General features: G+C 43.3%; 1 protein-coding gene and 2 long non-coding RNA genes across 5 annotated transcripts; 2 read left to right on the top strand and 1 right to left on the bottom strand.

The window, feature by feature from the left end:
- Positions 1-75,366: 75,366 nt before the first annotated feature.
- On the top strand, positions 75,367-105,013 carry LOC121819030 (uncharacterized). 2 transcript variants are annotated; one of them, XR_009599813.1, is made up of 4 exons: positions 75,367-75,938; positions 77,274-77,472; positions 99,641-100,106; positions 101,965-105,013. It is a non-coding gene; the product is annotated as an uncharacterized LOC121819030 (long non-coding RNA). The 2 variants fall into 2 exon arrangements; XR_006059159.2 differs by having other exon boundaries at positions 99,641-105,013.
- Positions 105,014-107,058: 2,045 nt separating this feature from the next.
- On the bottom strand, positions 107,059-230,065 carry LOC114113914 (uncharacterized). Its single transcript, XR_006059157.2, has 4 exons — positions 229,893-230,065; positions 165,621-165,762; positions 107,383-107,479; positions 107,059-107,150 (listed from the first exon to the last, which is right to left on the bottom strand). It is a non-coding gene; the product is annotated as an uncharacterized LOC114113914 (long non-coding RNA).
- On the top strand, positions 229,398-237,744 carry LGALSL (galectin like). 2 transcript variants are annotated; one of them, XM_015093879.4, is made up of 5 exons: positions 229,398-229,782; positions 230,518-230,589; positions 230,735-230,823; positions 232,055-232,232; positions 234,605-237,744. In XM_015093879.4, exons 1-5 carry the CDS (start codon positions 229,747-229,749, stop codon positions 234,746-234,748), a joined length of 519 nt encoding a protein of 172 aa, XP_014949365.2. In that variant the 5' UTR covers positions 229,398-229,746; the 3' UTR covers positions 234,749-237,744. The 2 variants fall into 2 exon arrangements, with proteins under 2 accessions (XP_014949365.2, XP_060268022.1); XM_060412039.1 differs by having other exon boundaries at positions 233,232-237,744.
- Positions 237,745-288,358: the final 50,614 nt, after the last annotated feature.

The following is a 288,358-nucleotide window of genomic DNA, read 5'->3' as shown; positions in this document are numbered from 1 at the left end:
TCAGACACTGAACTGAACTCACTGCCTTTACAATATATTTTCTTTTATGAGTGAAATTTTTATTCATATATTTTCTTATTTCTAGTTATGGTCCTTTCTGCTTAAAGGAGAGAGACCCTTTAACATTTCTTGTAAGGCTTTTCTAGGCATAATGAACCCCTTTGGTTTTTACTTATCTGAGAAACTCTATCTTTTTCTCAATTCTGAATCATAACCTTGCCAAACAGTTTTCTCAGTTGTATAAGTTTTTCCTCTTTGCATTTTAAATATATCTTGCCTCTCCCTTCTGGCCTGTAAAGTTTCTGCTGAAAAATCAGCTGTTAGTCTTATGGGATTTCCCTTGTATATCATTAGTTCTGTTTGTTTTTTTTTTTTTTTTCTTGCTGCTTTTAAGGTTCTCTTATCTTTACCTTTTCTATTTTCATTATGTCTTGGTGCGCATCTCTTTTAGATCATCTTGTTTGGAACTCTCTGTACTGCCTATATCTAGATGTCTGTTTCCTTCTGCAGTTTAGAGAAGTTTTTGGCCATTATTTCCTCAAGTAAGTCTTCTATCCCTTTCGGTCTCTCTTCTCCTAATGGGATCTCTATAATGCAAATGTTAAGTATGCTTAATGTTGCCCTAGAAGTTCCTTAAATAGTCTTCAGTTAAAAAATTTTTTTTTCTTTTGCTGTTCTGGTTGGGTGATTTCTACTCTTCTGTCTTCCAGATCACTTTTTCATTCTTCTGTATTGTCTAATCTGCTGTTGATTCCTTCTAGTATGTTTTTTATTTCAGTTATTGTATTCTTCAGTTCTGATTTGTTCTTTCTTATGTTTTCTAAATCTTTGTTGAAATTCTTCCTGAGTTCCTTCATTCTTCTTCCAAACTCAGTGAGCATCCTTGTGATTATTTCTTTGAATGCTTTATCAGGTAAATTACTTATCTTCATTTCATTAGGGTTTTTCTTCTGGGGTTTTATTTTGTTCTTTCATTTGGAACATATTTCTCTGTCTCTTCATTTTGTTATATATATATATGCATATACATGTATATAAAACTATACAAACAACTATACAATCTGAAAAAATATGTATTTCTTTTTCAGTTTCCTTTCCATTATAGGACATTATATTGAATATAGTTCCCTGTGCTATACAGTAGGTCCTTACTATTTACCTATTTTATGTATAGTAGTATACATCTCGGAGAAGGCAATGGCACCCCACTCTAGTACTCTCGCCTGGAAAATCCCATGGACGGAGGAGCCTGGTGATCTGCAGTCCATGAGGTTGCTAAGAGTCAGACACGACTGAGCGACTCCACTTTCACTTTTCACTTTCATGCATTGGAGAAGGAAATGGCAACCAACTCCAGCGTTCTTGCCTAGAGAATCCCAGGGATGGGGAAGCCTGGTGGGCTGCCATCTATGGGGTCACACAGAGTCGGACACGACTGAAGCAACTTAGCAGCAGCAGCAGCAGCAGTATACATCTGTGGGAGAAGGGCATGGGAACCCACTCCAGTATTCTTGCCTGGACAATCCCATGGACAGAGGCCTTGCAAGCTACAGTCTATAGGGTTGCAAAGAGTCAGACACGACTGAAGTGACTGAGCATACATGCATACATCTATTAATCCCACACTTCTTATTTATCTCTCCCCACCCCTTTTTCCCTTCGGTGACCATGAACTTGTTTTCTATGTCTATGAATCTGTTTTATAAACTAGTTCATTTGTATCATTTTTTTAGGCTCCGCATATAAGTTATGTCATGTGATATTTGTGTTTCTCTGACTTATTTCACCCAGTATGATAACCACTGGGTCCATCCATGTTGCTGCAAATGACATGATTTCATTCTTTTTTATGGTTGAGTAATACTCCACTGTGTGTATGTACCACATCTCTATCCATTCATCTATTGATGGACATTTCAGTTGCTTTCATGTCTTGGCTATTGTAGACAGTGTCACTCTGAACATTGGGGTGCACATATCTTTTTGAATTAAAGTTTTCATCTTTTCCAGATATATGCCCAGGAATGAGATTGCTGGATCATATGCATCAATGAAATTATAAAGTGGAGGTGACTTTATAATCTCTGAAATGAACTTGTACAGAAAGTAATATTAACAGTTAAAGATTAAATAACTCCATAGTGAATAACCATGTTCAGGACATGTTTGTCTATTTGAAAGAAAATAAAGCATTCCCTTGGAAATTATTAATTATTCGTATTATAAATGAATAAAACGTTTCAGAAAATGGGAGCCACAGCTTCATTTCTTTGTACTCTTCTAAGCAAAAGTTTTCTAATGAGTTATCTATATTTGCTGCCTCTAGTTTCTCTCTTCTTATTACCTCTTCAAACTTGTTCCAAGCATGTATCTGTCATGAATGCTTCATTGAAGCTACTCTTTCTGAAGACGCTGATGACTGTACTTTTCTAAGTCCGTCTGTCAGTTCTCAGGCCTCTGCTTAGGTGTGTGTCAGTCGCCTTTGCCGCAGTAACATGTTTCTTCTACTCTGAAAGTTTCTTCACTTTGCTTCCAGGACACACCCTCTCTTGGGTTTCCTCCTCCTCACTGGACATTCCCTCTCAGTCTCCTTTGCTGGTCCCACCTCTCCTCTGTGACCTCATAATCCCGGAGGGCCGTTGGGTCTTCTTCTTAGGCCTCTTCTCTTCCTTACTCTCTCCTTGGTTATCTCAACTTAGTTTCACAGCCTTAAATATCATTTACATGCTGCCAAAAGTACATCTCTAGCCCAGACTCCTCTTCTGAACTCTAGACCTTTATCCAATTTGACATCTCAGAATTAACAAGCCCAAACTCGAACTCCCATTCTTCCTTTTAAAGCCTGCTCCACCCACAGTCTACACCTCCTCACTGGATGACGATCCTACCCTTAATTAGTTCTGACCAAAGCCATCCTTGACTCCTCTTTGTCTCTTTTTTCACATCCGAATCTTGTTGGCTCCTCCTCCAAAAAGTATATTTGGCATCCAACCATTTTTCACCACCTCTACCTCTCCTAGCCTGGTCTGAGCCACCATCATCATCTCTCTCTTGGATAATTGCCATCACTTCTTGACAAGTCACCTCTCTTCTACCCTTTCCTCTTGCTTCTACTATAGGCTAGTCTCAAGAATTCAGTCAGAGAGACACTTCAAAAATAAAGTCAAATCATACTATGCTCAGAAACCTCATAATGGTGTTCTATTTCACTCAGAGTAATACACGTACCCATAAAGACCTATACAATCCAGGTCACCTGCTTCCCCATCACCTTTCTGGCCTCACCTCCTGCTAACTTCCCCTTTATTCACTCCCCTCCAGCCATGCTGATCTCCTTGCTGTTCCTCAAACACCCCAGACATTTGGCCTGGAAAGCTTTCCCCAGATAACCACATGGCCTGCACCTTCAACTTCTTCACATGTTCCCCAGGCTTTCACCTTCTCAGTGGGGCCACCCCACCACCTACTGAAACTGCACTTGCCTTCCCTCTCCACACCCAGAACTCCTGATCATCTTACCCTGCTATTTCCATTTTCCATAACACTTATCCCTTCTAATGTCTATGGAAACTACTTACTTATTGTGTTTATGGTTTATTTTTTGTTCCCCACCTATAATGTAGTCTCCAAAGGACAGAGATCTGTTTGTTTTGTTCACTGATGTATTCTAAGCACCAGATCAGTGTCAGTCACCTGGTATGAAATCAGCAAATATTTTTAAATGAATGAAAATTCAAATCTTCAGAGATAGAAATGAGAAAAGCCTGTAAAGATCATATCTATATTGGTTCAGTAATTTTAAAAAGGGATTCTTATATCTTACTTCCTGATGACAGAAATGAGCATATAACTCCACAAACTCACATATTAAAAGCACCCACGGAGGTTTGTTCACTTCAGCTGTTGCTTTTGAAGAATTTGATAAAACATCTTATCTTTCTTTTGGGGTAAGCTCCTTTTAAATACTCAAATAACCTGGTTGTTTCTGCTGGGAAGACATTAGAAAGGCATTTAGATGAAGGATAGAATTTGTCAGGGCTCTTGGCCAAAACAATTCCTCAATATTTATTCTATATTGTCTCTGGATGATAATATTCATAGTTTTCACCTGGATAGGCTTCATAATGTTCATAGTACTGTTAGGGGCCTTAAAATTCATGCAACCTATTTTCTCAGCTGAAAGTGGGAGGGATCTGACAGCAAGTTGGTTTGCGGGTAAAAGCATGACACCATTGGTCTAGGTCTGTTGGCCTGACTAACCATAGCTGTTACATGTTTATATTAATACATGTGACCTATTTTCTCAGCTGAAAATGGGAGGGATTCTGACAGCAAGTTGGTTTGTGGGTAAAAGCATGACACCATTGGTCTGGGTCTGTTGGCCTAACTAACCATAGCTGTTACGTGTTTATATTAATACTTCCCTTTTTGAGACATTTCAAGAAGTACTTTTCTCAATAGTATAAGGTTGACTGCATGTACTAATGACAGAATTTCTGAGGTTGCCCATGAGTGTTTTCTGGTAAGCCTAACCATGACATCATGAGTACTTAGTGAATGACAACATAGTAGGTATAGAGGTTAAAATAGGGTCATTATCTCACTGTCTTTCTCAACAGAAAGCCCAAAATAGTATAAGCTATTTTATTCTGTAGTTTTCATGCCCTTTTCCCTACTCCAGGGAAGCCTTAAGAGGATTTGCTGTAACTGTGTTATGCATATGATAGATAGGATCTGTTACTATGATTAAATAATTGATTTATATTTTAAACAAGCAACTATCTGTTATTTATAGTGGCAGTTCTATTACTTTAAAGTAACTTTGTTTGGACAGATCAAAATTCATCACTCAATTTTTAACACTATTGCTTGAAATTACTGTTTCTCTTTAATTAAAAGTATTAGAGGAATATACTACCATTATAGGAATATGATAACATTATAGAAGTTTGGACAATTAAATAGATTACCTGTAACTCCATCTAACTGTTATGATCATTTGTGAGCCAATAAAATAGTCTGATGTTCGTTGTAGATAACTTTTAGATCCTCTGCAAACCCACTTAATAATTCTTTCTTTTGGCCATAATTTTTCAAGCACCTGTCTGTACTAGGTCCTATGCTACCCTATAGGTATTTTGTTGGTTTATAGGGAGAGGCCAAAGACACAACACTTTGAAACATCAGCCATTCTGTAACTTCCTCTTTTTCCCAGAGCTCTGGGAGAAGCATGGTGGGCAGGGGAGGAGGGAGGATGCCAGCCCAATGGTGGCATGGTCACTCCTCTGCTTTGGCTTGAAGATAAGGGCACTAATTCCTTTGCTTCTCTACCCTTCATCTGCAAATTACCTGGGCCTAGACTGGCTTTAAATCTCTGAGACCGGCTGAACCCTAGTAAATGGGTTACAGATCCTAAAATAAAATTGTGAATCAGGTTTGGAGTTTAATGTAAAAGCCTGAGAGACATAGGTTTGTTGCTAATTTAGATTACAAATGTCATCAAAGATAGAAACCAAAAAGGTTAGGTAATTTCTAAATTAAACACTCTTTCTTAGAATAATTATCAAGTTATAGCAACTGTGTACTTTGGTAAAATTTGAATAACATTTTATTGCTCAGAATACTGTTTTATTTTTGTCATCAAATAATACTTGCGTACATGCTCTTGTACTCCCTGACTGCAGGAAGGGTGTTACCCTGGATGCTGGCACACCCTCTGCAGTGAAACTTGGCTTTGATGGAACTTTTCAGGTTCTAAAGGAAAAAAAAAACAAAACCCTTTTTCTATTCCCCATTCATTTACAGGCAAGAGACTCATGGCTTTGTTACTTTTTCCTCAATCTAAATGGACTGAGAGTCAGGCTTTTATAGTCACCGTTAAGGACAGACCACGGCAGCATGGAAAATATAATTTGAATCTCCTTTCCCTGGAAATTGGCTATGAAAAGGGCACGTCTATCAATCATAATTTGAAAGGCAAGTTACAAATCCTTTGATGAAACCTTCTCAAGCTGTCATGGCAGCAAGTAGAACTAGGAACTCGTTTTTCAGTTGAGGAAATATACCTGGTCATTTTGGATATTTAAATCTTGATAGCTTAGCCAGTGGCCGAAGCTTCCTGGGCTTAAATAATAGCTTTTCAGCATTTTATGTTTCTAAGTTTGAGTCTGAATTTAAGAAATGCTAATTTGTAACAATAGTTATAGAATTCCACAGAATTTTGTCTAATGTGATGTGAACTGGTCATCATAGTTTGCAAGATAATTCTTTACTAGGACACAGCATTGCCTTTAGTCAAAGGTCTTACATGCACAAGCAAACAATGGCTGTGTATTGTATACTTCTTGTTACTCTAATGTGTTGAAATCTCAATTATGGGTGTATAAGACATTGTATTGTATTATTAAATTATCCTTTATGCTTCTTTTTTTTTCTTTTATTTTTTTTTCTTTTATTTTTTTTTATTTTTTAATTTTTTTTAAAATTTATTTATTTTTTTAGTTTTAAAATCTTTAATTCTTACATGCGTTCCCAAACATGACACCCCCCCTCCCACCTCCCTCCCCACAACATCTCTCTGGGTCATCCCCATGCACCAGCCCCAAGCATGCTGCACCCTACGTCAGACATGGACTGGCGATTCAATTCTTACATGATAGTATACATGTTAGAATTCCCATTCTCCCAAATCATCCCACCCTCTCCCTCTCCCTCTGAGTCCAAAAGTCCGTTATACACATCTGTGTCTTTTTTCCTGTCTTGCATACAGGGTCGTCATTGCCATCTTCCTAAATTCCATATATATGTGTTAGTATACTGTATTGGTGTTTTTCTTTCTGGCTTACTTCACTCTGTAAGATCAGAAACTATAAAACTCCTAGAGGAGAATATAGGCAAAACACTCTCAGAAATAAATCACAGCAGGATCCTCTATGATCCACCTCCCAGAATTCTGGAAATAAAAGCAAAAATAAACAAATGGGATCTAATTAAAATTAAAAGCTTCTGCACAACAAAGGAAACTATAAGCAAGGTGAAAAGACAGCCTTCAGAATGGGAGAAAATAATAGCAAATGAAGCAACTGACAAACAACTAATCTCAAAAATATACAAGCAACTTATGCAGCTCAACTCCAGAAAAATAAACGACCCAATCAAAAAATGGGCCAAAGAACTAAATAGACATTTCTCCAAAGAAGACATACGGGTGGCTAACAAACACATGAAAAGATGCTCAACATCACTCATTATTAGAGAAATGCAAATCAAAACCACAATGAGGTACTACTTCACACCAGTCAGAATGGCTGCGATCCAAAAATCTGCAAGCAATAAATGCTGGAGAGGGTGTGGAGAAAAGGGAACCCTCCTACACTGTTGGTGGGAATGCAAACTAGTACAGCCACTATGGAGAACAGTGTGGAGATTCCTTAAAAAATTGCAAATAGAACTTCCTTTATGCTTCTTAATAAGGACTATTTTCTTTCTGAGTTGAAAAGAAATCCCTTTCGCTTAAAAACCCATGTATTCTAAAAATGAGTAATCACTATACAGAGAGTATACAGAGACTATGATCACTGTGGTATTTGTCCCTTAATATGTGTTCTCCTTTCTTCCAGAGCAATAGAACCCTTCATTTTTAAGCTGGGAGTGTAGCTGTTCAGAGGGTGGCAGGGTGCTGGGGGTGGGATGGCGGGGGTGGGGGGTGGGGAAAGGACTATTTCCCAGTTTCCTTTGCATAGGACTGAGTGGAAGTTTTATATGGCAACTTCTGGAACTTGCCTGAAGTGACAGTTGATGTGTACCTCTTGCCCTTTCTTTGTCCCTTCCTCCATCATGCTGCTACAAGCATGGGCATGCTAGCAAGAGCTCTCACTGACAGCTTGGGTCATGAAGACAAGGGCAACACAGCAGATGAGGGGGTAGAAATGTCATACCAGCTTGCCCACCTTTGCAGCTTTATATGAAAGAAAGATAAACCATCCTGTTTAAATGACTACTCTTATGGGTCAATGTTTTTCAAAATGAAAACTAATCCACATGTACACAATCACCTACAATGGAAAATACTGGGCTATTTCATTTGTCATGAAGAAATAAACATACTGTAGCAGACACCTAATAGCTCATCTCTCTGACACCATTTTCCAAAACTGAAAACTATTAGCTCTCTCTGCCACCATTCACCTAGTTAAAGTGAAGAACATGACCTCACCTTAATTGAAACATGAGTCCCTGACTTAGCGTGGGCCAATCAAAAGCTTTCCCCAGGAACTTGAAAATAAAAAAGAGATTCATCTCTTTGAATTATAAGACTGTAACAGTAAATACATGAGCTATTGGCTGCTTTGTTTTCCACCATGTATTAGGAGAAGTAAAACAAAACAGGCTGTAATGAGTAAAAACAATGAATCAGAGTCAAAGAGAGAAGCAGAGATTTAGGGATGGAAGCACAGAAGAGGTTCCCCAAAGTCCTCTCATGCCTGATTATCTCAGCACTACTGCTTGCTTCCTTAGCATCCATTCTTCATTTTCTCCTTTTTAAACAATATTGATGTTCTGGGTCCTCCCATCCTTAGAGGGGGTTGCAGATTGACTGAAAAAATATAGGCACAGCAAACCCCTGGCCAGTGGTATTGATCCAGTGAGGGGCATGCCTCTTATATTGACCCAGTCTGAAAATTTATATTTCACGTCTAGGGGAAGTTACTCTTCTTCCCGCTGGACACGATCGGGAAAGCACGTAGTCCTGATTATCATTGTCTGCTCTCTTGCCACTATGAGATTGACCATCCTGCGATAAAGGCAACATGGAGCAGGTAGCAGGAGGGATTCTAAACAGCCTTTGATGACATTTTTAAGCCCAACCTGGACTGAATCGACTGTGTTAAATAATAAATGACCTATTACAGAATCAGGGGTCATCAAAGTTTTTCTTAAAGGGCAGAGAGTAAAAAGTTTAAGAATTGAAGACTATAAAGTCTTTGTTGCGGATGTGACTGGTGATAGAAACAAGGTTCAATGCTGTAAGGAGTGATATTGCATAGGAACCTGGAATGTTAGGTCCATAAATCAAGGCAAATTGGAAGTGGTCAAACGGGAGCTAACAAGAGTGAATGTTGACATTCTAGGAATTAGTGAACTAAGATGGACTGGAATGGGTGAATTTAACTCAGAGGACCATTATATCTACTACTGTGGGCAGGAATCCCTTAGAAGAAATGGAGTAGCCATTATCATCAAGAAAAGAGTCCAAAATGCAGTACTTGGATGCAATCTCAAAAATGACAGAATGATCTCTGTTTGTTTCCAAGTCAAACCATTTAATATCACGATAATCCAAGCTTATGTCCCAACCAGTAACACTGAAGAAGCTGAAGTTGAATGGTTCTATGAAGACCTACAAGACCTTTCAGAACTAACATCCCCAAAAGATGTCCTTTTCATTATCGGGGACTGGAATGCAAAAGTAGGAAGTCAAGAAACACCTAGAGTAACAGGCAAATTTGGCCTTGGAGTATGGAATGAAGCAGGACAAAGGCTAATAAGAGTTTTGCCAAGAGAACGCACTGGTCATAGCAAATATGCTTTTCCAACAACACAAGAGAAGACTCTACGCATGGGCATCATGAGATGGTCAACACCAAAATCAGATTGATTATATTCTTTGCAGCCAAAGATGGAGACGCTCTATACAGTCAGCAAAAACAAGACCAGGAGCTGACTGTGGCTCAGATCATGAACTCCTTATTGCCAAATTCAGACTTAAATTGAAAAGAGTGGGGAAAACCACTAGACCATTCAGGTATGACCTAAGTCAAATCCCTTATGATTATACAGTGGAAGTGAGAAATAGATTTAAGGGACTAGATCTGATAGAGTGCCTGATGAGCTATGGAATGAAGTTTGTGACATTGTACAGGAGACAGAGAGCAAGACCATCCCCAAGAGAAAGAAATGCAAAAAAGCAAAATGGCTGTCTAAGGAGGCCTTACAAATAGCTGTGGAAAGTAGAGAAGTGAAAAGCAAAGGAGAAAAAGAAAGCTATACCCATTTGAATGCAGAGTTCCAAAGAATAGCAAGAAGAGATAAGAAAGCCTTCCTCAGCAATCAATGCAAAGAAATAGAGGAAAACAATAGAATGGGAAAGATGAGGGATCTCTTCAAGAAAATTGGAGATACCAAGGGAACATTTCATGCAAAGATGGGCTCAAAAAAAGAGAGAAATTGTATGGACCTAACAGAAGCAGAAGATATTAAGAAGAGGTGACAAGAATACACAGAAGAACTGTACAAAAAGATCTTCATGACCCAGATAATCATGATGGTGTGATCACTCACCTAGAGCCAGACATCCTGAAATGTGAAGTCAAGTGGGCCTTAGGAAGCATCACTATGAACAAAGGTAGTAGAGGTGATGGAATTCCAGTTGAGCTATTTCAAATCCTGAAAGATGATGCTGTGAAAGTGCTGCACTCAATATGCCAGCAAATTTGGAAAACTCAGCAGTGGCCACAGGACTGGAAAAGGTCAGTTTTCATTCCAATCCCAAAGAAAGACAATGCCAAGGAATGCTCAAACTACCGTACAATTGCACTCATCCCACATGCTAGTAAAGTAATGCTCAAAATTCTCCAAGCCAAGCTTCAGTAATACGGGAACCGTGAACTTTCAGATGTTCAAGCTGGATTTAGAAAAAGCAGAGCAACCAGAGAGCAAATTGCCAACATCCGCTGGATCATGGAAAAAGCAAGAGAGTTCCAGAAAAACATCTATTTCTGCTTGATTGACTATGCCAAAGCCTTTGACTGTGTGGATCACAATAAACTGTGGAAAATTCTGAGAGAGATGGGAATACCAGACCACCTGACCTGCCTCTTGAGAAACCTGTATGCAGGTCAGGAAGCAACAGTTAGAACTGGACATGGAACAACAGACTGGTTCCAAATAGGAAAAGCAGTACGTCAAGGCTGTATATTGTCACCCTGCTTATTTCTCTTATATGCAGAGTACATCATGAGAAATACTGGGCTGGAAGAAGCACAAGCTGAAATCAAGATTGCTGGGAGAAATATCAATAACCTCAGATATGCAGATGATACCACCCTTATGGCAGAAAGTGAAGAGGAACTAAAAGCCTCTTGATGAAAGTAAAAGAGGAGAGTGAAAAAGTTGGCTTAAAGTTCAACATTGAGAAAACTAAGATCATGGCATCTGGTCCTATCACTTCATGGCAAATAGATGGGGAAACAGTGGAAACAGTGGTTGACTTTACTTCTTTGGGCTCCAAAATCACTGCAGATGGTGATTGCAGCCATGAAATTAAAAGACACTTACTCCTTGGAAGGAAAGTTATGACCAACCTAGATAGCTTATTAAAAAGCAGAGACATTACTTTGTTAACAAAGTCCATCTATTCAAGGGTATGGTTTTTCCAGTAGTCATATATGACTGTGAAAGTTGGACTATAAAGAAAGCTGAGCACTGAAGAATTGATGCTTTTGAACTGCGGTGTTGGAGAAGACTCTTGAGAGTCCCTTGGACTGCAAGGAGGTCCAACCATTCCATCCTAAAGGAGATCAGTCCTGGATGTTCATTGGAAGGACTGATGTTGAAGCTGAAACTCCAATACTTTGGCCACCTGATGCAAAGGGCTGACTCATTTGAAAAGACCCTAATGCTGGGAAAGATTGAGGGTAGGAGATGGGGACGACAGAGGATGAGATGGCTGGATGGCATTACTGACTCAACGGACATAAGTTTGGGTAGACTCCGGGAGTTGGTGATGGACAGTGAGGTAGGGCATGCTGCGGTTCATGGGGTCACAAAGAGTCGGACACAACTGAGAGACTGAACTGAACTGAAGTGAAAGTCTTTGTCATTACTTTGTCTACTCTGCCATTTAGCACTAAAACAGCCTTCGTAAATACATGTATGGATGGCTATGAATGTATTCCAACTTAACACCTGGGGACCAACCTGAGGCTGTCACTTGCTCAGTTCAGTCGGTTGAGTGGCTCAGTCATGTCTGACTCTTTGCAACCCCATGGGCAGCACACCAGGCTTCTCCTCCTGGAGATTACTCAAACTCATTTCCATCAAGTCAGTGATGCCATCCAACCATCTCATCCTCTGTCTCAACCTTCTCCTCCGCCTTCAATCTTTCCCAGCATCAGGGTCTTTTCAAATGAGTCAGTTCTTTGCATCAAGTGGCCAAAGTATTAGAGTTTCAGCTTCAGCATAAGTCCTTCCAATGAATATTTAGGACTGATTTCCTTTAGGATTGACTTGTTGGATCTCCTTGTAGTCACTTGCTAGCCTCCATTATAAGCCAGTTTGAGTCCGTTTTCTGTTACTTGTTGCCCAAACTACCACCTATGATACTCAGGTTTTAGTCCATTTCTGAGGGCCAGCTGCATCTTGCCCTTGGAGTCTATGAGGATCTTCAGTGCTCAGAAGAGATGGCCAAAATATTTAACCAAGGGTATGCATAAACACTGGGCTTCCAGGTGGCACTAGTAAAGAACCCATTTACCATTGCAGGAGACATAAGAGATGCAGGTTCGATCCCTAGGTTGGGAAGATCCCCTGGAGAAGGGCATGGCAACCCACTCCAGTGTTCTTGCCTGGAGAAGCCCATGGACAGAGGTGTCTGGATGGCTCCAGTCCATAGGGTCACAAAGAGCCGGACACAACTGAAGTGACTTATCATGCACACATGCATGCAGAAAGCACCAACCAACCACAAACACATGCAACAGTTATCTTGGGGTAAATTGGCTAATCATTAATCTGTCATTATCCCTCTATTAAGTCCTTTTTGTAACTTAAACCAGCCAGAGTTTACTTCTGTTATTTGTAAACAAACACATCTTTACCTTTTTTTTTTTTTTTTCAGATTCTCACCATCAGTTCAGTTCAGTTCAGTTGCTCAGTCGTGCCCAGCTCTTTGCGACCCCATGAATCGCAGCATGCCAGGCCTCCCTGTCTATCACCATCTCCCGGAGTTTACTCAGGCTCACGTCCATCGAGTCCATGATGCCATTCAGCCATCTCATCCTCAGTCGTCCCCTTCTCCTCCTGCCCCCAATCCCTCCCAGCATCAGAGTCTTTTCCAATGAGTCAACTCTTCCCATGAGGTGGCCCAAAGTACTGGAGCTTCAGCTTTAGCATCATTCCTTCCAAAGAACACCCAGGACTGATCTCCTTTAGAATGGACTGGTTGGATGTCCTTGCAGTCCAAGGGACTCTCAAGAGTCTTCTCCAACACCACAGTTCCAAAGCATCAATTCTTCAGCACTCAGCCTTCTTCACAGTCCATGTCTCACATCCATACATGACCACAGGAAAAACCATAGCCTCATCATAGATACTTTTTTAATCATTTTACTCTTTCTTTTTTCTGGTTAAGATGCTGATCAGTTTATATTATTTCTTCTTTTTGATTCTTCCTTTCTTAAGTACAGTATTCCAGTGACAAGATTATAATACCAATTCTTTTAAAAATTGAACAGATGAAAACTTTCCCTGATAATGAGCTCTTTTTTGAATTCTGCAGGCCTTATGATCAATAACATACAATCTAGCACTTGACACATGAGGTATGACTGTAGAGTATCAAAAAGACTTAAGCACACATGCCACTGCTCAGACATCCAATGAAGTCTGTTAAATGCAAATGCAGCTAAAAGTTAATATTTCAACAATGCTGCCGTATCAAAGCATCTTTGGAATTTCTCCAGTCTCCTCATTTTATTTTAATATCTGATGTTGATGAAGATCTATCACATTGTCATCAGGATTGGCTTTGAATGAATTCCTGCCATTTGAAAAAAAAAGATTCATCTTAAATATCTGCAATCATTGAGTATTTTCTTTTTTTCCTTTCCTTTCTCACATAATTGTTAGACACCATGATATGCCCAATAAGCACATTTAAGTCTTCTAGGTGCTGGTGAGATAAAGTCCCTAGTATCAATGTGTCCATAGTTTAAAAGAAGAGGAAGTAAATAAATAAGTCATTATGTAATCCAAATTTGTCTAGGTTTCCACCAGTTCATGAGTACAAATATGGTCCTCCTAAGACAAATAGCCCAAATTTCACAAGCTTTGTCCCACTTACGCATGTGGAACACAGCCTCCTGTCTAGCTTTTGACATGGGTTCCCAGGCTGACCACTTACCCATTTCCATTTCAGGTTTCTGCTGCTTTTGTTGTTGTTGTTGGTCAGTTGGTTGGGTTTTGTTTTGTTTTGTTTTTTGATTTTCAAAACTTTTCTTTAATGGTGGAAAACAATGATAATATGGTTTAAGCTTTTCACTTTGTTTTTTTAAAAAAAAATTCTAAAAAACAATTTCAGTTCAGTTCATAACTGGGGATAAATCTCTGTAGTATGTAGCCTGACTGGCCGTTAGTGTCTGTAGAACCATTCAGAGTAGAGAATTCTTACTGTTTTCCAGACTGACCTGCTTCAAAAAGGAAGACACAAGTTTAACTCAGTAAGCTAATGTAGAGCTAAAACAGGAGAAAAACTGCCACACAATTGCACTCATCTCACACGCTAGCAAAGCAATGCTCAAAATTCTCCAAGCCAGACTTCAACAGTACATGAACCAAGAACTTCCAGATGTTCAAGCTGGATTTAGAAATGGCAGAGGAACCAGAGATTAAATTGCCAACATCACTGTATCATAGAAAAAGTAAGAATTCCAGAAAAAATCTACTTCTGCTTCACTGACTATGCTAAAGCCTTGACTGTATGGATCACAACAAACTGTGGAATATTCTTAAAGAGATGGGAATACCACACCACATGACCTACCTCCTGAGAAATCTGTATGCAGGTTAAGAAGCAACAGTTAGAACCGAACATGGAACGACGGACTGGTTCCTAATTGGGGAAAGAGTACATCAGTCTATATAATGTCATCCTGCTTATTTAACTTATACGCACAGTACATCATGCAAAATGCCAGACTGGATGAAGCGCAAGCTGGAATCAAGATTGCTGGGAGAAATATCAATAACCTCAGTTATGCAGATGATATCCCCCTTATGGCAGAAAGTGAAAAGGAGCTAAGGAGATTCTTAATGAAAGTGAAAGAGGAGAGTGAAAAAGTTGGCTTAAAACTCAGCAAAAATCTAAGATCATGGCATCTGGTCCCATCACTTCATGGCAAATAGATGGGGAAACAGCAGAAACAGAGAAAGACTTGATTTTCTTGGGCTCCAAAATCATTGCGGATGGTGACTGTAGCCATGAAATTAAAAGATGCTTGCTCCTTGGAAGAAAAGTTGTGACAAACCTAGACACCATATTAAAAAGCAGAGATGTTTCTTTACCAACAAAGGTCTGTGTAGTCAAAGCTATGGCTTTTCCAGTAGTCATGTATGGATGTGAGAGTTGGACCATAAAGAATGGTGAGGGCTGAGGAATTGGTGCTTTTTAAATGTGGTATTGAAGAGTACTCTGGAGAATCCCTTGGACAGCAAGGAGATCAAACTAGTCAGTCCTAAAGGAAATCAGTCCTGAATATTCATTGGAAGGACTGATGCTGAAGCTGAAGCTCCAATACTTTGGCTACCTGATGCGAAGAACTGACTCATTGGAAAAGACCCTGACGCTGGGAAAGATTGAAGGCAGGAGGAGAAGGGGATGACAGAGGATGAGATGGTTGGATGACATCACTGACTCGATGGACATGAGTTTGAGCAAGCTCTGGAAGTTGGTGATGGACAGGAAAGCTTAGTGTGCTGAAGTCTATTGGGTCACAGAGTCAGACATGACTGAGCAACTGAACTGAACTGAAGTTTAACTCATTAAGCAAATGCATAGCTAAAGTATAGGAGAAAAATGGAACAAGAGAGTGGCTGAGACCATATTTTCTTCTCAAGCTCTGCCAGTTGCCCCTCATTTTCAGCAGTAGATTTTAAAAGAAAATAAATTTCTGTGCATCATATGATATCCCTTACATGCAGAATCTAAAAAGACATGATAAAAATGAACTTCTCTACAAAGCAGAAACAGATTCACAGGCTTAGAGAACAAATTTATGCTTGCTGGGGGAGGGGGCAAGGATGGGACAAAGGACAGTTATCGAGCTTGGAATGGATAAGTACACACTGCTAAATTTAAAATTGGTAACCAACAAGGACCTACGGTATAGCACATGGAACTCTGCTCAATGTTACATGTGGCAGTCTAGACGGGAGGGGAGTTTGGAGGAGAATTATATATATATATATATGGCTGAGTCCTTTTGTTGTCCACCTGAAGCTATCATAACATTGTTAATTGGCCATACTCCAATACAAAATAAAAAGTCTAATAAAAAATAAATAAACATAAAAAAAGAGCATAAATTTCTGCAGACGGTAATTCTTGGTCATCATAGCAACAATAAGCTCCAAGAAGGCAGGGGTTTTGTCCTTTTTCTTCAGTGCTGGATTCTTTGGATCCAAGACAGTGCCAGACACTAGCATCTCATATAAACAAGACACACATGAACAAAATGAATGGATGATGCCAAAATAAAGTTAGTCCTGTATTCCACATTTCACTGCTGTCCAGTAATGAATGCCCCTCCCCTCACTGGGTGCTACATTTTGTTCTCTGGGTCCTAATGCCCTTTTTCTTCCCAAGTCCTTGGTGATCACAGTCTTTTCAAATTCTCTGTCAGATTCTTTCTGTAAGAATTCAAGCCTGGTTCTTGGGTCATTAGTGGAGAATAGACATTCATGACCCTCAACTACGGCCCAGGCTCAAACTTAATTTCCGGACTTGCAGATAATATAGAGTGATAAGAATTACACTAGATGCACATACAGAGACCTGGCAAAAGAGGCGAGAAACTGAAGACAGCAGGAAATTAGACGGAGGGGGATTGCTGGCGTCCCCCTCCCTCTGCTGGTGGCGGATTAAACTTCTGCTTCATAGTTGTGCCTTTTACTTGCCCTGAATTTCGTGTCTTCATAACCTGATTGTAACTTTCTTCTCCTTGTTTTAGAATTTCCTCTTTCCAAGTATGCAATAGGTGCTAATTAAATATTTGTTGACTGGGTGACAAAGAGAATTAAGACCTTAGTATAGTCCCATTCCTTGTCCCCTAATACTTGCTCTTCTACATTGATTGCTCTGTGGTCACACTGGTCTGTGAGACCCTGGATAATGAGAACTCAACAAACCCTCATTTGTTCAAATTAAAATCTGCTTACGGACTACACACAATGTGTCAAGTATTGTGGTAGATAAGAAATCCACCAAGATTAATGAGATGTATCTCTAAAGAAGCATACAGTGTAGCAGCAGGAATAATGCATGTCAGATAACTATAACGTAAGGTAGAAAGAGTTCCATGGTATACTAGAAGATCACATAACTTGTCATGGGAACACAAAGGAAGCAAAGAGAACTCTAAGAGCTCTGAGAACGGAACACAGAGGAACACTATGAAGAATAACGATGACCTAGATGATTGGAATGGGGTGGGGTAGGAGAGAGGTCCAAGAGGGAGGGGATACATGTATACATATAGCTGATTCACTTCATTGTACAGCAGAAACTGACACAACATTGTAAAGCAATTATTCTCCAAAAAAAAAAAAATTTTAAGTGTAAGTAGGATTTTAAATGGTGGAGATAGTGGGGGAAGCATGTGGGCAGCGGGAACTCCATGAGTAAATATATGGAGGTGAAATTCAAACTACAAAAGAACGTATATCATAGATGTTTCCAGTACATTTCTCTCATTCTTTATCAGTTGTGTATCAGTCTCATAAGACAGAACCAGTAGAATAGTGGTGTGCAGGTTTTTTTCCAGTTTGACTGAAGGGGAGGGTTTCAATGAACAACACTGCTGGCAGTATTTGAAAAGAAAGACTGAAGTAGCATGCTGCATGTGAATTGCTCTGTCCAATTGTACATGCAAAGCAGATGGCTGTTAAACGTTTGTTCCATCCTTCATATTGTCTGCCTTACAAATGCTAAAGAGTAACTGAAAGGGAGAATTCTATCACGTTAAAGGAATTTTTGCTTTTAATTTGTGTACAACACACTCTTGACTAACAGGCAAGCTCCCCGCTCCCTGGGGCGATGCTCCAAGTGCGCACATACTCCAGAAAGATTAGCCTTTCCCCTGTTACCACTAAGAGCCCTAAAAGCCATGGAAATCAATACATACAATGATTTATCACTGACAGATTAAAATTTTCTATTGATTTCTTCTGGAATGGAAATTTGTGTCCCCCAAGGAGCTTTATTCTTTTAATAGACAACTAGGCGATCAGTTGTAATTTTAAGTTTTGAAATGCTTTGGCAACAGTTTTTATGAAACACACAGAAGAAAAATAGCAAAAGGCCCTGGGTAGTTTCAAAGTCTTGCTGAGATGTACGGAAATGAATATATTGCTTGCTTGTCTGGGCCCACTGTGAGCCTCAGTCCCCTGAAGCAGAGGCTCTGTCCCTTGCCATGTATCTGATGACTATTGTCAATTTGCAAGCACTTGACGTCTGGTGGGCTCCTTGTCTTTCTTTCCTTTCTGGAAAGAACCTGCTACTTGAAATGCACTCTGAGGCTATGCCTCTCAAGAAATTGGCAGGCAGTTAGTGTTCAGCGGGCCCACCATTCGAACAGGCTTTACATTCATGCTTTTCAAACTTAAATGTGTTCATGAGTCTTGTGGAGACCCTATGAAAGTGTAGATGTGGATTCTGGGGTGAGACCTGAGATGCTACAGCTCTAGCACCCTCTCAGGTATTACCTGGAGTGGGATTTTAAACTCATCATCTCTCCAAGGTAGTACGGACAAGCGGTATGACAAGGACAGTGTGCTGAGCACTCAACAAGCCACTTGATAACACGACGCCCCAATCAAATGTCCCACAAACATCAGGAAAAGAACCCGGAGGAGAGTCTGACTCTTCACTGGGAAAGCTTGTCCTTATTTATGTGTTTCTCTGAGGTGATACGGTGATGGGATGACAGACGAAGAGAAAGATAATACATGGTTCATTTCTCTGTTCCACATATTTTAATTCCCTACTCTGAGCCAGGCATTTTAGACACAGGGAATAGAAATATAATAAGGAAATGGACAGAGGAGTAGTGTATTTTGGAAAGGCAGGCATTGAAAGCATTCCCGTCACCCCTTTATTTTCGTCAGGAAACTTCTGCCCCAGGAGAACCTATAAGGAATCTAGCTGTTCGGCGTTTCCCAGGAGAACATTATCTGTCACTGTGCTTTGTGTTCAAAGATTCTTCTGGCAATGATGTTACTATTCCTGTGTGTGAGTCTGGCAGAAAGCCCTAAGATGTGACCTAATTTCCAAATAGCGTTGTCCTTCTGGTGAGCTGTTATTAGTAAAACCTGCTGCTGTAGTTTATGTGACTCTACCCTATAGACTTTGAGAAAACAGGAGGGCAAAGGAGATTTCCACCTGGATCAGTTCGTGTGGCTAGACGATATTCTTAGAATAACGGCTTATGGCCATTATATGAAGAGATAATGTAGAAACTAACACACCATCTTTTCTTTCTGAGAGAAGGCACTTAAAAGCCTGGAAGATCATTAGGTAATTTGTTGTTAGCTCAAGAAGGGCACATCCTGGTGTATTTATAGTCAAGGCTGCCCAGGGGGAGAATGCTGATGTATGGACCTGTTTCATTATCCCTTCTCTCCTGAGTGGATCTTGAAAGTTGAGTTATAACATTGCATTATCCTTAAAAGGAAAGGATGCTTCATAGAAAAGGCTTTTACTAAGCTCTTAAGGGACTGTTGTGCACTGATCAAATGACAGATGGTGTTCAGTTTTTCACAATGTAGGAGTGCAAAAAGAATGCAGGGTCACAGTGAAGCCATGGAAAATCAGAGTAAAATATGATGCAAGTTGTTCTAAGCCTAGCATAAGAAGAGGAGGTACTAGGAAAATGATCCCAACCACCAAGGGAGGAAAGGAAACTGAAATAAAAAATGACAGTACTTCAGTCTCTGAAAGGCAGGTGTGTGTCCTAGTTTAGCTATGGGGCACTGGGGGTCACCAGGGGCCTTGCTCTATTAATGCAGCAGATAAAAGGTTTTAGATGATCTTTAAGATCCCTCCAACTCTGTAACTCCTAGTACTTATTCTGTGCTAAATGCATCATAAAACAAACATGTTCACAAGCAACATCTTCTATCTCTGGGAGACTTTTTTTTTTTTTAATCATCCACATTTTGCAGAAGAATAAACTAAGGTTCAGAGAGCTTAATAAACCAGGCCAAGCTTACACATCTAGTCAGAGACAGAGCTGGGATTCACACCCAGGCAACATAACACCATAGCTAATACTTTTAAACTTTACAATGTGTTGTCATTATGAGAATTTTATGGGTTAAGAAAGATGGAATATTTTATTTGTTACATTCTTAGAAAATCAGCTGGTGAAATGGGAGTTCCCTGGCAGTATTTGTTAAATACCTGTTTTATAATTCTTGACATATTGGAGTCTGATCCTGATAAAGGAAGACGTTGTAACTGGTGTCATAATCTAATGTCCAGGAATTTAAGATGAGAGATGAGCAGTGCACACCTTCCTCATCTTTGGCCTTCCTCAGCTCACTTAGCTGTAAGTACTGATAGCTTTACTCCTCAAGTTCTGACCTGCCCAGCTGAGCCCACTCTGTCAGGCCAGGCTGCTGAAAAGCAGCCACACAAAGCATTGACTAGAGGCATCTAGGATTGATGTTCTTATCTCCTAGACTCAAGATCCTGGGAGATGGGAAGTTCTGGGCTGCAGATAGCAGCTTCCTCTCACTCTTCTCCAATTTCCCACACCCACACGACAGGGTTCCAGTAGAGTTTCCTAGTTGGCATGCTGACTTTCCTCCTGAGACTAGAATTCTGCATTAAACATCCCATCACTCATGGCAAATAGACAGGGAAACAATGGAAACAATGACAGACTTTATTTTCTTGGGCTCCAAATCACTGCAGATGGTGACTGCAGCCATGAAATTAAAAGATGTTTGCTTCTTGGAAGAAAAGCTATGACCAACCTAGATAGCATATTAAAAAGCAGAAACATTACTTTGCGGACAAAGATCTGTCTAGTCAAAGCTATGGTTTTTCCAGTAGTCATGAATGGATGCGAGATCTGGACTGTAAAGAAAGCTGAGTGCTGAAGAACTGATGCTTTTCAACTGTGGTGTTAGAGAAGACTCTTGAGAGTCCTTTGGACTGCAAGGAGATCAAAACAGTCAATCCTAAAGGAAATCAGTCCTGAATATTCATTGGAAGGACTGATGCTGAAGCTGAAACTCTAATACTTTGGCCACCTGATGGGAAGAACTGACTCACTGGAAAAGACCCTGATGCTGGGAAAGATTGAAGGCAGTAAGAGAAGGGGACAAAAGAGGATAGGATGGTTGGATGGCATCCCCGACTCAATGGACATGAGTTTGACTAAGCTCTGGGAATTGGTGATAGACAGGAAAGCCTGGTGTGCTGTAGTCCACCGGGTCACAAAGAGTCGGACATGACTGAGTGACTGAACTGAACTGAACTGCCTAGATGGGGCTAGACTACCCTCTCTAGCCCTTGGAGGTGATGTGGCAAAGGGTAGTGGTGGATGCAACCTTCATCATTTTTGGATATTTGCATCTTACCGGTATATACTCTTATTTACGTATGCATGTGCACGCACACACACACACATATAAATGGACACACTCTTAAAACTGGAATAGCTTAATCTTTTGGGGGGATTCCCTGGTGGCTCAGACAGTAAAGCATCTGCCCGCAATGCAGGAGACCCAGGTTCGATCCCCAGGTTGGGAAAATCCACTGGAGAAAGAAATGGCAACCCACTCCAGTACTCTTGCCTAGAAAATTCCATGGATGGTGGAGCCTGGTGGGCTACAGTCCATGGGGTCTCAAAGAGTAAGATATGACTGAGCGACTTCACTTCGTACTTAATCTTTTTGAGAAAGAAAACTTCAAGAAGGTTTATGGTTTTAAGATTTATATTTAGGTCTATGATTTATTTTGAATTAATTTGTGAAATATGGTGAGAGGCATGGGATGAGAGGTTTCATTTTTTGCATATAGACATCCAACATGTTGTTGGAGAAGGAAATGGTAACCTACTCCAGTATTCTTGCCTGGGAAATCCCATGGACAGGGGACTGCTGGGCTATAGTCCATGAGGTTGCAAAGAGTCAGACACAACTGAGCATGCAAGGATCCAATTGTTGTAGAACTATTTATTGAAAGGATTATCTTTTCACTAACTGATTGTCTTTGAACCTTTGTCCCTCTCCTTGGGAGTTAGAGTGGCTTCGGTGTTTCTCTTAATTTCTAGCTTGGGAGCCAAAATTAGAGCTACCACTCACCTGGCTTCAACAGCTGCCCCTTTCAGGAGGTTCCTGCTGTCCATTCACTAGCCTGGACTAAACAACAATTAAAACTAAGTTTGCTATATCTTTGGACATTGTACTTTAGTCCTCATTGATCTCTCTTTGGTTAGTTTTATTTATTAGTATAATGCTCCCCTTTCTTGAGGTTTTACTAAGTATCCCAGCCCTGTCTCTTACAACGCTTCAAATTCTCTCTCTCTTTTTTTTTAAATATCAACTTGTCCTTGATGTTCAAAAAGTTACAACTTGAAAAGTGAATTTGAAAATTTTAGGGCATGGGATAGGGTAAGAAAAGTTTTAAATTTTGTACAGAAGAAATGGGTGGGTATTCATAAAGCAGTGTCATTAACTATTGTCATCTCCCTATTGAGATTCACTATTAAAGGGCTCTAGTGCATAGTTATTTTCCTCATGGGATTCCTGTTTTAGGGTTGGGCCAATGCATCTAGGTACTATCACATATATATGCACACACAAAGGTACACCTACAAAAATTAAAAATACACACAGACAGAGCTATCTGTAAATACTTTTTGCATTTAACTGTGGCTCATTTCCCAGTTACAGACATATTTTATATTTATACTATAGGGGAAATTTTTAAGTTATAGAATTTTATAGACTCTAAGGGATCATCTGGATTGGGTGGACTGTCAACTCTGTCAGCTCTGATGAAATGGTGGTGATGCTCTTGGAGCACTACACTGAAAAGGATTGCTAGGCTGAGCTTAGCTCAGTGGAGAAAAAGAGCTTTCATTGATTAGTCATGCCTGCCATGGTCAGGGTATAGGCATATATATGGTATATTATTAAGTCTAATCTAAGACCAGGCCACTTTCTTTTCCAACACAATAATTTCTTTTACATTACCTTTGAGTACTGTCTTCTACCCACTACAGGAATACTTTTAGTAATTGTGAGCTTGCTATTTTAAAGAATGTTCATTGCGTTGTTGAATAGTTTACATGTTGAGTCCAAAATCTATCACTGCAACTTCCAATCATTTGTCCCAGTTCTACTACTTGGACTGGACAACCAAGTTAATACCCTATTCCCATTATAGCTCTTCAAATATGGGAAGAGAGCTATTACTTGATCTCTTCTCCTAGGTAAACACCACCATTTTTTTCAATTAGTTTTCATATATTGTGGTTTCTGGGTCTCCACCATCCTGGATGTTGTTTAACTTTTCCTTGCTACCTTTCAAGTATGCTACTCAGAAAGGGACAAAGAATTTTAGAGACAGGATCTGACCAATTGGAATTAATTGGACTCTTTCTTACTGATTTACGCATACTTACATTAACAAGCTTTCGTCTGCACCTGAAACATGTTACTTGGTTATTTCACACTGAGATTGCAGTAAATATAAAAAAATTCTTTTTATTTTTTTTCCTGAGTTCATATTTGACTTTTTACCTTTTAAATTGTATCTTAATAATAACTGACCTTTGAATACCTGTGTTGCATGCTCTATTGTGTTTTCTTTCATATCTATGAAGTAAATATTTATTCCAGTTTAGCAGTTGTGAAAACTGACACTCAGAGATACCCAATGCTACAGAGTTAGAAGTTGCAGAACCTGAACTCAAACTCAGTTCTTTCTAGCTCTAGAGTCTATTTTCTCTTGGCTGCCAAATGTTCAATTTGATAGTTTTGAAACCTGAATCTATCACAGGGGGAAAAAAATGTGGGAGGAGATAAACAGGCTGTCCTTTTTGTCAAGATGTTATTTTTGGCATTCTGGTTCTAGTTAAGTACTTCATTTAAATACATAAATAAAAAGAAAATAAACTTTTTCCTGACCAGTTCTTGGTGAACTCTTGTTGTTTTCTTAGTGGTCATCTGTTTTAAAGTGCTCACTAGACGCCTGCTTAACTATCCAATCTGGAAGTTTGCTGGGGATTAGTGGCAAGTTTATCAATCTAAAATTTCCAGAATCCACGATTACTGGGACATTTCTTTGTGTCATTTGTCCCTGTCCTACTTCCCATAAGATCTCACAGCTGCTCGCAGTGGTTCTACACTTCCATCTGCATATGTGTACAGCTGTCTGGGATGCAAGTGGAGTTGGAGGGGGGTGGGTTGCCCTTCTTAAAAGTAGCTAAGTGCTTTCATACCGTATTTCCTTGTCTTTTTTATTTCCTCCCAATAATGTTATTTCTTTCATTTCCAATTTGTAGGTAAAAAGCAGAGTCTCTCTCTTAATGGAGGGATTAATGGAACAGATGCACTCAACAAAGTTTCCAGCCATTTCCGTTAAGTGAACTCTAAAATGAAATCTTATGGCCCCAACAACAACAAAAGAAGGTGAATGCACTTTCCCCAAAGCCCACTTTGTATTACAAGTCATTGAAATGCATTTGGGTACTACCTACTCTTTCAGATAATCTGTGCTAGGAAATTTCTCTGTCAATAAAAATAATGAGCCAAATATGAGTATTAATAGATATGGAATCAAGCAGAAAACTGCAGGGTCCTCCCCAGGTACAAAACTAAGCAGTTAATGATTAGAACAGTAGAATCACAGATTTAGTGTCTGTTGCACATTCCTGAGTTGCTTTTGTTGTTGTTCAGTCCCTCAGTTGTGTTAGACTCTCTAACCCTATGGACTACAGCACGCCAGGCTTCCCTGTCCTTCACCATTTCCTGGAGTTTGCTCATACTCATGTCCATTGAGTTGGTGATGCCATCTAACCATCTCATCCTCTGCCGTCCCCTCCTCCTCCTGCCCTCAATCTTTCCCAGCATCAAGGTCTTTTCAAATGAGTTGCTTTATAGATACTATAAACTGCCACCAGAAAACAAAAAAGATTAAAAAAAATTTAACTGCATAATGACCATATTGAAGCCTTGATGTAAGCTGTTCCAACTTAAGCAGCATTGAACCCATGGCTAGTACAATTCCAACAACTGACCTTACGAGAACGGGACTAACATTATTGCTCATAATAATCTGTATCTCTATGGGCATCAGAAATAATTGCAACTTGCTCTGCTTGTCTACGTAAGTGGGCAACTAAAATTGTCAGCAGGGAGATGCTACAGATCCATGTTGACATCTTCCACTCTGAGAGTATGGCACCCTATGTAAGCATGAAGAAGTTACAGAAGATGGACCTTAGCCCCTAACCCCATACAAATGACTTTTGCCAGTCAGGAACTGAAAGCTGCTCTTCTGCCCCTTTCCTGTTTGCCCATTTCCGTTCCCCTCTGCCTTTAAAAGAACCTGATTATAGGAATGGGACCACTAGGCAATTTAGCCTAACTCCTGACATAGTCTCTCCTGTATGCATACCATGTCTTGCCTAACCTGTTGATTCTTTTCCCAGATTAAAAAAAAGCAAGCATGAAGAATTAAACAGTTTTAAAAAATGACTAGCTCTCTACTCCCAACAACTCTCCCTAAGCAATCTTGCAGGCAGTCATGCAGGAAAGATAACATCTAAAGAGGGAGCCCGCCAATCTGCATGAAATCCACGAAGGTACAGAACCAAACCCCCTGCCTCAATGATTCACAGAGATTCTTCACCAATCCCTCCCCCACCACCCCATTTTTCCCTTTAAAAAACGGTCATGGCTGAGCAGAATCTTTGGAGCTGGCCTCTGAACAGGATGCCACCATCTCCCCAGATTGCCAGCTTTTCTAATTAAAACACCTTTCTTTTCTGTTGACTCTTCCCTCCTGAATTAGTGGTTTATGAGCAGTGAGCAGCCAAACTTGGGTTCAGTGGTAACAGGTGTGGTTAATTTCCTACGCCCCAACTAGACCTAAGAGTGTATATATTTCACAAGTTTGTTGAAAAGTTACTAGCCTATGACATAGCCTGACACCCATACAACTGTCAATAGGCCATTGTTGTTTTAGTTGCTAAGACTAGTTGGACTCTTTTCCTCCCTGTGGACTGTAGTGTGCCAGGCTCTTCTTTCTATGGGATTCCCCAGGCAAGGATACTGGAGTGGGTTGCAATTTCCTTCTCCAGGACATCTTCCTGACACAGGGATTGAACCCACATCTGCTTGGCAGGTGAACTCTTTACCCCTGAGCCGCTTGGGAAGCCCAACAGATCACTAGCCCTGCAAACTGATACACCTGCCAGGATCCTATGCGAGAGGGGTCTGTTGTTAACACAGAGGTTTTACCTGGATAAAAGTTAGGCAGCAAAGCACTGAATACACAGTTAAAAGCTTACTTTTGGTTGCTTCCATGCTTTCCAGTGCTACAAAAGAGCGCTTGTGTGTGAAACACCAGTAACTGCACGTTGCTGGTGTGGAGGGACATTGAAAGACTTGATTAACTACAAGGAGCAGTGAGCTCCATGTATACATTTTACCTCACCTAGAATAGCAACTTTCCACGTACTCTCTCCTCTTTGTACTCTCCAAAGCAAGCCCTGACTAAGCCCAGCTCCCTCCTTCCTTCTAACCTCCCTATTTTGAGCCCCTACGGTCTTTCTAACCCCCTTAAAGGCTTTAAAATCCAGGTCTCTGAGCACAGCCATCCATGAATATTCATTAAGGGGCGTGGCCCTCCGGGTGCGCGACTCCCGGCAGCTGGGACCGACTGAAAGGGTGCACCAGCTGTGTGCAAAGAAAACAGTTCTTATTTTGTGTGCTGGGCTGACAAGATGTCCAGCCCCAAGCCGGCTCCAGGCCGCATATTGTGCGTGCATGGGAGGGGCTTTGCCAAGACAAATGGACTTTTCTGAGGCAGGGCCTGGGAGCTGTCATTTGAGGGGCTCAAATCTCCCTGCCACCCACCTGCCAGGGTCTGTGAAATTCCATTGATAAAAATTCAGGCATTATTCTCTCCAGGAGTTTGCCCCTTTTTAAGAAAACAAATACCTCTTGTGTTAATAATTGGAGACTTTTTTATCCTCTGGTGGCCCCTCCTCCTTTGTAGTTCTCTCTAATGGAGAGACTTCTGCCTTCACATGGCTGGTCACTGCTCCTCACATTTTTTTTTTTTAAAGATTATCAAGCTGTCTTGTCTCTGTCTCACATCCTCTCCATTATCTTTTATTTAGTAGTAGTATGAGAGCAGCGGTTAAAAAAACAGATATCCTGAATTAAAATCCCAGTTTGACCACTTTCAATCTGCATGAATGTGGCAAGTTAACTGCTTTTGCTTCAGTTTCTTCATCTGTATAATAATAGGAGGTAATAATACCACCTACCTCATGGTGGTCTGAGAATGAAATTTTATGTATTTATTTGTTCACACATATATAAAATATGATATTGTAATATAATTGAATATTAATCATGTATCAGTCAGTTCAGTTCAGTTCAGTCGCTCAGTCGTGTCCGACTCTTTGCGACCCCATGAATCACAGCACGCCAGGCCTCCCTGTCCATCACCAACTCCCGGAGTTCACTCAGACTCACGTCCATCGAGTCCGTGATGCCATCCAGCCATCTCATCCTGGGTTGTCCCCTTCTCCTCCTGCCCCCAATCCCTCCCAGCATCAGAGTCTTTTCCAATGAGTCAATTCTTTGCATGAGGTGGCCAAAGTACTGGAGCTTCAGCTTTAGCATCATTCTTTTCAAAGAAATCCCAGGGTTGATCTCCTTCAGAATGGACTGGTTGGATCTTCTTGCAGTCCAAGGGACTCTCAAGAGTCTTCTCCAACACCACAGTTCAAATGCATCAACTCTTCGGTGCTCAGCCTTCTTCACAGTCCAACTCTCACATCCATACATGACCACAGGAAAAACCATAGCCTTGACTAGACGGACCTTAGTTGGTAAAGTAATGTCTCTGCTTTTGAATATACTATCTAGGTTGGTAATAACTTATATACTAATATATATTAATGTGTGGTGGTTGCATATATTCCACTGTATCTGATCATAAGCATAAAATGCTTATACAATGAAAAGCATGTAACACTCAATATCTATTGTTACTGTTATTTTGTCTAATGACTGGACAAGACTAGCAGAAGACAGCTGAGTGTAAAACAGAGTGGCAGTGAGCTGAAATACATGCTTCTGGATGTGGAGTTCCATCAGAAGTGAAGGAGGCAAGAAACCACATCCATCTAAGGCAAGAAGAAAGTCAGACTGAGCTGGGATGCAGCAGAGAAGGGAGGTGTCTGTGGGGAAGTCTGGGAATCAAACCTAGGCCCCCTCTATTGGGAGCTCAGCATGTTAACCACTGGACCACCAGGAAAGCTTTTCCACTGACTCTTAAAGCATTGGAACCTCAGGCAGGCCCTGGGAGCAGAAGCTGGCCCTTTCCTTGGGGTGTCTCAAGTTGAGAAATTTTAGCTCTAGGATTTTCTGTTGACCCCTATCTCTGTGTCTTTGTATGAGTCCCACCTTTAAAATCCCATTATCCACAGCATAGAACTCAGGCTCTGAATCCACAGCATAGAACTCAGGCTCTGAACCCCACCCAGTCCTTCTAGTTATGTTGGCTCTGACTTTACCTACTTTCCTATCTCTTCTGGCATTGTCTACCCATCCTTTCCCCACAAGACTTATTACCCTCACCAACACCATTGATTTCCGCATATGACAGTCTTCCTATGGTTTGCTAAGCACATGGTTTTGGAAACAATGCTGTGTTCACTCCCTCATTTCATTTTCCTTGGCAGCTGAGAAGCTATTTCTCAGGTTGGACAATGACCAAATTCTTGACCACAGTCTAGGAAGCAGAAGGGATATGATACTTCTGGTTCAAGGAAGCTAAGACAAGAGTCTGAATTCTTAGTAGTCATTCTCTCTTGTCTATCATTCAGAAAGTGCTGAATAGTGGTTTGCAAGATAGAAACAGACTGCATCCTGAGTTTCTGTTTCAGAAAACCTAAGCAATTGGAATTGTACCTTTTCTTTTAATGAGAAGACAAGCCATTGCGATTATGGGGTTTATTTATTATCTCAGCAAGAGCCCATCCTATCCTGACTAATAATACACATGCTATGCTCTTTCTCATTTTTGTGACTGTATAATAACATTATGCCACTTGGAATGCCTCTTGGATTTCCTACCCTGCAATAAAGTGCTACTGTCTTTGGAGTGTCCTCTGTGTTGTTTTTGTTTTTGTTTTAACCCCTTTCCTTTCTTTTTGTATTCTTATATTGTGCTCAGATTTCTGGGCTGAGTGATTGGATAAATCTTGGCACCAATAAAAGAAAATGAAAAGGAGCATATCTGGTAGAGAAGAAGAGCTCACTAATGTGCATGATGACTTTTAGAACAGAATATCCAGGCAGAGATGTCTTGTAGGTATTTGGATATATGAGAAGTAAGATAAGAAGAGGGTGGAAGATGGCAAGATGGAGCTGAGTGAAATGCCAACGTTTTGGGGAAGGAAGAAAGACAGAGCCCTTACAAACTTTCCTAACTTCACAGTATCCTCCTAGGACTTTCAGGATCCAGCATGAATCTGGGAAAGGAGCACTAGTTTGTTGATCAAAATTTACAAATGTGAAATCTAATCCTGAAAAAAACAGGGTACTGTGCATTAAGAACTGTTGAACAGACATGAAAATGTCTTTGAAGGTGGAATGGCTTGCCTTTATTACTGAGAAAACTTCCCTGTGAAAGTCTAGCTTTGATCATGTTAAAGGAAACCATAAATTGGGAAATTTAATTTAAAGCCTACCCTGGCTTTTATATTCCTGGCTTTTCTCCATCCAAAGTCTGCTGGCTTAGATCAACCCAAAGGACAGAGAAAGTTGCAAAGATTTTAAACTTGCTATAGAAGTGGATTGTTTTCACTGTCTTTGCTTTTGTTTTGTTTTTCTTCATGTGATTACTCTCTGCAGGTAATTCTTAAACTATTCTAAGTGGTCACTCTATAACTGCAGGCCTTTAAATTGCACCTGGACTACCTTCAAGGGTATGAGACAGATGTGCATATTTCAAGGCTATCAGCAGACCTCTGAGGTTCTTTCAACCCAGATACTATTTAACATCTGCAGTTTCGGAGGTTCCCAGGTCCAGATTACTGGAGTATATCTCCCTCAGTAGTGTAACTCCCTTTGAAATCAGTTCCATGTGAAAAGGGGATGCTTTCTCTTTGACACAGAGCTATAAATAATATCAACCATTATACTGTCAGATAAAATTCCAATTGCAGCTCACCATGCTGGTTTCATGGAATTTGGGTTTGGAAGGTAAGAACCCCAAAATGCATTTTCAGTTGCGAGTTCTGTCACAAATCCTACCATTATTAGATGCAGCAGTAAGTAATTTAACCTCCTCTTTTTTTTTTTTAATTCCTTGGGCAAATTTAGGCACCTATTAACCTCTGCCCTTAATCTTGGGAATCTGTAGTAAAAATGAAGTCTGTATGGTTTGTGAATACACCACCATGCAGTATGTGGTGTATTACTTCCCTGGTGGCCCAGACAGTAAAGTGTCTGTCTACAATGCGGGAGACCTGGGTTCGATCCCTGGGTCGGGAAGATCCCCTGGAGAAGGAAATGGCAATCTACTCCAGTACTATTGCCTGGAAAATCCCATGGACAGAGGAGCCTGGCAGGCTACAGTCCATGGGGTCGCAAAGAGTCGGACACGACTGAGCGACTTCACTTCACTTCATATATAGAAAGCCATAACTGAGAGAGTGAGAGGGAGGGGAACAGAAAATGAAAGGCAGCCTGCCCTGTGTCAAGGGCAGCACTCCAGGATGACATCTGCTCTTAAGCTGCTGGACAGCATTTCTCTTATACTGAAAAAATTATCCATGTGATCTGCAGATTGAATGCCCTGCCCATGTGGTTACTAGTGATTTTATATTTCCTTTCATCAAGTCAGTGGAAACCTTTCCAGGTCCTCTAAATGTATGAACCTCTGCTGTTCTTTGTGGAACCATGGCTGTAACTATTTTGTTTGTTGGTTTGTCCCTGAGTGCCTATTATGGACTAGTCTCCATGCTCATGCTTGGTCTCTCCAGTTGTGTTCAATTCTTTGTGACCCCATGGACTATAGCCTGCCAGGCTCCTCTGTCCACAGGATTCTCCAGGCAAGAATACTGGAGTGGGTTGCCATGCCTTCCTCCAGGGGATCTTCCCAACCCAGGAATCAAACCTGAGTCTCTTACATCTCCTGCATTATAGGTGGATTCTTTACCATTGAGCCACTGGGAGAGCCCGGATTAGTCTCCATATTAGGGGCTTATATGAAATCTTCAGTATCCGTATCAACTCTGCAAGATGGCCCTTACAGTTTTCCTTGGGCAAATGAGGACACTGTGTCTTGGAGAGGTTAGTACCTTGCTTTTTGTTGCAGCTTGTGTGTGGTACTGTCGGATTCAGAGCATCCAGAGCTCATGCCACCCCTCAGTTAGTCTTCCTTGCGCCATCTTAGTGCTTTTCCTCCATAACTTATCACTTGACCTTGGAAGTTCCAGTTTCCTGAGCCAGCCCCTTAGAGAGTCTGATGAGTTGATCTCAAGTTTCTTCATCTGTTGAGGGAACTGTAAATTCTCTGAGTCTCCACCTCAAATTCCACTTATCCTGAATTCCTGCCTCCTCAGCAAGTGGCCTCCTCAGTGGCTGACCAGTTGAGTGGTGGCTGGTGGGTGTTTGTGCAGCTGGTTCTTGTCTTGGCTCTGTCTCTAACTCACAGGGTGACCTGAGGATGTCATTTAACCACTTCATGTCTCTGGTTCTCCAAATATGAAATAAAGGTATTACGAATGATCTTTGTTCTGAGGGCTTGCATGGACTAGCTAATTAGGCCCTGGACTACATTGTAGAGCTAAGAAGCATATTAATGCAAGTCAATAAAAATTTACTGAGTTGCAGAACAGGTGGAAGTATGATGTACCTGGCCTGTGGATGCCCTATTCTAAACATTTCCTTCATCTGCACCCTGAGATTCTACCCCACATCTAGGAATGCCTTTATCTTCACCTATATGTTTAATTTCTCTGTGTGCCAAGACTCACTCTTGAATGCTTTTTCATCCTTCCTCAGTCTACTTTGTTTGCAGGGAAACAGAGCATATTTCCTTCTTGTCCTTTAGGAAATTCTGTTAGAAGTCAACCAGTTTGGAAAATGATCTCTTCTTGGTCTGCTAAACTGGTCATAATTCTCTGGGTTGGGGCATAGCATGGTCCAAAGAAGTCTACACAGCTAGCTTAGAGGAAGATACTTTTTATTTCGAACATGGCACCTGGCCTAACATTGAGTCTTCCCACAGTGAGATCATGATAGTGACAATAGAACCTTCATGAATTTGGGGCACTCTGCCAAGTGCATCCATGAGTCTGAGATACAGCATTCCTGAGATTCCCAGGTCAGATCTTCCTTGGTCTCTGTGCCAATCTGTGAGATAACAGCATGCTCTGAACAATTCCAGTATTGTGTTTACCTCTCTGGAGCTGGCTCTCCAAAGGTTTAAGCTTTACCCTATTTTTTTTTTTTTTTTGGAAACTATTTTCTCATATTTCCCACTTGGGATCTTTTAGTAACAAGACAGCCTACTGAGACTCTGTTGTGAGCCATTCTGGAACTGATGGGTAGTTTTACATGTGTGTACATTTGCTCCTATTCTTGTGTGTGTGTGTGTGTGTGTGTGTGTGTGTGACCTAGCAGAGGGAAGAGCCTCGGTTTGCCTGGAAGTCTGGGATGATTCAGTCTCTACTGTTTTGGTTGCATTAATTAATGGAGCAAATGTCTCAGAAACTTAGTTACCATAGGGATACCAGGGGCAGGGTCTTCAAAGAATCTCTACCATAGTCAAAGATGCGTAAAGAGAGTTATTCTAAGAGTGAATAGCCCTGTGGACCAGGAGCAAAACTGCTGAAAAGCACTGGTGGAGAGTCTTTTGCTCCCTAGTGTCCTATTGCTCCATTTCATCAAGTTTGTGAAAGTTGCTCAGTTGTGTCTGACTCTTTGTGACCCCATGGACTATACAGTCCATGGAATTCCCCAGGCCAGAATACTGGAGTGGGTAGCCATTCCCTTCTCCAGCAGATCTTCCCAACCCAGGGATCGAACCCAGGTCTCCTGCATTGCAGGCAGATTCTTTACCAGCTGAGCCACCAGGGAAGCCCAAGAACACTGGAGTGGGTAGCCTATCCCTTCTCTAGTGGGTCTTCCCGGCCCAGGAATCTAACCAGGGCCTCATGCATTGCAGGTGAATTCTTTACCAGCTGAGCTACCAGGGAATGCTCCATTTCATCAAGTTTGAGCTATGTCCATTTCTTAAAGATTTTGGCCTGTGATAGGTGTTGTTCAAAACATGATGTCCAGTGACTTGAAGCAGAAGATTAAAGGAGGAAAAACTGCTATTTTGGAAGAATAACAACAATTGAGCACCTGAACTTGCAGAACAAAACAAAACACCCCAAACTTGAAACAATACCAACCAACAAACAAAAGACTCCAAACCCACAAGAGTACTGTTAAAGCCTCCTCTCTACTTCTGGTATCATATCTGGAAACCAAATTTTATTAGAAATACAAAAATGGGATAAAACTTTTGAGACCATTTCTTGTCTGTTGGGCTTTCCCCCCTGCCCAGGTCCCTTAATTATCAGATATCTATTGTAAGGGGTCCAAATACATCTTGAAGACTTTGTCTTATCCACTGAGTTTATTCATCTGACAACATGCAGGTTTGCAAGATGAAAGATGTCAGGGAGGGTTCTACAGATTGAGGATCTATTAGGGTTTTCTGAGATTGGGAACTGCTTTTTTTTAAAAAGCTTTCCAAGGTAATGACTGAGGTACAAGAAGCCCTGATGTCACAAATAGCTATCTGAGACAAAGTTGTTCAATGAGGTTCAATAGCTGTACTGTTTTTTGCTGTCTGCTGTAGCATTTCAGTATCTAGATGTGTTGTCCTTTAAGAACCACCACTGCTGAAATGCATCCTCTACAACAGAGTTCCCCAGCCCCGGCAATGTGACCTTTTGGAAACCAGACCACGCAACAGGAGGTGAGTGACAGGTGAGTGAGGGAAGCTTCATTTGCATTTACAGCCGTTCCCCATCACTCACATCCCCTTGGTTCATGGAAGAACTGTCTTGCATGAAACTGGTCCCTGGTACCAAAAAGGGTGGGGACCACTGCTGTATACTAAGGTTTCTTCTAGGTGGGAACATTGTGGTCCCTTATCTTTTATTTCTACCATTAATTTTGGAGAAACTTTCACTCCTCTAGGAATGTCAGCAAAGCTGGCTTTCCCACAGTCCCCGAGTCCTATTATTTATGAAATCAATGATTCTATTCATTGTTATGCACAGTAGGACTGGCTTCATACTAATTTTAGAAACTCTTTTCTCCTGGGACCGCACAAGCCATAAAATGACCTGGTTTGCCTTTTAGGAGGTAAGAAATCAGAAGCATTCAGTCTTGACCTTTAAAAATGTTTACTAGTCTAGTTGAAATTCTCACTAGTTTTACTAGAAAATTAGATATTTTTCTTGGAAACATAATGGAGTGGTTCATGATTGCTTTGTAAATTTATCAGTTGCATACATTTAAAAACCATCCAGAATTAGAAGAAATATCATGACAAATATTTTAAATATTCACTGTCAGAAATGTACGACAGACCAAGGTCCTGCCATTCCCAGATGGCGTGTTAAGAATTTCTTTTAACTTTGCTAACATTCTGCTGCTTTGATTGAGGTGAGACGAAGAAATAATAAACAACTCAATGAAAGTAAATTAAAATGCTAAATGTTTTTAATGCCGTTAAATGTTTTGAATTTGTTAGCTCTGTTCTCTGTGAATTAAAGGAAGGATATGCTCTGGCTTGGATAAAATACATCTGAATCCACGTTCTTCTCAAATACAATTGGAAATATTGATTCCTATAATTTGATCCCATCAATATAGTGAATTTACTCCAAGCAACTGTGGAAAATTCTGAAAGAGATGGGAATACTAGACCACCGGATCCGCCTCTTGAAAACCTATATGCAGCTCAGGAAGCAACAGTTAGAACTGGACATGGAACAACAGACTGCTTCCAAATAGGAAAAGGAGTATGTCAGGGCTGTATATTGTCACCCTGCTTATTTAACTTACACGCAGAGTACATCATGAGAAACTCTGGGCTGGAAGAATCACAAGCTGGAATCAAGATTATGAGGAGAAATATCAATAACCTGAGGTATGCAGATGACACCACACTGTGGCTCAGATCATGAACCCCTTATTACCAAATTCAGACTTAAATTGAAGAAAGTAGGGAAAACCACTAGACCATTTAGGTATGACCTAAATCAAATCCCTTATGATTATACAGTGGAAGTGAGAAATAGATTTAAGGGCCTAGATCTGATAGATAGAGTGCCTGATGAACTATGGAATGAGGTTTGTGACATTGTACAGGAGACAGGGATCAAGACCATCCCCATGGAAAAGAAATGCAAAAAAGCAAAATGGCTGTCTGAGGAGACCTTACAAATAGCTGTGAAAAGAAGAGAGGCGAAAAGCAAAGGAGAAAAGGAAAGATATAAGCATCTGAATGCAGAGTTCCAAAGAATAGCAAGAAGAGATAAAACCTTCTTCAGCAATCAGTGGAAAGAAATAGAGGAAAAGAACAGAATGGGAAAGACTAGAGATCTCTTCAAGAAAATTAGAGAGACCAAGGGAACATTTCATTCAGAGATGGGCTCGACAAAGGACAGAAATGGTCTGGACCTAACAGAAGCAGAAGATATTAAGAAGAGGTGACAAGAATACACAGAACTGTGCAAAAAGATCTTCATGACCCAGATAATCATGATGGTGTGATCACTCATCTAGAGCCAGACATCCTGGAATGTGAAGTCAAGTGGGCCTTAGAAAGCATCACTACGAACAAAGCTGGTGCAGATGATGGAATTCCAGTGGAGCTATTTCAAATCCTGAAAGATGATGCTGTGAAAGTGCTGCACTCAATATGCCAGCAAGTTTGGAAAACTCAGCAGTGGCCACAGGACTGGAAAAGGTCAGTTTCCATTCCAATCCCAAAGAAAGGCAATGCCATGAATGCTCAAACTACAGCACATGCACTCATCTCACATGCTAGTAAAGTAATGCTCAAAATTCTCCAAGCCAGGCTTCAGCAATACGTGAACCATGAACTTCCTGATGTTCAAGTTGGTTTTAGAAAAGGCGGAGGAACCAGAGATCAAATTGCCAACATCCGCTGGATCATGGAAAAAGCCAGAGAGTTCCAGAAAAACATCTATTTCTGCTTTATTGACTATGCCAAAGCCTTTGACTGTGTGGATCGCAATCAACTGTGGAAAATTCTGAGAGAGATGGGAAAACCAGACCACCTGACCTGCCTCTTGAGAAATCTGTATGCAGGTCAGGAAGCAACAGTTAGAACTGGACATGGAACAACAGACTGGTTCCAAATAGGAAAAGGAGTACGTCAAGGCTGTATATTGTTACCCTGCTTATTTAACTTCTATGCAAAATAAATCATGAGAAACGCTGGACTGGAAGAAACACAAGCTGGAATCAAGATTGCTGGGAGAAATATCAGTAACCTCAGACATACAGATGACACCACCCTTATGGCAGAAAGTGAAGAGGAGCTAAAGAGCCTCTTGATGAAAGTGTAAGAGGAGAGTGAAAAAGTTGGCTTAAAGCTCAACATTCAGAAAACGAAGATCATGGCATCTGGTCCCATCACTTCATGGGAAATAGATGGGGAAACAGTGGAAACAGTGTCAGACTTTATTTTTGGGGGCTCCAAAATAACTGCAGATGGTGACTGCAGCCATGAAATTAAAAGACGCTTACTCCTTGGAAGGAAAGTTATGACCAACCTAGATAGCATATTCAAAAACAGAGGCATTACTTTGCTAACAAAGCTCCGTCTAGTCAAGGCTATGGTTTTTCCAGTGGTCATGTATGGATGTGAGAGTTGGACTGTGAAGAAAGCTGAGCACCAAAGAATGGATGCTTTTGAACTGTGGTGTTGGAGAAGACTCTTGCAAGTCCCTTGGACTGCAAGAATATCCAACCAGTCCATTCTAAAGGAGATCAGTCCTGGGTGTTCTTTGGAAGGAAGGATGCTGAGGCTGAAACTCCAGTACTTTGGCCACCTCATGGGAAGAGTTGACTCATTGGAAAAGACTCTGATGCTGGGAGGGATTGGGGGAAGGAGGAGAAGGGGACGACAGAGGATGAGATGGCTGGATGGCATCACCGACTTGATGGACGTGAGTTTGAGTGAACTCCGGGAGTTGGTGATGGGCAGGGAGGCCTGGGGTGCTGCGATTCATGGGGTCACAAAGAGTCAGATACAACTGAGGGACTGAACTGGACTCCAAGCCAATAATTAAGAAGTGCCCAAAGGTTTAACTACATGTTGATAATAGCAGAAAATTGGAGGTAACCTAACATTTAGGTTGCCCAATCTTAGGGGAAGAGTTAAACAATGGCACACGCATGCAGTGGGGTTCTTGTAGCCACTTGTAAAGATGTTGCTGAGGAACATTTGATGATGTAATAAGATGATCAATATACACTGAATGAAAAATGCAGTTCACAAAATAGTATACAGCATTTGTTTTTAACCCTTTTGGGCTCCACATATGTATTTGAAAATCTGAGTGAAATATACATTATCATGGATGGTCTCTTCCAAGCTTTGCTTCTCTCAGTTTACCCATGAAACTTAACTTTCTCCTTGGTTTGTAAGTTAGGTAAATCATGTAGTACTGACTTTGAGACTTTCCCCTAAATTTTATGTAAACAAAAAAGCTTCATGCATAACTTAAGAGGAGATATACTATTCATGAAGATGATTTTAATGTTCTTGGTGCTCATTTTTGAAGATCTCTCCTTTCTTCCATCTAATGTGAAATACTCAGCAAAGAGCTTGACATAGAGTAACAAATATACAAATGATACTGCTATTTTCACTCACATGCATTGATTCATCCATTCAAATTCTTATTGAACAGTTACCTTGAAATGGCTAGCCAGTGGTGAATAAGACTATCATTCTGCTCCCCGATAGCTTCTTACTGCTTATGGGGGCATGCAGACATCAATCAACCACTGAAGGAAAAGAGGGAGAGCACTACAAGGTGGAGATAGAGAGTACCATGCGAACATAGATGGGACACTCAGCCTCTTCTGAGATGTCAGGGAAGCTAAGATCCTAAGGGGGAAGTGAGATTAGATTGGAAGTTAGGGTACAGTAGATGGGAAGGAAACAGCATTCCAAGAAGAGGAAACAGCATGACCAAAGGGCTCTGAGTCGACACTTGACCTGGATTCCAGTAGGTTTTCATAATTTAGAAAAGGTGTACTCTTAGTCTTTGGCAGTCAAGAGAAGTGTAATTACTACTCTCTCCTTTAAAATGGACTTCTTTCTGTTTTCAAAGTTTGTCTTCCGTAACTCTATTTAGATTGGATGTCCATTACAATTATGGTGATCTTCCCAATAGCTCCAAGTATATGTAGAATGTATCGTGGAAAGTAAGCCTGCAAGACTGTTCAACAACAAAGATTGATCAAAGAGAGCATTTGATCACCATTATTTTTCTGGAGGGAAAAAAGGTTCTACTTGCCCCATAATGTGTACAGATGGATCTGACTTTCTTTCTTTGAAGTCTGTTTGAATATATAAATAGATGCAAGGTCACTAGAAATTTAAAATATGGTAGATCATTTTGCAGGCATATCTGACTTGACTGGACCTTCTTATCAAGTTTCAGTTATATAAAATTTTGCAGCAGGCTTGAGTCCATGAAACCAGATTTTGTGGAAGAGAAAGTTCAGTGTAAGTTCACAGACAAAGGATGTGACAGAACCACTGTGTGAATATCAAAGACTGAAAAAAATGTTACTTCCCTATATTTAAGCATTGCTAGCCTCCCTCTTCCTACATAACATCATGTAAGACAATATTGCAAACAAATGCCCAGACAGATGCTGAATTATTTATAAGAAACAGACTACTGCTGTGGATTAGAGAGAAGAAATAACAAAGCAAGAAATAATATTGTTATAGAGACTGATAGAGTAAAAAGCGGGCTTCCCTGAGAGCTCAGTTGGTAAAGAATCCACCTTCAATGCAGGAGACACCAGTTCAATTCCTGGGTTGGGAAGATCTACTGGAGAAGGGATAGGCTACTCATTCCAGTAATCTAGGACTTCACTTGTGGCTCAGCTGGTAAAGAATTTGCCTGCAATGTGGGAGACCTGGGTTCAGTCCCTGGGTGGGGAAGATTCCCTGGAGAGGAGAAAGGCTACCCACTCCAGTATTCTGGCCTGGAGAATGCCATGGACTATATAGTCCGTGGGGTCACAGAGAGTCAGACACGACTGAGCAACTTTCACTTTCAGAGTAAAAGCACTTCAATCCCTGGGTTGGGAAGATCCCCTGGAGGAGGGCATGGCAACCGACTCCAGTATCCTTGCCAGGAGAATCTCTTGGACAGAGGAGCTTGGTGGGCAAAGGGTCGGACATGACTGAAGAGATTTAGCACGCACAGAGTAAAAGCAACGGAGTAAAATCACATAAGCAAATGTGTGTGAACAATATCTGGAGATTTACACCCACAGGAAAGCTGTATGCTGTCACTTGCTTCATGCTTTTTGCTTTTATCAACATGTAGATCCTTACTTGAGAAGAGAAACAACACCTGGGAAATTAACTGCACTGTATTACTTAACATTTATTTATAACTTTTCAACAATTTCCATAACCAGCATTATGTAGTCACAGATGTCTTGGTAATAAGGATCACAGGCTCTGATGGCCATAGTTTAAAAAAGAGATGATTTGTAGTATCTCAAGGACGTTTGATAACTTTGAACTTTCCGGTCCTCACCTATTCACTATTGTGTTTTTACAACAGACTAAGTCAGTGATGGCAATTAGAAGATTTTGAAGCTCTATTCTGGTGCTTTTTTCAAAAGAAATATCTTAAGACTGTCTGTTTCTAAGGGGTTTATTGTTCTGTTTTTTTCAGACATAAGTGGCCAAGATAGTATTTATATTTTGGCCAAGAGCCAAGAGAAAATCTCAATGGCCACCACTGGGGTAGGGATACAGAAGAGCTAAGAATCTTAAGAGGGCCCTTTCTCTTCAGAAAGTTATTCTAGGGTGAAGGTGTGCTCCCAAAGCTTCCTGATGTGCCACACCTACTAAATCCTCCTAATTTTAAATTTAAGTCTGAATCAGATTTCCTCATAACAAAATCATATTTAAATTAAATCATAGCTTTAAAATATCGATAATCCTTTCTACTTCTGATTAGGATTTAGAAAGCACATAATGTACATTGAAATATATTTTTCCCTCTTGTGGGTAGGGACTTTTTCATGAAGTCAGATTTGTCTCTTTTTTTAACTCTTTCATCCCCAAGGCCTAGAACAGTGCCTGGCCCGGAGTAGGTGCTCCATAAACATGAATGAATAAAATAAGGTATTTAAGTGATTAAAGTAAACCAGAACAGAAACACTCATATAACCTATATGTATAGACCTTAGTCGTCTTGAACCACAAAACTAGTCACATTTGATACTCACTTTATGATGGCTTTGAATCTCTACCTGGTTCTATGGGAAGCTAACTCCCATCAAATAGCCCCCAGGGATTTCTTAGAGGTCCTGAATGTGAGGGATCCCATGTATTTAGAAATGGAACCAATAGATTCTTCTCCAGCCATGTGGCTGAGCCACTATACCCAGCCCGCCTCCATCTATAGCACTGGGAGAGAGGTTACTATTTTCCTCTTTGCTACTCTGTCCCAAGCCTGACAAAGACTCTTTCCTTAGTTGCTCACAGCACAGCTGAAATGGGGCTGCAGTTTGGGGTAAAACTTGTATATGGTGTTAGAGTTAAGAGTCTTGTATAGGGTGTTAGATTTAAGAGTTTTGCATAGGGTGTTAAAAACAAAATTCAATTGGGTAAATTTGAAGATCTAGTTACTCAACAATTCATGGATCAGGCAGTGTCCCGGTGAGCAATCAGAAAGGTGCTCCAAGAGGTCATACCAAATAGGAGAGTTTTATAGGTAGAAGTGGGCACAGACAAGGCAAGAGTAGCTTACCTCATCTTTTTTTGGAGAACAGAAGGAGTTTATGAGGTGGATTACCTCACTAGTGCTGACCTAGAAATTCCAGATTGACCAGTTTAAGATTATGTTCCTGGGAGGAGTTGAGACTGCAACTAGGTTAGGTAATAAATGTTGATTTGCTGATGTGGATCTTAGCACAAGTGACTCCATTTTGGACCTGTTGTTTCTTTTTAACCTGGTGAACATCTCAATGATTACTGCTGTATTAGGTTGTACATAGAACCCATGAGTTCCAAATCTAGCCACGTGGGTTTGGAGGCACTCAACCTGTCTCAGTGTGGCAAGGGTCAGTCCCTTCCCACTGCTGGGAGTTCCTTCTCTTAGATCACAATGTCTTTGAAAACATTTGCAAGTACCTGAGGGCCTAATGCTTGGTCCAAACAACAAATGCTAAGGGCGTCCAGGTATAGGTGGTCAAGGGTACTTTTACCACAAAGGTGAGAGCTGTTGCTGCTTGAAAAATATAGACATGAACTAAAATGTGATCCTGATAGTAGGTAATGAAGCTACAACTACCTTCAAACAGAAGGACATCTACTTCTCAGGCTAATCTGGGTGGAATCTGCCCTGGGATGTGTCAGAATGCCAGGTCTTACAGCATGTTTACTTCACATTCACATAAAGTTAGACTAGATTTTAAAAAGTAGGGATCCAAAGCAGGCTTTTATTTTTGTCTCTTAAGGTTTAGATTTGCTTTTGAGGCAAAAATACTAGTAGGGATGTGATGCAGAAGTAGTGGTCACTTTAACACAAGTCCACTCCTTGCTTCCCATCAGTTTCACATTCCATTTACTTTTGGGGCCCACCCTTGGTTCCCCTAATATGTGGACAGGGCTGACCACACTGGGCACTCAGTGTAATGAAATGTTTTACTTGTGAGTTTTATATCAACTCACAAGTAATTGCAGAACAACCTGTGTTCCACAATTTTCATCAGTCTAAACCTCTGTGAGCAAGGTATTGGAGCTTCCTTGTTTATCAGTATTGAGCTAACTTTGTGGCATTAAGTGGAGAAGATGATGGCGTTGCCATTAAGATGTGAAGTAGGACTATGAGCATGGCTTTTTCAAGGCCTCCATGTACTTGCCAAACTCTCCCTACATGGGTGATTTAATGAACTGGTAATTTTGCTGAGGCTTTTTTAAAAAAAAATATTTCCTTATGTCACTCCGAGTTTTACATTCCTTCCTTGTTTATTTATATCACATGAACTCCTCTTACTGAAGAGAGGAGATGTGATGTAAGTTAAGAATGGACAAAGACTCTGGAGGCAAGTGGGTCAGGTCTGTCATGTTCTAGTCACGTGACCTTGGACAAGTCATTTCCTTTCCTCTGAGCTGACTTTGCAAAATAGGGAGATAATTCCTTCCAGCAGGGCTGCTGAGAGGTTTAAAGATATAACTGTATGAAGGTAAATTTACGAAATGCCTGTCACACTGTCAATGCTCACAATGGGTAGCTACTATTATTCTTGATTTTGTCTTTCTTGTTTCTAGTTTCTTGGTGGAAGAGTCATAACTATTTTATTTTTTTTCAACAGGTACATAACAGGTTCGTTGATGGTGTTTGTATCTGTATCAGCATTATATACTCACCAGCCTAAGCCATGGAATCAAATGTTCTTGCTTCTCCTCCATGCCCTGCTTGTGGGAGGTCTCTTCCCTCTCCCCACTTTTCTCATCCCCCACCTCTTTATCACCCCCTGCCACCCCTTATCAAGGTAGAAAATGTGGGCACACCATTACCAGTTTTCAGCATAGTTTTAATTTTAAAAATTCCACATAATCCCATAACACTAGGTGGTTTCTGTCTAAAAATCAAAACCCAAAGATATTGTGTAGACCAAAAAACATATTTGGCGACTGGCTTTTTAAATTTTTTTCTACCATTTTTCATACAATGTACACTTCATACAACTCTGAGACTCTTTAAGAACACGTTAGCAGGAATTGATGAAACATGTTTATAGACTAAAAATTCCACTTACATCCTTGGTTTTGACTCTCGTGAATAAAGGAATAAGAATGCTGAATGGTCTCCTCCCAAGAAGGGGGCCTGGAGTGTGGGAGGTCACCACCAGTGTGGTGTCATTAGCAGTTGACATGCCTCAGCCACACTTCTTGACTCACCTGCCAGTGTCTCTCAGACATCACTCAGGCTCTGGGCCAGTTCACCTCCACCCCACACTCCTGCCTTGGCCATGCCCTCAGCCCAGAAATACTCCTATTCTTCTGGGGGAATTAATGCATTCGTGGCACTTATTGGAAGAGATAGTAGATCTGGAAAAGAAAACCAAAATATGGTAGAGTGGACAGAATGCATCTTGGGAAGTCATTGGCAGATGTAGCTTCAAGTCTGGACTCTGTGAACCTCTGAGTGATCATTTAGCTTCTTGAGCCCACTTACTTTGTCTGTAAAACAGTGTTTCCTTTATTCATAATTGGAATAATTATGAATAATTTATTGAGTTCTTAGTAATTGCCAAGCATTGCTCTAAGTAGCCCCTGTGCCAGAGAAGAGGGTTAGAGGATGTGGATAAAGGGTGTATGAGTCCAGTTTTAAAATAGGTCAGACAAGTGTTCACTGAGTAGGTGACATATAAGTGAGCATTTGAAGGAAGTAAAGGGAGTAAGTGTTGAGGGTATCTGGGGAGAGAATGTTCCAAACAGGAAGTTGCTTGTGCAAAGGGCCTGAAGTAGGAGGGAGCCTGACACGCTGGAAGAATAGTGGGTAGACCAGTGTGACTGCAGCCCATGAGGGAAGCAGACAGTGGTGCAGATGGGGTCAGAGGGAAACAGAGGAGCTATGTTGTGTGCAGTCTTGTAAGTCATGTTGAGGTCTTGGGTTTCCACTGTAAGAGAAGATGGGAAGTCCTTGGAGGGTCCTGAGCCAAGGACTTAGGTTTTGGAAGGGTCACTCTGGCTGCTGTGTGGAGAATAGACTGTAGGTGGGCAGGGGTGTGAAGCAGGGGCGCAGGTTAGGAGGCTGTTGCCCTTAAGGCAAGACGATGGTGGTTTGGACCAAGATCTAGCTGGAGAGGTGCTTGGATTCTGGAGATATCTTGAAAGCAGAACAGTTTGCTGATGGATTGGACTGAGCATGAGAGAAAAAAAAAATAGTTAAGGAGCTCTCAAGGATTTTGGTCTGAACAATTGGAAGAATTGTGTTGCCATTAATGGAGATGGAAAAGCTGGGGGAGGAACAGATTTAGAGTCAGAGGGAGATGCGGAATTTAGTGATAATAATCATATCTGCCCTGCCTCCCTCATGGGATTAAATGTGATGATTCATGTGTAATTTACCCTCCCAATATTCCTTACAGTTCCTAGTATTCAAAGACTCTATCCCTTTCCATTCAGATGCCGTCTGTACTGTGGAGAGTTGTCTCTCGTTTGCTCTCAGCTGGTTACAGGTGGTAGTGGGTGAAGGGTTCCTAGCACATGGACTCGGATCTGACAGGTATTATCTGAGCTATATTTAGGTGGATATTTTAGGATGGGTTTTCTCAATCATGACTCAAGTATGACTTAACAGTTGATACCTTCATTTCTCCCCAGCAGAATATTGTTTCTAATTTTTCTTTTATATAGCAACTGATGTTGCCATGCAGATCTTTTGGTTGCTATGAGATGGTAACATTACTCTGCCCCACGATTGGCCGGGTCCTCCTAAGCAGTGTAGTTCTCACTTGGGTGACTGGCACTGAGCTGTTACTATGGTGAACTTTACAATTTCCTTTGATTGGTGGTTTCAGAAATAGGTCATCAGTGGAATTCATTATATTTTGTAAGTAGGAATGAAAAATAAGTATCATAACTTTTTCCCATCACCAACATGAAGGAAATGACATAATGAATCACTGTTTGATGATTTAGGAACATTACTTTTGGAACATTACTTAGGAACATTACCTTCCAGTTGAGAACTGAAAAGTAATGATAATCCTGTACTAAATTTTGGTGGGGATAGTTTCCTTCTTTATTTGAGTTGATAATTCAGAGTTAGGGACATCAGGCTGACAAGAGTTGGGGTGGGGCTGGGGAGATGGACTTAGATTGAAAGGTAAACTCTCTTCTTTCTGAAGGATTCAAGGGGATGCTGGGGGGACTGGGTGTGGAGGGCAGGAGGGATGTGGGCTCCAGGCAGTGCTGATTCATGCTGCCTCTCAGGAAAGTGTTCTCGTGGTCTCAAGAGGAGCTAAGCCTTTGGTCATCAGGTTTGCCTCTAGAGTGGAAAGCTATTGAATGTTCCTGGCTGGACATGGCTTGATGCAGGGGTTCAAGAGTCTAAGCAGGCCTTGTGCTAGCTGACTCCTGTTTCCCACCTCTTCCCCAGCTTTACTCTGGTGGGTAGGCAGATCTTGAACAGTCAGGCTTCTACTCACCTTTGCCCTCAACAAATGGGAAAAGAGGGTAGAGGAATGCATTTTAACCTTTCTGATTTTATAACATTCTTCTCTATAAGAAAAAGTAGGAGAAAGCTGGAAGAACCTCAGAAGAAGGATGAATTATTTTAAGTACATATGGTCTACCTTTGTCCAACACTTGACTAACAGGTCTTTTTTGGAGTGATAGGTGGGGGGATAGGGGCAGGGATGGCAATGAAACTGTGTGGGAGAGTCAGGGAGCCCCCAAATGGAACAGGAAACAGATTAGGGTGCTAGGGCTAATATTTGACACCTAGACGGGATCATTGCTAATGCCTCTTTCCTATATGAAAAACTTATCTTTGGTAATAATCACACAATGAAATCAATAATAAAAGAAAAGAAATTTTCTTTTATGAAAGTTTATACCATATTAATTTAAAAAATAAAAAATGTAAATCACAATATAAAAATGGAAAAGAGTTACAAAGTAATATTTTAAATTTCACTAACACCTAAAAAAGATATCCTTTTCATTATAGGGGACTGGAATGCAAATGTAGGAAGTCAAGAAACACCTGGAGTAATAGGCAAATTTGGCCTTGGAATATGGAATGAAGCAGGGCAAAGACTAATAGAGTTTTGCCATGAAAATGCGCTGGTCATAGCAAACACCCTCTTGAACAACACAAGAGAAGACTCTACACACGGACATCACCAGATGGTCAACACCGAAATCAGATTGATTATATTCCTTGCAGCCAAAGATGGAGAAGCTCTATACACTCAACAAAAACAAGACCAGGAGCTGACTGTGGCTCAGATCATGAACTTCTTATTGCCAAATTCAGACTTAAATTGAAGAAAGTAGGGAAAACTACTAGACCATTCAGGTATGACCTAAATCAAATCCATTATGATTATACAGTGGAAGTGAGAAATAGATTTGAAAGTGCTGCACTCAATATGCCAGCAAATTTGGAAAACTCAGCAGTGGCCACGGGACTGGAAAAGGTCTGTTTTCATTCTAATCCCAAAGAAAGACAATGCCAAAGAATGCTCAAACTACCGCACAGTTGCACTCATCTCACATGCTAGTAAAGTAATGCTCAAAATTCTCCAAGCCAGGCTTTAGCAATACGTGAACCGGGAAATTCCAGATGTTCAAGCTGGACTTAGAAAAGGCAGAGGAACCAGAGATCAAATTGCCAACATCCGCTGGATCACGGAAAAAGCCAGAGAGTTCCAGAAAAACATCTATTTCTGCTTGATTGACTATGCCAAAGCCTTTGACTGTGTGGATCGCAATCAACTGTGGAAAATTCTGAGAGAGATGGGAATACCAGACCACCCGACCTGCCTCTTGAGAAATCTGTATGCAGGTCAGGAAGCAACATTCAGAACTGGACATGGAACAACAGACTGGTTCCAAATAGGAAAAGGAGGACGTCAAGGCTGTATATTGTCACCCTGCTTATTTCACTTATATGCAGAGTACATCATGAGAAATGCTGGGTTGGAAGAGGCACAGGCTGGAATCAAGATTGCCGGGAGAAATATCAATAACCTCAGATATGCAGATGACACCACCCTTATGGCAGAAAGTGAAGAGGAACTAAAAAGCCTCTTGATGAAAGTGTAAGAGGAGAGTGAAAACGTTGGCTTAAAGCTCAACATTCAGAAAATGAAGATCATGGCATCTGGTCCCATCACTTCATGGGAAATAAATGGGAAACAGTGGAAACAGTGTCAGACTTTATTTTTCTGGGCTCCAAAATCACTGTAGATGGTGATTGCAGCCATGAAATTAAAAGACACTTACTCCTTGGAAGAAAAGATATGACCAACCTAGATAGCATGTTGAAAAGCAGAGACATTACTTTGCTGACTGAGGTCCGTCTAGTCAAGGCTATGGTTTTTCCAATGGTCATGTATGGATGTGAGAGTTGGACTGTGGAGAAAGCTGAGTGCCGAAGAATTGATGCTTTTGAACTGTGGTGTTGGAGAAGACTCTTGAGAGTCCCTTGGACTGCAAGGAGATCCAACCAGTCCATTCTGAAGGAGATCAGACCTGGGATTTCTTTGGAAGGACTGATGCTAAAGCTGAAACTCCAGTACTTTGGCTACCTCATGCGAAGAGTTGACTCATTGGAAAAGACTCTGATGCTGGGAGGGATTGGGGGCAGGAGGAGAAGGAGACGACAGAGAATGAGATGGCTGGATGGCATCACGGACTCGATGGACATGAGTTTGAGTGAACTCCAGGAATTGGTGATGGACAGGGAGGGCTGGCATGCTGCAATTCATGGGGTCCCAAAGAGTCGGACATGACTGAGCGACTGAACTGAACTGAATGTATTTTTAAAGAAAGAGATGAAAACATAGACCGACCTATTGGTTTTATACAGTAATGAACAGCAATTTTATTGTTTCTGTTTTTGCTATTACCTTCTGCAAATTTGTCAGTGAATTCATCAAACTTGTTTTTCTTCCCATAATCATGATTTTGATCCAACTTTGATCAAAGAACACTTCTCATTCATTTTAATTTTAGAAGGTTTCTTTCACATGAAGCAATAGTTTAAATAAATAGTCTTCAACATAAGGTTACTTTTGGCAGAGATGCATAAAAATCCCATTTCACAATAAATTCCAGAAACTTTAAACACAATAAAAACTCCAAGTGATCACATAGCATGACAGAATTGAAGTAACTCAAGTTCTGTTTGTCCTTACAATCACTGTGCAGTTGTTTGTTTTGAATCAATTGTTTGAACACAGAATTTGAAGGACCAAAGAGATTGGACACATATGCCCAAAGCAAGCTGTCTTATGCACTGACTCTTAAAATAAAGGCACAGAGTTAATTCTCTGAGTCAACTTCCACATAGAATATGTTTACTAAAGGGGAAGCAATAAAAATATGCTAAATTGAAGCTTACATTTATGTTGTTAAAACTCAATATCAGTTGCAGTAATTATTTGGAACCTAGACCAACAAAAATATTTTTTTTGGTGAGGGCAGAGCAGTTTATTATTGACATTGTTTAGAACTGCTTGCCATTCTGATAATAGAAAGCAGACTGGCTTTTTAGCTGATTGTATCACTGTTTTTAAGTCTCCTTCAAGCCATGTACCCCTGAATGGCCTGCCCCTGGGGTGGACCACTCCTCTTGCCCCCAGCACTGCACCCCAGTAGAATCACTCTGATTGTATCTTGCTGGAGACACAGCATAGCAAAAGGTGATGATGCAGGGGAATGACAGGCACTGAGAGGCTGTCAGTCAGCAAATATCTGGTAAATTCTCTGACCCTGATATAACCAAATGGATTTTTTTTCCTCTCAAACATTATTAGCTTAAGCATCCTTCTTTCTCATAAGAACACTGGTGATTCCTGCAGCCTTGCATGTTTCCTGTATAGCTCTTCTGTGGCCTGACATTTTCTCTTAAACTTCTTGCTATTTTATTTTCTGTTCTGGGGCATTGTTTTTAACCCCTAATTTAATTTTGCACTAAAATCAACCCTGAGCTTATCTTTACTAATAAAACATGTGATGTGCTTTGCTGAGTCTTCAGAACTGGTTGAGTCATGGAGCAAAGGCATTGGATGTCTGAAGTTGCAGGAACCATTATGAGGGCTAGAATGATTGGTAAGGGAAGGAGGAAAAAATAAATAGCAGAAGTCACGACTTACCCCTCAAGGTTTGCTGTATATGACACCCCTTCTTTTTCCTTTCACCACATCAGACAGATATATTTAGATCCACCCTTGTATTAAGAGAGAGTTTCCTGGGTAGGATGATTTAAAAGCACTGGTGCCTGAACTTCTTCCATTAGCTCTCTATATTCCTTTAGCTTAAATATTTGCTCTCCACAGGCCTCTGGAAAGCAGCTACCTCTGGAGTATAGGTACCCCTGGGAGAAGTAACATATCCAGTCTCTAACACTTTAGTATAAATGAGTGTATTTGATTGCTTCTTCTGGCACCTGATCAGCAGGATGTGGGCCCTGGGTAATTAGAAAGTCATGGAGACACTTCTCAACTCAGCCCAGCTCAGCCTTGAATGTGTACATTTGCTTTAAGGCCTTCCAATCTCTGAGGATAAACAACAGAAAAAGGCCCACCCTGTTGATAAGAAGTCTGAAAGAACTTCATGTGTAAGGAATAATATGGTTTAATTTTATTTCTCTCTGAAGAGCCAGAACATCCTCCTATCCTACAGCACAGCCCGGGACTTTGCCCCAAGAGCTGTGGAGGCCTCGTGCCATCACTTGTGTCTCATTTTTATTCTACTTGCATATGTCTGGGGAGAGGGCCCTTTGAGATTTCCTCTTGGCTGTGCTTTAAGCTCCATAATAGCAATGGATCCACGCTTCTTAATCCAGTGAGGGCAGGTGGCAGCCAGCCAAAGGAACTCTGTGGAGTGCGTTGGTAAGAGTGGCACTATCAGAATGCGTTAAAATATCAGGAGCCAGCCAAGACAAAAGCCCAGACTGACAGCATGCCTCTAAGAAGGATGCCTGCACCAAGGTTTAAAAAAATATTAATAATGAAGTAAAGTGTTTCTATGGAACCAAATTATTGTTCTGTGCCAGCTTTTGTTCCTAGAAGCATTGTGTTTGTGTGTGTGTGCATGCACGTCTGTGAACATGCACATGACTGATTATTCATAGAGGCTACTACCTGAAAACTCACACAGGCAAGTTGTAGAGATGAGCTAGAAAGTGTTAAGAAGACAGCTGAGAGGATGCCCGCCAAGGTTATCAAGAGCAAATGAAGTGACCTTGATGTTGTTAATACTTTGTCTTCCTCTCAGGGTTTAAAAATGGGTGTGCGTGTGTGTATGTGTGTGTGTGTGTTTTAGGCACTCAGTCGTGTCTGACTCTATACGACCCCATGGACTGTAGCCTGCCAGGCTCCTCTGTCCATGGGATTCTCCAGGCAAGAATACTGGAGTGGGTAGCCGTTTGTTCTCCAGGGGTTCTTCCCAATCCAGGGATAGAAAACAGGTCTCTAGCATTGCAGCCGGATTTTTTCTTTACCGTCTGAGCCACCAGGGAAGCCCTTAAAAATATATTTATGTCAGTATATAATCCAAGAATGCTCATTAACTGCCTACTTGGGTGGTTGTGTTCATAATATGTGTCTATTCCAAACTCAAGTTGTTAATAGGAAGCATGAAAACTGCTCTGGCTGTGGAATAGTGTCTGCTGTTCTAAGGTTTAGAACCGCATACATAAATGTGGTACCACACAAATTCACCCTCCCTTCCATGAGCCATTGTTCTTCATTATACACAGGTATTTTCCCAGGAATATGTGTATAACATAAATATTTTCGAATAAAATCATATTTTGATTTCTCTAAAAAAAAAAAGTGCTTGTGGCAAAACTTTCCTTTCTGAAAAGTATGAGAAGCTCATGGGCCTGGTCATTTTCCCTCTGTGGGCTTGGTTTTCTCATCTACAGAATCAGAGAGTGAGTGCAATGAATGGTTTCTAAGACTTCATCCCAGTTTTATCCTTCTGAGCTCCAAAACTGTTTTAACATAATCACCTCATAATTTGTCTGTCATCTTTTTAAATCCAGAATTTTGACTCCGGGCTGTCTTGCTTAAGAAGGGCTCACCTGAATTGGTACTAACAGGTTGTCTGAATGTGTTATTCCTTTCCACTGTTCTTTAGGGATGAAGTAGAATGAGTTACAAGTGAGGAGGTTATAGAGGCACAGGCACATCAACAGGAAGACAGAGACAGGAAGAGGGGTAGCGAGACATATCAGCATTTTCCCCCAGACAGCTTGAAAGCAAAAGCAGAGGCCCCTTGTTTTGCTCACTGCTCTTGTAACACTGACCTGTCCCCATGGGACACCTGGCCACACACCACAGCCAGGAGCATTTCCTGGAAGCCCGCAGGCCTCGAATGCAAACAGCTGCCCTGCAGGTGTCTATAGGAGAGAAAAGTCTGGGAACTGCATGAATTACAGGAAGTGAGTCTTGGGCAGGACTTCCCCAACCATTGCCCTGTTTGACAATTTGTTGAAATTCTCCCCATACCAAAAATACCTTTAAAGAGGATTTTTTCTTACTATTTCCACTGTGGGAAATTAAAAGCCTCTTACTTGGTGATGGTAAAAATTTGGTAGTGTTGCACCTTTGGTGATTTTTTTGTGATTTATATTCCTTCTTCTGGAAACAGCCTATTGACCAAGAATATTTATTAATATACCTTGGAGGAAAGTGACAGCAAAATATGATCTGCCTCTTGTTGTTGTGTCTGACTTTTTGTGACCCCATGGACTGCAGCATGCCAGGCTTACCTCTCCTTCACTATCTTTGGCAGTTTGCTCAAACTCATGTCCATTGAGTCAGTGATGCCATCCAACCATCTCATCCTCTGTCGTCCCCTTCTCTTCCCGCCTTCAATTTTTCCCAGCATCAGGGTCTTTTCCAATGAGTCAGTTCTTCTCATCAAGTAGCCAAAGTATTGGAGTTTCAGCTTCAGCATCAGTCCTTCCAGTGAATATTCAGGGTTGATTTCCTTTAGGACTGCCTGGTTTGAACTTCTTGCTATCCAAGGGACTCTCAAGGGTCTTCTCCAGCATCACAATTCAAAAGCATCAATTCCTTCGGCACTCAGCCTTCTTCATGGTCTCTCCATCCGTACATGATTCCTGGAAACACCATAGCTTTAACTAGATGGATCTTTGTCGGCAAAGTAATGTCTCTGCATTTTAATATGCTGCCTAGGTTTGTCATAGTTTTTCTTCAAAGGAGCAAGCATCTTTTAATTTCATGGCTACAGTTACTGAGCTCAGAGTGATTTTTGAGCTCAAGAAAATAAGATCTGCCACTGTTTCCACTTTTCCCCTATCTATTTGTCACGAAGTGATGGGACCAGATGCCACGATCTTAGTTTTTTGAATGTTGAGTTCTAAGCCAGCTTTTCATTCTCCTCTTTCATTCTCATCAAGAGGTTCTTTATTTCCTCTTCACTTTCTGCCATTAGAGTGGTATTATCTGCATATCTGAGGTTATTGATTTTTCTCCTGGCAATCTTGATTCCAGCTTTTGATTCATCCTCTAAATCACACAAATTACTCAATTTGTAGATGAATAACCACACCATTTACAGAAAAGAGTAACTTGGTTTACCTTAATAGCCATTCTCTGAGCACCTATTCTTTGTCCAGTAGTGTGTTAGGGATGAAGTGATCAGGTCTTTCTTGCTGTATTTTAATATTCCTGAATTCTCTTCACCTATGGACCGAGTGGTTATATCCCCATTGTTCTGATGTTGAAACCCTACCCCCACAATATGATAGTATTAGAAGGTGGGGCTTTTGGGGAATAATTAGGATTAAATGAGGTCATATGGATGGAGCTCTCATGAATGGGATTAGTATCTGTATATAAGTCATGAAAGAACTTGCCTCCCATCTCTACTCAAGGCCATGTGAAGTTACAGGGAAAAGCTGAGAGTCTGAAACCCGGAAGAGGACCCTCACCAGGATCTGACCATGCTAGCATCCTGATTTCAGACTTTCAGACTTCAGAACTATGAGAAATAAATTTCTACTGTTTATAAGCACCTCAGTCTATGTACTTTATTATAGCAGTCTGACACTAATACACCCTCTGTTAGTATTTCCAGAACCACATATTTATCTATTGTCCTACCTAGGATTTTGTGATGTGCAACAATACACATCAACAAATTCTAGTTTAACTTTGGTTGGTTATAAAGCAGCAACCTTGCCAAAATTCTCTGTTCTGCATTTTGACCTTATACCAGTTAATGGCTTTCTAGTAATCCTTGTTTTCTAATACTGTCTTCAATTTAGTGTGTGCTGCTAGATTAGTTGAACACTACTAGTTCATATATCTTTAGCTTTAGCACAATTATTATGGCAGCTTCTATTACCATAGGAAGGGAATTAGAGTTTAGTCTCCCATTGGTGACTGTACTCTGTTTATGTGAGTGAGTGCTAAGTTGCTTCAGTTATGTCTGACTTTTTGTGACACTATGGTCTGTAGCCTGCCAGGATCCTCTGTTCATGGGATTCTCCAGGCAAGAATACTGGAGTAGGTTGCCATGACTTCTTCCAGGGGATATTTCCAACCCAGGGATCAAATCCGTGTCTCATGAGGCTCCTGCATTGCAGGTAGATTCTTTACCACTGAGCCACCAGGGAAGCCCCACTCTGTTTATACCTAATATCAAGAGGTTTTTTTTGTAAAATCATTTTCGAAAACCATAACCCTGTTATTAATTGTTTAAGAAAACTTCTATATAATCTTGACTGAATTGATGCAGGTAAATACCACAAAGATAATTCAACCTGGAGTGGGATATACTCCTGTTATACTGTAAAAGTAGAATGTCAAAGTTCTCTAGATACCTCAGTGCTTGTCAAAAGTGGATGTTAAGGGGTCCGGGACCACTATTTGCACCATACAATATTAAGTTATAAAAATGGTAACTACACTCCAAACCCTATAACAAAATAATGAAAACCCAAATCTGAATATGGAATAAAATAGAGCTTTAAAGGAAGAGGTGTAGAAAGGTGATAGAAAGTTGGTGAAACATACTCACTTGCTCAGCCATTTTTTGCAGACTGTGGTGGTAGTATTAATAGTTATCAGAACAAGACTGGAAATGATTTCAGTGACCCTTTTGGCACACAGCATAAATGCAAGCCTGGGCACCTTTAAATTGAATGTGCTCGTGTGGGACATATATACAATGGAATATTAATCCACCATAAAATAGGAATGAAGTAGCACCATTTGCAGAGATGTGGATGAACCTAGTGACTGTCAAACAGAGTGAAGTAAGTCAGAAAGAGAAAAACAAATATCGCTTACATGTGGAATCTAGAAAAATGGTAAAGACGAAGCTACTTGCAAAAAAGAAATAGAGTCACAGACGTAGAGAATGGTTACCGCGGAGGGAAGTGGGGGTGGGATGAATTGGGAGATTGGGACTAATATATACACACAACTATGCATAAAATAGATAACTAATGAGAACCTACTGTATAGCACAGGGGACTGTACTCAGTGCTCAGTGATGACCTACATGGGAAGGAAATCGAGAAAAGAGTGGATGTTTGCAAAAATATGCCTGATTCACTTTGCTGTACAGAAGAAACCAATACAACATTGTAGAGATACTATACTCCAATAAAAATTAACTTAAAAATTGAATACACTCAGTGTAAATCAAACCTTTTAGTCTGAGGATCCATTTCTTTGTGAAGAGGAGCAACTCCCACTTCACTCTCCTCCTGTTTTCTTGGTAGCTGCACCCTGAGCTGGCCTTACTGGTCCTTCCCAGGGTTAGTTGGGGTTGCCTTTTGGCTCTTGGATCCATTCTCCTTTAAAATCCAATGAAAACACAATTCAAAAGAGGATTGTGAGCTCTTGCTGCCTTTGATCCCTGAGCAGGAAAGGTGACTGTAATATGATTAATGAGCTCAACTGGACTTTGCCCAGTGGCCTAGAGGATGATATGGGCTCCCAAGAACATTGAGAGGAAAAACAGGAAGAGACCCAGAATGTTCTGAGGCCAGTTGGTCTCTTGGAAATGCGTAGTCTTGGAGAAGATGTCTCAGCCCAGCCGGGTTGCCTGTCATGGAGAGACTGGCCACCCATCTACTCACAAAGAATAAACCCACCCTTCTGCTAGCTATGTGTTCCCTCCAGTTCAAGGAAGTTTCCACTCAGTGTGGTAGCACTTGAATTAATGGGAGAAATGGATTTGAATAGGATATAGAGAGGGGCTTAGCTAAGAGGGAAGGCCAGGTGAAAGGGAGACAAGCTGGTCTGTGACCAGCTTTAACTCTCCAGCTAAGAAAGACTGTGATCACTACCCAAAGAATACTAAGGCTATACAATACCTGTCACCTTCTTGGTAGGCTGTGTTGTGTTTATGGTCCCATATGGATTCAGTTCTTCTCAGTAAGCTTATATTTCCTTTGAGAAACATCCCCTCTTCCTGAAGGGAGCTCTCTGAACAGTATGGTTCAGTTTGAACCAGCTGACAATGGTGTCTTTTCTTGATGAAGGATGCGAGGAAGGGCTGGATCTAGCCACTCAACTTACTGAGCTTCTGGCCCAGGGTGGAGTCAGCTGAGGGAAGGAACACCTTTATATAACTGGCCTGCATTTTTCTAGTTTACACAAGTCTCCCTAAAATGCTAGTACTATATGAGCACCATCCCAGGAGAGTCCAGGTGCCATGTGTGATGACATCCTGGTACTCACCTTGGGTAGCTCATAAGCACACCTGCATGAAGCATATACCTCTTTAGGTTGCCACTTACTGCTCTTGTACCTGAACAGTGACAAAACCTTGATCTCCAAGACTTCCACAAATGGCTGCATTGGTCTAACTGCTCTTGTGAAGCCCCAAGTTCCTTCTAACATGAGAATAAACCCCTATCCTGAGAGGACTCTGAAGGCAGGAATTTTTCATCTGAATCTACCTCCAACAGCTGTTTGATCAGAGAGATGTTATGGGGAGGGAGGTGGGAGGGGGGAGTTCATGTTTGGGAACGCATGTACGCCCATGGTGGATTCATGTCAATGTATGGAAAACCAATACAGTATTGTAAAGTAAAATAAAGTAAAAATAAAAATTTAATAAAAAAAATAAAATAAAATAAAAGGAGTCATTTAACCCTTCAGATCCTCTGTTTCCTTACCTGTAAAAAAGGGAATGACAATTTTCACATCAAAGGAACAGATAATGTTTTGGAGAACATTTTGGGACATCATATCCTGAACAAAGGAAAGTCAAGAGTGACCATCATTCTCCTGCATCACCTTGAGATGGAAACCAGATGTTCTGTCTCCAGTTTGTAGAGTCCACTCCAAACTCTTGTGTAGTCTGCTGCACGACGCTGGTGAGAACCAAGCCTCTGTGTTCCGGAAGCGAGGCTCCAGAGCTCGCTGTCACTGCTTACTTGGAGAAGACTTCTCTAGAGATAAATAACACTGCTCAAGGGAATTTCAGGGAGAAAATCTTCCATGGGCCATAAAAAAGATTTATCTCTGGGAACTTAGCTATCTGTGAAAAGTAAAAAGGCAAAAGATAGGGGACAACCAAAGTCAGGAATCTGACTCTCTTTAAATGGACTTCCAAATGTTTTTGTCAGTTTATAAGTGATAAGAATAAATATTTGAGTCAGACAGAGATAAATTACAGTCTCCTGGGTCATGTGTTTTCCACTCCAAAATGCCAGCTGCGGCAGTCCAAGCTGCTTTCAGACTGACCTCTCTTTCAAGTCTTTCTCCAAACCATTGTAACTATCAAAATCCCCCATTTTTGGCCCCACAACTCGGTTGATGGGCAGGTGGTATAGGTGTTCATTGCACTTAAGAAATTCCTCCACCTCAAAATACCTCCTGAGTATCCCATTGTCAATGACTGAAATCCTGCTATTAGCCATCACTTTCTCTAAATGAAAGATGTTGCCTCTTATTAAAATCTAAGTAATGGATTTTATTTTCCTCCTGGAGAAGTAACATATTAAAACTGTAATGCCTTAGTGTGAAGGACTTGATTCAAGGGCCAGTAGACGACTTTTTCTGTAAAGTATCGGATAGTAACTATTTTAAGCTTTGTGGGTCATCAGATCTCTGCTGGAGCTGCTCGGCTCTGACATGGTAGGATGGAAGCAGCCATTGAATAAGCATGGCTGAGTCTCTGTAAAATTTCATTTGCAAAAACAGGAGGTGGGCTTTAATTGGCCTGTGGGCTGTTGTTTCCAACCCCTGACTTAACTGAATCCTTTTGAAAGAAGCAACCAGCTGAGACCAGGGAAGGGAGCACCTGACACCTAGTTTAGGGGAAGGGAGGTGACCAGTAGGGTATGAAACGTGGAACAAAGAGACACAGGGAGAGATGGGCCACGCAGGCCAAACTTTGTAAGAGTTAGTACTGTTTAGCCATTCAGACCTTTTTTCCTAGTTGAAATAATTTGACTCAATCAGTTTGCTTTCTACATGTATTTCTACAATTTTTTATTTGGTGGAAGGGTGACACTCATTTTAATTGCGTTTAGTATATCATTCTTATTTGAAAGTGATAGTGAAAGTTGCTCTGATTTGTCTGACTCTTTGCAACCCCATGGACTCTAGCCTGCCAGGCTCCTCTGTCCATGGAATTCTCTAGGCAGAATACTGGAGTGGGTAGCCATTCTCTTCTTCAAGGGATCTTCCCAACACAGGGATCGAACCCAGGTCTCCCACATTGCAGGCAGATTCTTTATCATTTGAGCAGTCACAGGACAAGGCAGCTCCCATTCTACCACTGAACAGCTCAGGATACGATTCACATCATGAAAATTGCTGAACATTAAAAAGGAAACATTTTTGCATACAAAAAAATTCAGATTGTATTATGCTGTCTCTCCCCTTCCTGTGTTTGCATCGAACACTTTTTGATGTTTGAATTATGTTATGTTATGTTATCAGACTGGCATTCTGATTTTCTTGAAGCTGTGCATAAAAGAAGCTTTTTCCAAACAGGGTTTTATTTCAGGATCAATGAAAGCTGATGCATGGCTCTTAGTCTTAGCTATGACATGTTCTTGAAGGAAAAAGGGAATTATCTGTAAGCTTTTTCAAGCCTCATTCAGGTGTTGGTAGGCACGTAGGGGAAAATGCATGATATCCACAGCACTGGCATGGCTGACCCACACCACGGAGGGTGTGAGCTTGAGTGGTCTTGAGTGGCTTCAGTGGTCTTCCAGGAGCGGGGTGTGGTTTGACTAAGATGTGACTCCTTGTTGCCAGTTCCTCCTGAGTCAGACAGTGCAAACATGGAAGATGACAAATTTAAAATTAGCAATGGAGCCTGTATCTATAGACCAGGCAAGCTAGAATCATCATCTCAGCCTCTTGAGAAGACTACTGCTGACCACTGGACTGACCACTGTTAAATTGGTGCCTTCATGTCACTCAGACGTGCTGGCTTCTCTCCACTTGGGAATAGGCCCAATGCCTTGGATACAGTCTAATTATCTTTCTATACATTCATAAAGAAGTTTATTTTTGGTAAAGTCACTAAAACTGGAATAGACTTGATTGGTTTATATGGAAAAGTAATTTGGGGCTCATCATCCAAATTACATTAAAAATGCTGAAATGCGTTCCAGTTATTACCTAATCTAGCCTACTTCTTTTTTATCAGGGAGATGGAATAACATTCAGATTATAGGGCCTGTGTATATTTTGCGTCCCTAAGTATGAGTTACTAAGAGAAAAACTGTTTTTAAAAGGGGACTGTTAATATTCACTGTATGGTTTATAGATGGACCCCTTTTTTCCTTCTGCAGGATATTGTTGGAGATCTGAATATGGAAAGGACAAAAGAGCCTCATCATCTGTGCTGTACACAGCCAGCCCTGGAGGAAAGGATGGTACCTGCATGAGTCAGGGTGCCTCCAGAGAAACAGAACCAGCAGGACTCAGGCACATGCATGCTAACACACACACACACACAGAGTCAGTTCTCACTATTCATGGTAGTTATGCTTCATAAAGTCTACAAACATTGAATTAGTAAGTACAGAGTCATTGTTCTTAGGGGAAATACAGTGTGGTTCCCATGAGCTTCTGGTCACATTCCCATCAACTGATCAAAATATAACCCTGTTTTATCTGTATTTCTGTTTAAAGACACCTTACGTAATATACACTCTTGATTCCTTAACATTGAACTCACAGCCAGCAGCTCTGTAACCGATACCTGAAGGAAGTCTGTTTCCTCACAGGGCACAATCACAGCCTTCTGTCATTAGGAACACTAGACAAGCACTTCAGCATGATGCTCAGGAGCCTTTGCAAACAGTAAAATCACCAACAAAAAATGTGAAAATATGAAAATCATGGTGCTACATACACCGTGTAAAGAACACTTGTTTACAGTCAGAGAGCTGAACAAGAAGGCAGAGGGTCGTCTCGTTCAACCTCAGATAGAAATGAATGGATTAGGTGACAAATTCTTTACCACTCTACATGTATCCAGGAATGACTGTGGAAGCACCACAAGTGTTAATTTGGGGGTAATAATAAATTTTAGCAAGTAGGCAAATTCACAAATACAGAATCTGTGAATAATGAGGATCAAATGTATACCGAGCAAAATTTATTTAAAGCAATCAGCCTTCACGACTGTGGGGACTTGCAAGGCTGAAGACTCTCTGGCAAGAGCTGAAGCTGCACATTTTAACAGGTGGAATTTCTACATCAGGGAAACCTCAGTTTTGCTCTTAAGGCCTTTCAAGTGAGTGGATGAAGCCCTCAGACTGTGAAGATCTTTACTTAATGTTAGCTGATTGTACACGTCAATGGCATCTACAAAATAACTTCGCAGCAACACCTTAACTAGTGTTTAATCGAACAATTGGGTGCTATCATCTAGCCAAGTTTACACATTAAATTAACCATCACAGCATGCAATTTAGAGTCCAGGATAGTGGCCCTGGAGATCTTCCCTTTGCATTTTCCTAGAGGTCTAGTATGAGAAAGCAACAACCCATAAACCCCACCCTCTTCCTAAGTCAGTGTTTGTTCCATGTACTTTGACAACTTCCAGTCTGCAAAGGGACCTCACTCTGTCAGAGCACCGAGCACAGTGGGTGGAAGTGATGAGGATCTTTCATTTGAAGTGTTTAAAAGGGACAGAGGCACAAATAGCCAGTGGGAATTTGCTGTGTGACTCAGGGAACTCAAATTGGGGCTCTGTAACAACCTAGAGGGATGGGCTGGAGAAGGAAATGGCAACCCACTCCAGTATTCTTGCCTAGAGAATCCCATAGACCTGGTGGGCTGCTGTCCATAGGGTTGCACAGAGTTGGACACGACTGAAGCAACTTAGCATGCATGCATGCATTGGATAAGGAAATGGCAACCTACTCCAGTATTCTTGCCTGGAGGATCCCAGGGACAGAGGAGCCTGGTGGGCAGCCGTCTACGGGGTCATACAGAGTCTGACACGACTGAAACGACTTAGCAGCAGCAGAGGGGTGGGCTGTGGAGGGAGGTCAGAGGGAGGTTCAAGAAGGAGGAGACATAGGTATGCCTATGGCTGATTCATGTTGATGTTTGGCAGAAACCAGCACAAAATTGTAGAACAATTATCCTTCAATTAAAATAAATTTAATTATAAAAAAAGGGACAGAGGTTTTCAACCTTTCTCTTTAATTCATCAAATATAACCCATCTTTGTTTGAAATTTGATCATTTTCTTATGCCTGAAAGATTCAGGCTTTTTCTGCTCTGAGCCTCATCCAGCAGCTAGTTGTTCAGCCCCTGCCCTGGAATTAATGACAGGGCTTAGACTTCTCCCAGTCTCTGGGCTGCCACATCCCGTCAACAGTATTGTTGAGCAAGAGCGGTATTATTGCCCAATCTCTAGGCTTCCTCATTCCTCTCGGGCCCATGATGGAGGAGGAAAGGCAGGAGGGACTTGCCTTGTGCTGTAGCTCCTTTATTCCAAGTGTGATGCACAAACCAGAAGCACTGGCATCACCTGAGAGCATATTAGAGATGAGGAGCACCAGGCTTACTGAATCAGAATCTGCATTTTTTTGTCAGGTTCCAGGTGACTCATATATACGGTAAAGATTTGCAAGCATGCTCTGGGGAGTTCTGTGGTGCCTATGGTCCTTCAGCCCTCATTGCTTAGGTCTTGAATCCTGACCCATCTTTTCACCTGTTTTGAATCAGATACTCCAGAACAACGCTGCTCTACCTGACACTGGTGAATGGACACCTCCATCTTACTTTCCACAATAGGAAACCTTTGAATAATCCCAGCTGCAGAGCCGGCCTGCAGTTTTTCTTCCCCTGGTTGTGGGTGACTTTATTTTCAGTGCCTGCCCAGGAGCATTACCTCTGCCCCATCCTGCCCTGTTATCCTGCCTGCTCACTGCCCCCTGAACTCCTGTCGGATTCTACACACAAACATGTGGGAGGAGAAGAGACTGGAACTTCCTCTTCAGAACTTACTTGGACAGATTCAGACATTGATGAGCACAGTTGAGAGAGGAAGTGGAATCAGCTGAGAGATGCAGGGAACAGGGAGTCAGTTTCTAGCTGCCTCATTTCCAGAGCAATCTGAGGTCAACATATGAGCTTTACTGAAGCCTCCATTGCCTAATTCTAAATTGGCAAGGCATCTATCTACCCTTGAAACCCTTCTGTGAAACCCATTAAACCAGTTCAGAACCTCAAAGTTTCTCTATACATTTGCTTTTGAGGCTGGTGTAACAGGGATGTGGCCAGCAAAGAGCTACAGTATTGACTTCATTAGAAGTCTAATGGTATCATTTTTATTAAGCATGGCATCCACTAACCTGTTATTATGGGATACCCCCATGCCATGAAGTCAAATGATTAATTTACTATGAATTTAATAGTATAGTCTGTAATTATCAAAGCTATTTCTCAAACTTCACATTTGATCATTCTTGAAGAGAGAGGATTTCTCACCGTGAAAACCAGCCTTAGGCTTGGATAGCAATTACTCATCCTTTTTCCCCCTGGCATTATAACTATAGGGGAAGACAATAGATTGGTTCTCAAAATGACCTCAAGCTTTTTCTACTTGCTTTGTTGTTCAGTTGCTAAGTTATGCCTGATTCTTTGCGACCCCATGGACTATAGCATACCAGGCTCTTCTGTCCTCCACTATCTCCTGAATTTGCTCAAATTCATGTCCATTTTGTCGGTGATGTTATGTAACTATGTCATCCTCTTCCATCCCTTTCTCCTTTTGCCTTCACTCTTTCCCAGCATCAGGGTCTTTTTCAATGAGTTGGCTCTTTGTATCAGGTGGCCAAAGTATTGGATTTTCAGCTTTAGCAACAGTCCTTCCAATGAATATTCAGGGCTGACTTCCTTTAGGATTGACTGGTTTGATCTCCTTGCTGTCCAAATGACTGTCAAGAGTCTTCTCCAGCACCACAGTTCTAAAACATCAATTCTTCATGGATCATCTTTCACATTGGCACAAGACTTGGTCCCTAAAGAAGGCTAACATCGCCAAAGGACTGATGCTTTTCCCACTTAAACTGTGTCAATTTCTAGTCTCATCTCCCATGTCTCCAGAAAGGGAGAACATTTAGTCATAAGCTGATCAATCAACACCAGCCTGCAATTTGCTGAGGGTCGTTTTCTTGACTCATCTGAACCAACACATGCTTAAAGTGATTCCCATTGTGTCTAGACTAAGTGCCTGTCAGTAGATGTGCAAGTCAACCTGAGCAAAGGAAATTGGCTAGACAAATGAACTGACTGACATGTGCCTGGAACACTCTGAGCTGTTCTACTGCACAACTCTAGGGGGTGCTATGGCTGTCTGTGTACAGAGTTCATGGGCAGTGCACAACCTGTAAGACTGCATGTGGTGACCCTGGGAATATTCTTTCCCTGGCTCTACCTTGTCATCCATTTGCTATTGCCTAAATACCATCTCAGAAAAGCTTTCTTGACCATTTAATTATAAGAGGCTGCACCCTTACACCCAACTCTGTTTATTTCCTTCGTTGTACTTACCACAGTCTGAAAGGATCTGGTTTAGTCACTGCTTTTCTATACTAAACTGGAAGTTTCTGGAGGGCAGGGGTATTATCTGTTTGATACACAGGAGGTGCTTAATATGTATTTGTAGAATGAGTGAATGAGATACTCAATATATGCATTTAAAGGAATGCCTGATAGAAGGGAGATTACTTCAGGAATCTTTTACCCTATCAACAAAATGCTTAACTAAAATTTTTTCCATGGCTATTCTTTCTGGAATTTTTTGTTTTGTATAATTTCTTCTGTCCTGTTTTACTTTGCCTTGTCTCTTATCCTCTGCTATCTTAAGGTAAAAATAATAACTTTAAACATCTCTAAAATGAGAGAACCACCTGGTATGAGTGCCCACTGAATACCAGGCATGGTTACCAATACAAAGTAGCGAAAACCATGGTCTTTACATCAATGATAAAGCAAGACACAAACATGAAGCGTCGATGCTTTTTAATAATTCAGGCTATGCCTATGTTCTTAAGGATTGATAGAGAAGGGGCCTATCTTTCTCTGCTGAATATCCTCAGAACCAGAAAGATAATCCACTAAATTTATTTTTTTTCTAATACAATAAAAATAATTAACACCAGTGTGAAGAAAGAACAGAAGAGTTGTCACAAACAAAAACATGATTAATTACCAAATTAACTCTGTAATCACGATTGCTTCAGAGGCCTGTGTGTTTAGCCTCAGACAATCAGAGACTTGATAGAGGTTGGTGCTAAGTCTGAGAGTCTTAAGGGAATGTAGTGGGACTCCTGATTTGAATCTAAACTCTTTCCACTAGCAAGACTAGAATATATCCAAGTTCCTCTGAGTACAGCCAGGCAAACAACTCTCAGATGTTCACTTGCGTGAGTAAATTGTCAAGAGTGCCTCTGTGGGGGGTCAGGGACCAGAGACCAGGAAGGACTCTGGTCTGAGCCTGTGGAAAGAGGGCAGATGCCCAGGGAGCTGCCATCAGGAAGGGTCTGAGTCACAGAGCTGTGGGAGGGTCCCCTGGTGTCTAGGGGGTGGAGGCTGGCCTACTACCTGTGTCTTAAGGACTCCACGAGACACAGTGCTGGCACCTTGAGGGTCGACTCTTAGGCTCATCAGGAGAAAAGATATTACAGCATTCATGGAGGATATTTACAGGAGTGGTGGCCTTGGCTGGAAGCATACATGTGAGGGCATAAGGGTAGCTGGCGTGGGAAAGGAAGAACACTGCAGAGGCCATGTGTTTGTGGCACATAGTGAGTATACATCCGACAATGCGTGGGGTGAAATTTCTGCATGTGACTCTGAGGGGCCTCAGAGATCTCACATCACTCAGGTGGGGTGATGTAGGGAGGTTCTATTGCTGTGACTCATAGGCCAATAAAGCTAGACAGACTCAGTTTATAGAGTTTGCAAATATTTGAAGAGTTGGGCCCATAATGTAGCAGAAAGATGTGAGCAAAAATATTGGGAGTAGGACCATGCACATCACATTCTAGAAACAGGGTCTTTTAGGGGGTTGATGGTAAACCAGGGTACAAAGATAGATTGTGGCCAGAAGCAGTGGCCCTGAATGACCAAGCTAAAGATACTGCCATTGGAGGCTAATCAGGAGGAAAGTGATGTAAGGAAATCAGGATTCAGGGAGACTTATCTGGCCCTGGTGTTTAGCAGTAGTTTTCAAACTTGCTTTAACATTGGAAACGTTTTTGTGAAATGAAATCTAATGAGGATGCTTTGTAGGTATGAAGTAGATCAGACAAGAATGGTATTAATAGAAAGGGAGGGTAGAAAAAGATGGGGCCTGGGCTACACTGTGATGCCCAATAGATACTTCTTGGTGGTGCAGTAGTTGGAAGTTTAAACTTGTTTTTCTCACCTGTATTTTCTAATATAAACAGTTATTAGTATCATAATTAAAAATTCCAAAATTAATTTTAAAACTAAAACAATTCATTGCTTTGTATTTAGAATCAGTTCATGGCTCACCTCCTCAAAAAACTTTCCTTCTTTCTCTGAACCTCATGTATTTTCTTCTAATATATCATCTTGCATGCTCTTTGAAACTTGTGGATGGATTCACAGAAGTGCTATTTTGGTCTGTTCAGGCCACTGTAACACTATACCATAGACTGGATAGCTTATAAGCAACAGAAACTTATTTCTCACTGTTTGGAGGCTGGCAAGTCCAAGAGCAAGGTACCAGCACATTTGACTTCTGGCAAGAACCCACTTCTCACATGTGTGAGTGTGTGTATGTGTGTGTGTATGAATATGCATATATATGAATGAGGAAACGATGAGGTACAAGGAACACTGCTCAGATGCCAAATTCATTAGCCAGTCAATCTGAGATTGATTAAAAGCCCTGCTATTCTCTCCTGGGTATGCTCTGTCCCAATAGATGACTCACTCAAATTCACACTGGGCCCAACCACAGAGGGACAGCAGTGACTAAAAGTGACTAAGCACTTTAGGAAATCAGCATTCTGGTTTCTCAAATGTTGAGTCTGATTATAGTTTCACATCTTGGGACCCGCCTCACTCTGGCACAACTTCATTCAAAATTTCCCCAGAGAGGGCGTGGGGCAGACACAAGAGCCCTCGGGGCTTGAAAAGAACTTTGAGAGGCTAATTGTCTGTGGAGATGAATGGTTACAGTCAGTGGGCCCTCCAAACTGAAATGTAGCTTATGAAATAGAACATTATTACTCCAAAACCCACTCTCTGCAGAGGAAGTGGAACTTCTCTCGCCAGTTGGTGAGCTTCTCAGTTGTTTATCTCTGGGCTTCACGTTGGAGAAGAGCTTATTTCCTAAGGCCTCATCAGCCACAGGGAGAGAAATCAAGGATCTGAGTTACAAAGAGGTATTTGATTGCAGGCACCACCTGGTTTCCCAGGATGTCAACATTTGCCAGAGCTCAAAGAAGCTGCTTGGGCTGTTCCTGCCCCAGGTTTGAACTTAATGACCTCGTAGAGAGGAGGCCTCCCACGGGCCTCAGGAAACTCAGGCTGTCTAGTATCAGATGTCCGTCTGGTGGACTGGAGACCAGTTGGAAAGGGGCCAGGACTGATCCTCACACTTTTTTTTTGGTACCCTGAGCCCAGCCTCTCCCATTCAGGGCAAGTTCTCCATCTCATAAAGGAGTTGGGTGGCGGGGAGGGTCTCTTCTTTTTCCTTCTCCTTTACACAAGGGTCTAATCCCCAAATCCAGAACTTAGAGAAAGGTCTTCCTTCTCCTTCAGATCCTCTTTAGAGCGAAATCCTGGTGGTCACTTGGATGTTCCAGGTCCCTGAACCAGGCAGGCAGGTTAGTTTTGGCTGCTACCCTCCCTGTAAACAGGTATTTAGATGCCCTTTTTGTGACAATGTGTGTGTGCTCAGTTGCTCAGTCTGGTCCAACTCTTTGCAAACCCCCGGACTGTAGTCCACCAGGCTCTTCTGTCCATGGGATTCTCCAGGTAAGAATACTGGAGTGGGCTACCATTTCCTTCTCCAGGGGATCTTCCTGATCCAGGAATTGAACCTGTGTCTCCTGCATCTCCCGCATTGGCAGGTGGATTCTTTACCACTGAGCCATTGGGAAGCCCTTTTGTGACAATACTTATGGTTAAACACAGGCATCTTAGTCAAACAGGAAATTCACGTTCTTTAGCCAGAGTTGAAGAAGATGCTACAGAAACAGCAGCTCAGGTCAAGAATCTGTGGAATGTGACTGTTCTTTATGTTTCAGTCTTTGTTGGAAACCATGGTACCGTCTCCATCCTCTTTGTCCTCTGATATGACAACGCTCACTCTTCACCTGGTGACAGCTCAGAAGTGACTAGAGCATGGCATGGCGCTTACAGGATCAGCCTTCCGTGTTAGCACAGACCAACTGTCAAATCTCCGGGCCACTCAATCACTTAAAGGGCAGGGCTCGAGGAGACTCACTAAAGGAAAAGAGGAGAACCAGGAAGGTCTGGTATCTGGGAAGCCAAGAAAAGTGACAGAGCCTACTTGAAGGTAAGACAGGTATGTGGCCAGGGTCACGAAAGAATGGACTTTTCCAGAACTTGGTTGTGAGGGGGAAGGACAGTGGCAGGCAAGCTAGGGAGAAAGGTTTTAAGAAGGGAGAGACCTGACCGTTTCTAGGCTGGGGAGAAGAAGTAAAAAGGAGAGAGCAAAGGCCCAGAAGAGACTGGATCCAGAGCCCCAGAGGAGTCTCTGGGCAGGAGAGGATCCAGCTTTTCCTTTGTGAAAGCTGGAAGGTGACTGCAAAAGTGGCTGAAGTTCCAAGGATGTGAGCTGAAGTAGTTCATGAAATAGAAGCTGTAATCCCCTAGAGGAGGAAATGGCAACCCACTCCAGTATTCTTGCCTGGTAAATCCCACGGGCAGAGGATCCTGAAGCGACTCAACAACAATGGACTAAATGTTTATGTCCCTCCAATTTGTATATTTAAGTCCTAATCCCCAGTGTGGTGAAATTTAGAGGTGGGATTTTGGGGGGGGGTAATTTGGTTTAGATGAGGTCATGTGTGTGGAGCCCCTATGATGGGATTAATGTCCTTATAAGAAGAGGAAGAGACCAGAGCCTCTCTCACCCTGCCATGTGAGGGAACAGCAAGAAGGCAGCCCTTTACAAGCTAGGAAAGGGGATCTCACTAGACACAGCATCTGTGAACACCTTGATCTTGAAATCACCCGCCTCCATAACCATGAGAAGTAAATGTCTGACTTTAAGCCACCCATAAGTATATGATATTTTGTTATAGCAGCCCAAACTGCCTAAAAAAGAAGCCTTGGTCGTCTGCTGAGAGAAAGGTGGCTATGGCTGGGTGTAGTGGTAAAGGTTTAAATAGCAACTGGGAGCATCATGGGAAGAAAGGAAGCTTGATCAATGAACTGTGAAAGGGTGGCTGTGCTGAGAACACAGCTGAGGACAGAGGACATGGCTTGTCAAACCCAAACTATGAGACTCTGAATGCCTATGCTACCCTCAGTGGCCTTCACATAGGTAGTAAGTAGGAAAATGGTTGGGGTGATCCACAGAAAAGGATTTGTGGGAATGACAGCAAACAGAAGGGAGCAAGGAGTTTGAGGCTTGTTGCAAAAATGACAGAAGAGTTGTGTCCTGGGGTCCAGCTGTGTTGTCAGCAATGGGCTAGGAGAAAAGAGTAGAGATGAGCAGCAGATGACCTAGGAGAAAGGGGGTGATGGAGCAGAAAGAATAAAGGATGCGTGTGATGAAAGAGGGGGCTTCCCAGGTGATTCAGTGAGTAAAGAATCCACTTTCAATGCATTAGACCCAGGTTCATCCCCTGGGTTGGGAAAATCCCCTGGAGGAGAGCATGGCAAACCACTCTACTCTTCTTGCCTGGAGAATCCTGATGGACAGGGGAGCCTGGTGGGCTACAGTGGAGTCATAGAGTTGGATGCGACTGAAAAGACTTAGCACACATGCACGGCCATCATCAAGTAATTGGAATTGGCCTATGAGATGGAAACTGCTTTCAGTTCTGTTCCAGATGAAAGGTGATAAGCCTGGGCCAGGTTTTTAGCAACATGGATAAAGCAATAGTAACGTGTAAACTAAGGTCAGCTTGTCATAATCCATGTTTCCTTCCTATTCAGGCTTAGGTGCTCAATTAATGCTTATTGGCAAAGGAAATATCCTTCTGCTAACCTGGGAGGGAGCAGGACCTGAAGCTCACCTGTAGCTATTTAAGCTGTGTTTGGAGTATGGCCTACAGCTTCAGGGACTTTTGCATATATCTTGAATATTGACTTGTTTTTAATTACTGGATTCCTACTGCTCTCCATAATGTTATATATTTGGTTCTAGCCAAAAGAGACTGCAGCTGAAGAGATTCTGCCACTTACTCAGAAGGTCTTAATCTTTTACTAGTTAGGTTAGGAGAGGACACAGAAAGAAATGTGGGAAGCTAGAAGCTACTACAGCTCAACCTTGAGGAAATACCATGAGATGGGTAACAGGGAGCACGCGTATTACTCTCAAGCTTCAAATCTGCCAAGTGTATGTCTGGTCACAGATATTTCATGTCACACCTCTCTTTGCCACACAAGGCTCTCTCATCTTCTTTCCTTCTGCCCTTACACATCACAGATGCACACACACACACACATACAATCTCAAGTGTTGCGCTTTCCTTTGTAAATCAATAAGGCTTTGGTTCTATAGATCAGGATTTTCCTCTCTTCAGTTCTTGGCTCTTCTGGTAAGTACCAAAGGGGATAACAAACACGAACAATGAGATAAACAGCAAAACCCGGTCCCGGAAGCCCTCATATTGAAGCCATCTCAGTAGGTAAGAACAATTTAAAAAGTCCTAGATAAGTGAAGACCAGGATGACATATAGATGACTTTTTAAAACATTAATAACAGTCTAAAGGAAGTTGTGGAGACAACTCAGGGACTACCTCTTTACATGGTATCTGATCTATCACCACCACGTGCTTAATAGGATTCAATAGTCTCAGTTATATTGTACAATCAGAGATCTGTTTGGCAATGGCTTAAGAAGACAAGGGCTTCCCTGATGGCTCAGACGATAAAGTGTCTGCCCGCAATTCAGGAGACCTAGGTTCGATCCCTGGGTCGGGAAAATCCCCTGGGGAAGGAAATGGCAACCCACTCCAGTACTCTTGCCTGGAAAACTCCATGGATAGTAAACTACAGTCCACGGGGTCGCAAAGAGTCAGGCACGACTGAGCGACGTCACTTCACTTCACTTCACTTAAGAAGACAAAGGCCTAAAATCAAAGAGTTCCAGCAGAGAGGAAGGAAATGAGGCTTTTTGCCAGCTGAAGCCACGTACCCAAAGGGAAAAGGATTGTAAGGTGAAAGGTGTTTCTCAGAGATGGGCCCAATGCTGCTTCTGTTTTCTCGTAGTCTCAGGCTGGGTCTATCTGTTAGGACATTGTGACCCAGGGTGACTAACTGCATCCTCCCAGCAGCTCCTACCGAGCCAGGGACAGAAACACTCACCCATGGCCGATGTGGATGATCCCTGAATCATGAGGTCTGTGTTTTCCCTCATTCTCCAGCTCTGGAAGGCAGCCACGGCTTTCCAACCTGGGATTTCCACCTGGGACAGCAAGAGGCAGCCAGGTGAACTCTGGGGCTTCAGTAAACTGGCCTTAGGGGGTCCCCAGGGCGATTCTGAGCTTGGGGGTCACCCCTAGAGCCACCCCTCTCAGGGTTCTGAGAGCCAGTGAGGCTGAGCTGTAAGATGTCCTTTCCCCCTGAAAGAGCCATTAATCGAGCATCTATTGATGAATAGGAAGGACACATGGATTATGACAAGCTGACCTTCGGAATTTTACAGAATGGTTAGGAAGGAACATTAACACACCTTAGGCAGCAGGTGCCTGCCTGTCATATATGGACTGTTTGTGTCCCTGTAAAGTTCATGTGTTGAAACCAAATCCTCAACATGATGATATTTGGAAGTGATAGCCTTTGGGAGGTGATTAGGTCTTGAGAGTGGAGCCCTCAGGAATGCGGTTATACTCATAAAAAGAGACCCCAAAGAGTCCCCTTGCCCTTTCTGCCATGTAAGGACACAGTGAGTAGATGGCACATATACATATATGTTTATACACACACACATGTTCATTCATATATATTCATAAAATAGAGAAATAGCCTTGGGAAATAGCATTTGAACTGTTTTGCTAGAAGATCAGTAGTAGTAGCTTACCTCATAGTTTCCTCAGCATGAATATTGAGGGGTTTCCTAATTTGGTGGTACAGATTATTCCAGGGTTTATCCTGTGGGTGGAACCCCCACTCTCCCTCACTTTCCCTCACTTTCCAGCTCCCAGTGGAGTTACAGAATGCAGAAGGAGATGGCAGGAAAGCATTTGAGAGAGCCGCCCACCAAAAACAAACCCAACCCAATTCCAGATGACTTGGCTCCATTTTGAATGGGGCTTTCTCATTGTTCTTCTTTTTTCCTTTGAAACTGGTTTTCATTATCCACTGTTTCCCTAAGTGTATAAGAACTGAAAAGTGTGGATATTACATTGTAATTGGGGTTGGGCTTATTTAACAATTAGGAATTTAACTGATGTTTTTCTAGAAAACTCAACTTGCTGGCATGAAAAATATTCTTTTGCCCCAGTTTTTCATATGTTGATGCAGGAGTGTAGGAAAAGTCATCCAATGTCCAAAATAAAATATTTTCAAATAGTAAACTGTAACTCAGTTTTACATTTCTTTTATTGTGTAACAGATTACAGGGATCCTTGCAGTTGTCACTACTCAATGGATACCTATCACAACAAATATCACCCTACAACTCTCTTACTTTGCTCCTTAACTTCTGTTAAGTGGTTTGGGACAGTAAACAATTCTTTCTAACTCTAGAACTTCCAAACATAATGGTTTTAACGAATTAATCATACCCATTTTTAAAAGCAGTCCCAGAAAATATGTGATGTGATACATTATCATATATTTTCCATTTGTGAATATAAAGATATCAAATAGGAATTAACCTGTTTGTCACCAACTTAGGGAGACAAATGGAAAACTCCATTCTATATTAAAGATCTAATTAATTTATCAGCTATTTGCCTCATCACTTGAACAAAATAAAATGCCATTTATAGAAATTATATAGTTTTGTCATATTTTATTTTTAGACTAGTTTTATAATTATCTTAGCCAAAAGATTTTAGCTAGTTATGTCATTTCTTATTTATTATTGTTGTTCTTATAACTTGGAATGTACTATTGGTGATTAAAATGACTTTATAGATTGACTATTGAATGATTCAGAAGGTCAGTATCTAACCTACACCCAGGAAATAAAACTTAACTTACTTTTTAATCTCAATATTAGAGCTACAGTATCTCATAGAACCTAGATTTAGTCTTCAGAATTTTAGAAGGAGAAAGTGGCAGGGGAAAAATGACTGACTTAGTTTTTAGTGGGACAGAACACAAATATACTTGCCTCCCTTAAACGGTCAAACGTGAAACCGCATTGATCCATCAACCTGTGAATGTTTAAAATCTGTCTAGTTCAGCTCTTTTCAATGCCTGGAACATTTAGGAATGTAAAATTAATTTAAAAACGCACTCTAAAAACAGGTTTCAACTCAGTTCCTCAGAGGAGGAGTAAGAGTGTTGATAATCACCTGATCAGATCTTCTGTTTCCTCAAGAACTTACAGAATACTTATGACCTTTCCATTCCTATCATTCTTGTCTTTCAGACATCAGGGCGTTAGACTAGTTTTGTCTGTACGTTTATTTCACTATCAGTTGAACAGGGTAAGGGAGACCCTGAGTGATGTCTGAAACCAGAATTGCTTGATTCTTGTTATTTGGTTACATAAAGTATAACATAAACAGAATGAGTGTTGCCTTGTAGGATAGAAGTTAAAGCACTCAAAGCAGAGTGGATCTTGAAGAGAGTCATATGGTTGTAAATGGATCTCAGTAGCTGTTGCCGTTGCTCTTATTAACTACTTCAATTCCCATTTTTGCTTTCAGTTCAGAGATTATTCAATCACTGGCCCCCAGCTCCTACTTCAATCTTTTGACTGCATATTGAATGCTACACAAGAAATACTCCTCTTTGTGTAGAAGGGGTCTGAGGATATGAGTTGTACTTACACAGCTGTAGCTCGAAAGACATAGTTAGAAGAGATGCAGACTGTATTGCTGTGCAGTTGAGCATCTGGGAGGTTCAGGAACATGGTTGGCACCTGGCAACTGTCTAAGCCAGGACCTCCACTGCTATGATAGCTGCCATAATCAGGTGGGCAATGGGTCTGCCTGATTTTCCATTAACTCCACACCACCATGGAGTGAAGCATATAGGATCACCCCCAAAGCAGAATAAACCTATGCTTCAGCCACCAGCAAAGCAAATGCCAATCCCTCCTTTTCTCTGCCCATCTGTCTAATCAGCTGAAGGCCTTAAAAGATTGAGATCCCCTAAGAAGCAAGAAATCTGTCTTTGGACTCTGATAGCAGCATCAGCTCTTCCCTGGGTCTCTAGTCTGCCATACAGATTTTGGGCTTTCTAGCTCCACGATTGTGTGAGCTGATTCCTGAAACTCTCTTTCTGTCTCCCTCATTCTATCATCTACTACCTATCCATTCACTACTGGTGCTGTTTCCCTGGAGAGCCCTAACAAATACAATTACATTTCTTCAGAGGTGGGCACTGAAGAAATGGGATGGAAAAATATTCCTAAAATTTTACTGGTGTTTTATGTTCCTATTACTTCTCTCCTTTGCCTGTCCCTCAAGCTAAGGTACTCATTGCTTCACAGCAGATGTAACAGAAACAAGTCTTTCTTGCTTTGGTTTCCAAAAGCCCTATGGCCCTTAGGGGACTGTGACTCCATCCAGAGCCAAAATATATAGGAGACATGGGGTTTGAGAAGAGCAGTGTTTGCTCTGGACTAGACAAGTTACCCCAGACCTTGGAAGGGGAAGGGAAGGGGACATAAGAGGCCAGAGATGTTATCAGTTCTGAAGTTCCGGTGGAGGCGAGGTGGGTAGGTTAAAAGGAAGGAAGACCTTAGCTAAGGAATGACTGTGCAGCAAGTCTGAACAAACAGTCCTTACATAGCCAGGCAGAGTCCTGGTTCCCAGATGAGACGTCAAAGCCACAAGGAAAGCCTAGACCACTTGTGCAGAGGCAAAATGAACGGGAACCCATCCCAGTGATGACTAACATGTTTCCATGGCCTGTAATTGGGAGAACAAAGGATGCCTCCGTGGACACCCTTGTGGTTGGATGATGTAGGACCAATGGGCCTTTGCCAACCCAGTGACCTGATACAACTTCAACTTCCAGGAAGTGAGACACCACCAGAGAAACTCCAACTTGGCTTAGATAAGTTTCTACCACTCTGGAGAATGGGAACTCAATGGTTTAGAGAAAAGGCTATGTCTAGTCACCTGGACTGTGACAAGCAGCATGTAAGAGTGGGATGGCTTTGGGGAACTGAAAGGTGGCCATGAGTGGGCAGTGCAGTGAGTGAGCAGAAGGTAGTCCAAGCTGGGAGGATGGGCAGGGGCCAGATCACACATGCCTGCAGACAGCATGTGTCATGAGTGACAGGGGAAGCTGTTGAAGGATTTCAAGAATGCCGCAACTTGTAAAGGTGACATTGGCTATTGCATGGAAAATGCAAGGGGTGTGGCCTGCGTGTAGGTTAGGGGAGCAGCCTGAGAGGCTATGGTAGTCATCCAGACAAAAGATAGTGACAAAAGATGGAAGCCTAAACCAGGTTGGTGGTAGTAAAGGGGATGGATTATTGATATGTTTTAGTGGTAGAAATAACAAGTCTTGTCACTGGGGTGTACTTGTGGAGTGAGGGAAAGTAAAGGGTCAATAAAGACTGTCAGGCTTCTGTTTAAGCAACAAATAGAAAATGGAGCCATTAACTAAAGGAGGAAAAGTCTGAAAGAAAACGAGTACATGTGGGGAAACACAAATTTCTGTTGTGATTGTAGTAAGTTTGAGATGCCTGAGTGACAATCCTGTGGAAATGTCCAGAAGGCATAAACAGAGCACAGAGAAGGAGTCTGGGTTATAGATACGAATGTGGATGTCATCAGAATTAGCCTGGGCTGTTTTTTTGTATTGTTTTGATTTGCACCTGCCCAACTTCCATTCATCTTTCAGGTGTCGGCTTAAATGTTGCTTTCTCGTGAGGTCTCCCCTCCCCCCACCCAATAAACATCAGTATAAATGAGGGGCTCTCCTAGGGTCTCTCCCTATTTAACTTTTTTCAAAGTACTTATCATGGTTAGAAATTAAGGTTCATGTTCGCTCGCTCCTTAGGGATGAATCTCAGCCTGCATTGAGAGGCTCTAGGAAAAAAATGACTATTTTTCTATAATGAAATCTTCTAGACCCTAAATTTTAGGAAAAAAGAGAAGGCAGGAAGCAAAGAAAGGAGGGCCCAGAGCTGAGTGAAGATAGACTGACACATTCATGGGTGGAATAGAAGAGGAAGCTGACAAAAGCAGCTGCCAAGAAGGAACTAGAAAGAACACAAAGTCTGGCATGTGAGGGGAGACCGGGACTAAGGGAGTGTCACTGTGTCCTATTCTGCTGAGAAGTCAAGCCCAGTGGAGAGACTGAAGTGCCTGTTGGATTTACACCGTGGTGGGCATGGGGGGCTTTGTAAGAGCTGTTTGGATGGAGCTGTGTGAATAGAAGGCAAGTGCAGTGAGTAAAAGAATGAATGGAAAGGAGGCATGATAAATAATACATGAAGACTATTGTTCCAAGAAGTTTTGCTGTTGGAGGAGAGAAAACTAGAGCAGTGGCTAGAAGCATACGTGGGGTTAAAGGACAGTAACTTTGGGCAATACTGAATTATATTCCTGTGCAGATGAGGACAATGGGTGGAAAGGGAGCGGGGAGAAATAACAGCAGAAGGGATTAGAGATGAATAAAGAAGAAGAAGGGACAGAGCAGGTAGGAAAGTGGTGACACACAGAGAATGGAGCCAAGAAGCCTTTGAAGGCCACGGCCAGAGCTGCCCCAGCTGTGCCCATCGCCTGAGGCAGTGCCAGCTGCTGCTAGGAGGGGGACGCCATCGCTGGCTAAGAGGTTAGTCACTCTGTCGGCAGCCAGACCCTGGCCCCTGGCCAGCCACATGTTGGGAGCAGAGTAATGAGTTTTCTGGCAGGCGTTGTCGAAGAGGAAGGGTGGTGTGGGTGAGCTCTGAGCAGCGGGAGGGCAGTAAGACAGGCTTCAGAGGGAGCCTGCAGCTGAGATGCCACCCCCGCGCCCTCTTTGTTCCTCTCGCCCACACAGCCTGCAGCCAAAGAAGTGGGGGTGCAATTTCACTCCTTTCTCTTACCACCTCTCAGTTCTGCCGCTCCAGGGGGTCGGACCCTGCAGCCCCAGGAGCAGATGGGCACTGCCCTGGCTGCCCCATGCAGACCTCTCCTTCTTGGTGGGGAGTCTGAAGCTCACAGATGGGAGAGGGTCCTGGCCGCTCAGTGGGAGGCCCAGGCTGGCTGAGCCCCAGAAGCACACAGAGGAGCAGGCCTGGGCTCTTGGCACTGCAAGAGCCTGGGGAGGGTGTCTGCTGCAATTCCCCGCATGCCTTAGACCAGTGCTCTGCAGATTTTAATGTGCAAGAGAATGGGCAGGGGGTTGTGTTCAGAGGCAAATTCTGAGGCCGCAGAACTGGGGTGGGGTCTGAGAGTAGGCATTCCTTTTTTTTTTCTTTCAAATATGTCCTTATTTATTTGGTTGCCTCGGGTCTTAGTGCAGCATAGGGGGGTTTTCCTTTGGTCACGTGGAATCTTCCTTTGGGGCCCACCAGCTCTGTACCGTCCAGGCTTAGTTGCTCCACAGCATATGGAATCTTAGTTTCCCAATCAGGGATTGAACTCATGTCCCTGCATTGCAGGGCAGATTCTTAACCAGTGGACCAGCAGGAAAGTCCTGAGAGTAGGCATCTCTAACAAGTTCCAGGGTGATGCTGACACTGATGCTGCTCTGTCAGGGCCTTGAATTCTTTGCAAGGCTTGAGAGCCCTAATGGGCCTCTTCCACAGAAACATGTATCAGCTCATATGCACAGAACTTTCACACCTGCTGAGAGTCACAGACACTGGAGACTATTCTTTGGGCTTCAACCCCCAGGATAGTGACCCCTGCACCACACAGGATTACTGGCAAGTTGTTGCCCTTCCCCTAACTCCACCCCAGATGGTCTCAGAACTGAGAGGACCAAGTCACTTGGGATACCTGTTAAAAACACAGACACTCTGCCCCTTTCCTCATTCCCAGAAGACCAGATTCAATAGGTCTGGGGCAGGGTGCAGCAATACACTAGTTTGATCAAGTTCCCCAGGGGATTCTGATCCAACTATTTAAATTGAACACACTTGAGAAACACTAATTATAAACACTTAGGTTTATGGCTTCCCAGGTAATACGTGTACTGAAGTCTGAAGACCTGAAGATGTGAAGGAATAAATATTCGACTGAGGAAGTTTAGATGCTGAGGCTGGTATTCCTGCTCAAGGGACCCTCCTGAGCATTCTCTCAAGTCAGCCTAGAATGATCACTGTGACCGCATGCTCGGTTGATCCTACCTTCTAGCAGACCAGCAGCTGCCCCCCAGGAAGGTGAGTGCTATTTTTTCAAGCATTGGTGATGGATTTGTAGTGGCTGATCAGGTTCTTCCAGGAACTGGGGACACCTCCTTACTAGCTGCTCTGTTAGCCCCTTTGTGGAAGGGTTCTGGGGTCTTTCAGACTCTTTTAAATCATAAGACAAATCTTTCTTCTGCTAATGGAGCAGGCAGGAATCTTGTTCCATTGTCCAGGGACCTGAGAAATGTCGCATTAACTTGATTTATTTACATCTGATTTTAAGTCTCTGGTCCACTGGGCTAGCAGAAAATTTGAGTTCAGTCATTACTAGGGAGCTTAAAACCTCTAGGGCGGTGCAAAGATCCCCAAAGACCCTCTGATATTTAGCTCATGCTAGTCCCCTTTCAGGAGAAGGCAATGACACCCCACTCCAGTACTCTTGCCTGGAAGATCCCATGGATGGAGGAGCCTGGTAGGCTGCAGTCCATGGGGTCGCTCAGAGTCGGACACAACTGAAGTGACTTAGCAGCAGCAGCAGTCCCCTTTCAAGGCCCCTGTTACCCAGTGACTTTAGTCAGAACTGTTGCTCTGTACTTGGATCTTTGTGGAGGCTGGGAATGCCATGCTTAGGCTCTACATCCTAGGTGCCCTGTTCAGCATTTCCTTCTGGAAATCCTGCTACTTTCCCGGAGAGTGGGCCAGGGGTCGACATAATCTTTAGGGCCTGCAGGCCCATCACCTTCTCAGCCTTGGGGATTCTCCCTCCTCTGTCACCCTGCTTCTGCCTTCTTTTCCCTTCCACTTCTCATAAACTCAGAAGAAACTCAGGCTTTTGAAAAACAAAAGCTAGAAAGAGAGGTTGTCTGTAATATAAGTCATTTTTGAAGGAGTGTAAAATTTTCATTAAAAAAATAGCAAGAACAAACCTCAAAATAATATCTCAATGATCCCATCACAGAAGCATATGACTCTCATTGATATGACCTCATTCTTTTTTTTTTAACACTTTTTTTTTCTTTTCACTGCACTGCATGGCATGGGGATCCAGGTATCAAGGCTCAGACTCTTAACCACTGGACGGCTAGGGAAGTCCCATTCTTACGCTGACAAAGTATCTTTGTCTTTACTCTGTCTCACCAAAGGAGGCGCCCCCCCCACCCTTTCTACAAAGGGAAGAGGATAAGTAGGATATCAACCTCTTTCTATACCAAATTAAACTCTCCAGTGGAGATTCAGCCCTCTGTTGTGTCCCTGAAGCACATTTACAGATCCTTCTGAACATTGCTTGAAAATCCACAAAAACAGAGGGAAAGCTCATCCTGGATCTCATTAGTGTGAGATGTTAGCCCACCTGTCCCATTATCAAAACCTGCACTCTAACTACATCTTGTTGCCTGCCTGAGGCCTGGCTAAGTCACAAGAAAAGAGTTGGATATATTGTGACAAATCACACCTGTGGCTGCACGTTGTTAACCAGAGGAGAGCAGCCCGAGAACTGCACCTGTGGGGAGCATTCTCCTTCCTGAAGTTGTCTGCAATGGTCTCTCTCACTTCCCCAGGTCTCACTTTGTGCATTGGGTCACAAAGAAGACCCGCTTCCTGTGAGCAGACAAGCGTTTGCTTCCTTAGTTTGTAATGCTGGGCCTTCGAGTCTCCATGGCTGTGCTGTTTCCCGTTCCGGCTCGCGCTGCCCTATCTTCCCTTTGTTTCATATGAAACTCATCAGCAAGGCAGTCTTGGGGCAGGAGACACTGTAGCCTCTGGCAGGGATCCTGGACGGGAGATCAGAGAGATCGTGAGAAAAATGTCAAGCTCTGCTCTGACCGGATGCGTCCCAAGATGGGAGGAAGGTGGGTCTCACAGAGAGAAGCTTATTATTCATCTCAGTCTTTTGAATTTAGAAGCTAACGTTACACATAGAGTTTACGGAAGTGAGTTAACCCCTAAGCTTCTAAAATACTCACATGGCCAGGTTCCCTAGTGGCTTTTCAGTCTGAAATATTGCCTTTTCCTTCTAGATTTATGGTTCAAGAAATGTTAGCATGTGCCAGAATCACCTGAATGGCTTGTTAAAACGGAATCCGGCATCCTGCCTCTCAGAGTTTCTCATTCAATGACTCATGAATTTGCATGTTTAACAAATCCCCAAATGTTGCCACTGCTGCTCCAGGGAACACACTTTGTGAATCACTTTTTTAGATTAATGCTTCTTAAACTTTAATATATATAAGAATCCCCCAGAGACTCTCCTTCAAAGGCAGATTCTGGGTCAGTAGGTCTGGGATGAGATTCTGCATTTCTAGCAAGTTCTCAGATAATGTCTATACTGCTGGTTTTCAGACCACAGTTTGAGTCACACATCTCTAAGGCAGTGGTTCTTAACCCTGGCTACATATTAGAAACATCTGGTAGGGTCTTGAAAAATCCCCACGCACAGGCCACATTCATCCAGTGAAATCAGAATTTCTGGGAGGGAGGTCCAGACATCAACCATTTTAAAAACTCCCCAGATGAATGTAATTGTGCAGCCAAGATTAAAGACTATTGTTTTAGAACAGTGGTTCCCAACCCTACTGCATATTTTAAATGTATGAGATGCTTTTGCAAAACACCTATTCTTTTTTTTCCTCCTATGCTTTATTTTTTTAATTTTCTTTTTAAAATAAGCTTTTTATTTTAGGGTAGTTTTCAATTTACAGAAAAGTTGCAAAGATAGTCCAGAAAGTTCCCATGTACACAGCACTCAGTTTCCTCTGTTGTTAAGATCTTATATGAGTGTGGTACCTTTGTCACAACAGATGTCACAACTAATTGCTGTTAGTTCGCTCAGTCATGTCCAACTCCTTTGCGTCCCCAAGGACTGTAGCCCACCAGGCTCCTCTGTCCATAGGGATTCCCAGGCAAGAATACTGAAGTGGGTTGCCATTTCTTCTCCAGGGGATCTTCCCAACCAGGAATGGAACCCACATCCCCTGCATTGGCAAGTGGATTCTTTACCACTGAACTACCTGGGAAGCCTGTCATAACAAATACTGATATGTTATTACTAACTGAAGTCCATGCATTTTTTAGATTTATTTAGTTTCAATATAATATCATTTTACTATTCTAGAATCCCATCTGGGAAACCACATTATATTTGTGTTGTTTGGGGTTTTTGAAAAATACCTGGTATTATGGTATTCAAAAAATACCTATTCTTGGGTCACATGCCTAGTAACTTTCTAGCTGATTTGCCTAATAAACATGATTGCATGTTTTCCAAATAAACATAAACACACACACACACCTCTAAAATCTTCAATAGCTTCTCTTTCCTTTTAGATAAAAACAAAAGTCAGAATTTCTGGACATGGGACCTGGGTCTTTATCTTAGAAAATACCCCCAGAGATTCAAATGTGCAGCCAGAATTGAGAACTACTCTAGATAGTCTTTAATTACATTCTACCTGCTCTATAACATTTGCCCATTAAATGCGGTCTGCCCACCTAGGCATGCAGAAACCTACCGTGGGCAGTAGCCTCTGGTGGCTGACCCCTCCCACTTGCCTGCTTAACCTGTTATTCCCCACTTTGATCGTTGTCAGTTTGATCCTCTTCATTTGTTCTTTGCCTCCCCAGAGCTGCCCTGGGACTCCTCTATGTTTTACTAAACATAAGCCCCTCATCTCTGGGTTCTGACCCTGCTCCACAGTCTCCCACACTCTGACTTGGATTTTGGCTCTGTACACTCACTCCCCTGTTGGGCTTCCCTGGAGGTTCAGAAGGTAAAGAATCTGCCTTCAGCGCAGGAGACCCAGGTACAGTCTCTCGATTGGGAAGATCCCATGGAGAAGGAAATGGCAACCCGCTTCAGTATTCTTGCATGGAGAATTCCATGGACAGAGGAACCTGGCAAGCTACAGTCCACGGGTTCGCAGAGTTGGACACTGCTGAATGACAAACACTTGTTTCACTCCCCTCTTGGCATCAGCTTCCCCACATCCAATACTGGCTGCCTGCTTAGCCTCCCAGTCACCAGGTCAAGTATGAAGACTCTCTGCAAATATTTACTATGGGTCTCTGAAGTGCCCGGCACTGTGCTAGACAGGAACTGCCTTGTGAACCAAAACAGACCTGTCACTGTCCGTGGAGAACTTCACTTTCTGGTGTGGGAAACAGTGATGAAACAAATGTAAAATGTGTACAGTATTATGTGCTGGGGAGGAGAGGGCACAGTGCTGTGGATGTCTATCAGAGGGGAGCCTTGCCTGAGGAGCAATATTTAAGCTAAAATCTAAGACAGCAATGGGTGTTACCTAGGTAAAGAGGAGAGGGAGATGGAGGAGCAAAGGGTGTCATGTGCAAAGTCTGGGCTGTGGGATGGATCATGTCATATCGGGGGACGGAAGGCCTGGGTGGCTGCTGCAGAGGGAGAGAGAGGTGTGAAGTGGCTTTCGACATTCTATAACCTATATGGCACCCACTCTGTGGCCAAGGTTCAGCACACAGCAGCCACCCACCCTGATGCAGCAGTCATTTGGTAACTGGCTCTAGTGGGCCACACTTTGTGCAGCAGTGCAGGTTGTCAGCTTTGACTCTGTGAATAGCAAAACTGACCGTTTCTCTTCCCTCTTCCTTGCCCCTATCCCTGGGACTTTCACCCTTTTTCTAGGGAAACAGGACAAATCTGACTACAGACTATAACAGAAAGAGATGGGTTTCATGATTTATTTTAGTTGGCCAGGCACAGGATGTTCAAAGTAGTCCTTTATTTTAAATTCAAGTTGTGCATCTTCCAATTCATATGTTGTCCATAGAGGTTGGAAGTCTGGGAGGAACTCCTCTATCCCATTCAGTTGTCTCCCACATCCTCAGCAATTGAAGTGTTCCCACACATCTTACCTTCTGGAGGCCAGCTCCATCTCCTCCAGCCCCTGGAGAACAACAACAGACTTCCCTTTGAATCCTCATTTACAATAGAGTGTTCTAGGAAGAGGTGACTAATCACAGTGAAGAAGGGACTGTCCCAAAGGACTCCAGGATTCAGCAGGGAACTCCAGAGCTTCTTATCTATGGGGTGTACTCCCCAAGAATGTACTCAGGTTTTTAAATGCCAAAAATAGGGAGGAACCAGCCCTTGGACTAGACCCAATGAGAATACCTGAAGCCAAAGGGAGGAAGATGCTAACATAAATAACTATAATTAAAGGTAGAAAAAAGATGGTGTGTTAAAAAGTCTACAACTTCCTCAACTTGATAAATACTTTCTATTAATACAAAAGTTCTACAGTTAACCTCATGCTTAAATGATGAGAAATAGATGATCTCCACTAAGATCAGGTACAAGGCAAGGATGTCCTCTCATATCACAATTTTTAACATCATACTGGAAGTCCTTGCAAATATAATAAAGCAAGAAAAGGAAATAAAAGGTATAATGATTAGGAAAGAAGACATGAAACTATCTGTTCACAGATAACATGAGCATTTATGCAGAAAATCTGAAAAATTCCTGGAACTAAGAAGTGATTATAGCAAGCTGGCAGGATACAAAGTTGATGTGCACAAGTCAATTGTTTTGCTGTATATTAGCAATGATCGAGTAGAATTTGAAGTTAAAAACAATTTACATTTATGTTAGCACCCTCAAAAGATATGCTTAAGTATGTGTGTGCATGTACATGCTTAGTCACTCAGTCATGTCTGATTCTGCAACCCCACCAGGCTCCTCTGTCCATGGGATTCTCTGGGCGAGGATACTGGAGTGGGTTGCCATTTTTTCTCCAGGGGATCTTCTAGATTTGGGGATCGAACCTGAGTCTCCTTCATTGCAAGCAGATTCTCTACCATCTGAGCCATTAGGGAAGCCCATACTTAAGTATAAACCTCACAAAAAACATACAAAATCTATATACAAAAACTCTGATGAATGATATCAAAGAAGAACTAAATATATATTCTATGTTCATGAATAGTTATAGCTAAGTTGGTAAAGAATCCGCCTGCAATGCAAGAGACCCCGGTTTGTTTCCTGGGCCAGGAAGATCCTCTAGAGAAGGGATAGGCTACCCACTGCAGTATTCTGGCTGGAGAATTCCATGGACTGCCACGAACAGTATAATCCATGGGGTCACAAAGAGTCCAACACGACTAAGCAACTTTCACTTTCATGGTCATGAATAGGAAGACTCAATATTGTCACTATGTCAGCGCTTCCCAATTTGATCTATAGATTCAATGTAATACTAACAAGAGCCTGTAGTGAAAGGTAGCCTACAGAGAGAATGGAGAAGCAACAGGTTTTGCCTACAGCAAATTTTGCCTGTCCTTACTGAAGTACTATTTAAATTATTTGGTTCCCAGAAATGTACATTTAGTAAAAGAATTTCAGAGAGTAGCAAACAAGGTCTGGTGAGGTTTGTGTGCCTGGGACTCTGTGTACCTTTCTAATGGACAGCTGACCTGCAGAGAGATTTGATCATCTCAGATTACAATGAAAGTTTAATTAGTGGTGAGAAAATTGCCGTGTAGTAATGGCTCTCAATCCTCACAACCTGTTATTAACGATGTGCTTTTTCATGATTCTTATGCTACACAATCATTCTTTCTTTCCTATGGTCACCCATCCATCCATTGATTCTATAACTATTCATTTAGCACCTACTAAGTAACAGGCTTTGGAAATATCAAGACAAATAAGACATACTCTCTGTTCTCAAGGGCAGTGCGTACTGTTCGTTCACAGACCTTTTATAGCTTGTAATGATGTGTATTTGTAGGATTCTTTGTTTAATCTCTCTCTTCCCCATTATGTCAGTTTTATAAGGGCAGAATCATGTCATTTTGTTCACTGTTGTAACCTAGCACCTGGCAGAGTTCCTGGCACACAATGGGCACTTGATACGTATTTGGTGAACAAAGGGCTTTCAGTTGATTCAAGACTTAGAATTGTCTTTCTTTGTGTGTTTTTTTTTTTTTTTAGCCCTTATTATATCCTACTACGTAAAAGGAGATTTTATAGGAGAATCAGGCAATAATACATTTTGAAAGCTAGGTGACTAATGTCCCACAGTGTTTGAAAATTACAAACTCTGTGACAGGTGCCTGAGCTAACAACTTAGTAACAAAAAACCTGCCTTGTAATGTGGATCCTTGGCATCTAGGGACTCTTCTTTCTTGGTAGCTCTCAGATTAAAACTGGTCAAGAGACTGGGTTCACAGAATGCAGCTGATTCTTTGACCTTGAGGAAATGGACTGTGGAAAGCAGAAGTGGATGTGGGAAATGCCCATCCCTAGACTGATAAGAGGGGGTGGGCAAAGAAGACAAGGGATGCCTCACAGAGTTGGGCAGGTTGCACACTCCATAAGGCACCCAGACAAGGGGTAAGTAGGGGTTGAAACCAAGCCAAGCTCTTTTTCCTGGCAATGAACATTAATGAGAGGCTGTGTCAAAGGAATCCCAAGGAGGTGGTAGCCCACAGAGGAGTCCTCGTTTTCTTAGGAAGAATAAGAGTAATGAAGAAGGGCGTGGAAGGAACCTGCATTGATATGCAATCAGAAAGCAGAGAGTGGAGCCTTGCCCACTCTGATGGCCTCACTCTGAACCACTGATTCCCCTCACTCCCTTATCCCCACTCCAGCACACCCAGTCCTCACGGTGATAAAGGCTGTCTCCTAGCAAGAGCAGGAATATTTGTGACAGGACATCTTAAAACCAAAGATGTTAGCAATCTGCTTCCCTGAAGGTAGATGCAGGGGGCTGGGAGGGCCGACAGAGGGGCTGCTAAGCTGCTGACCCAGATCTGGCTGGCGGCATAAGTCATCCTTTCCCCAAATGTGGATAGACTCTGTGACACTGCAGAGAACTTATGTACACAGCTTAAAGAAAAGCAGTTTGGTACCAAATAGCTTTTAAAAAAAAAAAAAAAGATTACCCACACCCACCCTTATTCTGCTCTTTATGGTACATGGAAACTCCAGGGCTATTTCTAGCTCGAGATGAAGGGATGCTGGTGAGCAGTGAGGTTTCTGCAGCTGATTACTCATAGGCCCGAGCTGTTGCCACCCTGCAGAGGTGCTAGGGCCAGGCAGCTTGACTGCACATGGCCGGCACATGGCAGGTGGGCGGGAGGACGTCTGGCTGGTTCTGGGGGGAGGAGGGGGGATGGAAGCAGCCCTGAAATTGCATTTTGGGAGCAGTAAGCTAAAGACAGAGCAGTTCTGTGTGCCTCCAACACCACCTTCCTTCCAGAACGAAAGAATGAAAACTGGGCATATCAGTGTTGCTTCTGTGCTTGTTTCTCTTGCTTCCAGTCTGGAGTGTCAGTGCAGGTAGCCAGGATGCAATTCTTTTTCCTGATGGAGAATGAATAATCTTAAAGAGAGTGGTCAAATCTCTCCCTTTTTTTTTTTTGGCTACGAGGCATGTGGGATCCTAGTTCCCCAACCAAGGATCGAACCCATGCCTGCTGCACTGGAAGCACAGAGTCTTAACCACTGGACCGCCAGGGAAGTCCCTAAAGTGGTCAGATCTTAAGGAAGGTTATCAAAACATCATGGAGAGAGATCAGGAAAGGGAAGGACTGACTTCAACTATAAAATTTCAGAGACTTTGAAATCAGATGAATTTGAGTTCAGTTCCTGTCTCTTTCATTATCAGCGGTGTGACTTTCAGCAGGTACTTAACCTCTCTGCAACTCATTTCCCTCATCTGTTAAGTGGGGAGAATCCGGGGCTGGACTGTTTTATTTTGTTGGTGGGGGGCGGGGGGGGGGGGGGGGGGGGGGGGGGTTGCTGCCAGTGCATGGTCACGGATCTAAACACTCATTTTCTGAGCAGGTCAGTCATTCCAAAACCCAGGATTCTGACTCTTGTTCATCCTCTCCTAAGAGAGTACTCATTGATTTTCTTCATTTTTATATTTTATCTTAATGGGAAGCTGGCAGTTTTTGCACAAAGACCAGGTAGAAACGTGATTTATATTACATATGGTATGTTACTTACAGAACAAAATCCACATTTTGCCTTGTCTTGAAAACAAGAAAATGCCTTGTTTTCAAGTTTAAATATTTTTGCCCTCTAGGATGTAGGGTGTCAGATATTGCTCCTCTTCAAAGCCATGTCTAAATTGACAGTAATATGTAAATTGAAGTGATTTTTGTAAGAGTTAGGCATGTGAGTATTTCTCTCCGTGCCTGGCATCTAAGCGCAAAGGAAAAAAGTGGCTTTGGTGGGAGGTATGTGCTTTCAAACACCACACGTAGGCACAGAATTATTTGATTACTTTCTAAATCAAATTGCACCTTATCCTGAACCTCCACTTTGTACATCCTATTCATTATCGGGGTTGGAATATTCTCAAGTCAGGAGAAGTCAGAGGAAACTCACATAGAGCAGAAGCGTCCAGAAGGCTCTCTGGCCTTCAACCCACATTGATCACTCGCTGATGTGCTCTTGGTCCGAGCGCTCAGAGGGGGCCTTGCTGCTGTCTCCACCCTGTGCTTAGGTTCACAGTGTTTGCAGGGACTGAAAGTCCCAGCCCCTAGCACCTGGGTCCCCCGACCTCCCCAGCCCTTCACTTTACCCCCTAGCTATTCTCCACAGAGACATCTCTCTGGGTGACTGCAAAGAAGCAGGGGCTCTATTACCTGAATGCCCCTAAGACTCCTGGAGCCCAAACCACCCTTCTCTTCTCTGGCTCAGAGATTATCTTCTTTCCCGGAAGGGAGGGGGTGCCAGACAGGGCTGCTTCAGCATCTACTCCTCCAAACACCGGGTAATCTCCCTCCAAAGAGGCCATTTTCCTCTTAATTCACATTTTTACTCTATTATCTTCACTATTTTTGAACAGGATTTGTTATCTCATCATGGGGATTTAGGACTCTTTGGGGAAATCCCTGGCGGCTAAGATGGTAAAGAATCTGCCTGCAAGGCAACAGATCTGAGTTCAATCCCTGGATCAGGAAGATCCCCTGGAGAAGGGAATGGCTACCCACTTCAGTTTTCTTGCCTGGAGAATTACATGGACAGAGGAGCCTGGCAGGCTACAGTCCATGAGGTTGCAAAGAGTCGGACACAGCTGAGTGACTAACACTTAGCACTTAGACCCTTTTGCCATATTTTTATTCTAAGAGCTACGAACACTCTCAAAATCCCATTCATTCTGATACCAAATGAAGATCTAGACCTATAGAGCAGAAATTAGCTCAAGTCCATTGAAAAACAGAGATCTCTTTCATTTCTTTGTTTCCTGTTCCTTTCAAGATAGCACAGTGCTTTAAATTATTTGTGAAATATCCTCTGCTTACCTTTCTCTGTTACAGAACTTCCCCAACTATATGAGCTATTTCACTTGACTGTACTGGGAAGACAGTGTGTGTCTGTAGAGTGTGATCATCTCAGAGGAGGAAGTATGTTTGTCTGGGATTTTTCTGCAGAAGGCAGTCAGCAACACAAGCCCACAGCCTATAAATAGAACATCTGACTTTCTTACCAATGTGGTTGAATCTTCTGTTTTCTTACTCAGCAAGAGTTTGTTGAAAACTGACATTGTAGTTGCTGGCTGGGGTCATAACACTGCAAATTATTTCTAATGGTATGCAGTGTTTCTAACAGGAGTCAAGCAAGGTCAGCTTGGTGGATATATGTCTGATAGCCTCTGGGGTTAACGAGCATTTTTGTTTACTTTGAGAAGGGGAAAGATAGGAGAGGATGAAGACCTGTGATCTGCAGTCCAGAAAAGTTCTGCTATTGGCTATTACCATAGATGTTTCTGAATTTTTCCATCCTTGAGGGGAATGACTAATAAAATATGTGCAAACTTAGCTCTTAATAAATCTATTTCTACTATTATTAAATGCTTTTTAAAGTCATCAGAATGTTGAAGAAGTAGATGTGCCCTTGTTGATAATTCATGCAAATGAGGAAGCCCCAAAGGAGAGAGAATTAGTCCAGACAGACATGGCCAATGATAGAAAGTCATAAAATCTTATCACAGACTTTCCAAAGCTCTGCTTCATTTGTGAAATTGGGAAACAGTTAGGGAGGACTTTAGCCAAAGATGATGAACACACAAAGGGAACCTCTTGACTCAATCCAAACACTTGAGAACTTCTGGATACAATATAATCAAAGTGCTTGTAATATATAAGCAGCCATGAAGCCAGAAAAGAAAATCACAAAGTTGCAGAAGGAAAAAGAGAACTCAAAGTCAGAGGTGACTGGGAGTTGTATTGTGTAGAAAGTGAGATCTAATCTCGTATTATCTACAGAATGTGGAAACCCAAGCTTCGATACTAACATTAAAAACCTGTCTTGACCTTGATGTAAAAATATGAGTTCATGAAAAGATAAATTTAAAAGGCTTCCAGAGGAAAAATAAATCAGGTTCAAGGATAAGAAGATTCACTATCAAGAAGATCAATTTGGCCAGGTTTATCTGTAAACATGGGAATATTTTGTGGATATTCTGCAGAAAAAGCCCAGCTGCTTCTAAAATGTACGTGGAAGGGCAAAGGGCCAGAAAGAGGCGAGGAAATTGTGAAGAGGGAGAAGTAGAAGGAGGAAGAGGACTTGCCCCATCAGGTGCAAAAACTGACTGTAAAACTCTAGCAGTAAAGACTTGGGGGAGGGGAGAATTGATGGGGATGGGATAGACAAAGAAACCATTTCTAGAAAGGAAAAGAGCTTAGAAATAAACTCACTACATGAGAACAACTTGATTCATAACAGAGCAAGCATTACAAATAAGTAAAGAAAGGAATGGGATGATCAAAAAAAAGTCAGGACACGTACATTCAAAATAGATTATAAAGACTTAAATGTAAGACCTGAAACTATAAAACTTCCAGAAGAAAACACAGGTATGCTCTTTGACATCGGTCTTAGCAATACTCTTTTTGGATCTATTTCCTCAGGCAAGGAAAACAAAAGCAAAAAGAAACAAATGTGACTACATCAAATTAAAAAGCTTTTTACACAGTGAAGGAAACTATCAACAAAATGAAAAGACACTCTATTGAATAGGAGGGAATATTTGCAAACAATGTATCTGACAAAGGGCTAATATCTAAGATACACAAAGAAATCATGCAACTCAACATCAGTTGAAAGTTAGTCACATAGGCGTGTCTGACGCTTTGTGACCCCATGGACTTCTCTGTCCATGGGATTTCCCAGGCAAGAATACTGGAGTGGGTTGCCATTTCCTTCTCCAGGGAATCTTCCTGACCCAAGGATCGAACCCAGATCTCCCACATTGCAGGCAGACTCTTTATCAACTGAGCCACCTAAACAACCCAATTTAAAAATGAGCAGAGGACCTGAATAGACATTTTCTAAAGAAGACACTCAGATGGCCAGAAGTTACATGAGAAGATGCATCAGTAACACTAATCATAAGGAAAACACAAATCAAAACCACAATGAGATATCACCTAACACCTGTCAAAATGATTACCATCAAAAAGACAACAAATCACAAGTATTGGTGAGAATGTGGAGAAAAGAGAACCCGCAGGCACTGTTGGTAGGAATGTAATTTGGTGCAGGCATTATGGAAAACAGTACAGAGGTTCCTCGAAAAATTAAAAATATGATCCAGCAAGTTCCACTCCTGGATATTTATCCAAAGAGAATAAAAACACGAATTAGAAAAGATGTATGCACCCCTATGTGTGTTATTTAGGTAGCCAACATATGGAAACACTCAAGGCCCCTCAGTGGATGAATGGATAAATGGTGCAAGAGACCCAAACCTTTGTTTTCCGTAGTGGGATTGCACTATGATTCTGACCACCAAAATAAATAAGCAGACAAGAAACAGTAACACAAACGTGTTATTTAGAGATGGAGCAGTAAACCCCAAACAATCAACTGAGAGAGCTGGAAATGACTTCTCTGGGGAAGAGAACACAGGGTCCCTATTTGCCTGTTTCAACAACGAGCAGATATCTCTTTACAATAATAAAAACTGACTCGACTGATAGTCACAAAGAACCAAACTGAAAGTCTAAGAGTTAAAAAATTAAACCATTGGAATTAAAAGCTCAAAGGATGGATTGAACTGAGGAATAGACACAGCTCCCTCTGGAGTTTCTTGGTCCAACCAATAAAAGCAGGGAGATTAGGAAGAGAGTGTGTCTTCACCAGGAAACAGACTTGCTGAGCAAGGCAGGGTGATTTCTAAGTCATTTAGCACTCTGCCCAGCCCCCTCTCTCTGCTCTACAGCTTGGCTAAGGTTCCAGGATGAAAGACCTAGATTTTTGGCATCACCTCCCTATCTGCCTCACATTAACAACAACCATTAACATTAACTGAGCACCTGTTCTAAGCACTTTACATATACTAAATGTATTACCACTTTATCCTCACAATCACATTACAAGGTAAACATTTTGACTCATAATTAAAACTGAAGCGTGCAGAGTGAAGGAACTTGCTTTAAGTCATTCATCTGGTAAGTGGTAGATTTGGGATTTGAACCCTGGCAGTCTATCTTCCCAGGTGGCTCAGTGGCAAAGAACTCGCAGGCCAATGCTGGAGCCGCAGGACACGTGGGTTTGCAAGAGGAGATGGTAACCCATTACAGTATTCTTGCTGGTAAAATCCCATAGACAGAGGAGCCTGGCGTACTATAGTCCATGGCACTGCAAAGAGTCAGACTCTACTGAGCAACTGAGTAGGCAGCACCTGGTCTGCTTCAAGGCTCACATTCTTAATGATTATGCCATGCTGTGTCTTGTTACACACACATACACCCCTGCCTGAATGTCTGAAGTCTTCAGTGAAATAGCAAGTTTATCTCTGATCACAGGTTAACTTTTTTGTTGAGCTGCTAAGTTATGTCTGACTCTTTGTGACCCCATGGGCTACATTATGCCAGGTTCCTCTGTCTTCCGCTAACTCCCCGAGTTTGTTCAAATTCATGTCCACTGAGTCAGTGATGCTATCTAACCATCTCATCTTCTGTCACCCCCTTCTCCTTTTGCCAACAATCTTTCCCAGCATCAGGGTCTTTTCCAATGAGCTGGCTCTTCACATCAGGGGGCCAAAGTGTTGGTGCTGCAGCTTCAGCATCAGTCCTTCCAAATAGATGGGAAAACAATGGAAACAGTGACAGACTTTCTTTTCTTAGGCTCCAAAATCACTGCAGATGGTGACTGCAGCCATGAAATTAAAAGATGCTTTCTCCTTGGAAGAAAAGCTATGACCAACCTAGACAGCATATTAAAAAACAGAGACCTTTGCCAACAAAGGTCTGTCTAGTCAAAGCCATGGTTTTTCCAGTACTCATGTCTGGATGTGAGAGTTGGACCATAAAGAATGCTGAGGGCTGAAAAATAGATGCTTTTGAACTGTGGTGTTGGAGAAGACTCTTGAGAGTCCCTCAGACTGCAAAGAGATCAAACCAGTCAATCCTAAAGGAAATAAGTCCTGAACATTCATTAGAAGGACTGATTATGAAGCTAAGGTTCCAATACTTTGGCCACCTGATGTGAAGGACTGACTCACTGGAAAAGACCCTGCTGCTGGGGAAGGTTGAAAGCAGGAGGAGAAGGGGACAACAGAGGATGGGATGGTTGGATGGCATCACCAACTCTATGGACATGAGTTTGAGCAAACTATGGGAACTGATGATGGACAGGGAAGCCTGGCATGCTGCAGTCTATGGGGTCATAAAGAGTCAGACACGACTAAGTGACTGAACTGAACTGAGAAACTAAATAAAATATGAGCAAAGTAAAAAGAGCCTAAGCAAGTGATTAAATGAATATGCCAACCAAAAAAGTCAAAAAGTTTGCTGTATCTGAAAATGAACCAAAACATGATCCTCCTGGCAGCCAAGACAAAGAAAGGAATATAATAACTGCAAAAATCTCATTGTAAACTAGGAGACAGTTGATCGAATGTTGTTATGATGTACAAGTTAAGAAGAGTAGGTGAAATGTCATGTCCTTACATATGGAGTCTCTGTGATTTTGGAGAAAGATACCACCTTTCTTTCATCAGTTGGGAAAGTAAATTTGGAAAATCTTCACGTGGCCCCACTGTCTGCCTTGAAGATATCTGGCTGCTTTCTTAGGCTCACAACATTAAAACTATAACTCAGGCTGCTTTCCTAAGTCAATAGAGCCGTCCTTAAGATGAATCAAGCTAATTCAGGGTAAATAGAGAAAGCAACCAGCGTAGAGCCAGGTGGGACTTGAACTCCGGTTGCAAAAGTGTGATAACGTTTTCTGTGCTCATGGGCCTTATTGGCAGCCCTCTTCCTCCGCTGGATGGAGGAGCTGATTGTGCAGATTTTGGAAGGCTGGGATGGAGGCCACCTGTGGATTGGTAGCCAAGCACACCCGATTCTGGCATTGAGAACAGAGTCCTTAGGTGCTCCTGGGATCCTGGGCACTTGAGGACAATACTAGCTACACCCACTGTGATATTTCAGAGAAGAGAAGACAACCAACCAGCCAGCAGTTTACGTGCCAGCTCTCTTCCTTGTCTCCTTGACCTGATAGCCCTGGCATCCTGGGGCCCTCTCTTTTCTGGGAAATTTGCATTGACCGTAAATATAAGGAGACTTAGAACTCAACAGAAATTCAAGTAATCATTTAAGGGACCAAGATGATCTTCCCTGTTGGGGCTGAGTTTACTCACTGCAGCCATCACATCCTCCTCCAACAGCCACCCTCCTTCCCTCTGCCACAGCCAAACTCCTTGAAGGAACTGTCTCCACAGGCTGTTTCTACTTCTTTACCTCCTATCCAATTTTCCAGTGAAACTGCTAACGACCTTTTCACCTTCTTGTTGCTTGGTGGGCACATCTCTTGTCTTCTTGATCTCTTTGCAACAGGGCTACCCTTTCTTTGGAAACTCACTTCCCTTAGTTTCCATAACTCCATTGTCTCTTGACTTTTATTCTCAGGTTCTTGCCCTGGGCCCTGAGTTTTTATTGCCCCTCCTCCTTCATGCAAACCTGGTGCCCTGTGAGCTCTGAGGGAAGAGAAGATCTGTTTGCTCACCATTGTTTCTCTCGCTACAGTTTGGCTCAAGTCCCAAGAGGAGAGAAGACAGCTGGTAGTCCCAGCTCCTCTCTGGGGAGAGACTTGCAAAATGCTGGGCATGTAGAAGGTGATCAATAAATATTTTTGAAGGAAAGAACAAATGAAAGTCTTGTTCATGTTTATTTAAGATTTGTATCCTGATGACTTCAAGGAAAGGATTGAAGGTGGCTTATAATATTAAAATATATCAAAAATACCAGTAAACATTTAAAGAGAGAAAGTAATGGTGGAAACCAAATAAAAGTAGAATGAGATGGACATATCAGCTTCCTGGAATGAATTAGTTACTGAAATGGAACATTCAGTTTAGTTCTGAGACCCATTCCAGTACTCTTGTCTGGAAAATCCCATGGGGGGAGGAGCCTGGTAGGCTGCAGTCCATGGGGTCGCTAGGAGTCAGACACGACTGAGCGACTTCACTTTCATGCATTGGAGAAGGAAATGGCAACCCACTCCACTGTTCTTGCCTGGAGAATCCCAGGGACGGGAAAGCCTTGTCTCTGGGGTCACACAGAGTCGGACACGACTGAAGTGACTTAGCAGCAGCAGTTCCTGGTAAGCAAAGCAAAATGAGAAACACCAAGTTATACAGTTCCTCATTAGTAAATAAAAGGAAGCTTACAAGTTTGAGTATGGATAGAAATATTTTCTGATACTGAATTTTAGTAAGGGTTCTAATATAGTTACCTTGATAAGGAAGACACATTACTAATATCCTGAGTACTGTCTTTGACCATCATTTTTATGTCTAGATGCTTCTCCAAGTTGTTCTTTTTAAACATCTAGATGATACATACCAGAGCTATCTTAATTAAAGAAGTGAATTGAGACTGAATGGGATAAACTCCTTGTGGATATCAGACATTCACAAGATGCATTTGTAATATGTACTCAAACACTATGGCTCTCTTCCCCTTGTCGAAAAGCCTAAGTACATTTTGGTGAAGGCCAAGGGGACCAGCTATAATGATTTTCACAAGGAAATATACACAGAAACCCTAGCTCCATTTCCCCTCAGAGATTTAACACCTTGGGTTCATAAAAGCTCCAGCTTGGAAATGGGGGAAATCTGTGTTCAAATAAAACCAGCACTCTGGGAGCATATGATATCAAAATCCCCAAGAGAGGCTAGGTAGGATTTCTGCTGGTGCATACCTCTCCTACAAGATTCGGGCTACATCCAAAGACATCACAATTCAAAAGGAGGTACAAGGTTCAAAATTAGGTACAAAGGCCTAGAAAAAAAAAATCCAGTGAGATAATTCTTAATGTCCTCTCAACATCCAACTTAAAAGTAGAGTTGAGAATGGAACTTTAGAGACAAGACTTTTGGTGAGAATTTTGGAGAAAACCAGTGGTATGCTGAGGGCTTCCTTCATCCCTGCACTGGAGTGGAAGAGATGCATGCCCTTCCTCTCACCATAGAGGGGCTTGTGGAGAACTTAAAATGTGTCACCTTTAGTTTGGGAGATGCAGAAGGTTGGAACTGCCTGTAAAACCTACACGGACAGGCTAGTGGCCTTGATGGCCGAGTGAGGAAAGAGGGCTAGGCGAGTGAGTATAGGACAAAGAATGCAGGGAGCAGACCATGCATGCCGAGATGACCAGCATGGAGACTTTGCTGCTGCCCCTCAAGTCATCTCAGGGTGGGGTAAAAGGATCCTGGCTGGGAGACCAGAGACATCACTGGATTTCCAGGAACAGAGGGAGAGCAAGCACACTCTGGAATCTAGATGTGTTGACCTTTGTTCTGGAGCTCACAGTCCTGGCCTGGGGATGCTGAGGTGGAGGATGGGACGTGGTGTCTCTGAAGAAGATGAAACTGTAATCCTGACCAAGTCTTGAGAAAGCTAGAAATTTCCAGCTCCCTCTCCATCTCTCCCTTTTCCTCCAGCTGCCTGGTATACGTGTGTGTGTGGATGCCTGCATGTTTGGGAGGGTAGCGGGGTCAGAAACTGCAGTCAGCAGTTACAGGAGGAGAAGAAGGGAAGGAAAGTGACCCACGGCTGCCCTCCCTCCCATGGCTGGCCTGAGCTGGAAGCCAGGAGAGGCCTCAGCTTTAAATCTGCTTCATAGTTTTTATTAGTACATAGGAATGGACATTTTTATTTCTGGATTGAGACTCTTATTTTTTCAACTTCAATGACTACAGACCTCTTTTTTAGCTAAGATGGACCTGAGAAGTCAGAGGGTCTGCTTAGGTTTCCTTTCAGAGCCAGGAGGAAGAGCCTATAATACAAAGTTTAAGGGATCCTGGAAGATGGAACCAAGCTTCTCGGTGATGCCTGCCCCAAGTTGCACGGGCACAAAGTAGCGGGTACATAAGCAGGCCCATCCCTGCCCTGAAGCAGGGACAACGAGAGAGTGCAGAGTCCACCGAGCTCAGGCTTGGGATTCCAGCCCGTTCAGAGGAGAAGCCTATCCTTGGCGGCAAAGCAGGACACCGAGCTTACTCTGGCACCAAAGAGTCTGGGAAGTGCTGGCGCTGGTGGAGAGGCTCCCAGATCCTGGTGGGGAGGGATGGGGCAGAGCCACTTGGAGGCTTCTGAACCACCCTAGGGTCAGGTCCAGCCCCTGGGGGCCCCACCCAGATGAAAAGCTCCTCCATCTGATAACACCCAGGAAAGTGAGTCCAGGTGATGCACTCTTCTGCCCCAGGCTCTGGTAGAAAAAATGAGTTTAGAGCCCCAATCCAAAGAATGTGTAATTAGAATCTGCATGCAGACACAGACAGACAGGTCATACCTGCCCTCACCCAACTGAGAGTACTCGCGGCACTTTGGAAGAAAGGCACAGGGAAAACACAAAGCAATATTATTATCACTTCATTATAATTAGAACCTACAAGTCAAGTCTTGAAAGACATTTATAGCTCATCTTTACTTGTTTAGGTAAGCTTCCCAGAAAGAGCAGGGAAAACAGACTTGAACTTTTAAAATCTAGGCAAAAAACAGATCTGTGGGTCAGGGCCACTATCTAGAGCTCCTCTATGTTAAGGGTACCCTTTGAGGCTCAGGTATATTAACTCTTAGAGCCTAAAATTTCAACATGATTAAAAAAAAAAATAGGCTTGTTTTTTAGCCTTGGAGGGCTCCAGGCCAACTGGAAGCTTCTACCAGCTGTGAAGTAATGTGACCGGTAAAATAGCTGGTGAATTATCCATGACTCAGCATCTGATGAGTGATGTGTCTGCAAAGCAGAGCATGAAGGGAGGATGCTCAACAAGCATATAGGGGAACCCCAGTGTTTCCTGATTATGACAGGGCTTGTTGTCTTGTTTGAGGATAATTCAGACTCATTGGCCTTTTGCCTCTCACCTCCTGCCTCTATTAGAGGCCAGGAGGCGGCGGAATGGGGCCAAAGGAGGAAATGCTCCCTGCTTATTTAGGTATGAAGGGCAACTCTGGTAGGAAAATCCGTGTGAGCAGGTGAGGGCTGATGGTTGCAATGAGTCTCTGTCTCTGTGGATTTCAGGCCCCTATTCTGAGAGCACTTTGGAAGAAAAGGATCCAGAAATGCCTGTGATTGGCCGAGACACTGAAACCAGAGATGCGTAGACATGACGCAGAGAGTCACACCATGTGCGTTGCAGCCAGGTCTGAGGCTTTGTGACTGATGAGGACAAGTGTTGCATAACAACAGCCCATGAAAAACAGGTTTTAAAGGGCCTGTGTACCTGTGTCAGAGTCAATAGACTTAGTGGAGATGCAGTCAGGGATGATCTGCTTCTATTCACCTCCTACTCCCAAAACATAGGCTCCTAGGCTTCCTGGGCTATCCAGGGCCCTGCTTCATGCCTGGCACTGCCTGTCTCATACTCTGAATCCATTTCTGAGTCCTGTTTCCCTTCTCCACTAAGTTGTTCAGGCGCTAAGTCGTGTCTGACTCTTTGCAACCCCATGGACTGCAGCGTGCCAGGTTTCCCTGCCCTTCAGTATCTCCCAGGGTTTGCTCACACTCATGTCCATTGAGTTGGTGATGTCATCCAGCCATCTCATCCTCTGTCGCCCCCTTCTCCTCCTGCCTTCAGTCTTTCCCAGCATTAGAGTCTTTTCCAGTGAGTCGGCTCATCTCACCACGTGGGTGAAGTACTGAAGCATAAGCTGCAACATCAGTCTTTCCAATGAATATCCAGGGTTGATTTCCTTTAATATTGACCACTCAGTCCTTATATTCCAAACTTACCCATCCTTAGTCTCTCCCTTAGGGACTCTGAGAGTTTGAAAATTAACAGTGTTGAATTAACATATCCCTTCTTCTAAGTAGCGTTTTATTGTACTTGACTTTGTGGAGCTGGTGCCTGCCAAAAGGAGACTGGTATAAGCCTCTGAGGCATCGTGTAGCACAACAAGGGGTGGGTAACTGTGTAGAATATTCCAACAGCACCAGATACACGTCTGAAAAGGATCTTTTTTATTCAATGTTGTTCCGAGTTTCTTGGCTGCTATCTTCACTCAGATAAGTTTTCCTCTTCCTAAATTTCTAATCCCTCAGTTTGTCACAACTCACAATGAAAACAAACAAATTTTACTCCCCTCCCCAGCCCCCAGCCCCGCCCCCCCAACCACAAGTGTAGCAATTTTTCTGTGGGTGGGAAGAAACTAAGAGTCCACATCAGAGACCTGAGAAAAGGAAACTTCACTTCTTCAGGGATCACTATGTATTTTTCACTGACAGGGGGTTTCCCTAAAGTAAGGAGTATTCTGTATGCCTTCCGGGTGATTTGGTGCAAAAATCCACAGTGTTGAGAGAACATGGTTATTAGCAGCAAACCGTACAACCCCTTATCTGTTTCTTCACAGGCTCTAACCATGGGGGTTAGAGCCAAGTGCCAGCTCTTCCTGCTAAAAATGTTCACAATTTGATCTACGCCAGCAGTGAGGACTGCAGTGTGAATATATGAATTCTTGCTCCAAACTGGCTAGACGCACACTCTGTAAATGTCATTTCTTGGGCGCCTGGTTTATCTGAGGAACCAGATTTCACCAGCGACACTGACACTAGCTGATGATGTCGTGCAAGTTCTGAATCTTGCAGGGAGAAGATCTTTTAAGGCCCCTTTCAATACGACTGGCGTGCTTCTCACTTTCAAACCTTTTTAGGATGAGGTTAAATCCGCAAATCACTCTACAAATCTGACAAAGTGAAAATCAAACGTATTACTTTTACAAACTGCTCAAGTCCACTTTCTCCTTTACAACATCTGATATAACTGAAAATGTAATAGAAAATATTAAAACCTTCTCCTTGCTTTCTACCACTGGAGTAATATGGGTTCAATATACACCAAAATGGGGCTTCCTTGGTAACTCAGCTGGTAAAGAATAGGCCTGCAATGCAGGAAACCCCCTGGAGAAGGGATAGGCTTCCCACTCCAGTATTCTTGGGCTTCCCTGGTGGCACAGACGGTAAAGAATTTGCCTGGAGAATCCCCATGGACAGTGGAATCTGGTGGGCTAAAATCCACGGGGTCGCAAAGAGTCGGACACGATTGAGCAACAAAGCACAAGAACATACACCAAAATGAAGAACTGAAAATGCATTACAAATTTAAAATACAGATTTTTATATAACAAGATGACCATCCTGGACCTCCGTCTTTAAAAATTAATGTCATCATCACCAACGTATTTTTTGACCATGCAAAGTCAATATCAGGCAAACCTCAAATTCTAATTCTAGGGTAAGAGATGCTGTCTCAAAACTGAACAGACTGTCTTCTTCCAGAATCATTAGACGCTTGTATAGATATGCAATAAAAGCATTAAACTGACAGATCAGTTCATCTCTAGGTATTTGTTAACCTGAGAAAGGACATAGATATACCATGTATACAATCGTCAATCAGATACTCTGCTTTGCCTCAACATGAGCTTCATTAAGGTTTGTACTCAATAGAACTACTATCTACGTATACTTAAATGAAATATAATTTTCCCACTAAATGGAAAATTTAGTTAAAATGTGTGTCATTATTTTGGCAGGCAATGAATAACAAGATGAGGGAGCTACATGTTCAGTAAATTTAAAGTGGAAAATGAGCATTTGTTGTTCAAATTACAAAAAAATTCTTGTTTGCCCGGAATCCAAATTGCTTGAGATGTAAAAAAAAAAAAAAAAAAAAGCTTTGGAAATATTCTGCTTTTATGTTTTTTATAGGAGATCAGCCCTGGGATTTCTTTGGAAAGAATGATGCTAAAGCTGAAACTCCAGTCCTTTGGCCACCTCATGCGAAGAGTTGACTCATTGGAAAAGACTCTGATGCTGGGAGGGATTGGGGGCAGGAGGTGAAGGGGACGACTGAGGATGAGATGGCTGGATGGCATCACCGACTCGATGGACATGAGTCTGAGTGAACTCCAGGAGTTGGTGATGGACAGGGAGGCCTGGTGTGCTGCAATTCATGGTGTCGCAAAGAGTCGGACACGACTGAGCAACTGAACTGAACTGATGGTTTTTATGTGACTAGTAACTAAGCTTTTACCCCAGGATATCTGCCATCTGAGGTTCAAGTGCTATCTGAGGTTGTATCTGCTCTAGGTTCTATGCCCATGGGAGGGCCCTGAATGGTTCTGAAGAGTTGTGTGTGCCCAACGCCCAAGGACAACACCCACAGAGCAAAGAGGTAGGAATTTACTGTGACTGAGCATGTGGATGGAAGCTGGCAGCTGGCCTGGGTTCAAAGCCCTGCCAGACCATTTAATTGCTGTGTGACTTTATGTGAGTTATTATTCTGTTTTAGTCTCAGTTCCCTTATCTGTTAATGTGCATCATAGGCTTGTGAAGAATATATAGAATACAGAGTATTTAGCATAATATTGGCACATAGAACAATAAACATAGGCCATAAACGTCAGTGATTATTATTCCCAAATGTTTTTCTCCCAATGGATCCCAACCTTCAGTCTATGGTTTGACCTGACTAAATATAACGATAGGACCATATTCGGGAGGGTTACCATAGAAATGCCTATCACCTTTCTATCGCCCCAGGTACCACTGCTAAAACTCCATCATTTGAGCAAGCGTCAACAGAGTATATTTGGATGTAGAACACAAGTGTTACTATTAGCAGTAACAACTGCAAACACTTCTCTGCAAGTGTTACATCCTCTGCCTCGGAAGTCAGTTAAGATACAGGGCTCTGCCCCAGCTCAAACCCAGAATCCCCAGCTCCTGCTCCCTGTGTCTCCAAACACCAGGCTCACCATTCATCGTGGCCTTCTGACCAATTACAGATTTTCTCACTTCTCCCAATGACTGTGTGCTCTAGATTTAAGACAAGCAAATCTTCTTTCATCTAGGCCAGTGCAGAGCAAGCATGAAGGAGACATTTGTTTCTCTTCCTTGCTTGACTGTCAGGTTGTTGGGAGCTGGCCAAGGACAAAGGATAGCACCTTGGGGAACTGCAAAACCAGTGTCAGCTGCCTGGCTTTCACAGGCTATACAAACTCCTGGGGTTTTCACTTTTCCCTGGCACTCAAGCAGCGTGACAAGGAACCCCACCCCATATGTGGTGAAAGCCGGCGTGCCCCTCCCTACAATGTCTCAGGGGACTCCCAAAGAGCTTCCTTGCCTCCCAGTCACCTCTTTTCCAGATTTCTTGCTTCCACTGCACTCTTGACCTACTGCATGTCTTGCTTCTTAGAAGTCCTCGGTTCTCCTCACTGTTCAGTCCCATGCTGACCTTAATTTCTACATTTTCGCCAAAGCACCACTAGCAGGAGGCTGTGGTATGTGGCAGCATTTGGAGCAATGGAGAGGTGACAAGAACAACAGGAACAACAAATCTCAGGATATGAAAGCCCATCAATTATTGTCACCTGGGGGAATTTCCTGCTGGCCTTAAACCCATCTTGGTTTTGTTTTTTTTTTTAGTTATTGGAGTATAGTTGCTTTACAGTGTTGTGTTCGTTTCTGCTACCTAGCAAAGTGAATCAGCTGTATGTTTACATATAGCCCCTCTTTTTAGACTTCCTTCCCATTTAAGTCACCACAGAGCACTGAGTAGAATTCCCTGTACTATCTATATCTAGGTGCCATTTCCCAGGTCCTTCCTCCCTTTGTACGGGCCAGTCTTCTCCAGATTCAAATTTCTTTCTCATGCACAGCACCTAGCTCTCCATCGCTTGCTCCCCACTAAACTCATATCTACATTTGCAAGTCTACCAGCTCCCTCAAGGTGCTTTGCTAAGCGGAGGCCTCTCCCTTTGGGGTTCTGCCCTTAAGCTGCATAATGATCTGAGAGAAGCTTTGCAAACACATGATCAAAGTTATAACATGGACATCTGCTCCCCACAATCTCTGTAAGAGAGAGGAGGACAGCATAGTGAATAGGATAGGGTACCAGTGTGGCTCGATGTCAGAGATCCACAACACAGTAGCTGAAAGAAACAGAATTTTAGCTTCTCCACACAGAGATGTCTGATCTGGACCTGGGGCACTGCAGAGTCCTTGCATCTGATTGCTCTTCTATCCCTAAGGTGTTGTCTTCATCGCCCAGCTCCAGATGGCACATGGCTACGTTCCAGTCAACTAAGCAAAAAGGAGCCGAGAGCCAGGGGAAGGGCTGCTTCCCTCAGGCATAACCTGAAAGTCGCCTGTATCATGTTCCTTCGCATCTATTGGCCAAAATGTGACCCCACGCCTGCAAGAGAGGCTATGAAGCAAAGTCTTTATTTTAGGTGACCATGTGCCCAGCTAAAAATCAGGGCTACTCCAGAACTTTGCCCTTCAGTATTGGTAGCCACTGATTCTGAGTGGCTATGGAAACAACCTAAGTGTCTGACACCAGGGGAATGGATAAAGATGTGGTGCATACACGCAATGGAATATTACTCAGCCATTAAAAAGGAATGAAACTAGGTCATTTGTAGAGACATGGATAGACCTAGAGAATGTCATAGGGAATGAAGTAAGTCAGAAAGAAAAAAATTCTGTATACTAATACATATATGTGGATTCTGAAAAAATTGGTATAGATAATCTTATTTACAAAACAGATATAGAGACACAGACATAGACAGCAAATATAGGGATACCAAAGGGATAATGGTGGGGGGTCAGATGAGTTGGGAGATTGGGGTTGACATATGTACACTATTGACGCTGCGTATAAAACAGATAACCAGTGAGGACACACTGTCTAGCACAGGGAGCTGTACTCAGTGCTCTGCGGCAACCTAAATGGGAAGGAAATCCAGAAAAGAGGGGATATATGTATACGTATAACTGGTGCACTTTGCTGTATAATACAAATACAACATTGTAAAGCAACTATACTCCAACAAATATTTTTAAGAAAATTAATGACAATAAATCTAAATCAGTTAAAAATTCAAATTCAGTTCTTCAGTCAGTCTAGCCGCATTTCAAGTGCCCCATGGCAAGAGCATTGCACGGAGTGGATGTAGGACATTTTCATCATTACGCAGGTTCTACTGGACACTGCTGCTAGAGCAGAAAGAGTGGGACCCTGGGGCAGGACTCGTAGTCACTGTCACCAGCAATATAAAGATTTACTTTGCCCCTCTCACGAGGAGGTGCCTTCAGGCTGAGGACTTTTCCCAGTGCCGCTCTGTGCTCTGGTGGCTCACTCGTTTGAGCGTGCCCTGCAGTTGTTCACCAGACAATATTGGGTCGAGGATCTAACACAGGCCTGGCACATAGTAGGCAGTCACTAGATGTCACTTCCCTATGTGTCCCCTACCCACCAAGCCCTCATCCATACTCATGGTGCCCCTTCCCTGTATAAAACTTATTTCTGGAGTCCTACACTGCCTCCCCGAGGGACAGGCATCATTAATCACTCCCCTATCACAGAACCCCATCCCTATCACACAAGGTGATTTTTTTCTTGGGCTCCAACATCACTACAGACGGTGACTGTAGTCATGAAATTAAAAGATGCTTGCTCCTTGGAAGAAAAGCTTTGACAAACCTAGACAGTATATTAAAAAGCAGAGATATCACTTTGCTGACAAAGGTCCATATAGTTAAAGCTATGGTTTTTCCATCAGCCATGTACGGATGTGAGAGTTGGACCATAAAGAAGAGTGAGTGCTGAAGAACAGATGCTTTCAAATTGTAGTGCTGAAGAAGACTGTTGAGAGTCCCTTGGAAAGTAAGAAGATTAAACTAGTCAATCATAGAGGAAATTAGTCCTAAATATTCATTGGAAGGACTGACACTGAAGCACCAAAACTTTGGCCACCTGATGCGAAGAGCTGACTCTTTGCAAAAGACCCTGATGCTGGTAAAGATTGAAGGCAGGAGGAGAAGAGGGCAACAGAGGATGAGATGGCATCACCGACTCAATGGACATGAGTTTGAGCAAACTCCAGGAAGCTGTGAAGGGCAGGGAAGCCTGGCATGCTGCAGTCCATGGGGTGGCAAAGAGTTGGACAAGACTTGGCGACTGAACAATATCACAAAAGAGGATTTGAGACTTGGCCAAGGTGAGGGAGCAAAGTGTCTACCAGGGTGGGGGCTCCAGCTCTCTCTTGCTCTGCTCTTTAATGTCCCCTTCAATGCAGGGAAAGCCTAACAGTGACAGATGACCACATTCTCAAGCTTTTTTAAGAATTCATGGGAAAAAATAATTACATATACTTGCAGAAGAGAGGGAGGTTATTCTCTCTAACTAATCCAGCCCTCAGGAGGAACATTCGTCTCAGACAATACTTGCTGGGAACATTCTGAGCCACCTGAGAACCCAAGCCAGTTCTTTATTCTGAAGGACTGCTGGAACCTTAGAGCTGGGTCGCTTTGTCCCCTTGACCTTTTGCTTCTGGGAGGTCTGTGACCTTAGATTTCCTTTCTTGAGATCAGGAATTCACACGCTGAGACATACTGTCGGAGCTGCTGGAGGCTAAAGGAGTGAGGGAGGAAGCCAAGGGTGTGGAAAAGTTTCAGCATTGGTCCCTCAAGTGAACATCTGCATTTGGGTTCTTTGGAAAGAGGGAGGAATCATGAAATTGCTAATTCTTAAATTTCGTGGGGTCACTGGCCTGTTTGAGAGTTTGAGACTGTCTCCTCAGAAAAATGCATGTACACACCAAAATCTACAAACATCTTAGAAAGTTCATGCACCCACTTAATTAAACTGTGTTACCATTTGACTTGGAGTCCCCAGTGATTGCCATGGCTTCAAAAAGTTTTATGAGAGAGCATTATCAGGCTTGAAGAAGTCCTCCGGGATCCCAAGCTCATTAAGCGCCAGGCTTCATAGAGGCCAGTTGTAGCCTGATGTCACAGCTTGTAGGCTCCATTTTCCCTCTTTTTTTTTTTTTTTTTTTTTCCTTTTTTGGATTTCTTTGTTTCTGGGAATATGAGGAACTCCTTCTCTAGAACGACACCCCAGGGATAAAGTCAGCCACATCCACCAGGCTGAGAAAATACCCGAAGGTTCAGCCAGGAGCACAAATTACCCTGATTGGAAGATAGGGAAATGAAAATGCATGAGAAATGAAAATGCATGAGGCTCAACTGCACAACTTTCAAATGAGAAAATAAAATTCCTGATTTGAAGTCTCCTTGGGGAGGTTCTTCTTTGCTCTGTGATGGGAACAAAAGGTTATTGCCTTGGTGGATGGCGGATGTTTTCTCATTAGCATGTGGGCGGCTTGATGAGAGGCTTCCTGAGGCCTCTTGGCTCAAGTGCAGGGACTGAAGTGTGAGTGGAGGGTGGAGTGAAGCGAGGAGGGGCCACACAGTCAGAGACTGGATTGTTACAACCTGTGCTGTCCGCTGGGGCTGCCATCTATGACACTTTGAGCTCTTCCTGCTTTGCCCAGGGCTGCATTTCCTGGGGCAGCTGGTGTTCATAGCTTTGGAAGCTCTGCGCATTCAGTCAGTAGTTCTCAGCCCTGGCTGTACATTAGGCCCCCCCCCCCCCCCCCCCCGCGCGAGAACATTAAAATCAGCACTGCCCAGACACTGCTCTTTGACTAGTCTGGAATGGATTCCAAGATTCCTGGAAATAAACACTCCCTGGGTGATTCCAGTGTCCACCTAGGGTAGAGAATCATCACTCTCAGTGTTGTTGAAACTATCGTAGGTTTTCTGAGGAGTTGTAGAGAATTTAGAAACTTAATAATCAGAGAAAAGCTAAAAGGACTGTTCCTTTAACAAACATGACTGCCTTAGAGAGAGAAAAATCATGTTGCCCAAGAAGGTTGACCAGGAAAACGGGCTGTGGGTACGTTTGTCCTCCTTTCAGTCCTTAAATAACAGATTCTGATCAGCTTTGGTAACAAAACTGAAGTTCTGTTAAACACTTAATGAGAGTTTCCAGAGAGAATTAATCAAGAATGAGTTTAATACTATTCCAATTAGGCATGGGTTAAATAATGCAAACCAAACAGAGATCAAGTAGCCTGTGGGAGTCCCTCTGGTCAGGGAGGGAGTGGCTGTGCTCTAAGGTGGGGAAGGGTGGCTGTGCACGTTACTTGGCAATAAAATCTGGTGAGTTTGCACTTCCTTACAGTTTAATATTATTCCAGTGAGGGTAAATGTCACTTTTCTTCCAACTAGATTATTCTTGTTTTTAGGAAGCAGGCAGAAAGTTAAGGGTGACCCCTGGAGACTGGTCAGTCATATATCAGAGCAATCAGTAAGTTGAAGGTTTTAATTCTGGTTCCCACAGAAGCATGCTCTAAAACAAGGATTATATTAAAGGGTAAGTAGTTCATTTGGAAGGTGATGCTAGGAACCATTGGAAAGACAATGGAGAAGGTAGAAGGGAAGAAAAGAAAGGGTATAGAGGATCTGTTATCAAGCAATTACCACTGAGGGCAACTGGGTTGCCATGCAACCATGCAGACGTGCCTCGGTCACCCTGACTGAGATGCAAGGAAGCTGGGCTGGTTATCCACCAAGTTCGCATCCACCATAGACTGAGGGCTACTTCTAGGATATTAACCCTCCTCTTCTGGCTATCAGGCCTAATGTGCTCCACTGGCCAGATAAAAGCTCTCAGAGACAGAGAGGCAGGTATGGGGAATAAGCAGCCTTCGGCGTACAGAGTTCATATGAGCAAGGCACTAACCGTGTCTGCTGCAGTGGATGAATACTGAGAGTAAAGTAGCCATCCACCCATCCATCCATCCACCCATCCACCCATCCCATAGAATCATGAGCAAGTGATGTGTGTGCTCAGTCGCTAAGTCCTATCTGACTCTGCGACCACATGGACTATAGTCCTCCAGGCTTCTCTGTCCATGGGATTTTCCAGGCAAGAATACTAGAATACAAGAGTGGGGTGCCATTTCCTCCTCCAAGGGATCTTCCCCACTCAGTGATTAAAGCTGCATCTCCTTCATCTCCTGCATTGGCAGGTGGATTCTTTACCACTGAGCCATCTGGGAAGCCCTCAATCAAGTGGCAGACATATACAGTTCAGATTAAGGGCTGCTTACATAGACGCTTACAGAGTTCTGTACAGGGACTTTGCAGAGAAGAACCAGGAGGGTTCACCTGTCCACCATATTTCTCTTTATCTGCCGGCTAGTCTCCTAGCCCACTTGATCACTAAATTTAGGAAGTATTGTTTACTCTGATTCTCCAAAAAAAAATCTGTGGTGCTTAAAACTTCCTTCCACCCCCCATTCCCACTCCAGTGCTCAAAACTCAATGACAGGTTGGCAGGTGGAGTCACCTTGGATCTGGCCTGTAAGAGATAAAGGGAGAAAAGTCACTTGGTAAGAGTCATTAACACGAAAAGAGATGAAAATGACCTACCCAAGCTGGGCTGGATCTCCTGACCATTTTTCCATTGTTAACTGCTCTGTTTCTATCAAAGGAGCCTTTGCCGTGACCTCTAGACCCAACCCAAAGCATGTATTCTTTAACAGTTTTCTGATATTTCTTTATGCTAATCGAGTAATCAAAGAAATTCTTACCAGTAAGAAGCCAGGAGTGAGCCAGAACGCAGGGTCACTGCAGGGAGAGGGGGGGAATCATTTCCAGTGAGTGAAAGTCAAATGCAGTCATTTCATCCTTTAACAGAGCCAAACAGAAACATCTACTAAATCTTCAGGCTTCAAAAAGTTAGTAGGGATTTGCAGAATCAAATCATCTCACTCAATCCCTGGCCTCCCTTTCTGTGGAGCAGGGTTTGGGGTAAGGCAAAGGCCAGGGAAGGATGAAGTGGAGGGGGCCCCTGGAAGGAGGGGCTTGTGGGGCAAAGGGCTGGTAACACCTGGCACAGAGACCTAGGTTCCTGTTTTTGCTCCATGCGCTCATCTCAGGAGGCGCCATCAGTCAGACAGACAGCAATTGCCCTTCTCCGAGAGTCTGCTCTTAATTTACTAGTCCACCTCTCACATTCTCTGCTCCATCCCTTAAAGTTAACAAGTTGTGTGGGGTTCACTGAGGACATTTGAACCAAAACATAATCTCTTTTTCTTACTTCAGCATGCCCAGAAAAAACATCAGTTAAATTTCTAGGGCTTCTCTAAATACTTTCGATTAAAGACATACATTAAATGCATCACAGTGCCTCGCAAATTATGAATTTTTTAGAGACAATACTAATGTAGCCCTAGAGTCTTCTCCAGTTCTGGCAGACTTAAAAATTCTCTTTATGGCCTTTTCTGATTATAAAAATAATTCACCTCATAAAAATTCAAACCAAACAGAGATGAAGTAGACTGCAGGAGTCCCTCAGGGTCAGGGTCGGGGTTAGGAGCAACACAAAGCCGGGAGTGTCTGCTATGCATGTTACTTGGCAATAAAACCTCGTGACCTTGCACTTGGACAGGGCACTAATGACCAGACGGCTCCATCGTCACAGTCACATGGGCCTCTTTCAGATGTCCCGCCTCCTGGGGATGGAGAGGTGGAGGCATCAGGCTCCTGGCCTATTTATTCTCTTCTGTGTATCATGCAACACAATTCCACAATTCCATACATGCTCACTGAGTGCCAAGCTCTAAGACATTGATGAGCAGGGCAGACAAAAGAGACAGATCGCCTCTCTCCGTGGCCGGTCTGAAGGGAGACAGACCTAAAGAAAACTGGCCACACTCCTCATACACAATTGTAATCAGTGATGAGAACTCCTGAGGAAAGGAAACTGGTCCTAAGAAAACAGGTAACAGAGGACTCCACCCTAGATGGGATTGAGGACAACTTCCCTGATGAGATGATGCTGAGATCAGAAGGGATGGGGCAGTGAAGTGGGAGCCCTGGGCGTTGCAGATGGCAGGGACAGCATGTGCAAAAGCCCTGTGGTAGGAGGGGACCTCTGCAGTTCTAGGAAGGCTTGAAGGGAACAGAGAAAGGTGGACAATGCAGTGGAATCAGGCAACGTTTTTCAGTCAGTCCAGGGTTTAAGCAGTCAGGAGGGTTTAAGCTGGGTTTGAGCATGTGGATCGGTAGGGGGTGCCTGGTAGGGGGGAGGCATGCTGATGCTGGTCACAGCTGGAGGGTGGATAGGGCAGGGCAAGAGCAGTGGCTGCATTATTGATGGGTATAACTCCAGCTGTGGTCTACTGCGACTGTCCTGGCCAAAGCAGCTGGACATGCCTGGGGCTGGCATGTGCCTCCAAAGCCTCTTATGGCCACAAACACAGCATTACTGTTTCTGTGACTGGCTTCCAGACCCTAGTCCACCCTGCCAGCCCAACTGCATCAGTTTCCCTGACGAAGCTTCCTTGAAAGTGTTATTTGCTCAGTTGTGTCCGACTCTTTGTGACTCCATGGACTCTAGCCTGCCAGGTTCCCTTGTCCATGGAATTCTCTAGGCAAGGATACTGGAGTGGGTAGCCATTCCATTCTCCAGGGGATCTTCCCAACACAGGAACTGAACCTGGGTCTTCTGCATTGCAGGCGGTCTCTTTACCAACTGAGCCAACAGGGAAGTCCACTCCTATACATATAGATTCTTATTTAGACAGTCTCAGGAGGGCCCAGGAATCCAGTTTTAAAGCTTCTGAAGAGACTCATATGTGGGTCCACATTTTTTTCCATTTTCTCCACAAAGATTTGCTTGGGAAGATGGTGTTGAACCTTGGACTGAGCACTGGGTGTTAGTTCAGTTCTACTACTCCTAACAGTGTGGCCTCAAACAAATGACTGCACATCATGAACCTCGACTTCACCATCTGTAAATTGGGCATCATATTTATTTTCTTCCTGTGTGCCTGGAGGGGCATGGAGTGTGTTTTGAGGATCTAATGAGATGCTGAATTTGAAAGCTTAACACAAATACCTGATATTCTTTACCTGCAAACAAACTATAGTTTTCAGTGTGGATAAAGAATTGAGATGCTTTTGAACTGCGGTGTTGGAGAAGACTCTTGAGAGTCCCTTGGACTGCAAGGAGATCCAACCAGTCCATTCTGAAGGAGATCAACCCTGGGATTTCTTTGGAAGGAATGATGCTAAAGCTGAAGCTCCAGTACTTTGTCCACCTCATGCAAAGAGTTGACTCACTGGAAAAGACTTTGATGCTGGGAGGGATTGGAGGCAGGAGGAGAAGGGGACGACAGAGGATGAGATGGCTGGATGGCATCACTGACTCGATGGACGTGAGTCTGAGTGAACTCTGGGAGTTGGTGATGGACAGGGAGGCCTGGAGTGCTGTGATTCATGGGGTCGCAAAGAGTCGGACACGACTGAACTGAACGCATTCAGATTTTATTGCTTGGTGCTTTGGCCCTTTTTCCTCTGGTTACCTTTTGTAAGTGAAAGCTGGCTAAAGGCATTGATGCTTGGTTCCAAAGGCACCCTCCCTATTCTCTGAGGAAGTGGTGGTCTCCTCCCCCCTTTCCTAAGGGTCTGTCCTCCCTCTAGGCAATGGCCACCCTTTCATGTGCTCATACACTCGTCCCTACTGTGGCCAGCATCGCTCTTCCCGCTACCTGTTTGCTATGTGCCAGGCATTGAACTTAATTCTTTACACTCATTACTAAACGTTACCCCCATCACCCTCATTAAAGATAAGGAAACTGAGCTGTAAAGAGGTCAGGTAATTCACTGAGGGTCATGTGGCCAGGAAAGCAAGGAGCTATTTGAACTGATTAACCACTCTCTTACACCATTATTTGTAGGAGTCATCTGACCATTAGTCTTAAATTTTACCTTTGCCTTTCTTCCAGAAGAACAGGGGTGTCATAAGGCAATGGTGACTTTTCAAGTGAGTACAGATACAACCTCGAGTCTCATTAAGCAGGGGAAATACTCATAAGATTGTGAGCCTTCTGAGAGCAAGGACATACTCATTCATCATTGGGTGAACGGCACAGAGCAGGTGTTTGGTAAAGTTTGTTGATGAATGAAGCATCGACACAGTTTACACAATGGCACAACATAACATTTATCCCATGAGATGATTTGTATACCTATTAGAAGGAAGACAAAGGTGAGGCTCAATGACTTGCAAGGCTACAGAGTGATTTGCTGCAGAGAACACCAGCATGGAAGTCGGATGGATCACAGCTTTGTTCACAATAGTTATCATGTGACTCTGTGGCACTGAACTAGGTGCTCATCCCCTGGAATCTCCACATTGTGTGTTTGTGTGTTCAGTCACTCAGTTGTGTCTGACTCTTTGCGACCTTATGGTTGCAACCTTATAGCCCGTCAGGCTCCTCTGTCCATGGGTTTTCAATTCTCACATTACTCATAGGTAAAATGGAGGTGTTTATAGCACCATTTACATAGTATTTTCTTGAAGTTAAATGAGATGATGCATAAAAGCATCAGGCACATAGTAAGTGCTCAGTAAATACTGGCTCTTGCTAGTGGAAATAGAACAGATGAATTCTGGTCATTTGGCTTCAGCTGAATGTTCTTTGCCCTAGATTTGAAGTATGTGGACAGTATGTTTATACTAAACAAATACATAGCAGAATATTAGAGAATTTATGACAATACTTACCCAAAGAGTTGGCATTTATTTACATTAATGGAAACCAAAGTAGTAGGACCCTCGGGACTGAACAGGGGTGTGTGTCTTTGACAAACTTGGGTCCTTGAAACTAAGAAAGATGGTCCCCTCTGCTTGTAACTACAGTGGCCAGCACACTGACCCTGGCTTATTGTCACTAACTAATTTCAGTCGTTACCTGAGGCATCACTTGAGAATGGAATTCATCTATTCAACAGTCATTTATTGGGCTCCTATTGTATCAGCCACTGTGATAGGAGTCGGGATGTGATGGCAAGCCTAAGAGGCTGTGCCTGCAACTGCATGAAGTTGTGAACTAGTAGAAACACTGGAGAGGCTATTCTTAGCCCTAGAGAATCTTGGCACCTGAAGAGCCACACCCGGTGGAACATAAGATCACTTGGGCAGACGGCCACCAGCGTCTACTATTTTTAATCTTTTTTTAATTTATCTTTTAATTGGAGGAAAGTTGCTTTACAATGTTATGTTGGTTTCTGCCATCAGTTCAGTTCAGTTCAGTTCAGTCGCTCAGTCATGTCTGACTCTTTCAACCCCATGAACTGCAGCACACCAGGCCTCCCTGTCCATCACCAACTCCCGAAGTTCACTCAAACTCACGTCCATCGAGTCAGTGATGCCATCCAGCCATCTCATCCTCTGTCGTCCCCTTCTCCTTCTGCCCCCAATCCCTCCCAGCATCAGAGTCTCTTCCAATGAGTCAGCTCTTGGAGAAAAATTCCTTTACAATGTTGTGTTGGTTTCTGCCATATAACAACTCAAATCACCCAAATTATACATACATCACCTCCCTCTTCCCTGGTGGCTCAGATGGTAAAGCATCTGCCTACAATACAGGAGAACTGGGATCAGTCCCTAGGTTGGGAAGATCCCCTGGAGAAGGAAATGGCAACCCACTCCAGTATTCTTGCCTGGAAAATCCCATGGACGGAGGAGCCTGGTAGGCTATAGTCCATGGGGTCTCAAAGAGTCAGACACAACTGATCAACTTCACTTTCACCTCCCTCTTGAGCCTCCCCACATCCCATCCCTCTAGTTCATCACACAGCACCAAGCTGGGTTCCCTGTGTTATATAGCAACTTCTCACCAGCAATCTATCTTACACATGGTACTGTACATAGGTCAATGCTACTCAGGGTTTGTTATAGTCCATTTTCTCTTAGTGGTAAACTTGTGAACAAGTCTCAAAGTCCATTTCTGCTTGGAGGAAATACAGGTAAGAAATGGTCATGAATACAAAACAAAGAGGAGTAGAATCCAAGGATCCATGAAAACTTCTGATGGTAGATACCCTCTGCCTGCAGAGAGAACTCCATGCCTCATCCTGATGTAATCTGACCATCCTTTACAATGCTGTCCCCAGGGATGTGTGTTCTTGGCTGGATGGAACAAGGAAGGGAGTCCCTTTGATCTTCCACGATGAGACTTACCTCCCTTCAGTGTAGATTCACAGAGATGGTAGCTTAGTAGAGAGATTTAAATTATCCAAAATTAACTACTGGAAACATAACACAACATTTACAAGAGACTAAACTATATTTATGGTCTTGGCCTCGTAGCTACTGATACAGAGATAACCAGAGTTAAAAACATTGGTTTACATGTCCTCTTACTAAGGGAAGTGTTTATTTCCAAAGAAACTGTGTTCTTATTTCCAGATCATATTTTCTGCGTGTCCCAAACCCAGCACTGGAGTTGGCAGAAAGGACATAGCTACAATTTGTGTTGTGCCTTTTCATTTGTATGAAAGGCAAATGCCTTACATAGGACCTGCCTTGTAGAATTAGCTTAGTAATCAAATGAGATCATGTATGTAAAACAGCACAGTGCCTGGCATGTTACAAGCTGTAACTATTTGTAGTGGATGTCTGGTGTTGGTCTGCCTGGCACCCATCTCTCCCTTAGGGAACAGTCCTCCCATTTCACATGGTCTTGGTAGGTATGGAACCCAGACTGGGCTGATCATGGTACCCCGTCCCTTATCTGCGGCAGACAAGAGTCAGGCCAACGTGCAAAAATGTGCAGAAATGAAAACCGGGTGGACAGAGAGACAGTCCTGGCACACTTGCGGCCAACTTTGGTCCCTAAACCCAGATTCCTATTTAATAGCTCCTTATGCAGTTCTGTCAGCTGCTCTGAGCTGAGTCACAAAGGTGAGCCAAAAGTTCCTCTTTTGCTTAAGTGGCTCGAGTTGGGTTTCTGTAACGTACTGTTGGGATCATGAGGACGTGAGAACGTGAAGCTGGAAGCCTGTACGACAGGAGGATGGGATGAGGCCGTGACCTTTCAGGAGCCCACAGCTGAGAGGTGATAATGTTCTTGGTCCATTCCCAGGTCTTAGTCACTGATGTTTCAACCGGCTGCAGAACATCTCCTTTCATCTTCCTCTCACCTGTCCTGGATGAGTTACACCATGTGGCTCACCCCCAAATGTCCCCTCCCTTCCAAGTCTCAGAGACAAAAAGTAGGCTGAGAAATGGAACCGGGTCTTAGCAACAGGGACCCCTCACTTGTTTAGACAAGGAAGGACACCCAGTGGTCAGTCCAGGGGCTGGAAGGAAAGCAAAGTGGGCATAATGAGCAGTGAAATTTAAACCGGAAAACAGGCACTAATCCCAGGGCACTGCCTGTGTTTCATTCACCTTTGGAGTCCCCGGGGTGAGTGTAGTATCAGGTGCTTCACTGAGTCCTCTGGAAAGTCTCAGTGAGTGGAAGGAATCTGAGTAGGCAAGTTCACTCGGGTTATAAGGCCATGTGGGACGAGGCCCTTTCAGGGGGAGTGGAAAAGGCTTGAGACCTGCCTCCTGCCTTCAAGGAGCTCCACCAGAGAGAGGGAGGTGAGGAAATCACTATACTGGGGGAATTCAGTATATCATGGAGATATGATTCCAAATCCACGGGGTGGAGCTGTCTCTTGAGAGGTTGGAAAGGCCGGGGAGTGGGGTTTCCGCTGGCCTCTGGTGGGGAGGGAGGGGGAATGGTGACTAGGATTCTGAGTGTGAAGAGTAAAGCAGAAGATCAGGCAGCTGTGGGTTAAGAGAAGCAGGAGCCTTAGACCTGTAAGGGGTCAGGAAGATATAGCTGAACAGATAAAATGAGAACTGTCCTGGTGGCCGTGGGGGTTTGTAGTAGTTAGGACTTGTGGGAGGGTGGTGGAGAGACTTCTGCTCACACGTTCAAATCTGTTGATCGAGTAGCATTTGACCTTGACTGACTGGTGGGATGCTGGGGACAGCTGCCTTTGGTGGCAATGCAGAGGTGTGGGCAGAGTGCTGTTCTTGACAGCAGCATCCAGGAGCTTGTGAGTAAAGGCAAATCCTCCACCCTACCCTAGACCTGCTAATTCAGAAACTTCAGGGGCGTGACCCTGCTGGTTGTGTTTAACAGGCCTTCCAGATGATTCTGACGTCTGGCCTCGTGCAGTCCACGTTCAGAGAATGTCTAGGGGGGCCATGCAGGCAAGGTGGGCTGGCATCTGATTGCAGGATCCTGAAGGTCAGATTCGACACTTACGGTTTCCCTGGTAGTTCAGCTGATAAAGAATCCGCTTGCAATGCGGGAGACCCTGGTCCGATTCCTAAGTTGGGAAGATCCCCTGGAGGAGGGCATGGCAACCCACTCTAACATTCTTGCCTGGAGAATCCCTATGGACAGAGGAGCCTGGTGGGCTACAGTCCACGGGGTCACAAAGAGTCAGACATGCACATAGCGCAGACATAGGGCATTTTCCCTGTACCATTGAGAAGCTATGAAAAGTTTTGGAACATGAGCCATGTTTTCACTCTTTCACTCAGCTAATGTATATTGTATACCTACCATGTGCCAGGCCCTACACTGGGCATGGGAGAAAATACACCAATGTGAGTTCAGGCCAGCGTTTTAAGTACAAACTTATCTGGAGAAAAGATTGCCATTGCCTGTCTTTTTTTTTTTTCCCAATCTGATTTACAAATGGAAAAAAACACCTATTATGCTCTCCAGAAACAACTCTGCTGCTTGTCTGTGCCAACAGAAGTTATTCAGCTAAACGTTTACTAAAGTTTCAAACACTAGGGATGGGACCTGATGAAGGGAAAACAGGGGGACACACATATGTGTACACACACACACACACACACACACACACACACACACAATGGAAAGGGGTGATGGGAGGGTCAAAGGAAAAAACTTCCAGATGTAAAATATATGAGTCCTGGAAATGTCATGTACCATGCAGTGACCATAGTTAGTAATGCTGTGTTAGATACCTGAAAGCTGCCGAGAGAATAGATCTTAAAAGTTCTCATCATGAAAAAAAAAATCTGAAACCATGTGAGATGAAGCAAAGTATCTAGGCTTCGCGTGGTGACCATTTCACAGGGTGTGCAGATATCGAACCACTATGTCGTGCATCTAAAACTAATAACACTGTTATGTACCAATCATATCACAGTTTTTTAAAAAATTTAAACAAAGGGGTGGGAAGGAAGCATTTTTCTGCTGTCCATGCTGCCTGTCAGAGAGCTGCCTTTTACAGAGTTCTCAGATGGACCTGCAGCCTTGGACTTTGGAAGGAGAGGGCCGACTAGCTCCAAGTGTTTCTATGTTTCCCTAACAGTTTTGGAGGGTGGGAGGGGAGAGAAAGGGAGGAGAATGAAGGAGTCAAGTGTGGGAGGCTTGCTCCTGTTCTCAGACATCAGTCCTGCCCGCTGCTCAAGGAAACTGGAGCTTGATTTCAAAGACGAACAGGTCTTTTCATCTGAGTCCAATGAAACAACCAAGGTGCTCGTCTGGAAGGTCACGTGTCCTCAAGACAACTTTCAAACCTTTTTACTGTCTATGCAGGCAAGCATGCTAAATCGCTTCAGTGGTGTCCAACTTTTTGCGACCCTATGGATTGTAGCCTGCCAGGCTCCTCTGTTCATGGGATTCTCCAGGCAAGAATACTGAAGTGGGTGGCCATGCCCTTCTCCAGGGGATCTCCCCAACCAAGAGTTCAAACCTGGGTCTCCTGCACAGCAGGCAGATTCTTTACCATCTGAGCCACCAGGGAAGCCTTTGCTGTCTGGCCAAACTGGGGGTGAGGATGGGGAGGCTGGAGCACCTCCAGGGGTCCCTGTCTGCGGCCACGAGGCTCCTCCATGTACCCATCTGGCAGGCTGAAGTTGGTGGGCCTGGCCCTCCCCTGGGGAGAAACCTACTAAGGCAAGTGGTGATTGCATCAAGTGGCAGAGGCCAGGACTCAGAGGTGTCCCAGGGCTGTTTCAGATTGAGTTTCTCTCTGGCCTGTAAGAAATGAGACAGGTTTCTGATCTCCCCTAAACCCTTTGGCTCCTGAGTCTACACCCTCTGCTACCCCAACAAAGCAATTACCATCCACTCCTTCCTCTGGGCGGTCCTCTGCTGCTGCTGCTGCTAAGTCGCTTCAGTCATGTCTGACCCTGTGCAACCCCATAGACGGCAGCCCACCAGGCTCCCCCATCCCTGGGATCCTCCAGGCAAGAACACTGGAGTGGCTGCCATTTCCTTCTCCAATGCATGAAAGTGAAAAGTCAAAGTGAAGTCGCTCAGTCCTGTCCGACTCTTCGCGGACCCCATGGACTACAACCTACCAGGCTCCTCGGTCCACAGGATTTTCCAGGCAAGAGTACTGGAGTGGGTTGCCATTGCCTTCTCCAGAGCGGTCCTCAGCTGGCTCCAAATCAGAGGAAAGGACCAGGAGAGAGAAACTGAGAAATCTCTGCGTTCAGCATCACCAGTGCCACCAGCCCCGTTTCTGTGTCCCGTGTGTGATAGAACAACAGCACCCTGGCTGATGATGACCCCCTCCTCATTTGGCTGATACATGACACCCCTCCTCATTTGCTTCCTGGGGATTGTTTATTAGAGACCAGCACTTCAGAGAGCAAGGGCCAGCTTGAACACAATAGGCAGCTCATCATCACCGGCATGGTGGAGCTTATTTTTAACTAATTACATTACAGAGGGGTGGATGGCAGGGAGAAGAGGGTGGGGCATTATAATTGGATGAATTAAAAAAAAAAAGATACCCAGTTTTTTAAAAATCTCAGGCTTAATTTAGTAAATTTCAATTACAAAGGGAGTTACTAAACTGCAGATTATTTGCATTAGATCCTTAATCACCGCTTCATTTGTACCAGGGATCATCAATAGAGATTCTGGGGAATGCGTTGTCAGAATAAGAGATGGGTCCTAATGAGGTCTTTGTTCTTCCTGAGTCTCTCTTCTGGAGCTCTTTCCTCCCTCTGTGGAGAGGCACAGAGTTTTCCAAACGGGGTGGAGATGCCTTAAATTAGAAATGGAGCATGTGAAGGAATCAAGAGTTTTTCAAGCTGGCTTTACCCCTGGAAGAGAGGACGCCATACTCCTCCAGCTCTCTTAACAGGGTTTTTAAATTTCCCTCACATGCATTAGCTCTGCTGGGCTCCTATGGACGCGTCTGCTCCCGTGCCGGCCACAGACACCTGCCTTTATTAGCTGGCAACAGAGAGAATGGCCTTTTTGGACCTTCCTCTTGCGAATAATGGATATGCTGCCATAGACCTTCCTGCTTCTGTTTTTTCTGCTTCCTCTGAAGAAAGTGTGTCCAGTGGTCCCTGGCCACTGGGTCTTTATTGGAAAAGCTGTTTTCCAAGATCATTTAGCTCTAAAAAAGTGATGAACCCACAGGGACTTTGAGACCTTGTGTGTGTGTGTGCGTGTGTATGTTAAGACCCATTTTGTAAGAGAAGGTCTCTTTTTTGGGGCTGGGTGAGAGGAGTAAGGAAAGGGTAAAGTGAATAAAAATCTCTCACCTAAATCCTAATGCCTGCAGTTCTTTCCTTCATATGCCACCTCCTACTCTGCAGGGCTTTATAAAGCACTTGTTTATTATCTCATAGGTTTAAAAATTGCCCTCATCTTGCAAATGAGAGAACTGAGGCTCAGAAAGGTTAAGTGACTTGCCCAAAGTCACTCAGCTTAGGGGGTGCCAGACTGAGGATTTCAGTCCATGTCTCTGAATCCCGTGCTCCTTCCAATACCCCAAACCACTTCTCACAGGCTGCCGGCAGCCCGCACATTTACCCCATTTGTAGAGGTCGGCGTCTTCACTTTGACTTTTCACTTTCATGCATTGGAGAAGGAAATGGCAACCCACTCCAGTGTTCTTGCCTGGAGAATCCCAGGGAAGGGGGAGCCTGGTGGGCTGCCGTCTACGGGGTCGCACAGAGTCGGACACGACTGAAGCGACTTAGCGGCAGCAGCAGCATGTTATCCATTTAAACTTCATTTCTGAATCTGTGTATTTCAGCAACAGTTTTGTTTCAGAGGACTCCAGAGAGTAGCCTTACTTAACCTTCCTCTGGAGGGATGTCTCTTTGGTGGGGAGCAGAGAAAAGGGTGGAGGGGGGAGCGGAAGGGAGCAGCCAGCAGCGAATTTTCCCAGTTTTCCACTGGAGGAAGCCAAGGCCTGGGGAATCAGACAAATCCACGATTCTCCTGGCATTCTGAACGTTTGCCAGGTCCCTGCTCTTTGCTCTCACTATTCCTCTGGGCTGGTTCCAAGTGTGGAGGAATGCCTGCTGAAGTGTTTGTGTTGAGGTTGTGTGTGTTGGGGAGGGGTGGAGTGCGGGGAGACTGATGCTGGCAGGAAGGAGGGTGTTTACCAAAAGTCCAGCCAAGCCTTGGGGTCACAGGGGCTGGTCCAAAGTAGGAAGTGTCCTCTGAGCTGGAGGGGCATTTATGTCCTCCAGAACCTCCTGTATTCTGTAGCTTCCTCTGCTCTAGCTGGCTACCCCCTCATGGTACAGATAGAATATGTGTGTGTGTGTGTGTGTGTGTGTGTGTGTGTGTGTGTGTGTGTGTGAAGTCGCTTCATTTGTGTCAGATAGAATACTTTGGTGAAATATTTTTAAGCTAAATACCTGGGTTCAAATCCCACCTCCACTTGTTAGCTGACAGATCTGGGTAAGTCACTTAACTTCCCCATGCATCAGTTTACTCATATACTGAATGAGAATATTAACATCCACTCTCTGGGCTGCTCTGAGGTTTAAACGAATGATGTAAAGCAAAGAGCAAAAGGTGGCTTTGATTAGCAGAGGGTTTGAGGCAGCCAGGAAGTGGGAGGATAATAAAAGGAGACTGCTTGTCCCACAAAGACATTAGCAAGAGGGCAGGAGTGGGTTCAGTGATGAGACAGCTTACAAGGACTTTTGCAAATAGGCCATATGCTGGCTCTGGGGGAACACTGAGAAACTAGTTTGAAAAGCACAAAAGTCATAAAATAGCACTGGTATTATTGGTTTTTTCCCCCTTAGTGTGAGCAAAAATATTCAAGCTGACAAAGCCAAGCCAATCTTCTGGGAACAAGACTCTAAATTTACTTGTGAATCACCTCAGCTTCCTTCCAAGAGAAAGACACCCCCGTCCCTTCACCCAACACCCCCATCTATGACGCATTAGGATCATAACGTCTCAGTTTCTCCCACCAAAATCACAGTCCCTCGTCGTGGGCTTGAGGACAGCCCTGAGGTCTGGTACTGTTTCCTTGTTTCAGTCCCTCTGGCGGTTGGAGTCAGTTTCCAAAACACCCTATCAAGGGAGCGGGATGCGCGCCAAGCTCTACAGTGGACACTAGGTGGCGCCGGACCCCACATTATTCAGGGAACTTGCCCCCCCCCCCCCCCCCTCCACCGCTTCCCTTTCTGGAAAATTGTGGCTGCAGTGACATCCTCTTCTCCGAGAAGGGGGCTATTTCAGTTTACGCCACAAGCATAAAGGGCCACTAGAAGATTCCCCTCGGCTTTGCTGCTAACTGGGACAATTGTCCGGGTGTGGCTACGGAAGGCCGTTCCCGGACCTGAAGCTGGAGACCCGGCAGTCAGTTGCTGAGCTATATATAACTTGTTAGGAACAAGTAGCTTTTTTCAATTTCTGCTCTGCCCAAAGGGGCAGGAAGGAAAAGAACTTTCTCCCTTAGGAAGAGGTGGGGGGCGGGGAAAGTGGCAGATGCCCACGCTCCTCCCTGAACTGCCTGGCATCTGCCTTGCCCGCAAGGAAGGGAGCCGAGGACTTCCAACCCTGACCCCATGCCATTTCATTCCAGGCCCCACCCCTTCTGGCGGGGATCAGCCATCCTCAGTGCCCCAGAGGAGCTGTGTTGTGCGTTTATTTTCTGTCGAGGGATCTGGGCTGAGGTTGCCATTAAGTACCCGCTTAATTTCATTGCACTGAGAGTACACCCTCACAAGGACCGGTGGCATATTAGGATCCCGAGGGCTGTGATCACAAAGTTCTTATGGACAACAGCAGTAAGTGGCAGTTATAAAGTCATTTCCAGTTTTCTAAGTGTTTATGAGCACTCTACCTACAGAGGCAGGTGAATTTCATTTTCTGATTGCAGATAAAGTGACTGACACGCCAGGGTCTCACGGGAGCTGCTGGCACTGATGTCTCTTTGAAACAGTGATGATCCTTGTTGCTTACTATCATTTTCACTGTTATGTTCCCTTTTGTGTAGGAGGCCAAACAGAGCACTTGCCTAAAGACAGCTTTTGGCTACTGAGTTTCTGTTTGGCTCATACTATCTAGGCAAAGGGTCTTCCCAGCTGGTGATAGTGGTTAAAAAGAACCTCCTGCCTGCCAGTGCAGGAGACATAAGAGAGAAGGGTTCGATCCCTGGGTCAGGAAGATCCCCTGGAGGAGGGCCTGGCAACCCACTTCAATATTCTTGGCTGGAGAATCCCAATGGACAGAGGAACCTGGCAGGCTACAGTCCATAGGGTGGACTGAAGTGACTTAGCACGCACTTATCTAGGCAAACGAGAGCTGAATGTGGAGAGCCAACGAAATAGGGTGAACACTGAGCAGACCCTCGACTTCTTGGCCAGGCAAGAGTTTCCTTCAGTGGGAGATGGGCTCTGCAGAGTAGGAGTGGGATGTGTTGGGAGGGCAGGTATGTTGGCGGTGCTGTTGAGAAGACAACAGGGGAGTGCCTATCAACCAGCCAGTCAGCGCATTCACGGGCACCTACCATAAAGAAAAGAAATACTGTGGCTCTGGGAGGTCACAAAGCCTTTAAGTCTGCCTCCAAAGAGCTGGTGGTGCACTGTCAGTGGGGCAAGCATAGCATGTACAGATAAAAAGAAAGTTAATGACTCAGAGGAGTCCTAGAGAAGTCCTAGCTTGGTTGTGTGACGATTCCCTTTGAAGCAATGAGGAAGGAAGGGGTTGGCGATGCTAGAAGGAGATGGGAGGAAGCGGCCAGGTGGGATTGCTGGTGGCCTGGGCTGGACCTTAGAGTCTGCATAACATGGGGCTTGTGCCCAGGTCATGTCCAGACTGTAGACGTCCTGCTTGGGTCAAAGCGGAATCAAAGGTGCAGAATGCCTGGGTGGTATATTGTACGTACAGGATACCTGTGCTGTGGCTTAGGAAGCCAGACGAAGTCACCTGGGGCAGGTGAACTTTCTACTCTTGAACTTTATATTCTCCTGCCTTCCTCCCTACAAGGTTCTGTTCCTTAGGTCCTTGGAGGTGTGGGCACAGTTCCAGGCCCATCACTCCCACTTCTGGTCAGTTCTGGCAACTCTGCTCTGGACTTTCTCCTTCCTCCCCACCCCCACCCACCACCACTGACACATTTCAGGCCTCATCGCACCTGGTCTGAAGGGCTTTTAAAAATAAAATGATTTCTATAGGAAATAAATGCACATGGAAATGAGCGTGCATGCATAAATCTGACAGAAGCATTTATAGTAAAAGTAAGCCTTCCTTTCACTCTAGGTCCCCAGCCTCCCAGGTCCTCCCCACAAAGCAGTCCACATCTTTTTCTCCCTACCAGCCCAAGCCTTGTCCAACCACCCTTTTCTGCTTTCTAGAATCTCGTTCTTTAAAGCACAGATTGATCCTGTTTGCCCTTGGCCTTGGATGGGTGAAAATGCTCACTCCTTGGCCCAGCCATCAGTTCCTGTAGACTTCTCCAACCTTCTCTGCACCCCACATACCGCCCCCAGCCCCTCACAAGCTGTGCTCCTGCCCGGCCCACGTATTTGCAGTGGCCTAAATCCATGTTCTTCTCTGTCAGAGTGTACATTTAAAAATAATTTTTAATTTATTTTTTTGAATAGATAACACCAATACACACATACATAATAATCTATGCTCCTAACCACTATTTATTAATTTCTTGTATTTCCTTCCAGATCATTTTTATGTGCAGCCTTCTCCCTTTTTTACTCAAATGAGAACATGTAAGTCATACTTTCTATATCTGCATTTTAAACATTTAGTCGTAATATCCTAGAAACTTCTCTGCAGCAATTCATAAAGAGCTTTCTCATTGTTTTCTGTAGCTCTGTGGTATCCAATTGCTTAGATACACTCTAATCTGGCAAACTTTTTTGTGAGGACCAGATAGTCAATATCTGAGGTTTTGGGGGCCATTCGGTCTCTGTGAAACCACGCCCCTCTCTGCTGTGGTGCAAACGGAGCCCTGGGTATAGACAAAGGGGCCTGGCTGTGTTCCATATACTTCTACTTACGGACACTGATGTTAGAATTTTATATGATGTTCATGCATCATGAAACTGAATTCTTCATTTGATTTTTTTCAACCATTAAAAATTTTTTAAATGATTCATAGCTTCAGGTCCTACAATAGCTGGCAGAGGGCCAGTTTAATGAGAATTCGCTGACCCCAACCTAGTCAACCAGTGCTCAATTAATGAGCATTTAAATCATTTCTGATTTTTTCCTGCAATTTATAGTAATGTGCACATGTCACTTTATATGCATCAAATAGATTTTTCTGTAGGGTCAGCTCTAAGAAGGAGGGTTGCTGGGTCAGAAGGTGTATGCATTTATTTTGATGTGTGTGTGTGTGTGTGTGTGTGTGTGTATGTTAAGTCACTTTAGTCGTGACTTAAACTCTGCGACCCTTTGGACTGTAGCCCATCAGGCTTCTCTGTCAATGGGATTCCCCAGGCAAGAATACTAGAATGGGTTGCCATGCCCTCCTCCAGGGGATCTTCCCAACCAGGGATCAAACCTGCGTCTCGTCTCTCCTGCATTGGCAGGCGTGTTCTTTACCACTAGCGACACCTGGGAAGCCCAGGTTTATTGTGATAAAGACTGTTAAATTGCCCTTTGGGTCTGTCCTAGTGGACATGCTCACCAGCAATGGATGGCAATGTCTGAGTCCTCACAGATAACCGTATATTTTCAAAACTTGTGTTTTTGCCAAGCTAATAGGTTAAAAAACACAAGAGGCCTCTCAGCACGTAGCCATTTGGATTTCTTTTTGTTTCTGTAAGTTGTCTTTTCATTACTTTTGCTTGTATTTTTATGAATCTTTTCTAGAGATTTGTTTATATTTTCATAATTTAAGGAGATTAGACCTCTTTCTGCCAAGTTGCATATATTCTTTGCAGGTTTTCATTTGTTTGTTACTTTGCTTATACAAGTTTGCTTATTTGGCATGCAAGCTCTAAAATTTTTTTTAAACTTTTATTAGGTGAATTTATCAACTTGTTACTTTATTAGCTTATAGTTTTTGAGTCATAAGTAGGAATTATAATTCTCCCATGTCTTGTCTTGGTACTTGTGTGGTTTTATTATCAGAATTTAAATGTTGAATCCATTTGGAATTTATTCTGGTATATAGTATGATAGGGCTTCCAGGTGGCTCAGTGGTAAAGCATCCACGTAACAGGGAAGGCAATGTGGGTTCGATCTCTGGATTGGAAAGACCCCCTGGAGAAAGCAATGGCAACTCACTCTAGTATTCTTGCCTAGAGAATCCCCATGGACAGAGGAGCCTGGTGGACCACAGTCCATGAAGTTGCAAAGAATCAGACACAACTGAACAAATGAGCACAAACGCACCCATGGCTTCTACTTAATATTTTTCTAGATGGTTACCCAGGAATCTCAACACCATTTATTGAATGAGTCACTGGATTTGGAATGCCACCTTTATCGTATGCAAAACGTATTTATATTCTTCCAAACATATATATATAGTCTATCTAGTCCAGGATTTCTCAACCTCAACACTATTGACATCTTGGGCCAGATATCATTCTTTGTTGTGGAGGGTTGTCCTGTGCAATGTAAGATTTTAAACAGCATCCCTGGCCTTTACCCATTAGATGTCAGTAGCAGGAACCCACGTGCGTACACACACACACACATACTTGTAATATGCAAAAAAGAAAAGAAAAGAAGAAAAGTTTCCAAATTTGCCATACATCCTCTGGGTGACAAAATCACCCCTCTTGAGAATGACTGATCTAGTCATTCCATGTTGCTCTTTTTTTTTTTCATAGCTTCTTGTTTCTTCTTCTTTATTTCAGCACTGTGTGTTTATACATGCGGATCCATCTCTTGGAAGGTCCTCCGATTACTTTCCCATCAGGATTTGGCTCAGGGACTCAGGGAGCCTTCTTGAACCACCCTGCTCTGTCTCCAATCAACAGGTGCACCCCCTATGAGAATTTCCACGAAATTGGCTTGTCTTTCACCCCTGAGCAGGCTGTCAGCTCCAAGAAGAGAGAGGCTTTGTTCCTGTCTTTATCTCCAGCCTTTGGCACTGAGCCTGGCACAGGGTAGAGGCTCTATCACTATTGGTGGATGAGTGGATACTTCTTTTACCCACCTCCCACCAACAGCGACGAGTTCGGTCAAAGCAGACAAAGGATGCGATTGGTTCCTGGGAGCGCAGCCCTGGTGCTGAGAAACAGCCGGGGCGGGGAGAGCTTGTGTGTGCCTGGGCACACTAGTGATGAGATGTGTGCGGTCTCCTGTTTAATACCCTGCAGTCCCCAGCTATGAAGATGCACTCAGCTGCTTAACAGGAAAAGGAGAGCTGGGGACAGCTGGCATGTGGTTTCTTGGAAAAGCAGGATAAACAGTGATGACAGCAAGAGCCCTGGATTCTGACAGCTTATGTCAGATTCCTACTCTGTTCACTTACCAGGCACTTAACCTCTTTAAGGCTGTTTCCTCATTAGTCAAATGGAGGTAGAAACAGTACTCACCTCAGAGGTGAGCAATGCCTTCTTCGGCTGGTTGTAGTCCCTCAATTTCTCCCAGTTTTCCTGCTTTAAACGCCTTGGGAGAAGAGAGAGAGAGACCAACCTGTTCTCCAAGGTACAAGCCAGACGGTATGGGAGAGAATGATGGTTTGGGGAGCCTCTGTCTGACTTCTCTAAGGCAAAGGGACCCTAGCATTGATGTGGGAAGAACCAGCTACTAGGTAAGAAGTGACCACTTCGTCCCCCACCCCCACCCCCAAAGCTGACACCTGAAGCATTTACCCAATATCTTAAATGAAGCAGAATGATTCAGTTCTATGCATAGGAGAAGGCAATGATAATCATAAGCAGCATCTATTAAATGCCAGACACTGCACCCACTGTTTACATTCAGTTGCATAACCAACCCCCACACACCTCCCTCTCTCAGAGCAGGTTTTCATCTGGTGATGGGATGGGGTGGAATTGCTGTATGCAGCCCCCTTCCCCCATTATCAGTTTACTTCTTAATTCTAGCCCTGTTTATCTCCAACCTGAAATCTCTCTCCCGGCTGCCACACCCTGCTCTGTGTAGGCTGGGCTGGAGTTTGAAGCAAACTAAATGAATCAGATGTGAGCACAGGCGCTAGTCTTGATTTTAGAGGCTTTTAACTCACTGCCGCTCATGGCTAGAGGAGGAGGAAGGGCTGTGCACCTGGCCTGCACCCTCATGCCTGCTGCCTACAGCACCCACCATAAACAGCATGCCTGTTCCTGGTGAAACAAAGAGAAAAAAGAAAAGCCAAAGAACACATGCTTCTCTTTTGCATTTTCTCTGATGCCTGCTCAGAACCATGTGTGCTGAGAAGTTGTTGCTGATGGGTTTGCACTGGCCTGAGATGCATTTCTGTGGATGCAGCTGATAGAGGCAGTGGGATACGGAAATAGTGTGCCCCATTTATTGATTTTTTTTTCTTTTTAAAACATATTTAGTTGGCTGCGCTGGGTCTTGGTTGCAGCATGGGGGATCTGTAGTTGCAGCATGCAGGATCTTTAGTTGTGGCATGTAGGATCTAGTTTCCTGACCAGGGATAAAAACCTGGGCCCTGTGCATTAGGAGCATGGAGTCTTAGCCACGGGACCACCAGGGAAGTCCCTTGTTTTCACAATAATCCTTACCCAGGCCACCTGTCACCTCTTCCCCCAGAATCTACAGCCTTTTCAAGGATGTCTCTGACCCTAGCCTTTACCTGCCTGAGATATTATGATTCATAATAAGAAATATATATTTCATCTTTGGCCTCCCATCTTTATTTAGTGAAACTCTACCTGGTGAGTGCATCAAATAGCATGTAAATGTCACTTTCTCAAGAAGACCTACTCCCAGGTAGTCATTACCAGCTCTTATGGCTCCAAGTACTCATCACAGTTGCAATTTTATATTGTTTGTGCAATAATTAATTAATGTTTTCTCTCCCAGTCCATGAGCTCAAGTGGTATCTTTTGTTTTCTTACCACTTATCATCAGAGCTTAGCATAATGGCTGAAGCATAATAGATACTCAATATTTATTGAGTGAATAGTGAATGATGGGTTAAGTATAACCTGGTAGGTAATGCTAATATTTATGTGCCAAGAAAGTTCCGAACATGTTAGAAATATTATGATCTTCCTCACAATCTATGGGATGGGTAGTATTACCCCTACTTTACACATAAGAAAATTCACTCATGATCCCATAAATAGTAAGAGGCAGGATTTGAATCCAGGGTGCTGGCTCCAGAATCTGAGCCCTTAACCACTATGTTATTCTAGCCTATGTTGTTCTCCCCTGTTTCAGTAAATTCACAAATTTCATTTTGTTCTAATTATATCATGCCTTGTGCCTCTTACATGCAATGAATTGTACTCCACTTGATGTGACATTAGAAAATTTATTTGACAAAGTGTTTTATCTGCCAAATAGCGCTGTAGTAATATGCATCCTGTGTTTTAGCAAAAATAAGTTGTATGTATTAATAAACATTTGGTGGCAAAACTATGGACGTCACAGTATATGTTGAGAACCACTGGTCTAATGGCTGATAACAAATCTTCAGTATACTTATTTATTCCATTCTCTCTTATGGATTATAGTTAAAATTCTCCTTACCATTCCCCTAAGAAAAATGTGTCTTTCTGGACTTGGCGGCCGGCTTCATCTTTCTGCTTGGTAAAACTTTGATCTTAAAGAGAAACTGCTGCTGCTAAGTCGCTTCAGTCGTGTCCAACTCTGTGTGACCCCATAGACAGCAGCCCACCAGGCTCCCCTGTCCCTGGGATTCTCCAGACAAAAACACTGGAGTGGGTTGCCATTTCCTTCTCCAAAAGAGAAGCAAGGTCTCCTTCTATCCCTAAGCCCCACATACTCGCCTCTCTGATACTTGCAGTGGTCCACCTCAAAGGGTGAAGCCAAACTCATATTCAGAGGTTTTGATATCTTTCTGTTTTCTTTGTTCCTTGGTACTTTGGAAAAAACAGCCTCACCCCTTTGCAGGAAAGAACCAGGGACATTAATTCAGGGCTTTCTTGAGTAACCTGCATGTTTCACTTTTCTAGATGAAATTGGAAGTGACTTACCATTTCTGATAAAATACCTTTTTAAAATGTATTTTTTAAAAGTTGTATAAATATGTGTATATATGTGTGTATATACATAGTATACTGTACATACATAGTATATATATTTTGCAGTCCATGATGTCACAGAGTCAGACACGACTTATCAAATGAACAACAATAACAAATTAATAGAATAGATGTGGGCAGAATCTCTGTCAAAAGTGATTACCTCCAGGGACTTCCCTGGTGGTCCAGTGGTTAAGACTCATGCAGGAGGCATGGGTTTGACTCCTGGTTGGGGAACTAAGATCCCACATGTTGTGTGGCCAAAAGATTTTTTCTTTTTTAAAGTAGTTACCTCCAGAGGCAGAGGTAAGAATGAAAGAGATATGAAGGGGAACGTCTTCAAATCTGGAGAGGTGGTATGCTTCTAAACATTTGGATCTTTACAAAGTAAGACTATATTCACATTACAGATAATTAACTCCTTCCCCCCGAAAGCAGAGAGCCAAAGAAAGAACTATTATTAACGCTGAGAAAGGAGGGGAGAGAAGGGGGGTAGTCAATGAAAGGACTCTTTCATTTTTGACTGTATACTTCTGTATTATTTGAATTTAGGCAACAGGGACACACTCATGTATTTCTTGTATAGCTGTTTTTTTATATCATGCGAAGACTCATTTATGCATTCAACAGCTATTGTTTTTACTCCTCACTCTATGCTGAACGCTGTGCTCTGTACTTGATCTGCTATAATCCTCACACTATTCCATGAGTCACATACTATCATCCCATTGTATAAGAAAGAAATTTGGGGCCCAAAGACTGGTTAGGTCATCTGCCCAATGGCCCATCTAGCTAGTAAACAGCAGGCTGACATCCAGCCAGCTCTCCCTGATTGGATGTGGGCTACAGTGGTGGGTACCAGAAGGAATGAGGCTGTCCTGCCTTTATATAACTGGAATCTAGTTGAGACGGGAACCATGAGAGACAGGCTAAAGGAGTGAACAGACTGAGAAAAATAAACAGACATTTAGCAGAAAGAAACACTCAGAGAAATAACCCTAGTAAAGCTGAATGACTTCAGAAAGACAGTCAGAGACGGTTTGGTGCCCCCAAACACCCATAAACATTTTCATTTGGTTCCACGCACTCCAGAAGCCTCCTGTCACACTGAAGCTCTGTCCAGACGATTCTAATAATAGCCCGATGGAATCCTGTGGTTGGAAGAAACTGTGAGAGGTCACTGAGTCCGTCCCCCGCTGCAGAAGGGCGTAAGTGTTCTCCTTATGGGAAAACCGAGGCAAGGAGTGACTTAAACTGCTAGATCAGTCACTCCTCCACCCCCAACCCCAAGACAGCCAAGGAGTTGGAACCGTGTACTGGGGTCAAGGGCACCAACAGCTTTGTGAGTCAGCATGTGGAAAATATACTCATACTGCAGCTCTTTACAAAGGAAGCTACTGCTCACCCTCTTTTCCAGCTGTAAAACATTTGGCTGGCCGTGGGGGAGGGTGTCAGCTGGGGAAGTGAGGAGGAGTCACTATAATGCCCCTTCTCCCAAAGCAGCAGCAGGCGGAGGAATGAGGACAGTGGCAGGGGCTTGGGGCTGGGAAGCAGCTGGGTGTCAGTTGCTCTTGCTTTGCTGGTGTCATCCTTCTTCCCATTATCTACTTCGTCAGGATGCGGCTCCATTAGCACACTGGATCAGGCCAAGTGTGTTAGGAATGATTAAGGGCCTTGCAGGAGATTAAGGGAATTACATTTGTATACTCCTTCTAGCCAAAGGCTGCCGGACAACGGCAAGCAAGCCTCTGAATAGCTTTACACGCAAACAGTAAGAATAACTGCAGCCGGTTCCAGGCTTAATGCTTTGAATCATGAGGATGTGGTGTGATGCAGAGACAAGTTCTCTGAGGGCAAGTGGCTCCTCAGTCATGGGCACTGAGAAGACTGTGGGTGGTTGGTGGGGGATGTGCGCAAGAAAGTACAAGTCTGAGAACAGAGACCCAGGAGGCGATCCTCAGGGCTGCCCTTGGGCCACTGGGGCTCACCAGGCCAGGACTAGAGTGAAGCTCTCACCTCCAGCACAAAATTTAAAGGGCCACCCAAAAATTCAGTTATCAAGAAAAATAATATTTTAATGCCATATTAAAAAAAATAAAAATGTAAAAATTTCATGATGAACAAAGGATCAAAATTTCAAATAAAGACTATTTGAATAGTCTTTCAAAGGGGCCGAGCCATATTGGAGCCTGAGGCAAAAAGAAAAATGTGAGCCCCTGGCTTTAGTGGAAGCAAACTCATCAATCCTATTTTCCAAATTTACTTCTCTCCCCTCATTTTTAATTGAGAGAATTGTCTTGTTTGATGATTTTTCTTGACTAAGCAACAATCTTAAATAATTTTAATTAATTGTATTAATTATTTTAAATTAATTGTTAGAGGTACCACTTCATACCAGTCAGAATGTCTGCGATCCAAAAATCTGCAAGCAATAGATGCTGGAGAGGGTGTGGAGAAAAGGGAACCCTCCTACACTGTTGGTGGGAATGCAAACTAGTACAGCCACTTTGGAGAACAGTGTGGAGATTCCTTAAAAAATTGCAAATAGAACTACCTTATGACCCAGCGATCCCACTGCTGGGCATACACACTGAGGAAACCAGAATGGAAAGAGACACATGTACCCCAATGTTCATCGCAGCACTGTTTATAATAGCCAGGACATGGAAACAACCTAGATGTCCATCAGCAGATGAATGGATAAGAAAGCTGTGGTACATATACACAATGGAGTATTACTCAGCCGTTAAAAAGAATACATTTGAATCAGTTCTGATGAGATGGATGAAACTGGAGCCGATTATACAGAGTGAAATAAGCCAGAAAGAAAAACACCAATACAGTATACTAACACATATATATGGAATTTAGGAAGATGGCAATGACGACCCTGTATGCAAGACAGGAAAAAAGACACAGATGTGTATAACGGACTTTTGGACTCAGAGGGAGAGGGAGAGGGTGGGATGATTTGGGAGAATGGCATTGAAACATGTATACTATCACGTTAAGAATCGAATCACCAGTCTATGTCCGACGCAGGATACAGCATGCTTGGGGCTGGTGCACGGTGATGACCCAGAGAGACGTTATGGGGAGGGAGGTGGGTGGGGGTTCATGTTTGGGAATGCATGTACACCCGTGGTGGATTCATGTCAATGTATGGCAAAACCAATATAGTATTGTAAAGTAAAATAAAGTAAAAATAAAGATTAAAAAAAATTTTTAAAGAAAAAGAAAAAAAATCTTAACTTTAAAAATATTTAATTGTTAGTAATTGATTATAATATATTAATTATTTAAAATCATAGTAAATTTCACTGGGTGTAAATTAAATATTTGAACTTAATGTGAGTTTTGAGAGTCCCTTGGACTGCAAGGAGATCCAACCAGTCCATTCTAAAGGAGATCAGCCCTGGGTGTTCTTTGGAAGGAATGATGCTAAAGCTGAAACTCCAGTACTTTGGCCACCTCATGAGAAGAGTTGACTCATTGGAAAAGACTCGGATGCTAGGAGGGATTGGGGGCAGGAGGAGAAGGGGACGACAGAGGATGAGATGACTGGATGGCATCACTGACTCAATGGACGTGAGTCTGAGTGAACTCTGGGAGTTGGTGATGGACAGGGAGGCCTGGCGTGCTGCAATTCATGGGGGCGCAAAGAGTCGGACACGACTGAGTGACTAAACTGAACTGAACTGAATGTGAGTTTTAGCATACTTACTTTTTGATCTTTCAGTATTTTTCCCACTGCTTTAATGTTCTGGAAAAAGCAAGGGCATATGGGGGCACACAACTTTCCTTCGGCCTCAGACTCCAACACGACCCCCATGGCTTGGGTGGTGAAGAAACCGCATCCCATGGTCTCCCGGTGGAAATGGGGTGTGTCTCCGTCAAGCATGGGAAATCTTGCTGATGATGCCTCCCCTCAGCCTAGAAAAGACCCTTTCCTCTCTGGGGCTGCCCTCTGGGAGTGGGGATTCAGGAAGTAGTCTCCTCACATTTCACACTGTTCTACTGCTGCTGCTAAGTCACTTCAGTCGTGTCTGACTCTGTGTGACCCCATAGGCGGCAGCCCACCAGGCTCCCCCATCCCTGTTCTAGAGGCCATGAAATTATTGCAAGCTGCAACATCATCCCACCCTCACTGCTTGATGAGTAGGAGTCTCTGACCTTTGGGGAGGGGTCACCTTGAGTCCAAGGGCACACACACAGCACATCCTTGACAGAGAACCTGTGACTAGTACTCCTACACAGCAAGCAACTTTAAGAGATGCCAGTGGGAAGTTTCTTAGCTAGAAGACACTTTCTGAGATAATGAGAGGTTTTTTTCCTTATTTTCTTTTGAAATATATAATATGCTCCCATGGTTCAAATACAAAAAGTTGTAAAAAGGTAAACATTGAGAAGCTTTCCTCCCAACCTTGTTCCACACTCCTCTCCTCACATACAAATAGGCTACAACTTCTAGTCATTTCTTGGCAATTGCAGCTTCTTGAAAAATAGTATTTAAATAGGTGTCACGAATTAGGCTAGGACCCACGCAGCTCCTCCTGGATGAGACTGGCTAGCCGGCATGCAATGCTGAGCAGAGTGGTCACATTTTGTGTGTGTGGCTGACCCTGGCAGCACGGAGCCAGCGGCCTGCTTGGGGCCACTGGAGTCCACAGGCATGTGGGCCTCTCCCTTCCAGACTGGCACACAGTCCAGGGTCAGTGCTATGGGATACCCCAGAGCCAGGCCAACAGGGAACGGGTCTGAGGCCACTGGCGTGGCTGGCATCTTGGTCTAATAATAATCAGGTATCAGCGTTTCCTAGAAACACATGACGGGGTTTGTGATCCGTCCCTCCTGAACTGCGAGCAAGCTTCTGCATACTCGGGATGACACGCATCCTCGCAATCGGAATGACATTCCAAACCACAAACACAACTCTTTGTTTTTGTGGTCACCATGTCCCCTCAAGATATCAGTTGCTCCCAAGGTGACCAATTTCCTCTGTTCTCTTGGTCATGATTGGGAGGTCACTGGAAGAGTGGAAGGGAGGAATACCCTTACAGCCAGGGTCCCACAGGGCCCAGAGCTGGAGGCTGGGCTGGTTGAGATCTCAGTACCAACTGGGGAGAAATGCTGATTGAACCACCAAGCCACATTAGCTTTACAACGTGCGAAAGGCGTCCTCTCCTCACGCCTCTTTTGACCACATCCTACTTACCACTCTTCTCTATAAAGTTGCTTCCCACTGAGTCACCCTCTAGGGCTTGCTGGCAAACTTTCAGCTCCCCTGGTTTTCAGCCAAGGGGCCGCTCCCAGACTTCTCCACTCATTCCAACCCTTCACAAGGCCTTGGAAACTGTCAAAAACTTGAGTAGCTTGTGAACTCCCAGGTAGTTCGTAAGCAGAGTGAACCCTCTTTGCTCACTCTGGGCCCTCGGTCTAATTGGAATTGAGGAGGACATGGAGAATACAGGGTCAAGAAAAAGAGAACAGAGTTTGTGGTTCCACCCTAGGGTGGCATTACCTAGCCTAGAGCAGACACATTTTTGGTTCAGTTCAACTAGTGCTCATTAACGCATTCAAAAAAGTGATGATGGCTTTGAAGGCAACTTTAAGTGTAGGAATCCTCTGTTGAGGAGGAGGGGCTAGAAGTGGTAGCCTGTATTCAGAGATCAGGAAATGTCTAGACAGCTCTGGAAAGACAGGCTGTGAAATTGGGACAAGTGTCAAATGCCTAAATGCTGAAGGAAATCCACGTGAAGAAAACAGAAGCTGCAGGGTGGGTTCTGAAGGGAGGTTCTAGGTGAAGCAAGATCCCTGAGCACTGTCCCTATTTTCCTCAAACCCATGCAAGCCTCTCCCTCTTCCATTTGTGCAATGCTTGTTTGTGCCTACTTCACTATGGGCACTCAACAATCAACTCAAATAATGTATTTCTCTGTGTATTTTTTCTATCTCCTTGGATAGGTCTTCCTCCATTTTTGAGAAGAAACATCAAAGAAACAACTTTTTCTCTGGAAGACAGGTTTCATCAGCAGTAATCCATTTCCAGAAATATACTCTAGCCTGGGGGCTTCCCTTGTGGCTCAGCTGGTAAAGAATCTGCCTGCAGTGCAGGAGACCTGGTTCGATCCTGGGGTTGGGAAGATCCTCTGGAGAAGAGAAAGGCTACCCACTCCAGTATTCTGGCCTGGAGCAGGAAATGGCACCCCACTCCAATATTGTTGCCTGGGAAATCCCATGGACAGAGGAGCCTGGCGGGTGACAGGGTCGCAATGAGTCAGACACGACTGAGCATCTGAGCATAGGACTTATCTTATGTGCTATGTCTCAGGAACAGTTTAACATATTTTCATAAGTAATTGTCATGTGCATTCCCAAGGGTTATTGGCTTTCCTTCTGACAGTGAATGGAGTAAAGAGTAGATCATTATCTCACAGTTAGACCAAAACAGAGGGTCTGAATGTTGCTTTGATTTTCTTGACTGTTCAATTCTTTGACACTTGCATACTTTTTCTCAAACTCTGTGATTTTGAGGTCACGCTGATGGAGTGCTCCTTTGTACTCCTGCTGCTGTCTGGAAATGTCTGTTGTCATCTTATGGATTAAAGAGATCTTAGATTTCTATAGTTTAATAAGTTCGACCTACATAGTGGTGAACAGCTCACGCTTCACCTGTACCGTTCTGATGTGATACAGAACATGTAAGCATGCCTTTGAAATTCGGATTAGCTCAGGGCAGGGGAGTTTGAATTGCTTACTTTACTTTCCACTTGCTGTTAAGAGATCTCTCCCAGATTCATCCCATAAACTCTAGCCACCTGGTGGGGTGAGAAAGAATCAAGAAATATGTTCTCTCACCACACAGTTGAATAAACTTCAACTTCCTTCCTTCACAGGTGAACTGCTAGATAGTTCTCATCTTACCAAACACCAGCTCCTCCCTCCTATAGGATGATTCCTCTGATCTACCCAATAACTTCACTCTTTGGAGTGGCCCCTCTTTCTCTGCTGCCTTGATACCTCTCTCTCTCTCTCTCATGAATCATTCCCATTCGCCAAGAAAACACACATGAAAACGTCCCCTTCTCTCACACCCCCCAGCCACAGCCCCACCTCCCTGTTCCCATCATACCCAAATGACTTCTCTGCCCACTGCCGAAACTCCTGTTTTCGTGGCACCACTGAAATGACCTCTCTCAGGCCCCCCAGTGACTGCCCTGCTACCCAAGTCCAAGACTCATGCTTTTATCCTAAGCCTTTTTGATCTGACCATTCCCTCCTCTTGGACTTGGCTTCTGGAACAACCCATCTGCTGGTTTCCTTCCTCCTTCCCTGACCCCATCTGCTTAGCCTCTTCTATGCAACTTCAAAATTTGGGGCAGGGCTTCCCTGGTGGCTCAGTGGTAAAGAGGCTGCCTGCCAATGCAGCGGACACAGGTTCAATCCCCGATCCAGGAAGAGCCCACACATCATGGAGTGACTAAGCCCGTGTGCCACAACTACTGGACCCGCGTGCAGGAACTACCGAACCCCGCGCACTCCAGAGCCTGCACTCCACAAGAGAAATGTCCGCAGTGAGAGGCCTGTGCACTGCCGCTAGAGAGTAGCCCCCACTGGCGACAGCTAAAGTCTGCACACAACGAAGACCCAGCCACAGCCCCAAATTTATGAATAAATAAAAACAAATGGAAAAATTTTAAAAACTTGGGGCCACTGGAAGGTTTCATCTTAGCCTCTTTTTTCCTCCATCTACACTCTCCCTGGGTGATCTCACCAGTGCCCAGGGACCGAAATTTCCCCTTCATGCTGTTGACTCCCAAATTTCTCTCACCAACCCAGACCCTGCCAACACAAGGCTGGCTCACCAAACTATCTGCTGATATGGCTTCTCTCTGGTCTCTCCATTTCATGGATGTCCCACAGACAACCACTCCCAGACAAGTGCTCATCTGCATTTCTGAGCATCTGAGAATTAAAGGAATTTATTCTTGTCTTCATCCTGGGTGATGATGCGTGATGCTAAAACCTCTGAGTGTGTGTGTGAAGTGCAATTTGGGTGTATGTGAGTGTGTGTGGCCTAGAATTCTATGCTCACTCTCCATGTGTACACTACCCTGATAGGCAGCTATGTGTCATTTTCCCTGAGTTGACTTCTACTGGACTATTTGGACTTTTCCTGCTATTCTCATGATATTTTGAATCAGGACCTCCCACACCCCAAAACCGACAAAAGTCCACACCCCACATATTTCCTGAAATCTTGGGAAATGTTTTATAAACTATGGTGACTACCTTGGTGGGACCACAGAGCCAGGCCATAGCCTTTCAGGTAAGACTTAGATGTAAATGAAGGAAACCTTAGATATAAGTGAAGGAAACCATATCACTCTGGATTCAAGGCCTGGGGGCACTGAAAATGCTGGTAGTGGGCAGGTTCCTTACATTGACATAAAACATTTGAAAGCTTTTTTGTGTCAGCTTCTCACTAGTCCATCTCCTGTCCTAGGTATCTCCTAAGGTCCTAACTCATCAATTATGAAGCTTCCAACAAGAGAGATTCTCATATGACCAAGACCACACAAGAGGGGCCGTGAAGCTCTGGTCTGTGGCTTCCTACCCTGCTACTCTGGAATTACTGTGCTGTGCTTAGTCGCTCAGTCGTGTCCAACTCTTCTTGACCCCATGGACTGTAGCCCACCAGGCTCCTCGGTCCATGGTGGTTCTCCAGGCAAGAATACTGTTCAGTTCAGTTCAGTCACTCAGTCGTGTCCGACTCTTTGCGACCCCATGAATCGCAACACACCAGGCCTCCCTGTCCATCACCATCTCCCAGAGTTCACTCAGACTTACGTCCATCGAGTCAGTGACGCCATCCAGCCATCTCATCCTCGGTCGTCCCCTTCTCCTCCTGCCCCCAATCCCTCCCTGAATCAGAGTCTTTTCCAATGAGTCAACACTTTGCATGAGGTGGCCACAGTACTGGAGTTTCAGCTTTAGCATCATTCCTTCCAAAGAAATCCCAGGATTGATCTCCTTCAGAATGGACTGGTTGGATCTCCTTGCAGTCCAAGGGACTCTCAAGAGTCTTCTCCAACCCCACAGTTCAAAAGCATCAATTCTTCAGCACTCAGCCTTCTTCACAGTCCAACTCTCACATCCATACAAGACCACAGGAAAAACCATAGCCTTGACTAGATGGACCTTAGTCGGCAAAGTAATGTCTCTGCTTTTGAATATACTATCTAGGTTGGTCATAACTTTTTTTCCAAAGGGTTAACGTCTTTTAATTTCATGGCTGCAGTCACCATCTGCAGTGATTTTGGAGCCCCCCAAAATAAAGTCTGACACTGTTTCTACTATTTCCCCATCTATTTCCCATGAAGTGATGGGACCGGATGCCGTGATCTTCGTTTTCTGAATGTTGAGCTTTAAGCCAACTTTTTCACTCTCCTCTTTCACTTTCATCAAGAGGCTTTTTAGCTCCTCTTCACTTTCTGCCATAATGGTGGTATCATCTGCATATCTGAGGTTATTGATATTTCTCCCGGCAATCTTGATTCCAGCTTGTGCTTCTCCAGTCCAGTGTTTCTCGTGATGTACTCTGCATATAAGTTAAATAAGCAGGGTAACAATATACAGCCTTGATGGACTCCTTTTCCTATTTGGAACCAGTCTGTTGTTCCAGGTCCAGTTCTAACTGTTGCTTCCTGACCTGCATACAGATTTCTCAAGAGGCAGGTCAGGTGGTCTGGTATTCCCATCTCTTTCAGAATTTTCCACAGTTTATTGTGATCCACACAGTCAATAAAGCAGAAATAGATGTTCTTCTGGAACTCTCTTGCTTTTCCATGATCCAGAAGATGTTGGCAATTTGATCTCTGGTTCCTCTGCCTTTTCTAAAACCAGCCTGAACATCAGGAAGTTCACGGTTCACATATTGCTGAAGCCTGGCTTGGAGAATTTTGAGCATTACTTTACTAGCGTGTGAGATGAGTGCAATTGTGCGGTAGTTTGAGCATTCTTTGGCATTGCCTTTCTTTGGAATTGGAATGAAAACTGACCTTTTCCAGTCCTGTGGCCACTGCTGAGTTTTCCAAATTTGCTGGCATATTGAGTGAAGCACTTTCACAGCATCATCTTTCAGGATTGGAAACAGCTCAACTGGAATTCCATCACCTCCACTAGCTTTGTTCATAGTGATGCTTTCTAAGGCCCACTTGACTTCACATTCCAAGATGTCTGGCTCTAGATGAGTGATCACATCATCATGATTATCTTGGTCATGAAGATCTTTTTTGTACAGTTCTTCCGTGTATTCTTGCCACCTCTTCTTAATATCTTCTGCTTCTGTTAGGTCCAGACCATTTCTGTCCTTTATCGAGCCCATCTTTGCATGAAATGGTCCCTTGGTATCTCTAATTTGCTTGAAGAGATCTCTAGTCTTTCCCATTCTGTTCTTTTCCTCTATTTCTTTGCATTGATCACTAAAGAAGGCTTTCTTATCTCTTCTTGCTATTCTTTGGAACTCTGCATTCAGATGCTTATATCTTTCCTTTTCTCCTTTGCTTTTCACCTCTCTTCTTTTCACAGCTATTTGTAAGGCCTCCCCAGACAGCCATTATGCTTTTTTGCATTTCTTTTCCATGGGGATGATCTTGATCCCTGTCTCCTGTACAATGTCACAAACCTCATTCCATAGTTCATCAGGCACTCTATCTATCAGATCTAGGCCCTTAAATCTATTTCTCACTTCCACTGTATAATCATAAGGGATTTGATTTAGGTCATACCTGAATGGTCTAGTGGTTTTCCTCACTTTCTTCAATTTAAGTCTGAATTTGGCAATGAGTTCATGATCTGAGCCACAGTCAGCTCCTGGTCTTGTTTTTGTTGACTGTATAGAGCTTCTCCATCTTTGGCTGCAAAGAATATAATCAATCTGATTTCAGTGTTGACCATCTGGTGATGTCCATGTGTAGAGTCTTCTCTTGTGTTGTTGGAAGAGGGTGTTTGCTATGACTAGTGCATTTTCTTGGCAAAACTCTATTAGTCTTTGCTCTGTTTCATTCCGCATTCAAAGGCCAAATTTGCCTGTTACTCCAGGTGTTTCTTGACTTCCTACTTTTGCATTCCAGTCCCCTATAATGAAAAGGACATCTTTTTTGGGTGTTAGTTCTAAAAGGTCTTATAGGTCTTCATAAAACCATTCAACTTCAGTTTCTTCAGCGTTACTGGTTGGGGCATAGACTTGGATAACTGTGATATTGAATGGTTTGCCTTGGAGACAAACAGAGATCATTCTGTCATTTTTGAGATTGTATCCAAGTACTGCATTTCGGACTCTTTTGTTGACCATGATGGCTACTCCATTTCTTCTGAGGGATTCCTGCCCGCAGTAGTAGATATAATGGTCATCTGAGTCAAATTCACCCATTCCAGTCCATTTTAGTTCGCTGATTCCTAGAATGTCAACGTTCACCCTTGCCATCTCTTGTTTGACCACTTCCAATTTGCCTTAATTCATGGACCTGACATTCCCCATGAACAGTATGAAAAGGCAAAATGATAGGCTACCAAAAGAGGAACTCCCCAGGTCATTAGGTGCCCAATATGCTACTGGAGATCAGTGGAGAAATAACTCCAAAAAGAATGAAGGGATGGAGCCAAAGCAAAAACAATACCCAGTTGTGGATGTGACTGGTAATAGAAGCAAGATCCGATGCTATAAAGAATACTGTAGTGGGTTGCTAGGCCCTCCCCCAGTGGACCTTCCCAACCAAGAGGTCAAACCCAGTTCTCCCGCATTGCAGGCAGATTTTCTTTACCATCTGAGCCACAGGGAGCTTTAAAAAGTGCTGAGAGCTGGAACCTTCCCCAGAGATGCTGATTTATATGGTCTGGGTGTGATCGGGTTTTCAAGGTTTCCCAGGTGTATCAGATGCACAGCCAAGGTTGACAGCTCAACTCTGGGCCACTCTGACACCAGCTTCATAATGTTTCTCTTCACCACAGATGATTTCCAGCGGTAGGATTTCTGCTCCAGTGAGCCTCAGGCTTGCACCTATCACATCACACCACCCTGTAACGTTCAGCGTAGATTTCTCTTTCCCAGTAGACTGTGAGGTCTTTGAGGACTGGGGCTGTGTCGTGGCATCTGCTTCTCTGTCCAGTACACCGTGGAGCTCAATAAATGTTAGCTCAATGCATAGGTGCCTCTCCCAGACAAGGTGAAGTGGATGGTTGCCCCCACATCCCACGCTCTGGCATTCAAATTCACCTTCAGAGACCCCGCACCATCTGGTGCACACTGGGCATGTACTTTGCATCACAATACATTTCAAACTCAGGTCCCCAGGCTCCCAAGCCTGGCAGGCACTCTGTGTGGAACTGTTATGTTGCTGCCTCCTCCTCAGGGGGGAAAACTCATCACAATAGGTTAGTTCCCTATTTGCTGCAGCCGAGGGCTGTCAGCCCAGATTGTTTCATCAGCACTCTAGGCCTACTTTCCTACTGGCCCAGGAATGCAGTTTCCTGAACGCTGGAAGGTCTGGAACCGAATGGGTGGAGAAAGGTCCTAGAGGCCATGGAAGTAAGTGTTCCATAAGGGATGGTTTCTCTCTGGGATGTGTCACTGATTTGACATTGTCACTTGTCTTTCTCTGAGTCTCAGGATGACTTCATACAGCTCAGGACTCCGGGTGTGGTGGGTGGTGGTGCTGGTAATCTTGTGTTTGGTTTTAGGCAGCTCTGTTCCTTGGGACTGAGTGCTTCACGGTAGGGTGTCTTAACCCAGGACTGACAGATGGCCCTTGGGGAGGAGGGACCGTGACTCCCTGAGATTATACATGGGGTGTTGCATCTGTATGCTTAACCACATTTCTCTAAAGAGTTGTGCTGTGCTAAGTTGCTCGATCATGTTCAACTCTTTGCGAATCCACAGACTGTAGCCCGCCAGGCTCCTCTGTCCATGGAATTCTCCAGGCAAGAATATTGGAGTGGGTTGCCATTTCCTACTTCAGGGGATCTTCCCAACCCAGGGACTGAACTCAGGTCTCCTGCATTACAGGCAGATTCTCTACCACTGTGCCACCAGGGAAGCCCCTCTCTAAAGAGAGAGCCCCTAACTTTCTTGAGATAGTCAAAGCTGTCCATGAAACTGCAGAAGTTTTGGCCCTTTGACTGCCCCTGTCTTCCTTACAATTTTACTTTCTGCTGTTTCTAGAAGGTCCTGAGAGGGTGAGTTCTACATCCTTCTGGCACAAGATGTGGAATGAGGTTGTCTGGGTTAGGCCAGCCTCTGTGGATATAGAAAGAGACCAAGGATTACTTGGTTTTCTGAGAGCCTGCAAGGAAGAGGAGCATATTAGCGGCCATCTGTCACCCTGTATGTGTGTATGTGAGAGAGTGTGAGAGTGTGGGTGTGTGAGAATATGTGTGTATGAGTGCACGTGAGAGAGTATGTGAAGGTGTGTGAATACGTATGAGAGTGTATGTGAGAGAGTGGGTGAAAGTGAGTGTGCATGTGAGTGTATGGGTATGTGAGGGAATATGTGAGTCAGTGTACGAGTGTGTGAGAAAATAGGTGTCTGAGAATGTGTGTTTGAATGTATGAGAATATGTGTGTGAGACTATATGGGTGTGTGGGTGTGTGAGGGAGTGTGAGTGTGTGTGTGAGAGAGAATGTATGTGAGAGTGTTGTGTGTGAGAACTGTGTGTGTGAAAGTGTGTTAGTGTGTATGTGAGAGTGTGTGGATGTGTGGATGTGTGAGAATGTATGTGAAAGAATTATGTGAGTGTGTGAAAACGTGTAAATGTGCATGTGAGTGTGGGTGTGTGAGAGCGTGAGTGTGAGAATGTATGGGAGAGTGCTGAGTGTGTGTGAGATTGTGTGTGTGTATGTGAGACAACTGTAGCCCTCCTCACACTGAGTGTGCGTGTCACTCGCGACAGCGGCTGTGTCTCATGTCCCTGCCTTTCCCTGATGACAGCTTTAGTATTCCCTGGCTCTGTGAGGCGTACTCAGAATGACTGGAAATTCCTCCGAGATGACCCTCTTGGCTCCAAAACCCCCACTCCTGCCCACCTTGAACTCCTCACACCCACCCAATATCGCCCCATTCTCTAGGCCTGGTTGGGTTTATTTTCAGCAAGATGCATGCCTGCTCCCCTTCCACGGGCAGAGGCTGCTCATAAAGGGAAGCCTTGTTCCCACATGAGGGCTGCACCCCCGGCCCAGCCCTCGCTCCATCTCCATGGCAATGGACGCAGTGACAAGCGAGGACTGAGGCAGGGAGGGCAGCACCCGACTTGGAGATGCTGGGTGACAGCACCCTGGGCTGGAAATGCCAGGCCTGCTCGCTGTCTGTGCGGGGCTCAGCTGCCCTGGAGAGAGCTCAAGGCCCGAGGCTTCCCTCACCACCCTCCTGGGGAGGGCAGGCAGGGGGTCCCCAGACTCTTTCAGGTCCTCTTTCCACACAGCGTTGTATTCTGAGGGCTAGCAGCAGCCTCAGGCCACTGGGCTAGGGTAGCAAAAAGGTGGCATGGCGCCAGAAGACACTTTACTTGGCAGATGCTGGGCCCTGAATTCAGGGAAGCAGGTCCCGTGTTAGGAACGTGGAAACCCTGGGCTTTGTTATGAAACTGTGGGCCTGAACCCATAGTCTTCTCTCACTGACCAGAATTTTCCGTGTTTAAACTGTTCGCATATATGCGCGCCTACTTCGGTACAGAAGGTACTGTAGCTGGCACCTGCCCTCAAGGAGACTGCAGTGTAGTGGGGAGCCCGTTATCTGCACACAAGAATAACCACTATTGTTTCAGAACAGTAGCTGGCATTTATGAAGTATGGGCCACCCCAGATACATTGCTAAGCACGTCATGCGGATGACCCCTTTTAATCCCCATAGGACACCTGAAATAGGTACCGCTGTTGTGAGAGTTTAGAGGAAACTAAAGCTCAGAGAAGTTAAGTAACTTGTCCTAGGTCTCACAGTGGGCAGCCCTGGAAGTGGTGCAAACAGCAGGTGATGTGGCAATTCAGGAGAATGAAAGAGCCAGGTGATGAAAGGAAAGGGAAGGAGTGGAGCGGGAATGAGAAAGAAAACTCTGGAAAAGAGATCCAGTAGTTCCACTCCACGCTTGATATTGAAAGGATGCCTGTGGGAATCTTGAAAGCTATGTCTAATCTCTCCACTCTGGGAGCCCTTGTCTTCTCCCAGACCCCTCTCATTTCGGTTGATTCTGGGAATCTGAGTGTTCTGCCGATGCTCTAGGGCTCCACCTCCTCCTCCCAGATCCCTCCTCGCCTGTGTGGGCTTGGCTTTGAACAGCCTGCACCTGCGGCTTCCTTAAAGGCCTGCCCGCGGGCTGATGGAACCACTTTGTCCTTCAGAAGTAGGAAGCCCTGGGAATGTGTAAGCCTCCCAGAGTAGCCTGTAACCAAGGCTGACTGGAGGATGAAAGCTCAGCAACCTTCTCTCGAGGTGGTACCGACACTGAGGTGTGATTTCCACTCCACAGCTCTTCAGGGCTGGGCTTCCCCCGAGGTCACATCCACTGCCCGGCCACCCTGCCTACTTCCCCACTCCCTGCGATTTCTCGTGGGAGCACCACCTTCACAATCACGTGTGTAGGAACCTCATCTCAGGGCAGCTCCCAGGAACCAGACTTAAGACAATATGGCTGTGAAGTTCCAGCAACACCTCTGGGGAGACCGAGTTAACCTGAGCTGACTGGCTATCATGCCAAGTCTGAGACTCTGGGCAACTTTGTGGGTTAAAGAACCCCTAAAGGAAGAGCGAGAGCTTTCAGAGAGCAGGGCAAGGACGCAGGCTGGCATTCACCGCCCCCCCCAAAGGATAGGTAGGAGGGTAAGGGAGAGCATTCTTGGGGGAGAAACAAGATCAACACTGAGGAGGAAGTCCTCTTGGGTCTCCCACTGTTTAGTGGAGCTGGACCTGGGGCCACGGCCCTGCAGCCAGCTCACTGAAGGTCAGACCCCTCTAGGCCACCTGTAGAGTCCTCAGCCCGTGGTTGGGAGAGCCACTGAATATGAGCCTTTTCTTCCTTCAGTAACTCCTACTCCTCCAAGCCACAGTGCACTAAGGTGAGAGTGGGTGGTGATTCCCACAAGAGTTACCTCACCTGAGGAGCCATGTTTCCTGAGTTTCAGATACAAATATTCTGATGGGAAGACACCCAGTGATTAGGACTCCCTCTGTGGAGACTCCACATTACCTCCTGCACATACACACCCATGTACACACACACACACACACACACACACACACACACACACACACCGCTTGTAATCTCTCATCCACGCATTGACCTCAGTCATGGCCAGCTGGGTCGATGCAGGTGACCTGGCCTTGAGGCCTGCAGTAAAGCCAGACTCTGGGGTGCCTGCATTTTTGTGCTTAAGTAAGCCCTAGCTGGCAGCCTGACCCAGATAACCAGCAGCTCAGGTCACAGAAAGTGGCGGCATTGGAAGAAAGAAAGTGAAGCACCGTAGGGCCTTGAGACCTAGCTGACAGTGACGGGCCCCTCCCCTGCTTAAGTCATCTTGACTCTCGCCCTCCACACCTGCTCAGAGAGCGTGACCTGCTGCTTGTGGAATGCAGGTGCCTCCCTCCACAGCCTCACAAAGGAGGAGGACAGCTGTTCCACCTCTGGGGAGAAGGAGTCTCTTCCTTGGCCCCAGAGGGATGCTGAGTCCCACCTTCTTCCTCATTTCTGAAGTTGTGGCAGTTCTTCTTCCTTGGGTGATGCTAGGTGTGGTCTTCACTGGAGTTTATCCTCCATTTGTGGGTGTTTATCCGTCATGAACCAGGAATGCGCTTCCTCCCCTCTGGGAAGGTCCTAAGGTAGTACACCATTCCTCCTCCTTTGTCAGAATTTCCACTGATACTTCCCACAGCCAAACTCAAGCCTTGAAGTAGGCTGAGAAAATCTTCAGCCAGAAATGTAGAGTTCCTAGTGGTATATTTCCCTCAATTCAGGCAAAGCAGCAACTTCAGATTCTCTCAAAAACAACTCAACTGACCCTTAGAACCATTGTGGACAGTTGCATAGGTTGCACACTGCACATATTTGCCCTACTGAAGGCATGAGTGGAGGCTGAAACTCAGCCAGAGTTTCATTTGCCAAGTCATGTACTCTGGTATGGGACTGCATCCTTTTTTGCTCACTGCACTGTGTACCTAGAAGGGGCACCCAAATGGCAACCCACTCCACTATTCTTGCATGGAAAACCCCATGGACGGAGGAGCTTGGTAGACTACTCCATACTTCTAGTCCATAGGGTCGCAAAGAGTCAGACACGACTGAGCAACTTCACTTCACTTCTAAATTCACACAAAGGCTCCCAATTATCTAGCTTCTGACCTTCCAACCTTGCTTCCCTCGCATTCTGCCTAGAAATATTCCCAGCTCTGCAGTCTCAAAAGACAACATCTTTTCTCTTTTCATCTCTTCCCCTTCTGTCTTAGGAAGGTCTAATAGAATCAGGGGCTAACGGTCTATGCCTATCATTGAGAAAGTATGCCCACATGCCTTCTCAGAGTCTTCATCCTCAATGAACAGCAGCTCCAGCCACTCTGGATAGAACTGTCAGTACCAGCTTGCCCATCCACTTGGTCTGGTCTTCCATCTCTTCCTTCCACATTTCCAGCAAGATTATTTCTTATAAGGCTTTCTCCTGGGGAGGTGAACAAAGATGAACCTGAAAAGAGCCCCCTGCCCCTGCTGCAGCCTTAACACATAGCTTGTGACCAGCCTGGCTCCAGTTCTTCTTTGATCTCCTATTAATATTTACATCCCCTTGTCAGGCCTTCCCCTGCTAGGCTGTGAGCTAGGACTGAGCACTGAATCTGAGGGCATTGCCCAGCATGGAGAGGTGCTCAAACAAAATAATGGAAAGTGCCTGCCACATACACCACCCGCACCAGCTTCAGTCTGTCTGATGCGCCAGAGGCACACTTCTATTTCAGGTTCAGTTAGAAGCCAGGCCCAGGAAGAAGCGGGCTGATACCTCACTGCCTTGTCACCACTTTATTTTCAGTAGCATCTTAGTGGAAGAGAGCATCGTGGTTCCGAAGAAGTCAAAGCACTTACTCTGTGGCTCTGTGCATGTGCTCAGTCGTGTCTGACTCTTTGTGACCCTGCGGACTGTAGCCCACCAGGCTCCTCTGTCCATGGGATATCCCAAGCAAGAATACTGGAGTGGGTTGCCATTTCCTTCTCCAGGGCATCTTCCTGACCTGATCGAACATAAGTCTCATGCATCTCCTGCATTGAAAGGCAGATTCTTTACCACTGAGCCATCGGGGAATCTCTGCAGTCATATCCTATTGAACCTCCTCTCTACCGAGGGCTTCAAGGATGTTTTATCTATGTGTCTTCTTGACCTTGGTGTACACGCAAAGAAAGAACAGTTTCTCCTAAGAAATGAATGTAAGAACTTTATGCTGGGCAGCGGGTAGAGCAGACAGAGTGGCATTTTGGCACCAGGGCTCGTCTTCTTTGGGGATGAAGATCATACATGACCTTTGGTAAGCTCCCAAGTGCTGGACTAATGCGAGTCATTACTGCTATAGTCTAATTCTTCTGCCCTCCATCCTGACCCTTCACAGAGAGAATATTGAACCTGGGGAAGCTCTATATTGGTAGAAAAATCTATCTCCCAGGACATAATTGTTTTCTCCTCTTTAGACCTTTATTAGCAGTTGTGGGAATGTTTTATAGCTCTGGGCCTTCTAAATTAGCAGTGGCTTTTCCACTTCTGTCTCAGGAGGCTTCAGCAAAAACGATCAGTCTGGGTTTGTTCTCCCTCCATCTTTGTAACTACAGCCCTGATCCTGCAACCCAGCATGTGCTGTAAAACATGGACTCGTGGAGCCCAGAGGGTGCAAAACACCTTTGGGAAAGTGTGTTTCTCACAATCCAAATAGGCAAACTTCACCTGCTGAGAAACAATTTAAGTTGCTGTTGCTAAAGAGAAGACTCTTGAGAGTCCCTTGGACCACAAGAAGATCAAACCAGTCAATCCTAAAAGAAATCAGTCCTTAATATTTTTTGGAAGGACTAATTCTGAAGCTGAAGCTCCAATACTTTGGCCACCTAATGTGAAGAACTGACTCACTGGAAAATACCCTGATGCTGGGAAAGATTGAGGGCAGGAGGAGAAAGGGGTGACAGAGGATAAGATGGTTGGATGACATCACCGACTCAATGGACATGAGTCTGAGCAAACTCCAGGAGATGGTGAAGGACAGGGAAGCCTGGTGTGCTGCAGTCCATGGGGCCGCAAAGAGTCAGACACGACTGAGCCACTGAACAAAAAGAGAAGAAAGATTAGAGGACTGAGGTTAATTACACATTTAGCTTTCTATGCCAGTCACTGTACTAGGTAGTTCAAGGTTAACGCATTTAATTCTCAAACCAAAATAAAGAGGTGTCCTTGTATGACATAGAAGGAAAGTGAAGCTTCAGTGAAGTAGAGTTTCTGAGGTTATATACCTGCAAGGTCGGTGATTAGTTTTTTGAGACAAATGTTTTTGACTTCAAAGGTTGTCGAAAACACACTCATCATACTTAGAACAGTGAGGCTGAGGCTCAACCTTAAAATTGTTTTAAACTGGAATGATGGGAATGGAAGCAGCAGGGGTTCATGATGGGGCTAAGAGCCTGGAAAATGGCTGCTCCCTTAAAGGTGCCAGGGGTTTTTTAGTCTCTGGAGGTGGATACTTCTTTTCAACTTTGGTGAAGAGTAAGGTATGGCAACCCACTCCAGTATTCTTGCCTGGAGAATCCCAGGAACAAAGCAGACTGGTGGGCTATACAGTCCGTGGGGTTGCAAAGAGTCGGACACAACTGAGCAACAGAGCACACACACACACACACTCCCTGGTTTGGAGACTGTCACCACCAGCATGGGCTTTGGTAAGAGCTTGGCACAGGTAAGAGGAGGCACCAGGGCCACCCTTAGCAGTCTCTGTCTATAGAAAACACATGGCTTAAAAACGTACCACTGAATTAACAGGTCTGTTATTTCATATACCCATTTATCCATGAAGATTTAGAATAATGGGTAGGAAAGAAGTACTTCTGTTTCTGTTTATTCTTCAATCAGTAAAGCTGTGCACCTGAAGACTCTTTGTAAAGTCCGAGCACCCAAAAAGGTGCCAACACTGTTGTTTCTCACAGTCCCATGGCACTTTGGGACCCTTTGCAATTAGACAGTATAGGTTTCTTGCCTCTGCAGTTCCCTAAAACTGTTGATACTGGTTATATCTTTATTCACGATGATGCAGCATCCATCATGTCACCATCTGCCAGTCACTCTTTCAAAGCCGGTTCTGTGCTTCCTTGATGATGACCACAAATGGGAGTCTTATTCAGAGTACGCAGATAAGTGTAAACAGTTATTTGTCCTTTTGTTGTTTAGTCACTCAGTTGTGTCTGACTCTTTTGCGACCCCATGGACTATAGCCTGCCTGACTCCTCTGTCCATGGGATTTCCCAGGCAAGAATACTGGGGTAGGTGGCCATTTCCTTCTCCAGGGGATCTTCCTGACTTAGGGATCAAACCCATGTCTCCTGCATGAGCAGGCATATTCCTTACTACTGAGCCTTTCTAGTCATGTTGAATTATTAACATTTATAAGAATTTTATAGTGAAAACATAGAAACGTATTTTCTGATCTTATCTTGTCTTAAACTCATTAGTTGAAGTCACTGCATTCCTAGAATGTAACCCCTTTCAAGAGAAGGCATCCCTAAAGACAGCCTCTTCAGCAAGGGGTGTTGGGAAAGTTTACAGCCACATTTAAATTAATGAAGTTAGAAGACACCTTCACACTATACAAAAGTAAACTCAAAATGGCCTACAAATGTAAATATAAAGCATGACATCACAAAACTCCTAGAAGTTTTATGAAGAACTCCATAAAACATAGGCAAAACAATCCCTGACATAAATCGTAACAACCTTTTTTTTGGATCAGTCTACAAGGGCAATAGAAATAAAAGCAAAAATAAACAAATGAGACCTAATCAAACTAAAACTTTTTAACAGCAAAGGAAACCATAAGCAAAATGAAAAGACAGCCTACAGACTGGGAAAAAGTATTTGCAAATACATAACTGGCAAGAGCTTAATTTTCAAAATATACAAACAGCTCATACTATTCAGTAACAAAAAACCAAACAACCCAATCAAAAAATTGGCAGAAGACCTAAACAGACATTTCTCCAAAGAAAACATACAGATGGCCAATAGGTACATGAAAAGATGCTTAGCATTGTTAATTATTACAGAAATTCAAGTAAGAATTACAATGAGGTACCACCTCACACCAGTCAGAATGGCCATCATTAAAAAGTCTACAAATAACAAATGCTGGAGACGGTGTGGAGAAAAGGGAACCCTACTACACTGTGTATACACACACACATACACACAGTTGGTGGGAGCATGAATTGGTGCAGCCATTTTGGAAAACAGTACGGAGATTTCTCAAAAAACTAAAAATAGAGTTGCCATATGATTCAGCAATCCCACTCCAGAGCATATACCCGGACAAAATTACAATTTGGAAAGATACATGCACCCTATGTTCATAGCAGCACTATTCACAATAGCCAAGACATGGAAGCAATCTTAATGTCCATTGACAGATAAATGGATAAAGGTGTATGGAAATGGAATACTACTCAAAAAAAGAATGAAATAATGTTGTTGCAGCAACATGGGTGGACCTAGAGATTATCACTATCACTAAGTGATACTATCACTTACTATCACTAAGTGAAGTAAGTCAGAAAGAGGAAAACAAATACCATATGATATCACTTATATGTGGAACTAAAATATGACACAAACGAACTTATCTACCAAACAGAAACAGACTCACAGACACAGAGAACAACCTGTGGTTGCCAAAGGGAGGGGGCCTGGGAAGGGAGGACTGGGAGTTTGGGACTAGCAGATGCAAACTGTTATAAATAGAATGGATACACAACAAGGTCCCGTCATATAGCACTGCTGCTGCTAAGTCACTTCAGTCGTGTCCAGCTGTGTGTGACCCCATAGACAGCAGCCCCCAGACTCCCCCATCCCTGGGATTCTCCAGGCAAGAACACTGGAGTGGGTTGCTATTTCCTTCTCCAATGCATGAAAGTGAAAACTGAAAGTGAAGTCGCTCAGTCGTGTCCAACCCTCAGTGACCCCACGGACTGCAGCCTTCCAGGCTCCTCCATCCATGGGATTTTCCAGGCAAGAGTACTGGAGTGGGGTGCTATTGCCTTCTATATTCAATATCCTATAATAAAACATAATGGAAAAGTAAAAGAAATTTTTTAATTAAAAAAAAAAAAAGAAAGCATCCCTGACTACTAAACACTCCCCTAGTAGAGATGATAATTGAGGGACCAGTGATGGAGCCAGAAGATCCAACCCATTTGTACAAAGTGGTCAGTCCTTGTCCTGGTCCAGCAAGGCTGAAGACTAACTGGGCGAGTATGAGATCAGTCAGAAAAATGCTCATTAGCACTGCAGAGCAATTGTTCCTAAACCCCTGGAGGAGACAGGCAAGGCCATCCCAGGGGATGGTCTGACACATGGCCTGGAGCCCGTGGTAGAGGTGGAGTAACAGTGACGAGGGGAGGAAGGTGTGCCATAGGGTACAGGACATCCCACTGACACCCCTGCTGCCCTTGGGTGTTTACACTGGGAGTGACTCCACAGTGGGAACACACGTGGGTGAGAGTCAGAGCGTAGCTCAAGCCCACGTCTGGCCACAGGTACCCCAAAACCTCAACCTTGTCCTTAGTCCTACAAGAGTGAGAATCTCCCCGAACCAGTGTGTTCACCCCATTCTGGTGGCCTGATCTTTTGTGATCCCTGAAAACAATATTGTACTGACCCAGCAAAAGCAAGTCACTCACCAGGCCTCCTTCCCAGGGCTCCACAGGTCCCAGGAACCATCCCAACTTTAGAAAAACAGATTCCAAAGCAGGGGAGCATGGGCATGGAGGATCAGGGCCTCACTTGTCTGGGTCTAAGGGTGGTGGGAAAACGCTGTCTCCCTGTGTTGAGAGCATCTGCAGCAGTTCTGGCATCTGGTCTGGTCCTGGCAGTGGGATGGACCACAGCCAGGGTTAGCTAGAAGGGAGAGGGAAAGCCCATAGGTTCTGCTGGAGAGGCACTTCTAATTCCCTTTGAGAACTTTTCCTTTGCATTCACAACCTGGCTAACTGTTTGGTACAAGAGGCCTAGATTTTGGCCCATCTCAACTTTTGACATGCCTTCCTCTCCATGTTTAATCACTTACACCTTTTGATTTAAAGTGAGAGATGTGTGACTCTTCCTTTCACTTGAACACATAGAGGCCATGGTAGGGTTATTAACTGATCTAGTTTCAATATTGTTGGGTCTCAGGGAAAGGGAGGCCGAGGAGAGTGAACAAAATGGGGGAGACAGCTGGCTGGTGGAGCAGTCAGAACACACACAGTATTTTTCTCTTACATAGGTGTAGTTTTCAGCACCCCAAAACTGTTATAGTAACACCAAACTGATCACAGATAATAATAACAAAAAGGCATACTAATACATTTGAAATATGACAAGAATTATCAAAATGTGGCACAGAGAGAAAATGAGCCGTCACTCTTGTAAAAATGGTGCTCGTAGACTTGCTCAACACAGAGTTGCTGCAAACTTTCAGTTTGTGAAAAACAATATCTGCAAGGCACAATAAAGTGAGGAATGCCTGTATTTTAGCAGTTCTTTTTTTTTTTTTTTTTTTGCTGAGATGATTCTGTTTATTCTTTTGTATTCTGTTCTACAAACAGAATTCACAGCTTATTTTCCTACTGATGGACTTGGGGCTGTTTCCATCACCTGTGATTTAGAACCATGTTCTGAGGCACCTCAGATGTATGCAGGGTCCACTCAGGATTAGCTGCTAGAGTGGAAGTCAAAGCCTCCATGTTCGGCTCCCTAGGAAAGAGTTGATTAGTTTTCTAAGAGCTTAGAGTCCCTTGGTTTGTTTGCCAGCATCAGTGCTCACGGACAGACAATGAAGATTAAGTCAGAAACCAATAAACCAGGGGCAGTCACAGCTGCCTGATGACTGACTGCCAAATAGACCTGTCCAGATATGCCATTCAGCTCACGCTGGTGAGTAACTCTGCTCCTGGAACAATGACTCTTGTGTAATGAATGAAATTCACAAAAGGAATTAGACTCCTACTGTTTGCCACATTCCAAAGCAATTAACCAACTGAAGGCTAATGGGAGCCTCAGCTTCTGCTGGAGTTTAGGTCAGACATATCAGTACAGACATATAAATCAATACAATAAAATAAAGCATAACCATCTAGAGTGTCTCCAACTTATCATTCATCCAGAAAGTAGAATATGGATGATGTGTCTCTCACAGGCGGACAGTGAGGTGGCTGACAAGGCCTGGGTTCTCAAAGAGGGTCCATCAACTGGGCTTGCTGAGGCCCAGTTTGGAGAATTGGATAAAACAGGAGGTGTGGCCATGCACAGAGCTAGATTTTCAAAATGACTCCTGCCTCCCAGTCCTCTTTACCTCTCCACCCCCCAGAATATTGGAGTAAGAGGAAATGTAATGCTGGTTCCACCAACACAGCTCCTCTAAAGGGGCCCACAGTGAACCACTGACACTCCCACCAGCTGCAGCCAACTTCCCTTTCTGTGTCCTTGCCCAATTTCACAGGAAGCTTTGTGCTTTCTGCTTTTGGCCAGTAGCAAACTCAGAGATACATTTGCCACCCAAATATCTCAGGTGTATAATACCTATCATCTAGACACCCTATTTTTTTTCTTTAAAATTTTTTCTTTATTTCTTTGACTGTGCTGGCTGTTAGTTGCTGCATATGGGATTTAGTTCCCTGACTAGGGATTGAACCCAAGCCCCCTGTATTGTGAGTGTGCTTAGCCATTAGACTGCCAGGGAGACCTGTCAACCTATTCTGATTGGTCCTTTGCCTCATCCTAATTTCATTTTGCATTTACATTTCACTAACACACATTTCCTATAAGCCATGTTTACTCCTTCGTGGAATGAGGTGCTGCTGCTGCTGCTGCTAAGTCACTTCAGTCATGTCCGACCCTGTGTGACCCCAGAGATGGCAGCCCACCAGGCTCCGCCATCCCTGGGATTCTCCAGGCAAGAACACTGGAGTGGGTTGCCATTTCCTTCTCCAATGCATGAAAGTGAAAGGTGAAAGAAGTCACTTAGTCGTGTCCAACTCTTTGCAACCCCATGGACTGCAGCCCACCAGGCTCCTCCGTCCACGGGATTTTCCAGGCAAGAGTACTGGAGTGGGGTGCCATTGAATGAGGTGAGGTATGAATAAATAAGTCAGAAAGCCTGACCTCAGAGCTAAGTTGAATCCGTCTACATTTCTTCTCTACTCCTAACCAGCAGGGTGGCTGACATAGTGACTCCTTCCGGTGAGTGCAGCTGCCTCTGGAGGTGATGCTTTCCAACCTTCTTACCAGTGCTTGGAACTTTTACTTATTTATTCATTCAACAAGTATCTACTGAACACCTAATATATGCCAATGGCCGGGTGAAATAAGTAGGTCCCTGGTCCTGTGGAATCTCCCCCTGTAGGGGGAGGGGAGGGGGTTGACAGAGATAAGTAATTGAGCCAAAAAAAAGGAAAAAAAAAATCACATGATTTTGGATAAGTTCTATAAAGAAACTGTGTTTTAGCTAGGACAGTCAGAGGAGGCCCCTGGGAGGGGGCGATATTTGAACAAAGACATGAATAAAGGGATGGAGGTGAGCCAGAGGATGTTCTGGGGGAAGAATTTTCCAGGCTTCGGGAACAGCCATGCAAAGGCCATGTGATGACCCAGTGAGCTTGACCCATTCTGGGTGAAATTTGACTGCCGTCACCATCTCCTTCACTAGCATTCAGGTCTGAGCCACCTCACACCCCTGCAGGGGCCTCCTGACTAAGCCCCCTGCTTCTGCTCTTGGTCCTCTTCAGTCTATTCAGCACACAGCAGCCAGAGAGAGCAGTTGAAATTATAAATCAGTTTATTCCACTCTCTTGCTCAAAAGGCTTCATCAGTTTCCAATTACACTCAGAATAAATTCCGAAGTCTTTACCACAACATATGAGGGCCTATACGACCTGATTCCTTCTCTCCTACCACCGCTATTACTATCAGCACCCCCACCATCACCATTATGATCATCAGACTACCACCACTCCACCATCACCTCATCATCACTGCCATCAACATCACCATCACGACCACTTCAGGCACACACCAAAGAGAAAAGCCTCCGTAATAATTATACTAGTTAATACATGCACATTAGTATCAGTTCAGTTCAGCTCAGTGCTCAGTCGTGTCTGACTCTTTGTTACTATATACATAGATATCTATGTATAAAGCTCCTACTGTATGGCAGACATTGTTCTTAGCACTTCCCAGGTGGTGCTAGTGGTTAAGAACCCACCTGCCAATGCAGGAGACAAAACAGACGAGGGTTCAATCTCTGGCTCGAGAAGATCCCTTGGAGAAGGAAATGGCAACCCACTCCAGTATTCTTGCCTGGAGAATCCCATGGACAGAGGAGCCTGGTGGGCTACAGTCCATGGGGTCTCAAAGAGTCCGACATGACTGAAGCGACTTAGCACACAGCACATTCTGAGCACTTCCCACATAGCAACTCATTTAAGCATCATATTTAATATGTAAATTCAAATATAATTTATACAAATTTAAGTCATATATAAATATAAAGCCTCAAATTTTCACATAATAGCCCACTTAAGCTTCAACAATGCTGAGGAGAAAACACTATTATCGTTATCAACACCACTCTCACTTCATAGATAAGGAAACGGCAATTTAACAAAGTAACAAAATAGAAGAAACTTAGGTCCCTGACAGGATGGAGCCCTTTTATCCATCCTGGATTGCTTAGGGGAGGAAAAAATCAACTTCTGCCTGCTTTAAGCCTCTGTTCCATCAGATCTTCATGACAACAGCTGAACTCGTATCTGTGATGACAGATGGGCAAAGTCAACCTGGAAAAGAGAAGTTTGCTAGTGGCAGGGCCACTGTCCTCATCTCAGAAACTGACGTGCCAAGGGGCCATGTTCGTCTCTGTGTGAGGCTAGAGATTTCTGAAGACCTCTACACCGGGCTACACAAGCCAGACTCACACACTAGAGGTGGGAGGAGCCCATCTCTGCAGCAAGGTGCTGAGGCTTTTATTTATGTAGAACCATAAATGTCCCAGTAGATTTTACGAGCGTAAAGCAGAAAATTATCAAATCAGAGCAAGGCTTATTAAGCCAAGAGCTGACACTCCAAAAAAAAAGGCCTCATCTCACAAAAACAGGGTGTGTGTATATTTGGAGGATGTAAGATCATAGGAGAAACTAGATAGGCAATCTAATCTGATCTGAAGGCTGGGAAAGAGAAAAGGAGAGTGAGGTGAAAGAGGCTGAGCTGAGTCACAAGGGGCTGTTTTGGGAGGTGAACAGAAGGATTCAAAGTGTTTTTTCAAATCTCTTTTTTCATTGAAAAATGACTATAATAGTGAAAGAATGTTTTAAGCTTCTGTGATTTCACTAGTTTTTTAACAGAACTTTAAAAGGGATCTTTGATATAAACATCCCTTCTCGTTTTTGTACTGGTTATTATCAATTTTATCTACAAGTTAATTCAACTCTAAAATTTCTGATTATACTTCCCCATATTTCTACACACCCATTGTTGTTGTTGGGAAAGTCACTTAACTCACAGAGCCTCAATTTTCTTGTCTTTAAAATGGGGTTAATAATACCTATAATAATACTCCATGGGGCTTCCCTCATAGCTCAGCTGGTAAGTCATCTGCCTGCAATGCAGGAGACCTGGGTTCGATTCCTGGGTCAGGAAGATCCCCTGGAGAAGGAAATGGCAACCCACTCCAGTATTCTTGCCTGGGGAACCCCATGGACAGAGGAGTCTGGTGGGCTATAGTCCATGGCATTGCAAAGAGTTGACAGACTTAGTGACTAAACAACAAATTGTATTTACTCACTGGACCACCAGGGAAGTCCCATGAAGGGGACATTTTAAAACCAAATAGCAACAAGGCTGACTGGAGCTTAAGCCCACTGGCAACTCTGGAGTCCACACAGCAAAGTCACCTCAGAGTTATCCCACCTGAGTAGCTGCTTCTACACCAATTGGCATCATCCATTGGTAGAGGGCTGCTCTGGAGCTTGGGGGAAGTTCCAGTTCTCTGAAACTCTGGCCTGTCATCAGCCACATGGCCTCCTGTCTAGCAGGCTCCTGGTGCCAAAGAAAGCCCAGTGCATTGGGAGATCTGGCCAGCGTTCACACAGTAGTAGAGGCCCTGGGAAATATTGTAGGGGTATTGACAGTGTCTGCTTCACACATGCTTACATTTCAGGGGCAGAGACAACTCTGGGAAGCCCTATATCTTTATATATAATGTCAGAAGAATAAGAAACTTGTGTACCCTCTCAGCACACTTGGAAGTGAGGCTCAGGTCAGAATAGCTCTTGGGAAATGGATAAATACAGAGCTTTACCTGAAAATATGTTAGTTTCCCAGCACCTGGAGTGCTGGGCGGTGCTTCCGGGGGCAATGACCCTAGACAGGGTGTTCATGTATGGGCATATTTGTTGGTTTCTTTCCATGCAGTATGGCGGATCAGTGTATTTCATGTCCCGAGTCCTAGCAACCGGTTCAGGGATGAACTAATGACCCACATTAGTAAAATTCAGAATTAATTCTAGAATGTTTGCTGGAATAACAAGGAAAATATTCTCTCTTTCTGCAAGACATGAAACTGGGAATCTGTAAGCCTGGAGCTATGGAGGCCACTGTATAAAAGGAAACTGCCTGAAGAATGGCAACAGAAAAAAAAGAAGACAGCCAAAGGCTGTGAAGCAACCAAGGGCTGATAACATCACATGAAATACTGGGTCTAGCTATGCCTGAGTACCAACCAAATACCCTCCTGACTTTTCAGTTATGTGTATTACGATGAATACGATTTGCTAAAGCAATTTTTTTTCTGTCACATATCTGGAAGAGTTTTCACAAATATAAGATATGAACTTGCAAACAGTTATGATTTCCAGGCAAGTCCTGGTTGAAAGAACCAAGAAAAATGTCAACTGCTCTTTTTTTAAAAAAAAATTTATTTTTAAAATTGGAGGGTAGCTGCTTAACAATATTGTGTTGCTTTCTTCCATATATCAAAGTGAATCAGCCATAGGTATCCATATGTCCCCTCCCTCTTAAACCTCCCTCCCATATCCCACCCATTCCACCCCTCTAGTCAACTGCTCTTAATGCTTCTCAGAACTAATTTTCTGAAACATTGGTGAATGGCATCTTAAGGGTTACCATTGCAATACAATCAGTCCTTAGAAGTGAGTGTAAGCTTCTCCTTCTTTATCTCTGGAAAATAATTGATGGGACACTTGTTAGAGAAAAATCCACATTGGCTTGTTAAAGAAATAAGTGACTTCTGGTGCCTTCCAACAAGTTATTGGCCCATTAGAGCCTCAGCCAGACTTTTCTTGGCATCTCTCAAGGCTAACCAGGGTAAGAGATCAGAATAGGATCGCATAGCAATAGTTAACATTTTTGAGCACTTAGGTCTGGTAGAGTTCTAAAATGTTTCGTATATATAAACTCAATCTTCACAAAAATCCTATGAGATAGGCACTATTTTTATCCCTGCTGTACAGATGAGGAGTTGAAGAAGAGAGGTTAAGTAACTTACTAAAAGTCACACAGCTGGGGCATAGTGGGACCAGGATTCAATCCAGGAATCTAGAACCTACACTCTTTTTTCATCACCCCACATAAAGAAAGGACCCAAACCTGCTTTCCACTAATGCCACAGCACCAGCCCAGCATGTCCCCAACCTATTCCTACAAGTGAGATGTGAACTATTCCTCTCAGGGTGAGATGGGCCAGGAGTAGTCAGGCCTTTGGGGGCAGAGGCCATTTTGTGGAATTAGTTGTAGGTGCATAATACAGCTAACGTCTTGGAGAACATTCCTGGCGGAAGGTGGGGTCTAGCTCCTCTCCAGGGCCCTTTCCTTCTCCTTTTCTGTAGTCACCATACCAAAGCACCTCATCCTCAATGTCCTATTTCCCTCACTATCCGCTGATGGCCTCATCACCTGTTCCACCAAGAAGAGAGCATCTGAGCCCCTCAGGTTCCTGCTCCCATAAATGTACTAGCATCTCCAAACATAGGAACCCAGGTTCCTATGCTTAGCCTAAAAGGATGGGTCCCATCTCCTCCAGGCTTTGCCTTCACTCCGGATCCCATTCCTGTTACCTCTGCAGACTTCCCAGACCCAATTATTTTCTCTCCATCCTGGCTCCCTCTCCTTAACCAGTAAGACTGTCGCCCTGCCTCCCACCCAACCTAAGAAAAAGTTAAAAAGCCAACCACCGACTCCTTATCATTGCCATACCTCATGAAAGAGGTCCACAGTGGTGTTTCTACTTCTTCACACCCAGTCTCTCTGCAACCTGCTGCTATCTGGTTTCTGCCCACCACCTGCTTCCTTTACAAACTGTTCCTGCGCCAAGCTTGGGTGAGCTAATCTTATTTGACATCCCTACTGCATTGGCAACCCCCTTCTCCTTTTTTGAGTGTGAATAATAGTGTGGCAGTAAAGAGTGCTGTCTCAGGAGACAGACTATCTGAATTCAAAGTCCAGCTTCTACCTGTGTGACCTTGAGCAAGTAACTTAATCTCTCTGAGCTCCATTTTTCTCTTTCTTAGAGGTACTTAGAAAAAAAGTCACTTATTTATTTATTTGGTTGCATCAGGTCTTAGTTGCACCATGCATGATCTTTTGTTATGGCGCCCGGACTCTCTAGCTGTGGCATGAGGGTTCAGCACCGAAAGGCTTGGTTGCATGTGGCTTGTGGAATGTGGGATCTTAGTTCCCTAACCACATCCCCTGCGTTGCAAGGCAGATTCTTAACCACTAACCCAACCAGGGAAGTCCCTCTTAGAGGTACTTATAATAATGGTGGTTTACACAATCAAGTACCTTAGACTGGATGAAATATGGTACCTTGCTACACAGAGATTAATGGTGTTTCTCCCTATTAAAAGCCTTAGTGACTCTCTTTTGCCTGGAGTTTGACATCCAACTTATTAACCACAAATACAGGGCCCATTCCCATCTCCCCCAACTCTACCAACACCAGATCACAGAGATGCCTCCACAAACTACTCTCACTTCTTCAGGGGGCCAGTTCAGAGGGGAATATGGGGTGGGAGATTGGTGTCCTGGAGCCTCTACTATGGAAGTCAGCAGGCTGGACCTGCATTCACTTTCCCCCTCTCTGAGTCATGGCTAGAAAATTATTTTTCAACAATAAATAAAATATTAAAATTTCAGATTTTATTTTATAAAAAATAGAACACTTGAAACTAAAAGGCATTTAAAAATTAGGATTTGATGTGGGAAATAATGAAAAAGAACATGTTTTGGGAAAACAATTCTATTTCATACATGTGTAAGTATTGTTCGGTATGTATGTTTCAAGCCCATATTTAAATGGTTTCTAAATTTTGGAGTAGAGTTGATGTCACAAGAAATGTGATAGTTCATTCAAGTACAGTTCAGTTCAGTTCAGTTCAGTTCAGTCACTCAGTCGTGTCCAACTCTTTGCGACCCCATGAATCACAGCACACCAGGCCTCCCTGTCCATCACTAACTCCCGGAGTTCACTCAGACTCACGTCCATCGAGTCCGTGATGCCATCCAGCCATCTCCTCCTCTGTCATCCCCTTCTCCTCCTGCCCCCAATCCCTCCCCGCATCAGAGTCTTTTCCAATGAGTCAACTCTTCGCAGGAGGTGGCCAAAGTACTGGAGCTTCAGCTTTAACATCATTCCTTCCAAAGAAATCCCAGGGTTGATCTCCTTCAGAATGGACTGGTTGGATCTCCTTGCAGTCCAAGGGACTCTCAAGAGTCTTCTCCAACACCGTAGTTCCAAAGCATCAATTCTTCGGCGCTCAGCCTTCTTCACAATCCAACTCTCACATCCATACATGACCACAGGAAAAACCATGGCCTTGACTAGACGGACCTTAGTTGGCAAAGTAATGTCTCTGCTTTTGAATATACTATCTAGGTTGGTCATAACTTTTCTTCCAAGGAGTAAGCGTCTTTTCATTCAAGTACAGGTTCACAGTAAAGATTTGTTATGGTGTTCTTGAACTTGATTGTTCTTGAACTAATTTTTCATTAGTTTGGTGTTTTACTCTGAGCTATCAGAGAAGCCCTCTTAAATAACTATAGATTAGAAATTACAAAAATAGTAAAAGAGGCTTTATGTACTCCTATGATTTATTCTTAACAGATGATAGAAACCTATATAACGAAATATGTCCATAACATTTAAAAGTTCAAATAAAACTTACAAAAGAGGGGTTTTGTGCATTTTGTATATATTTGGGGGACAAATTCCACTTGGTCACAGCGCATTATTATTATTATGTATTGCTGAACTTCATTTGCTTATATTTTGTTGAGGATTTCTGTGTCTATATTCACAGGTATGTTGGCCTGTCACTTCATTTCCTTAGATATCTTGTCAGGTCTTGATATCAGCGTTATGCATATCTCCTAAAATGAATTTTAAAACTTTCCCTTCTTCTCTCTTTTTGAAACAGTTTGTGCATGATTTATAGTATTTTTCTCCTTAAATGAATCTAATTCACAAGTGAAATCATCTAGGCATAGGGAGCTTCCCTGTGGCTCAGATGGTAAAAGCATCTGTGTGCAATGCGGGAGACCCAGGTTCTGTCCCTGGGTGGGGAAGATACCCTGCAGAAGGAAATGACACCCCACTCCAGTACTCTTGCCTGGAAAATTCCATGGAGGAGCCTCGTAGGCTACAGTCCATGGGGTCACAAAGAGTCAGACACAACTGAGCGACTTCACTTTTCTTTGTGACAAGCTTCTGATAATGAATTAAATTTCTTTATAAAATATAGATTATTTAGATCTTCTGTTTCTTTTGTGTCAATTTTGGTCAGTTGTATTTTTCAAAGAAAGTTCATCTCACTTAGTTAGCAACCTTACTGGCATAAAGTTGTTCATAGTATTCCCCTATTACCATTATAATGCCTGAAGGATTGGCCCTTCTTCCATCCCATATATTGGAAACTTGAATTTTCTCTCTCTTTTTTAACTGATCAGTCTTACTATGGGTTTATAAATTTTATGAAACTTCAAACAACTAGTTTTCAAGTTTGTTAAAAATCCCTACAGTTTGTTTTCTGATATACTGATTTCCATTTTATACTTATTGTTTTTTCTTTCCTTAGGCTGAATTCCCTTATTTTTCTTTTTAAAGTGGAATTTGGATAATTAATTTTAAACCTTTCTTCTTTTCTAATATGATCAGGTTGGTGCTATTGATTTCTCTCTAAGTGCTGTACCCTATAAATTTTATAAATGGAAATGTAATATTGACTTTTTATCAGTCTGCTTAAATATTCTCTAATTTCTCTTAAAATAGCTTCTTTAATCCATATTTATTTAGAAGTATTAAATATTATTTAACAGTCAAATATTTATAATTATCTAGGTATTTTATTCAGTTTAATTTCATTCCATTGTGGTCAAAGAACACACTCTGTAAGATTTCAGTCTTTTTAAATGTGTGAATATAAACAAGTATGTAACTTGCTTTATAGAAAATGGAAAGTAGTTATCAGAGAGGTGAGGATAAAGTACCGTGAGAGTGGCAAGAAAAGGAAATTCCAGCCAGGCTCAATCATGGAAGGCTTATGGAGGGAGGTGGCATTTGAGCTGGGTCTTGAAGGATGGACACGATTAAGAAATAAGGAGTTTTTCTTCCTTAGAGGAAGGAAAAACTCAAATTAGACTCAATCTTCCTTAAAAGGAGAAATTATGATTATCTTATATGAAACCCAGGACCTCAGAGCACTGCTGAGCACTGCTGAGTGCACTTCAAATAGGTTTCATTAAAGTGACCACCAACCTATGGCCCCAGTTCTTTCCTCTAAGCGTCCTTAAAACACTTGCTCCCAAACCACCGCTTAAATACTTTGAATTTTGAATCTGGTCACCTCCTGTTTTAGAAACTCAATCTGCACAATATATTCTGAACTAGTAATAACAACAACCAGATTTCATAACTTGAAAAGCGCTTTTCTTTTCAAGTTCCCTGTACTCACCATTCTAAGTTTTCTTTTTATGCCCACAAATATAGGAGTTTAAGAAGTGAGATACACTGGGAAGTCTGTATTTGTAGTCACCCCTCTTCCTTTCGGAGAAGTTTGGAATTCTCAGTGACATCACTGGAGGAAAGCTCGATTTGTCACTACAATCATGTGGCAAGAGTCACTCTTGAAAGTGTCACAGGCAGGAGGCAAGTGCCTTGTGGGGATCTATGTCATCTGAAAATAACTCCTGATCAGAGCCCTCTGGGTGAGTGATGCAATTAAACCTGGGCCTGAATCCATTAGCCTTCAGCCAAGCAACATAGAGGATGAGATGGTTGGATGGACGAGTTTGAGAAAACTCCGGGTGAAGGACGTGGAAGGCCGTGCTGCAGTCCATGGGGTCGCAGAGAGTCAGACATGAAATAGCAACTGAACAAGCAACATGTAGGCCACCTTTCCACTCTGTAGAATCTTGAGGGCTCACAGCCACCATCCCAGAGCTCAGGGCAGGGAGGGTGTTCTTACCTGTTTCTCATTGAAAGTCCCTCAAGGGACTGAGCAGGGCCCAGTTGAGCCTTTTCCCTGAGCTCAGCACACGGTGAGTGTGGCCTTTACCCTGCTCTGCCCTCTTAAAGGAGAGATGGTCACCCTTATCTTGACTCTTTCTTAGGGACTGAGCTCCTTATGTGGCAGGGTTTGCTTGGAATGTTTGCTCAGATCTTCTCTGACAAGCTGACACCTACCTTTCTGCCTAAAGTTAATAGTCTTGCCAGAGGTCATGGGCTTGCCTGTGTCACAGGTGCCCTGGGAACCTGTGGGTGGTCTGAATGGCTGAGTCCTGACAGCTGACTCTCAAAAGACTCCAAAGCCACACCAAAGTCTATCAAGGCCTTCAGTTCTAGATAGAATCATTTAATATAATTCCTGGCAAGAAAAGTGGAATCCAAAGTCAGGGTGAGGGTTAGTCCTCTGTGGGTCTAATAAAGCCTACTTGAAAAAAATCAGCTGCTGTTCCATTTAGTCTTGCTGAAAGTCCATGTCCTCTGGCTAGTGGCTGATTTTGGACACACCAGCATGCCTGCCCATGTGTGACACACTTCAGCCATGTGTTTACAATGAAACCTGCAGCAAGGTCCCCACCTCGAGTGAGCAGTACCTCCTTGGCTTTTGCAATTCCTAGGCTGAAGGGCTCCCTAATTAGGACAGTGGTGAGGATGAAACTCTCCCCAGAATGCTTCTCTTCAGAGGCACCTGATGCTTTTGTGTTAGAGACACAGACAAAACGTGAGGACAGAAAATGCCTTTTCCTCTGCAAGCACACCATCTCCAGCAATGACATCTGATTGTTTCTCAGCCTGACTTATCTTGGCAAAGCCTGCCAGCTCAGCTCTTCACACCAGGCAGAAAATGGGCACCTGGTACCTCGCTCTCCAAGTGTGGAGTGAAGAATGTACAGGGAACCTCCGGGCTAGAGGCCCCCTTGAGGTTGTGAGGCCTGGATGAGTGTTTTTCTTAAAAAATTACTTATTTTTAATTGGAGGATAATTGCTTTACAATGTGTTAGTTTCTGCCTTACAACAATGTGAATCAGATGTCAGGATACATATGTCCCCTGTCTTGAACCTCCCTCCCAACTCCCACCCCATCCCAGCCCTCTAGGTTGTCACAGAGCACCGGGTTGAGGTTCCTGGGTTATGCAGCAACTTCCCACTAGCTAACCATTTTACATATTGCAATGTATATGTTTCAATGCTGTTCTCCCAATTCATCCCACCCTCTCCTTCCTGCACTGTGTCCAGGAGACTGTTCCCTATGCCCTTTCTCTATTTCCTGCCTTGCAAACAGGTTCCTCAGTACCGTATATCTAGATAGATGCATTAATATACAATATTTGTTTTTCTCTTTCTGACTCACTTCATTCTGTATAATAGGATCTAGGTTCAGCCGCTTCAACTGCCTCAAATTTGTTCCTTTTTATGGCGAGTAACATCCATTGTATATATGTACCACATCTGTCAATGGCTATCTAGGTTGCTTCCACGTCCTGGCTCTTGTAAACAGTGCTACAGTGAACAATGGGGTGTGCTGGTGCTCAGTCACGTCAGTCATGTCTGACTCTTGGCGACCCTATGCATTGTAGCATGTCAGGCTCTTCTGTCCATTGGATTTTCCCAGCAAGAATGCCAGATTGAGCTGCCATGCCCTTCTCCAGTGGGATCTTCCCAACCCAAAGATTGAACCCACGTCTCCTGCATCTCCTGCGCTGGCAGGCAGGTTCTTTACCACTGAGCCACTGGGGAAGCCTGAAAACTGGGGTACATGTGTCTTTTTGAATTACGGTTTTTGCAGGGTGTATGCTCAGTAATGGGATTGCTGGGTCGTATGGTAGTTTTATTCCTAGGTTTTTTTTAAAGGAATCTCCATACTGTTCTCCATAGTGGCTGCATCAGTTTATATTCCCACCTTAGAACATTTAGGGGCAAACACTTCAATCTCGAGTCTGGTATCTTCTTCCTGATGGGTTGGTTTATGTCACTAGTCCATCCCATCAACTCATCAATTACTTCCTTACTTACTCCTCCCTGTTTTCCTCTCTCTTTGCAGAGGAGGCTAGTATTTGAGGACTACAAGGTTTGGAGGCTTGTGGACTGAGACTGGAAACTAGAAAGAGGCCCAAGTGAAAAAATGAAATGCCTAACAGAGCCCTGTGGCATATATTTGTCAAGAGAGGAAGGAATGTTGATGACCAGAAAGGCCAAGGGAAGGCTGCCGGCAACACCTCTTACAGATTTTGATAATGCATTTATAAGCCAAGCCAAATGCTACAGAAAGACATGTTCCAAATGTAATGGGTTTGACAAGCTGGGGTAATGTCAATGTCATATTTGTTTGAGATGTTTCCAGCATCCTCCCAGAATGTGCCCAGAGCAATAACTATTACAACAGCCTCATCGAAACAGGAGTGCCCTGGAGTGCTCCACCCTCCACTTTAGGGGTTAGGCTTCATGTATTAGCATACATTCCCGACACTTAACAGAACTCCCTCCTTGTGTATAAGATGCTCGGGCTCGAAATAATTGGTTTGCACTTAAATGCCCAAATATGATTATATAACTTTGATTCAATTAACAGGTCTGACTTGATTTAAACCTTGCCTAGGAGTGAGCCAAACAGTCATCTAAATAATAATTAGAACAAGACAAACCAGCCTGGCTAGTCTCCAGTGTGGAAGATTAAAGGAATCTCCGAGTCATCAGGTGGACCTGAGGATCCAGAGGTCCCAAGACTATGCTCACTTACCTTTGAGACCCAGGGCTAATGGTCTGGGGTTCACTCACAGTGGTCAGTGAGGGCTCTGACCATTGCTGTCTCTATCCAACTCAGCAATGATAAAATGGAGCCCAGGAAAGGTGATGTTGCCAGGCCAGGTTTGTTCCATCAGCTGAAAGCAGAGTGAAGACTCAAGTTCAGCACAAAGGGCTGTAGAGTTTATCTCATTCAACCTCCCTCCCAGTATAAGACCCTCTGACTGTCATCTTGCCTCTGCTTGGCCTCTATCAACAAACACCCATTACCTCCACCAGTCTTGGATGGTTCCAACTATGATAAATTTTTCATTGTTTTGAGCTCAGACTCATATTCCTATAACTTTCATCCAAAGATCCTTTTATCCTTATCATCGTCATTTCTTGTTGCTTAATCACTAAGTCGTATCCGACTCTTTGCAACCCCGTGGACTGCATGCAGCACACCAGGCTTCCCTGTCTTTCACTCTCTCTGGAGTTTGCTCAGACTCATGTCCATTGAGTCAATGATGCCATCCATCCAACCATCTCATCCTCTGTCAACCCCTTCTCTTTCTGCCCTCAATCTTTCCCAGCATCGGGTCTTTTACAATGAGCCGGCTCTTCCTGTCAGGTGGCCGAAGTATCGGAGATTCAGCCTCAGCATCAGTCCTTCCAGTGAATATTCAGGGTTGATTTCCTTTAGTATTGACTAGTTTGATCTCCTTGCTGTCCGAAGGACTCTCAAGAGTCATTTCTTAACTTCCTCAATTCCACTCCTTCAAAATAGATTCTGGATCTTTAAAAAATCTGTTCTGCTAAGGAATGTTAACCAGCAGCTTAGACTCATGGTTTCTTACAAACCCAATCATGGGCCCTGCCTTGAGTTTCGAATGTTTCAGCTGCCCCATTGCTGAATACCAAAACAGCCCCAGACCTGGCAGAGCTCAGAGGAATTAAGGAATCCAGAACTTTGCTGTACAAAGTCATTAGAAGTCTAGAACAAAATTGGAGAGGAAAATAATATAACTAATTAGAACCTTTGCCACAGAATGACATATGCTGATGGGAGAATCTGAATTGTTTTTCTGAATAGATTTTTATATCAATTTCATGGTGTCATTTATGATTAGCGAATGATGATATAGTATGTCTTTCATAATATTGGAAATGGATCCCACTGAGGGCAAGTTTGCAGAAGAAGAGGCCAGATTACCCAGTATCTTGATTAGATGTTTCATTTGAAGAGATTAGATAGAATTCATCACAGTTTACACAATGCATGGCACCTAAGATGCTGGGAGCTTCATACCTGCCTGTCTTTGCCACCAGACTGTGAAGTCCTTGAAGGCAGGAAGAATGTCCCCTTCATCGCTGTACCCTCAAGGTTGGCACAGGCTTCTCAGTAAAGCATCGCTGGCCCACAGCCTCTGTGAGAGAAGGGCTTTGGCTTCTTGGGCGGGGCAGCTGCCACCTTCAGGGTTTGATTTCTCACCACAGGTTCACTGTTAGCCCAGAATCCCTTGGCTTTCCACTTGTAATTGTAAATTACTTAGAAGTCTGGGGATCCCATCCTGATATAAGAGGGTGGGGAAGCATGAGTGAGGGGCTGGTGAGTACCTGCGTGATGGTGAACTGGGTTCTGACACTGTTCTCTGTTCTCTCCACCACCTTCTTTCCCTTCTCTCTCCACCTCCTTCACACTCAGCCATGGGACAGGAGAGAAGCCACAGTGTTCCTGGCACCCCCAGGCTTCAATTCTGTCTATGCAGGTAATGGATAGATACCCTGGCTTTGAGATAACCAACTTGGGATTCAGCTTAATCCTCTCCTATAAGCCAACTAGGGAGGGAAAAAACCTGTCATGAGTTCCTCTTCACCTACAGGCCAAGGGGGAGGGGTCATTTTGGGAGTACTGATGTCCTCGGGCAGTCTCTTCTCTGGCCTTTACCCAGAATGACCCAGTTATGTGGCATATGGGATGACAACAGGATGGCTGGGGTGGGCCTGCCCTTTGGGAATGAATGGGACTGGAATGAACGAAACAGGTGATCAGTTCCATTTCCCATTGTTCATCCTAGCCAGAGGAAGCTGTGTATTAGATGGCTCTGGTTGCATTTGTCTCCAGTTAATAATCTCCTTGCCTCATCTGTAGAATGATGGCCCTTTACCCCTGGCTCCACCCAATCTCCTCAAGTCTTCCCTCACCCTGTCTAGACTCATGCTTTCCCCTCACAGTGCCTCCTCTTTATCTTCAAATACACCAAATTCTTTAACACCACTGAGTCCCTTCTATCTAAAATAGCTCTCCCCAATCATCTCTCCGTTGTCTACACCCAACTCTGATGTCACCTTCTTGCTGTAGCTTGCCATAACAAAGCAAAATTAATGACTCCCTCTTCCAAATTTCCATAGCGCTTTGTCTATATCGCGTGTCATATGATATGAGAGCATTCATTCCCATGTCTGTCTCACTGGTCGGACAATGCAGTCTTTGGAGGGGAGGGATCATTTCTTATTCCTGCGTGCATCCCCAGGGCCTGGAACACAGAAGCGGCTTCATGAATGTTGCTGCCATGATGGCAGCAGCATCAGAAGACATTTCGGTTTTTTGCTCCAAAGGTCCTGGGAAGCTCCCGGGGACCAGCAGCACAGGACAGGTTCCAGAGTGAGAGGATCTTGCCTCCCTTTCTCACCACATTCTCCAGGGGAGGGCTCCATTTGGGTACTAGAGGAGAGAGTCTGTCATTTCTAGAGCAAGGAGGGTGTTCTGGGGGCAGAGTTTGGTTTGGGGGCTCAAAGTGTCCTTTGAAGAACATCAAGGTTATTTCTCAAATCCATAGGATGGCTCCCTAAGCAAGAGGTACAGATAGACAGATGGAGTCACAATTTACTACCTGGATTGTGCATGGGGTTGCAGAATGTTGGACACGACTGAGCGACTAAGCACACACAACTGTGAACAAATCTCAATATGTTCACTTATACACAAGGGGAAGATGATCAAACCTGGTGTTGCTGTGGAGATTAATAATTACTACTTATTGGATTTATTGTAGCAGAATGAGCTCTACAAACATCAGCTGGTGAGAAAACAGTAGAGACAGAATCAGAACAATGACACCATATGAAAAATGCAAAAGACTACACAAATGTTACTACAGCTTTTGCTGAAAGTACATTGAGACTTCAAAACCTTCATCCAGTTAGGACCTGAAGGTGAAGAAAAAAAAAAAAAGACATTTTTCCTGGACCGCAGTAAATGGTGGTTCTAGGAAGTACAAAGGTGAGGGGATGGCAGGGACAGCTAATTGTCCACCAACAAATCATGCCTCATCTTCCTGGCTGAATTATTTCTGGAAGTGGCTGCCCAGCCAGAGATTACATTTCCCAGCTTCCTATGTATGTAGGTGGGGCCATATAATAGGTTCTCCTAAAGAATGGGATCAAATGACAGATGTCACTTGCGTGTCAAGATGGTTAAGAAGAGGGTGTGAAAAGCCAAGAGGTTAAAACAACCCAAGTGTCCATTAACGGATGAATGGGAAAACAAAATGTGGTATACACATACCATAGAATATTATTCAGCCTTCAAAGGGAAGGAAATTCTAACAAGTGCCACAACATGGGTGAAACTTGAAGACATGGTGCTAAACAAAATAATCCAGTCACAAAAGGACAAATATCACAAGAGGCCACTTATATGAGGTATTTAGAGCAGCCGAATTCACAAAGACAGACAGTAGAATGATAGTTGCTAGGAGCCAAGGGGTAGCAGGAAATGAGGAGCTAGTGTTTACTGGGGAAAGAGTTTCCATTTGGGAAGATGAAAAAGTTCTAGGGAGCTCCCTGGCAGCCCAGTGGTTAAGACTCTGCATGGTCATTGCAAAGGGCATGGGTTTGATTCCTGGTCAGGGAACTAAGATCTCACTTGCCAGCAGTGTAGCCAAAAACAGAGGAAAAAGTTCTGAAGATGGATAGCAGTGATGGCTACAAAGCAATGTGCATGTACCTGCCACTGAACTATATACTTTAAAAAGGTTAAATGGTAAATTTAATGTATATTTTACTGACGTAAAAAAAGAAGAGGATGTGACTTCTCTACATCTATCAGTTAGATGCAGAGGACTTCCAGGTCCTTGGATGGAAAAAGCCACACGATGGCAACAGCCACACTAGACTCTTATGTGAGTGGTAAGTAGACTTCTAATGTGTTAAATCACTGAACTTGGGGCTTGTTACTCGGGGCAGCTAGTGGCACCCTAACACAGCCTGCAGCCAATATTCATGACTGATGTCATGGCACGAAACCACTGCAACATGGTCCTCTGAGAACAAGACAGAAGATGCCGTCAGAGCTTGGCTTGGTTTGGAGATGAGCAGACCTTTGTGCTGAGGGCACAACTCTAAGTTCAGCAGTTCTCAAAGACTGAATCACAACCCCCTGGCTGCAAGATGGATTCCAAGGACTTTATGACTGAGGAGTCTGTCTCCTTGAAAGACACTCATTCAGTGATAGGAACTGGGTGTGGACTCAGGCTATAGCAATGCAGAGGAGAAGGGAGCTGTGGTCCTCAGTCTGCCACAGGCAGACAGGGGAACCTGTCCCCCCATGCTGTCCTGGCACAGGCTGCCCAGGGGCAGTGGCTCCTCATGGCTCCAGTGGGGAGCAGCCTTAGCTGAGCATGGTGAGAGGGGCCAGGGACCATCCTGTCTTGGGCTCAAAGGACAATTGCCAGTGGGACCTGCACCAGGGCTCCTGGCTGTGCCACAGACTCCAGGATCAGCAGCAAGAGAAGTCCAAGACTCAGGGTTAGAGCAAGTTGGAGCAACCAGGACAGGCTTTGAGGCTCAGACAAGGTCGTGGAATTACCAACTGGCAGCAACTGCAGCAATCATACAAGCTGCTATGGGCTCTGGCCCCTCGGGCTTTGGCGACCACCCAAGAACCCTGCCTTTGGCAGTGACTGAGGAGCTCCCAGGCTGAAGACATGCATCTGAGGTGGCTCCAGTGGTCCAAGAGACCAGGAGTCTTCTAATTGTTGAAAAAATTTTTGGAAATGTTAAATATAAATGCCAAATCCCAAGTTAGATTATCTTTAAATTAATTCCTTTAAGCCTCAGTTCTTCAGGTTTAAACAAAAATTGTCTTGCTTTTTGTCATAAACTGTCTATATTAAAGACTGTATATATATCAAAAAAAAAAAAAAGTAAAGAAAGAGAGAGACCAGGAGTCACTGTTGCATCTCAGATAATCATCCTAGGAACCTGGACTTCCTGGGTTCATCACAGAACAAGTGACCTGGGGAAAGATAGAAGGCCATCCTTACGGTAGAGCAAATGACGCTGGAGCCAAAGTAATGGAACTGACAAAAGAGATGCAACCTCATTTCATTCTCAGTTTTGCAAAGAATTCACTGTTTTAATGACTTAGAGCAATTCAAGGTTACCCTATAATGACCATACTCTTACGTGCATTCTTCCTGAGCTGCTAAGTTGGAGAGAAAAAGATGAAATGAGGGCCCAGGAATTGCACACATTTGACAGTTGCGTCAAAATCTGGCACTGTCTACAGAAGTTAATCATGCAGGTAAAGGTCATGTGAGTCGCATTACAGAGAGATGTTATGGGGAGGGAGGTGGGAGGGGGGTTCATGTTTGGGAATGCATGTAAGAATTAAAGATTTTAAAATTTAAAAAATAAAAACTTAAAAAAAATAAAATAAAATAAAAACTCTTCTAAAAAAATAAAATAAAATAAAATAAAGGCTGAGAATGATTGGGTTTTCTAGATTTATTTCAAGGAGCCAATGTTAGTGGCCGTCAACATTGTTGTTGGCTGTTAGTCCTCTTTAGCTTGCCTCATGCAAGATGTGGGTTTGATCCCTGGGTCAGGAAGATCCCCTGGAGGAGGACATGGCAATCCACTCCAGTATTCTTGCCTGGGGAATCCCATGGACAGAGGAGCCTGGTGGGCTACAGTTCATTGGGTGGCAAAGAGTCAGATACAACTGAAGCAACTTAGCACGCACGCACGCAGGCATTCACCATGTGATACGACATCAAGCTCTGAGGCATTCAGAGATGACAAGTGGCATGACAGTTAAAGCAAAAAAGGTGCAGATCCAGACTTTCTTTGACACCCCATGTCTCTTGCAGTCATTCCCCCATCTTCCTACAGGAAGGTGTCTGTTGTGTTCTCCCCCCCTGGGCTGATGTTCTCTTTTTCCTTCACTAAGGTCCAAGTGGTATGGAAGCACCTGCCTATGGTCTGAGCCTTATTTTTAAAAAGCTGTTCTGACTTCCCTGGCATCTTCCATGTTCTTATGCAGCCTCAGCCTGGGCCTGGTACAAAAGCCCACTGATAAAGCATCTTGAAGCCAGCCTTTGAAATGGTGCCAAGACCACTTGGATCCCTTGCAGCTTCCTGGGAGCTGGTCCCAAAGTCAGTGCAGAGTATCAGGCCTCCTGCCTGCCTAACCTGGGCAGGGCCCAGCCGAGAGTGGAAGCCCTTGCGAAAGGGAGGCCTGACCTTTGCCAATCAGAGGCTGAGTCAGAGCTGCTGATCTGGAATCCCAGGTCCCACAAGGTGAAGACACTCTCCTGCCACTCACTTGCCAGGATACCCAGCCCCGCCCCCTCCCCACCTCCACCCCTCTGGCTGGCAGCGCTCACCTGCGTGGGAAGCACTCACTGGGTCACAGGAATATTTTCCCGTCCCCTACAGCGCCGGGGTGGGTTGGTGGTGGTGGTGACTTGGGGTCATTCAGTGCCCTGCCTCTCAGTCTTTTCTGGGCCTCCTGTCTTCTTGCTGCCACTGGGAATGGGCTGAGCCATTCCTGACACCTGGAGTTGAGCAACACTGCAGGGAGGCCATGGGCGAATGAGGATAACCACGCTGGGTTCAGCATGCCCTGTGACACACAAAGCACCTGAATTCCAAACCCCAGCCCACTTCCACAGGGAGGCTAAGGCCTTGGGGGGAGGGGGAGAGCAGACTTATGTTCTGAGGGTCACCTCTGCCTCCTAGATTCTGCTTCCTCTCGATTTTTTCAGTTTGAGTCACTTTGGGACCTGTGTGCATTGTCCTAGGTCTGCACCTAACTCAGGTCCTTGCCTCAGTTTCCACCAAAACCAAGCCAAACACGAAAGACCTGTGTGTGGTCTGTCAAGGGCTGCTGAGGCCAAGCAGATTTAGGCTGCAGCAATATAAACAACTTTGAAATGAACTTTTGATCCTTAACAATCTTCTTTGAGGCTGTCCCACCTCTGAAGAGTTCTAACTGATCAGACTACCCCAAGTTGCTAACCAAGTGTGGTTCATTAGCCGGCTGTGCCGTAATTGCCAGTGTGGAATTGGGTCTGTTAGGGGGAGAGTATGTGTACACGTGTGTGCATAAGAGACAGGCAACTTTGTATTTTTGGCTCATTTGTTTGGATTTTGTTTTTTTTTTTTTAGGACACTTGTTTTTAAGGGAAGTTTTACATTTGGGGCTGTCATTACACACTCCCCTCAAACATTTTTACATTGGTGTCTAAGATTTTTCATCTTAAGATTAAATAGCTGCAAAAAAATTAAAAGTCCACTGTAAATTGAAATATTTTAACAGTTTAAACATTTAAGAATCATTGTTGTCCCTAATTTAAATGTATCCAAATAGAATTGAAATATTAAAGGAATTGATATCCTCCATCATCCTTTTAAAAATATCACAAATGTGCACTTCCTTAACAGTAAGAAATTTTACATTATTCCTTTTTCTCTTTGAATTTGTATTTCCATTTCTCTTCCTCTATAAAACTTTATCATAATATAATATACATTTATGATTAAAATACTTTATTAATCACTTTATCATATTTCTCTTAAAAATGTATACAAATTCAAATTTAGTAGTTTTTCCTTTTCTGTGGCCATAAAGTTCTAAAGCTGTGCTGTCCAACAATATAGCCACTAGCCACATGTGACTATTAAAACTTTTTTAAATAAATAAAATTTGAAATTCAGATCCTCATTCACACTAGCCACATTCCAGGTATTTAATAGCAACACGTGGCATATGGGGCTGTATTGGATGGAGCAAATCCAATCATCACGGCAAGTTCTGTTAGACAGCGCTAGTCTATAGCAAGAAGATTTTCTTACAGAATGAGTTATCATTACAATTAGTAGTAATACACAATTCATCAAAATAACATAAATATATCACAGGTTTATTGAACATTTTAATAAAATATTATTATCCCAAAGAATATTTTGGAAATGCTTTTCTTAATGAGACAGTTGGTGCTTTCCCCTCTACATATCCATGGATAAATATTACTCTTTCCAGAATGAGAGTGGGTTCAGCATCAATTCTAGCTTTAATTTTTCACTTTAAAAAATGTAAGTGCTAAGAAAACATGTTCAGGATGGAGGGAATTTATTGTAGTTATTATTTGATTCTCTGAACTCCTTTGGAATTCATGCATAATAACAAGATCATTATTAATCATTTATCATGTGTATTACTAAATGTTCATTGGTTTCTCCTTCACCTTTGTTAAAATGATGGGATAATATCTGATCTGCAAACAGATCTGTAGTCCTATCTTTGGAGTAATTCACTTGCTCAGCTAGAACCAACACTTTGAATTGTCTCTTTGATTCCTGTCTGGAGATTTTTATCAAGGACAAAATGACAAGAAGGAGCACATCTTTCTTTTGAAAAATATGGGAAAAGGCCACTTAGAAAAGAGGAAAGGGGAAAGAAAACAGCTCAAACACAGGAGTATTCTCAGCGAGACCAATGTTCGTCAAGAGGACATCTAGAAATGAGCATCTAGAAACTGATTCTTTAATAGAATATGTATTACAACCTTTTAGAGTGTCTTCATGGACCCTGGGAATATGTTTACCCCAGTTTAAAGACCATTGCTCCAGGACTTCCAAGTGTTTCTTAATTTAGCTCTCACCTTCTCCTCTCTCGGCCTCCACTTTTTAAAAATCCAAATATACAAATTATGTATTTGGATAAAAAATATTAAAGAGTTATTCTTTTTTCTCTTTGTTTTGTTTCTTCCTTTCAAATACTTTATACCTAATAAGCGAAGTCGCTCAGTCATGTCCAACTCTTTGGGACCCCATGGACTGTAGCCTACCAGGCTCCTCCGTGATGGGATTCTCCAGGCAAGAGTACTGGAGTGGGTTGCCATTTTCCTTCGCCAGGGGATCTTCCCGACCTAGGGATCGAACCCCGGGTCTCCCGCATTCCAGGCAGATGCTTTAACCTCTAACCACCAGGGAAGCCCAATACATATATATACTTAAATAAGACATATATATATATATAGTTGCTGTTGTCATTGTTTAGTTGCTAAGTTGTGTCTGATTCTTTGTAATCCTATGGACTGTAGCCCACCAGGGTCCCCTGTCCATGGAATTTTCCCAGCAAAAATACTGGGGTGGGTTGCCATGCCCTCCTCCAGGGGATGTTCCCGACCCATGTCTCCTGCTTGGTAGGTGGATTTTTTTTTACCACTGAGCCACCTGGGAAGCCCATATACGTAAATAGCATATGATAAGCGTAAATGTATTGATAAAATTTATGTATAAATTAATAATTAAGCAAGTACTCTATGAACCTACCACTCAACTTAAAGCCAAATGATCCTAATGAAGTAGAACGATACCAAATAGCCCGAATGTCTCAATTTCCCTCCTGGGCACATAATCAGATGTACATGCACATGGCCATGTGACTTGCTCTGGCCAATAGGATGTAAGCAGAAGTAACAAGTACCTCTTCTGGACGGCCTCTAAGACCTAGTGCATGTCTTATCATGATCCCTCTCCTCACCACACTTATTCAAGACACACCAAGTGGTGGAGGCCATATTAGCTGGCCTGTAATGAATCTTTAATGTATTTAAGCCGTTGAGATTTCAGGGGCTATTTGTTCCCTTCCCTGGTGGTGCAGAGGTTAAAGCGTCTGCCTGCAATGTGGGAGACCTGGGTTCGATCCCTGGGTCAGGAAGATCCCCTGGAGAAGGAAATGGCAACCCACTGCAGTATTCTTGCCTGGAGAATCCCGTGGACGGAGGAGCTTGGTGGGCTACAGTCCACGGGTCACAAAGAGTCGGACACGACTAAGCGACTTCACTTTTCACTTTCACTTTCAAAGGACTGATGCTAAAGCTGAAACTCCAATGCTTTGGCCACCTGATGCGAAGAGTTGACTCATTGGAAAAGACTCTGATGCTGGGAGGGATAGGGGGCAGGAGGAGAAGGGGACGACAGAGGATGAGATGGCTGGATGGCATCACCGACTCGATGGACGTGAGTTTGAGTGAACTCTGGGAGATGGTGATGGACAGGGAGGCCTGGCTTGCTGCGATTCATGGGGTCGCAAAGAGTCGGACACAACTGAGTGACTGAATTGAACTGAACTGAAACAGAAGTATTTCTGAAATTCCATGTATATCCCTTGGCAGTGGTGGTATTCTTCCCCTCTTCCCCAGTGTTAACCATCGTCCTTGCTTTTCTTTAAGATTTTGCCATGTATTTATATCACTAAATAATATACTTTATGTTTTTGAACTCTATGAACATGAAATCATATTTTATTGTTTTTTGCAAAGTATTGTTTGTGAGATTCAGCGATACTATGAATATATCACAATTTATCACTTCTATTATTTATAAACATTTAAGTCAGGTTTCTTTTTGCTGTTACAAATAAGACCACTCTGAGCATGCTTGTACTTTTCTCCTGGGGTCGAAGTAAGAAATGTTTTCTGGGCACCCCTGAGATGATCTTGGCGGGGATGGAGGAGGAGATCTGAGAAGTCAAAACTGTTTTCATAATAATATAAAGATTTTTTGGCTTTTTTGCTTTCATACTCTCATAAGTAAATGGTGAAGTTTTCCACCAAGTACATGAGATAACACAGAGATGCAGAAGCAGATATGAGAATTCCAGCTGTCTTCTATTAACTCAGATTTGCAAGATTATGAAACAATGGCATTCTTCCCACTAAGTTGTTTTGTTTTAGAAAATAATTATTTTTCATAAATGTTATTTGTTGGTTATGTAATGCATTTTCATTGTTACTTGTAAATGCATTAATAGGTTATCAAATTCTTGGGTTTAATTTCTAGTGTGGTAAATATTGGTCAATATAACTCACCCAAGCAAAAGTTATTTGGCACCCTAAACGATATTTCATAGTGAAAGGGGGTCCTGAAACCAAAAGCCTTGAGAGCTGCTGTTCTAGGACACGTAATCAAGAATGGAATTGCTGGGTTAGTTTTGCACATCCTGGATTCTCCTATGTAATGTGACAAGTTCTCCCAAGTGGTTGTACCAAGTCACCCTCCCACGAGCAACACCTCAGAGGTCCTATAGCAGTACAGATGACCCACCTTCTCAGAAAGCCTTGTGAAAGGGGTGGCTTTAAATGCAGCCACTTCTCCCCTCGGGCTTCCCAAGTGGCACTAGTGGTAAAGAACCCACCTGCCAATCAGGAGACAGAAGAGACACAAGTTGAATCCCTGAATTGGGAAGATCCCCTGGAGGAGGGCGTGACAACCCATTCCAGTATTCTTGTTTGGAAAATCCCCATGGACAGAGGAGCCTGAGGGGGCTACAGCTCATAGGGTCACAAAGAGTCAGACATGACAAGTGACTTGGCGTGCACACACATGCACTCGCCCCCTCTGCCGTACCCTGCTCCACAGGGCTTTCCAGGTGGGCTTCCCAGATGAATCAGATTCACAGTCCACTCTCAGAAAAAAGACGCTCCTTCAGCTCTGGGGACAGCTTCACAGTGAGGCTCTGGAGTCAAAGAGATTAGGAAATGCCGCCACCCCATCAGGGACAGCTGTTGGCTGGGGTTCTGGACAGGAGAATGACTTATTGCAGACTGAGGGTCTGCTTATCCACTTTGGATCTCTTGGGAACCATGCTGATTTTAGACCTCTCTGCAAATGTAAATGTGTAACTCCTTCTCCCTCTTCATTCATGGCTCCTGCTCCCCGCTCAGAGCTTTCCTTCCCCAAGTGCACCTTGCTGGAGCAGCCAAGGCAGGTTGTCTACATATCTGTAGCCCTCACCCTCCTCAGCCTAAAAAAAGCCCTGAAGAGGCCATAAGTGGGCCTCTGGCTCTCACAGGCTGGAAAGGAGTTTCCCAGGAGAATTCCCAGCCTTATCCTAGAAGATGAAATCTAGAAGGCATGTTCCTGCCTCAGAAACACAAAGAGGTGGGGCTTTTTTTTTTTCTTTAATTTTCTTAGCACCAAAAACATTTTGTATTGGGGTATAGCCTATAACAATGTTGTGATATTTTGAGGTGAACAGTGAAGGGATTCAGTCATACATATACATGTATCCATTCTGTTGTGAGGCTGAGTTTTGCACTCCATGATTCCAAAGCCTTCTCAGGCTGGGACCACGAATAGTTTATCATATCCCTTCTTTGAACATAAACACGCACACCTGGGAATAACTGCATTCACAGGAAGTAGGCCAGTCTGGAAGAATAAAAAGTGTCTTCATTTTCAGAAACATGTTTACCCCCAGACAGGCTTTTTAACCAGGAAGAACGCTGCCGGGTTGTGTCCATTCTCTTCAGAGCCCTCTTCCCTCCGCCCTTCCCACAAAACCTCCACTTCCGTCACAAGTTGGCAGGAACTTGCTGTTCCTCAGGCCTGGGATGCCTGCCAGAGCCCTCCCATTTTCCGGAGAGATTTTCTTCTATTTCTAAGTAGAGTCGTTTAAAATCCGGATGCCATATGGGGCCGGGCTCCTTGCCTTTCAAGTCCCACCCCCTTCCCTAACCCCTGGGCCCACAGAGCAGGCCCCTCGCCACTTCACTGTTCTTGACTTTGGAGCCAGACAGTGTGACCACAGCCAAGCTGCTTCTGTGGAGCACGCTGGCTCCAGCTCCAGGTCAGCGATGGGGGAAGCTGCCAGAAGAAATCTCACTGGGCAATGAGGCTCCTGAAAGACCTACCAGCTGCCTCTTCCCTCAGGCCCCTCACTTTCTTCTCCCCTACCTCACTGTCCCAGAGTCCTCAGACCAGAGGAATCAGACCAGCTCATCTAGCCCTCAGACAGAGCCAGACTTAGCCAGCACAGATGACAGGGAGATAGTCTAGTTGAAAAAAACAACCAAAAGAGTGTTTACAGCCTTCATTCATTTTGTTCTAATACACAGCCATTCACTCATTAATTTTCAGTCCAACAAGGTACCTACACGTACCAACTGCTGCTATCAGTATTGTGCCATTGTGGATCTTATGTACAACTGATGGACATTAGAGATTTAATGTAGGAAGGAAAGGGGCTTCCGTGGTGGCTTGGTGATAAAGAACCCACCTGTCAGTGCAGGAGACTCGGGTTCGATCCCTGGTCTGGGAAGATCCCACATGCCTCGGAGCAACTAAGCCTCTATGCCACAACTACTGAGCCCGTGCTCTAGAATCTGGGAACCTAAACTACCAAGCTCATGTGCCGAAACTGCTGAAGCCCACGCTCCATGGCAAAAGAAGCCTGCATACCACAACTAGAGAGCAGCCCCTGCTCGCTGCAACTAGTAGCCCCTGCCGAAGTAGTGACGAAGACCCAGCTTAGCCAATAAATAAAAATTTTAAATATATATATATATATATATAGGAAGGAAGGAATAGGAAGTCGTTGGAAAAATTATAATAAAGAGAATAATTAGAGGCTGCTCAGCCCCAGATCTGAAAATATCCTTTGATCCTATTGTAAACTTATCGGTGCATCTAGGGTTCACCAGGCCTGAAGTCCAGATCTAGCAATCAAGAAGGCTGGAAAACCCACCAAGAATGTAATGGCAAAGGGAGTGGGAAATTGAAAATGTAGCTTTGAATTTCCCCCAACACATACACGGAAGGAAGTGAGCCATCATCGGAAGCTTAGAGGGGAGGGCCCTGGCCCCCAGCAGCCGCAGAACCCTTTGCTCAAGACTGCAGAGCTGCTGGCAATTAGAGGATCTCCCCCAAGCTGAGGGAGGGGCCCTTGGCCTCCGGCCCTGGTGCCGCTTTTCTGGTTGCTACAGGAGCTGTGGGTGTGCTTAATTGCTCAGTCATGTCCGACTCTTTGCAGCCACTTGGACTGCAGCCCATCAGGCTCCTCTGTCCATGGGATTCCCCAGGCAAGAACGCTGAAGTGGGTTGCCATTCCATTCTCTAGGGGATCTTCCCAACCCAGGGATCAAACCCAGGTCTCCCACATTGCAGGCAGATTCGTTACTGTCTGAGCCACCAGGAACGAATCCGTTATACCCACAGGTCACCCATGGTGACAGGTTGGGCGGGGGACCCAATAAGAAACGATTGCTGCTGTTCTCCAGAGTTGTAGTGAGGTCCAAGTCTTTACAAATCAAATTCAGTTTTCCACAGTGAACTCATCATCTGTGTGGGAGACTTAATCTCTGTTCCTGATGATTGTTTCTTGAACAAGGCCTTCAACATTTGGCTTTGAGTTTCTCTGTGTCCAGCTTATCCATCACATGGACAGTGATCTATAAATACACATTCATTCACTCAAGGAACATGCACTGGGTGGCAACCATGGGCCAGGCCCTGTGCAGGATGCCGAGAATGCTATTTTGGAGTACAGGTCCTGCCCTGAGGGTTGTGATGGGAGAGGCAGGCACCTGAGAAATGCTCTCATGGAGACGTTAGTGAGCCGAGTGTCTGGGGCAGACAGGAGGGCGCGCCTGACTCCCCGGGGGGTGCATCTGAGCCTTCACCCAGCGTCGATTGCACTGCACTAGGCATTGGGATCTCAGCGGGCTTAGCTTAGGATGGATGGTGAGCTCATTCAAGATGAATGAATAGAACTTTGAAGGCAGGCTCCTGACGGGGAAGGAGCCGGGAGCTGGTGGAGTGAATGACTTGTGCAAAGGCTGAGAAGGGGAAAAGGGCAAGGTTCACAGCATGCCAAAGAGTAGTTCCTATGTTGGAGCCTGAGTGTGGGAGTGGGGAGGTGGTCTGACAAGGAGAACTTGGGAGTGGAGGGGCCAGAGGGTGTGTGTGGAGGGCTCGCCAAGGAGAGTTTGGACCTCGCTCTATAATAAGAAGGAACTATGGAAGGTTTTGAAAGCATGACATGATCAGATCGAGAGACACACTCGCATATACACACAAATATATATAATATATATATTACACAAACAGGTACACACATATACCTATAAAATACACTAAAATATCTAAATATTCTAAACACATATATACTTGAAATACACATATTTCACTCCTATAAATCATTTTTTATGTTTTTCTTTCTCTGTTCACTCTCCCTCAGGCAGTCACAGGCCTGCACATTGCCCAGGAGAATTATGATGCTCTTAGCAGAAACATAAAGAGAAAAACACAATTAATATTCAGTTGGGGTTTTTCCCCCCTTTCTTCCAAATGATGCTCTTGAGAATCAATAAGCAAGGCTCTAGGGAAGTGAATTGAAAAAGAAGGGGAGAGGGGAGTGGGCAGATGACACCCCTCCCAAGGGGGCCTCCTCTTCCCCCGCCACTGGGGTAGGAGAATGCACAGAGGAAGGCTGGAGACACAGGCAGCCAAGGGGGGAGGAGGCCCCTTGAGAGACTGCTGTGATGCCCACACCCACGCCCCTTCAGCTTCTTCACACTGACTCATCTCCACCCCTGGGCAGAAGGGGTGGAAGTTCTACATCAACAGCTGGCTGAGCACTGTGGGGGTCACACCTGAAATTGCTGGGCCCCATCGTCTGAACTGGCTGAGGTGAGGGTTTAGTTCAGCCTTCCAGGTCTCCCACTCCAAAAATACCCTAGAAGGGTAGTCCCGAGAGGCCACACAAGAGAAGGAGCAGTGGGGGAGCTGTAAATATATATATACCACATATCATTAAAATGTTTTTGAGACAACTTACAAAATCTACCCACTGTAAAATCTTTTAAAATTTGATAAAGAAATTCAGGTATAAGGAGAAAATAGAGAGCAGAGGTAGAAGAAAGGAGATTCATGTAGAAAGGCAGTACTCAGTGATTCGCACTGATCTTATAAAATTTTCAAAAGCAGGCTATCAATTAGGTTGTGAACTTCCTATGAAATAAAGCAAAAATGAAAATGTGAGTTATAAAATTGTTGTTGTTGTTTAGTCACTTAAGTCATGTCAGACTCTTTCGCACCCCCGTGAACTGCAACAAAAGACCAGAGAAAACCAGTTCCCCAGGACTAGCTCTACTTCTCCTTGTTCTGAGACCTGTGTGAACATTTTCCTCCAAGTCCTCATACAGGGCAGTCTCCCAGTGCCCCCGACAGCTCTCCAGCAACACTACGTTTTCTACCCCATTTTCCATAGGGTCTCTGTGAGTGATACTCCAAAGGTCCATTTAGGACAGCAATTCTTTGAGGTGGCAAAGGAGGAAGGCCAAACACATCAACCCACAGTATTAGACTTAATCCAACGTGGATCCAAAAATAATATCTACATTCTCTAAAAAGAGGACTGCATATCCTTCAAGCATTCTTCCATAAACATTTCTTAAAAGTTGAGTTGTATATAGACGTTATACGATCTCAAAAGACTCAGCTAGAGTAATTTTCTATTACTGATTAAAAGCAAATCAGTAATCTTAAAAATCAACCTAACACATTCCAAAGAAACACTAGAAAGTCATTAAATTATTTTCTATATCATAATTTTCACAATCTACAAATATCTATAATAGAACAGTTAAACAAAAAATCAGTAACAAAATATGATGTGTACCATGAAGCACTGGGAGAAGAAAAGGAAAGATATAAAATATTAATTGGTCAGTTCTAAGTGGAAAAATGTGTGTGTGTGTGTGTGTGTGTGTGTGTGTGTGTGTGTGTACTTATATATAAGGAGAGAGAAAGAGTGAAAGAAAGGATATAAATGTTAACTGTCTCCAGGAGGTAGAATCCTACCACTTTGCTCTTGACATGGGCTTCCCTGGTAGCTCCGTCTGCCAGTGTAGGAGATGCAGGTTCCATCTATGGGTTGGGAAGATCCCCTGGAGGAGGAAATGACAACCCACTCCAGCATTCTTGCCTAAGAAATCCCATGGACAGAGGAGCCTGGCAAGCTACAGTCTATGGGGTCACAAAGAGTCAGACACAGCTGAGCAACTAACACTTTCACTTTCTCTTGACATAGTGTAGGTTCTCCTTACTCCTAAGATAAGGATTTGGGTGCAGGTGATATGTTTGGAGATAATTCAGGCGGCACTAGAAGATGAATGGGAAAGTGAAACAGAGCAGGGAAGAAAACAAATCAGGAGTGCCTTGGTGAGGGGCACTTGCATGTGGGCAAGTGGGCAACTGGAGTGAAATCCCCCAGGGACTCTCTGAGAGGTGTGTGTAACATATCTGAGACCTGTGGCGCTGAAGGTCAGATAGCTGGGGTTTTTACCCAGCCACTCTCACCCCCACTGTTGAGGGTTGCTCTTGGGATGTTAACTCCCCAGTACTTTCGACCTGCCCTGTGTGGAGGCCAAAGAAGCCCCTGTGGCCTCAAGAAGATAAAGTCCTCACAAAGAGGACAGAGATGCTGAAAAAAGGGCACCACCGACAGATAAGGTCCCCTGTTAGCAGAGGACTCCAGAACAGATTAGGAATATGGACAGACAACATAGTTTTCAAATTTTCTATGTATATTACTTTTGCTATTGGGAAAATACTTTTAAAAAATTGAATTGTCAGAAGCTGTCTGTTGGCACCTGTTATGAGAATTGCAGAGCTGATCATGACTCTCCTAAACAACGACAATCGCCTCTCTGTCCAAAGGCGGACTGGGGCCAGTACAATAGAAAGAATGAAGTTCGTCTCATCAAATACGCTGGAAGAAGCCCAGAACATAGCTTCCCTAGTGGCTCACTTGGTAAAAGAAACCGCCTGCCAATGCAGGAGATGAGGATTCAGTCCCTGGGTTGGGAAGATCCCCTGGAGAAGGAAATGGCAACCCACTCCAGTATTCTTGCCTGGAAAATTCTATGGACAGAGGAGCATGACAGGCTACAGTCCAAGGGGCCACAAAGAGTCAGACACGACCGAGTATACACACACAAGCCAATGAGAACACAAGCCAATGAGAAGTCAAAATCTCAAACCTTCACCCATAGAATACTAGCCACACTGATGCTGGCCTAAGATTTGTTCACATTGGGAGTTACCAACTGTCCACTAGACCATAGCACTCAGTCATGCATTCATGAAGCATTTCAATTTGGGCATTCCAGTTTCCAAGGAAAGATGACTTTCACTTTAAATTTATCATCTCAGACTTCAAATGGGTGCCCAACCCTGCCTGAGAATGATCACATCTATTCTAGTAAGTTAGTCTTCCCCATGGTGACAGTTGAGAACGCATCATAGGGAGCATAATAAGCCTAAGGACCCAGCAGCTGTATCCATCCAGGTCTGCGTTGATGCTAAGACCACCTTCCCAGGTGCTGCTCCCCAATGACTGGGCTCAGCAGGAACAACAAGGAAACAGAGGACTCCTCTGACAGCTGGTTTCAGCTCCCCATTGGCCTCGCTGAAACTTCTCTAGATTTCATAGCAGTCTGATACGCTTCCACTCACCCTTCCTTTCCTCTGTCCTTCACTTGGAGTCAGACCTGCATCACCATCTGACAGCTTTCCCAGCCTCTTCTGGCTCCCTCCCCGTTTTTTTCTTAGGCATGATTCTACTAATAAAATCCTTGCATGTTTATGCCCATCTTGGCATCTGCTTCTTGCAAGACCTGGGCCAATACACCACTCTTAAAACTGGCTCTTTCCTCCCTCTCCTCTCTTCTCAAGAACACCCTTCTCTTCCCCCCTCACAGCTGATGTCCTGAAGCCTGACAACGGAAATCATCAGATGGAGCCTAAATTCATGTGCATGTATTTTCATCACAACATGCGGAGATGAAGTGTCCCTCCTCCTGCCAAAGCCCAGTCTTCCCAGAGGCACCCAGGGTCTCACCCTCTTCTCCCCAAGAAGATCTTCACCCCTTCAGTTCTCTTCTCCTCTACTGTAGCAGCAGTCTTCCTCATTCTCTGCTGTCCAGTCCCTCTGGCTATTGCCTCATCTTTTACTCCTCTCCAAAACCAAATTTTTAGGAGGCAATATTTACACATCTTATCACCACCTAGTCACTTCCCATTCACCCCTAATCCACTTCCTTTTGGCCTCAGCAACCACTGCTCTAGTGCTTTTGCCAAGGGCAACAGTACTTCCACTCAGGCAAATCCATGGAACACTCGCCTATCTTCGTCCCACTCAGCTGTTCACAGCATTTGGCACAGCTGACCATTTCCTCATTCTTTAAACCTTCTTCTCTTTTGGCTGACACCATAGATGCCTGGTTTTCCTCATACACTGCTGGCTATTCCTTCCCAGTCTCTTTTTCTGACTCTTCTTCCTTTGTCAGATATCCAGATGTGGTGTCTTCCAAGGCTCTCAACTCTTTTCTCTGCCCTTTCTCCCTAAGTGAGCTCATTCATGACCTGGTTTTCAATACCACTGATATGCATGTGTGCCAAGTTTATACCTCCAGCTCTTACATTCCTCTAATATTTAGACTTGTTATAACCATCTACCTACTCCACATCTCCACTCAGATGTCTAATAAGCATCTCAAATTTAATAGATCAGAGTTGTTGTTGTTTTTTTTCCTCTCCCCAGATATGCTCCTCCTTGGCCCGCTTCTTCTCAGTAAACAGCACCACCATGCACCCTGATTGTATTAGTCAGAGATAGAGGAGTGACCTTAATTCTTCCCTCTTCAACTCCAAACTATAAGGAAAGGCAGATGTGTTTCTCTTTTTCTGCATTTCTATGTTTCATTCATTACCTGGACTTTTACTACATGATGGAATCTTTCCATTTCCCTTGCACTGCAGAGGGAAAGGCTTCTCAGAGAGTAGAGCCTGACTCTGGCAGTCCTCCCAAAGTTACAGCGTTAGCCTCTAGCTCCTTAGAGGAAGCCGCATGCTTCTATGGCATTCCTCTGTTGTCCAGGACTCTCATGCTGAAACCACGCACAGAGAAAAGTAGTAAGTATTGGAAACGTGTATCCCACTGAAACCAGATTAGCAACCACAGTGCAGTCTCTCAAGGTTAGGGTGGGTGGTTGCTGTTTTATGTTTCATTGGTTGCTGAAAGAAAAGGTGGTGGGGGAGGAATCATCAGGAAAGCTTTCATAAAATAGGGATCAAATCACCACCACTCTTAGCAAGGGAGAAGGAGGTGAATCATGATTTTCACGTCGAAAGTCAACCCCTTTCTAATCCTCCAGCCTGATCTCAAGTCATGATGTTTAAAACTGCAACAAGAGGAGCCAAGGGTAAATAACTGTTGAATTAATTAAATTATAGGGGGGGAAAAAGCTAAACATGCTTAAATATAATCCCAGAGAAACGAATGCATATGGTCCTCTAGAGACATGTATAAGAATATTTACAACAGCTATATTCATAATAACAAAAAAGTAGAAACATCCCAAACATCCTTCAGTAGTGAAATAAAGAATAGTGGTCTGTTCATACAGATGAATACTACACAGTGGAAAAGAATGAACAAAGTAGGCACTCATCAATATGGACAAATCTCATAGACATTAGGCTGACTCAAAGAAGTCAAACACAGAATGTGGCAGACACTCTGTGGTGACTCCCCCCAGCACATCATATCCTTATCCAATTCTCTCCTTTTGATTGCAGGGGGAGTCTGTGACTTGTTTCTAACAATTGAATAAAGCAAATGTAATGGGTCATTGCTTCTTTGGTTAGATCACGATATATGTCACAAGTAACAGAACACCATTTCTCCCATGGTAATATCACTTTATACAAGACTCTATCATTGTAAACTAGAGAGAGAGAGATTCTCCCTTACTTTCCATGAAGTAGCTGTCATATTGTGAGAGAGCCTGTGATAAGAGGTCCATGTGGCAAGGAACTACAAGTATTTCCTAAGAACTGAGAATGGCCTTTGGCCAACAGTCATGCAGTCACAAGGGAATGAATTCAGTCAAGAATCTGAATGAACCTGCAAGCAGTTTCTTCCCCATCAAGCCAACAGATGAGAACACAGCCAAGCCAAAACCTTGATTACAGCCTCAGAAGATCCTGAGCAGAGGATCTAGCTAAGCTATGCCCCAGAAAATGTGAGATGATAAGTATCTGTTGTTTTAAACCACTATGTTTATGGTGATCTGTTATACCATAATAGAAAACTAATACAGAAAATACATTAAATGACTCCTTTTATATGAAGTTCAAGAAAAGGAAAAGCTAATCAATGGTAAGAGAAATCAGAATACTGGTTACCTCTAGAGTAAGGAAGGATAATAAAGTATGAAGGAGCAGGGTTACTTTCTGGGATGCTGAAAATGTCTATATATCTGAGTAGTGGTGACATGGATATACATGTATGCAAAAATTTATTGAGCTGTACACATAAGATTAATACACTTTAAATACTTTATTATATATATTATATTCTTTGATTAGAAATTTTTTAAAATAAGAAGAAAACCAAAGGAGAGCAGGACTTCAGAAGAAGGATCCTTTCTGAAGAAAGGATCTGTTCACCAGTCTTGCATCCAGTTGAGCCTCCAGCAAAGAGAAGTTCCCAGAATTTGGGTTCTAGTACATTTCCTTAGCCTTCCCTCAGCTGAGGTCCACTTCCCTGACCTACACTTCTTCTCTACTTACAAAAGGAAGCCACTTGAAGAATTTTGGGCAGAATTTTAAAGCAGGATCATGGTATTAATTTAACAATGACGATTTGACTGTTGTTGTTCAGTTGCTAAGTCATGTCCATGTAGCATAATCATTTGTTCTCTAAATAAGGACTTGTATGAATGGCCACACGAGGGTTTTACTGTCTCTTACTTCCAATCAGTGAAACTGACCTTTGCGAAGCCATGAACTGCAGCACACCAGGATTCCCTGTCCTTCACTATCACCCAGAGTTTGCGCAAATGCATGTCCATTGAGTTGGTGATGCTATCTAACCATCTATCTCATCCTCTGCTGCTCCATTCTCTTTTTGCCTTCAATATTTCCCAGCATCAGGGTCTTTTCCAATGAGTCGGCTCTTCACATCAGATGGCCAAAGTATTGGAGCTTCAGCATCAGTCCTTTTGGTGAATATTCAGAGATGATTTCCTTTAGGATTGACTCGTTTGATCACCTTGCAATCCAAGGAATTCTCAAGAGTCTTCTCCAGCACCACAATTTTTTTCTTTTTTTTTTTCTTTTTATTTATTTATTTATTTTACTTTACAATACTGTATTGGTTTTGCCATACATCAACATGAATCTGCCACAGGTGTACATAAGTTGCCACTCCTGAACCCCCCTCCCACCTCCCTCCCCATACCATCCCTCTGGGTCATCCCAGTGCACCAGTCCCAAGCATCCTGTATCCTGCATCAAACCTAGACTGGTGATTCGTTTCTTATATGATATTATGCATGTTTCAATGCCATTCTCCCAAATCATCCCACCCTCTCCCTCTCCCACAGAGTCAAAAATTCTGTTCTATACATCTGTGTCTCTTTTGCTGTCTTGCATACAGGGTTATCGTTACCATCTTTCTAAATTCCATATATGTGTGTTAGTATACTGTATTGGTGTTTTTCTTTCTGGCTTACTTCACTCTGTATAATTGGCTCCAGTTTCATCCATCTCATCAGAACTGATTCAAATGTATTCTTTTTAATGGCTGAGTAATACTCCATTGTGTATATGTACCACAGCTTTCTTATCCATTCATCTGCTGATGGACATCTAGGTTGCTTCCATGTCCTGGCTATTATAAACAGTGCTGTGATGAACATTGGGGTACACATGTCTCTTTCAATTCTGGTTTCCTTGGTGTGTATGCCCAACAGTGGGATTGCTGGGTCATAAGGCAGTTCTATTAACAGTTTTTTAAGGAATCTCCACACTGTTCTCCATAGTGGCTGTACTAGTTTGCATTCCCACCAACAGTATAAGATGGTTCCCTTTTCTCCACACCCTTTCCAGCATTTATTGCTTGTAGACTTTTAGACCGTAGCCATTCTGACTGGTGGTGTGAAATGGTACCTCATTGTGGTTTTGATTTGCATTTCTCTGATAATGAGTGATGTTGAGCATCTTTTCATGTGTTTGTTAGCCATCTGTATGTCTTCTTCGGAGAAATGTCTATTTAATTCTTTGGCCCATTTTTTGATTAGGTCATTTATTTTTCTGGAATTGAGCTGCATAAGTTGCTTGTATATTTGTGAAATTAGTTGTTTGTCAGTTGCTTCATTTGCTATTATTTTCTCCCATTCTGAAGGCTGTCTTTTCACCTTGCTTATAGTTTCCTTTGTTGTGCAGAAGCTTTTAATTTTAATTAGATCCCATTTGTTTATTTTTGCTTTTATTTCCAGTATTCTGGGAGGTGGGTCATAGAGGATTCTGCTGCGATTTATGTCAGAGAGTGTTTTGACTATGTTCTCCTCTAGGAGTTTTATATTTTCTGGTCTTACATTTAGATCTTTAATCCATTTTGAGTTTATTTTTGTGTATGGTGTTAGGAAGTGTTCTAGTTTCATTCTTTTACAAGTGGTTGACCAGTTTTCCCAGCACCACTTGTTAAAGAGACTGTCTTTAATCCATCGTATACTTTTGCCTCCTTTGTGGAAGATAAGGTGTCTGTAGGTGTGTGGATTTATCTCTGGGCTTTCTATTTTGTTCCACTGATCTATACTTCTGTCTTTGTGCCAGTACCATACTGTCTTGATGACTGTGGCTTTGTAGTATAGCCTGAAGTCAGACAGGTTGATTCCTCCAGTTTCATTCTTCTTTCTCAAGATTGCTTTGGCTATTCGAGGGTTTTTTTGTATTTCCATACAAATTGTGAAATTATTTGTTCTAGCTCTGTGAAAAATACCACTGGTAGCTTGATAGGGATTGCATTGAATCTGTAGATTGCTTTGGGTAGGATACTCATTTTCACTATATTGATTCTTCCGATCCATGAACATGGTATATTTCTCCATCTATTAGTGTCTTCTTTGATTTCTTTCACCGGTGTTTTATAGTTTTCTATATATAGGTCTTTAGTTTCTTTAGGTAGATATAGTCCTAAGTATTTTATTCTTTTCTTTGCAATGGTGAATGGAATTGTGTCCTTAATTTCTTTTGCTACTTTCTCATTATTAGTATATAGGAATGCAAGGGATTTCTGTGTGTTGATTTTATATCCTGCAACTTTACGATATGCATTGATTAGCTCTAGTAATTTTCTGGTGGAGTCTTTAGGGTTTTCTATGTAGAGGATCATGTCATCTGCAAACAATAAGAGTTTTGCTTCTTTCCCAGTCTGGATTCCTTTTATTTCTTTTTCTGCTCTGATTGCTGTGGCCAAAACTTCCAGAACTATGTTGAATAGTAGTGGTGAAAGTGGGCACCCTTGTCTTGTTTCTGACTTTAGGAGAAAATGCTTTCAATTTTTCACCATTGAGGATAATGTTTGCTGTGGGTTTGTCATATATAGCTTTTATTATGTCGAGGTATGTTCCTTCTATTCCTGCTTTCTGGAGAGTTTTTACCATAAATGGATGTTGAATTTTGTCAAAGGCTTTCTCTGCATCTATTGAGATAATCATATGGCTTTTATTTTTCAATTTGTTAATGTGGCAGCACTACAATTTAAAGGCATAAATTCTTCAGCTCTCAACCTTCTTTACGGTCCAACTCTCACATCTGTATGTGACTACTGGAAAAACCATAGGTCTGACTATCCAGACTTTTTTTTGCAAAGTGACATCCCTGCTTTTTAATACACTGTCTGGGTCTGTCATAGCTTTCCTTCCAAAGGAGCACGCGTCTTTTAATTCTGTGGCTGTAGTCACCATCAACAGTGATTTTGGCACCCAAGAAAATAAAATCTGCCTCTCTTCCATGTTTTCCCTTTCTTTGCCAGGAAGTGATGGGGAGGTTTGACTAGTTCTTCATGACCCAGAATCCCTGTGATGCAGGTGTCTTTGGATGAGGCTTACTTGTGTCTATCTCTCTCTGGAAGCTTGGGTGATCCAGAAGGTCACTTAGCTAGTGTGAGTGAACCTGGCCAACAGAGCAGCAGCCATATCACAAGGGGATTTTATCATTCTATACTGTCTTTGTGTCCACATTCTAATGGGTGGAGTCTACACTCTTAGATGTTCACATATTGAGGGTTCTGGGAAGTCTCCAGTTATCTCCTGCCTCTTGAAGCCAATCACACAGACAGGCACCTTCACTGCCCCATCCTACCCCTCCAGCCCCCAGCAGAGTTCCCTCATATCTTTGCTAACGCCTCCTGCCTGCTCAGCTTCCAACATGACTCAGTCAGCCATATTCTGTGCTGGATTCTCTTCTGATAATCCAGCTTCGTTTGTGCTCTCTTTAGATGGGCTCCAAGGAAGAGCTTCTGTTTCTCAGTACTTTCTCGAGATATGTACTCATCTTAGAACTTTTCTCCCCTCTTCTTAAAAGATTAACCTTATTGTTTCAGGGGATAGGAGACAGTGAGGATAACTGGGGATAGGAGACAATGAGGATAACTGAAGATAGGAGACAATGAGGATAACTAACTGGGAAATATCAGCTTAGGTCCTGCACAGCTCCAATACTTTCAAAACACTCAGCACTCTCAGGGGAAAAATCACAGCCCTGTGATTCCCATAATCAACCCTGGCCTCTGTCTCAGAATCAAAGCAAAGGTGGATCTACTGTACAGCCAATGAAGCTCTGAGATCCACTGACTCCTCTTGCACTCACTCCTCTAGGCTTTCGAAGGGGCCTAGCAATGGGATCATATAGCCATATATTTTTGTAAAATTGGCAATATATATATGTGTGTGTGTGTGTGTATCAATTTATACGGTACATGTATACAGTAGAAATTTACTATTATAAATGTATAATACATAGCATATAATAGACTACACATTATATACATCACTGATACATACAGTATGCTGCTGCTGCTCAGTCACTTCAGTTGTGCCTGACTCTGTGCAACTCCATGGATTGTAGTCCGCCAGGTTCCTCTGTCCATAAGATTCTCCAGGCAAGAATACTGGAGTGGGTTGCCATTTCCTTCTCCAGAATATATAGTGTGTGTGTGTATATATATATATGGATCACAATAAACTGTGGAAAATTCTGAAAGAGATGGGAAAACCAGACCACTTGACCTGCCTCTTGAGAAACCTATATGCAGGTCGGGAAGCAACAGTTAGAACTGGACATGGAACAACAGACTGGTTCCAAATAGGAAAAGGGGTATGTCAAGGCTGTATATTGTCACCCTGCTTATTTCACTTCTATGCAGAGTACATCATGAGAAATGCTGGGCTGGAAGAAGCACAAGCTGGAATCAAGATTGCTGGGAGAAATATCAATCACCTCAGATATACAGATGACACCACCCTTATGGCAGAAAGTGAAGAGGAACTAAAAAGCCTCTTGATGAGAGTGAAAGAGGAGAGTGAAAAGGTTGGCTTAAAGCTCAACATTCAGAAAACGAAGATCATGGCATCTGGTCCCATCACTTCATGGGAAATAGATGGGGAAACAGTGGAAACAATGTCAGACTTTATTTTTCTGGGCTCCAAAATCACTACAGACGGTGATTACAGCCATAAAACTAAAAGATGCTTACTCTTTGGAAGGAAAGTTATGATCAACCTAGATAGCATATTCAAAAGCAGAGACATTACTTTGCCAATAAGGGTAGGCCTAGTCAAGACTATGGTTTTTCCAGTGGTCATATATGGATGTGACAGTTGGACTGTGAAGAAAGCTGAGCACCAAAGAATTGATGCTTTTGAACTGTGGTGTTGGAGAAGACTCTTGAGAGTCCCTTGGACTACAAGGAGATCCAATCAGTCCATTCTAAAGGAGATCAGTCCTGGGTGTTCTTTGTAAGGACTGATGCTAAAGCTGAAACTCCAGTACTTTGGCCACCTCATGCAAAGAGTTGACTCATTGGAAAAGACTCTAATGCTGGGAGGGATTGGGCCGAGGAGGAGAAGGGGATGACCAAGGATGAGATGGCTGGATGGCATCACCGACTCGATGGACGTGAGTCTGAGTCAACTCCAGAAGTTGGTGATGGACAGGGAGGCCTGGCGTGCTGCGATTCATGGGGTTGCAAAGAGTCAGACATGACTGAGCAACTGAATTGAACTGAACTGATATTATATACAAGTTACAGGGTCCACTTGAAATATGTATCATACTATCTGCAGTATAAATAATAAAATATACATATGTAAATATATGTATTTCTATCAGCAACAATTTAAAATCACAGCCTCTTTTCACTCTCCCTCCTCCTCCATCATGCATTCACCTCAAGTCAGTCAGTCCTGGACTGTTCATGGGCATTTCAGGGATCTGGCTGAGGAGAATTCAAATTAGAGACACACCTGTGCATGCATTTAGGGAATGTCTGTGGTGTTTTCCATGTGCAGATCAGTGACAGCAAGCCACCCCACTGCAGGAATGGCTTTGACAGACCACTCTGCGAGCTCATCCAATGTCCTGACATGTCCTGTTTAAGTGAAGCTAAGGCAGAGATGGATGCACCTAGTTCATTTATCCCAACATTCTTATTTCTCAAATCCTTCACCTTCTCCTTCCTCTTAGTTCCCTACCTCCCAGTATAGCCAGGAAAGGAGAAGCAGTGGCCTGGTCTCTTCATAGTTACTTACTGTCCCACCTCCCTCCAGATAAACACACACACATACACACACAAACACATGGTACTATGATCTGTTCCCCTAACACATTTAGCATATAAGCCATTTATAAGGATAAATACCCAGTGAGGTCCAAGGACTGTCTAGAGTCTAAACAGCAAATAGACCACAGATCCCATACCAGGAGTTTTGGAAAATAATTGCTGGTAGATTTCACAAATGCTTATCTGTCCTCTATATGAAATGTAAAAGCTGGACCTGTCACATCCAGTTTCATTATTGACCATGGGGATAACCATAGGGTGAACCAGAGAATAGCTGGTGTATTTAATTTCTGACTCAGGCCTTTAACACCATCTTGATACTAACTAGTAGTGATCTGATCTGCTCCCTCTAGACATCTGGGGCCTCATGAGACTGGCAACCAGAACAGGACACACACTCTCAATTTCTAAACAAACTGGATACCTTTTGAGGCCTTAGCAGTCGTGGTCCCTGAACTTTGCCTGCCCTGGTAGACCAAGTTAGGAGAAGACAGCTGTTGGCTCATGGAATAACGTATGTAAACTCTACCAATTATCAGAAGAAATATAAATGCAGTGTTTCTACTCACTATTTTTAAAAGCCCCAGTCTGGAAGTCCTTGGAAGGTTTTCCCGAGCCCAGAATACTCAGCTGGCATTCCCCTAAAGCACGTAAGTGTGGACCTAATAATTTGGCCCAAAAAGAAATCCTCATGGTAATACAATTCTATTTTTATAAGAGCTACAAAGAAGACTATTAATGGCAATGCTTTCTGTTGTTAATAATCAAGCTTGCCAAAAACAGTACCTTTGGTGTTCAGGTCCTCACACCCCTGAGACGTGAGAGACCACCAGAGCTCATACCAACCAGTCCCCAGGAGATGTTGGCTTCTTTTGCTATGAAAGTTTTGCCTATGAAAAGCATGACTTTTTTTTAATGTCCTTTGACCTTTCTGCTTCCTCTGCGTTCAGTGTCCCAAAGCTGAATCCAAAGTCTATCTGTTTCTCTAAATAAACTAGTATTATTAGTTATTGTTCTATGAATAAATGTCATCCCTACCTTCATGAACATGATGGTCCTGATTCTAAGGGTCATAGCTAAATAGTACCTCATCCCAGTGGTTTAGAAAGCCCTTTTCTCTGTATTCAGGATTAAAAATAAAGACTACTCACATAGATCTGTGATTCTATCTTGGCAGAGAGTTTCAGAGTCTGAAAACCAGAGTCTATTAGATGAACATTCAGAGGCTTAATTTCAGAATCTCAAATGACAGAAACATTCTCACTGACTGCAAATGAGGGCCAGAATACTAGGTGAGTTTTTATATTTTAAGCAGCCTTAAAACAACAGGGACTACCATCTCTTGAATTTTCATATTTCAAAATGCATTCTTGAGCTGCCACAACAACAAAAAAGTTGAAGTTCAGTCATTGAGAAAATTACCTGGTAAATTATCAAGAACATTTGTTGATACACAAAGAACTATGCTAAGTACCTTGCTGCCCAAAAAAGCAGGACACAGTTTCCATTGGGAGGACCCTACAGTCCAGTTGAGGAGTCAAAACATGTGCCCTGGTGAACACAAATAGAATGTGAGAAGTGCCACAAAAGAGGGACAAACAAGCTATAGGATTTCAGATGCAAGAGATTACTTCTAGCTGAAGAGACTCCATGAAGATCTTACAGGAGGTGACATCTGAGCTGAGTTTTAGAAGGTGTGCATAGTCTTGCTACTAGATCTGTCTAGTGTTTCTCCAATTACCCATTCGATAATGTTTTCTTGCCAGTGGATCTCATAGTTATGACTTGTGTGAGTTTTCTATTGCTGCATAACACATACCACAAATTGGATGACTTAAAACAACACACATTTGTCATCTCATAGTTTCTGTTGGTCCGAGACACGGAGTAGCTAAGTTCTCTGCTCAGGGTCTCAAGATATTAGCTGGGCTGTGCTCTCACCTGGAGTTCTTCCGATTTCACTCAGTTGTTGGCAGAATTTTCTTGTAGGACTGAGGTCCCTTTCTTCTTACTGGCTGTCGCTTGGCATTACTTTCAGCTCTTAGAGGCCACCCTTATAGTGTAGCCTCATGGCCTTCTCACAATAAGGCAGCTTACCTTTTCAAAGGCAGGAGGAGAATCCCTAATTTAGGGAAAATCTGACAGGGTGTCCCCATCTCCAGTATCTAATGCCTGATGAGCTGAGGTGGAACTGATTTAATAATAATAAAAATAAAGTGAACAATAAATATAATCCACTTGAATCATTTCAAAGCCATGCCTACCTAACCCTGTGTCCATGGAAAAATCATTTTCCAAGAAATCAGTCCCTAGTGCCAAAAAGGTCGTGGACTGTTGCCTTAAAGGACTCATCTGATTATGTCAGGCCACCAGTGTAATCCCCTTTTTATTAACTCAAAGTAACTGATTAGGGACCTTAATTACATCTGCAAAATCCCTCTACTTTTGGCATCTCATGTAACTTAACCATCCCAGGTAATCCCCATCATAGGCACAGGTACCCCCAACTCAAGGGGAGGGGATTATGCAGGACATGTAGACCAGAAGGTGGAAATCTCAGGGTCCACCTTGAGGCCATTCTTCCTACCACATGGTTCAAGCAAAAGTGTAAGTTTAACACCCATACATTACACAAAACTTACTACAAATTCCATCTCTGACTATAAATGCAAACCACTAGGATATAATAGGCAAAGAAAGGGATAGTGAATGTGAAAAGAGAGGTAGTAGATTGAATTTTCTTTTAAATACAGCTGCCACAACATGGTGCATGTTCACTATACTTAATACGTATACACTACATTACTACAATAGAGTACACAGAGCATTACATGTACACATACACACCACACAGGCTGTTTTACCATACGACATTGAACCCTCCTCCCAGTGTGTAGTGTGTTCTATGTTACACCCCCCGTCTTGAATCTGGACAGAATTCTGTAACTGCCCCAACAATTATAATATTGGTATTATTATATTACCAAAATATTACCATGGCTAACACCATTAAACAGGTATTATCTATACATAAAGTGCTTTATAATCTGTCATTATTAAATAAGCAGTTTTACATTTTTTTCACTGCTATGTGCTATAACCTCTCTATGAAATAAGTTCAATATTTAGCAAATGAAAAAATTAAAGAAATGCTAAAAAAAATGTATCTAGATTCCTAAAACTGATTTGTAGTGAGAGAGCCTAGAAGGATAGGCACAGGTACCTCCTAACTCCAAGTTCATTCTCCTTTCCAGTTCCTTCTTCAGGGAGAATGAGATGAAACATTAAAGCATCGCATATTGTCAGTAAATGCTAGAATTTCCAAGGATTTCTAGTTTCTTAAAGGTTCAGTATTGTTAGGGAAAGTACACTGACTGAAACCGCCCACCCTGGCCAGGCCTTTTAGTAACCATTCGCATGAGTTGTTTTATGACAGGAGATCCTGGTAAGGAATACAGAACTAATAAGCCACCACCAACCGGAAGAGTTCAAGAAAGGTCAAAAGGAGAAAGCACGTATCCATCCACTTCCCAGAATCCCTCTCACTAGCATCCATCTTGGCTGAGTGATGCGTGTGCCACCAGGAAAGACTCTGAATTAGACTGATTGGCCGAGGATAACCTGGAAACTAATCCCATCACCATAAAACCCAAGACTGCGAGCCACATGGCAAAGCAGTTCTCCTGGGTTCCCTTACCCTACTGCTCTCCAGCCACGTGCCCTTTCCCAATAAAATCTCTTGCTTTGTCAGCACATGTGTCTCCTCAGACAATTCATTTCCGAGTGTTAGACAAGAGCCCAGTTTCGGGCCCTGGAAGGGGTCCCCCTTCCTGCAACAAATGGCGACTCTGGTGGGACTCTTCTTCGCTGAGACTGACATCCTGACCACTCGGGGTACTCAGGGGCCAGCTTGCCTGCCAATGGACCAGACCCAGCGGCTGCAACTGAGACCTTTTTGTCCCTGGTCTCCTCCTGACGCGGACAACTGTCCAGAGTGCCCCGACCGGTAAGGAACAAGAGACTTTACTGACCTCTCTCCCCCTTCTCTCTCTCTTTCCTCTCCTTAACCCTTCCTATCCTCCCCCTTTTTTCTAGTCCCCCAGTCTTGGACGCAGGAATCTGGTCAAAGGGCCCTCAGCCTGAGCTGAGGATTGGAGACTGATCACCTCCTCTTGGCAGAGAACTCGAATTCTGGTTCTGGTCTGGTCTGATTTCTGGTAGGGCCGAGTTCCAGTCCTCCCTTCTCTGGAGGCCCAGGGAAAAGTCCCATAATGCCTGGGTATCCGCCCCTTTTGCTCCCTCTCCCGCCTCCTCCCCCTTCTTCTTTCAACCTTGCTTCCTTTCCTCCCTTGAAATCTTTGAAGACCTGAGATATTTTCCTTTATCTGAAGTTCTGTGTCTCTATAGGTGGTTTTCCGAGAGACTGTATTCTTGTATTTAAGGGAGTGTCTGATGAGGACTGCCAGGTTTATATGTGTGTGTTTTAACTCTGTGTTCTGTGTTGTGATTTTTGATGGCCATTTTGCTTCGTCTGGCCACCATTTGGTTTAGACCTGCTGCCATTTTTTTAGAACTTGATTTTCTTTCCCTGTGCCTTGAGACCAGGGCTCTCACTTAGAGATGGTCACTTATCTAGACCATCTCTAACCCCTGACACTGAGGAAAAATGGGAAAAAGCCTTTAAAATTTTTATTTATTCCAACTGTTTTTTATAAACTTATAAAATTTATATTGTAATATCTAATTCATCACTAAACTTAGAAAATGAAGCTAGATCTTGCATTGTGTCTGTCTAAATATGTCTCAGTATGTCTTTATCTCTGGATATTTTTGAGATTAATTTGTAAATGAGCTCTATTTAATTGGCTTAAAGAAAGGTAAGTGCTTACAAATCAAATAATTCTAAATTAAACAATAAATTCCAGGTTCATGTGAACTGGTAAATATTCAGTATTAAATACCTGATATTAATGTTTGTTTGTTGACCTATCTAATATAGACATGTCTTAGAGTAATTAACATTAATTAGAATATTTTCATTGTACCTAGGTTTAATATAAGTTAAATATTATCATATCTGTTACAAATTTGTCAACAAGGAAATTACCTCGAGTGAAAGAAACTTCTAAAAAAAATGTAAATGAGATATGAGCTTTTATATAAACTCTATTAAAAATAATTATTCTTTAGGAATATCTGTCTAAAATAGTCTCTCCAGATTGGCGTTCTAAGAGTTGTGCTAAGTGTGCTAAGTGTTAGAAGTCTATTGAATAGTTAGGCCATTTCCAAATAAAATAAGATTTTGAAACATTTACTACTAAACACTAATTTCCTTTTACAGAGAAACAAAGAGATTTGGGACTATAAGTGAATAATGTTTGATGCCATCCTAAAATGTTCTAAGAAAGCAAGGTTTTAGAAATTATCACTGGTATTTATACTCACCAATCTGTAAAATGCTAATATAAAATTAGTTCTTGGTTGCTAAAGGAAAGTAGGAAGTGTGTTTTCAGTTAAAAAAAAAAAAGGTATGAAAAATACTAAAAAGAGTTATGCATGATCAGGATTTTCTAAAATTGGATTACAATTAGTTAGATAAATGGATTTTGCTAGGAATGACACAGCCATAAGAAAACTGGTTAAAGCCAATTAGGTCCAAGATGGCAGAGCTGACTTTCACTAGACCTTGAGCCTTGGTATTTATGCCCGTTGTGACATATCAACAAGCTAAACGATACACCCATCAACTAAATCTGACCAAATGTTCTAAACCCTTTTAATTGATCTTTTCGATAAAACTTCCTAAATCAAATACTTTTGAAGTTCTTTTGACCTCTAGCTAACTTTGGGGTGCTTCAGAGGGCCCCTGAAACATCTCAAAGAGAGATATTAAACTGTGTTTATTTGGTTGGTTAAATTACATGAAAAAGATTATCAAATGAGTAATAAATCTGCTCATGTTATAATGTATGGTAAAATTACTAATACAGATATCCTAGAAATTATGTGGAGTTCTTAACATTCTGATATGTCTTGGTATTCTAATGGAAAACCTGACAACTTCACAAAAGTTAACAAAAGGACTGAATGAACCAGTGAATATGCTTATAACTTTTATGGTTTCTGTCTGAAAAATTACGGTTTGAATCTTATGTTTTCCGGGAGTAATGAAAACCTTCCTCTCAAACTAATTATGACAATACTTTGGTAAAATTATACATTATAAACAAAACAATTATATTTTCTCTCTGACTCCTCCAGAAATTGGAAACTCTTATGTTTCCAGTAAGTTTGTCAAATGAATTAAGAAGGTTATCTCACTAACAGATACAAAAATCTCAAAGAATTTTGAGACCTTAAAAACGGAAGAATTCACTTAGATTTGTTAGGCAAAATCTGTGATAAGCCTTTGGTGTGAGTTTCCCACCCCCGTTTTATTTTAAAAGTTCAGTCTGAGACTATAAATGTTTCAGCAAAATAAAAAGTCTATGATCAATTATGGTTATATAAATCATCAGACCAAAATTAGTGAGGACAGACCTATTTTGCAAACAAACTAGGCTTAATTTGGTTACATTTGATAAAAATGAGAGTAATTTTAGGGAGAAAAAGATGTTTCAATAAACGTTAAATCCCTGTTTAATGGAGGTCTGCATGTAGTAAAACTCTTTTCTTGGATAGTTCTTTGCTGTTATGTAATATTAATGTAAAATTTAATTGAATTCTTAAAGAACACTGTAAGTTTGTTTCTGAAGCTTATCTCAGTAATCTATCTTTGGATAAAGATCAGATGCCTCATGACCTGCAACCAGGACTGGAAAAAGACATAGTTTAAGGGACTGTCTCCAACCTGGATGGAAGGACTTTTTTATCAGGTACTCTTAACTAGCTCATGCACAATGAAACTGAAGGGAAATTAACTCTTAGACTAATTCCCACTTCCAAAGGCCCATACACTAGATTGGTCTCTAGAGAAGATAGCTGACCTGATCTCACCTTAAAATAATGCTCAAACGGAGGAGAAACTACACTACACCAGGATGAGAAGACGACGACATCAGAGGTAGACAGCTTGCCCAAGTTGCTGGACCTGATTCTTATGATCATTTATAATGTTTCCTTGACTTCTTAGACCTTTGCATATAAATCAAATGCTTTTCTATCATAGGCCTGATCCTATGCTAGTTTTAAAAATCAACCCAATTGTTGGGTTTGTGGCCAATTACCTGTGTCTAGTTCTGGGTTACCTTTGTAAATTTCTCTACTACAAGACTCTAACTGGTTGGCCCTGAAAAAATTTACTTAAAAAAAATTATAGTCATATTTAGGTCACTATGATATTAGTTCAGGGTGAAAACCAAGAATGAGGCACTCTGTGCTCCGGGAAAAACTGGCAGAACAGGCCTTCAGATAGTTAGATCCTTTCAGGAAAAGATTTTATGAGTTCCAATGCTGGTATCTTCTCGTACCTAGAGAAACACTGACGTCATTAATGGTGACATCTGCTTTGGCTATTAAGGAAAATTTTACAGTTAAAAAGTCAAAATAGAGTGGTTATGGTTCAGACATCCTGGGAAATAACTAGGTGACACTATGGTGTAATTTCAGATTAGACGTTATATTGCTAACACTTGAGTTTTCTGAGTCGTGTCAGGCTTAGATGCCACCATTCTCAAAACAATGTCTGCTGGAAGCTAGTAACTGCAACCTTACTTTTTACAAAACTAGACAACTGGCTACCTGGCTACAAGTCTCCCCGAAGTGCCAGGTCCAGACTGGGTTTCAGGCCTATTCTTCTAAAAAAGAAATGAGATTTATTTTGTCTATTAAAATTCTACTTATCTCTCCTCCAGCTACTTCTAACTGGGTCTGTTACAATAAAATGGCAGACCAAGGGACTGAGATTTTAATCATACAAGGCTCAGATCTAGGACTTGGAACTCAGAAATACTTCCAATTCAGTATCTCTTCTCCATGCCCCATTTTGACAGGAAGTTATTACAGTCATAGTTGCCCAGTTCCCTAAATTAAAACTGAGAGGGACTCTGTGGGGCTCTGGAGTACAGATCTGTTCTGTTTTCTCCATTTCTTGTCTGTAGGATATAGGCTTCATTCAGCCTCCTTGATCTTCCCTGAGTTCCAAAGGGTGGATTCAAACAATTGCTAATCAGGGAAGGGAGGGGATACAGAAACAGGAGAAACAATCAAATGGTGGTACAGCCTTGAGACAGGGTCCTGGTTCCTACTCAAGGAAGTATGCATAACAATGTCTTTGAGTTCTACAGAACGGGAGCCCCCACCCAGGTTGCTGCTGCTAAGCCACTTCAGTCGTGTCCGACTCTGTGTGACCCCATAGATGGCAGCCCACCAGGCTCTCCTGTCCCTGGGATTCTCCAGGCAAGAACACTGGAGTGGGTTGCCATTTCCTTCTCCAGTGCATGAATGTGGAAAGTGAAAGTGAAGTCACTCAGTCGTGTCCAACTCTTCGAGACCCCATGGACTGCAGCCTACCAGGCTCCTCTGCCCATGGGATTTTCCAGGCAAGAATACTGGAGTGGGTTGCCATTGAAGATGGTACCTTCAGACTGAACACAAGATTCCTGGAACACAGCTCTGTTGCCTCACCAATCAAAAAGGGTTGCATTCCCTGCAACCCTCACCCCAAATGTTGCCTTCTCTTTCCGGAGACCAGGGATGACCATCCTGTTAGGTCTCCTGTTCTGCCCCTGTCTATTTCATCTCTGAGAGGGGCCAACAGTTTCAAACTAAATTGCTGTTATTATATGGGTGAATGCTGGTTTCAGGCAAAAAATACTTTGACTTAGATTAGGTAGAGAGAGACTTCTGCTCTGCTAGGCAGGCCTTCACCCATGCACAGCAGGAAGAAGTTAGAGAAGAAAGAGACCTCCACCCCAATTCCCAAGAAGTATCTTGAGTATGAAGTCTCTCAGCAGGGAGTTGTTAGGGGAAGCACACTGACTGAAACTGCCCACCCTGACCAGGCCCTTTAGTAACCATTCGCATGAGTTGTTTTATGACAGGAGATGCTGGTAAGGAATACAGAACTAATAAGCCACCACCAACTGGAAGAGTTCAAGAAAGGTCAAAAGGAGAAAGCACGTATCCATCCACTTCCCAGAATCCCTCTCACTAGCATCCATCTTGGCTGAGCGATGCGTGTGCCACCAGAAAAGACTCTGAATTAGAATGATTGGCCAAAGATAACCCGGAAACTAATCCCATCACCATAAAACCCGAGACTGCAAGCCACGTGGCAAAGCAGTTCTCCTGGGTTCCCTTACCCTACTGCTCTCCACCCAGGTGCCCTTTCCCAATAAAATCTCTTGCTTTGTCAGCACGTGTCTCCTCGGACAATTCATTTCCAAATGATAGGCAAGAGCCCAGTTTCAGGCCCTGGAAGGGATCCCCCTTCCTGCAACAGTATTATTTGTTCACTATGACAATTCAAAACTTTTTTCCCTCTCACTCTATGACTGTTTTCATACATGTTTGCATACTTTAAAGTGTTTGATTTAATTTTTGTTAATAATAGAATGGGCTTCCCAGATGGTGCTAGTGGTAAAGAACCTGCTTGCCAGTGCAGGAAATATAAAGAGACGTGACTTTGATCCCTGGTTGGGGAAAATCCCCTGCAGAAGGAAATGGCAACCTACTCCAGTATTCTTGCCTGGAGAATCCCATGGACAGAAAAGCCTGGCGGGCTACAGTCCATGGAGTTGCAAAGAGTCGGACATGACTGAAGCAACTTAGCACACACAGCCAGCAGATTATAACAGAGTGATGCTAAATTACTTTCGAGACTAAGTCATAAAAATAACACCCTCTTCCACCTTGTCTCTTGATACACCCTCTCTTGGAACCCAGCCACCATGCTTCGAGAATGCAGGTCTTTCAGAAAAGCCACATGAAGGTGTTCCAGTCGACAGTCCCAGTTAAGGTCCCAGCCAACAGCCAGCAATAAATAGCAGACTTGTAAGTGAATGAGTTTTGGATGACTCCAACTCCCAGCCGTGGAGTCACCCCTCACCTTTGAGCCACCCTAGCAAGTGCCATGCTGAAATCACAGATTGATGAGCAAAACTGATGATTGTTGTTTGAAGCCACTGAGTTTGGGGTGACTTGTTAAGGACCAATACAGGACTGGAACGATGTGGAATGGCAAGATGGGTCCTGGTAGCTCTGAACAACCCCGGAATCAAGAGGAAACTCTCCTGTGGCCAGGAAGGTATAAGTGCTAAAGATTCTGACATCCAGCATCCTAGCAATTATAATTATAATTATACAGTTATTCTAATCTTTCCTGCTTGAATGTGGGGCCCCCTCCACACAGCAGATTAAGAACACTGAGCTGCTGTCACAGGGAGCTTGACACGCTGTTCCCAGGCAAAACAGGAAGCACGGGGTTGGGGGCGGGGCGGGGCTCTGGGGCCTGGGGCTAGAGAGATGAATGAAGAACAATAGAACTGGAGAAAGAGATGCAAAGGGAAGAAGAGGCTGACTTTTAAATTGGAGCTTGAAATGCAAATGCACATGTAAATGGGGGAACACTAGAAAAGACAGAGATTTTAATGAATGATGCCCCCTACACACACACACACACACACACACACACACACACACACACACACACACACACACACACCCCCTTAGAGAGGGCAGCCCAGCCATCCCTTGCCCTCTCAGGTTTGGGAAAAGGAATTTGATTTCCAAATACAAACTGAACTTTTCTTTTTACTGCCATGCCACGTCCCTGGTTCTCTACAAAGCATATAATTCCAGCTGTTTGGCTGCATCTCAAGAGGCACTGGAATAAGGCTTTTCACATGTGTTCTTGCTTATTTGGCTGGGTGTGGGAGTCAGGGTTTCTGAAGGATCCGGAAATCCAGCACTGATGGGGCCATGTGGGTGGTCATTCTGGAAAGCAGGAGTAAATAGTGCAAACACACACACTACACACACACATTGCACACATGTGCTGCATACACACAACACACATACACGATGTACTTATACACTACACCTATACCACATACACATTACACACCACACACACACACACACACACATACTGCCATTTAACCTGCAGGAAGAAAATCATAGTGATAGGTAGGGTTTGACTTAAACACTTGTAAGAACCTGAGTAAAACGACAAATCCCAGAATTGGAACATTTAATTTCAACCTATTTTGTAGGCAGAGAAGCTGGGGTTTAGCCAGAAGTGGAAGCCTGCGTTCCCATCTCCAGGCTGGAGCTTTTCCCTACTGTCTCAATGCTAGGGAAATCCTCACTGTGCCTCTCCTGGAGTTTTAGAAAGAGCCACGGTGACTGAGACAGCTTCAGCAGCAGTCACACACACTCATCTGTGCGGCTGTTGTTTTGACTTAAGTTTAAAACAAAAAAAAAGGAAGGAATGTGTTGCTTCCTTTCATTACCCATGCAGAAAACCATGGGCTTCCTCTAGCTCCCAACATATGCAATCTTGTCGTTTATTTTTCAATCTGAACACCAAATCCAGATCCAAAAACTCCAAGAATAAAGTTGCTGCGGTATCTGAGGCTCAGAGCAAAGCAACAGAATGGGGGCCACAAGGAAACCTCTCTTGTTACCCAGAAGTCCTCCTTTCCTCATACTCTTCACTTTGAGGCCCATGAGACAGCATCTGAGACCCTGAACTACATACCCAGGGTACCAGCCTCTCACTGGATCCTTGTTAGTTAGTTGTTAGTCACTTGGTCGTGTCTGACTCTTTGCAACCCCGTGGACTGCAGCCCACAGGTTCCTCTGTCCATGGGGATTCTCCAGGCAAGAATACTGGAGTGGGTAGCCATTCCCTTCTCCCGACCCAGAGATCAAACCCAGGTCTCCTGCATTGCAGGCAGATTCTTTACCATCACACTGGATCCTAAACGGCCTCTTAACTGCATCCAGGGACGCCTCAGGAAGGTAAAACCACACGTCTCTCTGTGGATGGTACCACCCAGGAGCCCTGCTGGTCACGGGCCATTTCATCACCAGCGCCTCCCAGCCTCCCTGAGTCTACTTAGAAATATCAAGTCAACTTTTGAATCCTGGGCCCCATGAGAGACAAACACCTATTTCATCTCAGTCTTGTTTCTCAGGAGCTCAGGGGACTTCACATTCAGCTTAATCATTTTCTGCTGAGACACAGTTTTGCCCACCAAGAGGAACTTTTGCACTGCAACCAGGAGGGCTCACCCTGGTCCAGCCCCACCTGAGTTCCTCTGCTGTGTCTTCCCTTCCACATCGTTCTCACCCTTCTTGGGGTCAAGGACCCTCTGTTGTGGAGGGGCTTACAGGTGCCCTAGGCTGTTGTTGAAGGAGTCTGCCCAGCTGTGGATGGAGCTCAGCAAAGGTCCTAGCCACGAGAGGTCACCTTTTCCATAGTTGATAGCCTTTCTGCTATGCTTCTTCCTATATAGCTTACATTTTACTGTTAAATCCACGATCATTTTAAGTTAATTTTGTATAAGATGTGCAATTTAAGTCAAGGTTCTTTTTTTGCGGGGGTGGCCTATAGACGTCCAATTGCTACAGCACCATTTATTGAAAAGCCTGTCTTTCCATCACTGAATTGCTTTTGCACCTTTGTCCAAAATAAGTTGGACCTGTTTGTGTGAGCTTATTTCTGGGTTCTCTGTTCTGTTCCATGGATCTTTGTGTGTGTCCCTTCACCATTCTCACTTAGTCTTGATTACTACAGCCACATAATAAATCTTGATTGATTATATTCTTTGCAGCCAAAAATGGAGAAGCTCTATACAGTCAGCAAAAACAAGACCAAGAGGTGACTGTGGTTCAGATCATGAACTCCTTACTGCCAAATTCAGACTTAAATTGAAGAAAGTAGGGAAAACCACTAGGCCATTCAGGTATGACTTCAATCAAATCCCTTATGATTATACAGTGGAAGTGAGAAATAGATTAAAGGTCTGATAGATAGTGATCTATCTGATAGATAGAGTGCCTGATGAACTATGGACTGAGGTTCGTGACATTGTACAGGAGACAGGGAGCAAGACCATTCCCATGGAAAAGAAATGCAAAAAGCAAAATGGCTGTCTGGGGAGGCCTTACAAACAGCTGTGAAAAGAAGAGAAGTGAAAAGCAAAGGAGACAAGGAAAGATATAAGCATCTGAATGCAGAGTTCCAAAGAATAGCAAGAAGAGATAAGAAAGCCTTCTTCAGTGATCAATGCAAAGAAATAGAGGAAAACAACAGAATGGGAAAGACCAGAGATCTCTTCAAGAAAATTAGAGATACCAAGGGAACATTTCATCCAAAGATGGGCTCGATAAAGGACAGATATGGTGTGGACCTAACAGAAGCAGAAGATATTAAGAAGAGGTGGCAAGAATACACAGAAGAACCGTACAAAAAAGATCTTCAAGACCAAGATAATCACGATGGTATGATCACTCACCTAGAGCCAGATATCCTGGAATGTGAAGTCAAGTGGGCCTTAGAAAGCATCACTACAAACAAAGCTAGTGGAGGTGGTGGAATTCCAGTGGAGCTATTTAAAATCCTGAAAGATGATGCTGTGAAAGTGCTGCACTCAATATGCCAGCAAATTTGGAAAACTCAGCAGTGGCCACAGGACTGGAAAAGGTCAGTTTTCATTCCAGTCCCAAAGAAAGGCAATGCCAAAGAATGCTCAAACTACCACACAATTGCACTTATCTCACACACTAGTAAAGTAATGCTCAAAATTCCCCAAGCCAGGCTTCAGCAATACATCAACCGTGAACTTCCAGATGTTCAAGCTGATTTTAGAAAAGGCAAAGGAACCAGAGATCAAATTGCCAACATCTGCTGGATCATGGAAAAAGCAAGAGAGTTCCCAAAAAACATTTATTTCTGCTTTATTGACTAGGCAAAAGCCTTTGACTGTGTGGATCACAAGAAACTGTGGAAAATTTTGAAAGAGATGGGAATACCAGACCACTTGACCTGCCTCTTGAGAAACCTATATGCAGGTCAGGAAGCAACAGTTAGAACTGGACATGGAACAACAGACTGGTTCCAAATAGGAAAAGGAGTACGTCAAGGCTGTATATTGCTACCCTGCTTATTTCACTTATATGCAGAGTACATCATGAGAAATGCTGGGCTGGAAGAAACACAAGCTGGAATCAAGATTGCCAGGAGAGATATCAATAACCTCAGATATGCAGATGACACCACCCTTATGGCAAAAAGTGAAGAGGAACTAAAAAGCCTCTTGATGAAAGTGAAAGAGGAGAGTGAAAAAGTTGGCTTAAAGCTCAACATTCAGAAAACGAAGATCATGGCATCTGGTCCCATCACTTCATGGGAAATAGATGGGGAAACAGTGGAAAGTGTCAGACTTTATTTTTGTGGCTCCAAAATCACTGCAGATGGTGACTGCAGTCATGAAACTGAAAGATGCTTACTCCTTGGAAGAAAAGTTATGACCAACCTAGATAGCATATTCAAAAGCAGAGACATTACTTTGCCAATAAAAGTCCGTCTAGTCAAGGCTATGGTTTGTCCAGTGGTCATGTGTGGATGTGACAGTTGGACTGTGAAGAAAGCTGAGTGCTGAAGAATTGATGCTTTGGAACTGTGGTGTTGGAGAAGACTCTTGAGAGTCCCTTGGACTGCAAGGAGATCCAACCAGTCCATTCTAAAGGAGAGCAGCCCTGGGATTTCTTTTGGAAGGAATGATGCTAAAGCTGAAACTCCAGTACTTTGGCCACCTCATGTGAAGAGTTGACTCATTGGAAAAGACTCTGATGCTGCGAGGGATTGGGAGCAGGAGGAGAAGGGGACGACAGAGGATGAGATGGCTGGATGGCATCACCAACTCGATGGACATGAGTCTGAGTAACTCCGGGGGTTGGTGATGGACAGGGAGGCCTGGCGTGCTACAATTCATGGGGTGGCAAAGAGTCAGACACGACTGAGCGACTGAACTGAACTGAAGGTAAACTGAGTTCTCCTACTTAATTATTTTTAAAAATTATTTTAGCTATTCTAGTTCCTTTATCTTTTGGTGTAAAATTTAGAATGCTCTTACTATATCTTTAAAAGCTCTTTCTGAGATTTGATAGGAATTCTGTCAAGCCTGTATATCAGTTTGGGGAGAACTTACATCTTTGTTGAGTCTTCTTGTCCATGAAAGGTGGTATGTTTCCATTAATTTAGATATTGCTATCTTTTATCAGTGCTATGTAGTTTTCACTGTAAAGTCCTAAATGTATCATATTAGGCTTACACTTAAGCAGTTCTCTCTTTCGAGCAATTATAAATGATCTTGCATCTTTAATTTCAGTGACTATGGTTCTATATTTTATATAGAAATATAATCTATTTTTGCACATTATTTGGCACCTTGCATCCTGTGCCTCTTGTACTCTGTGACCTTGCTGAACTTATTGCTTCTGGGAGGGGTTTCTTGTGTGGATTTCTTGGGACGTTCTACATAGTCAATCATGTTATTTGCAAACGGGAATTGTTTTATTTCTTCTGGACCACAGGAAAGTCCCTGGACTGCTTCTTTCATACTTGTTTCTGAAATTCAGGTTTAATAAAACTTCCTTCAAATAAGGAGTAAATTCTCCTATCCAGATTCCTTTAAAAAATCAAGTAATGGCATTAACATTCTGTTTCATTTCTATTTGAAGGCTTAATTATGTAAATTAAATAGTTTTTAATAACATTCAAAAATTGAATTAAATGGGACCTATCATCTTGATCTATTTGTGAAGGTTTATATTACCAACAACTCTTAAATATCTTAATGCCAGAATATCTGTGCTGAATATTTTCCAATTGTCCTTCCAGATCCACTCAGCTCTCTTTTTCATTTTGCTGAGGGCTTTAGGAGACTAACCTTTATGGACCACACTAACTACTCCCTGGCAATTGTGCTGGGTCTGTGAGAAACACCCCAGGAAATCAGAGGGTAAGTAGAAATCATCAAGGTCAGGATATTCATTTCCTGTTCACTTTCTGCTGGGTCATCATGGATTGATTATATTTCCCTTTCAAAGGTCACAGCTCTATAAATGTCAGGCAGCCATTTCTTATAGTTGTCTCTCTGAGTTCCATGATCTGCCCTCCGCCCCAGAAATGGTATTATTGTTGCTAGCCCTGGGTACTATACCAGCCCAGTTAGCTTTCCTTAACACATCACACTTCTGTAAATATCCCCTTCATTAAGCACTCCTCAACATGCTGATTAGCAGAATATCCTACCCAATTTTTGTTTTCTTTCATCATTCCAAGGGTGACTTCCATAAGCTTTTCATTTAAAAAAGTGAACAAATGTGTGATCAATAAGTTTACCTTTACACAAGTATCAACAAGACTTCTCTACAAGAGGAGATACAATTAGTGAAACAAGCATGTGGGAAAATATTCACTATTTAGGCCCAACTAATAATCAAAACACAAATTAAACAACAATGAACTTTGTTTTCTGCCAGTCAGTTCCCATTATGGCGGCAAAAAATATACAGAAAACTGTGAGATTACTAGTTCTCGTAAGGATACAGTGACAGGTACACTCATACTTGGTTAACAGGTATTACCCCTGGAAACTATGTTAATTGATACAATTCTGATAAAGCCACTGAGCAATCTATTTTGAAAATCATTCACTGTTCTTCCCCTTTGACACAATAATTTCTGATGCTGAAAGTTCATCTAAGAGGAGATAATATATAAAAATTAAAGGGGCTATATTAATGTTTGCATTAACTAGATAAGTATTTAAAATAAAGCAGAAAACAAGATTGGAAATGATTTAGATGTCTGCTGATCTGTTGAACTGTAAACTGTAAACTGTTGAATAAAGAAAATGATAATTAAGAAAATTAATAAAACCTCCCTGAAGATCCAGTGGCTAAGACTCCATGCACCCAATACAGGGGGCCTGGGTTTGATCCCTGGTTGGGGAAATATGGCAAAGAATCTGCCTGCAATACGGAGACCTGGGTTCAGTCCCTGGGTTGGGAAAATTCCCTGGAGAAGGGAACGACTACCCACTCCAGCATTCTGGCCTGGAGAATTCCATGGACTGTAGAGTCCATGGGGTCGCAAAGATCAACACAACTGAGCAACTTTCACTTCACTCACAGGGGAACTAGATCTTACATTTTGCAGCTAAAGATCCCACATGCAGCAAGTAAAGATCAAAGATCCTGCATGCCACAGTTAAGACGTGGCACAGCCAAATAAATAAATAATAATAAATTTTTAAAAAGAAAATTAACAATGAGATGAAATTCTTAGCATATATGCTAAGTTCAAAAGCACACCTTGAAATTATAGTGATGCTATAATTATGTAAAATAATTCATGGATGTGATCAAGGACTAAAATGGAATCATTAAAATCAGAACTTATTTTTAAGACAACAGAATTATGGTTGAGTATTTTTTCTTTTACCAATTTTGTAATATAGCTGATTTTTAAAGGGTCAAAGGATACCTCACTAAGATAATAATATACATACAATATAGTATGTATTGTAGTAATATAATATGCTCTATTATACACCATTATATTCCATACTACATAGTATTGCATTTGGCCCTTACCTATAGCATAGAGGTAGTGTAATCCCCATTTCATTCATGAGGAAACTGAGGCTCTGAGAGGTAAAGTAAACTTGCTCAAGAACACCATGTAATGAAGAAGTGGAGCAGAGAGTCAGGCACAAAGCTTGCAGTAGCACTATCTGCTGTAAGATCTGACCCCTGCCCCAGTGCACCCTTCTAGAGGCTTTCCTCCTCCACTTTCATAGTATAGTTATTGACTGTTCTGCTCCTCTGACCATCCTTGCTGAATCCCAAGAGTATGAGCCTGGAATGAAGGAATTTTCACAGTTCTGCTCTTGGCTTTCCCCTCTTTAGACATCATCTTTTAGATCACCAAGCCATCCGCAGGGTTGTAACTGGTTCTCTGTAGATCCAGACCCCTCTGTTCTCCTGCCTTTGAAACCTGCATTTCCAACTGTCTGGCAGGCCTTCACATAGTTTGGCATCTCGACCTAATCATGTCCAAAACCAGAGCTCTTCTTCCTTCAAAGTACTTTCTTGTCCCCTAAACTTCAAAGAGCCTGATACTGGGAAAGATTGAAGGCAAGAGGAGAAGGGGACAACAGAGGATAAAATGGTTGGATGGCCTCACCGACTCAATGGACATGAGTTTGAGCAAACTCAGGGAGATAGTGAAGGACAGAGAAGCCTGCTGTGCTGCAGATCATGGGGTCACAAAGAGTCGGACACAGCTTAGCGACTGAACAACAACCTTCATCCCCTGTCATGGTACCATCATTCTTCCCCAGTGACCCAGGCATACAATCTCTCTGAATTCCCTTTGGTTCTGTACCATCCTCACATTCCTTCACTTGTCAAGGCATGTGAGTTCTTGCCTCACTTTGTTTATTACATCCTTCCCCGCCTTTTCTGCTCCCACTGCCTCTCTCCAAGTTCTGGTCTCATAAGCTCTCAAGTGGACTGTCAGTAGTCCTCACAATCAGTTTGGGCTCATAAATTCTCACCACTAGTTTCTGCATCAGAAGTACACACACACACACACACACAGACACACACACACACACACACACATTCCCAAACCCAAGGCACACCTACTAAATCAGAACTTTTAGAAGTGCAATATAGAGTTGCTGCTACTGCTACTGCTAAGTCGCTTCAGTGGTGTTCAACTCTGTGCAACCCTACAGACAGCAGCCCACCTGGCTCCCCCATCCCCAGCATTCTCCAGGCAAGAACACTGGAGTGGGCTGCCATTTCCTTCTCCAATGCATGAAAGTGAAAAGTGAAAGTGAAGTCACTCAGTCGTGTCTGACTCTTTGTGACCCCATGGACTGCAGCCCACCAGGCTCCTCCGTCCATGGGATTTTCCAGGCAAGAGTACTGGAGTGGGGTGTTTTAAAAAATCTCCAAGGGATTCTGACAGGTAGCCAGGTTGAGAAGACCCTGACTTACTGAGTCTTTGCCTCTAGTTTTCACTGAGGCACCCTCTTTCCAAAATATTGATGATACAGGTTGTACACTGCTTTCAGAAATGTTTCTAAAGCATATGCTTACATCATTCTTTTCAAAGAATTCCAGGGGCTCCCCATTGTCCCTCCAGCACCTTCCTGCTATCAGGTGTTATGGTGGGAGAATGGTGAGGGGAATCCTGGATTAAGTTTAACCAGTTCCTTTAAAACCGAAATTCTCACCCTTTAGTCATCAATTATACATCATGAATTTTCAGTACGGAGGGATAGATGTATGGTTCCCGAATTTATATGACCATGTGCTAAGTCGCTTTAGTTGTGTACAACTCTGTGCAACCCTATGTACTATAGCCTGCCAGGCTCCTCTATCCATGGGAGTCTCCAGGCAAGAACACTGGCGTGGGTTGCCAGGCCCTTCTCCAGGGAATCTTCCCAACCCAGGGACTGAATCCACGTCTCTGAAGTCTCCTGCATTGGTAGATGTGTTCTTTACCACTAGCTCCACCTGGGAAGACTTTCTGATCATGGAACCTTTCTTTTCTGAAATATCTCATTACCCTAGGGTTCTAAGAAAGTCTTTGGCAAAGTATGGGATGAATTCCAAATTTCTGTACCTGGCCAGTCAGTCCATGGACAAACCCCAGTCTGTCTTTCCAGCTTTATCATGCACAGCTTCCAATACCCGACCCAGACTAAACTGGTCACCCTTCTCTCAACACATCTTTTTCTTTTTTCAATGTTATCTTATTTTATATTGGAGTATAGTTGATTAACAATGTTGTGTTTCAGGTGTACAGCAAAGTTATTCAGTTACAAATATGTATGTATCTATTATTTTTTCAAGTTATTTTCTGATTTAGGTTGTTGCATAATATCGAGCAGAATTCCCTGTGCTATTAAGCAGGTCCCTGTTGGTTATCCATTTTAAATGTCTCAGTGTCAATACATCTTTTTCTTTCTCTCTTGAGCTACAAAGTGCTTTATCATAATAGTCAAATAGATGTCTACCACTCAGGATTCTTGTCCTCTAAATCCACAGACCCATTTCTATTTACCAAACTAAAATGTATAGTTATGCATTTTAACTAGACTTTTAATAGGAAAAAAAAAAAGCCCAGGTTTCCCTCCTATATCAAAGAATGATATCCACGATGCATGTATACACACTAAGAAAGTCTTGATTGTTTGGTACCGTAGGCTATGAAACTAACTTTTGTTCTTTATATATTTGTTTACTAGAGAAAATTTGGAGAAAGAAATGGCAACCCACTCCAGTATTCTTGCCTGGAGAATCCCATGGACTGAGAAGCCTGGTGGGCTACAGTCCATGGGGTCACAAAGAGTTGGACACAACTGAAGAGACTTAGCATACAGGCACGCACAGAGAAACGTATTGGCTTGTTGGGAAATAATAACATAAATATGAACAGGAGTTAGCCAAACAGACTCTATAAAGTTATCTTCTTTCACTCAATCTCTGCAAAGTTGAGAACATCAGACAAATAAACTCCTTGACTTTTGAGTCACAGTGACCACTGAAAGCACCACAAGGATTAAAAGAGGAATTTCAGAGTTGTCTTTCTTTCCTGTGGTTAATAAAATCCTCAGGATATCTGAAATTGATCATCCTCAAACCCTAAGTAGAGTGACTTTTTGGGACAGTCGACCTACTCTTGTTTAGAACCAAATCCTAAGATAAGCACCCATGATACAGAAATTAGGTAATGTGTATCAGTGCTTGCATTGCATGAAACAGAAACCAAATTACAGTGCCTAAAACAAGCAGAATATTTCCCTTGCCTAAGAATTGTGCGGATAGCACTCCAGGTTAGACACCTAAGGGTCCGTGGTACCATCAAGGATCAGGTTCTGCCTAACTTTCTGCTCCACCATGATTAGCATGTAGCTTCTGCCATCATTTGGAGAAGGAAATGGCAATCCACTCCAGCACTCTTGCCTGGAAAATCCCATGGACAGAGGAGCTTCATAAGCTACAGTCCATGGTGTCGCAAAGAGCTGGACACATGTCCACGTTCCATTAAGAAAGAAGAAGAACAAAGAACTAACAGCACAGGCTAGTTATGGGTAAAACAGTAGCTTTTCGGAAAGCCCCTTCAATTAAACTTCTATTGAAATCACACTGACATTACATGACTACCTTGACAGCAAGGAAGTCTGGGGAACAGAGCTTTCTAGCTGGCACGTAGCTACTCACCTTGAATAGGTTCTTTTCGTAAGGAAAGGATAACATTGGGGTGAGGGGACTGGATATTAGGGAATCATCGGGAAGCGTCTGATATAAAGGAAGTACCAAGCTAACTGCACTGGCAGGCAGAGTCCTTGTAATTTCTATATGGATGTAGCCCCAGACTCAGGCATCTAAAAAGCATCTAAATAAATGGCTCTGATTACCTGCCTGTATTGCAATCACGTGCACCCAGCATACCTTCAAGAGTTCCTTCTCTCTGTACACGTTGCTGTTTAGTCGCTAAAGATGTGGCTAACTCTTTGTGACCCCATGAACTTAGCCTGTCAGGTTCCTCTGTCCGTGAGATTTCCCAGGCAAGAATACTGGAGACAGTTTCTATTTCCTTCTCCAGGGGATCTTCCTGACCCAGGGATTGAACTGTTGTCCCCTGCGTTGGCAGGCAGATTCTTTACTGCTGAGCCACCAGGGAAGTCCACTCTCTATATAACATTTAGCAAATGACCTACACAAGGATGACTGAGCATTCCTTAGATCTTCTAGTCACTAAGCATTTAAAATGAACTTTCAGCAAATGAGACATAAAGCAGAGTGTGCTCTGAAAATTGAAATTGCTATCAAAGCTGCTCTGGAAGAACTCCTTTTGCCCAGGGACCAAAAGACTGACAGATATTTGAGTGACAAGTTTTTCAGTGAATTCCACTAATTCATGCATTTTCACCCAGCATGCAGAGAGGAAGAACTGTCTTCTTTATCTTGCTGATACTGAAACCGCTATAGTTTTTTTTTTTTTTAATAGAAAGTGCTTAAAAGAGTCCAGTGCGAGCTGATGATATATTAAATGCCTTGGATTTAAGAATTTGGGCAAGCTTCAGACATAACCTTCCCAACAAAGCAGACAAAAGAAATACTAACAACAAATAATGGGACCAGTGAAAAGGAACAACTCATTCCTTCTGTAATGATCCAAAAGAAATAATCATTAAAAATACAGTCATTTTCCAGATTGCTTTATTGTAGTTTCATGCAAGCCTTTCAGGAGCTGCACTCGTGTGGTGTGACAGCAAAGCCAAGAGAATTGAGCTGGCATCCTTCTTCCTCTGTGACTCAGGCTGGGTAGCTCTTTTCAACAGCACTTGTTAATCTTGTTAAAATGTAAGTGCCTCTTGGTTTTATGAACCACGCTCACTTTCCCTTCCAGCCCTCACTGACCTTGCTTTTTGTGGCTTGAATGTCATCTTATGAAAGAGGTGTACAGTTAATTCTAGAACCACAGCAGGCTGAAAAGTATGTGTGTGGCTTGCATCACAGGGGCGAGGCACAGAGCCAAGGGTTGATATCAGATCCCCATAGAATTTATTTTAGACCTATCTGTGACCAAATATCTTTTAGACATTGACTTTGGTGACCTGGATGTTGCATGTTTGTCTTTGTTTTTTAGAAGAAAATAACTTTGTCTTACGGTTGGTTCAACAGAGTGATAATATATCACATATGAGAGAAGATAATGTGTTTAGTTGGTCCAGCAGCCTCTATAAAACTATTAGATGTGTACCCTATAATCAAGCGATTTCACTTCTAAGTAGTCAAATGCTTTGATTTTTCATAAGAATGTATCCTGATTTTTCTGGTGAGTGGAGCATTCTATGAAGCAGATCACTTTCTGATACTGAATTCAGCTCTTGGAAGGGGCAAACATCCTAGAAGAGATGGATTCCAAATGCAGTGTCCTAAGATTGAATACAGGCACCTCAGTGTCCTAAAGCAACCCACCTTTTCAGTGCTCCCTAAAACAAGGCTTATTTTCAGTGGGTCCCATGCACAACGCCACAGAAAGGCAAGTCAGAATTGTCAATGGCTCAAGAGAGAGCATGAAGAACTCCAAAATATCTCCTCTTCCTTCTGTCACCCCAATCCTTACCGCTCAGTGGTGATCTTCCATGCTTATTCCCGCTTCTGTCTTCATAGAGCCTGTCATGTTTGGGAAAAATATTCTTCAATAAAATCCTGGAGTTCAGAAAGAAGTTACTTGTCCCTCAGCCCAAATATAAACCATGTACTCCAGGAAATAGCTATTTTCCTCTGAAAACATGCTCGTTTTTAAGATGATGGCATTCAAAATATACTATGCTCCAAACACACATCCTCCCAATTTGGTTTAGTGTAATAGATGAGTTTGAGTATCTACTCTAAGTAAGATCCATACTGGGCATCATGAGTTCTCCTGTGGTTGTAAATTATTTAACATCTACATATTTGCTTTGCTTTGTGAATTATTTAGAGCAGTGTTATTCTGCGGGCTGAAAAGTAAGTTTCTAAGATGGCTTTATGTGCTATAAAAATGGGCAAATTGTGTTGAAATATCCATAAGGGAATGTGCTAGAACATGTGACATGGTAAAGAACCTGTTAACATTAAGGGTCAATAATAACAACGTAATCAGTTCAGCAGCAAGAATGACCTTTATTCAAATCCCACATAGATCCTTTAATTCCTCAGAAGACACATTTGATCTGCTGGGAAGTTTACATGTCCTGTTGTGAATCATATCCCCACTGACTATTTTTGCAAAGAGCCCTTACTTATCAAGACATTGTTACAGCCATTTGGAATGTGTTTTTATATACAAATAAAGATAGTGAGGGGTTAAAACAGAATTTCTCTACTGTTTTTAAAGAGGGGATTTCCCCAAACTTCAAAAAAAGAATGTGAAACAAGTTAATCCCACTGGAGTGAAAAGTCTTAAGGATAATGACTTCTATTGCTTGGACTCTTACAGACAAAAAGAGAAGGATAAATAGAGAGAAACGTGTATTCTACATCATCCAAAATAAAACAGTCAGCCTTGGATTCCTTCCTTACCCTAAGCCAGTATGCAGAATTTAAAAATCTAACTATGTAATGTGGGAAACTATTTCTAAATATCTTTAAAAGATTATTTGTTGTTGTTGTTGTGGTTCAGTCGCTAAGTCATATCTGACTCTTTTCGATCCGATGAACTCTAGCACTCCAGGCTCCTCTGTCTTCCACTATCTCTCAGAGTTGGCTCAAATTCACATCCATTGAGTCGGTGATGCTATTTAATCATCTCATCCTCTGTCACCCTCTTCTCCTCCTGTCTTCAATATTTCCCAGCATCAGGTCTTTTCCAATGAGTCAGCTCTTTGTATCAGGTGGTCAAAGTATTGGAGCTTCAGCTTCAGTCCTTCCAGTGAATATTCAGGGCTGATTTCCTTTAGGATTGACTGGTTTGATCTTGCTGTCCAAGGGACTCTCAAATGTCTTCCCCCGCACCTCAGTTCAAAAGCATCAGTTCTTTGGCACTAAGCCTTCTTTATGGTCCAACTCTCACATCTGTACATGACTACTGGAAAAACCATAGCTTTGAGTATATGGATCTTTGCTAGCAAAGTGATGTTTTTAAGTGTCCAACTCTGTGCGGCCCTATGAACTGTGGCCCCCCAAGCTCCTCTGTCCATGGGATTCTCCAGGCGAGAATACCGGAGTGGGTTGCCATGTCCTCCTCCAGGGGATCTTCCCCACCTAGGGACTGAACCCGTGTCTCTTACATCTCCTGCATTGGCAGGCAGGTTCTATACCATTAGCACCACCCGGGAACATTCTGTAAGCATTAATTAAATAAAATTAAATAAGCAATAGGGAAAAGCAGCACCTTCATTGATCATTCCTCTTAGAGAAGATGTTATAATTAATGTTCAATATCAGGTTACTTTAAAGAGCCTGAGAGCCTATCTCATCAGGATGAGGAAACAATAATACTGCTAATAAAGCTCCTGACATTGCTATGCTTGTGCTTTGGGATTTTTTTTCACTATCATATTTTCTACCCTTGATCTCACCACTTCAACTTTTCATTGCTTACAAGTGTACTTTCTGACAATTATTACTTAGGTTCAACAACCTAATGTTTAGGTTGCTTCATGTTTAGGTTGAGTTTATGTGTAACCCATGGCATCTAGAATCCAGACTTCTCAGGGATGGGAAGGATATCTCAGGGCATGTCTTTATATGTCAGTCCAAAGAGGACTGTTCTCAGGCTGTGCAACAGAGGGAAACAAGTAGACTCTAGCCTTGGGACCCTGGAAGGGTCCCTATAAGTGCGAGGTTTATTTTATTTATTTATTTATTTATTTATTTATTTATTTATTTTTGGTTGCACTGGACATTTGTTGCTGCGCACAGGCTTTCTCTAGTTGTAGTCAGTGGGGGCTACTCATTGCAGTGGCTTCTCTGGAGGAGCACAGGCTCTCCAGGTGCACAGGCTTCAGTATGTTGTGGCACAGGCGCCCATGAGCCCTAGAGCACGCAGGCTCCAGTAGTGGCAGTGCATGGGCTTTAGCTGCCCAAGGCATGTGGAGTCTCCCCAGGTCAGGGATTGAAGTGATGTCCCCTGCATTGGCAGGCAGATGATTATCCACTGCACTGCCAGCAAAGTCCAGTTCTGAGGTTTCATTTCATCTGCAGATCTGCAGCTGTGCATTATTCAGTAACTCATTCACTTACTCATACATTCAATCAATAAATCTTTGCTCCCAGTTTCACTTCACTTCAGGAAGAAAGACAAGAATCTGCTCCCAAGGCTTGCACCGTCTGATGTGGAAAAGCCACACCAGGTAATAAACAAGACAATTAAAGATGAAGGGAGAATGTGGATGCAGTGCAAGAGCCCTGGCTGGAGCCTATATCAGGCACTGTCTTTCATGGAAGGTGACATTTGAGTGAAGAATTTAAGAATAAGAAACCCAAAGAAGTGCCTGGGGAAGCACGCTCCCCCCCAAGAGCAAGTGAAAAGACCCTGAGGAATGAGTGTGCTCAACTGTTAGGAAAACTTCAGGAAGGCCAGTTTGGGCTGAAAAGCAGTGAGCAGGGGGAGGAATACAGCCCCCAAATTAAGGTGGAGAGAGAGGGCCAGCTCCCACAGGGCCTTAAAAGCCATGGAAAGGAATTAGGGTTTCATCCCAAATACCATGAGAACTCAGCACATGATTTTAAGGAGAGTCAACGGTACATGATTTATGTTTTTAAAAGACCATACTGATAACGTGAAGTCAGCGTTGAAGACAGACCTGAATTACAGTTTACAAAAGATTCTTGGATGGTGCTCTATGCACTAGCAGTAATTTCTAAGGGCTTTGGGGTGAACTGTGACTGTTTTATGAGCTGCTATCAGGGCACTGAGAATAAAACCACACTGTAGATGAAAACCAACACTAGACCTGAGGAAACACGCATCCTGCCCATACTCAGAAAGTCTACCCATCTCTTCTCACTGAGCTCATTCCTTGTTATTTCTACCTATAGAATATCACCTGACATTGGATAGTTTGTATAAATCATCTAAAGCAACCCTTAGTTATAGCTTCTCTAGAATAACTGTCAGCTGTATCACTTTATGAAATGGGATGACACTTCTGCCCGGTCCTGGCTACAGCATCAGTCTGTCAACAGTGACTAAAAGAGAAGCCTTCTGAAAGACAAGAAATCCTGCCTTCCAGAGAAGGGCACTTTGTAAATGCAACGTGCTTGTCTGTTTTTGATTTTCTCTTTCAGGCTGGGTGAGAGTCTACTCACTGAAGACAGGCTGTGGAGGAGGGGCCTGCCCAGGAGGAGAGCCCAGATCCAATGGGAAGAGAGGGGTGGAGCCTGGGAACAGCAATGAAGTGGAGGAGTCTGGCGGGGGAGGAGCTTGGATTATCGGGGAAAGTGCCCATGAGACTGATGTGCAAAGTGGGCATTACTGGCCAGGAATAGAGTTTTGTGAAGGAAGATTCTGAACCAGTCTCAAGGAGGACATCTGTTAGCAGAGAAAATATCAAAGGATAGAAATTTAATATGTGTATCTCCGCCTCAGTCATCTGAAAAAAAAAGAAGTATGAGGTTCTCTTCTGTTGATGGGGTTTTTACTGGCATTTAAATCAGTGGACTCAAAAACAACCAGTCAGCTAGTTTGTTTCCCTCCTGAAGTTACTTCCATCTATTCCTGGTATTACAATGAGGACTGGCTTTTAAGAAAGGCTGAAATTTTCCTCCTTCCCCACTCCATCTGGCCTTACACACACACATACACTCACACACACACCTCACATACCAAGTAAGTAAGTAAGTGTTAGTTGCTCAGTTGTGTCCAACTCTTTGCGACCCTATGGACTATAACCTCCCAGGATCTTCTGTCCATGGAATTCTCCAGGCAAGGTACTGGAGTGAGTTGCCATTCCTTTCTCCAGGGATCTTCCTGACCTAGAGATCAAACCCAGGTCTCCTGCATTGCAGGCAGATTCTTTACATCTGAGCCACCAGGGAAGCCCCATTTGTTACACACACACACCACATACCAAGCAACCATGAAAAGTCACACCTAACTCCAAAACTTGCTGAATTTATGTGATGTGTGATATGCTCAGTTGCTCAATTGTGTCCTACTCTTTCCAACCCCATGGACTGCAGCCCGTCAGGCTCCTCTTTCCATGGGATTTTTCAGACAAGAGTAGTGGAGCAGGTTGCCATTTCCTTCTCCAGTGGATCAAGCATTAGCAGGCAGATTCTTTACCCTGAATCACCTGGGAAGACCCCTAAATTTAAGAATTCCAATTAATTCTTATGTTCAAGAGCAACATTGAGCCAGCCATGGCCAAGGTTGTGAACGAATGAAATGTGATGAGTTTAATCACTGTAGATTACCAATTTGAACTTCTGCAATTTAAAATATTTTCCTCAACTCTTCAATTAATCTTTCCCTATGGGATAAATTAATCATTTGAACAATTTCAGGCCTAAAAATCAACACGTTACCAGCTAAACTAAATTTAGATAGAAAATGTGTTATCTGATTGGAAGTGGAATGAAACCAGCCTCTGAATTCAAAACACTTTATTTTTATTTTCTGGGCTCTGCTGCCATGTTGGCACAGGAGCTCTTAGACCCATTCTGGATACTGTCAGATGGAATAGGCAGTACGCAGGGAGGGGTCTGTAGTATGAGGAAGGAGAGATGCCCTAAAAGACTCATATGGAAAAGCAGGGCAAATATTTTAAGTATGTGTACAGTCGTTTGGGGCTTTTTTAAGGAAGTAAAAAATTATCCTAATTACAACTAAAACAGAGCCCAGCTCAATAAAGGATTGTTGAACAAATAAACGAAGTCTGTTTCCTCTGAATCTCTTTGGTTAGTCAAATTTGGATGCCAAGTTTAAATTCCCAGGTCCCTCCTGGCTGGTGGTTTGTTCAGAAGCTGCCTGTGTTAATCCCGCCTCTGTGCAGTTCACCTTTTAAGAAGTCTAGAAATCTGTGTCACCCAAACATGTTTCCTCTAAAAATCAAATGACCACCTGGCAGCCTGCCTCTGGAGTTTTCCTGTGCCCATTAGTCAGGATTTCCAGGGGACTGCTAAATCTGAACCTTCATCTGCTTCCACGCAGCCAAGCTAAGCAAGTTTCCATGAAACTACCAGAGCAAGAAACCCTTTATGCCACTTGATGACAAGGAAATAAAATCACAGAGGCAATAAAAAGGAGGACTATAAACCAGCAGAGGAAAACAGAAAGCTCATGCATAAGGAGACAAGTGAAATGAGGCCTGGGGCTCCGTCACGTAGTCCAGTCACATTCCTTATTGGTACAAGGCTGGCTGCGCACAGATCTGAATCTTGGAATTAACTAGAGGGAAGGCTGGAGAGGGGGGCACACAAACACAGCCTTGGCTCTCAATACCCACACCAAGCCTGTGCCTTAAAATACCTTTCATTCATGCTGCCAGATCCACAGGCTGGAAGTAGCGTTCTTTTCTGTTTCCCAGCAGAATGCGTTTTGCTTCTGTTACCTTTCAGCAAAGACTCCTGTTGCCTTTCACAGGAGTGAGCCCACTCGGGACCTGTGAACTCCCAAGGTGTCTCAGACATGATAAAGGGCTCACAGTGCCATCCCTGGAGTAGGAAGCAGTGCATTGCTTTGAAGCCCTATTCCTCCTGGGAAATGGGCTCATTACTACTCTCTTCAGCCTGGAGGTTTCCTGAAATCAATCCTTCCTGCGCTAAATAATTAAAATGCAAGCAGCAGTCTGGTTCTAGTTTCCTCATAAATAAACTGAAAATAATGAAATGTTGGAAACTGGCACTGATTGCCAAATTTTATGGTTGTCCCCTAATTACACTGGTACAACACAAATTTGTGTGTGTGTCCAAAATAATTAATTGAAAACCATGACCAGAGTTCCTAGAATAATTAAGAACTTTAATCATGTATTGAAATACAGAAAAAGAGCTGATAAATGTTTGCCCTCCTACCTAACTAGGTAAACGAAAGAATGCTGAGTTTGTATATTTTCTGCCTAAGTGATGATTTATCCTGAGCAGAGACTGGCCTGACTAAAACAATTACGGAGTGTTGAAAGCCTGACCAGCCTGTAAAATGGTGCATTATCTTATTCCTCAAAGTGGGCTGCAAACACCCTTTGGGGCCTGGGACAGGCAGGGAATCCAGCCACGGGATAAACAGGTCAACATTTAGATGCCTCAGTTTTGCTGTATTTATGAGTGTGGGGAGAACATCATGTTTATATCAAAAATAAACATGGTGATATTATGGAACAGATTGCAAAAGTCACACAAATTTCTCAATATTACAGACATTTTGAGCTGGCAGCTACATTCATAGGGGTCCTCACAGGTCCTTCTTCATTGTAGAGGTTCTTTGGGGAACCATTTAAAGTACTCCCATAATATCAGGAAGCAATGATTTGTCAAATAAAAAGGCAAATGTTTCTGATGTACAAGTTTCTACTCTAGATCAGACTGGATAGATTATATATATATATATATATATATATATATATATATATATATACTGCTTAATCATCTCAGATGTGTCCAACTGTGAGACCCTGTGGACTATAGCCTGCCCAAGCTTCTCTGTCCATGGGATTCTCCAGGCAAGAATACTGGAGTGGGTTGCCATGTCCTTCTCCAGGGGATCTTCTCAACCCAGGGATCAAATCCAGGTCTCCCGCATTGCAGGCAGATTCTTTACCAGTGAGCCACCAGGGAAACACACACACACACACACACACACACACACACACATTGGAGAAGGAAATGGCAACCCACTTCAATCAGACACAATTGAAGTGACTTAATACACACACATATATGAGTAAAAAGAATCTTAAATCTATTTCTGCTTAACTGACTATGCCAAAGCCTTTGTGTGGATCACCACAAACTGTGAAAAATTCTGAAAGAGATGGGAATACCAGACCACCTGACCTGCCTCTTGAGAAACTTGTATGCAGGTCAGGAAACAAGTTAGAACTGGACATGGAACAAAAGAGTGTTTCCAGATAGGAAAAGGAGTACGTCAAGGCTGTACATTGTCATCCTGCTTATTTAACTTCTATGCAGAGTACATCATGAGAAATGCTGGGCTGGAGGAAGCACAAGCTGGAATCAAGATTGCTGGGAGAAATATCAAAACCTCAGATATGCAGATGATACCACGTTTATGGCAGAAAGTGAAGAACTAAAGAGCCTTTTGATGAAAGTGAAAGAGGGAGAGTGAAAAAGTTGGCTTAAAGCTCAACATTCAGAAAACTAAGATCATGGCATCTGGTCCCATCACTTCATGGGAAATAGAGGAGGAAACAGTGGCTGACTTTATTTTTCTGGGCTCCAAAATCACTGCAGATGGTGACTGCAGCCATGAAATTAAAAGACACTTACTCCTTGGAAAGAAAGTTATGACCAACCTAGACAGTATATTAAAAAGCAGAGACATTACTTTGTCAACAAAGGTCTGCCTAGTCAAGGCTATGGTTTTTCCAGTGGTCATGTATGGATGTGAGTGTTGGACTATAAAGAGGGCTGAGTACAGAATTGATGCTTTTGAACTGTGGTGTTGGAGAAGACTCTTGAGAGTCCCTTGGACTGCGAGGAGATCCAACCAGTCCATCCTAAAGGAGATCAGTCCTGGGTGTTCTCTGGAATGTTGAAGCTGAAACTCCAATATTTTTTTGTCCACCTCATGCGAAGAGCTGACTCATTTGAAAAGACCCTGATGCTGTGAAAGATTGAGGGCAGGAGGAGAAGGGGATGACAGAAGATAAGATGGTTGGATGGCATCACCGTCTCGATGGACATGGGTTTGGGTGGACTCCGGGAGTTGGTGATGGACAGGGAGCCCTGGTGTGCTGCGGTTCATGGGGTCGCAGAGTCAGACACAACTGAGCAACTGAACTGAACTGAAAGCACCTTTTAGATAACTGGTTCTCAAGTAGAGGCAAGTTTGCCCCATCCCACTCAGGGATATTTTACATTTGTCAGTGCTGGGGGAATTTCTGATTGTCACCATTTGGTGGTGATGCAGGTAGCACTACTGGCCTTACCCTCCACTGGAAAGAATTTCTCAGCCTAAAATGTCAACTGGGTTGAGGAGGAGAAACCCTGCTGCTGCTGATGTGTACACATACACACACAGATAGGAAATGAGTGGTCTGAAGGTCAAACTCAGGCACGTGTAGAGAAAGAAGGCTCATATCCACCTGGACCACAGCAGGAGACAGAATCAACCTCTGAGAACAGGGGTTCAGCTGTTTTAGAATTTGAACCATGAATAGAGCTGTAGTGCAGTCTCTGCAGACTCGCTTTGGGGGGGAATGTGGAAGGGGCTACTGTACACGTGGTCAGAGATACGTAAGCCCTCCAGAAAGCTGGGGTAATCTTCCCAATGGGAATGACTCCCCCAACTTGTTCCTTGGGCTATAGATCTGAGGCCTTTATTATCTTATCCCCTGCATTCTACATAGGTTCCCAGAATGACTTGTGAGCTCCTGCAGGACAACATCCACGCATTTTCAAGTATCTCTTCTTGGTGCACGGTATCACAGCACCTAGCCTTGCTCATAATATGGTTGCTGAACTGACGTCAATGCTATATTTTTCCCCCAGTATTAGAAATTCTACATGCCTGCATTTGGGAAAAAAAAAAAAAAAACATTAAACAGGAAGGAAGGAAAGAAAGACACTTCCCTTCTACTATTTCCATCTGGGAAGATCATTTAGCAAAGTCTGTCTTCAAAGAGCTGTGCATACTTCTTTTTTGATGCTAATCATGTTTGACTGCCTCCCCCACATACCTTTAGCCTTTTTATTAGTTTCCAGCAGTAGTGCAGTTCACTCTTGCATTTCATAAAAGGGTCACAGTCTTGGTTAATGTTTTTTAGACACAAATGCCCATAATCAAAGCCCAGAGCAAAGTTTGCCTGTCTTTCTTTGTACAACTCTTTAAAAACTCAAGCTCTAGATTTCATTTATTTGCTAATGAATTTCCCTGTAAGAGATAGTTTGACTCTGCTCAGCTTTAATTATAACAACAACAAAAAATTCATTTAGGCTTCTGCCTGCTCTCCATGTTCAAAACTATTCTATAGAATGATTGAGAAGGAACAAAGCATTTTTGGAATAAAAGCAATTTTCCAGAATAAAGTGTTCTGGGCAGGCTCAGTATCTTCCTGTTTTTTACATTCCTAAAACATAAGAAATGTAAGACCTCATCTCAAGCAATCCAAGTATCTTCAACTCCACTTACAATGTAAATCAAAGCATTATTCTTCACCCTACAAACTACTTATTGAAAGATTCAACCCAAGATTATTTTCATTCAAAAGAACATACTCTCAAACCATTTACATTTAGATGGTATTTACACAGCTTTTCAGGAACCAGAAGACCTTTTTAAGAGCTAAGGAGGAATGGTGAATAAGCCCAACCTCTTAACTTTGCAGTGAGGTAATTGAGGCTTAGAAGTCGATTTGAACTCTCCGAACTACCTAATAACAACGGCTAGGACTTATCAAGGGCCCACAGCTTCTCATATCTTCAGCACTTCTACTGTGTCTGAGCCACCACGATATCGTTCTCGGATTGGTGCAGGAGCCTCCTAAGTCCTGCTTATACTCTGCTTAGGTCAACAAAAAAGTCCTCACTGAGGGTCCTTAAAAAACTAAAAGTAGAGTTACCATATGATCCAGCAATCCCACTCTTGGGCAAGTATCTGGAAAAGATGAAAACTCTATTCCAAAAGATACGTGTACCCCAGTGTTCATAGCAGCACTCTTTGCAATGGCCAAGACACAGAAGCAACCTAAATATCCATCGACGAATGAATAAAGAAGATGCGTTATGTATATACAGTGGAGTATTGCTCAGTCACTCAGTCATGTCTGACTCTTTTCGACTACATGAGCCCACCAGGCTCCTCTGTCCCATTAAACTGCCCAGGTAAGAATACTGCAGTGGGTTGCTTTCCTCCTCCAGGGGATTGTCCCGACCCAGGGATTGAACCTGGGTCTCCTGCATCTCCTGCATTTGCAGGTAAATTCTTTACCACTGAACCACCTTGGAAGCCCACAATGGAATATTACTCAGCCATAAAAAGAATGAAATAATTCCATTTGCAGCAACATGGATGGACCTGGAGATTATCATAGTAAGTGAAGTAAGTCAGACAGACAAATATCATGTGATATCACTTATCACTTATATGTAGAATCTAACAAAAGCTACAAATGAACATTTGTATTTACATATTTACAAAACAGAAACAGACATAGAAAATGAATTTATGGGTACCAAAGGAGAAAGGGGTGGAGAAGGATAAATTAGTAGTTTGACTTAACAGATACACAGTACTATATATAAAATAGATAAACATCAAGGTCTTACTTATAGCACAGGGAACTACATTCAATAATGTGTAATAACCTAAAAAGGAAAAGAATCTGAAAAAGAATAGATAGCTGAATCACTTTGCCATACACTTAAAACTAACACAATATAATCAACTATATTTCCATTCTTAAAATGATTTTAAAATAATAATAAAATAGAACTATGAAAAGAATCCCCACAAATTCCCTAGTGCCTGATACATGGCAGGCCTTCAGGATGTTTGTGGATTTGTAAAGTGCTTACTATATGCCAGGTACTAATCTAACAAAGGTATAGGAACCAATTACCTAATCTTTCCAATAACACAAGATAAGTGCTATTGTCATCACTGCTGTCGTCTTGGATTCACAGATGAAGAAACTGGGGCACAGAGAAGTTTAGTAACTTGTCCAAGATCACCCAGCTAGTTAATCATAGAGCCAGGATTTGAACCTAGGGCACAGGGCTCTTTAACTACCACAATGTACTGTGTCCCTCTTAGCTTAGCTAATGACGAAAAAGAACTTCAATGAGTCTTCCCTATACCGAACTCTCAGAAGTTGAAATATATCAAAGTGTGCTTAAAAAACATTGTTTCCTATGACTGCCTAACATTTTAAAATCATCAATAAGGTGTGATTTTGAGCTAAGACTGGTAAACAAGAGCAAAAGTGTGAGTCACAACTGTGTTGCCCTTCAGTCTCAAGTTCAGAGCACACAAAGGGTATGACTGTGGCTTACAGTCGTGTGCAGGTAATTCTCCCTACTCAACTGAGATTACCATGATTAGCTCTGGTCCATAAAGGGAAAGCTAAGACACAAAGCCTCAGTGATGTTCCAGGCCACACAGTCAGCAATCATGGCAGGAAAGGAGTCTCTGAGGGCCCCTCTGAGGTCACACATGTTCTCTGATTATTAAGTATAAAACACCAGGGTGATGCACACAATGGAATGTTTAAGCCAAGACGTCACCGAATACAGGGTATGTTGATACAGCTTTAGCGGAGAAGTTACATAATCGTCCTAATGTGGAAACACCATAAAGGAATTTGTGACTTGGAATGAAGAGAGCTGCACTCCCTGGGAATCACTCCTCAAGGGGTATCAGGAGATGTTCAGTGAGAAACCCACTCCCCTAGATTGGGCTTCTCCGGTGGCTCAGAGGTTAAAGCGTCTGCCTGGAATGCGGGAGACCCGGGTTCGATCGCTGGGTTGGGAACATCCCCTGGAGAAGGAAATGGCAACTCACTCCAGTGCTCTTGCCTGGCGAATCCCATGGAGGAAGGAGCCTGGTAGGTCACAGAGTCGGACACAACTGGGCGACTTCACTAGATTGAGCAGGTGACTTGTAAAAAACAAACAAAACAGCCCAACGAAGGCCTTCTGAGGGCAGGCACTGTGCCCAGTTCAATTTAATGAGATTTAACCAGGCCCCTGGCTAAAAACAGTCTCCAGGGACCCCCATCTTTTCGCAGGGAAGGGAGGTCTATTCTATATTCAGCCTTCCGTTATATAAAAGTCCCTACTCCGAGTCCTCTCTGCCTCTTGCTTTTAGGTCAAATATTTATTTATGCAAGCCCAGAGGCCTTTCATTATCTTTGTACCCTGGAAGGCTCGAAATGAATCTTTTCTCGCACTGCGCTGAAATTCTTTGAAAGAAATCTCGAGCTCTGGAATCCACCTCCACCTCCAAATCTTCCTGGATCTCAGTCTCCACTGTCCCACCTGCCCCCAGGCGCAGCCAGAGTAGGAAGGGGGTGGCCGGAGGGGAGGGGCGGGGATGTCACAAGCACCTGTCACCTGGCAGGCCCCGGCCTCACTTCCTCACCCCCGGCCCCACCCACCCTGCCGCAGGAGAGGACCGACCAGGCGCCCGCCCCCTCGCACGCCCCGACACTGGCAGGCCAGTCCCTCCCGCCCCAGCCTCCTGCCGCCGTCCAATGGCCGAGGGGCAGGGCAAGCTGAGCAAGCCGCGGCAGCCCAGCCGGGTCTCCGCCCTGTTCCCGGTTCCCGAGCCGGGCCCCGGCGGCCTTTAAATGCCACCCTAGGCCGACACGGCGCGGCCCTCGCCACCTTTTTCCTCGGGCGACGGTAGCGGCACCCCGAGGAAGAAAGCAGCTTAGACTCTGCAGCTCCGTCCCGGCCGCGGCAACCACCTCCGACCTCCGGGCCCGCGCCGCCTCCCCCGCCTCCCCCCGTCCCCCCTCCCCCAGGCGCCGCTGGCCCGGTCGGCGCCGGGCCCCCGGGCGTGCGCGCGCGCGTACCCGCGCGTGTGTGCGCGCCCCAGCCAGCCTCGGACCCGCGCCCCCGCCCGGCGCAGGACCGCCCCGGGATCCCCGCCCGCGCGCCGCGTCCCACGTCCCACGCCGCCCGGCCGCCAGCCGCGCACCCCGCCGCGCTGCGCGAGAAGATGGCGGGGTCGGTGGCCGACAGCGATGCAGTGGTGGTGAGTGCCGGCGAGGCGCCCCCTTCCCGCGGCCCGCACGGCCCCGCCGCTGGCTCCCGCCTGGCGGAGGCCCAGCCCCGCGCCCCCGGCGGGAGACGGCGCCCCAGTACCTGGTTAGAGGGAGCCGGCTGTGCGCGACCGGAGTGGGGGGAGGGCTGGAGGGGTGCCCCGCGGGAGGACTGCTGGCTGAGTGGAGGTGTTAGGGGCGGCCTGCGCGTGGGGGTGAGCTACAGCCCACTCCGCGCCGTGCAGACACCGGCCAGGTGTGAGTGTGCGCGGTTGTGAGTGTGTCCGGCGCGCGCGCCCCTTGTCCGCTCCCCCAACCCCCACGGCATCCCGGGGATTCCCCCTTGGAAATGGGTCCTAGCCTGGGGCTCGCGGGAGAAGTTGAGCGCGGCTGCTGCACTCCAGCCACATCCTGGAGTCCAGGCCTGGGCGACAGGTTCTAGGGGCGTTTGCGGTTGGAGAGGAGCCTGCCTTCCTCCGGAGCGGGGCTCTGGTTCCCCAGTGGGCCTCGACCTTCATTTTGATCTAGATCTGAAGGGTCTGGGGAGCATCAGAGGCTTAGCTACCTGATAGAAAGGACGGGTTTGGTTCCGGGGTTTTCTGCGGGTAAGCCTCTGTTGTGGGGAGGATTGCTGGATTCCTCCAGATTTGTATAGGTTCTTCCCTGCTCCCGCTAACACCCACCTCCGAAAGCCTTTGGAAAGCCAATCTGTGTGCTTCTATTTTTAGAAACTAGATGATGGGCATTTAAACAACTCCTTGGGCTCGCCAGTTCAAGCCGACGTGTACTTCCCACGACTGGTAAATGATTTTGTTCCCTCTTCGGTGTCTGCCTGTACCCTCTTGTTTCTAATTGCATTTTTAAATGGGTCAAGTCCTAAGGAACTGAGGGCTTGGCTCTTCCCTAACAGGCTGTGAACTTTGTTTCTGCTCTCATCCTCTACAGATCGTGCCATTTTGTGGGCACATTAAAGGTGGCATGAGACCAGGCAAGAAGGTGTTAGTGATGGGCATTGTAGACCTCAACCCAGAAAGGTAAGGCAGATTCCTTGTCTCCTATGATGCTGTCAAAAATTTTGGGTTTCTCTGCCCACCCAAGCCAAATGAAAAATACGGAGACAGAGTTTGGAGAAAATAAAAGGGTGGCTTTAATCCTCAGCCAGAGGAGGGGAGAAACAGCAGGCTAGAGCCTCAAGAACTGTATGCCCCTCCCATGAGGAATTGGCGGGGGGTGGTGATTATATAGATGAAGGGGTCAGTGATGAGGAACAAAGGTGTGAAGGTCTTGTATTCTTCTTCCTTTTGTATCATTTCAAAAACAGACTGGCCATCAGGTAGCCCAGTAGTTGGGTCCATTGTCTTGCATGAATTGTACTATGGCCTCCTTTCTGTAGTGCAAAAAGAGAGGAAAAGAACTATGAGGGGGTCGTCTGCAAAGAGAGTGCTGTAAAGGTGAGCCCCAGACAGAGTGTGATCTGCATACCAGGTTAGTCTTGATTACCTACTACAGATCAGGAACAGTTAAAAGTGAAAAAAAGAGCTCAGAAAAGGGCAAGAGAAAAAACAAAACAACTTTTTCCTCTTTTTTCACTACAACACTTATACCTATCCAGCAGTTACAAGGTCCTGCCTCACTCTTGTAGCTTTCTGCTGCCCTTCCAACCCCTGTGGCCAGTGTTACTGGTTGCAAGTGCCAAGAAAGTACTATGTTCCCATGAAAAGAATGTGTATGAATCTCAGTGGCCATTTCTCTAGACAGCTATTTATATCAGAGATTATAAATATAGACCCACATCATTTTCTCTTTGACCCTTAGGGAGGCCAAAGGACTTTTTTAAAAAAATGTTTTTCAAACACAGTGCTTGGAGTAAGAACTATCAGTATAAATGAGAACCAAACTACAAGATATTGTTTCCCTTGGTCAGTTTCCCCTGGCTGTTTTTGAGTCTTCTGAAATGGGTTAAAACACAGATGTGTGGGTAGTTTGGAGTATCTGAAATATCCACAGTTAGTTATTTTCATCTCTATCAAAGTTTTCTCCAGGGCCACCTCCTGTGGGTAACAAAATTAGCTAGTTTGATTGTAATTCTACTTATCCATGGTCTTGTCACCTACCCCCCCCTCCCCCGCCCCACCGCCGCCCTGTGGAGAGTAGTGGCCCACTAAAAGCTGACCAATCCAGAGAGGAAGAAGGAAATGGGAGCCTGGGTCTTTGTTAAATGTTATTTTGCTCAACCGTGAATAAATGAGATGATTTTCTTTTCAGCTTTGCAATCAGCTTGACCTGTGGTGATTCAGAAGATCCTCCCGCCGATGTGGCAATAGAACTCAAAGCAGTGTTCACAGACCGGCAGCTACTCAGAAATTCTTGTATATCTGGGGAAAGGGGTGAAGAACAGTCAGCGATCCCTTACTTCCCATTCATCCCAGACCAGCCATTCAGGGTGAGTACCTCGAGTGCTTCAGCTCCAGCCATTGGCAGGATGGTGATATTTTCATCTGAGATGTGCCAAGAGTGCTTTAAGCAGCCAGAATTTTTGCATGTCCAAGAAATTTGTCACCTGATGGTGAAAAAAAGAAAAGCGATCAAAAGAGCTCTGTTTGCTGATATGAATTAATAATCAGTAGAAGCTCTTGGTTCTATTTAGCCAATATGTGTAAATAAACCCATATTTACATGTCTAGATTGTTAAGAATAAATACTTCTCTGTGTAGTATTCAGTATAGTACTAGGCATTTAATAGATAATTGTCCTAAGCTAACTATTTAATAAATATTAATAAATACCTAGGATTTCTTTCTTTTTTCTCAACCTTTAAGTAGTACCAGACCATATCAGTTATACCTTTTTTGAGACTAGAGCAATTATTATTTTATTTTCTCTTGTTCCCTTTGCTAATGAGGACTAGCAGTGCCGTTGCTCCCCTGGACTTCCCTGGTAGCTCAGATGGTAAAGACTCTGCCTGCAATGCAAAAGACCCAGGTTCCCTAGGTGGGGAAGATCCTCTGAAGGAGGGCATGGCAGCTCACTCCAGTATTCTTGCCTGGAGAATTCCATGGACAGAGGAGCCTGGCAGGCTACAGTCCATGGGGTCATCAAGAGTCAGACATGACTGAGTGACTAATGCTGGGTTAAGCAGCCTCAGTCTACTTCATTGTCACAGGCTGTGTGGCTGATTGATAGATGCCTTCCCTTGGGCCAGAATGAGTATAGATTTGTTCCCCACTATCTGTCAGGCAGTAAGCACAACCCAAGTTTCCAGTCCCATCAAATAGCATGAGCCGCATCTTCCTCTATGAAGGACAATGCCAAGTAAAAGGTGCAAGTCAGTAATGTGTTAGAAAAGAATTTACTGACATGTCAGACTTGGTGATGAAGTGTCTGCGTTAAAGTTTGTTGTGCTTAGTCACTTAGTCGTGTCTGATTCTTTGCAACCCTACAGACCGTAGCCCACCAGGCTCCTCTGTCCATGGATTCTCCAGGCAAGAATACTGGAGTGGATTGCCATGCCTTCCTCCAGGGGATCTTCCCCACCCAGGGATCAAATCCATGTCTCTTGCATCTCCTGCATGGGCGGACAAGTTCTGTACTGCTAAGCTACCGGGGAAGCCCTACACTTTGTTAACATACATCATAATAATGACAACTTGGTTAAAAGCTCCCTGTTTCATATATACCTAACAAACAAGAACTACCCTTAACCTGTTGCTCCTCCTCTAGAAATGTACAAGGGCATTATGAATAAGTCATAATATTTCTTCCCATCTTGGAGTCTTGGGGGTAAAGAAGAATCTATGACATTGATATCAGTGATAGAATAGAGACTAATTACCCTTCTAGCATAGCCTGGGGAAGGCACCCTTACCCTTCTCTAGAATGATAATGACCCTGAGGCTCCCCTGAACTGTGACAGTTTCTTAATGGTGACTCTTAACGCAGAGCTCATGAGTGTGAGTAACCAAAGCTTCTGCCCAGTGGAATAATGCTCCCCAACAACAAAATTGAGATGGAATCAGCCCTTCTTGGTGACATAATTTTAGTAATAATATGCATTAAATGTGACTAATATCACATATGGAGTCTCTCCTTACATGATGAATACAAATGCTTTTAATAAATACATAGTGTAAAACCAGTGATTAAACTCTATGGTGAATTCCTTAAGTTAGAAAAAAGAGGAAGAAAAAGCTTTTACCATATGGAATCAGTATTTTTGTTTGGCTTAACAAAGCCTTGTTAATTACACATCCTTGGTCCAATGGTAATTACTGTGTATCCTTCTCTGCTTAGTGTTTATCTTGTTTGAGTGTCCAAACTGTTATTACATGCTCCTAATGGGTACCTGCTCTGCCTTGTGAGGGGCTTCTCTGAAGGTGGGATAGAATTGTTCAGGGGATGAGGATGGAGGCATTAAGTGCCATATAGATAAATCTATACCACTTTATATCACTTTCTGGCATGCAATGAGAAGGGAGAAATAGTAAGGCAATTTTAAATCCTTCAAGGACATTGAATAGTGTAGAGCAGTGCCTCCCAAAGTGTGTCCCTCATTCCAGCAACACCAGCATCATCAGTTTCCACCAACAACTTGGTGGAAAAGCACATTCTTAGACCTTACCCTTGACCTACTAAATGGAAAATTTAGGAGGGTAGAGTCCAGCAGTCTGTTCTATAGCCTTCTGTCTGATTCCAGTGCACTCTAGAGTGTGAGAACTGCTGAAGATGTTGCCTTTCTCTAAAATGAGGTATTTGTTCATTTTTCCTAGCAGAGTTCATTGAAATTATGAACTGAGGGTTTTATTTTGTTTTTTCCAGGTGGAAATCCTTTGTGAGCACCCACGTTTTAGAGTGTTTGTGGATGGACACCAACTTTTTGATTTTTACCACCGCATTCAAACGTTATCTGCAATCGACACCATAAAGATCAACGGAGACCTCCAAATCACTAAGCTTGGCTGATGTTTAAACCACGTCTGTTTCAAAGAGCATCAGGTGCCACAACTGCCTGACTGTTGATCTGGAAGAAGTGTCCTAGCAAGGTCTAAAGACTTAAAAAGAAAACAAAAAGGCAGACTTCACTGTCTCTTCTTTCTGTGCAGTTTAAACCCAAAATGACTTCAGCGGTCGTTTGCCCTTAGGAAGCTATCGGAACTAAGACACCGAGCCATTATCCCCAGAACAAAGTAATGCATTTATGCTGGATTTTATTCAGACTAAACTGAGATGGATTTGTGACGATCTGTGATTTGGTAATAAGTTATTCATCTTTTCAAAGCAAGGTGATATTTCGAACAAAAGTGCTAAAGACTTAAAACAACAACAACAAAGACGGTACACAGAAATCAACTCATTTCTGCACTGAAGTGGAATTGTGTAGCACAACCAACATTTTAGTCAGGGTATTTAACATAGAATGTAGGTTGTTCAAGGGTTTTTTTTTTGTTTTTTTTTCCTTTTTGCACAGCATAATGTTAACTCAGATTTTTTAAGCTTTCTTGTAGTTATTTATTTCTACTCAGTGTATGTGTTAGAGATGATTAATGTCTCAAGAACAGCTTGTTATGAACTTTTGAATGTACAATTATCTTAGGTCTGAGTGGGGAAATTACCTATTACAGTCATGAGAAAGGTGAGTTTCTACCTTAAAGAGTTGAGTCTTATCCTCCTACCCCTAAACTTAGGATCTCTTGATATAAATTGCTGTAAGTGCTTTTGGGAAAACTTTGCAACAGTTCAGTAAGACTGCTTTTCAAGTTATTAATGATTATGTAAAATTCTACTTAACATTGCTTTTTCTCCATACTGTGAAATTAGCACAGTATTGGCATCCTTAAGACTAATTAACTACTTTTCACTGGATCTACATAATAGCTCATCAAGTTGTTATTAAGCTAGTTGAAAACACATTAAGAGGTGATTGCATCGATAGTTTTAAAAATGGACTATTACATACGTTTTTAAAGGTATAGTGTGAAAATGATTTGGGAATGCAATGGAAAGCAGAAGCAAATGGCCCCAAATAACTTACTTGGAAATAATTTATATCAACTTAAGCTGTTAGCTCATTGTATCACTTTTATTATGTGACCCTCACCAATCCCTAAGCAATGCCTTTGGAGCTTCAGAGTAGAAGATGCTTCCTACTGTGTGGGCTCTGCTAAGACAGTACGATAAGACAAGATCCAACCTAGGAAATGATCCAGTTAGTTTATCTGAAAAGTTAACTCCCAGGACTCTAGGTCTTTGAGTCCAGCCAATAGTATGAATGCTCCAGTGAAGCTCTGGGAGTTTCCCTGTACTTGTGGAACTGATTAGACAGTAGGTAGTCTCCAGGAAAAGCCTGCAGTGATACACACATCACTGCAAGGCAAGGGATGGTTGGAGTCCTGGGCGCTGGATTTCATAAACTGCATTGGCTTTGGAGAGAAGGACCCTTGGCATTGCTCTGGTCAGCTAGTTGAGGGTGGTAAGGGGGTGCTGGGGTGGGGGTGTATTTATATATAATTTAGGTTTTATTTGTACAGCATACTGCGTCTTGTTATGACACGTCCTTGTCCTGCTTTGCTTTTGAGTTTTTTTACACAACATGCAGAGGCACGGAAGTGGCCACGTCATTTTCACGTGTCAAGAATGTAGACAGTGTTTCAGTACCAAAGTTTAAGAAAAAGCAAACTAAAATCGTGCATTTTTTTTATAGGTGATATATTTGGATTCTCCTCAGCTTTGAAACTGTTTAGCACAGTTCCACTGTGTTATGTAAGAAGATGCTTTATCCAATAAGACTGGCTGAGCATTGAAAAGCTTTATGTCCTAGCTGACTTAACCAGCCATATTCAGTCAGGAAGGCTATGCTCTGGCTCCGGTATTTTGGAGCCCGTGACTAACCTTGTGCAGCCACTAGATTTTGTCAAGTATTTGTAGAAAGACCTAGAGGACACCCTGAAATGTATTGGTAGGGGTTTTGAGTCTCATTATGGTAGAAGACCCCCCCCCCAACAGGAGGTTTTTCTTTGAGTTGTCATCCATTCCCGCCCACTGCATAATTCAGCAGAAACTGGAGGAGTTGGGGGTGTAACTGTTGGAACTGACACTATTCTCTCTACCTATCAGCTAACTGGTTAGCAGCCAAGCCCTTAGGCAGCTTAGTGTAAAGATACACTGTTAACCCTTCATTGTTCTGTGGGGTCAGTGAGTACCTCTTGGTAAAGCTTATTGAAATTTATCAGAATGATGTGATGGTTTGATTCAGGTATAATTAAGTTAGCGGGGGGCTAGTCCAGCTGCATTAATCATTAGCTGTAAACTGGAAACTGTTCACATCCTTTCATCAGCATGTGAGGTCTAAGGTGGAAATTCAGGATGAAAAGTGCAATTTTAAGCTTCACAGGAAAGCATTTGGGTGTGTAAGGTGTTATTCCTGACCAGAGCTGTAATTCTGCAATATGACCAAAACCAAGGAACATAAATAACAATCAGGCTCTGGGGGAATAATAGGCAGGCTTTAGACAATCTGTTCATTTCTGCATCAAAATTGGAATGAATGTATATATCTACTTAAAAGTTAATAGAAGTGACTTCTATTTCTGGGCTATCCCAGAATTGTCTTAATTTTTTTAAAAATTTGAAACCCCATTTCAAATCATGCCAACCTTAGTTCAAAACCTCCAGAGGGATCGTTCTTAGAATTGTTGATGATTTGTTAAAATGGCAAATCCTTTCATTTGTATTAAGAAAATATCCAAAAAGAGGGCAGGAGCCCTTTTGCCTTGAGAGAAACACCTTTGGCATTTTCCAGCTACATTATTAATGTAGAAATAATGTTCCTATGATGACATATTTTCAAAGAAACACTTTCTTATTTACTGCGTGGTGTAAAATGTTGCTAAATGTGTTTTAGCGTTATGATGTCACTGCTGAAAGTTATTTGCACTATAATAAAGGAATTTTCTACAAAATGGTTTCCAATTTATAAGGTGCTAAACTCGGTACCAGGTGTGATGTACTTGGGCTTCCCAGGTGGCTCAGTGGTAAAGAATCCTCCTGCCGATGCAGGAGACACAGGAGACTCAGATTCCACCCCTGGGTCGGGAAGATCCCCTGGAAAAGGAACTGGCAACCTACTCCAGTATTGTTGCTTGAAAACTCCCATGGGCAGAGGAGCCTGGCAGGCTGCAGTCCGTGGGGTTGCAGAGAGTTGGACTAAGCATACAGGCATGTGATGTACTTAGCCTGGACCATCTGGTAGCACAACCCTCCTTCCCTGACATGCTCACTCCAAGACCCCTTGTTTATGTGTTGCCCACGTTAATAAACTGATCAAGGGAAGGAAAGTGTCTGAGGGGGCCTCAGAGACCTAATGAGTTGTGTGTGCAATGGGTTATTTTTAAAATAAAATTTGCATATGGTAAATTCACATTTTTCTTGATGTGCAGTTTTGTGAATTTCAATACATAAATGGATTCACATAACAATCACCTCAAACAGGATACAGAATCGTTCGATCACCCCCAAAATCCCCTTGTGCTATCACTTTATGGTTAAATGTGACCTCTACTCCCAGGCCTAATCAGGCAACAACTGACCCATTCCACCTGCCTATAGTTTTGCCTTTTCCTGAATGTCATATAAAGAGAATCATATAATCCTCTGGGATTGGTTTCTTGCATAATGCATTTGAGGTTCATATTGTGTGTATTAAGTTTTTCCTTTTTATTGCTGAGTAGTATTCCATGGTGTGGATGGACCAGGTTTCACCTGTTAAGGATGTAGTGGGTTCTTAATAAATTATTAATATAACCTTATTAGCATGTTGTGTATACAAAAGCAAGATTGTATATACAATCTTTCCTGTGGTTTGAATGATTAAGAAGGAAACTTGATCCCTTAGCTATTATGACTACAAATAAAACTGGCTTATAGAAGTTTGCCTAGCTTTAGTTACAGGTAGTTTAGGAAAGATAATTTACTCAACATGCTGGATTTAGGGTACCTACTTACACCTTAGCTGGTTTTACTAATTCCTTCCTTTATTATTTTTTCATTTCTATTTTTTAAGGAAGCAAGGCTGGGAGGCTGGTCTTTGTCACAGTTTTTGCAGTGAAGTATAGGCAGCAGCATAGGCAGGGAAGGGCTTCCTAGTTGTCACTAGTGGTAAAGAACCAGCCTGCCTATGCAGGAGATATAAAAAGACTTTGAGTTCGATCCCTAGGTTGGGAAGGTCCCTTGGAGGAAGGTATGGCAACCCACTCCAGTATTCTTGCCAGGAAAATTCCATGGACAGAGGAGCCTGGCAGGCTATAATCCATGAGGTCGCAAAAAGTCAGAAACATCTGAAGCGACTTGGCATGCACATTCGTAGGCATGGAAAGCCCTGTCAAAGTGAGAACAATTTGCTGAGGCTGCTGGGCAGAGGTAGGAGAGCTTCCTCTGCCCCCGTGGGATACAACAGTATCCTTGTTCTATGACAGCATTTTTAATTAGACAGTCTAGAAGATATTTATAACTGGAGTCTCTGAGTGCCACAGACATTTAAGGACCTTTATTCATTCAGCAGGTATTTATTGAGCTCTGTCAATTGCTGTTCTAGATACTTGGACAAATCAATGAATAAAACAGACCCTGGTGCTTTTAAACTTCAGTATGCTGAAGAATCACCCAAGAAGCCTCCTTAGGGGGTAAAAGTCCATTCTCACCCTGGGAAATTATGTTTCAGTGGGTCTGGAGTAGGTCTCAGGAGTTTGTATTTTTAAAAAACATCCTGATGGTGTCAGTGGTCCCAGGTCCCAAACTAAGCAGCTCTGCCTTTGGGAATTCCATAAACATTTGCTGAATCAAGCTGTTGAGTTGTGCCAGGCTGTGAGATTCTGATCTGTGGGTATCTTTCTGTGAAAACTTCAACACTGGGGCATCCTGCTCTGCCAAAAAACCACCGTGCAACTTTAATTGTAACTTTACAACTATGTCTTTTCTCCCCACCTGCCCCCCCAGGTTTAACCTTCCTCACTCCCAACCCTCCCTTACTATAAACATTGTAGGGAAAGGAAGTGTCTTTCAACCAAGTTGTGTAAGAACCTTCCTTATTGGGGTGGCTTTAGGACCTCACTAGAACCCTCCCAGGGACTGGGGAGCCTGGTGGGCTGCCATCTCTGGGGTCACAGAGTCAGACATGACTGAAGCGACTTAGCGGCAGCAGCAGCAGAACCCTCTGTGTGTGTGAGTCGCTCAGTCATGTCCAACTCTTTGTGACTTCGTGGAGCCCGCAAGGCTCCTCTGTCCATGGAATTTTCCAGGCAAGAATAGTGGAGTGGTTAGCCATTCCCTTCTGCAGGGGATCTTCCAGACCCAGGGATCAAACCTGGGTCTCTTGCATTGCAGGCAGATTCTTTTAACTCTGAGCCACCAAAGGACCCTGACACCTGTTTTAAGTAGCAGGTGCTCTGAGAAAGATTAAGGTTCTAGGGGAAGCTTACCTCATTTCTTGGTAAACATTTCAATTAATTATTCATTTGCAGAATTGCCAGGGTGGGGCCCAATTTTTCTATGACGTAAATATACAAGGTGGCTTGTAACTTGTAAAGAGGGTAGAAAGTGAAAGTGAAGTCACTCAGTCGTGTCCGACTCTTTGCAACCCTGTGGACTGTAGCCCACCAGGCTCCTCCGTCCATGGGATTGTCCAGGCAAGAATACTGGAGAGGGTTGCCATTTCCTTCTCCCGGGATCTTCCTGACCCAGGGATCGAACCCAGGTCTCCCACATTGCAGGCAGACGTCTGCTTTAACCTCTGAGCCACCAGGGGAGCAGTGGTAAAGAGGGTAGAGGGCAAGTGGTAATGGCCCAGCTGAGCTGTTTCACAGCATTTTGGAAATAAATTTCAAGTCTTCCTTTCACACTTGTTTCCTGATCACTGTGTTAATTTCACAATGATTATTTTTTTAAGTCTCTTGCAAAAGGCAAAGAACTGCTTTGGAAAGCATATATTTCATCATAAATTTACATAGGTATATACAAGGTGCCAAAACAATACTCAACCTAGAGAGAGAAGGGGAAGAAATAGCCACTGACGCTTTCTCTTGCTTTGATACACCCTTCCATCCCCAGGGAAAGATGGTGACGAGGTGAGCAAACACAGACGGGAAGCAGGCTTTGTTGTTTGAGAGGACCGCACAGACAGTTCTAAATCACAGGCTCTGGCAGTGGCAAGCCAGCCCCAGACCATGGGGATGATGGGTCTTCCAAGCTTTCATGAGTAAGAACAATAAGAAACATTTTCCATTAACTCCAGCACCTCCCTTTCTGTCAGTATTCTGTCATTAATTCTGAAAAGACAGATGCAAATAATCAAAGCTTACCTGAACAGTTAGTCTGGGAACGGGAAGAAGAGAAGCCGTGAGGCTGCAATGAGGGTGAGAAGGAAGAGCCATCTGGACCTCAGGGATATAGTGTGTATATTGTGTGTGTTCAGATGGGCACTTTAAGCCTCCAGTCTTTATTTGCTTTGCATGGGAAATGGAAATAATGACACTTGTGACAGTGTGTTTTGAGAGTCAGCAGTGACGGAGGTGTAAGAATTTCTTACAGCTGATAAGGCCAGAGTTAAAATAATCATGATACCAATTTCTGTAATAATCCTGCATGATTTTTTAAGAAACAGTACTAAAAGTGTTAACCCTTGAAACTGTGTCTAATCCATTGGAACATGCTTTTCATATCATTTCATTGAAGCCTGTTTTATTTAAAATCTAGCCAAAATTAGCAGTGTATTAGGCAATGTGTAGAATGATGTTTTAAAATGTACTCTGGGATTTTTTTGTTTTACTTTGAATTATTACAGCTGTTCCAACATTAGAAAGCATGGGTTTTTCCTAATGCAATAAAAATCACCTTTAGTTCAGCATAAAATTATTTTAATGCTGTGAAAGGTGAACAAGGAAGAAATATACAACATAATGAGATATGACTTAAATAATTTTTTAAAAGAGAGTCTTCCTAGAGTCCTATGGTCTGTTATTCTAATATTCTACTTAACCATTCATTTATCCTTCATTTAAAAAAAAACGCACACATGTACGGACACAAGATCACAGTCTCTTTGTTTGAGGAAGTTAGAAATAGATACTGCTTTTTTGGTAAGGCTTTGATTAACATCAGATATTGGGATTACCTCATAGTTTGAGGTTTTTAAGGCAACTAACATTATCTTTGCTTTTACAAATATAAATTCCCGACTTGGGAATCCCCTTGCAATCCTCAACTTCAAAATTAAGTAAATGATTTTAAAAATTCAGCTTGCTAAGTTGCAAGGGCAAATCCTGGCCTTTTGATACAGTTGGTGTTCTTACAGCATGTGTGTAGAGTTGGTTCATATACTGAGAGGATCACTCATAACTGATGAAGCTACATAGAAAGAAAGCACTTTTATATGAAGGCGCCGTGTTAGACAGTGTGGGTTATAAAAACATAAAAGACCTATGCCACCTGCCCTTGAAGAATTTATGATCTTACTGAAAGACAGGTGAGGTACCTATGACATAAAACATAAGGATGACTGTCAATATATAGAGCCAGACTGAATGGGCAGAGAAGTGCATATGACGGGAGTTCCCAGGAACACAACCTGTCCACTGGGGCGACCCAGGAGGGCATCGGGGTCTAATGGACCTTAGCTTGGCTTCCAACAGCCTGAATGCCCCTTGCTCTCTGCAACACCCAAACACCCCAGTATTATAGACCAACTTCAGGTTCGATCTGAGGGGCTAGTGTTGTATTTTCCGGGATTCAGTGTTGTAGTTGAGATTCTGGCCTCCCAAAGGAGGAATTCAAGGAGAAACCTGGTATTCCTAAATTACAAAACACATGAGTCTCTGGTGAAGAGCAGACCCTTTCTCTAATGATGCCCCCAGCAAAGAAAGGATGGTCCGGACTTCCCTGGTGGCCCAGGCGTTCAAACTCCACACTCCCATTGCAGAGGGCATGAGTTCCATCCCTGGTTGGGGAACTAAGATCCCATATGCCCCACAGCAATACCAAAAAAAAAGAAAATGACGTCCTTGTGGAATGTATGTGGGGAATTGTATTGTAAACGCACTTCATGTATCCAACTTCACCTCCACACATTCAGCACCAAAACACAAAACAAAACAGAAAACACCACATAGAGGAAAAGAACCCTTAACCACTTAGGGCAATTCCACCTGTCCTCCTGTTGAAGGAGCAGAGGGCCTGAGAATGCAGTGTGACTCAGGTGCTTCTGCCTCCTGCGTCTCTCAAAGGTGAGCTCTCTGGCTCCCCGCAGTGTCACACCAGTGTGCAGAGAGATCTTTGATCTTCCGCAGGCTTGCTTCTAACTGCAAATCACATCTTTCTGGTGCTCAGCCAAAGAAACAAAGATCTGCTCTATTGCTGGATGAAAAATTGTGGTCTTGAATTCACTGAGAGCTCATCTCCCAAGTGACCCCTTCCTAAGGGACTTTTCAAGGGAAAATTTGACATGAAGCTCTTTTTGCCTTATATGCTTACTTTTGCGCCTAACCCATGTGTGAGACAGACTTTTGTTTATCTTGAATGAATAGCTTTCTTGTGTATACATAATGACCAGCTCTTTGATAGCAGAATCCATTTTTTGAGTTCTGGCTCTAGACACAAGGCTGTTCAATAAAACTGTGGTGTTAGGGAGGTTCTATCTACTAATATAATTTACACAGTCCAATATGGTGGCCACTGGCCGCAAGGGTCTATTAAGCACTTCACATGTGGCTGATGCCACTGAGGAACTAAATTTTAAATTTTATTGAGTTTTCATGAACTTAACTTTTTCTATGTGTCCTTGTGTGTGTATGTGTGACACATGGGCTTAGTTGCTCCATGGCACGTGGGATCTTAGTTCCCCAGACCAGGGATTGAACCCACATCCCCTGCACTGCAAGGTGGATTCTTAATCCCTGCACCACCAGGGAAGTCCCTCATTAACCTAAATTTAAATAGCCAAATGTAGCTCACGGCTACCATATTGGACATTGCAGGTCTAGCACATCAGACCCTGCTGGGCTTATGTTTGGTCTCAATCCTCATATGCATATGACAGGTAGCAGAAGTTCCTATTTGAACCTAAGCCATGTTCACTCTCAAATTCAGGAAAGTCTAGACACTTTCTGAAGACTAGTGGAGAAGTGGAGGCCTTTTCATAGAAGAGACCAAGACGCCCACGGGAAAGAACTTACCCCAGGGGAAACGAAAAAAAAAAAAAGTGTCCACAAGATGGCTTGTTTCAGGAAGATAGGCAAGCTTCAGAAGAAAGTGGCAACTATGCGGTCATATCTGCGTTGTCACTCACACTGTCCCAGGCCCAGTGCAATGGAGCCATTCCTGAACCTAGGAACAAGGGGCTGCAACCCACGCCCTGCTCCCTGTAAGCCCCGCTCCCCTGTAAGCCCCGCTCCCCGGAGCACTGAAGGACAAGGAAGTGGCGGTGCAGGAAGCATGCAGCCAACATTTCTGAGCTGCTCCTGAGTGCCAGGCATGGTGCCAGGTGCCACCAGGGCTGACAGCTGCTGCAGCACCTGCCTGGGCCCTGCCTTCAGCAGCCTCTGCGCAGTTGTCCGCAGGGCACCGATGCCACTGCTGAGCATCGAGAGCACAGCCCCCACAGCGCTGGGAATCGCCATGATGATCTGAAGCAATTTTTTTTATGGTTAACACCACTGCGTTTATGTATTTGTTTAACGTTACTGTAAGTGGCTGGTCTCATGTGAACAGTCTGGGATTCACCTGAAGCCATTTTTGAAAGCAGGCATATTCTCCTCTGTCCTTCTTGTCATATCCTCAAAGATAAGAGATTATACTGGCCAAGAATGGCCAGTGGGAGAAAGAGCATTTTACCACACTTTACATGAGAAACAAAGGAATAAAAATTCTCACTAGATATTTTTTCTCCTCAAGTCCCTCTTTAGCTTCTAGCCTTCTCCAACCCTCTCCTTGGTTACTTCTTAAATCTCCCTAATTCCTTTCCTAATGCAGAGCTATTTGACTTGTACCAGCTTTCCTAGGGGGCTTTTTAAAGCACTTACCTAGCAAAAGGTCACTTTATCCATAGGGGAGATTCATTTCCTAAGAAAAATAAGAATTCTCCATCATTTTGATTTCTAGTTTCTTTAATACCCTGTGTCATTTCCAGAAGAACTCAAGGCAGCCAAAAATGAGACCATTAAGAGGAAAATGCCAGAACCTTCTGGTTCTATCTTCCTCAGGATTAATGTCTCCTCATCAACTTTCCCAACAACTTAATTTTGAAGAAGGTACCTCCTCTCTCTCAATGTTCTTTGACCTGTTTGTCTGTTTGCTTAATGTTCATCTCTCCTGCTAAATGATCATTTCCAACAGGGCAGGTACCATATTGATCATGTTCACTACCACACCCTAAGCATGTGGCATGGGGCTTGTCACAATAAATAATGAATGGATGTCTGTCAGATGAATGAATGGTTGACAAATGCAGTATTGGTTATCTATGGCTGGGCAACAAATTATCCCAAAATGTACCAGCTTACAACAACAATGATCATTTATTATCTCACACAGGAATCTAGGAACAGCTTTGCTGGGTAATTCTAACTCAGGGACTCTCATGATGTGACAGTTACACTATCTTCCAGTGCTGCAGTCCTCTGAAGGCTTGACTGGTCCTCCATAAAGTGTGCTTTCTTTGTATTTGGCAACAATTTTTTACGGGACCAGCTTCTCTCCACTCAGAGGTACCGTGCAAAGGAAAAAAAGCATTAGGAAAGAGAGATTGGCATTCAAATCCTGCTGCTTACCAGCTCCATGATCTCTTTGTGTAAGTCTTGACAAGTCTGAACTCTGTTTTTTAATCATTCCTCATTTTTCTCTTCTGTAATAGGGGCTTGCACGACTCTTCTTTGCAAGACAACTGTGAGGCTTAAGCAAAAGGAGGTCCATAACGCACCGAGCATAGCATGGTGTGTAATAAGAGCTCGATAAATGGTGGCTGTTAGAGTGATAACTCCCTCACCTGATCCTGTATATTCTGGACCTCAGCTTAGCAGTTCTGGTACCTCCTGGGTGGGAGAGTTGGCGAGGTTCTCACGTTGCCGATGAGAAAAACAAGTCCAGAGTGCTTAAGTGCTGGTCCACAGTATGGCTTTGCTCCTTACTGCTTGTCGGGATCCTGGGCAGGGCTCTCTGAGGAGAGTCAGTGATCACCAGCTCAGGAAGGGTGACGAGTGGCCCGAGACAGCGGTCTCCCACCTCAGCTCCCCCAGGCCATTCTTGAGGGGGAGCTGGGACTCTGGTTAACGTCTCACCTGAGTCTTCAGGGGAGGTTCCTGTGCCTGACCCTTCTCCCCACGCTGGGTCACAGGGATTAATTAGTGGCTGGTAAAACAGCAATGACAGCGTCCTTATCCCAACGAGCCACCCGAGTGCCTCCAACAGCTACAGGCAGATGGAAAACGACCACTTAGGCCTTAATGAGCTTGCTCAGCGGTAATTCTGGGGAGTCCTAAGAGTCTTAGCAGTCATCCAATCTTGTAGTTACTGTTGTTGTTTGGGTTTTCTGGGTTTATTTCGGTTTTTGTTTGTTATGGGGTTTTGGGGTAGGGGGGTGTTTGTTTGTTTGTTTAGGATTTTCCTCACTGAGCAGACTCTTGCTTTGATTACTCAGCCAGGCTGTCACCTCCTACTCTGTGGGTAGATTTTCAGTCATTTGCAGACGTGAGATTATGAGACTGTGTGTGTGTTTGCCTGCTTTCTAACTGCCTTCAGTTCACCTGAACGGCTTTCATCTTTAACCCAAAGAGCACGCACTTCTTTTCCGAATCCAATCTAGAACCTGTGACAACCCACTCAGGGCACTAGAGGAGAAAGAGGCCAGACTTTCTCTTTTCCAAAAAGAGTAACTCCCTGGTTAAGCAAAGAATAAACATCAGACAGTTTTTAGGTCAGCAGGGTCAGGTGGAGTACCCTTCACAGGTTTTGATGAACACCTCTGTATGTGAGACACCACCATGAAATTTAAAGTTAGTTTCTGTTCACAGTGCAATAGGCTCAAAGTCCACATCACCTCACCCATGACCTAAACAGAGGGAAAATTCCTACTTATGCATAAATTTGTACAAGCAGAGTGTCTGGGCCAGGAGAGTACCACCGAGACAAGCAAGTTCTGGGTGGCTGGAGAAGGCAATGGCACCCCACTCCAGTACTCTTGCCTGGAAAATCCCATGGATGGAGGAGCCTGGTGGGCTGCAGTCCATGGGGTCGTGAAGAGTTGGACATGACTGAGCAACTTCACTTTCACTTTTCACTTTCATGCATTGGAGAAGGAAATGGCAACCCACTCCAGTGTTCTTGCCTGGAGAATCCCAGGGGCGGGGGAGCCTGGTGTGCTGATGTCTATGGGGTCTCACAGAGTCAGACACGACTAAAGTGACTTAGCAGCAGCAACTTGTTTGCAGCGAGTGGTGGCCACCACAAAATCAGGCTCCAGAGCATCACTCACCCCTAATCCTGGGTGTGCTGTTCCCCCCAGGGGAGTTATACTCTGGAGGTGCAGCCCCGCCTCTAGAAGACACTTGGGAAGAATTCAAAGAAAATGTCTGCAAGGACAGCATATTGATCCTGCAGGAGCGGGACCTGGAAGGTTAGGTCTAAGATGAGAGAGGGAACTGACAGGAGGCATAGATCATTCAGTGATCTGATATTGTCATTCTTTAAAACTAAGGTCCAGGGAGATGAAGTCAACCGCTTAAAATCACAGTTTGCCATAGACATGCCTCCTAGGCTAGGACGTATGGCAGGAGAAAAGCCAGGAGCAGGAGGAGGTGGCATTATAAGTGGAGGTGACATGGGAGTTTCTGAGGCTGCTTGAGAGGCACTGAAAGGCAGGGACCTGGGAACTCCATGTACTTCACATGTTTTCCAGGGATTATCCCAGCTTAGTGAATAATGAAGGCAACTCTCCGAGAAATTGAATTTTGCTTCAAGGGTAAGGGAAAAAAGATGCAGAAACAGAGAAGGGCCTATTCAATTTAGTTGGAGGCCCAAAAAGAGAAGGACTGAGATGAAGCCCTGTCAGGTGACTTTGGGACGCTGCATGCAGTTACAGTAGTCTGCCAGAAGCATGGCAGGCAGTTCAGGTCCACAGAGATGCTTCCAGCAGAAAGTCTGTTGAAAGAGAACAGAGGTAAACTGTTCATCATAGGGGTCTCAAGAATTGGACACGACTTAGCAACTAAAACCACCACCTTGGTACCTAAAGAGATAGTGAAATAAGAAAAAAAAAGAGAGAGAGATAATGAAAGTGTTAGTCATGTCTGACTCTTTGCGACCCCATGGACTGTAGCCCACCAGGCTCCTCTGTCCATGGGCTTCTCCAGGCAAGAATACTGGAGTCGGTAGCCATTCCCTTCTCCAGGGGATCTTCCTGACCCAGGGATCAAATCCATGTCACTTGCATTGCAGGCGGATTCTTTACCATCTGAGCCATAAGGGAAGCCCAGTGGTACCTAAGAATGACATAATTATCCAAAGAAAAGGGCTAAAGGCCAACGCTGCCTGGTGCACCTGCCACCCACATTCCTATCAGCCACTGGCTCTCAGGGATGGGCTTGCCCCTAGGACTCTCCACCTTGTGGAGGACTGTTCATCCCTATGAAATGAGGAAGGGCAAGGGTCCCTCCATGTTAGGCTGGCCAATGGAAATATAGACCCTGAGAGGGATGGGTGAGAAGGATGGGGGTACTGGACCTCAAGTTCCCCTAACTATTGGAGCCACTCCATACCCTGAAGTGGGACACTGAGCAGCCCATGTTGGGGAGGGACGGTGTGTGTGTTTGACTCCTTGGTGGGCAGGAGGCTGAACTAAGTCTGCACTGCAGAGTCGAGCCTGCAACATCTGGAGCATCACTCAGGACAAGAAGAACAGAGAGCAGGCACACTCTCTGTTTCTGCACTTCTCTTTACCACTACATGCCCCAAATGATGAGCTTTTAATAGATCTCCTTCCAATAATGGGCTTCCCTGGTGACTCAGACAGTAAAGAATTCGCTTGCAATGTGGGAGACCTGGGTTCGATCCCTAGATTAGGAAAATCCCCTAGAGGAGGGCATGGCAACCCACTCCAGTATTCTTGCCTAGAGAATCCCCATAGACAAAGGAGCCTGGCGGGCTATAGTCCATGGGGTCACAAAGAGTTGGACATGATTGAGTGTCTAAGCATACTTCCAATAACGACCAATGACATAATGTGGTTCTCAGGTCATTGGTGATGAGCCTGGCCATCTAGGGCTTGGCCGGATCAAGACTTGGGCTCACCTCTATTCCCAGGTGGGAAGGAGACAAGTGACAGTCTTGTGTGGTCCTTGGACTTGTGCTACACTCACTTGGTCAATGTCATGTTCCTGTAATCATCATATCCTGTGGCCTCTGGCCTCCAAAGGGTTCCATTTCTGCTGAAAACACTGTAAAAAGAAATCTCTCTGCTTGTCAAACAACAGTTTGTGCGCTTCAGAGGGTGTGAATGCTGAGACTTCCTATTTTCTGTTCCTTTTCTGAAGTGCAAAGGGCAGCTGATGGGCCAAGAGGCTGTTCCAGATTAAAGCCCTCTTGCCAGGCTTCCCACAGATCTCCCAGCACACAGCCTCCTGAAGTACCAAGATACCCAGGCCAGCCTTTCCTGTCAGGAGTCTCACCTGGACAGGAAAAATAGACAGGCTTCCTACAGGCATTTTATAAAGCAAAAGAGAGCACTTTTAAAAATTCAGATCTTTGAAAACAGACACTCCCAAACAGTGCTGGGAGACGTGTGCTTTGAAGAGCTTTGTTGGCAAGCCATTTGGCAAAAAGCATCACAAGCGCATCTGCCATTCGAAATTCCCATTGAAAGTGCAGGTGGGAATTCCACTTCTAGGAACTTACCCGAGGAAACAGTCTAAGATATGCCTAAAGACTGAGATGCCAGGGAATTCATTACAGCCTATTTAGAACAGGGAAAAAGCTGGAAACAACCTAAATGGAGAATAGCTTCAATAAATAAGTGTGATCATAAGATGAATCCTACCTAGACTGTTACTACTAAAATACTGTAAAGTGAAAGAAAGGAGGGAAAAAAGTGGAGAGAGGAAGGAAGGAAACAAACAAGACAGTAGGTACAATAAAATCTTATTTTTGTAAAAATGTACGAAGGACACATTTCAAGGGGTAGTATAGGATTATGTGTAAATTTTATTGTCTTCCTTTTGCTGTTCAATACATTCTAATTTTTCTACAGGAAACACACATTCATTCAGTCTTTCAAGAAACATGTATTGAGTAACTACTAGGTATCAAGAGCTATGCACATTACTGAGAGAGAAGATTTCTGTACACCAGAACTTTCTGATCTATTGCTACTTGTACAATTTTTTTAAATTAATTTATTATTTAGTACTGTAGAAGACTCTTGAGAGTCCCTTGGACAGCAAGGCGATCAAACCAGTCAGCCCCAAAGGAAACCAACCCTGAATATTCATTGGCAGGATTGGCGCTGAAACTTGAAGCTCCAATAATTTGGCCACCTGATGTGAAGAGCCAACTCATTGGAAAAGACCCTGATGCTGGGAAAGATTGAGGGCAAGAGGAGAAGGGGATGACAGAGGATGAGATGGCTGGATGGCATCACTGACTCAATGGACATAAGTTTGAGCAAATTCCGGGAGACAGTGAAGGACAGGGAAGCCTGGCATGCTGCGATTCATGGCATCACAGAGTCGGACATGATTTAGCAACGAACAACAACAATAGTAGTAATCATACTACTTAGGTAATTTTCAGCCTAGAGTCCAGGAGTGATTTATACCAGAGGCTCTCCAAACAATTCCCTGGTAGCTCAGCTAGTAAAGAATCTGCCTGCAATGCAGGAGACCATGGTTCAATTCCAGGGTCAGGAAAATTTGCTAAAGAAGGGATAGGCTCTCCACTCCAGTATTCTTGGGTTTCCCTTAGTGGCTCAGCTGGTAAAGAATCTGCCTACAATGCAAGAGACCTGGGTTCTATCCTAGGTTGTGAAGATCCTCAGGAGAAGGGAACGGCCACCCACTCCAGTATTCTGGCCTGGAGAATTTCATGGACTATACAGTCCATGGGGTCACAAAGAGTCAGACACGACTGAGTGATTTGCACTTTCACTGTACAAACAAACCACCATGCTTGGCTGAAATCCACGGTCCTCCTATCGCTTTCTCCCACGTCCTTCTCCTGCTTGTCATGACAAAGCAAGCATAAGCTTTGGAAGGGCAGTAGGGAAATCCAGACCTGCCTTTGGAGAAGGCGGCATTTTTGGTAAGTATCTGGAGGCATGACTGATTTGTGTGGGGAGCCAGATACCTGTGGTGAGAGATGGGGCAATGGGATAAACAGCCAGAATGGCTGTGACACCAGCCTTGCTGAGGCATCTAGGTGGCTTTCACAAAGTCAGTAATGTCTCTGCACCACACTTTTCCTGTGGGAATGTTTGCCTTGCCTGTAGGTCTAATCGGATTAAAAAAAGGAAAACATGTCTGCCCTGTCTACCTGCATGGGGAGTTGCCCCAGGATGGCCCAACCTGTGGCCACAGCAGGTGGAACCAGGAGTGGACACCACCCTCACATAGGTCTAATCAGACTTCCTGTCCTGGGATTGTATCTTATTTTAAAAAACATTTTATTTTATATTGGAGTAGAGTTGATTAGTAATGTTGTGTTAGTTTCAGGTGTACAACAAAGAGATTCAGTTATACATATACATGGCTGTATTCTTTTTCAAATTCTTTTCTTAATTAGATTGTTACAGAATATTGAGCCCAGTTCCCTGTGCTACACAGTAGGTCCTTGCTGGTTATCTATTTTAAATATAGCAATGTGTACATGTCGATCCTAAACCTCTCCTGGGATTTTAGAATAAGTACCAGGAGGTTCAGGCTCAGTTTGAATTGATTTTTTGAAAGGAAGAAATGAAAAGCCTCAGTCTCTGGGCTTGGCCATCTTTGAGAGAGCAAGTTGGGCTATAGAAGAACAGAGCAGCTTGTGGGGCAGAGCTGAGACACGTTCTTGACTGATTTCTAGTTGCCGAACCCTGGCCTGGCCTGAGACCGACCTTTCCTTTCCTGCCCTCATCTTTTATCTTAAGTTCCCCAGTTTTGCTCACGGCTAGCTTAAATGGTCTCAGCTTCTCAAAACTAAAGGGTTCTAACTAATAAATACCCTTGCTCACAAAGCTGGTATGAAAATAAAATAGATTCATTTTACACAAAACATTTGAAAAAATGTTTCAAAACACAGACTTAAATTTGTAGTTAGGGCAGGATCACAGGCTCTGACTATTTTTTTTTTAGCCCCAAATTAAAGAAAACTCTGCTGATTTCAACCCTATCCTTGCCACAAGTTTAAAAGTACATGTTGCATCCAATTTCTGGGTTTTGGGTGAGGGAAAGGCTGTGGGGAATGTGTCTGTGACTGAAGGCAACATGATCCTTGAATTCTATATTAGAATCAGTAACCCTGACTACTCTACCAACAAACTCCCAACTTCAGCAATTTGCAGAATAAAAAGATAACGCCCACCTCCTGTCCAAGCCCAAGGGTGTTGGCAAGGAAGCTCTGCTTAAACCCGTTATCTGGGAACCTAGGTTTCTTCTACTTTTCTGCTTTTGCCGCTTGGCATACCTTCCTTCCAGGGCCACAGAGTTCTCCATGGGTCCTCTGTACCCAGCCAGCAGATAAGGGAAGAGCAAGTGAGAACACAGAGATCTCCTGGAACGTTTTTAAGGAGCCAGGCCTGAAGATGGAAGACTTTATTTCTGCTCATATTCCATTATTCAGAGTTCAGTCATATGGCCCCACTTAACTATGAGAGAGGTTGGGAAAATGTAGGCCACCTACAAGTCCACAAAGAAAACGAAATGCTGTGAGCATCACAGTCCCTGACTCCATCGTTTAGCCCTTTTCCCCTGACTCCTGTTAGTAGTTGTCTCTGGCCTGCTGTCATGCAACCAATAATACAGGGATTGGCAAACAACCGGCCTGTGGGTTATATCCCACCTACAGCCTGCTTTTGTAAATAAAGTTTTATTGGAACACAGCCATACGCATTTGTTCATTTCTTGTCTTTGGCTGTATTCCTGTGATAATGGCAGTGTTGAATAATTTTGACGAACACCACAAAGACCACAAAGGCTGAAACGTTTACTCTCTGGACCTTTACAGAAAAATTTGACAACTTCTACAAAAAATACATACGCTTTCTAAATTCCAAAAGTATGTTGATCCCTCTATGTCTTTTCTTTCTGTGTTTCCTTGCCCTTGTGGGTCAGTTTGCTGCCCTGGGCAAACCAGTGAATGACACCACATGTGGTGAAGCGTTCCATTGTGTTGGGAAGAACTTGGGTGCTCACTTTTTCTGGGGTCATTGGGGCATTTTGGTCATTGTCATAATATTGCTGAAGTTTTCGCTATTTTTAGGCTTAAGGAAACTCTTTCTGAATTTAATTCTTTGCACTTATTCAACCTCTAAATGAAGTTCCCATATCATCTGGAAGTTTTTATATGTTTTCAGTTAATGGAAGAGAAAGCCAATAATGTGAGTGTGGCCAACTCAAGAACAACAACAACAAAAAAAACCAGATTATAGGAAGAGCAAAAACTGGAAAGAGAGCTGAGCAATGCTATGATAAGCCTCACAAACTGCAACCCTAACTCTACTCCTGTAAAATTATCTTATTGTTGCTACTGAAAAAATGCCTAACTGCAAAATATGATTTACTGCCTAAGCTGAGCTATCTTTATAAATTAAAATATTACATGCCACTTAGGTCATTTTAAATTAACAATAACTAGATGTTGCTTCATTTTCCCTCATTATATATGATGTTATTATACTTTGCTGTATGATCGAGACCTCTTGGATCCTTTATTTAATGAAGATTTTTGAGACTTCAAAAGAGCCTGCCTCCCCTCTCAAATGGCCTTTTCTTGCCTGGAATTTCTGTGATTCACTGTAGTACCATCAGATCCCAGCCACTTGCCAAGCCTTTCTGCGGTGTTTCTAAGGACATAGGTTTGGTTTCTAAGAGCACCGACACGTCTCGCCTCTCCCAGTGCTCAGAGTTTCCACCTTCTGGTTTGGGGCTTTGGCCAGACCCACGCCCTGTTCGCAGATGTGCCAGAAGGAGCCCAGACCCTCTGGCAGAAGCACTGTCTTTTCCGCCTGTGGAGTGGCTGGTGGGGCGGTGATGTGGTTGTTGTTCCCCTCCCCTAAGTCACAGGGAGACTCTGAGGTTGGGGCTGGAAGATATGCAGTCTCTTCCTCTGGGCCCCACCTGAAAGAGAAGTTCTAGGCTACGAAGCTTATGAGGAATTTTTGTTTGCTGCTTTGTGAGTCTTGTTCATGAATTCCCCTTTTCCATGGATTATTGGGGCATTTGAGAACAGAAATTCCAGGGGCTCCAGCTGAAACCAGGGGAAACCTCTCTGCCCCCCAAAGGGTCTTGCTAGAATGTAAGCTCCATAAAGACAGGTAGCTTTGTCTCTTCATTGATGGATTCTAGAACAGTCCTGCTAAGTCGCTTTAGTCGTGTAAGACTCTGTGCAACCCCATAGACGGCAGCCCACCAGGCTCCCCCGTCCCTGGGATTCTCCAGGCAAGAACACTGGAGTGGGTTGTCATTTCCTTCTCCAATGCATGAAGGTGAAAGTGAACTCACTCAGTCGTGTCTGACTCTTCGCGACCCCATGGACGGCAGCCTACCAGACTCCTCCGTCCATGGGATTTTCCAGGCAAGAGTACTGGAGTGGGGTGCCATTGCCTCCTAATACATATTAACTGCTCAAGAAATATTTGCTGAATGAATGACTCTTAGACAGATGACTGACCAAATGGCATTTGGGAATGACTCTGTGTCTGCTTACTGATACTTCTTTTCTCATTTCAACAACACTAACAACAACAAAAACGGGTTTTATTTAGATAATATTTACACACAAAGAAATGTATAGGTCTTCAGTGCACAATCTGATGAACTTTGAGAATAGATATTCCCTATGCATCCAAGGGCTTCCCAGGTGGTAAAGAATCCACCTGCCGATGCAGGGGACATGAGAGATGTGGTTTCGATCCCTGAGTCCAGAAGATCCCCTGGAGAAGTACATGGCAACCCTCTCCAGTATTTTTGCCTGAAGAATCCCAAGGATAGAGGAGCCTGGCAGGCTACAGTCCACAGGGTCACAAGGAGTAAGACACAACGGAAGCAACTTAGCACACACATACCCATGCAACCAATGTTCCAATCTAGTTTTATAATATTTCCATCACCACAGAAAAGAACAATGCCTTGTATTAATCAGCTTGGGGTCCCTCCCTTTATATAGTCCCTTTTAGAGTTCACATTTCATTTTATCCTATTATAAGAACTCATGTGAGCCTACACCTACCAAAATATAAGCTCGGTGAGGTTGAAGATACCATGACTTGTCGTGGCATGTCTGGAGCCAGGTAACTAAATAGATGTTGGAGTATGCACTCCTGGATAATCCGAAGATAAGTCTTACATCAAAGATGCACCGGGGTGCATGTGACCTATTTCTGAGTGCAGCGCTGGGTGCGGAGCACAGAGAGAAGACACAGGGTGGAGGAGAAGGAGAAGCCAGCTAAGCCAAAGAAAGAACAGAAAAGGTTCAAGAAGGGCCAGATAGTGGGACACACAGAGACTTCACAATTTTGTCTCAAGTCAGATCTACTATTCTTGCCAGCAAAAGGATTCCCTTCCCAATCACTATATGAAAGACTAGTGTGCTTCACCTCCATACCAAATCTCACATCCCACGTTTGCAAATTAGCAGTGCTTCACACTCAGTGGATGTTCAACGCAAGATTCTTCAACAGAATTTATTGAATACCTGTCTTTTCTCATGATACATCTGTACCTGACCCAAACAACTAGGACCCAAAGGACTCTGCAGGAAATAGGCTAAGATCTAGAATCAGTCACTAGCATCATGGTGCAGAATACAGGTTTTAGAGCCCGTTGACTGCATTCAACTTCCAGCACCACCACAAGATGGGCAACTCTGTGCATGTTATTTAACCTCTCTGTTCCACACTGTCCGCATCTGTAAAGGAGCATGACAAGAGGGACAAGCTTCTTGCAGGGATTAATGAAAACAAAGCACATAAAGAGCTTAGCATGAGCCCAGCATATACTAAGCACTCAACCAGTTTTCTCATTATTAGCAACTCTCAGAGAGTGAGCCTGACAAGAATACCCTCAGCTGCAGGAACTGAGCAGAAAGTCTCTCATCCGTTCTGGGGTCAGCGACAGTACTGAGAAGATGCGGCCTCTGCAGGTCACAATCTCAGCAGACAGAGGGCCTTGGAGAATCTCATTGGAGGTGGTGGAATAGCCCATAAAGCAGGGACAGAAAAAAACGGGGCAGTGGGGACGGAAAAGGAGTCTGGGAGAACTCCTTAGAGAGAGGACAGAAACCAAAAACAAGTGACTTGTTCAGAATTATGGAGGCAGTTCTGCCTTAGGACCCAATATGTCTAACTCCTTCCCTCAATTTTGTTCCAGTTAAGCTGGTACACACCAGGCATGTGCTTGATATTGGCACACGTACTAATACACCACATGTTTGTCCTGAGGAAAAGATTTTGGTAATTAATACAGAACATTGAAAATACAAAATGGAGGAAAAGGAATTTGTGATGCATTTCCACTCATGTAGTGGTATCCTGATAACATGTGATTATCAGCTCTATAAATCAGATTGATAATGAAATGCAACTGTAGGTTCGTAAGGACTGTGAGAACTGGGGTCTGGAAACTTGAGTTAAGCATCACTTCTTCCCTAGATCAGAGTGAAGCAGAGAGGGAAGAGACATATCATGGATAAGAGGCTCGTTCCATATAAACTTTTTCCTTTTTCAGGTCACTTTCAGAGTATCACAATTATTAATTGTCCATTTCTACACTCCCTTATTAGAAGGACCCCCCTCCAGGGAAAAAGCAGTTGACCTTCTAAAAAATGCAGTCCTTTAAAGGCTTGGGCCTATGACTGTCCCCTCTGTGATATTCTAAAAATGCTTCCCTTGGTGGTTCAGCTATTACTCACATGGCCCAGAACAGCATTTCAGGAAAATTGTTTGTCTCTCTCTCTAGTCTCCATTCTTGGTTTCTCTTGTTCAGCTGATAAGACTTAACAGCGCCATCCAGGTGAAGGAATCAGTTATATCTGCAAATAGAACACTCCACTCCATCACACGTCCCATCTGGTGTGGCAGAAGCTGAGAGTAAGGGTTCCTCCTTCATAGTGAGGCAGCTTAGGACATCCTCTCTGGGCCCCGAGATTCCTGGCTGGCCTTCTCCACTGAGGTGGGCCATGGCAGGTGCCCATGAGAGCAGGTGGCACTGCATCTTCCCTGGCATGTTCAGCTTTGGTGTAACACAGAAGCAATTTGACTTGGAGAGTAACAAAGGGATTCCCTCCCCAAGGGATCTGTTTAGCTGGCAGCAGTTCTGGTTAGAAATTTACCTGTTGGCACAGAAAGAAAAGAACAGAGTAATTCTGTCAAGACTGTACAATCAAACTGGTCAGCCCTCTCTGAATGAAGGCCTGATGCTGGAGTCAGCCCTGTTCCCCCCTCAGCATGAACAAAGGGCCTATTATTGGATGGAAACAATTACCTGCGTGCCAGCAGGCAGCATGCTGCAGCGGGACCAACATGCTTTGTTTGTGTCCCATCACTGCCACTTCCCTGATAAGTGATCTTGAGAAAGTTTTGTCAACCCTCCATGCTTCAATTTTCTTACCTGTGGAACAGATCTAATAAAACCAGCCTCCTAGGGTTTGGGGGAAATGATTCAATGAGACTAATTGCGGAAAGTGGGCTGCAAAGAGCTTGACACATAGTAGGCTCTCATCATTGCTAGTTTCTCAACATATGTCTCGTCTTTGTTCTTTTGCTTTCCTGCTAGTTTTCCTAAAAGCAAGGAGAATGGAAAGAAATTAAAGTTATGAAGAAGACGGGGATATTACAGCCAGGGAGGAGGACAGAACTGGCAGGAAGTCTGATGAGGAAAGCTCAGGACATTCAGAAACCAGGACGACGGTGGTATTTTGGGTACTAGTAGGTTCTGCAGCAGATATCTGTGTATTTTTTCTGTCTGCTCAACATCCTTCCTTCTTGTATTAACTTTCTATTGTTGTATAACAAGTTACTCCAAAACTTAGCAGCTTAAAGCCATGTGCACTGCTGACATCACAGTTCCTATGGGTCAGGAATGTAAGTACGGCTTAGCTGGATCATCCAGCTCAGGGTCTCTCACAGGCTATAGTCAAGGAGTCGGCCAGGTCTGCCCTCACTCAAGGCTCATATGGGGAGGCATCCACTCCGAAGGTCACTCAGTGAGTTGTTCACAACAGGACTCAGCTCCTTGTGGGCTATTGGATTGAGAGTCTCAGTTCCTTGCTGTCCATTGGCCAGAGCTGATCTTCAACTTGCCACATGAGCCTTTCCATAGGGTAGTTTATAATATGGGAGTTGGCTTCATCAGAGTAAGCAAGGGAAAAGCGGGGGTCATAGACTTCAGTAAAATAATGTTAGAAGGAATATTCCATCACCTTCACTGTATTCTATACATTAGAAGTGGATCGCTAGATCAAACTCACACTTAAAGGGAGGGGATTATGTAAAGGCCTAGACATCAGGACATGGTGATCACTGGGGATTTAGAAGGCTGATAACCTCACTGCCCTTCTGGTGAGAGCAACCCTCCATAATACCTGACATCTCTCCTGGACCCCTCAATGGGATAACATGAGACCCAGGTCATCTTTCATCATAGCGCATCCAGTTAGCCACAGTGATTGGTTCAAGAAGTAGCCATGTGACCCAAACTGGGCCAATCAGAGTCTTTCCCTGGGATTTGTATATACTAAAACAAGGAGACAGAAGTTCTCTGTTTCATCTGAAATCACTAATATGAAATGATGTAGCCTGGGGTTTCCCATGACCATATCCTCTACTAATCATAAAAAAGAATTCCAACTCTACAAAGAACAATTTAAGACATCACATATTGAAGCAAAGACAAAAGATCTAAGATTAAAAAGAGAGCACTAACAAACCAACGGCATTTGTTTTTAACCCTGAAGCTAGTTTCACCCTTGAAAATGAATATATCTCCCCTTTTCACTTGAGATAGTTTAAGTTGGGTTACGTCTCTTGAAACAAAAAGAATCTTGTTTAAGTTGGCCTAGGTTTTTGCATCTGTAAAATCAAGGAGCTAAACCAAATGATTCCATGTTTCAAGTTCTAAGATTTTTGACTTGAATGGTCTGAGCCTTTATCGAGAAATAGATTTTTCAAAAGTGGGGAAAGAATAGAAGAGCAGCCTGAAGGAAGAGGAGCACACAAGGGGGACAGGGGCTCTCCTATGACCTGTGGGAGCCAAAGACCAATTCTGCCTTCTCCAGAATTTACCAAGGCTCCAAGTTTTAATGCAGAACATTAAGAATGCCACCACAAAGGATTCATGCCTCTAGTGACCCAGGGTAAGAATCAGACATCTTATTTCATATACTGCTGGAGCCATGATAACACAGTCTTCAGGGACATGGACTTTAGAGGCAGTAGTCCTGTGCTTAATGATTATAATAATAAAATAATAATATATGTTTACTGAGTGAGTACTACATACCTGGCAATATCTCACATCCCAAGTTCTTGACTTATTAGGTATATGACCTTAGACAAGTGACTTACCCTCCATAAGTTAAGCCTCTGCTTCCTCATCTGTAAATTGGTGATAATAATAGTTCCCTTCTCACAGGGCTATTGTGAGCACCACATATGAGTCCATGCAGGTAAAGCACCAAGAACAGTACCTGGCATGTGCTGTTCTTCAAATGTTCTTCCTTGCCTTTTACACCCAGCTCAAGTATCATCCACTCCACAAGCCATCCCCTCTTGTCCATCCACCTCCTCTGTGCCCCCCATAGCACTTTATTCCTGCCTGCTTTTCTAGTCCTATGAGCTTGCATTACATTTACCTGTTCACCTAGTTATCGCTCTTGGCCAACCATACCGTATTTATCCGTGGGTTCCTAAGGTCTAGATCCATACCAAACACACAATTTGGATCTCAACACATCCAAACAGGTGGATAAGCACAATATACATCAGCCTCTAAAGCAGAGGAGCAGATGTTCTGACTGGGAGGAGGACACATCTCTTGGTTTCATGACCTTGTTGGGTATTTAGGATTTTTGTCAAGCGAAACTCTGATGGGTGTTTGTAAAGCTTCTCCTCCAATGAAACCATCCATTGCTCAAGTGGAAAGTAATAATTCCTCACAACTGGCAGTCCAACCCGTCAGTAACCAGCGTGGAGCCCAGTGTTAATGGGTGCGGTGCTGCTGGTTTGGAAGCTGACCAGAGACGGCAAGTAAACATGACGGTTGCCTGGGTGTACAAACACCAAACCAGCTTCTCACGGCCTCATCCCTGGGACAGTCCAGTCGCCGCATCCGTGACACCCACATGTGCCTACTTGTCAGCTCCTGTCAAGTGCAGCAGCAAGGGCCAGTCACCCTCAAAATGCAGATATTAAGGACAAAAACACAAGAACAGCAGTTTTTATAAGAAGCCAATGTGTTTCTATGGGTGTGTTCAGAAAAAGTGGTCATTTTCTAAGGGCAGGGGTATATGATAAGGGCCTGTGTTAAAAAGAGGAAATATTTCTCTCCTTCTAAGACCACATTCTTTTTTCCAGCTAGAGGCCAGGCAAGACTAGCAGGTTAGAACTGTGCACTCACCCAACTGATGACAGAAAGATACTCTGGGGGGTTGGTCTTCTAGTTTATACAGCACTTATTTCTCTTTTGTGTAGATGTCAGGGAAGCAGTGCAAAGTGTTTTTGGAATCTATAAGTAGTGTGGAAAAGGAAATGGGAAGCATGCCTGGCTCCTGTGGCATGAATAATGGAATAAAAAATTTTAAAAACAATGTTTATTCCCTTGTACTCATTGGAATTCAACTCCAGGGCATATAGTAGGGTTTACAGGATTACAGTGGGTGGTCTCCCTCATGACAGGAATTCAATAAAACTCTTACCAATTCTTCTTCCCCATCTGTTAGTTTCTCTTCATTCACTCACTCATTTATCTATACCCTGTCTGGTTCCTGGTTCTGGAAATGAATGCAGCCACATATTCTATAGGCTTGGGGTGCTACGCATGGGGAGCTACGCATGGTTTTTAAGCGGGGGAACTCCACGATCAAATAAGACTTTTAGAGCATCTAGCATCTAGAATCAGTGCTGAGGATGAGAATAGAGGCCAGTAGCCATCCAGGTGAGTCCTAACTCGTGGCTGTGGAGAAGAGAGGATAATCAGAATTTCTTGGCTTGGCCAGAATGTGGATAGTGGAGAAATAGCAAAAACTAACTAGAAAGTTTCTTGTTTAGGTGATTTTGTGAATGATGACACTACCAAAAAAGACTGACAATACAGAGGAGGAGAATTTTGGAGAAGGGAAGATGGAAAGCATGAGGAACCACCTTAGTGAAAAGTGCCCTGTAATGATGTCCCACTACCAGTGAAGGGGACAGATAATGTTGCTAAGGAGGGTCATGTGTTGTTCCAATGGTCAATTGTGGGTTGACCTACAGCTGCACCATGTTGGGTTGCTCTGTCTCACATCCACAGCTGGTCTTACATGCTGATTGTGCCCCATGACATGACCACTATGGCCACTAAAGGAACTTTGAGAGTGTGGGAATGGGGTAGCACAAGCCTAGGAGCACCCTTAGAGACCACCCAGAAGGCCTCTATCTTTACTGATAGTGGGGCTGGTGTGTACCACTTTCACACATAAATATCTTGAGCTTGGACAGAAATCCACAGGTAGTGGAAAACTGAGTACACCAGAGGAGATAATCAGACTGTTATGATAGTCCTCAGGCTCTGCCCTGAATCTCTGCCCAAATTTGACCTCCTAACCTGAGGGATGAAGTATACTTAGTCGCTCAGTCAGTTCTCTTTTCAACCCCATGGACAGTAGTTTGCCAGGCTCCTCTGTCCAAGAGATTTCCCAGGCAAGAATACTGGAGTGAGTAGCCATTCCCTGTGCCGGTGGATCTTTCTGATCCAGGGATTGGAAGGCGGATTCTTTACTGTCTGAGCTACCAGGGAAGCCTGGAGGGGAAAGAAGAATTATTTCCAAGAACCCTAGTCTTCTGTCTTGACTCCCAAAGCACCTTCTCCTCATCTGAGTACCTCTGCTGCTCCTCCCACGTCCCCATAAAGCCTTTCTTTTCCATATTGGGCAAGTCTATGAGCTGAGCAGCTTCCTGGGTGAGAGAGAAGTTATCTATTGGAGCAGCTCGTACTGCATAAGCTGTCTGTTTCTGTTGCACATATAGAAGGCAGCTTGGAGGTTTTCTTTGTGTTTTTTGTCTTGTATTGCTTATTTATTTTCACTTTGTTTTAAATAAAAGTTTTAGGCTTCTCAGTATAACGGGCTTTAATAATTTTAAGAACAGATGACTGGGAAATATCTTGCACAAGGCTAAGACCCCCCCCCCCCAAGGAGCAAATGTGAAGGCGACCCCTGCTGGCTGGTTTTGCTCCTGCAGCCCTCTGCCCATCTGAACACGTTAGCTTTTGGGAAGGCCTGTGCAGTTTCACAGGGGAGAATCACCTAGCACCAGAAGATACTTTTGCTTTCCGAAACAATGGTCAGTGCCCCTGTAGACTGACCATGTGTAAAACTCATTCCATCACTCTCTGCCCTTCTCTTTCATCGGCTCTTGCACAAATATTCAGGGTCTTAATTTGTTCGTCCGTGGAACATTTCCGGGGCCCTGAGGCAAAGCCCGCACTTCGCCAGCAGTGGGAGCCTTCAGGCGAAAGAACACGCTTCCTACCCGGGAGTCCAGCATTAGCAGAGTTGGTCTCTTTCAGTAGTAACAGCCCAGCTATCCAGGCTGAGAACACTCAGTCTACAAGGGTTCCTCAGACCCGAGAGGTAGGTTTACATCTACCTAGAATTTTTCAGGAAACTGGAGTATTTATTTTATCATGAGATAACTTAACCCGGTGCTTCCTCTAGGCTGAGGCAGATCCAGGCTGCCCCCTGCAGGTGGGAGGGAGAGGTAAGCATCCTGAGCGCGGCTGCCCAGGCGGCCTTTGCTCAACCCTCGTGACCTTCTTCTCAGCGGTTCCCCCACGCCCTGGGCGTTGCTCCATGTGATGCTCAATACGCGATCCCCAGACTAGCGGCAGGGGTGCACCTGGGAACTTGTTAGAAGTGTAAATTCTCAGGCCCCACCCCAGTCCTACTGAAAGGCAACTCTGAGGGTGGGGCCAGCAGCCCGCTTCAGCAAACCCTCCAGGGGATCCTGATGCACCTCAATTTTGAGAACCACTGGTCTGGAAAGAGCAGTGTAGCCACCTCTGGAGGCCCTACTAGACAGCCCAGCTACTTGAGACGTGGCCCATCCTGGCTCATGTCAGCCTCAGAACCACAGGATCTCAGAAGTGCCTATTGCAGAGCCCTTCCATTTACAAATAAGAACAGTGAGATACAAGGGTGTGAAATGAGAACAGTGAGGTACAAGGATGTGAGGGAATTCTCCCACAAACCTCGCAAATTACAGGAGAGGAAAAGGAATGCCAGGAAAAGTAACCCTCCCAGGGTTCCTCAGACCTACCTGGGTTTGGGGGCTCTGCCCATTCCTCTCTGCAGGTCTGGCTTTCCCATGCCTGTGCCAGGGCGACTCAGAGCTCTAGGCCTTGAGACAGAGCCCCTGGCCTTGCCTTCCTCTCTTCAGAGTGATGTCCCTTCAGTCTTCTCCTTTTTGATCACACTAAGTCCTGCCTGCCACTCAGAGATGAACAGAAAGGGCCCAGTTGTGAAAGGATCACAGCAGGATTTGGTTTTGTTTTTCATCAGTCTCCAGCATCTTAAAACAATTTGTCAATCAACGAGAGATAGGAAGTCACTAGAAAGACAGGAAACATTGGAGGATGGAAACACATCCTGTTCAGCCGCAGCTGTCTTTGTGGATGAGCGCCTGGGTCTTTCTGGCAGGCTGGGATGAAGCGGGTGCACTGCCTCCCTCTCCTCCCAGTGTTCAGATGCACGCTGATTTTCTAGAAGGGCTGGGGAGCTGGGGGGTGGGATGAGGGTGAGGGAGAGAAGAGAATAGCACCTAATAAAAAGCTATGTGTAGAAAGAATTTTCAAATGTCATCTAATATATTTGTTAACAAAATCAGAGGGGTTCGGTCCCCAAGGGGAGATTATACCATGAACATGCAGCTTTCTCTCAAAGACTGGAGAAGCAATCGGCCCCTTTTCTAAGCTCTGCACATAGCCACAGAGATCCCCTGACACTCCCCACTCGCATGGCCTTGGGGACAGGTCGAGCGTTCCTTCGTTTTAGAACATCACCATAATACATTTTCCACCCAGTACCCACTGGGCAGGGTGGGCAGTGGAGGAGACTTTAAACAAAGGAAAAGCTGTCCTTCTCCCCAGATTTGGAGGAGTCATTTTTGCAAGAGGCTTTAACTGAATGCTGCAGCTGAAACTACTGAGGAAGCACTGAGGGAAATCATCCAGTAACAGGAGGGCAATCCTTTTTCACATTTCAGTGAGGGCTCTACTCCCTTCAGCCCTCTTGGGAGGTGAGCTTTGTACAAGGCTGTTCCATTCAGAGGGACTTCAGCAGGTATTTGTAGCCTGGCTGGACTTTGGGACAGCAATTAAAAAAGGCGGAGGAGAGGATCTTGCAGTAAGAAAGGGAGCTCAGGGTATAAAAGGCATGTTCATTACCAACACACTTGCCTTACACACACACTCATACTCACACTCAAAGCTAATTCTGCTTTGGTTTCTGAATATTCTGTCTCTGCATTCCAAGAAAGTGTTAAGCTAATACTTATATTTCTTACCCTCAAGAGCACTTGCTAAGTGGAAAGTTGGTGTTTTCAGAAGATAAGCTGTTTTCCTGGCCTAAATGAAAGTTTTAATCTCATTGAGGATTTTCTATTCTTCTGGAAGTGGGCTGTGTTTAGCGGAGGGATGGGGCAGGAGCTGAAGCAAGAGGAAGATTCACACACTAGGGTCCTGGCATGAAAGATCTAAGAATGTCTAAATGCTGTGGAACAAGTGATCATGACTTTTTAGCAAGACATGGAACAAGAGAGGAAAAGACAAACAGTAGTTGGGGTGAGGAAGAAGGAAAATGTGTCCACAAAGATCATATTGTAGGACATATCTGGAGATACCAGAAGGAAAATACAGGCAGCTCTTCCAACAGGACCATGTGTTCAGAACACATAATCAGAACAACCAACCCCCCAAAAGAGGTGGAAGCAATAGACACTGTCATGTTGGAGGGGCGGTGGTGATCAGGCCAAGAGTGACATGTGGCTCCAGGGAACCAAGTTTGCCTACAGTCAAAAATGTTTGGGTTCCATAGATTGGTAGCCTTAAACGTACTAGAATTCTGAAGTGTTAAAATCCTAGAAGGAGCTTTGCTGCTTATGTAATCTGACCCCTTCCCTTTTTATAAGAAAAGAAGCTGAGACTCAGAAATGTGAAACAGCTTGGCCCAAATCACGTGAAACTTGTCAGGACTCTTTCACTCACAGTGACAGAAACCCAGCTCAAACCAAGTCAATATACAAAAGGGAATGTGTTAGCTGGTGTAACTATGGGGACCACAACTGGTCCCCATCGCAAGACTGAGACAGAAATTTGGATGTGAACAATTCTAGAATTTATAGCAGAGATAGTATGAGAAATAGACTTCTGTCACAGTCTTCTGTGAAGAGACAGGCAGGCAGGCAGATGTGGGGCTCACTGGAATTTATTAAACTTTTCTTAAAAACTCCTTGCGGTCTATTTCCCAGAACAAAATAAATCAAACATCTACTTTGTGAGAGGCAGGAAATTGCTTGCCACTCTAAATGGCACTTTCCTCCAAGGACTTCTCAGTAAGGGTCTAAAACAGAAGTTGTAAACTCATGAGCCATGCACTAGATCCGATCTCCAGCTGTGCGTTGTCTGACCCACATATTAGGATGTTTTTTAAAATTCATTTACTCAACAAATAAATGTTGAGCTCTCTAAGCACCAGGTACTATTCTAGGCACTTGGCACACAAAAGCGGACAAAACAAGACAAAAAAAAAAAATCCTTGCTCTCATATACTTTGATTGTAATGGTAGGAAATGAGCGTATCAATCACTAGGTTTTCAAATTATTTATTTGTGTGTGTTAGTTGCTCAATTGTGTCCAACTCTTTGTGACCCCATGGATTGGGGCCCACAAGGCTCCTCCATCCATAGGATTCTCCAGGCAAGAACACTGGAGTGGGATGCCATTCCCTTCTCCAATTATTTATTTAGAAGATAATAAATAATATGGAGAAAAAAAACAGGAAAAGAAGAGAAAATATAAGGCAGGAGGAAGAGGGTATTGTGCCTTAAAGAGGGTGGTTGGGAAAAGCTGAGAAGGTGACATTTGAGCAAAAACATGAAGAGAAGAAGAAAAAAGCCTTATGGATGCCTAGAGGAAGTACATTCCAGTAAGAAGTGCAAAAACTTTGAGGCAGAAACTTACCTATGATGTTTAGGAAACAGCAAAAATGTTTTTTGGTTTTTTAATCTATATGAGATGCCAACATTTTAAAAATTGGAAGATTTCACATCAACATCCAGATTCCCACTTTTTCTTGGAAAAAAAAAATCCAGGTAGGATCTGGCAATGTTGGCTCCAAATTCTCCCATAAGAGAATGAGCCAGATCTAAACAGCAGCTCTTCCCCTGTAATGGAACAAGCATTTCCAGCTTGGCGCAGTCCCCTCCCCACCCCAGTACCTCTCTTGGCTCTCCACTACTTCATTCATTTGGTCAAGTCCCTGCAGGCGTTTAAGCTCTTGCAGCTACATAGGCCAGGCTATGGTCTTAGGTAAAGCCCAGCAGCTCAGCGGCTTAATACAACAGAAGACTCATTTCCTGTTCACACAAAATCCAACAGGAGTGGGGTGATTCTTCCAAGCATCTGCCCTCTGAGAAATGACTCCAGGATCCAGGTTATTTCCATCTTGTGGCTCTGCCTTTTCAATTTTGGAAACCTAAGTGCTTTGACTTTTATAGCAGATACAACAAATGAGCCAGTGGAAGAGAAAGGTGAGAGGGAGGAAGAGCATGGTGTCACAGAAACCGTGGTAAGTACCTGAAGAAAGAGAGAATAGACAAGTTATCTTCCACTCCTGGATATAGTCATGCATTTAGACTAATTGGGTTCTATAAATTAGATAAAGCTCACTTGGGGGGAGCTTTAGCAATATGCCTAAATCTATCAAGTAATGGGAAAACTCCCTATGGGTTCTGAGGTGTCTGCTCAAATCCCCCAAACAAAAGCCATACAGCCATTCCTCTGCCTAAGCAGTGCTGCACCCAAGCCCACCAGGATGGACAGGACCTGCTGTTCTGGCTCTGACGATGTCTGTTGTGTGATCAGTTGTGTCTGACTCTTGGCGACCCCATGGACTGTAGCACACCAGGCTCCTTTGTCCATGTAATTCTCCTGGCAAGAATACTGGAGGGGGTTGCTGTTCCCTTCTCCAGGGGATCTTCCCAACTCAGGGATCGAACCTGAGTCTCTTGTGTCTCCTGCATTGGCAGGTGGATTCTTTACCACTGGCACCATATGGGAAATTGTAGTTCCACATAAACTTACTAGAGCCTGAATTCTGATAGACAAGCATAGTCATGCTCTAGGTTTTTGCAATCAAGGCATTAGGGACTGTTTTCAAGTACTGGAGGAGAATAGGATCTTGAAGATGCCAGAAAGAGAAAGATAACTATCAATAGAGGAGGAGGTGGGGAATTATTGATAAAATCAAGAACTCCAGAAAAAATTAGTTTGGGCAACAAAAATAGGCTTCTCTGGAATTAGGTAGAAAAACCGAAGGAAAAAAGTAAAGGATGGATGACAGTGCAGATCAAGTTGAGACAGCAGAGAGGAGAGCTGAGGCTCTGATCCCCTCAGCAAACTAGGTGTGGAGACCGTCTGTGGGGAAGGGGAAGGTCAGAAGTTCTTCAAGAAAAGGATTGGGAACAGCTGTCTCTAAGAATTTAATAGAAAGTCAAGAGGAATAAAAAAGCTACTCCTTCAACAAAATGACATATGAATCTGAAAATCAAACATGCCTGGATAATGCATTGGATACAGATTGATTTCCTCCTGAAAAAAAGTCTTTGCAGGTCTCTGCTGATTGTACTGCTTGTTGGAACATCCATCTGAATGTCTAAGTCTGATACAAATCTTTCGCAGACTAACTAATGGCTGGGATAGCTATTAGCATGCACGTCTCAATACTTAGAGAAATGAAATGTTCCACTCACAGTAAGCTGCTAAAATCCTAATTATCTCCTTGGAGCCCAGCCCTTTCAATTTCAGAAACTAGCTCCTTTACAAAGGAAGGAAATCACACATGCGCGCCCATGCGCGCGCACACACACACACACACACACACACACACACATTCATAGACACTATGAATAAAATAAATGGATCTTCATTTCCTCATCCAGTAAGATACTCTAAGTCACTGCTTGACATACCGACTTTTTGGTAATCCTATCATTGATCATTCCAAACAAAGTAAGCTTTCTACCAGTTCCAGTGACAGCAGCAGCTGGATTTTGTCGGAAGATGCATTTATGTCAACTCTGGAGAACATTTACTCCCACACCACACTGTGGCCAATTATGAATGAAAGGCCTTTCCTCCTGGGCTTTTGTGGAGAGACTGAGAAAATCATTTCCTGGGGAAATGAAGGCTGAAAGCCCTGGCAGGAAAGGAGACAGTTCTCCAGAGAGGGGTAGCGAAAGGTTGGCAGGGGGAGAAATGTTAGGGACTGATGCCAGAAGCAAGATGCCCGAATGTTTATGGCACCTTCTTCTCAACCCTAAATGGCTTCTCCATGGGCTCAGGCTTTCGGCAAATGGCAGGGTGAAGCAGCAAAGAGAGTTGTTTTTACGTGGTCCTGAGTAACTCAGCTTGGGAAGTCCCGAGTCAACCAGAAGCCCCATGGCAGTTTGCCCAAAGAGGAACCAAAACAGAATGGAGGTTGGAGGAGGTTTGGGAAGCAGAGCCATGCTTTGACCAAAAAGTAAGCAACAAGAAAAGGAAAGGGAATGAAAGCCTTCCTGTGTGATCATCCCTGCACAGAAGATTGAATTAATTAAATTAAGAGGTTCTAATAATACTCTACTGAAGTTAGAATTTGCAGCATTTTGTTATTTGGGAGTTGTTAGATTGCAGTGAGACCTGTAGTTTGGTATAAACAGATCATATCTGTTATAATTATTATGAATCCACCAATGGTTAACAAAAAAGGAACCAGGAGGGCTATGGGGGTGGGGGTGGAGGTGCTATGGGTACATAGTTATGGGCAGTTAAAGAGTACAAAGGACTTCCCTGGTGGCCCAGTGGGTAAGAATCCGCCTTCCAACGCAGGGGATGCAGATTCAATCCCTGGTCCAGAACAAAGATCCCACCTGCCCAGGGGTGACTAAACCCAAGCACCTTAGCTACTGAGCCCAAGTGCCCTAGAGCCCACACTCAGCAACTAGAGAAGCCCCTAAGCCACAACAAAGACCCAGCACAGCCAACAACAATAAAAAAGAGTGTACAAAGAATATGGAGTTAAATGAATAGAGTGGGGCTACCCCCTGAGAGATAAAGGTTAGTAATTGAGCTGAAACATAACCAGACAGGTGATATATTGTGTTCTTTCCCAAGGCTGGCTGTTCTTTAATTGTGCTGCTTATCTCTTAAGAACACTTGAGTATTTGCAAAGTTAACATCTGAGCTGAAACTGAAGAACTATAGGTCCACACACATCCCTATTGCTGTAGATCCCTTGGTGCAGAAGTAAAGACCCTCCACAGATTGGTCTTAGCCTGCCTTTCCAAAATAAGGCATAGAAGAGCCAGTGGGTAATGCATTAGGTTGGGAAAAGATGAATTAACATTGGACCTGATACCAAATTGGTAACTGATAGTAATGACAGGTTGTCTATAAAGGAGTGAGAAGGTAGGAAGAACAAGGCTTGCCCATGGGTCAAGGCACTGTCCCACCTCCTCTGCTGCCCTCTCCACTTTGTCCCTCCTTCACTCTCACCCCCTTCCAAGACATCCAGTTACACTCTGGAGGTGCTTTCTGACTAGCTGAAGTTACCATCACATCCCAAACTAGGCTGGCAGCTCTTTGACATGCTTCAAATTACTTACACCCCTTTCCTTCCACTTTCTGCCCCACTTGTTAGACAAATCCATAAAGAAACCACGGAATTATTTGTCACAGCAAAATACAATAGAGACAAATTTATGCCAATCATCACAGGAATTGGTTAAAAAATTATAGCCAGCATATTGTGGAGTACTATGCTAAGCGCCGAAGAATTGATGCTTTTGAACTGTAGTGTTAGGGAAGACTCTTGAGAGTCCCTTGGACTGCAAGGAGATCCAACCAGTCCATTCTAGAGGAGATAAGCCCTGGGTGTTCTTTGGAAGGAATGATGCTGAAGCTGAAGCTCCAGTACTTTGGCCACCTGATGCGAAGAGTTGACTCATTGGAAAAGACTCTGATGCTGGGAGGAATTGGGGGCAGGAGGAGAAGGGGATGACAGAGGATGAGATGGCTGGATGGCATCACTGACTCGATGGACGTGAGTCTGAGTGAATTCTGGGAGTTGGTGATGGACAGGGAGGCCTGGCGTGCTGCAATTCATGGGGTCGCAAAGAGTCGGACACGACTGAGCGACTGAACTGAACTGATGCAACCACAGAAAGGGAAACACACTGTGTAAATTGATAGGAGAAAATGTCCATAATATATTGCTGAGTTTTTTCAAAAAGTAGTTTGTCTGAAACTATGTCAGAAGTCAGATGATTCCATCTTTGTAAAATGAATAAAACCAAAGAATGTATAGATGCCTTGAGACCCCAAGAGTAAGCTTGGAGAACAGCAGGTAATCTGCTTGGCAAGAGCCTGAGACTCACCTTGATGGTGAAAGGTTGTTGCTGAACCACGAAATAATTCTTGGCCTCCAGAGAAGAATTCAATCCAGGGCCAGAGATGAGGCTTGATCGCTCAGAACTTTTGTGTAATAAAGTTTTATTAAAGCATAAAAGAGATAGAGAAAGCTTCTGACATAGACATCAGAAGGGGGCAGAAAGAATGGCCTTCTGCTAGTCTTTAGCTGGATGTTAAATAGCTACTAGCAAGCTGTTAATTATAGAAAGGAAATGTCTCAAAACTCAGAGTGGCACCAGGCCCCTCACCCACAACATGCATTTTGAGATAACATTGGCACCAGGTGAGTCATCCTGGGCAGGAGAAAAGAAAGGGCTGGAGAGACGCCCTGCCACAGAGAGAGGAGCTACACAGGGGATGTTCGGACAGTTACTCTGCAAGCCATCTGGGCTGAGGTGTGATTGCCACTTTCTAGAGCCAGTTTCTCAGTTCAGAACATCTTTCTGCACACTGTGGAAAAACAACACTCCTCACTGAGTTTTAAGTTTATAAATTAGCAGAACTTTTATTTATTCATTTTTAAGCAGAGTTGATGTTTGCTGCTTCTAACACTAGGCATTAGTGTATGGTCTTGAAGAAAAACCTGGAGAACAGTGAGAAAGGAGGAGAATATGGACCTCTGTTGGCAAAGTCTCTGCAAAAAAAAAAAAAACTTTTGATTTTTTTGTCTCTGCTTTTTTAATATGGTATGTAGCTTTGTCACAGCTAACCTTTAAAAATTGTGAAACACTGTGTTGTACACCTGAAATATGTAATGTTGTATATCAACTAAATACCTCAGTTAAAAAAAGAAACTTAGACAGTTTATACATGTAACTCCATGTGATTCATTCATTTTAGGTGTTCTATACTATATAACCACATCATAATGTATTTATTCATTCTTTTCAATGGTGACAAGTGGTTTTCACATTTTTGCTATTACAACCAATGTTGCCATCAACATTCATATTCTCACCTTATTATGCTGGCTTGCAAAGTTTTCTCTGAGATGTACTTCTGATGCAGAGTTGCTGGGGTGAGAATCCCTTGGACTGCAAGGAGATCCAACCAGTCAATCCTAAAGGAAATCAGTCCTGAATATTCGCTGGAAGGACTGATGCTGAAGCTGAAGCTCCAATACTTCGGTCACCTGATGTAAAGAACTGACTCATTGGAAAAGACCCTGATGCTGGGAAAGACTTATGGCAGGAGAAGAAGGGGACAACAGAGGATAATATGGTTGGATAGCATCATTGACTTGATGGACATGAGTTTGTGCAAGTTCTGGGAGCTGGTGATGGACAGGGAAGCCTGGTGTGCTACAGTCCATGGGATCACAAGTAGTCAGAATACTGGGCAACTGAACTGACTGATGGGGAGGGGTGGTGTGTGCTATTTGTTTTATTGAATATTGGCAAATTGGTCTCCAGAACAGAGGTACCAATTTATATTCCTATAGACATTAAATGTATCATTTTTTTTAACTTGGCAAACTAATAGCTGTTAAATTGTGTCTTACTATGTGATTTTAATATTTTTTCCTGATGTCTAGCAAAGTTGGAAATAATTTTGTATTTATTGGACATTTGAGTTTTCTTCTGTGAATTACCTATTAATATTCTTGTTCATTCTATATTGGGATATTTAACTTTCCCTTGTTTACTTATAGAAATCATTTTTGTATTCTGGATATTAATACTTGTTGGATGTATTATAATTTTCCTCTCTTGGTTTTTGGTGTAACTTTGTGCTTTTAAAATATGATGTCTTTTGATTTATTTCAATTTTAATGTAGTCACATTTATCAATCTTTTCACTTGTGGTTTGTATTTTTTGTATTTTATTTTAGGAACTATTACAAGTTCTTAAAATAGTTATTTTAAGAACTATTTCCTTATCATGAGGTCATAAAGTATTCTTGTATATTTTACTGAAAGTTTTTAAATTTTGTTTTTCATTCTCAGGCTTTTAATCAATCTAGAGTTTATTTTTCATTTGTTTTGAAGCATGGTTCTAATTTTATATCCGAATGGAAAATTCAGGTTAAGACTCTGCAACTCCAGTGCAGGTGGTCCAGATTCGATCCCTGGTCAGGGAACTAAGATCCTGCATGCCACATGGCAAGGCCAAAAATAAATTTTAAAAGAAAATTCAAAAGAAGTATTTCGCCAGCACTTTTTGTCCCATTGCGTCTTTTCCCTCTCCTGTCTGTAGTGACAGTTCTGTCATGTATCAAGCTGCATTTGTGTAGATCTATTTCTGGGCTCTCTAATCTATTCCATTTGTTTACCTGTATATCTCTAAGCTAATACAAACTGTTTTCAAAACTATAGCTTTACGTTATGGCTTGATAAAGTAATCGCCACCATCGTGTTCTTCAAATTTTTACTTTTCTTGGCCCTTTGCTCTTCCAAATGTTTAAATCAACTTATTAAATTTTATGCAAAAAGGCATGTTTGAATTTGTGTTGGAAAATGATGAAATTTGTAAGTTTATTCATGAAACACTGATCTCTCTACCATACTGCGGCTTCCTTTCTATGCACACAGTGTGCCTCTTAAGTGGTTTTAGTACATTTTTAAAAAGATTTACGATCTTCCTCTATAGACTCTTGCCCATCTTTTGTTAAATTTTCTTTTTTGTTGTTGGTATTATGAATGACATACATATTTAAGTTATACTTTCCTCACTGTTTCTTATGTATAGTATTGCAGTTGATTCTTTCATATTAATCTTTAATCCAGCAAACTTTAGCTCCAACAATTTGTCTATAAACTATTTTAAATTTTCTGTTGTTTTTTCTTCCCTTATATATAATAACATTTATGTTTTTTTATTTGTGTATTACCCTACCATGTTGTCTAAGACCTCCAATAAAATGCAGAATAAAGCAGTGGCAGCAGGCATCTTTGTTTTATTTCTGATTTTAAAGACAATGCTTCTAAAATGTTACCACTACATTTAATAGCTGTGGCAGATCTGGGAGATACTCTAGTTTCATGGTCTTTTTCTTCAAAGGGGAGGTGGTTTACATCTTACTTTTTTTCCATGGACATGTAAGGATAGTCAGGTGCCAGTAAGTTGAAGCCTGCTGACCACACTTACAAAAGACTGACTAGAGCATCAGTTAATTACTTTATAATAAGAAGAATAAATACCAGGTAGACCAGATGCTGGTGCATAGATATTCTGTCTGGGGCCAAACCTTTCTGAAAAACCAAATTATCTTCAGAAGGTCATTAAGTGTGTGGGAAAAGTTTGCAAAAGTGTTATCAAACTGTGATACTTCACTGCCGTATGCTCTACTACAGGATAAACCCAGTTGAATCAGCACAGGTCAAAAGTCAAGGCTTCTCTGTCCTGGACAAAGTAATGCTCCTCTACTTCCCATGTGTCTTTTGTTGGCCAACCTTTTTCTGAATGACATCCTGTAATATGCTTGTGCCTTCAATCATATTAATACATATAATGACAATTTAAGAAGAACTTCTTGTATTCCTGCTGAGATCCACAGTGTGTTTGACACTCTACAGCAACTGAATTTATAGTTTTGACCCTCATACAGCGACTATGTGATAGTGTGACACTCAGAGTTTGATACTCATACAACTATATTTCACCTAATTTTAAGAATGTAGATCATCCCAAAATGTGTCCACCCTCTGATCTTACAGTTCCAATTCTGAGAAATGGTAGGATAAGTCTTCAAATGTGCATAGGTAGAAATGGTTCAGTGCTATTTTAATATTAAAAAAATTAAAACATAAATATACCTCAACAGGAGACTGGTTAAATTAATTGAGTGTATCCACTCAATGAAATACACCACAGCTGCTAAAGAGGCTAGGATAGGTTTTTATATACTTACATGGGAATAGGTAGGCTTCCCTAATTGCTCAGTGGGTAAAGAATCCGTCTGCAATACAGGAGATGTGGGTTCGATCCCTGGGTAAGGAAGATCCCCTGGAGGAGGAACCCAGATAGCATATTCAAAAGTAGAGACACTACTTTGCTGACTAAGGTCCATCTAGTCAAGGCTATGGTTTTCCAGTAGTCATGTATGGATGTGAGTGTTGGACTGTGAAGAAGGCTGAGCACCAAAGAATTGATGCTTTTGAACTGTGGTGTTGGAGAAGACTCTTGAGAGTCCCTTGGACTGCAAGGAGATCCAACCAGTCCATTCTGAGGGAGAGCAACCCTGGGATTTCTTTGGAAGGAATGATGCTAAAGCTGAAACTCCAGTATTTTGGCCACCTCCTGCGAAGAGTTGACTCATTGGAAAAGCTTCTGATGCTGGGAGGGATTGGGGGCAGGAGGAGAAGGGGACGACAGAAGATGAGATGGCTGGATGGCATCACTGACTCGATGGATGTGAATCTGAGTGAACTCCGGGAGTTGGTGATGGACAGGGATGCCTGGAGTGCTGCGATTCATGGGGTCTCAAAGAGTCGGACACAACTGAGCGATTGAGCTGAACTCTGTGTATTCTTGCCATCTCTTCTTAATATCATCTGCTTCTGTTAGGTCCATAATATATCTGTCCTTTATTGAGCCCATCTTTGCATGAAATGTTCCCTTGGTATCTCTAATTTTCCTGAAGAGTCTCTGGTCTTTCCCATTCTATTGTTTTCCTCTATTTTTTGCATTGATCGCTGAGGAAGGCTTTCTTATCTCTCCTTGCTATTCTTTGGAACTCTGTGTTCAAATGAGCATATCTTTCCTTTTCTCCTTTGCCTTTTGCTTCTTTTCTTTTCACAGCTATTTGTAAGGCCTCTTCAGACAACCATTTTGCCTTTTTGCATTTCTTTTTCTTGGGGATGGTCTTGATCACTGCCTCCTGTGCAATGTCACAAACCTCCATCCATAATTCTTCAGGCACTCTATCTATCAGATCTAATCCCTTGAATGTATTTGTCACTTCCACTGTATAATCATAAGGGATTTGATTTAGGTCATACGTGAATGGTCTAGTAGTTTCTTCAATTTAAGTCTGAATTTGGCATAAGGAGTTCATGATCTGAGCCACAGTTAGTTCCCAGTCTTGCTTTTGCTGACTGTATAGAGCTTCTCCATCTTTGGCTGCAAAGAATATAATCAATCTGATTTTGGTGTTGACCATCTGGTGACGTCTGTGTGTAGTTTTCTCTTGTGTTGTTGGAAGAGGGTGTTTGCTGTGACCAGTACATTCTCTTGGCAACACTCAGTTAGCCTTTGCCCTGCTTCATTCCGTATTCCAAGGCCAAATTTGCCTGTTACTCCAGGTGTTTCTTGACTTCCTACTTTTGTATTCCAGTCCCCTATAATGAAAAGGACATCTTTTTGGGTCTTAGTTCTAGACAGTCTTATAGGTCTTCATAGAACCATTCAACTTCAGCTTCTTCAGCATTACTGGTCGGGGCATAGACTTGGATTACTGTGATATTGAATAGTTTGCCTTGGAAACGAACAGAGATCATTTTGTCGTTTTTGAGACTGCATCCAAGTACTGCATTTAGGACTCTTTTGTTGACTACTCCATTTCTTCTAAGGGATTCTTGCCCACAGTAGTAGAAATAATGGCCAACTGAATTAAATTCACCCAATCCAGTCCATTTTAGTTCACTGATTTCTAAAATGTCGATGTTCACTTTTGCCATCTCCTGTTTGACCACTTCCAATTTGCCTTGATTTATGGACCTGACATTCCAGGTTCCTGTATAATAATGCTCTTTACAGCATTGGACTTTACTTCCATCACCACTTTACTTCACATCCATAACTAGGTGTTTTTGTTGGTTTTGTTCCATCTCTTCACTCATTCATATTATCTTACCTGTATCTTTTTAATGTTTATGTGTGTTTATATAGGTCAAAAGACCTATAACTACATAGCCCACACACAGAGATATGTATATATTAACAAGCTGCTAACATTAGCTATCACTAAGGAGAAGAAATTGTGGAGTTACAGTAGCAGACATTTCCCCCTTTTCTGTATTTCCATTATACTGTATTATCTGACAAAAAATATTTTGGGATTTTTTTTTTGCATTTTTATAATTTTTAAAAATTATGCAACATAAAGGTACAAAAATTATAAATATATTGTAGGGTTAAAGAAATTGACAGACCCAATTTTTTTAAAGATTACTTGGATAGAGAAGCAAGGAGAGGAAATTTGTCAGCAATCAGAAAGCAGAAGACAGAAAAAGATTTTTGATGTATTGAGATAATATTTTGTCTTTTTTAATCATGCTGTACAGCATGTGGGATCTTAGTTTCCTGTCAGGGATTGAACTCAGGCCTCCTGCATTGGAAACAGAAAGTCTTAACCACTGGACCACCGGGGAAGTCCTGCTGCTGCTGCTGCTAAGTCGCTTCAGTTGTGTCCGACTCTGTGCGACCCCATAGACGGCAGCCCACCAGGCTCCGCCATCCCTGGGATTCTCCAGGCAAGAACACTGGAGTGGGTTGCCATTTCCTTCTCCAATGCATGAAAGTGAAAAGTGAAAGTGAAGTCGCTCAATCGTGTCCGACTCTTAGCGACCCCATGGACTGCAGCCTACCAGACTCCTCCGTCCATGGGATTTTCCAGGCAAGAGTACTGGAGTGGGGTGCCACTGCCTTCTCCAAGGGAAGTCCTAACAGACCTGTTTTCAAAAAAAGAAAAAGCCTTTGCAGGACTTCCCTTGTAGTCCAGTGGTTAAGACTTTGTGCTTCCAATGCAGGAGACAAGAGTTCCATCCTTAGTTGGGAAACTAAGATCCCGAATGGCACTTGATATGGTCAAAAAGTAAAAATTAAACAATCAAAAAAAAAAAAAACACCTTTGCTATTTATAAGAACTGCGTTGCCAAAAGGAAGAAGGAGAGGACTCCTAGCAAGGGGCTGGGAACCACCAACCCCAGTTCCTTAGTTCCCCAGTTCCTTGATTTTGTAGGGTCTCTTTTACACCCAAGTACAACCCAGGATTTAGTGTGTCCCCATGCTACTCTAGGAACTGTTCTGTGAACCACAAGAGAGAAAAGGCCTTGCAACACATGGAACATGGGTCCAAAGCACCTGCTGGGAAAATGCAGGCTCTCCATCTCTAGCAAATGCCCAACCTGAAGGATCGAAGTAGGATGCCAGATACTCCTCCACCTAAAGCTCTGCTCCGCGTTGGTGGACAGACTGTCATCCATGACTTTCCTCTTAACAAGCTTCAAACATGTATTTGAAAGGAAAAACTGAAAACATGTATTTGAAAATGAAAGGAGTTCCAGCATTTGTTTGAAGAATAAGAATCAGTAGCACATTAAGGAACTCAATTTTAACTTTTAGAATGTGTGACATGAAGGTCTTTGATTATGGGAGGACTGATTCCTCTCAGGCTCCTACCCATTTTGAGATTATGCAGATGTTAATATTTTGCCTTAATTGCCACTGCCATTTCTCTTTTTTAACAATAAAATATGGCAAGAAAAATGAAGGCCCTCCCCCTCAAACTTCCCCTCATTTTCCTTCCCAGAGATCAGCACAAACTCCCGCCTCATATCTCCCTTTCCGAGCTCTTTTTCCATTATCCTGGAGTTTGTATGTTGTATTTCCTATGCGTGTTTTAATATGGTAAAAGAGCATGCATACTATTCTATGTTTAAATAGACACAGATAATTTCAAATTACACATGTCCTTTAGCTACTGGCTTTCTCTTCCAAACAACCTTGTTTTTGAAATTTATACACGTAGATCCAGTTCATTCCCATTAAGTGTGAATAATCACAGTTGGTTTACCATCCCCCTGCAGAAGGACAGATTGCTTCCACTATTCCACTGTTATAAACAGAGCTATAATGGGTGTTCTTATACTTACTCTTTGGACACAGATGCTGGAATGCTTCATGGGAGTTACTGGCATACATATTTTCTGAATTCCTTCAGAATGAACTTTAAAGCATTTAAGTGAATATTTTGTTTATTAAAATAAAAATAAAATTATTATTCATGGAATATATCTATCATTCTATGAATATGTGCAGTCTCAAATGGTTCTGGATATATATGGTTTGAACCCTTAGGTCAGTGGTCTCCAACCTTTTTGGCACCAGACATCCGTTTTGTGGAAGTCAATTTTTCTGTGGACCAGGTTGGGAGTGGATAGTTTCAGGATGATCAACTGCATTATGTTTATTGGGCACTTTATTTCTATTATTATTACATCATCTCCACCTCAGACTTCCCTGGTGGCTCGGATGGTAAAGTGTCTGCCTAGAATGCGGAAGATGCGGGTTCCATCTCTGGGTCAGGAAGATCCCCTGGAGAAGGAAATGGCAACCCACTCCAGTACTCTTGCCTGGAAAATACCATGGACTGAGGAGCCTGGTAGGCTACAGTCCGTGGGATTGCAAACAGGTGAACAGGACTGAGCGACTTCACTCACTCCGCCTCAAGACCATCAGGAGCTAGGAGGCTGGGGACTCCTGCCTTGGGGCATGCTAACCTTCTAATAAGACGAAAGTGACAGCAATGTGAGTGATAGTGACTCTTTGCATCTTAAAAGGAGAAATTGAATTTTATGGTATCTCACCTTTGTTAGTCTTTTTATGTATATATCCTATCTTCTCAACTAGTTCATGAACCATTTGTCAGGAGGTGCCTCAGAATTCCCAGCCATCAGGAAGGTGCCCTTTACATAGTATAACCCCCTTGCTACTCAAATATGTAACTCAAACTAGCACCATAGGCATCACCTGGGTACTTGTTAGAAATGCAGAATGATGTCTCAAGCCAGACAAAGTGAATCTGGTTCTGCAGGTTAATAAGATCTCCCTCCCATTAAAGTCTGAGCAGCTCTGGTGTAACTAGACAGAATGTTCCCTGGGCCTTCCCAGCAGATGTGGTTAACTTTGATTATATTAACCTCAATAACTCAGATTCCCTAATCCTATGTTTATTTGCTTTCAAGAACCTTAACTATTTCTGAGCCTATGATGCACCACCAGTGTGATATGGGGGTATTAGAAACAGGGCATTCTCAGATGAGTGAGTCAGAACACGGTCCCAAAGAAGTTGATGTCTGAGCAAGTCTTAAAGGACTCTTGGTCAGTAACCAGGTAACCAAGAAAGGCAGAGGGAAACAAGTAAGAAGAGGTTTCAGAGCTGTTTCAACAAACTAAATTTCATACCATCAATTTCATATTATCTTTCAATTATTCACCCATCCAACAGATGTTAGATGAACCCTACAGTAGATGCTAGAGATACAGGGATGAAAGTACAGTCCATTCCTTTAAAGTTGTGCATTTAATGGAGTAGACAATTAAGGAAGTTGGAAATTACAGTTGATATAAGAGCAACATTATGGGTACACCAAAAAGCACTGCAGGGGCTTAGAAGAGGGGCAAAATATTTAGATTGGGCTGGGGGAAGTGGGCAAGTACAGGGAGATATCAGTGAAATTTTCCAGGAGAAGTAATTCTTGAGCTCTGAATTTTATCTTAAGGAAAAAAAGAGAAGCCAACTGGTTTAAAGGAGTATTGTTCAGAGATCTTGTAGTCACAAGCAACAGAACTTGAGATTATCTGATTAAGAAGAAAAAAAATGTATTTAAATGATAGCAGATAGCTCATAGAATTTCATGAATGACCCAACAACTATGCTCAGAGTCCATGCAGCCAGAAACATTTCTCCAAATTATGCCAGAAATCTAGTCCAGTAAGGATGCAGCTGAATTTGGGCTTGCCAGTGCCGCTGGCCCTGGACACTCAACAGCAACTAGCCCCTGCTGCCTTGAAGTTCAGTCTTGCTGCAGCTGCTACCATCACCATCAGCAAAAATTCTCTGAACTCCTGCTTCTGTGTATCATCAGCTCCTAACTGAAAGTCTGGTCAGCAAAGCCTAGGTCACATGCTATCTCTAGCTGCAAAGAAAGCAAGGAAAGCCAGCACTTCCCTGTTTCCCTATCCACTGCTGCATAACACTGGAGAAGGAAATGGTAACCCACTCCAGTATTCTTGCCTGGAGAATCCATGGACAGAAGAGCCTGGAGGGCTATAGTCCATGGGGTTGCAAAGAGTCAGACACTACTGAAGCAACTTAGCATGCATAACAAACTGCCCCCAAACTCAATGGCTTCAAACATCAACAACCATTATTATATCTCAAGATTTTGTAGGTTTACTGAGCTCAGCTGGACAGCTGTGCTCCAAGTGGTGTTTTCCGGGTCTAAAGTCATCTGAAAGCTCATCCAAGATGGCTCACATGGCTGGCTGTTGGCTGGGAACTCAGCCAGTCACCCAATATTATTTTAATAAAGTTACTTTCTACTTAATCAGCCAATTTGATCGGTTGAACATTACTTAATTGAGGAAAAAGCAAGACTGAGGAAGAGGTAGAACTGTAGCAGGTCAGATTCTCCTCAATGGGTCTCTTCACATAGACTGGGCTTCCCCACAGCTTGGTGCTCTTGGAAAAATTGTACATTTTCACGTGATATCATTCTTCCAAATGGGGGCATTCCAAGCAGCAAAGTCAGAAGCTTCAGGTCTCCTAATGCTCAGCCTGAAAAGTTACACAACACTGCCTCCACCAAGTCTGTTAGTCAAATAAGCCTCAGGTTAGCACACACTCAAGTAGTAGATCTCAAAATACAAAGAGGGGCAAAACCCCTGCAGCTGTCTTGAAGTCCCCACACTGGCACTTTCAGCTCTTATGTTAATACTTCGAGGAAGGCTTTGCCTTCCACCTAGTCTAAATTAGAGATTTTCTCAAAGGTATAAAAAGGGTTCAGATGCTGAACTCTCAAAAAAAAAAAAAAAAAAAGACTATTGTCCACTGTAAGAAGCAGGAAGAAGGGCATTCCACACAGAGTGAATAGTATTGGAAAGTCAGACAGGGCTTCAGTTGATCCTGCCACTTAAATAGTGTACTACTCATGATAGCTTAATTCTTGCTAACACTGCATTAGAACTGCTCTTTGTTGAGCAGAGTTGTAATTCTACTGCATTTGTGCGTATTAGACAGTTTAACCTAATTACAATTGATTTGGGAGTTGCAGTCCTTGCTTGTTTTCTCCTTTCTACATCTTTAAAACACTTTACAAGATCACTGTTTACAAGATTTGCTCCTGAATCAGAAATGTGTGTTTGACAATGATTGCCTAAAGGTGTGCACTAATTTGGAAATAAATGTAAGGAAAATCCAAACCTCATTACATGCTCAGGTATTTTTAATAGTCTTTTAATTATGAAAATATTCAAAATGGGAAAAGTGAAAAGAAAAGTACAATTAACACCAAGATATCCACCATCTTGATTCAATTCAGTAACTGCTAGCATTCTGCCTTATTTTCTTTATCTCTATGCACATAGTCTTTTTTTCTGAGCCATTTTAAAATAAGTTACATATAACATGATATTTTAGTCACCTCCAAAAAGTAAGGACATTCTCCTACATGTCCATAATTTTATTATATCTAAAAAAGTTAATAGTAATTCCTCAAGGCAATTTCATACCAGCGCACATTCAGATTTCCTCAGTTATCTCCAAAACGTCTTCTATAACTGATTTGTTCAAATAAATGTCCTATTAAGAACCACGCTCTACATTTGGTTGTTATTTCCCTTAAGTCTCTTTTAATCTAGAATTTCCCTTTTGAAGAGACCAGGTTATTTGTTTTGTCCAGTAATCCGGGTACTGGGTTGGTATGACTGTTTCTTTGTAGCCCTGTTAAACTGGTTCTTCCAGTATTTCCTGTAAAACGAAATGTATATTTACAGGCTTATTTAGATTCAGGTTAAATATATTTGGAGAAGGCAATGGCACCCCACTCCAGTACTCTTGCCTGGAAAATCCCATGGGCAGAGGAGCCCGGTGGGCTGCAGTCCATGGGGTTGTGAAGAGTTGGACACAATTGAGCAACTCCACTTTCAGTTTTCAATTTCATGCATTGGAGAAGGAAATGGCAACCCACTCCAGTGTTCTTGCCTGGAGAATCCCAGGGATGGGGGAGCCTGGTAGGCTGCCGTCTATGAGGTCGCACAGAGTCGGACATGACTGAAGTGACTCAGCAGCAGTAGCAGTAAATATATTTGGCAAGAATACCCGGTACTTCTGTGATCTGTATATTTCATCTGTGATGAGAATATACAATTGAATGAATTGTATACATTGAATACAATTCAATACATTGAATACAATGAAATATACATTGAATCATACCAGGAGGCTCGCGGTGGTCAGTTGTCTTTGTCTTTTAGTTTGGGGAGGAGACAGCAAAAATAATGCACATCAGGTTTATGAGGCAAAACAGTCTAAGCCAGGGTCATAGCAGGACTAAAGGTGTGGAGAGAAGTGGTAACCAGCCCATGACCCGGCTTCTAAGCACTAAGCTTCAGGCTGACTTGCTCACTGGAGACAAGAGACACTCATCTGTTTTTTTTTTAAGTCTTTATCGAATTTGTAACAATATTGCTTCTGTTTTATGTTTTGGTTTTTTGGCCAAGAGGTATAGGGATCTTAGCTCCCCGATCAGAGATCAAACCCACACCCCCTGCACTGGAAGGCAAAATCTTAACCACTGGACCACTAGGAAAGTTTCAAGAGACACTCATCTTGACAGTATTAATGAAGGAGGGCAAAGATGCTGGCTGGAGTCTGAAGATAGGTCCTCCTCTCTAGCTCAGAGGAGAGGAAGATCTCAGCATAGCCCCTGAATAAGTCTTTCTCGCCCTGTCCTGGGAGAAGACTAGCCTGATTTTCTAACAAGGAAAGCAGTACATCAACATTTACTTCTTGGGAGCTACGGAGCTGTGAGAATTTAGGGTCTGGTGTACTTACATGGGAGAGAAGGCAATGGCATCCCACTCCAGTACTCTTGCCTGGAAAATCCCATGGGCAGAGGAGCCTGGTAGGCTGCAGTCCATCGGGTCACTAAGAGTCAGACATGACTGAGCGACTTCACTTTCACTTTTCACTTTCATGCATTGGAGAAGGAAATGGCAACCCACTCCAGTGTTCTTGCCTGGAGAATCCCAGGGACGGGGGAGCCGGGTGGGCTGCTGTCTATGGGGTCGTACAGAGTCAGACACGACTGAAGTGACTTAGCAGCAGCAGCAGCAGTACTTACATGGGCCCAGAGGCCAAACACCGGAATTATTGTCACTATCAGCTCTAACACACCAGTAGAAGCCCAAAAATTGTATTAAGAAATTGTTTGGAAGCTGGTGAAGAAGTGTGGCTCCTGGAGTGCTTTCAAGTTTTTAGGTGCAGTAACAGACATTTAAGGACCCAGGATTAGCAGCCCTAGTGGACAGAATTAGCCAAGGCAATACGGTAACAACTGGCACCCTCAGGGTGGTCTAGAGCAGGATTTCTCAACCTAGCCACTACTGACAGTTGGGGCTGAATAATTCTTTATTGTGGAGGCCATCCTCTGCATAGCAGGATGTTCCATGACATCCCTGGCCTCTACTCACTAGATGCCAGCTGCACCCCCACCCTAGCTGTGACAATGAAAAGTTTCTCTAGACATTGCTAAATGGCCTAGGCAAGGGCAGAGAGGTAAAATTTCCCCTGGTTTTGAATCACTGGTGCAAAGGAAGGGTCAGTTAGGGAGCCATAGGGTTTTCCACTGAGGGACTAACACCAGGCTCTCTACTGAAACCTCTTACATACATTGAAAGTGAAAATGAAGTCGCTCAGTAGTGTCCAACTCTTTGCAACCCTGTGGACTATAATGTAGTCCTACCAGGTTCCTCCATCCATGGGATTCTCCAGGCACGAGTACTGGAGTGGGTTGCCATTTCCTTCTCCAGGGGATCTTTCCAACCCAGGGATCAAACCCAGGTCTTACATACATTAATGCATCTCAATTAGCAGCAGCCCTGTGAGGCAAGGTTACTGTCTCAAATTTTACAGCTGAAAAAAGTTCTCAGCAAGGTTCTATGATGTGGCTAAGGTTCTGTCCAGGGTCTATCCCACTTTAAATCTAATTATTGGTCTTCCCTGGTGGTTCAGTGGTAAAGAATCCACCTGCCAATGCAGGAGACACGGGTTCTATCCCTGATCCAGGAGGATCCCACAGGCCGTGAGGAAACTCACCTGTGAGCCACCGCTACTGAGGCCCAAGTCCCTAGAGCCCGTACTCCACATCGGGAGAGGCCGCTGCAGTGAGACGCTCATGCACCAAAACTGGGAAGTAGTCCCCGCTCACCACAACTAGAGCAAAGCCCTCGAAGCAGTGAAGACCCAGCAGAGCCAAAAATAAGTAAATAAATAAATGAAAATATAAATCTAATCGTCTTTCCATATGCCCAGCTGCCTCGTTCTCTGGCAGCAGGGAGCTGCTGCCAGAACACCAGCATCTAGCCCGGTTGCTGGTACTGAACTTCAAAGCAGGTGAGGAGTAAGAGGGACAGTCTTGAAGGAGCTTTTTTAGCTCAGGGCAGGGAGTAGCTTCCAGCTCAGTGTCAGTAATTTAGTTGTTCAAGGGCACAGGCAAGTTCCCATTGGTGGTCTTCATGGGGGTGTGGCTACTTGGCCTGACCAAAGACATGAGGAAGGGACAGCCAAGGGGGTCGCAGAGACCTGGCTTGAGGGTTGGGAGAACATGGAACATGTTAAAAACATGGAAGGGAAACGTGGTAGGGCCCTGAGAAATAATGAGAAGATTATCCTTAAGTTCTGTAAGTAATGTATAAGATCCTGGCTCCAAAGAAGCCTGAGATAATCCAGGAGTTGCAGCATGAGAACAGTACCTGGACAGACTGCACCCCCACGGAAAACAGTGGAGTTGAAAGCAATTCAGCAGATACTCTAGTAAAGAAGGCGGGGCAGGGCTTGATGCACTGAGTCCAAAGGAGTCTGGAGAAGTACCCAGCCCACAGTAGAACCTATGGGATACACTGAGGCAAGTACATACCTGAAATGAAGCATTTTCCAACTACTCTCGCAGATCTTTCTCTTCTGTGAATTCCAGTTACTTTTGTCAGTCCTTTGCAGTCCTCAGAGTTTTATTGTTCTCTGTTTTAGAGTCAGTTTTCAGGTGGCACTTGTTTCAAGTGTATTGGTTTTGTCTTCCTAACTGGACTGTAAATTCTTTTGCTTATGGTCAAGAACCAAGGTCTGTTTCTTGATAGTCCCTCCGCCAATGCTGAGTGCATAAAGGTGTTCAGTAATTTGTTAATTGATTTTGAAAGACAAATTACAAAAATAATCAAGGATAGGGTAGCTATAAAATCACTGAAGAATGTGGTAAGCAGCAAAGGTTCAAAAAAAGAAAGCTAGTAACAAGTATTTTTCAATTTTTTTTTTCTGGAAACATTCCACTGATTCAACAGAATGTCATTTGTTCAACAAGTATATATTGTCATCGATGTTCTTGAAGTTGGAAATATAGAAGTGAATAAAACAGAAATCTCTGCCCTCATGCAAGTATAAGCCACATGAAATTATCTGTCATATTTCCCTGGATCCTACTACCACACAAAGTTAAAGACACACATGCGCTTTTCACAAAGGTAATACTTTAGTTCAGCATTATCTAATGGAAATATAATTTGAACTATATATGTAATGTAAAAAATTCCAGTAGCTACACTTTTTAAAAAGCAAAAAGAAATAGGTGAAATTAATTTCAAAAGATTTTGTTTAATCAAAGGTATCTAAATATTAATATCTTCACTGATGAGATCATTTACATTATTTTTTGTACTAGGTCTTCAAAATCCTGTGTATATATCATATAACAGCACATCTCAATACAAAACCCTGTGTGTATATCATATAACAGCACATCTCAACACAGAATACACTAGCCAATATGGCTAGTGGCTACCATATTGGATAATGTAGATCTAGTCATTTTTCAGTAGCTTATTTGATTAGCCTATCTCGTCTATGATGGTTATGTGTGTGTGTTTGCTAAGTCACTTCAGTTGTGTCGGACTCTGTGAGACCCCATGGACTGTAGCCCACCAGGCTCCTCTGTCCTTGGGATTCTCCAGGCAAGAATACTGAATTGGCTTGTCATTCTCTTTTCCAGGGGATCTTCCCAATCTAGGGATCAAACCTGCATCTCCTGTGTCTCCTGCATTGGCAGGAGGGTTCTTACCACTAGCACCACCTTGGAAGCCCCTTATGATGGTTATATCAATATGTTAATAAACTCAACTAAACAAGAGTTAAGTTTAGGCCCTGTCCCCTACACCCTGGAAATGTCTTTGGAGTCCTTAATTTAAATGTGATATGCTAATGTGAATTCCTACTCCCAGTAGCCTATCTTTCAAAACTTCATCCTTGGAAAGGTCTATATTGCTCAGACATAGTGAATATTTTTCCAGAATGGTCTAGTTATCCAGTAGTCCAGAAAGTACCACAGCATTAAATTATAATTCTCATTATTTTTGCAATAAACTTGATAAGCAAGTTCAAGGACCAATGGGAATAAGAAACAATATCTCTGATGCTCATCACATTTTTACAAAGTATAAAATGGTAAAATCCTCATCAAACCAGCAACAAAAAAATTTAGTTGTATTCCCACTATTAAACAAGTTTCTTTTTATGCTTCTATTCCACATGATTAATGCAATTTATATCTAACATGAATATTAGTCTTCAGTGCATATTATGACCACAGCCAGCTAAGCATATAGAAAACAAGCTCATGAGGGTCCCAAATACTTTTGGTTTCTCATGTATTTTGATAAAAGAGAAGATAATAACAAACAAGAAATAATGTGGAGAATAAATGGAGGTTACTGGATTAGGAATCTGGCTTTCAGTTTCTAATACCTAGTTCTCTACAAATCAGTGGGATGACTGAGGACATTGCTGTCATTTAATCTCTTAGGACATTATTGATCTAACCTATAAAACTGGAAGGGTAGGTGGGAATGAGACTACTTTTGGACTAGATGATCTCTCAAATTCCTGAAACTTTTTCAGAAAAGTTTTCAATGGCCCAAATTCTATAAACACAGTATTTTAGATTATAATGAAGTCATGCTCCGTTTACTAACCAATACTTTTTGTGAGAAGAAAAACTCCATTTGAAGGCAATTCAAACATGAGGAAAATGGGGACAAGGCTTCAAATGATGAAAATGTCTTTACTATGAGGAAATTGAGGAAGTTGTCTTCTATAAAGTGAAAAAGCCAGAGGGTTTCGGGGGAAAGAATTGTGAATCAGGAAATCACAATTCTAGTCCTAAATTCAGCCCTAACTTTTTAAATTTTGTAAAATCCTTAAATCTGTGAGCACATGTTCTATAAAATGACATTAATTGGCTCTAAGGGTGTCTATGTGATAGTCAGAAGAGCTAATATATTTAAAAGCACTTTGAAAAGTTGTACAAATTTAAGATAGCATTAGCATAGTACCTTAGGAACTATCTCTAGGATACTGTTCACAATTCATGGTTTTAAACTAACTGGTTCTGGAAGAGTTATTTTTAACCATAAAAAAATGAATGCAGAATATGTCAGA

The sequence above is a fragment of the Ovis aries genome, chromosome 3 (genome assembly GCF_016772045.2).
Source record: "Ovis aries strain OAR_USU_Benz2616 breed Rambouillet chromosome 3, ARS-UI_Ramb_v3.0, whole genome shotgun sequence".
Lineage (NCBI taxonomy): Eukaryota > Metazoa > Chordata > Mammalia > Artiodactyla > Bovidae > Ovis > Ovis aries.
The sequence above is the reverse complement of the archived record's forward strand: the minus strand, read 5'-3'. Positions and strand labels throughout refer to the sequence as shown.

Bases quoted from the DNA above. Each gene is read 5' to 3' on its own strand.
- LGALSL (XM_060412039.1), top strand. From the start codon at position 229,747: ATGGCGGGGTCGGTGGCCGACAGCGATGCAGTGGTG. The intron at 229,783-230,517 runs GTGAGTGCCGGC...TTCTATTTTTAG, and splicing joins CCGACAGCGATGCAGTGGTG to AAACTAGATGATGGGCATTT. The intron at 230,824-232,054 runs GTAAGGCAGATT...TTTTCTTTTCAG, and splicing joins GTAGACCTCAACCCAGAAAG to CTTTGCAATCAGCTTGACCT.